The sequence below is a fragment of the Aphelocoma coerulescens genome, assembly GCF_041296385.1.
Source record: "Aphelocoma coerulescens isolate FSJ_1873_10779 chromosome Z unlocalized genomic scaffold, UR_Acoe_1.0 ChrZ, whole genome shotgun sequence".
In the NCBI taxonomy this organism is placed as follows: Eukaryota; Metazoa; Chordata; class Aves; order Passeriformes; family Corvidae; genus Aphelocoma; species Aphelocoma coerulescens.
Genome location: NW_027184085.1, coordinates 27,559,733 through 27,847,135, shown reverse-complemented (window position 1 = coordinate 27,847,135; position 287,403 = coordinate 27,559,733). Strand labels below are relative to the sequence as shown.

Here is a 287,403-nt window from a genome sequence, read left to right as displayed (position 1 = left end):
CTGTAGGTACACCTTCCTGCCTGTCCACTCAGCTTGTCTGCATTGACTCTTAGAAGTGTGGACAGTGCATATCTTCAAAGAGATACACTCACTTTGGAGAGCACTTTTTTTTTCCCCCACTGGAACCTCATCCTTTAATGTCTACATGACCTCTTTTCAAGGATTTTTAGACTACGCTGTCAGTCTTTTCAAAATCTGTATGAGGAAGAACACCTTACCAAGTTCTTATTCTCTCCCTCTGACTCTCCTTTTGGCAGATCCTTAGTAATTGCAGCTTTGTGAATCTACCTTCAAGTAGATAAAAGCTTTTTTCTTCATGTGGCTCCAACCTCTTCCAAAAATTTACACAGGCAGCAGCATCTATGTCAAAATTTGTCAGTGATGTAGGTTTGAGTTTGCAGAGTTCCGGGCCACACAGAAAAGTCATACTGGAAGCTAAAAATCAGTATTGATCAGGAGACAATCTGGTGAAAAAAATTCTAATGATCATCAGAGCTGTGTACCTATTCTAAACTGAAGTCTCATTAAATCACAGTGACTCGGGCTTAAAAAAAAAAAAACAAACCAGAAGCACCAGTCCTGGTCATGGTATAGCCCTTTTCCATGGCAGTGACTAGGTAACTCAGAGACACACAGGAACCAGCCTGGATGCAGCAGCCTCCAGCTGAGGACTCAGATGACGAGCGAGACTTTCACTGCACTGACTGTGAAGGTATAAAAGCGCAGGGATTACTTTGTTCAGGGTCCCTCCTCCGAGGTACCTTGGGCTTTTTCTGTATTACTGCACCACTAGAGGAAGAGGCCGGGCCAGAGATAATTACCCAATCTCCATCCCTGGGTGAGCTGTGAGATATAGGAAAAGATTTCAGCCGTCAGTCAGCAGAGTCCCTGTTGACCCATTTGCTCCAGTGCTGGGATACTGCAGCCCACGATACGAAACCACATGGTAGCGAAGCCAAGCAGCTGGGATCCCTGTCACATAACATGGGCAATGACAAGGCGATTGGGAAGAGGATAGAAACTCTCAGCCTCTGGAGGTGACTTCTGTCAAATGGGAGGGAGGATACTTTTCCAAGGAAGACCTAATACACAAAAGGGTGCTCACCACTGCCAACAAAAAAACCGCTTCACAAAGATAGTGCCCAAAGGCAATATCCATGGCTTAATGTCCCCTCCCTCCACCAGTCTGAAAACAACAAAGAGCTGGGACAAAACAAACTTGGCAGATAGAACATTTGTGCTGTGCTGCTTATTTCTGGCTTTTTTTTTCTGGACTGCTGAGCTCAATTGTGTTTGGCACTGTTCCCCTGGCTTGGCTTGGTCCCATGTGGCTGACTCCAACACCAGTGCCGCTTGGATTTGCTCAGCTGGGGTTTTGGGCTCTGTGCAGCTACTTCCCCTCTGCCAGAGACAGAGGTGTTCACTCCACTGGGCTCAAAGGAACAGAGAAGGGAATGGGGGTAATAGAGGGGGCTGAGTCCACCGGGCTGATCTCGACACCTTCTTGGTTAGGGAGGGCCATGATGGTGCACTTCCCCTTCTTTCTGATCCTTGGCTTCTCCTGCTGAAACCATATCCCCATCGATGTGTGTGGCATGCAATAAACCATGTGGCCACACCCACACAGCACTAAAAACTCCATCTCCTTTCTCTCTAACCAGGACATTGTGAAATGTGTGCTGCAACCCAGCAGAGCAAGTGGGTAAACCCCTATGGTATGGTGGACGATGGTCAAAAGAAAAAAATGGGGGGGGCTTGGCAGATCGTTTACATCCCACTCTCGCAAACCTGCCAAGGCAACTGCTACATGCTTACAGCAGTGGCACAACCACTGAAGGACTGGAGAGATACCCTGTGCCTCATGCCACCAGCTGAACACCATCTTGGGCCAGAAAAGCAAGTCCTGCCTGGACATGGCAGCTCAGAAAGAACTGGGTTGGACAATGGGACTCATTTCAAAAATAGCCTCAGGGACACCTGGGCCAGAGAACACGGTGTTGAGTGGGTGCACCATATTCCTGTCATGCACCAGCCTCTGGGAAAGCTGAATGGGGTGTTAAAATCCACCTTGAAAGCAATGGGTGGGGAAACCTTCAAACATTAGGAACTACATTTAGCTAAGACCAGCTGGTTACTTAATACTGAGGCTCTACCAGTTGAGCTGACCCTGCCCAATCAAAACCTCCATGTACTGTAGAAGGGAATAAAGCTCCGTGGTCCATATGGGGAATATGTTAGAGAAGACTGTCTGAATTAGTCCTGCCTCAAGCAAAGGCAAACTCATCTGTGGGACTGGTTTTGCTCAAGGACCCAGGTGCACTTGGTGGGTAATACTAAGGGTCCAGTTGTGTATTTAGTGAGAGCATTCAACTCTGTTCAAGGTAAATGGTGGTAATTTTCATTAAAAGTGGTGGCAAATTTCCTGTAAAGTTAAGGAAAGTCATATGGAAAGATGACAAAGTAATGCAAATCAAGACATTAGAATTTCTAACAAATTTAAGAAATGTAAGGTGGTGTAAGCCATTTCTGTCTTACAGACTTGCATCTCTTCAAATACTGAGAACAAAAGGAAGTGCTTTTCCATGCCACATTCATTTGCTTAGTGAAAACCTTCATAAAAAAGGGGATTAAAAAGCTCCCAGTCTTGTTGTTTAGGTAACACCTTTAACTTTGATACATCTAAGTTTCTTCCAAAGGATAAATGCTTCATATGGCTATTCTAGGAGGGTTAGGAAGTTGTATGTGCTGTGTTCTAACTCATCAAACAGAACAGCTGCCTTCAGCAGTGATCTAAACACCAGTAACAAATTTTAGGTAGTGTACAGAAGAAAATGCTGGCAGGCATGTGTAATTCATTGTATTCAGTTATTTTATTTTCACTATCCAAACGCGAAAGAAACACACAGTTAAGTTTCAGGTATGGATTACACAGTTTTCTAAAAATATTCCTTTCATGTTCTCTTCAATAAACCATGTATTATAATGTTTACATTTCAATCATAAGTAGCAGATATCTTCTCCTCCCTGCTCCCTACCACCAAGGGACTTTTTCTACTTTAATATAAAGTACTGTAAACCTCTTATTCAAAAAGAAAAATTCAGAAAAAAAACTTCTTAGTTAAACACCTTTTCAGAATTGTTGTCTGGCACGGCACAACACTTAGAAGTTTCTTTTGGTATAGTAATTACTGAAATTTTTTCAGCCAGGTTAGGTGTCTGTGAATATTTTAGAATTAAGGCAGACAATATACAGTTTAGAAATATATTAGCACATATTTGTCATGGTATGGCATTTTCAGTAGACATTAGTTTTTCATAATTCATTGTGCATTTCACGTTACAGAAAGCTCCTCCTGTGTTGAACATCATCCTTCTTCCTTTAGTCTTGTTCTTCTACACTTCTACTTTTGCTCTCAGAACTCTATCCTGTAGGTGTTTGTGATCCTACATTCCTGAAAAGCTTGCTTTCTTTATGCAAGAGTTACATTTCTTCATACTTAATACAGTAACATCTTTTCCCATATATTTCAAGGCAGCTGGTCAACATCTCAACTAAATGCAACAATTAAAAATTTAATTTTGGGGGAAAAATATAATTTTTACATATATTTTCACAGTTGTATTCATCAGTACATTTAGCAACAATTATCTAAACCATGGAAGCTTTTAACCAGTACTAGGACTTGACAAGAACGCGGGTTTCTTCTCCTGAAAATTCATTTCTCCTCTGGCTTACTACATGACTGTTGCAACTTTGTGAAATACTGTGTGGAATACATTTTAAAACTAACTTTGAAACTTAACATATTTATGCTGATAGACAACAAACCAATACTACACAACACAATACTTGATTGCTGAGATTCTGTAAGATATATTGTGCACTTATAAAAAATTCTTTCACTTCAAATATAAGTGCAAAGCAGTAGTTAATATTTTAATTCTACACTGTAGTAGCAGTCAGGTATACATAAACCAGCACTTTTTCTACCAACAAAACCAAACAGCATTTTTGAAGTGCATAATGATTACACTAAAGCATGACAAATGCAATGCCAACTGAAGACAGTTTCTAAAACAAAGTACTTAGTCTACTGATACAAAGGCTATGTAAAAATATGACATTATCAATGCTACTGTAGATCTGAAAGCTTTCAAAATACAAAATACAGTGTTTTTTGGTGGTGGTGTTTTTTTTTTTTTTTTTTTTTTTAAGGTTAAACAATTGGCAGTACCAAATTAAGCAAGTTACTACACTTAAATCCTCAACAGCTTTTTGAGAAACCCACTGGGTCTGCTCTGGGACCTAAATATCAACACTGCAGATGACTATATATCCCCCAAGTCCTAAGCACTACTAGGTCCTATTCTTCCAGCTACAAACATTCATCCCAAATGATCAAGCCCTCTGCACAGGCCTCTGGTTGTTAAAAAAAGACTGTCTCTGACCAACAGCACACAATTACACTGCAGTGTAAAGATATGGCTTTCTCTAAAAATGATATCGTATTAAAAGTAAAAAAAAAATAAAACTCCACAAGACACTTAAAGATCATCCTTGAGTTCACCACTACATTTATGCAATCAAATAGACAATGTAATTAGTCATACTGTTGTAGAACAAGAAAAAGACCTTTTATTCACTTGAAAAATTAGCAGACTGGAAGATTTCTTCATTGCATTACACAAACTTCCCTGAGATTTTTACATAAATTATGTTTAGTCTACTATGTATTTGAAACCAGTGAGCTATTGCGTGTCATACACTGCAAATTTTACATAATTCCTGCATATGTTATCCAGCTGAAATGCTGTCTCAATGCTTTAAAGCTTTATCTCCTTTGTTACAAAAAACATGTACACATAACTGAGACTACAAATGCAAAGACATTTTTTGCACAAAATTTCAAATCCTCAAAGCAATGTATAGAAATTGAGAAAACAAGTTGAACAAAGCACTTCAAAGTTCTTTTCAGCTTAAAAACTGACTGTGAAATTAGTCTGAAAAATCATTTATGCAAATGCTTGGAGGCAAGAACACTAGCAGAAATAGTTCTAAATGCAATGGGCAGAGAGAAGGCTGATGCTGCTCTCCCTATTTAGCACTCTCTTGTGCTATAAAATAGTAATTTTGTAGGAGTGATTGTGGGAGAGAAACATCACAGTTGTACAAATACTGCTATACTGGCACTATGTTACACTAAGGATTTTTTTTTTTTACTTTTTTTTAAAAGTTGAGGTTCTTCAACCTCTCATAAGATGGATGTAGTTAACCACAAATTTTAAGGAGGCCCCACAGTGAAAGTAACCTCTGTTTCACTAACTCACTGCCATAAATTTTAAAAATGAGCACTTCATTTTAAATATAAATCTGGATGTCAGGTCAGTTTGCCAAGCTGTATATCCCCTTAACTGAACTTCTCTCAGCAGAAGTCCAAGAAGAACAAGCATTTTACTTTGCAAACAATAATGCTTAAGTAAAAACAAACAAGATTATTTGAACTAAAAATAAACAAACCCTGCAATTATACTACTTTGAGATATGAGATTATCCCCAAGTTTTATGCCTCAAGGCAAAACCGAAGTGTTCTCTTGTCCAAAAATTTTTGTTACTTATTTCAAAAGCTGAATTATACAGCATTCAGGTAGCTCTTATCTCCTTCCAGTTCTCAGTAACTGGAATCATGTCCTTGCCCTCCGCTGAGTGCGGAGCAATTGCACTTGTAACTCCTCCTTCCAAATAGTCTCATGTTGGGTATTACCACAGAAAGGAATAGGCTTGGGCCACTTCAATACAGAACAGGCTTGATGTGGTTGTGACTCCCATATCAGATATTGCGTTGTAAGTATTCTTTTTCTGAGCTGGAAGGAAGATACTAAGATGATCATCTTAACAGTGAAGTGAGGAATTGTGAAAGTGAGGGCATTTTCTAGGTTTTTAATCCTGCTTTGAAAGTTCCCATTCATAGATATACTTATGGCTGCATGAAAACTACAAAGATGGAAAGAAAAAATGAGCAGCATTTAAAAGCAGTATGTTTAGCTTTTCCTTATTTAAACTGAAGACACTGCCTTGTGTAAAATGAATTCACTTCTATGTGTTATCACTGCATCTTCAATTCTATAAAGGCAATCTAATACTCAAGGGAAAAGAAGAGTAAGAAGAAAAGGATAACATCTATGCTTTTTCATTTTTAAATTATAATTTTCACATGGATTAGTAGATTTTCTGTCTCCCCCAATTAAGCACAATTTGCTCCCTTTCCCTCAAAATACTTACAGCACACCACACAGCCTATTACATCTCTTTGGATATACTGCTGGCTGATAACTGATTCAGACAGGCACATTGAACCACTTCTGTTTTGTTACACAGAGAAGCCAGTTCTGCATCAACACTGAAAAAATCATGAAACTGTATTTACAGACAAAAGTCTTTGCGCAACACACAAAACAGGGTGCCAAGTCACTATACACTCAGTGTAAAAGTATTTCTCTAAGTCTTTTCTGGGCATCTCCATTTCAGCAAGGAAATACACTGGGTTTTTATCTCTCAGTTTCATCCCATTTTAAGTCACCTCTTTTTTGTATTGCCAAGTAAGGCAAATAATGGTGTTGCTGAATGACTACTCATTATTTAATTTAGAAAAATAATTTCTTTCCCTACTGAGAATTTCAGCATGTTCTCATAGTAACAAATATATCCTGATAAAAAAGTCCTAGCAGGATTTCTCAGTAGTCAGATTGAGATAGGGTATTTGCCACACAGATTTTACTTCCAGCAAGCATAAGATGTGTGCACATGTACATATGTCAAATATACACAGCTGACCAAGTACATTTTCTTCTGCATTCCAACTCATCCTCTGAAGGAGGGACAGTTTTCTCATCCACCCATGTTTTCCCTTATATGATCCACTCGCTGAGCAAGATCCCTAAAGGTGGGGCGCTGGGCAACGTTATTGTTCCAGCATTCTTTCATGATAGCATAAATCTGGAGAAGAAAAAAAGAAAACTGGTAGTAGGTAAACAGATACCACACATACTTACTTTCAACTGGTCTAAAGAACATCCAGCTTAACTTCATGCTTCCAAACAACAGCTGCAAAAGAGTGTGCATAAACTCTTGCTATACCCTTCAGTTTATGTGCTCAGTCCCAGGGATAGCAAGAACTGAGGATAGGTGGCTCTGCAAAAGCTCTTATTATAAAAGACTATTTTTTTAAAGTTAGCATGAAAATTCACTCAGCTCTTTTTTGAAACTTTTACGAGACTTATGTTATTTTGCTATGTTTTTATATTTTTGCTTCCTCTTTTTTTTTCTGAAAAGTTAAAAAAAATGACATGACAAATACCAGTATGACCAGGAATCAGATTTACAAAGACAGTAATTCTAAATAAGGCTTCCCCTGCAAAGTTAACATACACTTTTCCACATTTATATATTAAATTCTTAATTATTCTTCATATATAATCAGAAATAAACAAAAAAAAAGTTACTGTGCAAACTAAAACCACTTTGAAAACTATTTCCCCTATAACAGTTACACAGCAACAGTTTTCCTTTTGCCCAGAGATGTACCTGATACCTGGTCTCATGAAACTTGCCAAACTCTTCACCTGTACTCTTCTCATTAATTCAATCCAGATTGTTACTACCGATTTCTCGTACTTTTAACAGTTTTTCACATGTTGCTTAAGAGAAATCTGTACAGCTACCCGGAAAAAAAGTAGAAACTGTTCCTTATCTTTCAGCAAATTTGAAACACCTGCATTGACCAAGCTGCTTTAGAACCAAGTCTCAAGCAGCTTGTAAGCTGCAAGATAAAGTTCTGTAAGCTACAGGTATCTGGAAGATTTATTATCTGTGATGACTAGCCTTTCAGGATCAAAAGCGGATGCATACAGTTTCTGACACAGAGACATTTCCATCTTGCTTTGATAGCTGGAGAAATGTCAGCCACTGAAACCTTTGGGTTAGTTACGATACAATTTCAGTAAAACAGATTATGTATTATCTCATACATATGACATTCAGGTTATCTACAAAAAGCCAAACCTTTACAATTCAACAGTTGCTGTACTAGTACATAAAATGCAAGAAAGGCTCTTCAAAGACTTCTGTTTCCATTCTCTATACATTTTTTCTTCCCCTGTGGCTTCCTGCCTCACTTGTACCATTTGTTCTCATCTCTATTAGAGCACTTGACCCTGCTGTTTTCTCTTCCGCCAATTTTGAATGGAGTATTTCTTGACTTACTCCTAAGTGTGCTTGACTTTAAAGGGATGCAGCAATTAATCTGAGCTGGAAATTACGTATGTAAAAAAAAATAACCCATAACTATTTTACTTCCTTTTTTTTCACTACTGATTCACCTACATAGCCCTACCAGACCCATTTGACTGAATTTGACTTTGTGCACCCTGCTCTGAACAACAGAAAACTACAAGACTTAGAAGTGGTAAGAAAGTACTTTTTAAAGCTTCCGGTGTATAAGTAAAACAAAAAGAACACTGAAGTACTTTGTGTGCTCTGGGGACAGCTTTACAGCTACACTCCAGTATCTACAAAGTACATGAATACAAATCTGAATTTACTTAACTGTGCCCACAATCTGAGAGTTGAAAATGCTTGACAGTGAATAACATACATGATAAACATGGGCTTTCCATACTTGAGAAGGGAACAGTAACAGAAATGCAATAATCAAGATAAGAAGCTCTTTAAATCATGGAATTAAATGTGAAAAACCTTAGGTAGCTATTAAGATATTTTTGCTAAATATCACAGATTTCAAAAGAATCCTTAGTTGACAGCTTTGAATGAGAATCTCTACATGGGACTTACATGGAACAAGTTCTATATACTAATCTTGTTGCCTTAATACATATATATTTTTGAAATAGAAGTGTGAGTGCCCAAGTACAGCAGTCAGTCATAACAGTCCCACTTAATATATTTAGCAAGACTACATTCTGGGCTCCTGAGGCAGTGCAAGCTAAAGAATCAGAAAAGAAATATGATTATACTCATCATGAAACTCATAAAATAACAGCACAGCCATTTCACTTGAATACACAGTTTAGTGGTCCAAGCAGAACAAAATACAAGTTTTGCATTTACCAAGTACTCACCCTAACTGAGCACCTTTCACACTATAGTAATATTTTAACACAGTACTTCACCTCATCAGGGCATCCATCTGGTCTTGGTAGTCGTCCATTATTCTTCAACAGCTCTATCAAATGAAAGACAATCATCTGCCCTTGTTTATCATTGCCAATCATGCGCATGAATTCCTGAAACAAAAGGCCAATTGTAATATATGATCTTTAGAGGGAAAAAAAGATGCTACAATATTCTTACCAAGCAAAAATTCTGTCTAAGAGTAAGAGGAATAAATAAAATAGTACATAGCAATGATGAAATTATAAATTACATGTCCAGAGAATATATGAATAATTACAGATTTTTTCTGTGTGTAGAATGGAATAGTAATATAGACTAGAATAAAATTTAATGATACATACACAATTTACATCACTAAGTGAAAAATCTTTAAAAATGTTGATGATCATCATCTGATAATCTGGCTACCCTGGATAAAGAGGAGGCTGAGAGGCTGAGGTTTTCAAAGACTTCTATGCCTCAATCCTAGATGGCAAGTGCTCCAGGCACGCTGTCCTAGTCAAGAAAGGCAGATGGAGGGACTCAGAGAATGAAGATCCTAAGCCCACTGTAGAAGAGGGTCAGGTTCACGACCATCTAAGGAACCTGAATGTGCAGAAGTCTGTAGGACCTGATGCAATTCATTCAAGGGTCCTGAGGGACCTGGCAGATGAAGTTGTTAAGGTGAAGTTTGTGATGACTCAAAAAAGGGAAATATAGCCCTGATTTTTAAAAAGGGGAAAGTGGAAGACACATTTAACTACGAGCTAGTCAGTCTCACCTCTGCCAAGCAAGATCATGGAGCCAGTTCTCCTGCACACCTATGCTAAGGCATATGGAAAATAAAGAAGTGACTGGAAACAGACAGCATGGCTTTATTAAGGGCAAAAATTTTTGCCTGAGAAATTCTGGTGACCTTCCATGATGGAGCTACCTGGACTAATGCAGAGTGTTTGACACTGTCCTGCATGAGATCCTTGTCTCTAAATGAGAGGGACATGGGTTTGATGGATGGGTGACTCAGTGGATAAAGAACTGGCTGGATGGCTGCACTCACAGTTGTGGTCAACAGCTCACTGTCCACGGGGAGAGCAGTGACAAGTGGTGTCCCTGAGGGGTCAGTACTGGGGCCAGCACTGTTCAACATCTTTATAGGTGATGTGGGACTGAGGGCACCCTCAGCATGTTCACTGACAGCAGCCTGTGTGCTGCAGCTGACACACTGCAGGGAAGGGATGCCATCCAGAGGGGCCTGGACAGGCTTGAGAGCTGGGCTTGTGCAAACCTCATGACGTTCAACAAGGAGAAGCACAAGGTTCGACACCTGGGTCATGGCAATCCCAGACACACCTACAGGTTGGGAGGGGAAGTGATTGAGAGCAGCTGCTGATTGAGAGCAGCCCTGTGGAGAAGGACTTGGAGGTGATGGTTGATGAAAATTCAATATGAGCTGGCAATGTGCACTGGCAGCCCAGAAAGCCAAAGGTGTCCTGAATCCAAAGCAGCGTGGGCAGCAGGGCCAGGGAGGGGATTCTGCCCCTCTGCTCTGGTGAGATCCCACCTGCAGTGCTGCATCCAGCTCTAGAGTCCCAACACAGGAGGAGCATGGAGCAAGTCCAGAGAAGGGCATGAGGTTGATAAAAGGACTGGAGCACCTGCCCTACAAAGACAGGCTCAGAAAGTTGGGTCTGTTCTGCCTGGAGAAGAGAAGGTTGCATGGAGACCTCACAGCAACTTCCCAGTATCTGAAGGGGGCCTGCAGGGAAGGTGGAGAGGGACTCTTCATCAGGAACTGCAGTGATAGCACAATGGGTACAAATGGGTACAGTAATGGGTACAAACTGAAAGGGGAGAAATATAGGTTGGATATTAGGAAGAAATTCTTTACTGTGAGGGTGGTGAGGCACTGGAACAGGTTGGCCATAGAAGCTGTGGCTGCCCCATCCCTGGAAGTGTTCAAAGTCAGGCTGCACAGGGCTCTGAGTAACCTGGTCTACTGGGAGGTGTCCCTGCCCATGGCAGGGGGGATTGGGACTAGATGGTCTTTAAGGTCCCTTCCAATCCATAACAATCCATGCTTCTGTGATTAATTAGTTTTAAAAGGATAAAACTTACAGGTGATTCTAAAGAGCTCTCTGAAACATTGAAACAATTTAATGCTTTGAAAAATGCCAAACAGAAAACAGATATTGTCATGCTGATGTATAAAAAATGGTTAGCAGGACTAATCAGTAACTACCTGGCAGAAAAATTATTATAATTAAAGCCAGCAAAAATGGCTTAGATAAATCTTGCTGTCCAAAAACCCAAAATAACCTAAAAAGCAGATTAAAACCTCACTCTGACTGCCAGACATCAAAAGTAAATGAGAATGTGCTATTAACTGAAATAAATTCCTAAGCACAACATAAAGGAATTATTTTTCCTCCAATGCTACAAAACTTCTTTAATGATCCTTGACATGAAAGTGTGAAACACCTGTTGGTTGAATGTGAAAATGGCCAAGTTGTGAAAACAATGTATAATTATAAAGATTACAAGAGATGAACAGACCACTTCGGTTAATTGTAACAAATTACCTTTTCTTGCTGCATACTAATAGCATAACCAACCTGATGAAGTGGTGAATGCACATGTAGAATTCATTCATTCAAAGAATAGTCCATCTGAGCCCATAACTTACTCTATCACTTTTCATTTCATAATCCTTCTGAAGAACTCTAGGTGTCTGCAACATTCATGTTCTTATACTGGAAGAGCTGTCTTGAGTTCTCCCCTGATACCTCTGATAGCTCATGGTATGAAATTACTAAGAGGTCCACTGAGGCCAGTGCAGAGGTATCCCTCAAGTGCATTTTTGCCTATCATCACTATTCAGCTCTCAAAACCACATTTGCCAGGACTGAGCCTCTGGCCAAGGGTAAGGCCAGCTCCAGTAAATACGGAACTCTCAGCTCTCCTCTGTTATGCCCATGCAGAACTGCTAGGTGTAAGATCATGTACCTTATTTTCAAGTAGAGAACTGCTAATAGTATCTTTCTTCACCCACTGTGAATTTGTATTTAGGACACCTGTCAACAGTCTACAAAAAAAGCCACTCCTTTTCCTTCTTGGACTTCACTAACTTACTGACTTGGGTTCTGCTGACATAAAATATCTTTAAGTTACCTTATTTGAGTTAACTTCATTTGTATGTATTTGTTTGGCTCAACCTTAAATTTGGAACAGCATTAAAAATAAATGTCATGCAATGGAATGGCTGCATCTAGGATAACCCTCCACGAAGTACGGGAAAGAACAACCTATAATAAGAGATTTTAAAAACTTTTTCAAGCAGAAGTTACAGAATGTATAAGGTATGCACAGACTATGAAATAATTTTCAGATCTTCTTTCCTTCTTATGGCTTGATAGCAGTACCTTTCAGTTACTGCTTCAGACTGGATGTTGGCTTATAAACACCAAGGTATTTCCAGAAAAGAATCAGTAAATATAAAAGGATCAGTAAATATCAACCTATTGAGGTACACGACAATCTATATATTTTAGAAAATTTAAATAAACAAACAAATTCTCTGAGACTCATTAACTGTATACTTACAGCTGGTGGGCTTTTGCTTTTGTCAATGTAGGTGAAGAGTTCATACAAGACCACACCAAAGCTCCACACATCTGAGGCCACAGAAAATTTGCTTTCTGTCAGAGATTCTGGAGCATACCTGCAACACACAGTACCAGGAAAATTGATCTCCTTAACATGTGTAAATTTGATTTGGGTATATTTGTTTCAGTAAGACATATTTCTTTTTCATGAATAAGTATTCTTTACTCATAGATATTAGCACATTCTCATTTCCTTTCAATACCTTAAATTAGTAACTTTTTGTTTAATAATAGTTAATTGGTTTTGAAAACCAAATCAAACCCAAACAAACAGTTACTGATAACTATAACCAAGTTTGATTTTTTTCCCAACAAGACTGTAGATATATTTTTATCTGTAGTGCAAGTAAACAAGAATTTGATGTAATAAGATCTACAAGGAAAGACAATTGTAGCCTTCCATCACTTTCAGTGAGCTTTGAACTGTGTTGCAGGCACTTCTGGAATTAAACTACATCTCCATTAACATCTACTAAGATGCCATTTTGTATCATTTATTCTTTAAGTAAACAGGGCCTGAGTCAGAATTAAAATACAGTCTAAAATCAGATGTATGGAATAGCATTTTCTTTTGGGGTCTATCCAACAGATCTCAGCTGGAAGACATGAATGACCAGTGTTTAGGGAACTAGAAGGCTTAAAAATTTGAAAGCATCCAGATGAATAGGCCATTTTAGATTTCCTTTATCTCTAAATAAGTTTTCTGTTGGATACTATTTCCTTTAAATAAGTACTTTCTAGGGTTTTGTTTTGGGTGGTTTTCTGCTTTTTTTTTTTACATATGTTGGAAAGTAGATACTACTCTGTGAAGTGATATTATGCATGTGACTTTCACAGTGCTGGAAAACTGATGAGGAGCTTTCAAGTAAGAATTCCACAACATGCAAAACAAATTGGATGAAATGGCAAAAACTGAAAACATGCCATGATTTCACATGCCAAAAAAAGACTTACCAAAAAATAGGACTTTCACCAGGTTCTTTCACTTTGTAGTATTCTTTGTCTTGTGGCAAGACTTTTGTCAATCCGAAATCTCCAATTTTAACTCTGTTCTCATTTTCCACCAAGATATTTCTTGTTGCTAAATCCCGGTGAACATATCTTTTTGTACCCAGATATTCCATGCCCTAGGTGTACAGGTTACAAACAGAACAGGAAAAGAGTTATTTTTACCATTACATGGCTGCACTTTCCCTAAGAGGATGAATTAACCTCCAAGTTAAAACCAAAACCAGGTTTGTCTTCTTTGAGGAGTTAAATTTTTCCAAGCTCAGAGACTTCCCTTAACCGGAGGGAGATAGACTGAGCCAAGTATTTTTTGATTATGTAGCTGGATAAAAGTTACAGCTCCTTTCTTGTGCCCAAATACAGTTTGCTGGTGTATGCAGAGGGAAAACAAAATTTGGGCTAAGCTACACAATGAGGATGAGAAGCACATGAGAAGAGTGTCCATTTCCATGAGAAGACCTATCCATTTCATTTACACTTTTTTCTTCTTTTTCTGCATCTTCTTTCCTGATTGCTTCCATGAAACTTTGTATTATGTATGAGTCCTTGAATTTGACAGCTATTCTCTGACTGTATTCCCAACTGTGTGCCTTGTATGGACCATTATTCACCAACACAGTTCTGCTTATTGTTATATTTTCACAGATTGCTGTAACAACAGTGGTCTGAAGCCATGTTGTCTTTTGTTGCTGATGATCCCTTCTTACCAATGCACCTAATTATTTTCAGTAACAATGAAATTTGGAAGAAGCCAGTGTGTGTAGTGGCAGTACTAAAACAAGAAGGTCTTGCTTAGACAGTAACGAAGGATTGAAACTGATGCTGCACAATGTCAAGAGATACCCAACTTACACGTGAAAGGAGTCACAAAGCATGTTGTCAGTTTCATAGTTTTATAAGAAAGCATATCCCCCTTTCAACAGAACAGAAAAGTTAAATTACACTAATAGCATCGGTGATCTCAAAAGTTCTGAAAATCAACATTACACTATTCATGCCAAAAGGCTTACTTCTCTAATTTTTTTTTTTTTTTTTTTTAATGTGAGAAACTTCAGAGTTCGGCTACGAAGTGCAATCTTTCAGATTCTAGTACTTCCCAGCACCACTGGGTGGCATCGCTGTTCACTCACAGACCATTCCAAAGGTGTGCAAAAATGCCCCATTCCTCACGGCCAATTATCCACTGCCATAAATACCAAACCTAACATCTTCAAAGTGAGGCTTCTGTGCTTCTGGTACAAGTAGCCTATGAAAATGCTACAGCTTTTTCTTACTACGATGTACTGTTCTGAAAACAGCCCTAACGTTTGATGATAGTAGCTTTTCTGTTAGCCTGGGAAACACCTATTCTAAGACAGATCTTGAATTGAAATAATGCAAATTCTAAGTGGATATCATAATCCTGTGGCACTAGTCTAATAAAAGAGTTTAAATGTGATTTCAAATGTTTCTGTCTTTAAAACTGGGTTCTCCAGCAAGGACACCTGAAACACTTACAACATTAAGAGAAGGAAACCCCTTTCCCAGTATAGCAGCAAGGACCCAAACACAGTGAACAACCAAACACATTCATCTCAGGTACGGGCATGTCTTCATTTCTCTCATACACTTCAGAGGAGAGCAGCAAGGCAGAGGTAGAAAGGTTTCTGATCAAAACTCCCCAAGATTACACAGTGACAGAAATGCACAGCAGAAAGATGTGAGATGCTGAAAGAGCAAACACTGTAAGAAGCAAAACCAGCTGAAAAACGAAACATGATAAGCTAAATGAAGAAAAAGCATTCAGATCAGGTACTCACTATGTTTATAATTAAGTTGTTTTGGAGTAACAGAATGGCACAGATTAGAGTGAAATCTTAAAGCAATCTATTATAACCTCTACTTTGCAGGACATACAGCAGCAACACTCCAAAGCAAGGCACATACACTGTAACTCTCAGATTTTGCTTTCCTTAGAAGTGAAGACATTTCTTTAAGAGCAAGTTCTAAGCAGATTTCCCACATTTTCATACTGTTTGTCCCCATGGTTTGTCATTATCAAAGCAGGATGTTTTTACCACTTAAGTATCTGCAGACTGCATATTTTAGCTCCCTTTCTCTTGCCTGGTGCTTGGTACTTATGAAGTATCTTACCTACCACTTTGATTTCTCACCATCCTAAAAGAATATTCCAATATTTTGGAAGTTCTTTTATATATGTGTATGGACACACACACTAAGATCTGTTTTTCTTTGTAGTTTCTGAATACAGTTCCTTTCCCAAAGATTTCTGCCATTGTCTGCACAGCTAGCAAAGGCCAAAATTCACCTTCCAGTCCTCCCAACAGATACCTCAGATCAGGGTCCTGAGACATGTTGCCACTGTTGTTTCACCAGGCTTTGAGTGAAAGTCTGAGGACTTCTATATTGCTTCACAGATTCTTATGAGAGTGCACAAGGCCAGCACCTTGAGGTCACAGGCTGAGATGGACACAGAATAAAACAGCCAAATGGCTGCAGCCTTTGTGTGTTCAAAAATCCATGTTGTACCTTTCTTCTGTGAAAGAGCCAGTCATCGCCCTCATAGATAGTACTTTGCTCAAGCAGAGACTCTTCCAGGTCTCTGCTTGAACAAAGATTGTTTATAGTGACTTACCAGCATAATAACAGTAATTTTGTTGCAGAAGTAAGTATGAGATAATTTCTTATGCCTGTTACTGGAGAATGACTTCTTGTTTTGTAGACAGATCAGAGAGCTCTTCACTGTTCTGAACTGTTGGTCATATGTTCAATCCTTTCTCTCTGCAAAAAGACTGACGCTAACATTTTTTGTTTTCCCTCATTCCACACTGCTTGCCCACCAAGGACCTTCTCATGGAGACTACCCACATTGCTGCGCTTCAGTGAAGCACACGAATAGGTGAGATAAGCTGTTAAGGGTGCAGCATTCCTCTGTACATGCAACAGGTGCAGCAGCTAAAAGGTTAGTCCAGTGTCAACCATGAAACCAGCAAGCTCTTTTCACAATGTGAAAGTTTGAATGTCAGAAGATCTTGGCTCTGGCAGAGACTCTCCCCTGATTCTTGTCAGACCTTTTCTGTCGATACTGCAGAAGCTAAGTCTCAGGATCTTTAATGTGGCAGGGCACAATTACCAGACATAAGAATATCTGTGGCAACATACCCTAAAAAATATCCTCATCCATCCTAGGGTGATGAGGAAGCTGACCGAAGAGCTCACCAAGCCACTCTCCATCATTTATCATCAGTCCTGGCTCACTGGGGACATCCCAAATGACTGGAAGTTGGCCAGTGTGACACCCATCCACAAAAAGGGCCAGAAAAAGGATCTGGGAAACTACAGTACTGTCAGGCTCAGCTCGGTACCCAGCAAGGTTATGGAACAGACCATCTTGGGTGTCATCACACAGCATCTACAGGACAGCCAAGGGCTCAGACCAAGCCAGCATGGGTTTAGGAAGGGCAGGTCCTGCCTGACCAACCTGATCTCCTCTTATGAGCAGGTGACCTGCCTGGTGGATGAGGGGAAGGCTGTGGATGTTGTCTGCCTGGACTTCAGCAAAGCCTTTGACATCGTCTCCCACAGCATACTCCTGGCAAAGCTGGCAGCCCACGGCTTGGACAGGTGCACCCTTTGCTGGGTTAAGAGTTGGCTGGACAGCTGGGCCCAGAAAGTGGTGAATGGTGCTGCAGCCAGTAGGTGGCTGGTCACTAGTCATGTCCTCCAGGGATCTGTGTTGGGCCCAGGTCTGTTTAACAACTTTATTGATGATCTGGGTGAGGGGATTGAATGTACCCTCAGTATTCATGGACAACACCAAGGTGGAGGGGAGTGTTGATGTACTGCAGGGTAGGAGGGCTCTGCAGAAGGACCTGGACATGCTGGATCCATGGGCCGAATCCAGCAGTATGAGGTTTAACAAGACCAAGTGCCTGCACTTTGGCCACAACAACCCCAGGCAGTGCTCCAGGCTGGGGACAGAGTGGCTGGACAGTGGCCAGGCAGAAAAGGACCTGGGGGTGCTGGTGACAGCAGCTGAACATGAGCCAGGGTGTGCCCAGGTGGCCAAGAAGGCCAATGGCATCCTGGCCTGTACCAGCAATAGTGTGGCCAGCAGGACCAGGGCAGGGATTGTCCCCCTGTACTTGGCACAGTGAGGCCAGACCTTGAGTACTGTGCCCATTCTGGGCCCCTCAGTTTAGGAAGGACATTGAGCTGCTGGAGCATGTCCAGAGAAGGGCAACAAGGCTGGTTAAGGGTCTGGAACACCAGTCCTGTGAGGAGCAGCTGAGGGAGTTGAGGTTGTTCAGCCTGGAGAAGAGGCTCAGATGTGACCATATCACTGTCTACAGCTCCCCGAAAGGAGGGTGTATCCAGATGGGGGTTGGGCTCTTTTCCCAGGCAACCAGTGACAGGACAAGAGGACACAGTCTCAAGCTGCACCAGGGGAGGTTCAGATTGGACATTAGGAGGTATTTCTTCACAGAAGGGGTGACTGGGCACTGGAATGGGCTGCCCAGGGATGTGGGAGAGTCACTGTCCCTGGAGGTGTTTAAGGAAAGACTGGATGTGGCACTCAGTGCCGTGGTGTGGTTGACAAGGTGGTGTTCAGTCATAGGTTGGACTTGATGATCTCACAGGTCTTTTCCAACCTAGTTGATTTTGTGATTCTGTAATCTTATGTAACCTACTGTTTCCATGTCTTTGATGTAGGTATTGGGAAAAGAAATTAAAAAATATTGTTGGTGCATGCCTTGGGGGGGGGGAGGGGTATGGTTGTATTTTTTATTTTTGTCTCTCTCCCCCTCACCCCCATTTGTTTTTCCTTTTCCCAAACATCTAAACATGCAATGAAATCTCATGTGTCTCTAGTTTCTTATATCTAAAGCATAATTACAGAAAAAAACTAGGGAAGGCATAAGCCCTCTTTCTAAGGAAAATGAGATACCACAAGAAAGATCAGATGTTTGTACTGCTTTTCAGGATTTTATGAATGATGTTCAGTACCAAATAACTTATTACAGGTTTGGGCACTTCTATGGCTGCTAGCTCTGAATACAGAAATCTTTGCTCTTACTTACAGTTTCAAGTAAATATATATAAGTAAATATATAAGTAAGTATATAAGTAAATATAAAAATATATATATAGGTTGTTATGGTGTTTATTTAGCAGAATGTCAACATTCTGAAAATTCTGTTATAGAATGTCACGGACAGGTTGCCTGAATGAGTATATTAACTCCTACAATATTTCATTTCCAGTCGCCTTAGTGACAAAAGAGAGTATATTCCGCCTCAGTCAGCAGATAGGCCAGTCTCAGCATCCTGTATTTAGATACTCAGAAGTTATGAATATATATTGCTACCTTTTTTTAGGGTTATGTGGTGCTAGCAGCCCAACAGCATTATAAAAGATATACCAAAACAACAATTTCATTGAAAGATGTATATAATTTGAAATGTCCTACCTTGCATATCTGAGATGCATACAGCAAAAGCTTCTTGTGGTCCAGCCTCTCCTTGTGTTTCTGCAGATAATCTCGTAAACTTCCATACGGTAAGTATTCCATAATTAATCTTAGATTCCTACGTCCTTTTACAACAATAATGAAAAATGCAAATGTAATATTTTCTGTAATTTTCCAAAGACAAGTTTTTAAATATAAGTATTTTAAAATATCTATCAATAGCCATAATACAAAATGGACTTAACACAAAAATATTAATTTATGATCTACATCACTATGCAATTTTTCATATATTAATTAACTTATTATGCCACTTATTTAAACTCCGCAACAATGTGGATATGCTTGATAAATTAATGTATCACTAATCAACATCATCTCATCAATACTTCAGCTACTGTTGCTAAGGCAAAGTAGAAGTCTGTATGTCTGTCTTGTCAAGACGAAACTCAGAATGGCAAGTGATACTGACTTGTCACCAATTTTACCATCTTTCAAAACAGCCCGATTTGGAACTGAAGATTATTCTTTTTACAGTAAGATCCCGGGCAGAGGTAAAACCCATGCTTTACTTCATCATCTTAAATGGCATCATCAATTCACTCAAACAGATCAGTTTCTGAAACTTTTTCCTGTATACTCTTTTATTGTATAGGCTATACAAAAACTGATAACATCCACTCTGAAATATTACATTGAGAAAAAAAACAAGAACAGTTGAAAAATTGTGCATTCTCCCACTTAAACCCTAAATTATTTTCTAGGAAGACTTTTTTGCTTTAAAAGAAAGAAACTGGGCAAATAGTTGAAGTTATTCTCTAAATTAATCAAATTCTGCAATGAGGTGACTGAATCAACATCCACCTTGTACTGAGATGTAGTATACAAGAGACATTACTTCCTTTATTCTGTACTCTCTAAGTCCTGGTAAATTTAGGACAAGTCAGTGACTGTCATAAACACTACCTCTCTGAATTTCTCAGTATGCATATTTAGGTGTATTCAATATACTAGTATACATACCTGCACTGTAGCATACTCCTTTGTATTTAACGATGTTATCATGCTGCAGAGATTTAAGTATTTCAATTTCTCTTTCAAAGTCCCTAAGGTGCTCTTCAGTGCTATGTTGCAGCTTTTTCACAGCAACCACCTCCCCAGTATTATCCTGCAGCGGGTCATACCGGCACATTTCAACACTGCCAAAATTTCCCTATGTCACAAATGGAAACACTTGGGAATTAAAAACATGCCCACACCATTCTCTCTTTGTGTTTCTTAGTGTACATGTTTGTTCATGTAGAGTGTAGTTTTTGTTCAGTGCTCACTGTACTACGCATTAAGATGATGTGATTAATTATTTAAGTGAAATGCCACAAAACTTCCCTGACAGAAAAAATGCAAGATCATGCGTAACAGTTGCAAAAGAAACATATTCCATGAAAGGACACAGACAGAACAGGAAACAAAGACAAGGAAAGGTGGTGATGTGTATCTATTTTCTATCTTTCACAAATTTCCACTTCCACTGGCATAATCCTTTTCCTGCACTCGCATAAATCCCTCTGTCTTGGTTCTTAATTCTGTTCTTTTTCTTTTTGGCTCCTCTCCCATTTGTTTCAATGCTCTGTTTTCATCTCTTTCTCAATTTATATTGTCTTTTATCTTCTTTTATGCAGCCATGACCTACCACTCTGTTGTTCTCCCTATGCTAAGCTATCACAATCAACAACCAACCATCTGCAAACAGAAGTAGTTCTGCTACTTCACTTTCAGGCTGCTTCAGTACTTGAAGCCAAAGGAATATATAACTAGCATGTAAAAACCAAATAAAACAGCAAAGAACCATTCTAGTAAAATAGTGCTTGGTGAAGATCTGCCAGCTGCACTTGTTTAGCTGTCTAGGTATGCTTTCACACAGCCAGGCTGCAACGTCTTAAAAAACTAGTAACCAAATGCTGATTTCTAAAGGCAAAAAAGTTCAAGGCCTACATATATCTCAAAACATATATTTTCCTTTTGAATTTAGAGACTGTATATTCAGACTTCTCAGAATATTCACGCACAAAACCCCCAACCCCACTAGTTTTGTGCAAGACTGCTCCAGAGTGTTGTTAATTGAATATCACAAGTGTGTATATATATCTGTATATCTATGTATCTATAGATCTATCTATATAAGGATTATGTCAGGCAGCTCTTCATTACTGAAAAATACTTTAGCCTTTTGGTGTGACTGGATTCATTGTGGAGGTCAGCTAATTTTCTTCTGTGTAGGGATACTGTGAAAGTGAAAAAGGAGCACAGAAGGAATGGCACACGTTGCTCAGATATGACTGAAATTCACAACTTCTAAAATAAAAGTTTCACTGTAAATAATGTATATGTGGTCATCAAAAGTCAATTGAAAACCATAGTTATTTCCTAAACTATTACAGATTTTTGAAACATCTTACCTTGCCAAGCTGCTGCAAAAACTTAAGATGTCTTTCTTCAAATTGTGTTGGGTCCCGATCTTCAAAAGCACCAGAAAACCCAAGTGCTCCAATTCTCATATTTGGCAACATATCACTTTCTGTCAATAGCTCATAATCTGAGAGGCAGAAGGAAGAAGGGAAGAAAGGGAACAGAAGGTAGAAGGCACAGAGTAGTGAACAAGAGAAGGAATAACCTTATTACAGTCATGGCATGTTCTACTTTTGTTTGGCATACTTCAAGTTCAGTAGAATATTGACAGCCACCTTTATTTCTATATAGTAATTTGCAGTCAAAGACAATGAGGTATTGCAAAAAACATACTAAAAAGAAAGTGAACCAGCAGGAATCAGCATTCTTTTTGATCCTGTTGTATCACAGACTCACCTGGAGTGAACAAACTATTCAAATCACGTATAATTGCTCTAAAAGAAGGCCTGAAATCTGGCTCATAATCCATGCAGTTGTTTATAAGGTTTGCAAGTTCTGTCCAGTTGGGGGCAGGAAGCTGGTGCCTATCTTCATAAAACTGTAGTTTCTGGAATTAAACCAGTAAGTAATTGTACATTTTACAACCATGAAGAGTTGCAGCAGCCTTAACAGTCTCACCAGAGTAGCCAAAAATTACAGCTCTAAACCTAGACTCGTTATCTCACCAAAAGTACATCTAACTGATTTTCATCAAAAGCAAGGCTGGTATAATTTAGAGTGATCAGTTCAGAAATTTCCCATCAGTTACTGGTGGAAGATAAGAAGATAGAGAAAGATGAGAAAAATGGTGTCTCCTTTATTGGTAATTTCATAAATCTTCAACTGGATAGGTCCAGAGGAAAATTCTACTGACCTATGAGCTGGCTGAGCTGTGAAAAGTTTTGTGAGTATTACAAAACAATGTAGGGCAATTTCTGAAATACTTAAGATATCTATAAGCTAGGTCTAGGTAAACCTTGGAGATTCTTGTAAGAGCTGATTAAAATACCTGAGAAACCAGATCAGGCTTTATGGGAAGGTTACAGTACCTTTATTAAAAATAATACTACCACTATTTTTCTATCATAGTGAAGTATTCTTTTTGCTTCCAACTAAAGAAGCAAATACATATGATACAATGTTTTTATGGAAAACGTTTCCCCTCCATCTTCTGCCGCTACCTGAGATAAAAGTTAACATTTCTGGTTTAGCTAAAACAGTAGAACTGTTGGAACACACAAAGTGCTACTGCATTTAAGATGTTCAGTTACTAGAATGTCAACTAAAATCCATGCACACTTTTTGTTTAAAGTGATACACTGCTGCAAGAAAGCAATAAAAATATGAACTAGATAATACTGAAAATTCTGTACTTTGTTCCCCTAAAAATCAAAACGAACAACATAAAAACAAACTTCAAATAATCTCTTCTGATTATTATCTACAAGCAAAAATGTCTTTTTCCTACAGTGGTCATAGGCCACACCACTGCTGATGTGGTTACAACAGCAGATGTTCTAAATTAGAAATGTTCAAAGAATTGGTATGACTGCAGACCCAGTAATACTTACTCTTGAAGAATCCAGTGCGCTCAGTGGTTTGTCTCCTCCACTGCAGATTTCCCACAAAGTGGTACCAAAACTCCATTTGTCTGTAGCTAGGCTCAGTTGTTTGGGATTCTCAATACATTCAGGAGGAACCCATGGTATTCTCTCAAGAAGAACTGCACAATCACACAAAGGAAACTTGTTAAGATGAATAATAAAACAAGAAAATTCCCTAACATTTGGTAAAAATTACTTCAGTATACATAGGTATTTCACTCTGTAATGTACTATTGATACTTTTCCAAGTATCTGTTCCCACCTAAAAAAATCAATTTATGGAACACGGACAAAAATAAAAACAGTATTTGTGAATCAGAATAGAGGACCATTAGTTTTACTGTAAACTAAGCCTAAAGGTATAAAATTGCCTTAACATAATTTCCATGTTACATTGTTTCTCTGATTTCTGTATTTCCCCCAACGTTACCAAGACTTAATGGCTACCACAGAGAACCAAGATGTCAAAGAGTAAAAAGTACTTTGATAGTAGTTGGCATATTATGGCACAGCAAAAGGCACCATGAAAAAGAGTTTTACACTATCTGATTTTTAAGCTATTGCTACTGACTGTAGTAACAAATTAAAACACTGGATTGTACTGATTCAGATTTAGAGCTCCTTAAAATGGTATCTCATAAGAATAATGTAAGCTTCACATTAAAACACAGAGAATTTAAATAGTTTACTGGCAAATAATGACACTGCATTAATTATAGGCTGTTAGATACATTATTTCTTTAGACATCTATAAAAGTACCAAGCACAAAGTGTTTTTATAAGACAGAAAGACCACAATAATAATAGTAAGGTTACTTCCACCATTCCATTAGCATAACAATCTTGCACACACTTTCAATTTAATTAATTTTACTGTTTATAAAGCATTGGAGCAGTCTTAAAGGTGGATGATAATCCAATATTTTTAATATCATCAACTAACTCCAGGTATTCACCAAGAAATGCACTGAAGATGATTTTAACTGCCAGTCAGCATTTTCAAAAGTGCATTTGTTTTCACTTCTGAAAGTTCCTGCAAGCCATAAAATACTTGATCAAGGACACTAAATTCAGCAGCTATCTGCAAAGGCAACAGGCTATATTATACACTTACAATATAATATAACAACAGTACTACCAATGAAAAGACATGGAAACTGAGAACAGCGGGGAAAAAAGGTCACACAATTGAGAATTTATTTCCTGTAATTATTTGCTAATAAAAAAGATACACTCAAAACTGCTTGGCTAGGACTATAGAGATAATTATAAAATGACAGATAAATCAAGGAACTTACTATAACAGAATTATTTTAGATGGTGGTCAGAAAAAAACCCCAACCCCCAACTTATTTTTTCACGTCAGAAGCAATAAAAAAGAAAGCTAATGCAAAGACTTACTATCTCTTGGCAGAACTGTAATACTGATGCCAGGATCACTTAGCTTTATAAATGGAAGGTTTCCAGACTTCCTGTCTTCCTCTCTGATAAGCAAGATGTTTTTTGCACAGACATTCCCATGAACAAGGCCTTTATCCTCCTATAAACAGAAATGCGTCTTTTACATACTGACAAAAGAAGTCTTACTGTTGAAGAGATATTTAAAAACAAGTACTGTATAGCATGAGGGAAACACCAGCAAATAAAATAACAATAAAATTAAGTTGATCAAACTTCAGGCACCTCACTAATTTCTCTCAAAGTTACAGTTTTCAGCCAATTTTCATTATCTTCCTGAAGTCTGAAACAACTTGATACATGTTAATGCAGAAGAATACTCATCCATCCATTTAAAATTAATGTAAGAACATTTAAATTCTGTTAAAGGAAAGACTTATCTAGATATCCTGTCTTGAATAATGGCCTTTGTGTTGAACTAGAAAGACTCTAAAGTTGAGACCTAATGCCCAAGAAGAATGCACTAGGAATGTGAGGAGTACAGTGTTTTCCCCTCCCAGTGGTTAACACCATGAGGAAATAGTTTATGGTCAGCTTCATGAGCTGAGGTGGGAAGTCCAGAAAGGACTGATTTGTGGGAGAGGCAGGGGGAAAGCATTAGTGAAAATCTGTTTGTATTTCATGCTGAAACGTAAAGCATGAAAAAAGAATGGACATTCAACTACACTTCGTGCAAGACACAAAGTCTGTCTATGGGTATCTACTAAATAGCTGGTATATGCCCAACCTATTATCAAACACCCTCCAGAGTTTCAAGAATTCAGGTCATAGCTCAGCCTTTCTACATGCATTAGTCTGAATCACTTGAATTCAGCCAGTAACAAAACCAAACCACTTACCAGAAAATGCATGGCTAATGCCAGCTGTTTGGCTACTTCCAGCTTCCACAAAATATTGATATTATTTTTGTTCTTTTTCAAATATGTGTCCAAGGATCCAAATTTTACATATTCTTGCACAAGGATGTCTGATTCATAATGATAAAGAGAGTTACAATTAAAACCAACAACAAATAATGAAATTTCAGGACACATTCATGACTCTAGTACTACTTCTTTTTTGATACCTTTTTGGTGATCTAACTTTAAGGTTCAACCTCTGTGGTATCTGAGTATTGCCAGAAATACTCTTATGTTCTTTATACTTCTTCAGGGTGTGGAAGTTCACCTGATTTCTTCTCAAATGCAAAGTTACTAGATTTAATCTTTTAGGTTTAATTATTTAGATTTAATCTTTTACAGATTAGGTAAAAGTCAGTGACCATCTTTTCACCCTCACCTGAAAGGCACAATAACGTAAATGCTTATGAAGCATAGTAGTGTACAGCACTATCAATGCGGTAAGCTGAGTAACATTCAAGTAATTCACTTCATAGTTGTTTACAACCTATACTTACTGAAAAATGCAAGGCTTTATTGACAAAAGATGCTTTTCTCGAAAACAGACAAGTATTTGCCCTAAAATTGTGTATATGTATATGACATATGCCCTCGTGCAACCATCTAGCAAATAACTCCAGAAACAGGAACTGCTGTCTTCATGACTTTCAACACAAGAACTTCAAATCACATGACTGAACACCTGCCCTTAGCTGCAAGATGCTCACACTGGAAACTACCAGTATTATATTTGGCTGTAACAAATAAACAGATTTTTAAACAAATTCATATTACAGACAGCAAACCCTTTTTTTTTTTGCAATTATGTGAAACAATTTTTATCGAATTTGTACATCCAAGTGTGTAAACCACAGAACCAGTAATAGCTGGTCTTCCTACTTCTTAGTAACTGCCTCTCCTTAAACTGTAGTAAGTCTCCTGCCTTCAGAAAGAGAACCATTTCTAGAGGGCAGGTGTGATCTAAAGGTGAAATAAGTAACCATATACCTCTTTCATCAATTTATTTTCAATTATAAACTTGATCTACCAGAAATTTTATATATAGTCCCTGTGTGTGGTACAATGAATAAAACAGAAAAAACCTCACGCGGTTGTTTTGGCACAAATTCTTGGCCAAACATACTGCTGTGCCTTTTCCAGCCTCCTAAGAGAGGTAATTTCTGATTACAGACATAAATTATGACCACAGAATCCACCGTCTCTTTTGGAAATTCTTTCTCCCTAATGAAGGGATAATATGCCCACACAGTTATTACAAAATGCTTCCCTTCATACGAATTTCTAAATTTGTATGAAAAAAAATGAGTTTAGGGCAAACTGACATTTCAGTCCAAAGACTGAATGAAGAGGAAAAACTGTCAAAGTGAGATCTAGCAGTGTCTATTTTAAAAAAACACACATTACCATATGACAACCATCCAAAATTAAGATTTCATTACAAGATGGTATAAATGTATTTCAGGTGTTCTTAAAAAAAATCTTATTAATACATAGTCACAAAGCAGTAAGATAAACTGAAAAGACATTCAACGTTTGCAGACAACGCAAAGATTTTACTGCTGCTTCGTAGTGTGTTTGCTGAGTTACACGTTTTCAGAATCATGTTTTCAGAACGAGACCTCTAAACGAAACTTCACAAAGTTGTATTTGTGCTCACAAAGTCAGCATGTGTGGAAAAGGGTGGCAATGTCTGTTTCTAATCACAGTAAATGAAGATTTTTCTGGGTAGCACAGTACCTCCCTTTCTAGCTAACCACAGCTGATATGATGCAGGGCTGCAATTTTTCTTGCATTTCAAAAGCTCATTTCAGAGGCACAGCAAAACTGATCTCAGATAGTACAGACATGACGGAGTCATTTATACAGGTTACATTCACACTGACTGTACTTGAAACAAGTTTTCCCTTTTCTTTGTTTTTACTATTAACTAGTTCTCAGATACCAAGACTAATACTACTGCAATGTGAACATGTATTGGCTGTCCAGCTGGTGTTGAACTTGGGTTGTTTTGTTCATTTTTTCCCTGGTTTTACCCAAAAACAATGTCAAACGTTAATGAGAGATTGTATTAAAAAAATTGGTACAAAAAGATAACTAATTTCTACTTACTCTCTTCTCCACAGACGCAGACTCCATAATTTAACACCAAATGTTTGTAAGAAAGTTGGCTCATCATACTTGCTGCTTCAAAAAAGGACTTTTGGGCAGGAGAGGGAGATTGACAAAGAAAATATATCAGTGACAACAAAGCCCCAAAATTCTAATAAATTTACTAAAACCATTTTAAAAAATATTTTAACTTCCATCTCATTGCAAAGACCCTATGTAATATATTTTATATTGTTTGCTGTTGGTTTGTGTTTGGCAACTGTTTCTTGTTTGGTTGGTTTTCATTTCAGTTTTTTGGTTGTGGAGGGTTTTTTCTAATTTTCTTTTTCTAAGTAACAGATAGTACACATTCCAGATAGGTTAATGATCTCTTTTCTCTGCAGGCACATGTATCCCAACATTTTAAAAATAATCTTCTTTTTCCAGTGTCAGTTAAGTAAATAAAGTAAACTGAAGGCAAATTCATCATACACGACTCAGTTTCTAATTTAGTCCACCATAATGCACTATTCAGTTTCACAATTTATTTCTTTGTAGCACATTATTTAGTTAAAAAAGTATTATGATATTCATCCATTACTGCAAGACCTTTTCCACCTTTGTCAGGAAAGTTTCAAATGCTTTTATTTCTTTCTTCCTTTTTTATTCCATTCAGTGGCATCTCCACCTACACTTGTGTACTGATTACTCACCCAACAAACCAAAGTGAAAATGAGAACATTTTCCTCCAGGTGACTATATTTTTATTTCTATACTGAGCTTTTAGTAACTGATTCATACTTAACTTTAGAACATAAATATATTACCTGTGTTACAAAAATTATAGGTTTTTTTTATTGTTTTCAATAGTCCAAGGTGTATGCCTATACTGTTTATGAATACCAGCCATCTGAAATGTCTCTTTCTTTTTTACTTGTATTTTCATACAGATTTATCTTAAACAATTGAAAAGTTCACTAAATAGTGTAGTGATTCTCTTGGCTTGCTGTAAACATAGCTAGATAATTAGAAATTTGAATAAATTACATAACATAATCAAATAAATAATAAGCAGTATATGAAGTATATATTACATTCCTATAATAAACACTACTACATCTTGTGAAAGTCTTAAAAATTAAATTCTCACATACACAGTCTTGGGCTCAATTACACTACCAGTTCGTTATTTTTTTGCACAAAGGCATTTCAGGTCTGCTAAAAGCTTCACTCAAAAAATGAGGTGTCTCAGTGATTAGGGGTGAATCAATGTATGGCAAGCTTTTCTCATACATAAATACTTCTGATTATTTGATTTTACTGGAGAATCTGAAGACAGTCTACCCAGAGGAAGTGTTTTTCCATAAACAGTGGTCCCTTGTCTGTAAATAATGAATCTACTGGTTAAGACAATCCTGTAGCAATACCACCTCTCCCCGGTACTTTAATTGTATAAATTAACTGTTCTCCAGTTCTCAGTGGGTAGCTCTGAATTCTCTCACAGATGGCAAGAACGGGAAATAAAGTACAAACGTGTACTTCCCAAAGCCAGTCTCAAATCCATACTCCCAGTGTCACAATTCCAAGCATTAGCTAGGTTCAACATACAACCCCCTACCATATAACAAATACTCATTTATGAAGTAGATGGGTAATGCTCACGAAAAGAAAAGTAATGCTCAGCATAGCATGGACAAATGTTATGTAGCAGTCAACAATCACACCAACCTCAGAATAGTTTCTGTGCACTTTATCCAGCACCTTTAAAAGAACTTCAGTTTGATGGAGCTGGCCATAGTCTCCCACTTCTTTCCTCACACCTCTGAAAATCTTAGTAAATGTGCCCTGTCCAAGACTCTCCTCCTAGGAAGGAAAGGATACAGATAGAAAAAAACATCAAAAATATCTGCCTGTTTTAAAAGATATCTTAAAAAAAAATCCTAGCATAAGCATATGCAAATCTTTAGAGGTGTGCTGGCTGTAGAGTTCAGCTGAGAGGGAAACGAAGCAACTATATCAGAAACATCTTAAATTTTTGCTTGTTTTTTATTGACTACTCAACGATCTCAGAAAATAACTAGCTGCAAGAACCAGAGAAGAAGCAATTCCATTAAATCTGTATTTAGACATTTCTAGAAGAAAACAACTGCTACTGCAGTCAAAATGATGCTTCTCAATTATAAAAAAGAAATTATTTGCATTACTGGAAAACAAAATAAATTTTTTTCCACAACTCTAAAGAAAGATTACAGCAAAATCTCCTAGCTCAGGTAAGATTCTTTTAAACACATACTGAGGTTTTTAAAACTTGGTGCGTATTAAACCCAACTTCTGCAGTGGAAAAAGCAACTAATGGACTTACGAATATCAAGTCCTCATTACGGATTTTGTGAAAGACCATCTGATTGACATTATTGTGTCTCTGTAGTGTAGGTGATGAAGGTACCTCAGAAACGCTATTGCTTCTGAAGACTAGGAGATTTGATTTATCTGGGAGAAGAAAGAGGGAAAGGAAAACCAAAGTAAATTTGTAAAATATAAAACTAAACCAATATCATTTCAGAAGGATTATTAATGAGGGGCTGCTAATTCAACACAAACAAGATATCACACTGAGATTAGTTTATTTTAAAAGCCACACAGTATTTAATTTAAATCAAGTCTGATATTTTCTAATCAGCGAAAGCATTTAGGTTCACTCATGAGTTTTATGTTTTTTAAGCATTCCTACTTTTGACAAACATTCTGAAAACATTCCTACCTCCTTTCACATTTTAACTGCTGCAGTATTTCTAGTAACAATTAGGGACAGAAAACAGGATGTAAATTACCTTCTTTTATATTACAAAGTAGAGCAGGTCTGATACTAAAATTAAATCTGAAAAGTCTACCTTTGTGGCTATCTGCTCACATCCATGATTATATTTATTCAATAAGTTATTATTTTGATGCATATAAATTTTACGTTTCAGTGGAACAATGTTACAAAATTATTCTCTGTTATGTGCATACATATTTACTTGTTACATCTTTTCTAAGGTTTTTAATCCATTGGCTATTTTCAATCACATTTGAGAGAAGTAAAAGTTATATCAAATAGTCTGTTCTGACAAGTTTTTCTTTAAATAGGGACTGATAGAGACAAAGATTAATATTAACTGTAAGAAGTACACTTAGAAGGGCAGAATTTTAAAGATTTCATGAAGGAAATAGATATTAATATCAAAGGTAGGCAAAAGAATTAAATGCAAATTCCAGAAAAATCCAATCCTCAGGCAGGAGGTCCATTCCATGTGTATTTTTCCACTGTTAAAAAGAAGCTGAAACCACACTGCAGACTTGGCATAAGGCAGCTAAGATCAACAATGACAGAAATTCACGGACACTGTTGGTGTCCTATGTTGCCTATGGAAGTATTCTCCGTGATAAATAATCCATTTAGTAGCTCTTTCCTTCTCAACACATGAAAACACTTGGTGGAAGAAGAAATGCTGCTGCACCCAATCCACTGCAATTAAGAAACCAGTTTTGCTTCTAATCATGAAACTGGCTACCATAATTACTTCTGGAAGACTATCTTACACCAAATTAAAATTTGGCAGACACTTGAAGACTATGACTAAGAAGATGAGCAAATAGGTCACTGAAATTCAAAAAATCCCCCCACAAATATATCACAGAAACACAGAATATTCTGGGTTGGAAGGGACCCAAAAGGATTATCAAGTCCAACTCCTGACTCTGCACAAGACCATCCCCAAGAGTCACAGCACATGCCTGAGAGCATTGTCCAAACACTTCCTGAACTCTCTCAGGCTGGTGCTGTGGCCACTTCCCTGGGGAGCCCATTCCAGTGCCCAGCCACGCTCTGGGTGAAGAACCTTTTTCTGATATCCAACCTAAACCTCCCCTGACACAACTTCAGGCCATTCCCTTGGGTCCTGTCACTGGTCACCACAGAGAAGAGATCAGAGTCTGCCCCTGCTCTTCCCCTCACAAGGAAGCTGTAACTGCAGTGAGGTCTGTCCTCAGTCTGCTCCAGGCTGAACAGACCAAGTGCCCTCAGCTGCTCCTCACACGGCTTCCCCTCAAGGCCCTTCACCGTCCTCGTGGCTCTCCTTTGGACACTCTCCAATAGCTTTGTATCTCTCTTATCCTGTGGCACCCAAAGCTGCCCCCAGCACTGGAGGTGAGGCCGCCCCAGTGCAGAGCAGAGCAGGACAATCCCTCCCTTGCCCGGCTGGCGATGCTGTGCCTGATGCCCCCAGGGCACAGGTGGCCCTCCTGGCTGCCAGGGCACTGCTGACTCAGGTTCAACCTGCCACAGACCAGGGGCACCAGGTCCCTTTCCACAGCGCTGCTCTCCAGCATCTCATTCCCCAGTCTGTACACACATCCAGGGCTGCCCCATCCCAGATGCAGAATCTGACACTTTTCCTTGTTAAACTTTGTACGGTTGGTGATTGCCCCATCCTCTAATTTGTTGAGGTCTCTTTAAAGGGCCTCCCTGCCTTCAAGGGTATCAACAGTTCCTCCCAGTTTTGTATCATGTATCTACCTGAGAGTCATTTAGTATTAACTTATTTTTAAATCTTTAATCTAGACGTTAGAAAACTTTCTGCTTAAAAATAATCTCTTACCTTTTGGTTTTGGAGGACAGCATTTGATGAACTGGAAAATTATGCTGTCTGAACGGACAGTTTCTGTCTGGTAACAGGTCAAGAGATCCTTAAGATTACTAAAACTCCTCTTGGTTCCACTAAGATTATATTCCCCGTTCTCATTCTTCGTAATTAAGCAGTGCTTATAATCTGTAATACTGTCACGCTGCAGAAAGTTTTCCATTAAAAATAAAATTGATTAGTGTTTAATATTTGAAAGCTTATTTAAATGTATAGCACTCTACTAATTAATGAAAGAATGCTTCAGGAAAATATGATCATAACTTGTTATTTTGTTCTCACTATGTAACATATGGATTCTGAGAAAACATGACTCTACTCCCATCACTGGAACTAGTATGTTGATGCTAGAGAAAAACAAATGTTAATGAAACTTGAAAAGATGGAGCTGAGAAAACAGATAATGGAACCTGGGAAAAATCCTTCGGAGCAATTAATGAAAGCTTATTCATCCTGACATGGGGTTACATCAAAACAAAACTCTGTTGGAAGCAATAACCCTAATGCTTACACTCCTTGTTTGTTTGGCAGGCATTTGGAGATCTCAGCTGTACTGCTGCTTTCCCGTCATCTCCAGTACAGTTCTAAGAAACTACTTCCTAATAGAGATTTTCAACATGCACTGAATTATTTTTACAATGAGTCTTGAAAAGATACCATTAAACATTTTTAAACAAGCTGAGTTCTTACTGGTGTTTTGTGGTCTTGTATTTCAATACTGCAGGAAATGTTCCAGCAAATTCTGAATATAAAAAGCCTTCCAATGACTTGCACAAGACTCAGAAAAAGGGAAAAAAAGTTGTGGTGAAGTCACTTAAAGGCAATAGTAGTCTTCTGTTGCAAGCTTGGCTCTCAGCTTTGCCTCTCTAAGCTTGTTCAGGAACTGATTTCTTTGTCTACAAAATTCCCTATCAAACATACTTCATTGACTGGACATAACATTTCTCCATTCACACATCAGCACTACTTGGTCATTTTCAGAGATGTACTTATCTCTGACAGTATTAGCAAACTTATTAGCTTGCTGTACACCAGCAGGAAAATTCACGTTTTACCCTCCCTAGCTAAAAACACAAAGGTAGCTCTGCTAATGTAATTAAAGAGAAACCCATTCTTGAAACAACACCATGCAATTACTTAACAGCAATATTAAAGCATTATATTATCACCAGTTGCAATGTCACAGAGAAGAGGTACATCTGGTTCTCTGGCTGCGTGAGAACCATATGCACTTACAGGGTGGCTTTCTCTCTAGCTAACACCAGATGTACCCAGGAGATTTGTGTTGATGTAATAGCTGTCAAATAATATGGCTGGCCCAGCACTGGGGATGGGGACAGGACCCAAACCCAGAGGAATCTGTGAAGGAGACACTCTCAGATCATCAAAGGCTGTACACTCAATCTAATGAAGCCCCAGTTGTGAGGGGAGAGGAGGTGTGGGGAAAACCCAGGGAAAAAACTCAACTAAAAACCTCCAAACTTTAAAAAACAACAGAAAACCCACCAAACTGCTCCATCTCCCAAATATTTACCACAGTCCCAAGATCCACGGTACTATCTCCAGAACTCTTAAACTCTCTTCCCTCGGCCTGTCTTGGCCTCCTAAGCATGTGGTATGTGCATTAGCAATTCTATACCAACTCTGATGTATCTCACAAGACCCTGAAAGTTTGCTGGTCTGACAAAAGTAGCTATAGAATATACACATCAGACAAACTTTCTGAAGGGAAAATTCAGAATAATTTACTGAACATCTCAGGCTCATTGTTATATCACAACAAAGATTAAATAGGCAGTAAGAGAATACAAACCTCTATAGCAAAGGTAAGGAAGTACTTTTTAAAATCTTTGGGACTGCAGCGAAGGACGTAGAAACCAGTCTGATTACCCGCTTTCTTCAGTTTACTGATAGCAAAGTCCATGCTACAGTAAAAAGAAATGTTTAATATTGCATAATTTAAAAATTCAGAAATATCAGAGGTTGAGTAATGAGCAACATTAACAGACATCTAATATAACAACAATTCAAACTTTCAATTTTGTACAGCTTTCTTTAAGTTAATATCTTTATTTTCCAATATATAGAGTGGTAAAGAAAAGTATGTTAAAAATTTTTAATACTGAATCATCACAATTATTTATCCAATGAGAAATGTTAGGGGCTAAAAAATCTATATTCCCCACAGCTTATGATATGGTTTTTGACATGCATTATAAAAGAAGCTATAAAAAAAATTGCATAACAAATCAACTAAAATTAGCAAAACAGTGTGGGTGAAAAATGTGTGTTTAACTAGGAAAAGGGCTAACAAGAAAGAAGAGCTGAAATAAAACAACACTCGTTACAGTAAGAACAAATTTCCTCTTAAGCCTTGCTAACTATTTCTATCCATATCAAGGAATGATCTTTCCACTTAACTTTTGTAACATGTCAAGAAGGCACTGTATTTTGCAAAGTGAAAAATAAAGAGGAAAAATATAAAGCATTTTATGTTACATAAGTGCAATAAAAAAATATTTTAAGATGCCTACCACAGCTGACAGACTACTAAAGCTCATCTTCCAAAAATGATATCACATTGTTGCATTACTGGAAAAATACTTACAAAATTGGTCCATGACAGTTGCTTTGGATATTTTCAAGGACTGATGGTGGTGCTACTTCTTTACAGAGATAATGATGGGCATCCGCTGTTAATCTGTAATATCCATCAATTAATGATACAAAGGAGAGAGCTTCTCTTAATGATTGAAATTCAGCCTCCTGTTTGATCGCCAGAGAACAATGGGGTGTGGGGGGGAGAGAGAGAATTTCAATTTTTAAAAGGCAACAGAAAATTCCTGGATATGATAATGCTATAAAAGATATGCATATATGCGCACATTAAAAACATGAATAAAAACAGTTTTTAACTGATATTAGTATGTTCTACCTTCTTTCTATCATTCAAAACTTGATAGCAACGTTCAGTGCTCAAACCCAAACCAAACAAAACTGAGAAACTGTGGATGCCTTATCCCTGGAATGGGCTTTTGAGCAATCTGCTCTCATGGACTGTATCCTGACCCATGGCAGGGGCGTTGGAACCAGATGATCTTTAAAGTCTCCCCAACTCCAACCATTCCACGATTCTGTGAAATCTGCCATAAAAAACCCCTTACTCTAAATATATGAAACAGCAAAGGAATGCCACTATGAAAGAGTATTTGAAAAGGAAAAACAAGTAGATGCAACTCAGCATCCAGATACCTACTGCACTGTAATACAATGTTGTTCTTTTTCCTAAAGGAAAGCCTTTACTTACCAAAGATCTGTATGTTTGCCTTCAAGTAGAAAAGAAAAATCTCTAGGAAAGTCCCTGCCTGAAAACTTAACTACTAGTCAGCAAAAACTGGCACTCCGAGCTGGATCATAAATAAAAGATGAGCTTTTACTACTGTGAAGACAGATACAGTGGACAGAAGGCACGGAGAAAAACAATGTGGTCAAAGGAAAATGGGTGTGAAAAAGGTCTTATGCACAGTACGCAGAACAGATAAAAGCAGAAGAAAATTAAATCCATCTGCAACAACATATTTATTGCTGCAAATAAAACAAAAATAGAGAAGCATTTTCTGAGTCACCCCTAGGTTTCATTCAGTAGTCTAACCCAACAGAACAGCCTTTAATATGTGTTTGCCTATGACACTGGAGACCCACCTAGCAGCTGAACACAATTATTTGGCAGTTTCTTTGCTAGAGAGCAATAAAAAAACCCTGGTGTTTTTGAGCAAGTGTCAAGAATTTGGAGCCTTCAAACTCCTTTTTAAGAGGACCTGGAAATAACTGCAGCCTGTGGTACAGACCAGGGTGAGGCAGCTGTGCCTCTGCAGCCCACAGAGGTCCATGGTGGAGCAGAGACACACCTGCAGCCTGGGAAGAACCTTGTATCACAGAAGGGGGGTGTGACTCAAGGAGGCTGTGACCCCATGGGAAGCCTACACTGAAATATACTTCTTGGCAGGACTTGTGGCCCCATGGGCCACCACGGACCTACAGAGCAGTCTGTTCCCGAAGAACTGCACCTTGCAGAAGAGACCAATACGGGAATAGTTCATGAAGAACTGCAGCCTGTGGAAATGATTCACATTGGAGAAGTTCACAGACGACTGTCCCCCATGGGAGAGACCCCTTGCTGGAGCAGGGGATGAGTGTGAGGAGGATTGAGAGGTAAAGACAATATGCCATGAACTGACCACACCTCCCATTCCCAATTCTCTGCACTGCTGAGGGGAAGGAGGTAGAGAATCAGGAATAAAGTTGGCACACAGGGAAAGCAAAAGTGGTGGGAAAATGTTTTTAAGATTTATCCTCATTACCTTATTCTGAATTGATTGGAAACAAATTCAGTTAATTTCCCTGAGACAATTCTGTTTTGTCCATGGCAGTAATCAGTGAGTGCTCCTTAAGGACAGATCCTGATACGGACAGATCCTTATCTCAACCCACAAGCCTTTCATTATATTTTCTCTCCCCTGTCCAGCTGAAGAGGGGAGTGATTAGAGCAGATTTGGTGGGCACCTGGTGCTCAGCTAGGGTCAGCCCACTCCACAACTCTGCGACAGTTATACCTGCTAGAAAACCTGAGTCAAGTGCAAGGTTGGAGTTAACGCAAAAACTTTTTACATCTGTGTATAAGATAGTTTCTGAAAGATCTTCTTCAAAGAATTGTAAACAGTAAAAGCAATGACATTAATTTTATCCTGATACTTATTTTATTTTATCATTGCTTCAGAGTATTTTGAAGCCTTTTTCAATGTGTTGGTCTCTAGCAGGCAGCTTATCAGGACACCATGGAAACAGCACACTTGAGAACTGAAACCATGGACTCAGGTTTAAGACTAATAAACAAAAGAACCAATCTGTGTCCCAGAAATTTTCCTCACATATAAATGTCTACTTCAATTTCATTCCAAGCATACAGCTTTGAATGCAGAAGAGCTTTAGTGTTCTGATACACCACTTACACTGCTGATACGTGTTTAGTTTTATCTCATGCTTAATTAACATGGTCATGGATTATACAATACTATGCGAACAACAACCACACAGCCTGCTCAAAGCAGTATCTATTTTAAAGAACTGCAACCAAAGTAAACAGACCAGGTTCTTGCTGTCTTGTTTGTGAATGGTGACAATTCTTCTCTCACTGGAGCCTTCTTGGCTTGCTTGTTTAATGCTGACATCAATGATATCAGGAAAATCACAGTATGTTTGTAAATCCTGCAAACAAATATTATATAATTTCAGTAATAACATAAATGGCAATTTAAAAGCCTCATCTATTTGCAGCATTGGAATTCCCACAACTCTGAACTCATAAGCTAGCAACAAAGAGGATTATAAAACCTTAAACACGCCATTACAAGCAAATAAAGGATTTTTTTCTTTATGGAATCATCACTATGAACATAAATTAAAGAACAGACAGGGATTCAGGAACTGTGAACATTAATATCCACATATGGGTTTGGGTTTTTATAACTGTAGATATTTCCTTGCTCTGTAGTATTTTGTGAACAGTGGAACATTTTGATCACTTTTTTGAGAGGGCTTTCTTTTTGTGAGCGTATTATTGGCATCCTGATTAAACATGTTTACAAAGCCTTTTAACAATACAGAATGTCATGAGTTCATTCAGAGTGATACAAGCTGCAAAATCTGTAGTAGGAATGAAGAAGAAGTGTAAGAAAAGGTTGTCCTCTCAGTCCTATCTACTTGCTCATCTGGTTGTTGAAAATGCCAACTTGCAAAACAAATTTCTTCACAGTCTATTCCACATGTATCATTACATACAAATAAATAAAAATTACTTTTCAATTCAGTACCTGAATGACAATTCATCAGTAAAGTTATGAAACAAGTTATGATCATGTTTACAAGCAGCTGCATTAATTCATTCAGTTTTCAAACTATTTATAAAGTTTCTTTACCAGTGAAAATATATGCAGTGTCAATAATGGAATGATAATATTTTTAACCATGAAAAAATAATTGGGCAATCTTTAGTAAAAAATATTATTCCTTCAAACACTACTCTTAGTAAAGGCTTGGTTGACAAGCCCAAGCAGCATAGTATGCCTAAATTTTGCACATCTAAAACCAGACATTGCAAAATCTGACATTTATGATAGCTCCTGACAGAGCAACTGGCACTTACAGGAAAATTAGGGAAGGCAGAGGGCTGATACATAACTATGAATGAGGTAATTGTCAGTCTACAAATAATGTAATTGTCAGTCTACAAATAATCTAAGAACACCACACTTTAAAAAATATGGGCATGTAATCAGGTTTACTTTTTGCTAAGTACTGAGAAAACCCTCTAGTATATAGCATTTTTACAAATTATTACAGCACACTGTAAAAATACAACCTTTTATAGTTTGATCTTACCTGCTATACATTATGAATCAGAAGTACCAAACAGAAGCAATTATTTTGAAAATCTCACACATGCTCCACTTTGCCTTCACTTTTACCTTTGGAAAATTCCCGCACGCTCAACGCATACTGCTTTGAGTTTCTATCAGGTTTTGGCAAACTCAGCATAATGAACAGTCACGATGGAAGTCATACACACACAAAATAATACCATTAAATAAAAATGCAGCAGTACATGATTACTAGGCATTAGGAACCATTACTAATCCAATAGGAACCATTTAGCACCTAATTCCTGAACAAAGACTATATGGACTCCACACTCACAGAGATGACACTTTTAATTTGCTAACTGAGGCACTGGCAGGCGTCCAACTGCAGCAGGAAAGAGGTATAGGGAAATTAACCTGTTGTTTGGAGTCCTTAGATCCCTGTTTTCAAAGAGAATTTGGGGAATTTCTGCATTTTACCTACACCTGGGGCCATGGTCATTACATTTCCACATTTTTTATATGTCAAGCAGAGAAGTATTACACAATTTTCTTCTAGTATTTCAATAAAAAACTGATTTTAAAATTTTGCACTGTTTAAGTCAACATATTTCTGTGATCCTCAGCCATGTGGAAATTGTATCATTATTGTGAAGTAAAATTTGCCTACCAAATTTGCTTGAGCTAAATCAGAACTTCTAAAATAAGCTTATTACTCTGTTCCATAACAAACTGCTCAGTTATTAAAATAATTTTTAAAAATTACCTGCTCTCCAAGTGTCTCACAGTCTTTAAGTTTTCCCCTTGAACACTGAATTCCACCATTTCCAGTTATTACAACGGTTGCAAAACTTTCCTCTCCAGAAGGACCTCCACCAGGTTCTTTTACTTCAAAAACCTCTGAATAGAAGGCAGGCTGAAGGGTTTCCAGATTTATGAGATACTTAAGTTTCAAGTTTCTGGCAGTGGCTTTGCATTGGCCAAATTGTTGTATAAATTTGCGGAACCTGTACCTTATTCTTTTTCGTGTCAAAATGTGGTAGTCTTGGATTTTTGCTCGCACACACTTAGGTAAAAACATTTTGTAGCTGTGAATACATAACCAGAAAAAAAGGTTACTAATTTTAGCCATTAAATCCAGCAAAGATAATTAGTTCTGTGCTAAACACGTCAACATTGAAAACACTATTTCCTCTAAATGTACTGTTATTTTTTCAACTGCAGGATAACAGAGATCCTCTCCTACATCTGTAATATGTTCTTTCAAACAGAGCCCAGTCTTCTTCCATTTTCCATTTTTACCCTCACTGAATTGCAACATAAATAACATAATGCATTTTCCATAAATTCAAAGATGTCTGTTCTTTCATTAGTGAAGTTCTGAGGTAAGGCAGCAGAAGTTACACAATTGCTTTGTTTGGTGTAGAAGTTGTGAAGAGAATACTGCACGGCAACTACATGGATAAATGACAGATTTCCTGGCTGAAAATACAGGTGGGTAGAATACAACACTGTGGTTGGGTCTCACTGAAGTTCCTATCTCACAGTCCATAGTCTGTATCAAGACTGTGAAAGAGCTGCAGTTGTCACCCTCAACGAGCTGGCCTCATTCAGTTTCTAACTTCTCCCACTAGGTTTCATTAAAAAACAAATATCAATGAAGTACCAAGCAGGGACAGAATTAACTCAGCTGAAGCAGAAACTGATAGGATTGATACACCCAAGCGAATTGATAAACTCAAGAAAGTTTAGCAGAGATCTGTCCAAGATGGTTAAGTGCCTGGAGCACATGACATGAGAGAAGAGGTATACGGGAGTTGATTTGGTCAGCCTAGAGAAAAGAAGGCTCAAGTTCTACGATTTATCTCCTAATAATGTGAAAGGACAAGAGAAGATTATCGGTATCACAGAGTGGACTGATTAGGTATCAAGAAAATCTTTCTGTGGTCATGCACAGGGCAAAGCTGCACAGAGATATAGGGGAATCTCCACATGTGGACATTTTCAGAATTTGACTGGATGAGGCCCTGAGTCACTTCATCTACCTTTGAAGTTGACCCTGACAGGAACAGGGGGCTGGATCTGATGACATTCAGAAGGTGTCTCACCTCGAATTACTTCTTACATATTTTCTCAGATAAGAAGCTGCTGCCTTACCTTTCATTAAGAGAGTCAAATCCATGTCTCCAAATCATGAATGGCCATCCTGACACAAATTTTCTTTTAATTTCTAGTTTACACAATAGGTACATTTATGTAACCATTAGAATACATCAACTGCCAACAGCTGAACACCTCCTCCTAAATACTAATGTGCAAAAATACAACATTTAGGCATCAGATAGATGTGAAACAGTTACAAATGACAGAATCACCTGACTGAATTGTAAATGGCCATTGGGGTTTGGTCCTTTTCTTTGGCCACTCTCATCATATCTAGAACAGCCATTCCAAGGCATTCTTCTTGTGTTTCATGAGTAACAGGCATCTGTACCCATCCATCCAAAAAATCAGCTCGCCACTGAGAAAGAATGCAAGAAAACAAATAAAAACTGTAGTAGTGCTGTTCATCAAGAAGAAGGATTTGGGGTGCAGTTGTTGGGGGGAGTTGTTGTTGTGTTGTTTGACTGTTTATGTTTGGTTTGTTTGGGGGGGGTTTATTGGCTTAGTTTTTTAAAGACTGAATGACCTACTTCATCCACAAAAACATGTACTTATTCATAAGGAATACCAGCTGCTATCATGCTTAAAAGCACTGTTTTCAACTTCATCTCTCCAAATACACAATAGGACATGGAATTTAATTTCGAGCTTGAGAGGGCTTCAAGCCTTCAAGAGCCTACAGAATTACTAGGAGAAGATGGAAAGGGAATAAATACTAATAACCTTTACCAATCTGCATTTAAAAATAACCAAGCAAATCATACCTGTGCGAATAGGTAAGACATGACAAGATCGTCAAGGACAGGGCTTTCTGCACCACGAAGAATGCCATACCGGTATGCTCTGTTGCTGCCACTGCAATACCAGTGGGGAAAATAAAACCTGGTAGGAAATAAATTTAAGCAAACATCAATAAACAGACATTCTGGTTACCAACATCAGACATTACTGCTCTCATATACATGTAACTAGTGCTGGCTGATCTGGAGGACCACTATGAAACCCCAGTTAGTCAATGAAGGCTTCAGATCCAGCAGTTCTTGGTGTTTTAAAGCACTACAGTATTTAAGCACGGTGATATACTGTACTGATAGGAATGAGGACTTTTGCTAAGTCCTAAGATTGAGGACTTTTGCTAGGAACACAGAGAATTTTATTAGTGTCTGCCAGTTTCTTTTGAAACAGTTCCTAAAACATTCAGGCCAAATTACACAGTGTAAAGAGACTATGTAATTAACAAAAGGAAAACTGTGACAATAGTTTTAGCTGTCCAAATTCAAATATAAGGTTAGGGAAAAATGGTTGTATTGCAGAAACATGCATGACTACACAGGGTAATTACTCTGCACTTCAAACAGGCAAGCACAAAGGAGATGAGATGTATCATTATTAAGAAAGGTATTATTTTTACTTCTGCTACATTTTTATTGTTTGTTTCTTCAATCTGACAGTGGTAAACTAGACAGATAAAATTAATACAGTACATAATTCAAATCACTCCAATATTTTTTGATTCTTTTAGCTCCCTGTTTTCCAGAAGGCACCAGCAATCTGTCCATAACTTCTAAGAGTAAGTACAGCTCAACTAAACATCATATTGGTTGTATTTTCTCACACAGTTTTGTTTTAGCATGAAAAGTGTGTAACATTTTCTTTAGATTATTACCTTATCCGGTAAATTAAGATGAGTCTGGTTGCTTCATCTACATGGAAGATGTGATTTGGGGGATACCACATTCTGTCTGTTTCACTCATGAGCGCAAACATGTTATGATACACTGGCATGATACCTACATGAAGAACAGAGAAGCAAACATCTATAGGAAACTGTTTTCGCGAAGTATTAAAAAAATACCGGGGGGTAAAAGTGGATTGTCACAGAGCTCTACTGCTATCAGCAGCAGGTATCAGTATTGCCAACAACACAGCAATCATGATCCCATAACCTCCAGGCTGCTTTGCTAGTTTAATTTCTCATTCTTCCTTTATGTTTTCTGACTGAAGACTCTGTTCACCTGTTGCCCTATACCTCACTGTTATATTACAGTATGTATGGCTTTTAATAAAACATCTTCTTAGCCTCTTGGTGTAGAAACAGCTTACAACAGTAGATTTTTTTTCTTGCCTTTCCAAAATCAGATCATTTGATTTGAGCTTTGATTTTAAGACTAAGCATTGATTTTAAGACTTTAGATTGATATAAAAATTAGAAGTAAAGCGACACAAAGTTATAATGACTAGGACAACCACAAGCCACTTCCATTTTAGTAACTCAGTTTAGAGCAAACCCAAACATATATTATTAAAATAAAACAGGAGTGGAAAATATTTTTTTCCCCTCAACAATTTTGAATTATTGTCATGGGTTAACGCAAGCATAGTCTCGGAAGTGATGTTCTTGCAAAGGGGTGCTTACAGCTTCCTCTGTGACCTGACAGAATCTATCAGATGGCCAGTTTGAATATGGACAAGTTTTTTAGCCACTTAAATTGTGACCGCCTCTGTGATCCACACTTAAGAGTAGACAAACCCTGGGCAGAGCTCCCTCTGTCTCATTTCCGGCGCTGGGACAGGTGGCTGCGGGTCCCGTGCAGGGGCCAGCAGGCCGGGCCACAGCCATCCTGGAGCCAATGGGCCCTGTTCCACCCATGGAACCTGCCCCCCCCCCGCCCAGCCCTGCTATGGGCAGATGGAGTGGCTCGGCTCCCCCTCTCCAGTGTGGCCAAGATTCAGCTGAAGTTGAACCGCTGTCCGGCACAGATCATGTGACCAACAGCGATAAGTGAAATTCCAGCTGCAAGGCCTAGGTGAGATTAACCCTTTGTGCTGCTGTGAAGAGCTGAAAACCTGAGGGAGGAGAAAGAAGAAATGCTTAAAGCTGAAATTCTGTTATAAAGCTATGATGTATCAGAGTACCCGCTGTAATTTCATGAAGGCGTGGGGGGTGGAGCGTTCAACTTGTACTTGAGAGCAAAAGCACCTGCGCTGAGATAGGCAGATGCTGAAGCAGCTGTAATTTCATGAGAAATTTGAACAGGGAGAGATGGAAGCGATGAGGACTCTTACTCCAAATGGAAAAGGAGAAGACCTCAGTTCCTAGAGATGCTCCCAGAGATAGTCCTACAGATGAAGATGAGGAGGACCCTTTGCTCCCAGGGAAGGAGAAGGACCTCTGTTCTTAGAGATGAAATGCTCCCAGAGATGGGTCAAGAGAACTTTTGTTTCTGAATGGCTCAACCTTAAAATTGTACCCCAGTAATTCAAGAGTGGACCCTTGAAAGCAGTTGCGGGAAAAGCTGCAAGTTGGAGGAAGGGACTCACATGCGAGCAGAGAACCAACCCAGGCGGCTGTCTTGCTGTGATAATGTTTTCATAGCATGGGCAAGAGAAACTCCTCTTCCTAAATGGACTGAACAAGGTTATTATGGAAGTGGTAAACAGACTGAACATCTCAAGGGTTGTCTTTTTACATTGTCACTGGCAGAAGGGAGAAGTGTTCTGAAGGTGCGGTATGATTTTTTTTTTTCTTCTTTTAGGTCTGTTAATAAACTTCTTTATATTCTTTCAAGTTTGGTGCCTGCTTTGCGTTTCTCCTAATTCTTATCTCACAGAAGGTAAACAGTAATGAGTATTTTGGACCAAACCACTACAATTATGCTACTGATAACTGACAAGCAATCCTACTTAATCCAAAACTACAGAGATCAGCTGAGCATCAACTGTTCAGCAGCACCAGAATTTTAATTTGGCTTTGAGGCTCCCAGCTGAAACACAGCCTAATATACAACACGGCACTATACTGTGCTGCAGTGTTATGCATCCATGTGATGCCAGTGGTAGATTTGGAAAACAGTTAAGTGCCTGAAAACTGACAGCACAAAAGGATGAACTGCAAGTAGTGACACATATATTCTGTCTTTAGAATTAAAGATAGGAAGAGACACAGGCCTAAAGGCCAGAGAGGAGGATGAAAAATTACAATGTCAAAGTCACAGTAGGTCATATCTAAAGAAAACTTTACATTAAAGCAATACATTTGGAGTAAGAAGACAAAAAAAGAATTAAAAAAGAACAGGTAAAGACAATAGAAATAACTTTAAATGACCTTAAGAGACAAAAGAGTTCTGGGAAAAGGCAAAGTACCCACACCCTTATTCAAAGACTTAGAATGAAGTAACTGAAATTCTCACAAGAAACCAGAAGAAAAAAAAAATCCTTTATTTCTTTCTGTTCTAAACAACATCTAGGCAATTACTGAAGGAGGCAGACCCCACATTTCTTTCATCACATCTAAACTGCATGTAAGACAATCAGAATAAACAACCAATCAACTTCACATATAAAACTACATAACCCTTTGGAACAAAACATATTTTGGTCTTAAACAACAACTGGTTTATTAAATTGATACAAAAAACAGTTTGCCTCTATAGGGGTTCAGTAAGAGGTCTAAGAACTAGAGTTCTACTATGCAGTTGTGAAGATGAAACTGCTGAAATCTGTAGGCTAATCATCTGACACTTTCTTAAACCAAAGCTCTGCAAAACATACCAGAGTTGCAAGTCCTAACACGACTTTCTATGAAAAGGAGTCATAGACTTAAGGAAACTAGAGAAATGGAAAATAATTACGTAAGGCAACGAAAGAGAAACCAAAATGAAACAAAACCTCCACAGAAAAAAACCTGAAGGGATTAGTAACTGAAAGATTGGCTGTAATTCTAAATGTTGCAAATCTATGGTACAATAAGACATATTTGATCCATCCAAGTTTTGAGAAATTTTTTATGGAGTTAGAAAGAAACCTATCCCATGCAACTAAATATTGTTCAATTTGGTGTTTGTATCCCAAACAATTTCAGATCAATTACAGTGCAATGCATGTAAGAATCACTATGCTAAACATAATTCAGGGCAATGCTGAGTATTTACCTATACACCTAGTGAGACCTACCTAGTCTCACTAATACATTTACCCAAACTAACCATCCCATGTAAACGCCCTGAACAAGAAAACATTTCAAAATAGTATTCTTAAATTCAAATGCTAAGCTGCTGTATTTCACCAAACACACTACAGACACAACAACCACCGCGCCACCCCACCCCTCAAAAAACCCCACAGATATTTCAAGATCATATCATTGCCGTTCTGAAACTTTAACCAAGCAGGGGACATGACTGTGGTACTCCCCCTAAAAATCAGAAATATTTTTATCAACCTCTCCCCCCTCCTCTTTCTTCCTTTGTATGAAAAGTAAACTGTGTACCCTTCCATCCCTCATACTTTGGTATTTATAGTTCTGAATGGTAACCTGCACCATTCACTGACAGTGTTCAAGGACATAGAGATCATACATGTTTTTCAAGAAAAAGCATTTCACGTTTTTATCCCTTCCCCTTGAGAATTATGCATTTGTTTTGCTACACTTAATGCTCAACAATCATAAAACAGAGCAAATCCCTTTATTAAATAAAGTCCTGAAAATTGTCCACAAAAATCTGACTAAAGCAAAGAGGCCAGAAACTTCTCTCTTCATGTAATTTTACCATTTTTATTAATTGAAGGTTAATTTCTATTAATTTTCAAGTGATGATAACTACAGTACTTAAATGTTTTCTCTAGAAGCAATGAAAACCGAAAAACTGGCATGGGGAATAAAAGTCTTCTGCTGAAGCCTAGACATGTCAACAACAGTGAAAACTTACGAGAAATGTTATTTTTCGCCACAAGTGAAATCATAAAAGCTATTCACAACAGTTACTGAAAAGCCTCCCTTGGATTTCTGCACTGCATTAACCATGCTATCAACTCAATCAGTGATGAATTAGGAGAGAAGATAGTGACTCAGACATAATTAATGAGAATTTTCTCTGCTTTGCTTCTCCAGCAAGGGTTAACAAGTAAATTTTCTGGACTAATGCAATGAGAAGATCTCTTTACAATTTATTTATTACATAAGGCTAAAGAAAGGAGCCTTGTCATGCTATACAGACTGTCAGGTAACATCACAAAAGACTACAACACAGCATAAGTTTATACTTCAAACTTCTGCTTCAACCCTAAAAAAAAAGTAGATTCTTCTTTTCATTTTTACGATTTTAGAGCTTCACATCCAGACAAGTCTCACTACTTCATTTATCCTGAGGTAGCTAAGAAAATACAGTTTTTCTGTATCTCCTCTGTTGGCACTAGGAATCCTTTCTCCCATACTGTACGTTTTTATAAGCTGATGTCTCGCTTTTAAGAAAAGATAAAAACCAGAAAGTGTAAATCACAAGCCATTACACCACTATGAAATGTGAAAGCCACACAGAGTCTGCTATAGAATTACTGTCATATGAAACTCTCAATTTAAGCATATAAGTTATTAGACATAAAAAGATAAAAGCAATTAGTTGAATGATTAAAAGCAATTTTAAATATCTCAAATTTTCTGTATCAAAGGTCTAATACATACATTCGCTCTCACACAAATGTAAGTAAACTATTTAAAACTTATGTAGCCTTGCACATACCAGATGGAAATCTGCTTGATTTTTCTGACATAAAAATAGTATCTTGCACTCATCGTTCATACAAACTGAAGGCTTACCAAACCCTTAACATCCCATTCAATGCCACTATCCTGTCAACAAAATACTTTCTGAATAGTCAATCAAAGCTTGTATTTCTTTTCCTGGAAAAACAGAATTCTGATTAATTCATTCCCCAGCTAGCAGGGGAGCAGCAGGGGGATGCATGTTCTGTGTGGATTTTCAGGAAAGGCTATCACCTAAAGGAAGACAAACAAAAACCAAACAAACCACCGCCTCATGAAAACAAGCAAACAAACACCCCCGCTCCCCATGTCCCACCCCCCAAACAAAACAAAACCACCAAACAGAAAAACCAACCCACAGTGAACAGTTACACTCAATGATAACTCAGAGCCATGTGAACCCTGAGTCACGTCAATTCTGGAAATTCAGCATGTTAGAAAAAACTGGCCTAGAATTCCCTTGCTAGTAGCAAGGAATCTCTTCTAAAGCATACAAGTAAAAGAGGTCCTACAAATCATTACATTATGCAATGCAGTCTCTCCCTTGAAAACATTTAATTAACTGCAAACACTGCCAGCACTTGTCACATAAAATGCTTTGAAATAGTGTTTTTACTTAGTTATAATTAAAAATTCTCTGCTGTTTTATGGTTTTGCAAGAGAGATCAGCGTTTCTCAAGGGAAATACGATGGAACTTCCAACCTATTGCAATTCAGATGGTGAGAATTAAAATGTTCCTAGGTGGAGTTTCAGGTTAACAACATTAAAAAAACCCCACAAACACAGAACCCAACAGAATCAAGGTCTTTTGTTAACTGCTAGCTGTCCAAAACTCAGCAACCTTGTCAGAATTTCAAAACTTGTTCCCTCTTGGGATTCTAGTTCAATTAAAAAGTTTTTAAAAGATTTAAAAGCTTACAGATTCAATTAAAAAGATTTTAAAGTTTACAGATTCCATTAAAAAGATTACAGAGTTTACCAATCCGAACAGAAAGGGATGTGGATATAAGAACAAAAGTCTATCAAGAAGTAGATAAAGTCAGACAGATTCTACAGAAATTCAGGGTTCTCATACACCAGGGGACAAGCCATGACAGAAATCAAGATGCTACACAATATTATGCTCCTGCATTAGCAAAACATTTTTTATTGTGCTGTTCAAATGTTCTGGTTACACTTAAAGTGGTTATCTCTGCATACTTGGCTACTAATTTATTAAGATTTTCAAGAACATGGCACAAATTTATTTGCCTAACACCAAACAATGCAAAGCTTGTAACTGTTTGAACCATGATTTACAAACTCACTTACCTAAAAATATCTTCAATTTTTTAACTTTAATCCTGTAAAAATTTGGATTACACATACAAGTGATGTGCATATTTTTTACTCATATTATTCAGCCAGTGGAATAAATAAACAAATTGTTATTTTACATATTAAAAGAAAATTATTTTGCCATATTACAATCATCGTCTGTATAACTTAGTATTCCATTAAGTTACTGTGTACAGTCCAAAGTTGTTTATGTTTTTTAATTACTTTGTCTAATGATAAAATCTCTGAAATCCACTTAAAAGACATTGGGAATTATCTTATTACTGATATAGCATAGTAACAGTAATGAAGTATGCAAATCAAGTACGTTTCTTTCTGTATACAAATAAACACATTCGAGATTCAAATTCAGACTTCAGATGTTTCTAGTAATCTGTATCTGATTTACCTATACCACAAGAAAATTCATGTTATTTTCAATTACACATGCTAATTCTTAAACAGATTTCTAGATTTTTTCATAATTTAGAATTTGAATAAAAGAAAAATTATGAACGAAGTTTACAGCTTTCCTGTAAACAATCATGTTTATTTATGCTGTAAAACATCACATCAAGTTTGTATTATGACTCTCTTGCACCACTCTGGTGGCTTTCTCAAATCATTACTTAAACTTCTGTTCAAATGGCCTTTACTGCTTGATAGTCTTATAAATTGACTGTGAAGACATGAAAAAGAGCCTAGAAGAGAAATTCTACTTAAGATTATTTGGCAGATAGCAGAGAAGATTAAAGGGTCTAAGATCAAGATTTGAGAAAACAAGTCTCTGATTCTGAATTTAGAAGATACACCTAACACAAAGATTCTGCAACCTCTAAAATAATTTCTCTGTCGTATTTCATCTCCATCATCAGTTAGTTCCTCTAATACCACTTTCCCCCTCAGGCTGAGAGCAATACCTTTTCTTCAATTTGGTGTGACATTTCTAATAATTTACTTGGCAATTAACTAGCTAACATACAAGAACTGAACCACAACTGACTCATCAATTTAAACTTAATTTCAAGACAACTTATTTTTTCATTTCTGTTTGGAGATGTGATATTCACTTTTATGTTCAGTTTTCCTTATAAAAAAATACAAACACACGAATATTTTTATATTTTTCCAAAACCAAAAAACTGTTTTCAAATAAAATTGAAAAAAAAAAAAAAAGGGCTGACCTCTTGTGTGCATGTATGAAACTGGCAGAATAATATTTAGACAGACTAATGTTTTTATAGCCAATACATACCAGATATAACAGATATACCTGAATGTTAAGTCAGCAGCGACTGGAAATCCTTCGACTGTTTGAACTGTTTGAAAGGGACGTAACGAGAGTCTCTCTGACTGCTGATGTTTGCCTAGATCGAGTCCTGCTTGCCACTAATAACAGTCATACTTGGATGTAATCAGCTCTGCTATCAAAACATCTGTCAGTTGTTCAGATCACAAAGTTAACAACTCAAAATTTTTTACATTTCAGTCTTGCTTACCACCTGAATGACTCCCTTCTTATGAAGTATTCTGACTCATAGCTAATTCCCAAAAGATGAGTCTTGCCGACATAAACGTTATTTGACCGTATGGAAACATACGTGTTCTGCTGTACAACCACAAAAACCTCCCAGAAAAAAAAAAAAAAAAACAAAAACACAAAAGAAAAAAAAAAAAGAAGCAATGCCACATGATTTAAGCACTAATCACTGTTATGAAAGAGAACAAAAACCCACAGCCATTTTATCCTTTTCCACTAATTCAGAAAGAAAAGAAGTTACAGATCCTTTGAGAAGAAGGTTGTACGGTACTGCCCTAGTATCTGCTAGGCAGAAGCCACTTTTCAAAGGGCTTTGTCTGCCTCAGCTCTACAATGATAAAGTCTTAAATAATGAAACAGTTCCTTCGTACAAGTAAGTATAAATCACTAGTGATGTATTTTAGAAACTGTGGTGAACAAAGTTGAAACAATAGAAAATTGTAAAAACAACCTGATTAGGAGTACTGTTCATACAAAATTATGTTTAAAACTGTCAAGTATAAGAGGGTACACATAGGAGTTAGAGTACTAGCCCTCCTAGCAAACCAGAAACTATCCCAGAAGTCTTGGGAACAGCTGGTGAGGTCTGACAAAACAGGTAATAGAGTATGAAGTCTAACTGGATTTGTAAATTAGCAGGAATTTGATTTTCTACGTTTTTGATGTAGATGAAAAGAATATCACACATGACAGGGGCTGCACATTTTCCCAGGAATATCACAAGATTCTAGCTAAAGAAAACAATTTAAACTTTACCAAAAAAAAGACCTAAAGACTGGTCGAGGGAGGCGATTCTTCCCTACTACTCTGATCTCATGAGACCACATCTGGAACAGCTCTGGTGCCCCTAACATGAGAAAGACATGGAACAGTTGAAGCAAGGCCAGAGGAGGCCACAAAATTGGTAAGAGGATTGGAGCACCTGCCCTACAAAGACAGGCTGAGGAAGCTGGGGCTGTTCAGCCTGGAGAAGAAAAGGTTGTATGGAGACCTCACAGCAACCTTCCAGTATCTGAAGGGGGCCTGCAGGGAAGGTGGAGATGGACGCTTCATCAGGAACTGCAGTGATAGGGCAAGGGCTGGTGGCTTCAAACTGAGAGTAGGTTTAAATGAGACATCAGGAAGAAATTCTTTATAGTGAGGATGGTGAGGCACTAGAACAGATTGCCCAGAGAAGCTGTCAATGTCCCATCCCTGGAAGTGTTCAAGGCCAGACTGGATGGGGTTCTGAGCAACCTCATCTAGAGGGAGGTGTCTCAGCCCATGACAGGGGGCTACCATCAAAAAGATACCTTAGCTTCAAGAAAACTCCCAGGTCCATCTGTCAAACTCCGACCTACAAGGTCATTAGAGAAGAAGAACCTCACAAAGCTAAAGTTTTGCACACCTCCAAATACCAATTTCCTCCTGGTCTACCAGAATGAATACCAGGCAGCATTTCTACTGAACTCATCATATGTGCTTATCCATCTAAAATTCTCCTGTTACATGAAAAGTAACTCTCTGAACTCCGATCTTAGTCAGACTCTGAAACACCTAAAGAACTTAAGAGGAAGAATGGGCCTTAAACCCAGAAGAATCTTTGTGAAACTAGCATATACTAATAAATTATCAACTCAGAACATGTAGCTCAGTCACTGAAAGAAACTTATCAGCACAAGAAAAATGACAGATTCCTCCCTAAAGTCATTACAACTATATTTAGAAACAGTAAAGCCATAAAATCACAGAAGTCTAAGATCGTTCGGAGACAAAAATTGTACAGTCAGAGTCAGCAGCTTCATAATTGTGACCCACTGAAACAAGTATTTCACAGAATCACAGAATCAATTAGGTTGGAAAAGACCTTAGAGAAAATCAAGTCCAACCTATGACTGAACACCACCCCAGGTCAACTACACCATGGCACTGAGTGGCACATCCAGTCTTTTCTTAAGCATGTAATTGGAATTACAAGCCCTTCTTTTAAATTCATTTGCACCTGAAATGCAACATTTGGAAAGCTAGAAGAGAAATCCAGCCTTGTAACACTGACAACCCAACGCAACATGTGGAGAGACTGTGTACCTGTTTGTGTGCACACATGAGGAACAAAAAGATGGTCACTTTCATACCCAGATTATTGGAATTCCTTTGTCTTATTAAAAAATTCAATGTACTTTTGCAAAGAAAGGAAGGTGCATGCACAAAATGTGTGCTTGAATTATTTTACTACAGATTTCAGCAGTGGTTTATGCTATACTCTGGGTAAATGTAACAATTCAAAGGCATTCTTAGATATCAATGTATTATTTATTTATTTAAAATATACCACGTTAGTCACACTTGATTTCCTAAACTATTACGAAGAGCATTAACCACATACACAAGCAGTCACATATATATATAGAACAATTTCCTTCTGCAAAGTGATTAAGCATGTGTAATATACAACATATACATAACTTCCAGGACCAATCTGTTTTGCAGAGCTGCATCAGGAAGTAATTCAAGCTATTTGCAGCTCCTGCAATGATTTAACTATTCAAACTGTATCTCAGCGCAACGAAAGAAGACTTTCAGTTAAAGGATGGTATACCCTTAAATTACTTGAAAAAATGCAGCAGTCACCCAATTCAGCTTCACAACCATTCTAACGGGAACAGTTTTACAATGTGGTGCTAATTAATTCTGAAAGAACAGAGAAATTAGCATTTCAGTCTAAATGCCACCATTTTGATGAGCTCTGGATTGTTAAAAACTTTCTCGTATGAAGCTGAATTTCACTGCTTCATTAGATCAACTGTTAGGTATATACTTACCACAGGCTTTACAGGCAACAGCGCAAATCTCTTCTGCAACATATTCTCCAGCTGAAAATTGAAGGTAATCTCCTTCTGTCTTCCCAGGAGAATGATACAGGTACACTTGAAGCAATGGTTCTGTCTGCTTGGGTGCACTGTTATTCCCACGGATGTCACCATTCTGGTGGACAGTAGAAGTCGCTGCACTTTCCATATTTGTCATTGTAAGACAAGCCATAGCTTGTTTTCGTTCTGTTCAGAGCATTTGTCTGAAAGAAATGTAAGAAAAACTTCTTGACTAAGTGTACTTGGTTTTATCTGTAATACTCCTACTTAATAACAGCACTGTTCTGACAGTGAAAAAACATTAAAACTTGAATACAAGAGAATGGCTTAGGCAGTTTATGAAAGGCTAAGTTTCTCTGATTTACTACATCGCCCTGGAGGAAAAGTAACAGACAGTATTACAGGATAAAACAAAGTATTAACTGGGAGTCCAACTAGAGGATTATCACTTTTCACTGGATTTTCGACAGTATGTGCTCATTTGTCCAACTGCAACATGCTACTTAAACCTGAAAGCCAAAAGAGATCTATACAACTCATTTTATTCCCAATTTAAACCTACAAGACAAAATAACTAGTTGGGTCACAAACTGGCACTATGAAGGGAAGGACAGAAATAGCACCTTTAAGCTATGTTTTCACTGTAAGCAAACACTTCAAAAAACAAGTGCTGAGATGAGAATTTAACACACTTGGTTTGTACCTATGAATGGGAGATCTTCCAAGACCACGTTCTTCCAGAAAAATCATTTAATCTGCTCGCAAGCTAACAGTCCTTTCTGATAAATGTAATCAAAGAAAAGAAAACTTTAATAATGCATTAAGTAACCACAGGTATATCTGATAATGAAAAAAAAAGGTTTAAAAACATGAAATTAGAAAGCATATTCCAAAAGCCAGCTGAAGAATGTCTTTGCTTCTCTGTGACTCCATAATAATTTTAATCAGTATAATCCATGTTTATGCCAAAGGCTTTGGTCACAGTCTAAAGCTTGGTTTTATTAAAAGTGATTCCACATAGCTACCACCTGGAATTCCGCATGAATTCTGCATGAAAATAGGTCTAAACAAGACAATTATAAAGATTTGATTTTTTAGAATCAAAGAATGGTTGGGGCCACAATAAGGTCCCCCTGATGCCTCCTTCTCTTTGAGCTGAGCAAGCCCAACTGTCTTAAGTTTTTCCTCACGGAAGAGGCACTCCAGCCCTCTGATTGTTTTTGTGGCCCTTCTCTGGACTCACTCCAACTGGCCCACGTCCTTCCTTCGCTAGGGGCCCCAGAGCCAGACACAGGACTCCAAGCATGGTCTCACAAAAGCACAGCAGAGGAGAAGAGGATCACACCCCTTGACCTGCTGGCAATGCTTCTTTTTATACCATAAAATTGGTTTTCTTGGGTGCAAGTGCACATTGCCAGCTCATGTCTCATTTTTCATCCACCAGGATCCCCAAGCCCTCATCCATAGGGTTGGTCTCAAATCCATTCATCCTCCAGCCTGTACTGATCCTGGAGATCATTCTAACCCAGATGCAAGACCAGGTGCAGTTGCTCTTGTCAAACTTCATGAAGTTCCCCTGGACTCACTTCTCAAGTCTGTCAAGGTGCCTCTGGATGGTGTCCCTTGCCTCAATCCCTTCAGCTGCACTAGTCAGCTTGGTGTCATTCCCAAACTCACTAAGGGTCTGCATGTCACTGCTGAGATATTGAATGGTTAATAAAGATATTGTACTTGAAAATTTAACTGTTTAAGTTAAAAATATTTTTATTGTTTTGCATAGGCTTATGTGTTGCAGCGGGGATACTGCAACACGCCTATATCAAACCAGGAGTCCCGTGGAAAAGAAACATATATATACGGACGGATTCTTGCTAGATGTTTCAGAGATGTTTCTTATGAGTATTACATTCTTAATGCGTTTTTTTCAACAGCTTTTCTGTGTATTGAACTACGTTCCTTTGTCATAAAAGAGCTGTTCGAAGCATGTTTTGGGTTGGTTTTTTTTAAAATTTTCTGTTCCTAACTGCAATTACTTAAGAAAGCATGAGTGTGTGAATATTTAATGTGGGCTAAAGATGGTGTGTGCTACGGAAATCGCAACAGTTATAACAGCAGGAAAAAAGACTGAACACCTTAAATAAGGAAAACATTAACTTCATGAGTTACGAGATGACAAAAATATTCAATTACACAAACGAGGATAAAACTGTGTACCACTATGCTAATTCTGGGGGAAAGAGAAAAGAAAAAAGACACTATCACCAAGTGAAAAATGCACCCTTTTACTTCCCAAACTAAGCAACACAATCATAGATATACAAAAATTAATGCCTAGATGCAAATGTCATTCATTACATTTCTTAAGCCCTTATACAGGGGACATATGGATTCCCTGTGTCTCATTTACAGAGCCAGACACCTTTAAATGAGAAGATATATGCTTTTAGCTCCAAAAGTAGCACAGGTAACAGGTAGGTGTTTAACTAAAGAAAAAAGCATCTGTCTTAACAAGGAAATACTGGTTTTTAGAAGAAAATAACCACCACATTGCTAGAAACATTACATTTAAAAGATTTCTCACTACTTGTGTCAATATTATGCAAGATGTAAATGTTTGTGCTCTACAACATGCTTTTATAAAACATTTCACAGCTTTAACCCACAGCTTTAATTTCCACAGATGGCTGTCTTTAATTACTACAATAGTTTTCCCAATATACTCCAATATTAATCCTCTACCTTCACCTGAACTGACAATCTTTTCATCTTGGTCACTTGGCATTATGTCTGTCCAACACTGAATGGAAATATAATTTGTAAACCTAACTGAAAACCTGGCCAGTTTCAGAAGCGTACTAAACACACATACTTGTGCCTACGTCTCCTTCATAAAGTCTGTATTTACAACATATTTGTCCTTTCAAAAAACTCCCATCACTCCCTCTTTGTTTCAGTATAAAAAAACCTCAATAAATCAAGAAGGGAACCTTGCTTAATCACACCTAAGAATATGAAATAGCAATAAAATGCAGTAAAAAATGTAAATACTGTAGCAGAATATTCTACTCCATTCTATTTGTTGCACTAATTTCAAAGGTTCCATGTGACAATGTGAAAAAATCTCAAGAGATACTATTTGTAAAATTGTGTCATGACTTCAAATTAAATAATTTTCAAGTTTCAAGTTTGTCTTTTATATCAAAGTGCAGACAAAACAGATTAAACCAAGAAATATTCCTACATCATTCTCTTCACTGAAAACAGAAAACATTTTCTTGGCCTCTATCATGTAACTAAAGCAGTTATATGGACAGAGCCTCACATTCAAAGTAACTGAAACACAAGGTCCCCACTTGCTGGTGGTGTAAAAAACAAAACAAAACTGCTTTCACCTGTATGTCTTAGCAGAACAAGTCTCCAGTTGAACACACTTGGTTTTCCCTGCTTTGCTCCATGTAGAGACCACTATACTAGCACAACAGAAACATTAAACATGGCAAAAGAAAATAACTGCTGTTGATCCAGAATACTTAAAATACAACCTATTTTCTGATGAAGTGAAGCATTTTGAGACTAAATATACTGGGAGACAAAAACCAGTTTGCAGAACACACTGAGTATAATTTTCTGGGTTACACAGATTTGTTCTCATATCGCAATTCAAAAGAATTTCTGTGTTTCTGTAACGAATGTGAGTAATTCTCACAGCTGCATGAACGGATTTAATATATTGAGAATGGGACTTTTGTAGATAAGTCAATTGGTACCACAAAGGTATTTGTTTGGCACAAAAACCTATACCAAGTCCACACACATCTTTAAGTGGATGTCTGACATAATGAAGACACAACAAAAAAAACGGCCTACCCAATTATCCATGTAATAAGAAGGATTAGGTAACAAAATCTGAGATATAAAGATGATCTTTTGGAGATGAAAACCACTAGCTGTGAAAGATGTGATTCTGGTATTGATGAACAGATTATTTGGTTCAACAGGATTATTTTATGTTCCTAATCCAGATAATATAAGATTAATCATTCCCTATATTGCTCTAACCGCAATCACCAGCATCTATGACAGAATATGTTCACATACAATTCTCTGTTGATGTTTGTTCCTCCAGCACACCTGAAAATTATTTTCACCAGCCACACTGGGCTGCAGTAATTCATATGGCTCTTTTTAAGTGAGCCATCAAGAAACTGGTAAATGAGATGGAAAATAATGACTTATGGAAGGCATTTCACTAAAACATGGAGGACATACAAAATTCTCACGATTTAATAATACGCAGCATTCACAGCCTTCAGAAGATTGTTTTTCAACTTACGGGTTTTTTCTTTGGTGGGGGGGGAGCATTTGAGGCAATAGGTGGCTGTTGAAGGGAAGCCTCTTGAGCCAGGGTCTTTAGCCATACCACTTCAAAGGTACAACTTCAAAGGTTCAAAAATGAGAGCATCCTCTCACTACAGATAAATCCCCAACAGTTAATTACCTTTCTATCACTTGAGAGATCTCTGTATTAAATATGGGAATGATGAAGCCCTTTAAATAAGCATGTCACAAGCCATCCACTTGCTGCAGGAATCCACAGAAAGTCAGACAAAGCACGCACACAGGCAGAGGTGGAACATAATGTATCTGCAATAAAAACACAATATTAAAAAATGTTAATGGCTGTGAACAATACATAATGCATGATTATTGAAGAATTCAAATCTGCATTTAGATACAGACAAAGTGATCGCCTCCTATCTTATTTGCCCAAATTCCTGATATCTTTGACAAGAACTTTTTTAACCTAGGCTGTCTAAATTACAAAATTTAAAAAAAAATTAAACCACATTTTTGGTACTGAGACTGCTTCTCAATTCTAGCAAGAAATTGGCATAGAAGCCACATAACTGACTTCAAATGTAATTACCAATTTTTCTTTGCACACATGTTTTTCTTTTCTGTGAATACAGCATCAGTTTATGAAAACTGCTGATAACATTTCATGAAGAAAACAGAAATGAAAAAGGAAAAATAATCACAAAAAGAGACACGGAATGTTCACTTCATGTAGCAATGTCCCTTTAGCCACAACCATTAATTCTGTTTGAAAACTGACAACATCCACTCATTTCAATTCATGTGGAAGACCAGCTGATTTGTAGCAGGAAGGGCAAGGGCACACCCACCCTTGCTCTCTTTGCGCAACACTTCTGTGGTTGCAGGAAACCCTATTTGAAAGCTCTTAAGCACAACAGCAGCTTCCTGCAGCAGTGAAAAAATATATACGTTCCCTTTGTGACCCTCCCAACACAGGAAAGTGCCTGATAGAGAATCAAAAATTAATTTTAAAACTGAATAAAAAAGGGGGGAGGGGGGGAAATACCGTGGAAGTTGAAGGGGGGCAGAATTCAGAATGGGGGAACTCTTCAAGTTTTATGTTTGTCCCTGAACAGGAGTGAAGATATCAACACAGCTTCCTCAGTGCCATGTGCTGTGTTGACTGAGTCTGTCATGAATACCACACTCCCTCCCTTCTTCCCTCCCCAAAAAAGAACCCATCTGAATGAGCAGTTCTCAATTCAGCTTCTTTCCCCACAGAAGTCAAACTGATGGCAATGATTAGTGTTTCTCCTCTTGCAAAATTAGCTCTAGAGAGAGACACTTTTGCCTTGCTTGGACAGCTATGTATTTTGTATGCACTTCCTCCAAGTGCTTCAGATCATACCAGCATCTTGATCTGAAGGCCAGCAGAGTCAGTGCAAGTTTTCCCAGACCTGTGTTGAAGTGCCAGAGGGAGAGAGGAAGGGGTTGTCTGGGGGAGAGCCGTCTATCTCTGACCTACTGAGCACACATTCCATGCACACTGATCTGAGAGCACAACCTTCAAACAAAGCAGAGAACCACCACCTGTTCACACAGGTTTCAGATCAAGGGGCACTGTGGGTATTCTAAATTATTTTCTATTTTGAAATACTGTTCCATGCTCAGGACTGCCTACCATTCATAATTCCCCATCAGGTTCCTGACTTAGAGCGAAACTGCATGAAGATTTTATCTGACTTTTTAACCATGTAGTTTTTCCACAAACCCAGCAAAATAAGGATTGCAACATTTTGAATAGCCTCAGTGACACTGCATCTTCCATTTCAAAGGCAAAAAATCAATAAAGCAGCCTAATATCAAGTCTATTCTTCATATGACAAACAAAAATGACTGCTTGCTTATGAAAGGGCAGCTTACAGCTGTGAACAAGAAGCATGGAAACTCAGAGATTAAAAACTCCAAGCTGAAGAGGTTCATATAACATATTTCTTTCTTTCTCTCCCTACCTTTTTTTTTTTTTAAGAGAGTCAACTACTTTTTCTTCAGCACACATTTACTGACATACCCATTTACAGGATCTGCATCAAGGCCTTATAAAACTATTCAGTTCACACACTTTCAGACAGTCAGTTTCAGTCAGTCTCATCTGACACAACTTACTCTTTCAGAAGCAGAGCTGCTGTACCAATCTCATAGTGTCCCATCTTGTCAGTGACCTAGCTCCCCCATTTCCTCCTTCCCTCTATTTGTTCAAGTCTGCACCAGCTTACATTTCTGGTAGCTGCAAGGATTTAAATGCCCAGTTCCAAAATTAACTTAAGAGTCTAATGAATCTCAGTCAAAATAAATTAGTCCATCATCTCCAAGTTGCCACTGTCTGCAAAGAACGCAATACAGAATTTGTTATTTCAACAAGCCTTCAGAATTGCTATAAATACAATTAGTGTTTGTGCCTGTGTCACAAACTACTCAGTTTACTAGTGAAAGAAGAAAGATCAAGCAGCATTTTCTATTGACAAGCAAGGCCTTGAAGACAGGCAGTCTCCCAACAACTCAATATGTTTATTGCCAGTAAACCAAAGATGACAGCAATGAGCATCCTTTCTATCTGCTTATACACACATCCTTCTTTAAAGGAATTTGAATGAACATCAATAATGAAAGCCTTCACAAGTGATGGTGGGTAGGTGGTGTAGCAGGATGCTCTGCCTGGAATGGAGTAATGGAACTTGAACAATGCCCTATTTTCCAAAGCTATCCGTGGTGAACTAAAAGGGGCATGTCATGCTACTTTTGGTGTTGAATTATGCTAAAACCAGTCTGACTCATCAACACCAAAGTTAAACATCCTGATAGTGAGGTGAAGATGTGGTAGATATGGTAAAGCATCCTCATCTAAAAATGCTAAGGTGACACAGTTGGCCTGGATATGACTGACAATCACTTCACACTATAAGAGTCCAGTTCCACTTTCAAACAGGTTCTTTTAACATATCCCTTCTTGAAGTGTGTGTGGAGTTTCCTCCCTTGGGTAAGGATACCCCTCTACTCATCCAGGTTAAGTGAAACAGATTTGTCCACAGTAGGTGCTATAGGTAAGTAACATCCATCTCTACTTAACAATTTTCAGGGGGTTTCTTTGCTAGCTTTAATAGAATGGCTTTAATATAATTGCTTTGACATAGTACACTATACTATCCTAATTTAGCTTCTATACTGGATAGTAAATAATTGTCATTAAGATCTTTATGTCTAATCATTTATTATAGTAAATAATTCATTTTTATATAAATATGTCTGGTTTGCCTTCCTTAAGCCTGCGGAACAAAGTTGTACAAAGGTTAATCACAACCCTATAATTTCTTAGACTTAAAACTGTTAGTCTGGGGCTAAGATTGGATCCAGCCACACTAAGGTCCTCTCCAAGAAGGAGATTAGAAGGCAAGGGGGTCCTTTCTGCACCTCATGACTCAATGGGAGCTTCTCTAATTAAACCTTGTCTGAAGGTCTCACTTGACAGGAGATAAGGATTACAGCAAAGTATCACAAAAGTGCTAAGACATCTTACATTACTCAGTAGTAACAGAACATCACAAGGTTCTAAAGGGTATTAGGTATCTTGTTCCAAGACCACCAAAATAAAGTTTTTCCCTCTAAATCCAAACTAAGAAAAGAAGTCAGTCAGTTCCCTGCTTCAAATTATTTTAGCTAGTTTGTCTGATTTCCGCTTAACATGTATACTTTGTATTTAATTACAGCTCAGTTTGAATACACAGACAAAAGAAGCACAATTAAACTTCTCATAACGTGCTCAGCATGGCTTGTTATGCTACAAAAAGTTTAAAATCTTAAGAAGATAACAATATTGAAAACAATTCATATTCTGCATATACGACGTGGTATCCTTGCTAATCTGGTCTGGTTTTCCTTGCCTATGCAGATTTGTTTTGGTGGGTTGCTTTAAACACAAAAGTATACTAAATTCAAGGAACCAATACTGACAGGCAATAAAGTACTGTATTGTTAAAACATCACCTTGTACAGAACAATTGCTTTTTAATGCACCAACAAGAGGTTATGAAGTCTTTGTTCAATCAGAACATGCCACATCAGCTAGAATTTCACAAAAAAACTCACATCAACAGATTCATGTATTTTCAATACATATTCATGCGAAAACATTCACCTGACTAACTTTGTCAAAATATTCAACAATACCTTTAAGAATACTAAGCAATCTGGAAAATCTGAGAACTCTTTTCCATTTTTTGGATAACAGGTGTCAAGTTCATAAATAAAGTTAATCTCTAAACTATGTTGTCTTTTCTCAGGTAACATTTAGTCTGACCTTAAAAACAGCTTTCACGAAAGTACAAAATACTGTCCTAAAGCATATTCAAAGAAGTTTACTGAACAAGGAGTGTGTCTTCAGTTTTCATGGTCATTTTTCTAATATGCTCTGCCTATTGTTGCCTGGCCATGAAGTAAAGCCACACAAGAAAACAACTGCTCCTACAAGAAACAACTGCAAAAAGTTAAGTAACTCCCAAGGAGGTTTCCCGTTTTATCAGCTTTATACTAAGAGCACACAAGAATTTTTAATACACCAAAATTTGAATGCATGTAGTAGCAAGCAATACATAAGAAAGGTGACAGATTAACATAACAATGACAAAACATGCCAAAAAAAAAAGGTAGAAAAGCAAAGATAACATTTGCCTATAGTTTTCACTTGGAAAACCACTACCAGTATCCATAATTCAGTCCATGAACTTTTGCGTAAGGAAAGAACAATGATCCTGGCCTGAGCTGCTTGCATGACACACAGGGACTAAGTGGATAGAAGCTGTTAGTATGAGGATTATGACCTTTCCATTCTGATTAGAAATTTAAAAATTGTGATTTCTAAATTCTTCACAACAGAATGAAGTAATTGCTGTACTTATTACAGGAAGAAAACTACCTGGGCCTGCTGTGAGAAAATGAATGAATACCACATTCAGGTAGAAGCCTCAACACCACAGTAACCTGCCAAGTAGGTGAGTTACCAGATAAGTAATCAAATCAAAGACCTGCCCACAAGCAACAGCTCTGTTTAGATTCCATTAGAACTTTGGCAGAAGCTGGTCCATATGTGCAAAACATTTCAGTTTCACCATGGTGATAAATTTCAGCAAGTCTATTTCATCAGAAAATTTCCAAGCAATTCAAACGGTTGCCTAATCATTTGGCACAGATTCTGTCCCAAGACAATGGCATCTGAGGGTCTTTAGTCCATTCAGAGACACCATTACCTGCATATCTTTATATGCACGGAAAACATAGGAAAAATAATGATAATGGGTCAGGAAGACTGTTTGCATGAAGCATGTGAAAAATATCACCAATTTACCATTATTCCCTTATGTATCTCTCAAATTCTTCTAAAGTGATGCAATAAAAGATGACAGGACCAAAATTAGGACTAAGTGATATTTCCAAAAGTATGCCACATCATACTATACACTTTATTAACTGTACTGAAAACCGGATACTGTTTAATAGCTCAGATCATGGGAAAAAAGTTACTTACTAGAGCACAGGTCTTCCTTAATTGATTATTTGATTTCTTTCAGAAAGACATTAAATAGGAATTGCCAATATTCCTGCGTACATGGAGGAAATTAATTCAAAGTAAAAAGCAGGATTGCTTGCTACTGGTCTCATTCTGCCTGGTTGGCTTTTGGTTACAAAAAAATAGTGAACCACTTTTCTACATTGAACAATCAAAGCACCAGTTTCGACATAAGAAAAACTACCAATGCTTTACGAAGAAGTTAGGAGATGATAAAAAAAGGTTCAATTAAAAAAATAACATTTTGATGTTGAACAAATATTCCAACAAACCACCGAAGCAAAAAAAAAAAATTCTATTAAGGGCATTTTTGTTAAAAATACTGTCTTGGGGAAAACCCTTCAACAACCTCTAGAGAATATGTAAGAGTTACAGCTACACTCATAAGTTAAAACAAATAGTGGAAGTGCAAACAAAAGCAAAAAGTACAGTAACAGCAAAGTAGTCTGTGAAATTACTTGGCTTTCTTAAACGTTGCAAGACTGAGGCAGCAGGGAAATGATGCTGGAAGACACTTTTGAGGAAAGCTAGCTATTCTTTCCCAAATGCAGTTCCTGCTGTCATAACTGAAGAGGGATTTGTGAAAACACGAACCAGCATTTGCCGCTACAGTACCACAGGGCCAAAGAATAGCATCAGCAGTTGCAAAACAGATGTCGGTCTACAGATGCTGTCAAGAACCGCGCAGGCTAGGCTAAGCTATCAGAAATCACACACATTTCATGCTGCAGTCAGTGAGTGCTGAAGAGTGGCACAGTAGACACCAGCTGTATCACAATGGAAAAGGTTTCAAACCAGTTAACTCTTCTCTCAGCCTTCTGCGGCAGGCAGGGGTTTCCCAGGTACATTCTGTTTTTAACAGCTTAACTGTGGAATAGAGAGAACAGAGAACAGCCAAGACCCACCACTTGCCTTAGTCTGGTACTTCTAAAAGACATCAGACCTTTGACAAAGTTCCTTATTCTCTCCCACTAGAGATAAGCTCTGGAGTTCCAAGTCTATAAAAAAGATTACCTTCTAAGCAAACAGCAACACAACAGTTTCATCAAGCAGAGTTATTTACTGGTAGAAATTACGTGGTTCTCTTCCCCACAGAAGAAAAAGAGTTTCTCACAGCAAACATTTCAGCGAGGAAAACCAGTTACAACTCTTTCCAGTTGCCACTGGCTATTAGTATAAATTGCCCTGCTTGCATTTGTTCAGAAGCTTTTTCCAAGAGCTGGATTTTAAAAAGTTAAATTCTTTTGGACTTTCCTTCTGAATTCTGTCATCTGTTTTCTTGCACTCTTATCTCACTTCCCCAGTCTGACAACTTCCCTCTTCAGAGCTTAGTAAAACTTCTGCTTCTACAGTAACTGACACGTGTTTACACTACATGCAGGAACTCAAGAAGGCTGAAGAGCTAGAATTTTCCTGAGCAGAAGGGGAAAGGGCAGTGATACTACTAAGTCTCCTCTAGGCAAGTAGGAGGAAAACAGAAAGGGGAAGAGCCATTATAAAGACAAGAAGTGTAAAAACGTGTTTAAAAACATGCTTTCACCTTCATGGTTTATTTTGTGGCTTTTCTCTTTCAACACAGATTGCATTTAGTAACATTCAAAAAAAAAAAAAAAGACAAAAGAAAAAAAGAGAGGGGAATGAATGAAAGACCCTGATTCCTGTCCAAGAATCAGAACAGCTTAAGAAAAAAATCTGTTACTCAAACCTCAAGGACAGTTTACGGAAATTTGCAGTCACTTAAGTGAGAAATAATTCCATGAAACAGTATCACTAGGTCTTTTCATTCAATCGTTCTAGGTGAAACAGTGCCTCCAGCTTCAACTCCAGAATATCATGACTGAAACTACTAGTTTCACTAAACTTCTAAATACCTACCTTTAGAGATTAAAAGTACTTTCACACTCGGCCATACACAGTAAAGTATCATGGAGAATAGAATCATAACCCAAACCAGCTCTTCTGCCTACAAAAAAAAAGAAAACAAAACACTGTGTTCTCCACGATGTTACACTTGTAAGATGTCACCCCTGCTGCTCCCAGTTTCATAGGTTATTTGGCTTCTTTCCTCTCCCAGTTTACATCATCTGACAAAAGCAAAGGGTAAAGTGGTCTTGGACAAGAAAATTGCAGTAACAGGCTGCGTGATAAAACATGCACGACCTTGATTCCTGTAACATTTTTTTCTGTGAAAAAAATGGGGAAAAACAAGCCCAGTAAATCTGAGAAAGAGACATCAAAAATGTGAAAACATCTGGATGAAGGAACTATTCCTACGCCAGCTACACTATCTGAACAGAATCTGGAAACATGTGCTTCAACAAATTAGCTCTTTGCAGAAATAAGTGTCAGCATGTAAACAGGATAACAGTTAAGTCAGAGTGAATCAGCAAACTCTTCCAAACAGCCAAGAGCAATAGATGTCAGTGTCTCCTTTAGACTCTCCAGAAATACCTTCTTCAGCCCACCCTGCTTTTTTAGCTTCAGTTTAGAAACTGTATATCAAAAGGTCAGATCTAATGCAAATTTCATTGCACAAATTCCCTCCTCAAGGAGTGGGGGATTCTAGGGGATTTTGCTGTCACTGCCCGCCTTCTTCCTCATCTTTGTAAAAGTGCCTGAAGTCTCGTAAAGGAAACCAAGCTAGCTCTTTACAATGACACATCAGTTACAGGAACCCGGGACACTAATATTATTCACAAGTGCTAACCTTTGGTTATAGAAATTATAATTCTATACAATGCAATCTCTATAAAATGTCTTACATTTTTATTTAAGTTTTCTTTAGTATTACAGAAGCAGCTAAAAATCCAGGTGAGAATAGAGCCTGAACTTCTCAGCCAGCTAATACCAAAAAAACACCCTGCTGTAAAAAGCACCCACCCCCCCACCAAAAACCAAGCAAACAAACAAATAAAAAAATCCCCCAGAAGATCCCGCCAAAAATCCACCCAAAGGAAAAGCCAACACAAACCCACAACACTTCTCTCCCTGCTCTCCAACTTGGATCCGATACAGTGTCAACAAGACCATGACTAAGTACTTTTATAAATCCTTAGAGAATCAGGGCCTTGTCACATAAAAAGAAACAACAAAACACAAAGAAGACCATCTGAGACATACAAGCAACAATTTGAGATATACAAGCAACTGCCACAGAAATATTTCAAATCAAATGATTTCTGCAGAAGTTTAACTAAATAGTAAAGTCAAGACTATATAAATGCATTCACAAGCCTATCAAATAATGATTCATAGTTCAAATACTGTATCAATATCAATATATAAATCAATTTTATATCAATATATAAATATTGTAATTATATAGAGATATTTTAACATAAACATTGCAACTTCTTGTTTCTCTTTGACAGAAGAGCTGAAGTATTTTTACAAAAGGAATACATTCTTTTCTTAAACCCTATGTTAATACTTAGTATTGCTGAATAATTTATGACAGCAATGTTGATGTTTTATCTTTATAATTCAGGAAAATGTACTTGCTTGATAGTTTACTTAATGTTTCCTTAAAGATCAATGGCCTGCGAGTTCTCCACTTGTTCCCTATCTGAAATACCAGACAGCTTTTGCAAAGATACTGCACTACATGCTTTGCCAAGATCATGTTATCTCTATAAACACAGATTGTCAGAAAAAATGCAGACCAGAAAACCCAGGGCTCTGAAAGTAAACAAAGGCTTTTCATACAATGTACCACTAGCAGAGATTCTGCAAAAGTCTAATAGAAGTGACAAGGAGAAAGACACATTTAGTTAAGACAAACGTATCTTCACATGTAACATATCAAATAGTCTGTGTTCTCTTGAACATTTTAAAGAAATAAGAGACTGGTGCTTCCCCAAACACTGTAGAAGAGTCAAATTATCATCATGTGCATCCAGTGCTTACAGAATTCTGTTTTGAGTATGATTAAACATTCAATTGTACGCTTCACTTCTGAAGAGAAAGAAAATATTCCAAATAAACTTAGAACTGTCTGTATTCACACTGCCTTTCCCCCAAGCTCTGAAATAAGAATGACACAAATGCTTCTTCATGTTCTGAAACATGGTAAGAAAACCGCAGTAGGCAAGAGCATGAAATTTGTGCCCCAACAGACTAAAAAGATCAGACTACCTGACAGACTCAAGAAATAAAGAACAGTGGAAAAAAAATGAACTGTTTAAATGGGATATACAGTAGCTTTAGAATAAATACCTATTTAAAAAACATTTTTTCTCTCAGAAACAAGAGTGTCAAACTACTGAAACAAACAGTCAAGAAAGAAGTAGATTCTGTATTTCCTGATTTTAAAACAAGAAGAGTAGATGCACTGTTACAAAATAGGTTTTAGACAATCCCATGTTACTGAACCTGATGAAGGGAGGAAGAAAGCCAAAATGTCACTGACTAGTCTGTGATATACAGAAGATCAGATAAGAATATAAAGTGCTCTTTTCTGGATTTTAAAATGTGTTGTTACAGATTGTGCTATTGTCAGTTAATTTACGACAAGGCATTATAAAATAAAGATTAAACATTTATAGCACAACAGTATTTAACAACTGGTAAGTTGTTTAAAAATTGTTACACTACAAAATTCCCACTGAACAATTATTTAACTCCTCCTAAACGTCCTTCTGATGACAGAAAACTAGAAAAAAACTCTGAAAACACTGAAGTCTCTCAGTACATAAGTCAACTCCAACAGAAGTTTTGCATCTGAGCCCTGAAGTCTAGGGCTTTCACCCACATTTCAATGTCTTTAGCATTGTGGGAACTCAAAAGTTTTACAGATATATGCACTCAGTAATGTGAATCAAGGCACCTCTCTGCAAGTCCCCACTCCAACTCAGCAATCATACTGTTCCAATCTTGTCTAAAAGCGTTATTTTTCCACCCACTTGTGGATAGGACATTTGAATCTACCTAAGGTGATCTGTTCAAAATCTAAGATACTCCATTCTCTAAATTACAGAAGAAGGACTTTTTCCTAGATCAATCTCAAACTTACAAGCCACTTCCGTTTTCTACAGAACTTTTCAGCATATGCTGCACACTTATTTGCAGCTTCACCTCAGCTCTGATGAAATAAGAATTTCACACCTCTCGCAAGGTTTGGAACAAGCTGTTGCACAGAAACATGCACCCCAAGAACCACTTCCCAAGGCAAAACAGAATGTGACTAATGCAAAGTTGACAAAAGCAAGCTGTGACCATGATGCAATGAAAAATCCAGCTAGGCCCCCAAAAAATGCCTGTAAAAGATACCGCAGACTTTTTGACACTTTTTATTTCATTGAATGCAAACAATTAGATAGGCTGGAGCCAAGTCTAGAATACAAGTGCACTACAGTTTAGTATCGCCAAGTTTCTTCGTTACTCACAAAGTATTCTGAGTAAGACTTGTCTCCATCTGAACTAGTTGCTCTAAGAGGTAGGGTTTTGTACACACATTTTCAGGTACAAGAAATATTGCTGAAGCCCACTGAAACAAACTACAAGTTTAAAACCAGCCATGGTCTCTCCTCTCTTTATGCATGCTTTGAGCTCCTTAAGATATTCCTAAACAAAGTACAAATCAGTAAAAATACTAGTAGATCTTGGATTTGCTAAATATATATTCCAATTAGGAAACAAAAGCCAATTAAAAATCCTAGGCAGGAATTAATGATGTTCGAATGAACCACTTCTGACCAGGCATTCTAGCACCTATAAATAGACATCCCTCATTCCTCCGCGGCCCTTCAGAGTTTGCCACATCTACCAGCAAGAAGTCTTTTAAACACCTTTTTTTATTTTTAATTGGTACCTAGTAAGGACTCTGATCACTAGTAAATGCAAGAAACAGCCCACCTACATCTAGACCCAAACTACACATCACAGTATTTGTCTGCCAATCCACCAAATAAAAGTTAATTAAGTTTCATTTCATTAAAGTAAATACAGTCACAGGACAACTACATCCCTTTGACTGCCACACAGAAATGTAAAGAAAACCCCAGCCAAATGACAGAAGTCAGATCAAGGCCATAATTTTTTAGATCCCGGACAGCACTCTTTAGTATCACATTTGGTTAAAAACAAACCTCCACAATGTGGCTTTGTTACAAAAGAGAGCATGCTTCTGTCAGTAACAAACTTAGCCTCAGTGTCATCAGAGCCTGTAGCGGGCTGGGTTTGTAACCAGGCAGAAACACCAATTTAGTGTAGTGGTTTGGTCCAAAATACTCATTACTGTTTACCTCTGTGAGATAAGAATTAGGAGAAAAGCAAAGCAGGCACCAAACCTGAAAGAATATAAAGAAGTTTATTAACAGACCTAAAAGAAGAAAAAAAATCATACCACACCTTCAGAACCCTTCTCCTCCCCCCACCTTCCTCTCTTCTCCCACTGACAATGTAAAAAGACAACCCTTGAGATGTTCAGTCTGTTTACCACTTCCATAATAACCTTGTTCAGTCCATTTAGGAAGAGGAGTTTCTCTTGCCCATGCTATGAAAACATTATCACAGCAAGACAGCCGCCCAGGTTGGTTCTCTGCTCGCACGTGAGTCCCTTCCCCCAACTTGCAGCTTTTCCCGCAACTGCTTTCAAGGGTCCACTCTTGAATTACTGGGGTACAATTTTAAGGTTGAGCCATTCAGAAACAAAAGTTCTCTTGACCCATCTCTGGGAGCATTTCATCTCTAAGAACAGAGGTCCTTCTCCTTCCCTGGGAGCAAAGGGTCCTCCTCATCTTCATCTGTAGGACTATCTCTGGGAGCATCTCTAGGAACTGAGGTCTTCTCCTTTTCCATTTGGAGCAAAAGTCCTCATCGCTTCCATCTCTCCCTGTTCAAATTTCTCATGAAATTACAGCTGCGTCAGCATCTGCCTATCTCAGCGCAGGTGCTTTTGCTCTCAAGTACAAGTTGAACGCTCCACCCCCCACGCCTTCATGAAATTACAGCGGGTACTCTGATACATCATAGCTTTATAACAGAATTTCAGCTTTAAGCATTTCTTCTTTCTCCTCCCTCAGGTTTTCAGCTCTTCACAGCAGCACAAAGGGTTAATCTCACCTAGGCCTTGCAGCTGGAATTTCACTTATCGCTGTTGGTCACATGATCTGTGCCGGACAGCGGTTCAACTTCAGCTGAATCTTGGCCACACTGGAGAGGGGGAGCCGAGCCACTCCATCTGCCCATAGCAGGACTGTGGGGGGGGGGGCCGCAGGTGGAACAGGGCCCATTGGCTCCAGGATGGCCATGGTCCGGCCTGGCCTGGCCCAAGCAGGGCCTGGGCCGGGCCCACTGGCCCCACACGGGACCCGCAGCCACCTGTCCCAGCGCCGGAAATGAGACAGAGCTGTGGGGGGTTTGTCTATTCTTAAGTGTGGATCACAGCGGTGGTCACAACTTTAAGTGGCTTAAAGAATTGTCCATATTCAAACTGGCCAGCTGATAGGTTCTGTCAGATCACAGAGGAAGCTGTAAGCACCCCTTTGCAAGAACATCAGTTCCGAGACTATGCTTGCTAACCCACAACATAGCCCTTCCCCTATTCTAGACATCTTTACTTATTTGCGCAAGTCTGTAACAATGCATAGTACCCTCAGTATTTTCAGTTTCCACTGCAGTTCAGTTCAGATGCTTTACATAAAACACTATCACTTTTCTTACTTTCCAGATCTAATACAAGGGTCTAAATCATTTCCCTAGGTTCCCACTATGAACCACTGGTAGACCAGATATAAATAAAATTCTTTGTTTCATGAAATATATAAGAGAAAAAATTTCATTGCAAAGGAAAATTTATCTCATCATTCTTTTCAAATAAGGTAAATAGCTGAAAAATCTCCAAATTGCTTAAACACTGCAAAAAAAAATCCATTTTAAAATTCAACCCTTATCGTCGATTTCCCCATACAGTTGCTCACATTTCATTTTTCAGTTTTAGTATACAGAGAAAACCTCAGGGAGAGGAAAGAGAAAGAAACTCTCCTGAACACACAGAGTTCAACACAAAAGGCATGAATAAGGAAGAAACCAAATCATACCAAGGAATAAAAAAGCACTGAGGGAAAGATATAGATGTAATATATCAATATATTTAACACCTCACAAAGTAGCACAACACAGTGATTCTGCAAAGTGTTTATTACTTCCATTCTCAATTACTCTTTAGAGTTCAGAAAATATATAATTAGGTAACAAATGTGACACTACTGTGGACAACTCTTTCAAAAGCTGTAGGTGAATTGTTCAGGACCTCATACATGACCAAGATATTCTTCATGCCTACAGCACAAACAAGATCCTTAGCGACTCTGTGGTACTGCTCCACTCCAAATGCCATAACTATGTAGAACATAATGCCCTCTGCATTATTTTGAACAGTCAATAAAACAAACTCACAAAAACGTGCTCTTGTTATTCTTCCATTTGCACTCAGGAATAATAGGTTTTCATTACCCCTTTCCACTCCCCTGCAAACTGTTCAGAAACAAAGATCACCATTTAACACTTGGCCTCATTAACTACAGGCATAAGCAGCATATGTCATCACAATCATATCTCAGGACAGTGTGTAGGCTGGGACAGATTCTACCAGTCACTTCAGAGAAGCAGTCAGAATTGCAAGAAGGGTCTGGTGGGCTGGCCTGAAGGACAGGTGCCTACCAAGCCACTCTACCACTCCCGTTCTGAGCAGGACAGGTGAGAGAAAATAAGATGGAAAACAACTCTTACGTTGAGATAAGGCACTTTACTAAAGCAAAAGTGAAAGTCTGTGCACACATAAGCAAAGACAAAAAAAACCCCCTCTTCTCTACTTCCCATCAGCAAGCAATGTTCAGCCACCTCCCAGGAAGCAGGGCTGCAGCACATGTCGCAGTTGCTCTGGAAGGCAAACAGTGTAAATAACCAATGCTCTCCCTTCTTCCTCCTTTAGATAGCTTTTATATCTGAGCTGACATCACACGGTATGGAATATCCCTTTGGTCAGTTTGGGTCAGCTGTCCTCTGCCAAGATTTTGCCCATCCCCAGGCTGCTGGTGGGAGGGTAGAATGACAGAGAAACAGCACTGATGCTGTGCAGAGCTGCTCCACAGCAGCCAAAACATTGCTGTGTCACCAACACCTTTGTAGGTACCAATGCACAGCACAGCACTATGAGGGCTGCTGTGGGAAAATGAACTCTATCTCAGCCAGACCCAATACAAAGAGTTGCAGCAGTATCTTTTTGAAAAAAAGGGTTATGGCAGTTAAATTGACAAAGGATGTTAGAAACCTTCTAAAATAAAAATAATGTAAGAAGTGGTTCATGAGCTTCTTTTCACCAGGTACAGGCTTTTGGGGACAGCAAGATAGAATCCTTCATCAGAGGAGGCACCCTTCCATTATACTATCTCTTCTGATATGGAAACTTCCTAAAATCAAATTAGCCCCCTCTCAGACCATGTCCTGTTAAGCAACGTAAGCACAGCAGCTGAGTCACACTGAAGATTTGAGATAATTTTATGTGTTTACAGAGTCTCCACCAGAAAGAAGAAAAAGCGTGGGCAACAGAAAAAACAAGCAAATCCTTGAGGGAAAAAACGGAGAGTGAATTGAGAAAGAAAAGACAGTACGACATGTATTAGAAACTGACACAGCAGAACATCAGATCTTCCAGAAAAATCTGAGTACCTCTTATGGCAAAACCCGCATGTTGCTTGAATAGTCTTCAAGTTTAGAATGCTTTACTAGGTCAAAAGCACAGATTCGTATGCCAAGTCTGAGCCCAAACTTCTCTCAAAGGCAGTTGCTCTTCCTCTTTCCCCATACCCATTCCTCCCACCTAAGCTTTCCTAATAAAGAGAAATTCTCCTCTCCTCTCTCATCCACAATTGCATACAAAACCAGGATCAAATTTTAGCTGAAATAACCTGAATGATTTAGCATTTACTCCACCTTGTTTAAAATTAATTAAAAAGTAATTTAACTTGTTTAAACTAATTAAAAGTTCATGGATTCAAAGGCAGGCATAAACTTAATACACACAAGGTGAAATCAATGATTGTGCATAAGCAAATGAAAAAAACTAGCAGGCTGGAGCCTGCTTCATTTTGGTGGGCACAGGAAAACAGCAACTACTGAATGTGACCAGAAGTCTGGATGACATTTAATTCCTAGAAAAATCCAAAAAGAGGAAGGAAATGAAGCTATCCAGCCAAAATTAAGTTCTTCCAGAGCATTGTGTTTTAAACCTTGGAAACGTAACTGAACACAAATGAAAACTTGGGAAGAAGTTTCAACTGCTCCTGAGAAGAAAGTATCTTCTCATGGATTATTTCCTGGGAGGCAGTGACAGGCACCAGAAGGGGGGATATTCCTTGACAGGAGGATTAAGTAAAAGCATGAGTCTCAGTTCAGGTGGAAGATGAAGACAGCGCACTGAGTCACACATGGGACAGAAATCAAGAAAACCAGGAAAACTGTAGATATTTCTCCCACTTTATCCCCTGCACCTCTATGTCATACAAAAGAGTATTTAGGATTCTTCCATTCCCCTCCTATCCCTGGCAAATACTGTCTCTCCTCATCAGGTCCCAGACTCATCCAACTAAACCAATGCTATGTCACTCCCCATCAAGGACACTCCTTTTTCAGGTCTCTTGGGTTCTGTTGAGTCTGCCCAGCATTCCCAGGCTAACAAATCAGATACTGCAGAGCATATGATAAAGAACACTTCCCATACTATGGTTAACAAATTCATTGACTACTCATTCCCATGGTGTCCAAATAACAGCTACATGTGAGCAGAAGTAAGAAGCAGGAATAGCTGATGTTAAAAACATGCCACAGGCTGTTCGGTGCATTCTGTTCCCGTCCCTGCCCCCACTCTCTCCCCCTCCCCATGTACAGGGAAGGAAAAATGATTATTTTAAGCCTTATCAAATATTTATTTGGTCACTCTCCAGGCAGCATTTCCTTATTCCCTTAGTGGGCTGGAAAAACTTGATGGAGGAGGAGATCACATTGCTGAGCTTCAGGGGGTGGTGATTAGGAACTTTAAGCTGAGACTTTCAGTCATTATTTCGCCTTTAAACATGGGGAGGAAACCTCAGAAGTACCTCATGCCTTTCAGCACTACAAGTGCAGCTAATGCCTTTGAGAATTAAAATTACAAGTGCCACCCTCCTATTGCTGACATTTTCAGGCCTTTTTATTATGAAGACAGAACAAATGAAACCTACAAAAATCGTATTTTAAACTGACAGAAAACTAGAGGAAGCAGGAGAAAATACCTCAATGGGAGAAAAAAACCAAAGACCACTGGAGTTGATTTGGGGAAGAAAATAAAAAGGAGAAGGTTCAAGGAGTCTTTCAATAGAGCCCTTGAGCAAGACCAAGTTAACACAGATGTCCAAATTACTTTTTTAATCTTCCCATTGAGGAGTGAGAAAAAAATACCAGCAAAAGTGACTGCTATTCCTTCACGAACTTGAGCCACCATGGCACAAGAGGGCAATGGTAATTTGCCTTGTACCAGCAGGACCAGCGCACTGATTGTCCCCTGCACTCAGCACTGGGGAAGCCACACCTCGAATCCTGCAGTCAGTATTGGCCCCCTTATGACAAGAAGGACATTGAGGTGCTGGAGCATGTCCAGAGAAGGGCAATGGAGCTGGTGAAGGGTCTGAAGCATAAATCCTGTGAGGAGCAGCTGAGGGAGCTGGGGTTGTTTAGCCTGGAGAAAAGGGGGCTCAGTGGTGACCTTATCTCTATATAGTCTCTCTAGCTGCTATGTAAAAGGAGGTTGTGGCGAGGTGGTGCTCAGTCCCTTCTCCCAAGTAACAGGACAAGGGGAAATGCCTCAGGTTGTGCCAAGAGAGGTTCAGATTGGATATAATGAAAAATATTCTTCACTGAAAGAGTGGTTTAACATTGGAACAAGATGCCCATGGAGTGGTGGAGTCACCATCCCTGAGGAGCTCAAAAAAGGACTAGATGTAGCATTTAGTGCTATGGTTTTAGTGGGCATGGTGGTGTTCAGTCAAAGGCTGGATTTTATCTTGGAGGTCTTTTCCAACCTTTATGATTCTACGTCTCTACAGTATGCTTTGCATATTCCTAATCACAGAATAAAGATTGTTTAGTCTCAACTACTGACAAATGTTACCTGTTCCAGAGCCCACTAGCCTTACTGAAAGAAATCAGAACAGTAAGTACCTGTAACAACACAATCCTCCACAAGAACAAAGCAGCTCTAGTCCTTGTGGCTCCAGCTGGGAACCCTCTGATCTGCCACTTTCAAACAGAAGGGAGAGAGAACAAAGTAGCTATGTTACTTCTGTATCACCTGCAACATACAATGAACCCAATAACTAATTATAAGCATCTGGCTTTCTCCTAAGTACATACAAAATAGAATTAAAGAAATAGTTCTGCACAGTCCACCAGCTCACAGGTGTGGATGTCATACCTGTTGAAATTTTTCTTGGGCAGTCTGTGCAAACTTGCTCAGATAAATCAGTTTTGCTTGTTCCTGGAAGGAAATTACATAGTTTTCCACAGAGCTTTTAAAACACCCTGGGTCAGGATGGTGAAGAGGGTTCAGCAAGTTGTGCCAACTGTTATAACATTGGTTTATAAAATACGTCCATGCCAGCCAATTTCTTCTCTAGTCAAACATATAAAATCACTACTATGAGTTTCAATGCCCTAATGAAGCACTGGTGGTCTTGAAGGACAATCAGCTCCCAACAGCTTCTGAAGCAGCTTGCCATTTCCTTGTGGGAGCTTGTGGGAGCTTTCATCCCAATATACCTTGCTTTTGTAATATGAGTCTGAAGGCTGTGCAGCCATACAGAAGTTGAAGAGGTCAAAGCACAGACTGCAGAGAAACAAACCTAGATGTTCAGAAGCACTAAAAGCAAGGGTAACACAATTAGCTGATTCTCACCTGTCAATGCTAAGTTAATATTGGTCTTTCTACAGCATGATTTCTCCGTTACCCTGTTCATTTAAGTTTGAAAAAGGCTCTACCACATTGAACACACAATAAACCCTCCCACAATGTGCACGTGGGATGTTAGTGCATGTTTTACCTATGCAGCTATCAAAGTTAATTAAACATACTTGCAGTACATCTCGTTCCCTCAGTTGCTTTACATACAATCATCATAATATATATGATAGATTTATGGGAAATTAGAGATAGGCACCTGTCTTTAAAATAGTTCCCTTTCTTTCAGTTTTTCAAAAGAATTCAAATTAAAGACAACTGCTTTTCTACTTCAAGTACTTGCCAATATTGCAAAAGTTTTCTTCATTAATATAGAACATAGCTCTACAATCAGTGAAGTATTTTCTTTGTGATCAGTATCACAGCAAGAAACAGTTTATCACAAAGGATTTTGTCATTACTGTCATTATTAAGTTTCCCTAGACTACCAATGTGATGAGCTTGAAAAATTTAATTTCCCTTTAGTACCAGTACGTGACATGAATTTCTTATCGACTACTGCCCAGTTTCAACTGTCTACTGAACAGGAAAAGAAACTGATAGGGTGAAGCCTACTAAGTTCCAACTTACTACTACTTGACACTTCCTTGGATTTTGCTTGCAGTGGTTGCTTGAAGCCCAGTGCCCAATGAAGACATACAACACAACAGCTTTCAACAAAACTTCTACAGATTGATATTCTCTACTAGCATAGACAGTATGAGAAAAATTAATTAGTGTTTATGGTCATAAAATTTTCAACTATGTGAACTTTGCAACAAAGCTAATAAACATGGGCCATATTTTTTGGACAGACATCATCAGAAAGGTATCTTGTTGCATGCATTTTACACTATAGCCTTTGCCTAACTGCATTCCTTTCATACTTTTTTGTTTTTTTGTTGAAGATTCAGAACCAGGATCTTTCTTGATTCAAAAGTTCAATTCCTAACTACTTGCTTTCTTCACCCTTCTCCAGTCTTTCATGTTTCCTGATCCTAATATTCTGAGATGCTACGGTTACTTCTATGAAGGAGTACCAGTAAGTATTTCTGGAACACCTACATTCCACTGCAATTACTGAACAATGAAAAAAATGCTTAGTTCTTCACACTCACTAGCCTACCACTTCTGTTTCTTTCAGCGATACGAACCATTCCTTCCTTCTTTTCCTCAAAGTGCTATCTAACAAATTGTGACACCTCTAAATCCAACCCCAGTTTTCAAATATGACTAGAGAATTTAGCAATTAAGGTTCTTTTACTGTTTTATGAAAATACATTTACAGCCATTTTGGAGTGGCTTTGACTTAATGCACACAAAGCTAACTAGATGTACTTAGTGATCTTTTCCTTTTCTAAGCATTTTTGTGGTTAAGGAATGGTACTCCTGAGTTCAGTGCCCCCACCAGTACTCTCCCAAACCAGACACCGCTCACTTGATCTTCCCTTCCCACTCTGGCAGGATGGTGTTGAGAACCGGAGACACAAAAGGTGACAACCACAGGTTGAGATAAGAACAAGTTACTGGAACCAGCAAAGAGGTAAGAGAATTAACAGTAACAGCAACAGAAGTTCTACCTGTGTATAAGGATGAATTTTACTGTGCAGGTGACTGTGCACAGGAACAGACTGTCCAGAAAAGCTGTGGAGTCTTCCTTATTGGAGATATCCTGCGCCATGTGCTCCACAATGGCCGTGCTGAGAGGCTGGACTAGATAACCCACTGTGGACATCCTTTGAGTCCGTGTCTTTTCTTAGCTACTCAGTGTTTAGCACATCGTATGAATTCAGACTAATTTTCAACTGCCCATAGAACAATTCTGTTACTTGTATTTATTCTCTACCTAAACTACAACAGGCAATTTGATTTTGAGTTAAATCTCTCTCACTACGTCTTTTCCAGGCCATTTGTTGGTTCACTTGTTTCAGAACAGGCATACAGGATGAGACCAAAGGCACACCTAGTTCTTCTAACGGTGCCCAAGAATAAGTGCCCAGAAAAGAGCTTAGGAGCAGAAGAAGCCCACAACAGTACTTTCCCAGGGCAGTTTCATAGTGATCCAAGATTCAGAAACATTTTAAGCCAAGATGAAAAAAAAAAAAAATCACCTTTGTGGTCTTTACAAGCAACACCTGTAAACAACCACCTTTCTCTCTACAACTATCTCAATGGAGGTAGTGAGGTGGGGTTTGGTACCTTCTTTCAGGTAACAAGTGACAGGACAAGAGGAAATGGCCTTAAATTGTGCATGGAGAGATTTAGATTGGATATTGGGAAAAACTGTTTCACTGAAAGGGTAGTCAGGTATTGGAACACATCGCCCATGGAGGTGGTGCAATCACCATCCCTGAAAGTGTTCAAAAAGCATGTGAATGTGGCACATAGGGATATCATTTAGTGGTGAACACAGTGCTACTAGGTTAACAGTTGGACTCAATCTGAGGTCTTTTCCAGTCTTAACGACTCTATGAAAAATTATACAAGTGCTTGTCCCTTCAGACATGAAAATCATCAGACTACAAGATATTAAGGTCCTAGAGTTAAGTTAAAAATTCTGATTTTTTTCTCCCCAAATGATTAACCTTAAGAACATACATCATTCCTCATTTCCATGTAATTTCCTCTGTTTCTTCTAATGTTTCCTGTCTCCATCTTTTCTTGTCACTTTCTACAGTTTTCTTCTTTCTCCCATCCTACTGACTAGCACTCTTCTTCCGTGTTCCAAAAGGGGACGGGAATCAGACAAATTAAAACTAAAAGACAGACAATCATTATCAGCCACTCATGAAATCAACTTCCAAGGAATTTATATCAAACTCAAAGCAGCACATCTGATACGTATTTTCTGACAAGAAGAAAATACATACATGAGCAGTCATTGCATGACCTAAGACAGGTAAGTCATTATAAAATAATAACCCCATACTAAAATAACTGGGTAAACAGCGTAAGAAAGGAAAAAAAAGCAAGCAGGCCATTTCACTCTCAGGAAAGACACAGAATACAGCAGCAAAATCAGGCAGGACTGCAAATCCATTTGGTAAGGACAATGAGTCCCACTGGAACACAACATGGGGTGCGGCAGAACTACCTAAGTTAATTATCTAGAGATCTTTAAAGGATTTGAAGAGGAGGGCAACTGACCCTCTCCAGTGAAGCCTCCTGACCCTTAAGTAGGAAAAGACAGGCACACACTAAAGGAAAAATCCTGGCAGTGCTTTTATAGAGGCATAACTGATTATACAGGCTGACCAGCAGAGAGAGCTGCATGAACTGGAAAGTCTGCATCTCAAATGGGGCACCAGTCAACACAGACCTTCTGGAACAGCAGTAGGGGCAGCATTTAATTAACAGTGTAAGAAACACGGTACGCAGATGTGGTACACACACAAATTGACAGCTCACAAGAGAACTGAACCCATACAAACACATTAGTTCAATTCTCATACAAAAGTGGCAGTCCTCCTGGCAACATACGAGAAGAATGAAGTTATGAAGAGTTCTGAAAAAGATCTTATATGAATGAGGCACTCTTAAAAACATCAACATAATTTACAGTACTGACATACATGAGCTGTTGGCAAAGCTATGGAAGCAGGAGAGGCAAGTGTTAACATTACTGCCAATTCAAACAAAATCTTTTGAATGCATGAGGGATCAACATGCAATTTATGAAGTCCAAAGAAACCTCACTTCAATTCTCAACTTTCTTATTAACTCTTCTACATGGTAGCTTTTGGTACATAAACAGATACATTTAACCACTTAAACCCCATTAAAAGCCAGAGAAACTTTAAAAGATTTCTATTCTATAAACATGCCAAAGAAATAAAATCTACTGAACCAAGGGCATTTACTTGAAAATTTACTTGTAAGAGAGCTATGTTCAGAGATGAACAAGCAGCTCAACTAGTTTTGAATGCCTACAAAACCAGCCACACTGCTATTCTATCATCACCAAAACCTACTATTACTGTATTTAACTATTAACTAATTCCAGTACCAAATTTACTAAGAAAAAAAAAAAAGCCTTAAATATGAAGGCTAATGCAGTCTAGTTTTTGCATACAGTGGTTTCACATTAGGTTAAACCTGTGAAATTCTGGAAAGCTGAAGTCTTACTCTCCCTTTCACCTGGTATTCCTAATTGCTCCCTACTTGCTCAGCACTTGTCTTTGTACCGTGACAACATCCAGTAAACCAGTTTCAGTTAGTCCTATTTAAAAGTTTTCAGCAAATCGGTTTTCTGCATTTTTTTCACTCCAAAAACTCAGGATTGCTAGCACAGATGCAGAGAAATGTACGCAAACATGCCCCACTCTATCATACATCAACTTGAAAATATATTCTACTTGAAAATATATCCTTAATGAATGCACCAAAGAAAATCAAAGTTTCTTGAAATCTGCAGGAAAACCAGCAGAGTTAAGAAAAACATGGTTTGTGGCTGGAAATTTGTATTTTCTCAGAAAGATGCTCAAGAAAAATCTAAAAATAAAAGGTTTCATACAGAAAGAAAGCCACGAGCATACTTTATACAGAGTGAGGCATTTAATTTAACCACAAATGTCCATAAAGGTTCTGCAGACATTTGCAGGGATTTAGGCTTAATAACCCATTGCATTCCACTTTGAGAAACCCACACTTTAGAAAGGTTGTTATACACACTAATTAGAATCTCAAAGTAATAATCAAAAGGGAAAAAAACCAAGCAAGATTATTTACCCTAGTGTTATGATTATTCATACACAGGTTCAATTCAAGCAAATATTTTCCTTGGTGTGAAACAGGACACCATTTTTATATAGCAACAAAACTGGAAGTCACAATTACTACATGTGAAAGTGACAAAAGAGTAGCAGCATAATAATAATAACAACAATAATAATAACAATAATAATAATAATAAATCATAGATTAATATAGTTGAAAGGGACTTAGAGTGCTCATTTGATCCTTTACCCCTGCTCAAAGCAGGGTCAAATTATACCAGGCTCAAAGCCTGTCTAGCAAAATTTTTACCGCATTTAGAGGCAGATATTTCACAGCCTCTCTGAACAGCTTGTTCCAGTGTTTGACTGTCCTCCCACCGAAAAAAAATTCCTTAATATCTAACAAAAATTTCCCATGCCCCTTGTGTTTGTTGTCTCTCATCCAAACACCATGTACATTCAAAAAAAAGTCCAGCTGCATGTTTTTAATAGCCTCCCACCAGGTAGTTGAAGACAACAAAGAGCCATCTCCTTAGACTTATCCAAATGAAAATACACAATTCCCTCAGCCCGCAGTACATCGTGTACTCCAGCTGTATTCATCTTTGGCGGCACCTCACTGAACTTTTTCCAGCATGCCAGTGTTGGAATGATCTAGTATTAAGAAGCTTTGAACTGGAATGCACAATCAGACAAAATTACTGGCCTTTCAAATAGAACTTTCTTTTCAAAGAAATACATTTTAGTGATACCAATGTTAAGTTAGATACTCAAGAAAAATGCAGGCTACACTTAGGAAATAATTGAGCATGCCCTGAAAAGTAGTAATCACAGTAACTACTGGTATAGTGAGAGCTGAATTGAGTACAAATTTTCAATATAATTGAGTAGTAAACATATCTTATAAGCACTGCCTAAATATATGGATCAGATTATGTGTTCTTTATACATACACACATATAACAAACATTATGCACATTCATTTTTACTTATATACTTTAATAAAGGACTTAGTCATCGTGGGTGGAGACCTTATGTACAACCTGGCTGAAATCCAAAAAAAGAAGTACAGTTCTATAGTATCTGTGCTTATTTAGGATTATTCTAGTTTGAAGACTATCTAGACAACAAATTACAAATATAAAAATTCTTAACTGCAAAAATTCAGGACTACATCAAAGAATAAAGCTATCATTCATAAGAACTTGCTGTCTCTCTTGAAGTCGTACACATTTGACACAACCACTAAACTTGCTGGAACAGCTTCTAACTTGCAAAAGTCCGCAAAACAATTGCAAGACCTGCATATGAAAGAAGAACAGTAACCCAAAAATTCTACTCCTATATAGGAACTTTGCTACACAACGAAAATAAACACAAAGTAGCTGGTTCAGTTTTAAACTTTCTTTGGGCTAACATGATTTTTTCTTCCAAGCAGTGCAGACCCAACTTTGACATGAGAGAATCCCTTTCCTCAAACTTTAAGGATGTTTCATAATACTCTACAATAGACTTTGCTAGGTTACATGAGAGAAAGTAGTACTTTACTGTGAGTAACATCAATGACCGACAAACTCAATCTGTAAATGGGAAAAAACCCCTAACACATAGGTGCAGACTGATTCCTGGAAATAAATAGTCTCTTTCTGTATTCAACAAAAAGGTAGAAAAAGATTCAAAACCACTTTTTTTTTTTTTTTTTTAACCCAGGATACATTGTGGGATGACTACCTCAGGCAGCAAGTAAGTAATGTCAACGCAAAAGAAAAAAAAATCAGAGAACTCATTTTAGCAAGAAAGAGATGTTTGTAATTGCAAAATGTTTGGAGATTAAAGGTTTTTTTCCCTTTGCAACAACAACAAAGTATGTCTCAGCAACCCAGTCTGAGGGCCAATGAATACAAGCAAGGACTATAATCACTTTCACGCTGTCCACTCTCTGTCCGCCAGACCTTATTCTTCTATTATCTTTAGAAGTTTCAAATGGAAATGGATACAGGAGTTTTCCCACACCTCTTAACTTACATTGCAATAGAGTTCTGGGACATGGAAGCTTGTAAGACCAAGAACTTCAAGGCTTTAACAATAAACAGGACCTGCTACACAGAAATATTGTCAAAGTAACAAGTCCAGTGGGTGCTAAATGGTGGTTGCCTCCAAAATGCTGTATCTGATATTTTATCTAGAACAGTGACCTTTTAGTAACCTAGTCACCTCAGCCATAACTCAGAAATCAACCTAAATAAACAGATAATACACATAAAACCTGCTTAGACTTACTAAGCTACTAGCTGAGTCACATATTACTCAAATGTTTATCATGTCCACATAACTCAAAATAAAAATGGTTTCATTCTAATAAATCCAAATAATTTTTTTGATTTCATAAGGCTTTGACTGAGAGCCCAAGAAGTGAAACAGTATCTGAATCCGCATATAAAAAAAATTAGAAATCAAATTAAGCAAGTTGCAGCTCAGTCAGATTAGGGAGTCTAACAAGCTTGATTGCTGACTTGCTGTAAGCATATTAATCTAAAATAAATTTCAACTTAATCCCAAAAGAGCAGAAACCAGGTTTTCTAGTGATAATGCTGAATCTTTTGCATATAGGTGTCTGGTTATTTTTAAATACACAGGAACAGAAAAAATGTGATCCAGATGCAGATCCTCTTTAAAACCACTTCCAAACATTTCTTTAAAAGACAACTTCAATGGCTGTAAATACATATGCAGTTATGATTATTCTTTTGTTCTTAGTATTTTAGGGACTTTATTTTATAGTGAATGCAATCAAATAACAGACTCCTTGCTTTGATGAAAGTCACCTATATGTTTTATCTCTAAAACAGTATTTCTCTGAATTACTTCAAGTACTGTAACAAAACTGAGTAACTAGGGGCAATAACATTGTCAGTTTAATGCCCACCCCATCTCACCACAGCAGAAGTACTAGAAATAAAACAATGACAAATAAAAACCTACTGGCATTCTTCATCTATGGTACTCAACTCCAGTTAATTCAGTTGTCCTTTAACTCAGTCAAATGAGCGTCACTGCAGCACTGAAAACCCCATCTTGTGAAGCCCTTCAGGAATATGTCTGCCAGGCCTTTACATGGAGCAAAGTGTCAGTACTCCAAACCTTTAACCCCTCTCTTTTCTCAGTGTTTTCTGCTCAAGGATCTCACTTCTCTTGTTTATCAGCCTTATTTGTAGGAGGCATTGGTAAGAGTGATGGTAAGCTTCCACATACTTTCTCATCCCTGCCTTGCCAAACCCCTTCCTATTAATGCTGTCTACCTCACTGTATTAGCAACTCTACTCTATAACCAAACCAACCCAGAAACACTTTTATGGTTGTCTTCCTTTTCACTCTGTTTTATGTGCTTGTCATTAACTGATAGATTGGGTGGGAAACTTTTGCCAATTCACTAATATAGGAGGTACAGCTGGACAGTCAAAGGCTTCACACACCAGAGCCCACAATCCTGGTGAATGGACAACATGTTACCGAAAACAAGTTGTTTTTCACTATGACCAAAACAGATGAAATATCATTATATCTTATTCCTTTTACAAATCCAAAGCAGTCCCATATGTAGTTCAACTGTCTTCCTAGAGCTATAGGTGCTCTCTAATTTGTCCTTTCTGTACTGCCTTTGCTCAGCTGCTGAGGGCTCCTTTACTGGCCCTTCATTTCACAAGCTTTTTCACTGCAGCAGCTTGGGCAAGTGGTACTATTTTTCCCTTTACCACACAAATGCAAATATATTGCCTGTACTGGTCCTGCAAAACCTCTAAATACTTCTCGAGTTGAGCATTTAGTCCAGCAGTACTATAATTATGCTGGCAGCTAAATTCCCTTCCATTTATTTCCTGGTTTAATTCCTCCCTTCTATTTTATACATCATAATCCTCTCCCTGCCCTGAAAAAGACAAAAGGAAAAATGGAGGGGAAAAAGAAACCCGCTTTTCTTCTTTCCACTTTATTCTATATCCCTGCTCTATTCTGTATTTTGTAAAAGTTCCCCACTTTAAGTTCCTTTTCCTTTGTTTATTCTGGGCATTCTGCATTTCCTACTTCTTCCTTCCTTTCCCAGCAGCTGGACTCCTCAAAAGAACTTGTTCTGACCCTTTGAGAGGTTCGGGTTTTTTTTTCCTTTTGGTAGAAGACAAAAGAGCCAGCTCTCTCTGGTATTCCATTTCCTTATCACTCAAGAGCATGCAAGTTGCTTTTGGAGCTGATAATCTTCAGTGTCTTCTTCTGTAACGGCTGGCAAGTCAATAATTTAAAATAATCCATGGAAAGTAGAAATTATTGATCAGGTTATTTATGTGACAACTGAACTTTACAAGACAGGATTATCTACAAACATGCAACACTCAAAGAATTACTTCTAATGGGGAAACAAGTTAAAAATGTATATAAAACCCAAAAATACATGGAAATAGATCTAGAAAAAGGTTCTAGAAAACTCATTTTCATGTAATCACTATGGGTAGTGTTGCTACAAAGAAAAACTGCCAATTTTTTCTTCTGCACTGCAAATTACTTTATTTCTGCCTGTGATGTTTAGATTACAGATCTCATTAGTTCCAGTACTATTATTGAGCTAAAAATTACATAAGGGTTTTTTTAAAATCTTCTATTTTTTGTGTGAAAGAAACACACCATTACAGATGTCAAATGATGTGTTGCTGTTATCAAGTTTAGGCATCATGCATCTGTTCCAAATAAATGGTGTAGCTATCATAGCAGTCTTGACAGTAAACATTATGTTCTTAAGTCAACTAGGATTTTCAGATTACAAGGACAAAAATGAAAGGACAGATAAATTAAAAAACTGACACTCCCACATACAGTCTGTGTAATCCACAGCTGACCTACCATTTCTTTCATTACTTGTACACACATTTAACACTTAAACCTTGGCTGTAAACATATACTGAGATCTGCTAAAGCCAGACTTTGCATGAACTAGTCCAACAGTAGCATTTTGATTATCTACTTGCTGAACACTGAGAGTACTTTTCAAATGTTTTGAAACTAGCAGAAACAGCAGCATTAGCAGTAATACATTTGAAATGTTCTATCACATTCTGAAAGCATATGAAATTCTAATCATTACCTAGAACTGACCCCAATATTCCATAAACAGAGGTATGGCATAATTTAAAATACAGAATGACTGATGTTATGTATGTATGCAATGATACACTATTAAAGATTCTCTCTAATAAAAACAACAGAATTGTATAACATTTTACAGTAAACACTGCATTTACAGCAGCGTACTTACGGGTATGTAGTTGTTTCAGTAACAAACAATTATATTATGTAGCAATTCACCCAGTGAGTAAGTACTGCGATCCAATATTTTAATTATGACTTCAAAACGGCCTCATCCATTACACAGGTAAAACAAAACTTTAAAATAAAAGTATGTAGGAACAAACAGGAGAGGAAATACCACAAATTATAATTGCAAAACCAATCCTGTACATGATCTGTATCAGTAGACAGAGGCATCATAAATAAAAGGCTTATTAAGCTGCTACTTTATTCCATCACATGGCCTAAAAAATGAAAGGACTACAACCTGAAATACGTATTTCCTCTTATTGCCCTGACAAGAAACTAAAAAGGTATTGGTGAAAACTAAGTAAGGAATGTGTTACATACATATGTAAGATACAGCATTTTCTTTGGAAATAAACAGTATTTTAGAGAAAATTTCAGTTTAAATTATGAAATCTTTAAGACTCACATACAGCCAGGGTGTCTGGCTCTCAACCATGGTGAATCAAAGGCTAGCAAAACACTTGCAGATAGCATGAACAGCTGCTTCAAACACCTACAAACATCAGTCTTTTCCTAGATCAATTGTCTATACTGAGGTTATAAAAGAACATTTCCAAAGTCTTATCACAAAGAAACTCTCCACTCTCAACACAGCAGCCTCACTGAAATTTGACATTACACAGTATTTTCCAACAGTTACTACCGCTGGAATAATTAAATATGTACAGTAACAGTTAAAAAGACCCATACAAGGACTTGCACCTCCCGTCTGTATTTCCATACAGATCCACTCATCTATCCACACCCTCACAGAACATTCAGTTCACTTTTGTGACACTTCACAGTCAAAGAAGTCCAGAATCACTAAATACTTTGAGTTGAAAAGAACCCACAGGGATCACTGAGCCCAAGTCTTAAGTGAATGGCCTGTATGGGCATTGAACCCACAAGCTCAGCATTAATACCATCGTGCTCTAGCCAACTGAACTAATTTCATGGCTTCTTGCACCTTCTTAAGTACCTGCCATCTGTATTTTCTTTCCCTCATTTGTAATACATTTTGACTTCCTATCATTATCCTCATAATCAGACTAAACATCAGTTCTCATCCAGTCTATTACCAAGCAACCTGCCAGTTTCTGTTTTCCTTCCAGACAAAATATAGATACTTCTCCTTCCTCACACTTCAAAAGAAATTCTAATCAAAATACCACACCCTTACCCACTGAAGCTAACAGAACTGAGTCTTTCCACAACCTGTTTTTCACAAGCAATTTGTTTTTTCCACTAACAAATCAAAACTAATTTCTTCTTCAAAGCCAGCAACAGTTCTCCTCCAACTGAAAGCAAATTTTCTAACGCAAAGATAATTTTAATATAGCTTAGCCCAGCTTGCACATACAATCGTATTTAATGCACTGTAAAGTACTTCTTGGTTATCTTATTTTCTTCCCATTTTCTCTCCAGAGGCATTCAAAACTTGAGGGAGTTTGCTCCAGCAAATCTGAGGACAACAGATCCAGAAAAACAAAAATTTGTTTCAGCAATGAAAACTGAAAGACAAAATACTTGGCTAGATTTGGGCCATGAAGTTTGATTCCAAGTAGGTCAGACCTTGACTACTGTCAAGTACAGAAAGCAATCTTAAAACCTACTTGATTCAGAGCAGAACAGCTAATGGCTGTTTCATTAACCAGAGGAATAAATGTAAGAAAGCAACAAAGCCACAACAGGGAAGATGTGGCTGAACATGACAGAAAAGTTCTGAAAAAGAAGAGTAAAGAGATAGTAAGAAGTTCATGAACAGAGAGGCATCTGGAGGGATGATGAGACAAAGCTGTTTACATTCTTGCTCTCTCCTTATTTTAAGCCCATTTTATTTCCAGAATCCTACTGAGTTTCTGCTTCTGCCTGTAAATTCACCTCATGCTTCACTACTGTGAAAAAGAAATACAGAAGTATTTTTGCTGTTGTGGTAAAAGAGGAAAATTTCTTTTCTGACAACAGTGGAAATATAACCATTTAGAGGTTATATTATATATTATAGGTTATATTATACTACATATATATATATGTATATATGCATATATATATATACATATACACACATATATGCATAATACATATACATATATACACACACCTATATATATTAAAAAAATATGCCAGTGCCTTTGACTAAGACTGTCTTCTTTTATTTGTAAGTTCAAAATAGTTATCTTGTATGTGGTGCAGTATCATTCATATGAGAAAGTTCACATTTTACAATTTAACTTTTTTTTTCTACCACTTGCTGTGTAAGCTTACCAAATAAGTCTACAAGTCCATTTAACCTTGTTGCTGCATCGTGTACATTTTTGCCAGAAAGGCTTTAATACTTTCTTCCCTGCGTTTCTCTTTTATCTCCTTTAAGTGTCATCGGTGACAGTGATTTCCCACCTTACTTCCCTGACAACAAGAGGATATGCAGCAGTTTTGTTTGCTTAGTTTCTTCCTCTAAAGGCTCAGTGAGTAACTAGAAATTATGTCTAGATGAGAAAGATGCTGTACCAAACAACAGGTAAGTATTCCAGAACCACTGTAATGTATTATAAAGAATTAACTACTAGATGAGAAATTAGATTTTCTTCTTAACCAGAAATAAGCAAAATATTGCTTCAACCAATAATCAATAATAACTATCACCATAGTGATAATTCTTGCATGTTTACTGCCTCTGAACATACTTCTCTCTAATAGGGGAAGTAATTAAGATGTTATTTTGCTTAACAATGGGATTTCTTCAAATTTCTCCTTTCCCCTTAATATTTAATAATCAAGAAAGCAGCCTAATAATTTAGGTCATTATAATTTGAAAAGAGGCAGGAACACAAAATTTAAAAAGCAATATAAACCAAAAAGAAGTGGAAACAGAAGGCAAGTATTCTAACATTACATATATATTTAGCTCCTCAAGTAAAAGAGCAAACCTTAGGAAGAAATGCAAGAATTTTAGGGACAAATATTATCACTAGTACAAGCTCTTATTAAACAAATTAAATGATGCAAAAAAATGGCATACTGATCCATGATATATTTATGTTCCTCAAGGGGAGATACCTGCATTCCACAATTAACTTTATTAGCAAGCAGCGAAATCACAGAGCAACTGTTAAGAAAGGCAAATATTAAAACTTGACTTGTGAATCTGTACACAGCAATCCAGTTTGATGAAACAACCATACTGCACTGGCACACCCTTGTACCTAGTTCTAGAAGACATTCATTCCAGCAAAACAGAAAGCATTGGTCTCAACAGGTTGAAGTTTAATGACCTGACAAAAACAAAAGACCTTAACACTTTGAAAGTTCCAGCAGGTTTAACAGTCCATGAATCTCAGAGTCTCAAAGAGAAAATTAAAAACAACACAAACTCCCAAATATTAATACATGTGTTTTATGCATTACGCTATACATGTAATATATAATTAAGTACTCAGCAATTTAATGGCCAGACAAATTTATTTATTCAAATTAAATATATCTTCTTTTAAGTTGACTGAAATTGATGCCATGAAGATTTTTTGCCTTTTCTTTTATACCCGTTATACCTTTTTACAACTTCTGTGTTCCTAGTGCTTTTTGCCTACATTCTTGGACTTGTTTGTCAAGCTAAGAGACGAAACATTTTAGAAGCCTCGTAGCTAGAGATCAGTGTGCCCCAGACCCCAAGGTCCTCCCAAAACACATTCTATAAACCAAGATAGAACCATCCAGGGGAAGGTTCCTTAGGGAGGGGGGCTCACTTGAGCCTCTCACTGGGGAATCTTTGATAGATATGCTAAGTAGTAAAACCTATAATGTTACACCAGATCTTTTGGGGGTTTTCGGCAGGGTGCATTTCAATGTATATGATCTGGACACATGCACCTAAGGATCCTTAAAATAAATAGCAAGGTAAAATCCCTTTTCCCCTCCTAACCATGTATGACTCTTGATTTTAAGACCAGGAAAAGGCATCAAAATTAAAGAGAACATTTAATATAAAACACTCATGTTGCACATTTACTTTTTAAACTGTTGTTCCACATATATAATCACTGAAGCAGCCAAATAGTTCTTTGCACTAATGTTTTTAATTAAACAAGACACATGGTGCATTTTTATGAAAGAAGAGATGGAATTTAATGAGTCCAATCTAGAATTTTAATTTTAATTAATTACATTATGCCAAAAAGCACAATGGCTATAATTTTCAACTATAGTAATTTTTAACTTACTGCTGGCATACGGCATTTCTAAGATTGAAATGTAACAAAAACATGATACTGTCAAGAAAAACTACAGTTGACATTATTAAATACAGTACTTATAAAGAAACATTAGATAACCAAATAAATTTATCAAAACATACTGTATTTTTCAAACTGTGCAGTTCATTAAAGATGAAAGCTCAGTTAATTACATGAGCAGAACAGCCTGTTTCTGGTCACAATATCCTTCAAAGATTTAAACCAATCATAGCTCATCATCGTATGGTTATTTTTACACATACAGGAAGAAGAATATATTCCCAGTTTGTTGGAAAATCTCTGGCCACCTACTGTCCTGGCTTCTATTTAGAAATCTGCCAATATTCAGATCTTGATTGAATTTAAAATTCTGAGTCTAGGCCCTATTCCACTAACAGAAAAAAAACGACTGGCAAACAGGAACAAGTTCACAGCAGAGGCCACCAACACAGGTGGACGCGGTAGCACAGACCCCGTGAGGACACACTGGAGAGCAGGGTCTATTCCACCTGGAAGAGACTGGGGACACCTAACAGCAGTTCCCAGTACCAACATGGAAATCACTCAGAAGATGGAGCCAAGCTCTTGTCCTCCATTCACAGGACAAGAGACAGCAAGAGCAAGTTGAAGCACAAAATGTTCAGAGAGGATATAAAGAGAAAGTCTGACATCCAGAGGATGGTCCAGCAGTTGATGTGTTGTCTCCATCCTTGGAGATTTTTATGACCTGCCTGCATACAGCTTTCATACCTGTTATGACCTCCTTACTGACCCTGCTTTATGCAGAACTTTGTAACAGAAACCAACTGAGGTCCCCTCCTCACTAAATTATTCTGTGGTTCTATACCTACAATACCTCTCTTTAACCAAAAGTTACATTATTTGACTAAATTTAGGCTTTAGTAGAATTGTAACTATAACCTGCAAACAATTTTCTTTAAAACAAACAATAAAGAAATCTTTTCATCTCTATTAGCTGCCTGTCCACTGAATATCAGGGATGATATGCTCTTGTTTTCATTCTGCGTGTCTCCTGAGCATGAAAGAGGACCATCACTTTTCCCGGCTTCATGGATATTTAACCCATTAACTGCATGATAAAGCGATCAAGGTCACTTCCCCTTAGGCATTCTCAGTCAGAAGCACTTCAGCTACACTGCAGCAACTCAAAATAATGAGTTTTTTATCCAAGACATACTAGAGATGTTGGAGAAGGAGCAAAGTAGTTTGACATATTAACACAAAGCACCAAGTGCTGCTCAAAACTAAAGCTTTTCTGTATTTCCAGAAATGGCTTCAAAACATCTAACTATAAAGCTGCTCAAAGGCCTTTCACAGAGTTTGGTTGAGCAGTCCACAAGGCTACTGCAAGGACAAGAAACTAGACAGTCAATGCCTTCTAGCATATTATGGCATGCGGTTAACGTGCTGTAATACCAAGTCATGACAAACTTTAAATATCCTTCTATAAAGTGTGACTAAGAAATAGTATTTCACCACCCTGCACAGTCATAACAACTGCACAACCACATCACAGCTTAACAACTTAAACTACAAAAAGAGACATCATGTATTATCAACCTACTCAAAAATTTTTATCTCAGGTTCATGAGTTCAAAAAAATTATGTGTCAAAACTCACCAAACCACCATAAAAATCAACATTTTTGCATTCCAAAGTGAGTTTAAAAATCAGTTTTGTAGGTTGGCTGGCAGAATTATTGATAAGTGCCATGGTTTAGGAATGGTATTTCCAGTTCAGTACTCCCACTAAAAAGAAACCCTAGCTGCTCCCCCCATGTCCCCACTCCGGTGAAAGACACAAAAGGCAGAGATTACAGGTTGAGAGAAGAACAATTTACTGGAAACAGCAATGAGATAAGAAAACAGTAACAGCAACAGTATTAATAACAAAAGTGTAAAAATGAGGGTGATTTACATGCAAAATGCTCCCCAAAGGCCCCAGGTTCCCTTTGCCCACCACACTTCTTGACCCGAAGCCTCACCCTTCCTTCCCAAAGTGAGAGTGCCCTACTTCTGACAACACAGATGAAGTGCTTGGTATAGAATAACAACCTAGACGCTTCCACATGGCTCCAGGCTCCACCCCCATGCAGCTACTGCAGAAAAATTAACTCTGTCTTGGCTGAAACCAGGACAGTAAGACAGCAATATCAGCAAGTGGCAGAGCTCTTTGGAAAAAGACCTGGAAAAAATACCAAAGCCCAAGAAAACTACGGCACAGCTTAAGGGTGCTGCAGTCTAAAGATACCGTTCTAAACACTGTTAATACACCTGAACCAGTTTGGGTAGCAAAGGCCATGTGAAAACTCCAGTGTCCTGTACAGTTTACGCTGCTGTGGCTTCCAGCTGCTAAAAGACAAACAAGTTCAGGTACACACCTACATGATGTGTTACCATCACACATGCAACTATATTGCAAACACAGCTTCAAATTCATTTGGTTCTGATTGATACTGGTGTGATCTGATTAAACCTCAGCCAAATAAATTCCCTGGTTTATTTATTCTCCACTTTGATGCACATCCATTTCATCACACTGCTTTTAGGTCTGCCAGTGCCTAACAATGAAAAGTGAAGATTCCATTTCATTTTTATGTCCACTTTGCACAGTGCCTATACGTTTTACTAAGTCTTGCACTGTTGTTATCACAAACTTAAGTCTAACATGCTTCTCCCCAGCTTCTGCAAGCTTGCTTATGAAATACTCATTGAAATTCAGTACAAGTCCATCATCCTTTCAATGTCCAAAACACGGTTTTGGTGTGCTAGGCTCCAGTTTTAGGGACTAAAAGACCCATAAGGAATAGAATAGCCTAATGTTAGCCAACTACCCTGAAATCACCCTTAACTGAAGAAACCAGGTTAGGAGAAAAGCAACCAGAATTACATTTTCACAAGCTCCCTGAAAGAGAGCATAGTTACAAAGGTTTATGAAGACCCAGGTATATGGCAATTAAAAGATAACCATGCACCTATTTACACAGTTTTTAGAGTAGTTCCAAAGTCTGTCTTTTGGGAGCCAGCTGTTGGATTGTCACATGCTTTACTGCCCACAGCTGAGGATCTGGGTCTTGAGCAATCCAGTGCCCTCCGATTCCACTGGGAACCCAACATTTCTTTTGTAGTTCACTCCATCTTCAGGGTTATCCAGGATGTGATTACACAACATTTTCTCTGACATTGCAAGCCAGTTTAAGAAGTTACCCTGTCCATTCCCTTTCCCTCATGCCACTTGTTCCAAATGAGACAAAAAAATTAATTTTAACTTAGGTCACTTGTGATACAGTTTACAGCTCAGCCCTACAAAAAGCTGTTGTGTTTACACAATGGAGGGAGCAGCAAATTCCAGTGTTTGTGAGAGGCTAAGGAAAGAAAAGTCTTGAGAACAAAGACAGTTTCAGAGAACAGTTAATACACATCATGAAACTCCACCTTATTTTTAGGTGTCTGTGACTTCATGGTTTGTAATTCCATCTCCATGGTTTATAAACCCCTCTTTTATTAGGAATTAATGTTTGTTTTCCAACTGTCTTTGTCCTCAAATGCTCTTGCCTTAGTCTCCCAGTCAAATTTTTACCTAATACATAACTCAGAGACCACCTGCAGCCATACCTCTGACGTGAATCCATGTAACTAATCCCATAATTTCATGCTGAAATTAAAAGGCCTCCCAATCTAAATGCACTTAAGTAACTAAGGCCTCTAAAAACTGTTTGATAAATACAGCTACCAAATGTACTGTATATTTATGTATCAAGATTGGATATTTAGAAGGCAAAGAGTTTCTTACTTTAGAAATACCTGACAGTGCTAAAAACCCAAGATGTTGACAGGGTTATGACACACTGAATACTGACGAACATTTTGAAACCCTTGCAGTCAAGCAAGACTAATGGATATCAGAGATGGAAAATACTCATTTAAAGCATATTAGACCTGTACACTAACACTATTCCTCTAAGATACTATCCACCCACCAAAAAAACCTCAAAATTCTTGCACTGTTTCTTGTGAACAGGATTATATAGACTGTGCAAAAAAAGGTCTCAAAAACTGATTTAAACTGATTTGATAGTTACTCTCACTAAATACTACAAAAAAATAAATCCTTGAGACCAATGAAGTCACATGGACAAGCTTTTTTAAATTTTCAATTATACATGCAAGTAACTTTAATCACAACACTTTAAACATGTCTAATAAATCCATTTATTTAAAACACCTGTAAAAGACTTTCTTAGGTCCTGAAATTTACTGCAACTGCACAAGCACATAAGCAGAACGATAAAGGTAACACCAGCTAAATCAGCTGCACTAAACCGTTGATAAAAAACTTTACACCACAAACAACACATAGATCAAGAACTGCAGTCAATATCAGGAAAGGTCCCACATGGGGCTGGCACGCAGAGCAAGAAATACCACACCATACATATTTATGCAAGCATATAAGCACTTTCAAAGTCCTAGCCTAAAAACAACTTTGGTGATAACGGGCTTACATGAGACTTGAGCAGGATCAAAACTGAGAGCTATCTAAGCAAAAAAAACAGAAGACAGATAATGTCTGATATCAACAAACACAAAATAATAAACCCCTGAAAGAATGACTCGCAGTTATTCCTACGTGACACTAAATTCTAAGCCAAATGTAAGCAGATAAACAAAACAACCACTCCCAGGATGTGCCGCTCAACAGAATCTCTGCTTAATACAGGCACACACAAGACAAGAAACGAAGTGTTCTGATGAAAAGAGGGAAGGTATTGAAAACATTCTTAATTCACCCGGAATATTGGCTTTCATGACATCACAAAGACCACAGAAAAACAAAATCAGTTCATAGATTTGTACGAGCTATGAACAAATACTAGAGAGTCTAAGAAAAAAGAAAATACATGCACACGTATATCCCCTGCCCCCACCCCTGCAAAAAAACCACCACACAAAACCAGAAGAAAACCAAGAAGACAGAAAATCAAAGCATCAAGAGCTAACACCTCCCTTCCTAATAAAAGGAAGTGTACAACCATGATTAAAAGCAATAAAAGGAACCATGAAATACTGGTCAGTAGTCATTGTCAAAGACAGATGCAGAGACAATTCACCTCATAAAAGGACAATGCTTCTATTGATTTTAAATCAATAGCTGCCTGCACCAGATTGGAGGGGTTTTTTTCTACAAATCAGATTTAAAGATTCAGCTTTGACTGTGTGACACAGTAACTACATAACCAAAATTAGATGGACAATTGCCTTCTAGGCAAGTCATTCTACATAACACATGAGAGTTATCACTGTCCACGAGAACCAGACCTCTCTGCATCCACTACTGCATAACCCACAGAGCTTGACATTTGAGTGAGGCATCGTCCTTTTTCTTTGAGCATCTTACAGGTTGCAACTGACAATGAGAACCTACCTTGCACTTGTTCCTTGCAGCTCTCACTGCACTGAGACGCACAGAACCCATTTAAGTGAAACATACAATGTACTCTCTAGATGAACACAGTATGCAGCAGAGAGCATCTATTTGTATGCAGCAAATAAAACTGGATTACAGTTCCTTCAGCAAAACTACTGTAAAGAAGCTTCTTTGTATATTCACATTTTTGTACTGTTTTTGACATCTGCATAAAGACAGATCTATCTTACAAAATAATTTTGAAAATCTCACATTCAGAAATTCAAGAAAGCTCCTCATTCCCCTTCTGATAAAGAAATTTCATCTGAAACAAGTTAAAGAAATACAAACGTAAGCATGAGCTCAAATGTTGACTCAAATCATACTAGTGTTACTCATATTAGTCATCTTACTGGGCTCATGCTGAGAACCCCATGGGACATATGAATACATAAAGAACCCACCAAAATCAGTGCACAGCCAGGGTCAGAGGCTTTGAAACAGCAGCTCTATTAAGTCAAATGAAAAAAATATAACTGTGTACTGCCTAATGACAGTGATAACATTTGCATGCAAGCCCAGGTAAAAAGTAGCAGTTGTGTTACAAGAAAAATGCTAACCTGAAGAAAAAAACCAGGAGCACTAGGATAGGATAATTTGGGTTGAAAGGCGCCTCAGGTGGTCATCTCGTTCAGCCTTCTACCCAAAGTTCCAGTTACTTTTCTTAAAAAAAACCACCAGATTTTGGTTGCCTTGTTCCAGTTGGGTTTTTCTAGAACACCACTTTTTTAGAACAAATACTTGTTTTATTATTGCATAGTCAGTTCTGTTAATTGCTTTTTAATTGCGAGTTTTGTAACTTTTGATACCCTTCTATTCATAATTAACACCATTTAATTACTGTTTCTGTTTAATACTAACACATTTCTGAATTTTGTTTATTTCCCTTTTAAGGCTCTTTCAAATGAGATCTCAGGTTAGTTCTTGTAACTGCAAACATCGTCACTTAGCTTTTTGTTTACATAAGGTCATACTTTAAAAATGCCCCAGAGCTGAGATAAAAAGAGACCAGTGGCAAAGCAACAACCTCATTCAGCAAATCCTTTTCTTCTAACTTCAGAAGGATGATGCCACTGCTAGTAGAACATGGCAGCAACACTCACTTTAGTACTATTCTGCACTCATGCATAACATTACCTCCAGATAGTTTGGAAATGGTTATTCTACAGAGATTTCAGCTTTTTATTAGCCTAATCATCACTTTAAACAGCTACAAGTAAAAAGCAGTAGCAGCCTCCTTTCATTTTCCATTCTGCAGCTCCAGTCAGTCTGATTTGACCAACAAGGATGTTGGACCACTTTCTGCATTCCACGTACTTCTTGTTCATTACAACTTCCCCTCCCAGCAGCAAATACTACTTCCCCATGTTGCTGGTGTTGGCACTTACAAAAATGAAATTCTCTGTAAATAGCTCAATTTTAAGGTTTCTCTGGAAAGTGCACCACTGCTTAAAATCCCTGTTATTTCACACAATAATACTGAAGTTGTTTAATTCAAAATTCTAGATTAACACCATGTAAGTAACTCTGGATGCACTCTCATCAAGCAGAAGACAGTAGTGGCTACTGTATTCCTACTGAATCTTCAAATTACTGACAACAACCTTAAAAAGGGAAGAAAAATGGGCATGCCCAAAGAACATCACTGCAGTATTAGCCCTTTATCAGTTATGAAGAAGACTGAGATGCAGGGAAGGAAAAAAAGTTAATCCACATAGCTGATCCAAAATACCTTTAAGTGTGCGCAGAATCTCTCTACAGTCTTCTGTCAATACTAATTTTCCATAAAATAGAAACTTAAGAAACACTTCTCTCTCACCTAAATTACATATACATTTAACTGGCAATAGAAGAAATGAAGTAGATAATAAATTGGTAAGATTTACAGAGCTAAGATGTCAGAAACACTGATCATTAAGCAACTAATGATCAAGTGCAGAATCGCACTAAAAACTGTAAATAGCCATTACAATCTTCCCAATTAAGTTTCCTTCTGTCCAGAAACCAAAAGGAATACAGTCAATAATTCTCAGCATAAGACAATTTATGGATAAACAAAGGAAGGTGCTATTTTCTCACCTGTCAGTGACTGCAGAAGTGAGAAATTTGAAGACAATGCCACAATCAGGTTCTAATTAGATTTCAGTTGCAAAAAAAAAAAAAATCTGAGGAAGTTTTATCTGATTTTTTTCCTTAAAAAAAAAGGAAAAAAGAAAATGAAAAATAAATTATCTTGTGAAAATTAATCAAATCCATTAATTCACAACCCACATCTAACAGAACGTTTCCCCACGCAGAAGCAAATTCAATAGACACATATAGAGAAAAACCACAAATGTGGTTTCGTGACTGTTTGCCCTCCTTCTGCGAAGTGATTTTTTTTTTTTTTAACGCCACAAATAAGTATTCGCGAGGAAGTTCTCCCGCAACACACAGCACCTCCACCGAAGAGGCGCGGCAGCCACACTTCCAGCCTCCCCGCCGCCCAGGTCGGCCCCGGCCCGCCCCCCGGGAGCGCTGTTTACGGAGGGGGAGGAAGCCAGCGCGGTTCCCCGCTCACAGCGCCCGGCGGGCAGGGCCGCCCGTCCCCCGAGCGCCCGCCCGCCCCCGCCGGCCAGGGGGGAGCCCCCGCCCGCGGGACGGGGCGCGGGACACGGCGGTGCAGCCGCCACCCCGCCACCCCCACGGCCCCGCCGGCGGGCGGGCGCTGCCGACCCCACTCACCGCGGCGGCGGCTGTGCAGCGCGGCGCGCAGGCAGCGTCCCGTCCGCTCCCTCCCCATGCACGGCGGCGCCGGCCGGGGACGCGGCGGCAGCTCCGCGCCGACCCGCGCTCTGCCGCTGCCTCCGGCTGGGCGGCGCTCCCGCCGCTCACGTCATCGCGCGGCTGCGGGTGGGGCGGGCCCGCCGCGCTCCCCCGGCAAGGCGCGGCTGCTCCGCGCTGGGCTCGCGGTGCCGGGCGGGGCGGGGCGGAGCGGGGCGGGGCGGGGAGGGACGGGACGGGACGGGATGGGGTGGGGTGTGGTGTGGTGGCCCTCGGCCGGCAGGGACGCCGTGCGGCCGCAGGGCCCGCGCAGCGCAACTGTCCCGTGGAGGTGGCAGCCACCTCGTCACAGAATCACAGCGTACTCGGAGTTGGAAAGGGCAGCGGGCACACGTGGATCATCGGGCACACATGGATCATCGAGTCCAGCTCCTGGCCCTACACAGTACCATCCCCGAGAGTTATATATGTGCTTGAGAGCGTGATCGAAACTCGTCTGGAACTCTGTCAGGCTCTGTCGGCACTAGGGAGGGCACCGGCGTTTTGTCGGTGCGAGAAGCGGAACCGCTGCCGACCAGGCGGGTGCTGCTCTTTGCCCCTACTGCCTGCTGCGCAGTCGGTGTGGGCAGCAAGGCCTCCTTGTCTCTCTCAAGTCTCCGTCTGTATGAGCCCGCTGAGGTGAAAGCTGGACCGCAGTGAGGCGAAGGGCATCGGACCAGTGAGTGTGAGGGACAGATCCGGCCTTGTTCAACCCTGGTAAACAAGCAGCGCGTCTTTGCTGCGGTCTGGCTGCACAGTAATGAGTGTGTTAGCTGGGCCAAAGAAAAAATGTATGGTTGTTTTTTAAGCGAAGTGTATGTGTGCTAGTTCTGTCCCACCTCCTGGGATTTATTGCACAGTTCTGACTTCTGAAATGCACACTCTTCTGTTACTTCCTGTGTGATGAGTTTGCTTTCTTGTCCGTGCCAAGTAAACGTGCCTCACCTGAAAGCTCAGGAACCGAGTTGTCTGTTAGACAAAGGAAAAACACGAGCTGGGACAGGGAAGAACTAAAAAGCACTGTAAAAGTTTGATAGATAATGAATCTCAGACTGCCAACAGGCTCATGCTCATGACATTCAGTGCTTTCAAAGCAGGCTGTTACATGTCAGCTAGCAATTTGGTACTGTCAAAATGTAATTCTTTAAGGACAGTCTTGTCCCTGTCATTTCTATGATGTGATGCATGGCTTTTTGCTCTGTACAGAAGAAAAGAGTATGACCTATAACATCATCTCACAGGAAACAAAATCTAGGCCATTTCAGAACTAGAAATTATATCAGTGGGTACATTGCTTTGTTTTTCTTGAATGTGCAGTGTAAAGAATACCTGGTGATTTTGAAATAAAGTAAATTACAGCATGTTTTCTTCTGTAATATCTAGTCCTTCATCTCAAAGAAAGTTTCTGTGGTATTACCTTCTCTAATAATTTGCTTTTCATGTTTAATGTCTATTCCCAGTTTGCAATGTGGAAGACTCGCACAGACATGCTGCAGTGACACTGAAAATTTCTTCCAAGCAGGGAAAGGAAAGAAACTCCAAAATAAAAATATTCTGATGCCTCCCAAACATAATTACCTAATATGCCACTGATATCCAGACCACTCAAAAGATAAGGAGAGTAGTGTACTACATCGGTTGTGCTCACTCCGTATCTTGAGACTCTGCTCATCAAGATCGCTGTGGACAGAACCCTGCAAATGCAAAAAATTTGACTGAAATAGATGACAAATCCTTATATTGTTAAGTTTCAGTAGTTTGTCAGGGTCAGGTGTAGTTGGACCTGCAAAATTCCTCAGCCTCTGGAGTGATAATTATCACACTATCACTCAATTGGATTTTGAAAGTCCAGTCTGTGTTAGGACTCCAAATATTACAGCTTATGTAATCATACCTGGCATTTTTATTTGTCTTCTATTATAATTAAACATGCTTTAGTATAATGTAGCAAGAAACAATACTGTCCTATGAAATATCCTTTCTCACTACTTCAGTGTTGTTCATTGCTTTCATGAGAGTTCTTGATACTACATCAATTTTTAATGAATCCTTTAAAAGGCATCTGCATTCAAAAACTGTGAACATCTCAAGTTTGCATCTAACTACCATTTAAGCACTCCTCTTTCCTTTTTCTTTGCTAAATGATCATACAGTGTCCATACATTTGCATGTTAATATGCTTGGATACAAGTGTCAACCTGTAGCGGGAAGTTGAATTATCATTTATCTCCGTACTGTTCACACATTTCATTTTGCATATTCACACTTTGTGAATACCCTCGTGTAGAGTGTAGTAACACAGGCATAACCACAGAATCCAAAAACATGGATGCTAAATAATAAACTTAGTAAACAAATCCCCAAATAATGGACAAAAATACCACTAATTATACACAAAGCATGATTTCTCCAGGTGGTGTAGCGGCTTCAAATTTAGTTTGCTTTTCAAAGCAAGTTACAAACTTACCATCTGTGTAAAAGGATTAGTTTTACTTACTTGATTGCTTCTGTGTTCCAAATTCTGAGATTAGTGTGCAGGCCAGGAAATAGATTCTGTTTCATTTTCATGTTCAAAAAGCTGAAAATTAGAAATAGATCTGTAGTAGTTCCTTCAAAAATTTCTATAGCTGGACTTCAATTTATAATTTTCAGCTGGAATTAAAACCAAACCATATTCTCTGTTCAGGATTAGGGAATTATTTGCAAAACCTTTGCAAATCACAACACTAAGGAAGTTACTTAAGTCAAATCTATGAAGTCAGACTGCATGTATTTAACTTTTCCTTCTAATTTTGTAGTAGGATGCAAAATTCTTACTGTTTAATAGGTACATATTTCATAATGTTTTTTCTCCTTTTCTTTGTGTAGTAGGCCCTGCCTCAGAGAAGAACATACTTTGGTTAAAAAGCCATGGGTTTTTTTAAAATATATGGCACAAAGAACACTCTTAAATGAAATGTTTTCATTTTTTATAGTCATTCTCTGAAACCTATTTCCTGAAGTCGTATGAGTGATTACCTCCTTCCTGGAGGAGAATGGAAGAAAAACCACCTGTAAATACAGGTTTGTATATGACTCAGCTCCCAAAAGGACACATTTCTAATTCATTCCCTTTGGCAAAATATAACTTAGGAAAAAAAGCCATCTCTTGGCCTTCACGGCCTGAACAGCAAGCGCAAGATTGTCCCCTTCCAGACATCCATTCACCTGTTCCTCTGAGAGACAGTAGAAAGTATGTAAAAATACCTTTTATAATGCATTTCTGCAAAGATGGCTTTTGGAACATATGCCTAAGAATGCTAAAGGTGCTTCTCCAGACACTAAATTCTACCCTCATTGCTGTTCCTGGAGGAAGATGCACTTCTTTTTCAGTTCATTCTCCAGCAGCCCACTGTGTTCTTGATCAGGTACAAAGCACTGCATCACACAACAATCCCATAGGAAAAAAATTTTTAAAACCCAAACAAACATGGAAAAAGCCCTACAAGGACAGGCATTAGTTCAATTGTTGAGCAAGTAAAAAGCACTCAGAGACTACAGTGACTAATGCAGAATAGTGACTTCTATAAACCAGGGGAATGGAATCAGGTAATGCTCCCTGTGTGTCCAAAACTGCCCTGTTTCCTTTCCTAAAAGTTTCCAGGAGCTGGATTAGCTTTCATTTTCCAACAGCTCTCTGGGTTTCTCTCCAAACAATACAAGGAGAAGACACAGAAGCCTGCTTTGTAGCCCACAGTAATCAGGAATAGTGCTCTGCGTGATAGATTCTTGGTTTGTATGAGGGATGGGTGTGCCAGATGTTCAGTGGCACTGAAACTTGGACTGAAAAGGATTGCATAGCAGTATTGCTGTATTTCTTACCAATATTCATAGTATATACACAAGTCAACCACATGTAGTGCATGAGATTTTCATCTGTACCTTTCAAATTGAATTGTTCCAGTTTTGTGGGTTTCAGTAGTTTCTGATGGGTTTTCTGCAAATAAATATTAAATTATTTGCTTATTTACTGTTTAATGAAGCTGATTGCCTCATGTGAATACTAAGGCCTGCACTGATCTCCACACCACTTGTGGCTCTGTTAAATGTTCCACTCCTTTGAACACTGTCATCCATGTGGCTCAGCACAGGTTGGTGTGAATCTGATATGGAAATGGAGTAAATTAATTTCTTGCCAAGGTAGTTGAGTCACAACGGAGCAGCAGCATGGGATTTCCTTTTAAGGAGCATGTGCCTTTCTCTTACTAGAGGATAAAATCCAGCGTGCAGCCAACAGTTATGTGGCTGGAAGAAGCAGGCAGGCAACTAAGTGCAAGCAATTGGTTTAACTGTAGAACTTCAAAATAAACTTTTGAAATGCAGTCCACTGATGGGAAATAGCTTGGTATAAATGACATTACAGGGAACCACAAATTTACTATCACTCTGTGACTTTTTGCTTATCTCAGAATAAACATTTAGGTATACTAGTGCCACATAGTGAGGAAAAGAGTCAGTAAGTTTGTATTTCTCCTCAAAATGTGCTAACAGAATGAAATAAAACAAAATTAATGAAACTGCAGCCTGAGGCTGAAGGAGAACCTTCAAGCATAGACACTGCAGACTCAGCTTGCAGTGTTTGTTGGTGGCTCTGCTGTCAAAAGTCCTAGTGACTGCAATACAAATGCTTCAGGAGTCCATCAGTATGCCAGGCCTCCATCAAGTAACAGTTTGTTTCCTAAACAACTTCTGCTTGCATAGGTTTTGTTTTTCTTTGTTCTCTCTTTAATTTTTAAAGCAGGCTATCTTCTGTGCTTAACTGATATCTAAATACAATAATATGTGAATTTTTCTTGGGTTTCCATGGCCAGGTTTTGGTAGTGGGGAAGCTACTGGCTTCTGTCAGAATGTGCTGGAAGGTTCCTCCATGTCTGGTAGAGCCAGTGTCAGCTGGCTTCAGGATGGACATGCTGCTGGCCAAGTCTGGACCAACCAGAAATGGTAGTAACACCTTTTGATAACATATTTAAGAAGGAAAAAAGTTATTGAGCAGATGTAATTGCAGCCAGAGAAAAGCAGAGTGCGAATTTGTAAGAGGAACAGCTCTGCAGACACCAAGGTCAGTGAAGAAGGAGAGGGAGGAGGTGCTCCAGACACAGCAGCTGGGCTTCCCCTGAAGCCCATGGTGCAGACCATGGTAAGACAGCTGTGACCCTGCAGCCCATGGAGGACCACATCGATGCAGAAATCCACCTGCAGCTCCTAGAGGAGACCCACACCAGAGCAGGTGGATGCCCAAAAGAGGCTGTGACCCCGTGGGAGGCCTGGCAGGGACCTGCAGACCCAAGGAGAGAGAAGCCCACATTGGAGCAGGTTTCCTGGTAGGACTTGTGATGCTGTGAGATCTCATGCTGGAGCAGGCTGTGCCTGATGGATTGCATCTATGGGACAGTGACACACATTGCAGCAGTTCATGGAGAACTGTTGTTGCCTGTGGGATGAGCTCACACTGCAGAAATTAAGAAAGACCTGTCTCCTGTGGGAGGAACCACATGCTGGAGCAGGGGAAGGACTTCTGTCCCTGAGAACTGGGAGAAAAAAACGTGTGATGAACTGACCATAATCCCCATTCCCCTTCTGCCCTTCTTCTCCCTCCTCTGGGGGAGGAAGTAGAGCTAGGAAGGAGGAGAGGTGGGAGAAGTGTTTTTAAGATTTGGTTTAATTCTCATTATCCTGCTCTGATTTTATTGGCAATAAATTCAATTAATCCCCAAGTTCAGTCTGTTTTGTCTGAGATGGTAATTGTTTGTGATCTCTCACTGACTTTATCTCTAATCATGAGCCTTTCACCATATTTTCTCTCCCATGTCCAGTTGAGGAGGGGAGTGTTAGAGGAGCTTTGGTGGGTACCTGGTATCCAGCCAGGGTCAACCCTCCACAGAATTCAAAAGGTTTTCAGTTCTACTGTTATACAAATTGTATTCATATTCATAATAAGGACAAATTAGGCGCCTTCCCAGGTCCACCTATCACTAGGAAAATAACTTATGACAAAGAAATTGTCCTTGAAAATCCCATGGGAGTAGGGAAGTCTACTAGATTGAAAACCTCTCATAACAGGTTTTGGAGGGACCAGGGTCCATTATTTCTTTTGAAAAATTGGAGCAAAATCACCTCAGCCTTTCTTATCTTAGTCAAATATGGGAAACAGCCTGCTTCCCTCATATACACAAACTAATATTTCTCTCTTCATTCTTGGAGTTTCCAGATAGTTAAAGGGACTCAGAAATTGACCAGAAGTAGTCTAATGCAAAATGACGTGTTTCCAGCCCAGTTCATGTGAATACCTTCTGCAGGACTTCGTTGTGTACAGTGTTCAGAACTGTATAATGACCTGGTATCAGTTTGCGGAAAGTAAGATTGTTCTTTGAATAGTGTTTTCACACGTGTGCATGTATTAGAATTTTTTCCTACATTTCAAGACATATATGGAGATTTATATGAGAACATCTGTTATGGATTTTTAAAATTAATGTTTCTATTTAAAATAGAAACTGAATATGTACTGATTAATAATATCTGATTTTAAATGCAATGAACTGCAACTCTGTCCAGATTCTTTTACCATGAATTATTATGGAAAGTCAACCTTCCTGAGCTTGTTTGGCAACACTTATCTATCTGTGAAAGTCAGGAAGCCTCAAAAGTTAATGTTTATGTAAATTCATTTCCATCAGTAATGTTTCATCCTGTTGAGTTTGGGGTTCTTTTTGTGTTATTTAATCTGTTGTGTAATTTAATCTGCTTTAGTGTAGCAGGATGTGAGTGTGATACAGCTAAAAACTAAAAGGACAAAAGACAACACAATAGGGTAACAAAAATGCTGTTAAGGTCAACTGTTGAAGTTTTGGAATTTCCGCACTGGAGAGCTCAACCTTTATGATATTTTTAAATTTTTTTTTTCATTTTGAAACGCATGTAAAATACAACTACTAAGCTACTTGGATGCAATACAGAAGTCAATGTCATAATACTGAACCAAATGTATCTTGCACATTTTCCTAACTGCCTACTGTACTCACATCAATCACCAGAGACCTTAATGAAGGCTCTTGAGCTCAGCATGGAGAAGAGAAGGCTTCAGGGAGAAGTCTTCAGGGAGACTTTATAGCAGCCTTCCAGTTTTAGCAACCTTCCTGTAAAGGAGTCTTACAGGAAGAGTGGAGAGAGACTTTTTACATGGGCATGTAGTGACAGGACAGAATGGCTTTAAACTGAAGAAAGTAGGTTTAGATTAGATACTGAGAAGAAATTCTTTACCATGAGAATACTGAGGTGCTGGAACAGGTCTCCCAAAGAAATTGCAGATGTTCCATCCCTGGAAGGGTTCAAGGTCAGGTTGGATGGGACTCTGAGCAACCTGGTATAGTGAAAGATGTCAGGGGCATTGGAACTAGATGATTTTTAATGTCTCTTCCAACCCAAACCATTCTATGATTCTGTAAGAGCAAGGACTTTTAATATACACACACAAATATGCAAACAAGACACTTTTACGAACTGATTCTAGAAGTCTCTAAACTCCTTACAGTAAACTCAAAGTGAAAAATTTAATTTGTTTGTAGTTAGTTTTTCCACATGGTATTCTCATCTTAATATTTCACAATGATGCAAAGACACTGAATTTCACTTTTGTTTCTACTCAGTTTTCCTTCTGGTTGATAGTACACGGTAGCAGCAAGTTGTGTTTTGATTCACAGTCCTGGAAAAGGATGAGCAGAGTTTAAAATCAGAAACCCATTCCAGTTTGAAATAAAATTATAAAAATATGCAGTCTGCTGATTCTTCAAATGTGCTAAGTAATGGTTGCTCAAATGAAAATGGATATGAGGCCCTTTGCTTTATCAATATTTCTGAAACAGTTACCTCAGGAAAAAGCTAAATATCAGTGTTGGTATCAAATGTGCACACTGGCAAAACTGTAACATTAAAACATTTTATGTTAAATATAAATTATTAGGTATCTTTAGCATAGCTGTTTTGCTTTTGAATCTTTTGACCAATTTCAGTTAAAACTAGGGGGAGCATAAGGGTTTCATAAAGAAGTAAACTCCTGGTCTGGATTCAAAAAGATACCCTGCTATGGACCTCTGCAAACCAGCTAAGAGGCACTTCTGAGAGAGAGGCCTGTCCTACAGGCCACCACTTGGGTAACACAGTTTTCATTAATTAATTGTGGGATCAGACTCCACATAATTTAAATTAACTTCTAATTTTCACTCTTGCTTTGTAGTTACATTGGTACAAACAACATCAAATACATGTCAAATTACTCTTTTTTTCTCCTCCCTTATTTTTGAATTCCAGTCAGATCAGTTAAAGATCTTTCTTTGTAATTAAAACAATAAATCAAATTCAGCTGGTTTAATTTCCTATATTAAAAAAAAGCACCCAGCAACTATTAAATTTGAAAACATTGATTCCTTGTTCCACTCTTTATAACGTAATGGAAATAAACCACATATTGGAGCTCTCTGGGAGAACATTGCAGGATCTAGAAATAGCTTCCACAAACTCTTTTTCTTGGAGGAGGGAGATTTTTAGATAAGCAGTTCCAGTAAGTATTCCCTGACACTGAGGCACACATACAGAATAAAGCACAAAAGCTCTCCCTAGGGCAAAGAATATGTATCACTTGCCATTAAGCTTCCTCAAAGCTTAGGTTATAAAAGATATTGTCAAGATAGTTGTACCTGAGGCAGAAACGGGAGCTAACTTGATCCTCCCAGGTAGTAGCTTCAGAGTGCGTCATTCCCAAGATAGCTTTCATGTGAAGGATCAAAGCAATTAGGTGTGTTTATCTAGTTGCTTCAAAGAGTACAACTAGTTCTCACCCACAGAAATGAAGGAAAGCTATTTGTCATGGTTTTCGCTCAATGCCAAGCAATTTTGAATCTCACATTCCCAGGACCAGAGAAGCTACAAGACTACTCTGCAGCCCTGGCACTGCCTTCAACACAGCTAGACCTGGGGAGGAATCCCAGTTCTCTGAGATGAGTCACAAGTGTCCAACCCTCCTGGTTTTGGATGTCTTCTATTCTGCTTCCTCTGCTGCTACAGAATTGAGTCAGCCATAGACGGAAAGCCTAAAGCTACCAGCAAACCCAGACAGAGATATTTTTGGTTAGCAGAAGTTTTGACAACAGGACCCAGTTTGTGCTTAAGAGATGCTGCAGCAGGCAACAGAAATAAATACTGATCTATGGAGAGGTTACCCTTCAGTAAATGGCAGAGGAAGCAAATCAAAAAGATTGCAAAGGGAACTGCTTTTACTTGGAACTGCCACTGTTCTGCTTACCCCCAAAACTAACTAAGTGAAACTAACATGCCCCACACAGAGCTTGTTGAGTTTAATATTTGGCTAGCAGCTGCAGTAACAGCAGAAGTGGATTGTCATGAGAATGGTGAGTGAGATACAGCTACGGAACTACTACCCTTAGCATCTGTGTTTCTTGATTTGTTACATGAGCTAGTGCTGCAAAAATATGCTGGCAAGGGTTGGGATTTTTTTTTATTCCCTATAAAAGGCTAGTGGGCTAAAGAACAATATTTAAAAATAGCCTTAAACACTTTAAATATAAACAGATAATTGAAAGAGTAGCACAGTTACATTAGTTTCTTAATTTTGTGCTTTTATATCTTCATGACTTTTATTCCCCACACTGCTTCATTGAAAAGCAAGAAGGTAAAAGGCAGTATCTAGTCCTCAGAACTCCTTCTCTTAGGCTAACCTTGACTTTGTGTTGGAGATAATCTTTCCAGTAGCAGTGGTAGATACCTTATGTGATGAAATGCCATAAGGGTTTTCACCAGTGGAAAGGTAATGACAGAAACCCCCACAGTACTGATGAGCAAACACAATATTAGGTTGGCTTCCTTAACAGAAGGTCCTAAAAGAATAAAGTCTTTCAATTCAATAAGGCTGGAGCTTTATATCAAGATTTTATCTAGTACAATTTATAGACGTAAGACTTTATAAGAATGTGTTAATTGTCAATTTAATAGCATAGTATTCCACCGGTTTTAAAGCAGCCCATATATATTAGTGCCAGTCAGCAAGAAACTTTGATTTTGAATGTTAGACTTAGTTTGCTTTCTTGCTCCACTTTAAAACTCTGAGGATTCAGCCAGAAGACCACTGCTTTTCAAGATGGCAAGCCTTCAAGGAGACCTCTGAGATGGAAGAGATGAGGACAATGCTTTGTTTCCACAGCAGGAACTACTAGAGTTAGAAGAAATCCAGTCTGTCTCTTCACTCTTCCATTTCAGAAACCGTGGATGAAAATCCCTGTAGTAAGGCAGATCAGTGACCAGTGGAAAAAAGAGAGGAAGCTGTCTGGGTGAGTGGCCAGGGGGATAGCCTGCAGAGGATTCTGTACATACAGGGAACAGAGAAGTAAAATGATGTAGCAACTCAGAGCCCCACTGCAGCATGGTGGAGGCTGTTCTTCCAGCTTATACAATAGAGTAAAGACCATGGATCTAACAGGAGGAGTGAGAAGGGATCAGCAGAGGAAGGGATGTACCACAATGGAAAGCTTTCTCAAGTAAAACTAGCAGAATTTAGTCTTTAGAGGTAGAAAAAATAAACCAAACAAATTCTGTGAACATAACAAATGAAAAAACCTAAACTTCACCAAAACAAACAAAAAACCAAAAAGGCCCACCACCCTCAAACCAAAACCAACATTAAAAAAGAGCAAAAATAAGCCAGGGAGATTCAGGCTCGTAGAGCCCAGACGAGGTTATAGCCATCATAAAGTGAGGCAAATGTTTGCACAGACCTGAGGTTCTGTGAATCTTGGTATTTTCTAGTCCAGCTCCCTGTGGGATACAAATGAGTCACTTCATTCTTCTCTACCACTGGCTCAAAAGCAGTTCTCCAAAACACAGACTCTGGAACAGAGGATATAAATGCATGAAGCCAAGAATTACATTACAGGAATGCAAACAATGTACCTTTTTATATTTATATGCCTATGACTTATCAATAACAATTCAAATTGTGTATTAATAGCATTGTTATTGTCTGGAGAAGACATAAGGCAGATGAAATCAGTGAGAGACTTCACTGAAATCTGGAAAGGTGTGAAAAGAGAAGTTTCAGACAAATTTTCTCATAGCAGCTCTTTCTTTGAAAGTGGTTCAGTGAAGAAAATGCCATGAACATAAATATAGTTAAGTTTTCACTCCATGTGTCAGTCAGGCAAGTGAGGATTTTGGTAATTTCTTGTATTTTCCTTACAATGTCTCAATAGCTATTCAACAATTTCTGACAAAAATTGCTCTCTTCTGTGCAAACTTGTGAGACTGAGGAGAGAAAAGAAGGATAATAAGATTCTGCAATATCCTTCTCCTTGGCTATTAGCTGCACTCTCTTTTTGCTTCTTACTGTAAATTTCATGGTCTAAAAAAATCTGTTAACAATGCTTATTTAAATCTGGAAACTGAAACAGATGTTCATTCTTTATTTTTACTTTAAACTAAAATTAAGAAAACCTTTTTAGGCAGCTGCCACATCCAGCCTCTGGTGGTATAGCTTTAGACTAGCCCCCCTCACCCTCTTGTTGAGTAAGAAACTGTTAAGAAGCCTGTGCTTGTCTAACACCCTGTTCTTCTAAGATGCTCTACATAGCACAGAAAAAGACTGATCTTTCAAAACATCTCTTCACTTTGAATTCATACATCATTGCTTAGAAAATTCTAGAACAAGATCTTGACACTATTTCAAGGCAAAACTTGCTGATAACATTAATGGTGAAGGATGAAGAAACAGTATTTTTACTAACAACCTGACAAACACATTTCCAAAAGAAATAGAAATGCCATTTCCTAGTCTGTCTTATTTAGCCCTGATTCATTGTGGATGTGTTCTTTGAAAACATATTATGTACATTACTTCTGTCCTAAAAATCAAGTGAAAATAGTGGATAATAAACTTGTGGCATGAATGATGAAGTAGATTTTTACAATCAATGCTCAAAAACATCCTGCAGTAGAAATTCTTTCCCTAAGTCACATTCTGAATGTTTACATGTATTTCTAAATACAAATACTTTAACAAATATCTCAGGAAGCCTTGCTGCTTCAGGCACCTTCTGAATGTTGACACACAAACAAACCAATATGGCTGGGGTTTTCTTCTTTTTTTCCCATTTTCATGATGTTAAAAAAAAAAGAGTAAATAATCAAAACTCATGCATATTTTGATCTAGATGTATCTTGCAGATGTTTAGTGCATTATACGGAATCAAAACTGTTTTCCAGACATGCAAAGAAAATTCTGTCCTGATGTGCTGAGGGATGACCATTCAGAACCATATCTTAATGAACAGAATATATCCACATTCATCAAAAGTTTAGAAAATATATCTACATTTATGCAAAAAGTTGCTAAAGCAACTTTTTTCTTATCCTTGGAGACAGTTTAGGATAGAAAAAAGATGTAAGTAACTTTCAAGGAGCAAGGTGGCGGCAGGTTAAAAACACAGTGAGGAGTAAGGCATTTGTTTTTAAATGGTGTAACTTCTGAGGCATCCTGCAAACATGAGTTCCTTCCTGAGCCTGTTGCATTTTGTATAATGGGATGTGTCACTGACATGTAGTCATGATCACTGGAATCAAGCCCTTAATCCTACTAGCTCATCCATAGTTAAGCACCAGATATTTCCCATGGATCAGTCTCCACAAGGCCCTACAGATTTTCACCATGGGCTCACTCTTGAAGGAGTACTGATGTTTGTTGTGTGAACAGCACAGTGGAGGCTGCCAGGGAAGCATGGCCATACTGGTACTGAGAAGAGGAGGCGACAATGTGGCAGACATACAGCATGAGGACAAATGTGCAAAGACACAGCCTACCTCTGTGCTCAGTTGTGGAGAGCGGTTGCTACTTCATTTCCATGGGCACCCAGCCACTGTTCACCCTCAAGTAGAGCTTATCTTGGCCTTTGTTTTCTTGTGGCTACATCTTTGATCAATACCACTTTAAACCAGGTTTTCTCTGTGGGTGTCCTTATTGCTACAAACACACAAAGTTATTTCTATACTCTCTAGTACACAGGGAATACAGCTCTGGGCACTATTCTTATTGCATATACATAATCTTACTGTTCCAGGAAAGAGATTAGCACTAACACCTGACATCTATTGCTACAGATATACTACAAATCATCCTAATAGCTCTGTCTTGTAACAATGTCACAACTCAATTTATATCTAGTCCAAAGGCTATTTGGACATTGTGATGCTCTGACACAGTGCATGACTTACTCCTGTTACTCATACAATGCTGTCACTGTGCAGTTCAGCCCACATGCTATCTTCCCTGCAGGACTTTCTGTCTTTTTATCCCTCTCACTGACAACAGGTTATAGGTGTTTTTCAGAGCTTTTCAGTGTTGCTCATAGATCAGGCATAAGGAAGACTCTATATATCCCATCATGAGTGATCTTTTAAGATACAGCTTACCAAGACCTAAGCAGTAACTGCAAATAATACTCCTTCCACATTTTTCTTTTGTTTAGAGTTGCCCTGACACAGTTGTGTGTCTCACTTGGGATCCCTCAGGAGCCAGATTAAATACAAGTGGACATACATCAGACATACAAAATAAAAGTGTGGAGATGGCCATACAATATTAAAAAAAAAGGAAATAAACTCATAGATAAAATTATGCATCCTGAAAACTCGTTCTTTTCTTGTTTGTCTTTTTTTCCTCTGGTTTCTGTCTCAAGAGTATGATTGAGAGAAATAGGGAAGTGAATGTCAGAGTTTTCAAGCAGAGAATTACGCCTCTATGGATTGAAACAAAATCCATATCACCCATGGGGAAGAGAAAGAAGAGAGAAAATATCTATGCTCTGGCAGTAACATAAACATGATTTTGAAAACATTACCCAAGACAGCCATGTACTTACTGTTTTGGCCTAGATAATTTACCTACTGTGTACTTCCCCAGAGAGTTATTGCACTGGCTTCTACCCATATGCCTTTGGTAAAGTGCACTGGCTTGGAATCAAACAATTTTGTTTCCAGTATAATCTCTTCGACTCCAGAAGCTGTCCTACAGCAAGTTAGCATGAATTTTCTGACATAACCGCCGAAGTCAAACAACAATCACAGCACCACAGAAGAAAGTTTGACAACAGGTATTACAAAATTGGCAGGAGATGCAATGTAAAAGCATATTTTACAAATACTTTTCACATCACCACTGTGACTGCCATTCTTGTGGGACTGCACCTGCAGTGCTGCATCCAGCTCTGGGGACCCTAGCATAAGACCTGGACCTCTTGGAGAAAGTCCAGAGGAGGGGCACAGTGATGATCCAACGTTTGGAGCACCTCTCCCCCTTATGAGGACAGGCTGAGAGATTTGGGTTTGTACAGCCTGGAGAAGACTCTGTGGAGACCTTATAGCACCTTTCAGTCAGTACCTAATGGAACCTAAAGGAAGGCTGGAAAGGAACTTTTTAAAAGGGAATGTAGTGACAGGACAAGGGGTGATGGCTTTAAGCTGAAAGAGGGTATACTCAGATTAGATAATACGAAGAAATTCTGTACTGTAAGGGTGGTGAGCTACTCTAACAAGTTGCCCAGAGTAGTCGTGGATGCCCAATCCCTGTAAGTGTTCAAGGCCAGACTGAACGGGTCTTTGAGCAACCTGGTTGGGGGATGGTGGAACTAGATATTTTTAAGGTATCTTCCAAACCAAACCATTCTGATTCTATGACCAGAGCTGTTCACCTAGAGGGATAAACTAAATTGCTGATGGATTATTCAAAGAGTACAGAATTATTATGTACAGATAATGACTTCAAATTTAAGTTAACTGAGTATTACTCTGCCATGGATGGACTGAGATGAAAGATGTGTCTCCTAGTAACTATCATCTTTACCATAAAGTCTGTGGCTACCAACACTATGCATTTTTTTCACCAAAAATTTCCTCAGTCCAGCTCTAAAATTAACTATCTTACTGCTTTTATGATCAGACCACCAAAACAGATGTTAATTGCTGTTTTGCCGATAAACAAACAGCTTTTATCTGCAGGATTTCCTTCTAATAAGTACTTTTCCCAGAATAAGAAGGCCAAATACTTTTAAGAAAGTGCTTAAAACCTCCTCCGGAATTGTTAATATTTCTCCAGAGAGTGACTGTTCTGGAAAAACATAGTATTTCATAAATAAAATCTCTAAAGCAACAAGCAAATTCAGAGTTGCAGCAAGCATTGTGCAGCAGAGCTATGCAATTAGCAGGGCTAAGGGTTACCAGTCTAACTTTAACATTGAGGTTAAGTACAGGTAATTGTGTGACATAATTATTGCTGAAGAATCTGCTGCCTGGGCAACTTATTGCCTTCTCTATGCCTGGTGCAATGGGAAACATTTGGAAAAACTCTCATAGCTTCATAGTTAAGCTTAAAAACAATAAAGCTTTTCATTTTTGAAATTGCAACAACACTTCCAAATTTTATTTAGGCAAATTTCAGAAATCTGAGCTGTGGCACAAACTTGAGTCTTTAATTAATGTAGGCTTAATATTTTTATTCTAGTGGCAATTAATTTTAGCTTGTACATTTGACCTTTTGGATCAGTGGCTCTTTGTATTTTGGGTAATTCTAATTCATAATTTCTAGTTTTTTCATTACATAGTGACAGAAGAGAGCAAGGTAAATTCTTTCATACCTACCTACCTTTTTCCAACTTGAAATGTAAAAAATATAGTCAAGTTATTTTATTTCACATCTTGTTGTTTTATTTAGGGTTTCCTCAGCCGCAAGTCAAATTTTGGAAAGCTAGTAAATTATAAGAATGGCTTTGCCCTTTCCCTGCTTCCCTCTCTGGCAACTCCCAAACCTGTTTTTTTTTAATGAGTCAGTTCAAGATAGCCATTTATCTTATGAAGGCTCAGAAAAGAGCCTTCCAGGCTTTCTTTTTTCCAGTTGTTGTCTGCTTTGCTTTAAAGGGAAATAAAACCTTATTTAGGAAAAAAAAACTTTATTTTTCCAAAAGATGTCTGACAGATTGCAACAAGAACAAAGTACAGCAAAAAATGACTCAGATGGCCTGCAATAGTTAACAAAACACTAAGCAAATATCAGACCTTTGTCAAAGTCCTTTTTGGGTCCAATATACATTCTTCATACTACAGAGGTAATGCCCACTTTACAGTGGCATCAGATAAAGTTCGTAAAACCAATATAACAGTCACTAGTATCTGCTCCATGTACCAGCTTTTGACACAGTTTTATTTTCCTCCAGACACACAAAGTATAGTCTGGAGTCAAATATAAATTTCTTCCCTTGTGTCAGGACTTCCGCCTTAACTTTAAACAGGTTTGCCTGGAATCTACCAAAAACCTTTCATGGGTAAATATTTATTTAGTAGAAACTTTTTTGTATCTATCAATCCAAGTAGTGCCCATACAGCACTATCAGCACTTTAAAAAGGGAGCAGATACACAGAATGTGATGGTGTAACAGAATACATTTTTCTCCCTCAAAGCCTACAGATATTTTTGCTACTTTCCACAACTAATTGTGAACTACATGTACAGCATGCCAAACAAACCTAAAAAGAATGTATGTGGTAAGTCAAAAGCTGTCATGGAGGGCGCCCATCTCCCATGCCCATCTTCGCAAAAGAGGCTAAAATAAGTCAGTATAGGCTGTGATCTCTTCTGCAATATTCTAACATTAGGAAAAATAACAGACAGATATTTTATTCTTCCTGTGAAACTGCAACCCTGAGATGAGCTCAGCTGGTTAAAGCATGGTGTTAATAATGCTAAGATCATGGGTTTGATCCCACTATAGGCCATTCACTTAAGAGTTGGACTCAATGAACCTTCTGGGTCCTTTCCAACTCAGACTATTTTGTGATTCTGTGAATTTAGTAAATGTAAACAGGAGTGGAGCATCTGACAAATTCTACACACACGCAATGTATAAACAAAGAATTACTGTCATACCTTTACTTTTATTTTCATGTCAATATTATCTCCACAATTACCTAAAGAATCTAATATTTCCGTTGTGATCACTTGTTTTGAAATGCAAAGCTTGTTTTGATCAATTTTTTTCCCTCTCTATCTAAACCTTTCAGAAGAAGCTACAAATGAAATCAGTAAATACATTAAACCAGAGCACTCACCTCATTAAGGCTTGAGAGCACAGTGACATGAGGCACTTGTGTCCCATTCAGTGGAATACAGTGCAAAGAGTCCCAAGTCAGCTGAGACTCCAGAGAGCCATTCCAAGCAGCACAGAATACTGGCATTGCATTTATAAATAGCACAGATCTAAATAGTCTGAAATCAGCTTTATTGTTTACATGCAGTGAGTTTGGGTACCCCCGCACTGGAATCATCATAGGTCTCCCTATGCCAGAATAAGCAGACACAGGTAGATTTTATTAGATCTTTGGAGCATTTTCTGTCTTTCTTGAGGTCTGTAGATGTTTTTTATCTTATAGTTTTACTGAGGTTGCAAAATCCAATGCCAACACACGTCATTAAGACTTTCTCCCCCCCCATATGCTCTTCCTCAGGGGTCTTTGTTTCAATTTTAAACATGATCTGGAAGAAGCTTCTTAGGTGTCGCAGAAACTCAATTCTGAGGGAGAGAAAATGACATAGTTTAAGAAAAAAAAACAGAAAGCCTTTTAGCATTATGTACTAACACAGATTCCAGCAATGAGCATGGTGAATGAAATACAAAAATATTGCTTAGTTCAATTGGAGAAACAAGGCTACAAGCTCCAAACACTCTTCTCACATGTGTTGTAGAAGTGGCTAGTGACCCCTACTGAAACTTCTGCACTCTCTGTATAAGCAGAGAGAGGAATGGCTGGTAGTACAGCAAGACAAAATGGAGAGGGAAGAACAAAGAAAGGAGAGAAATGTACCCGGGCAAGGTCATTTACTCCTGATGCTGACTCTTCATCAGGGCTATGTGAACCCCATGTCAACCTGTGACTCTCCTCCATTCCCCTGCCAAATGTTTAAAGCAGAAACAAAACATAAACAGGGATAGCCAAAAGGTTGGGTGCATACTTTAGGAGAGATCCTAAAGCATATGTTTGATTTGTATTACTAACTTCTCCACTTCTTAGTTAAATGTTTCATTAGAATTATATTCAGACTCAGAATTCTTCCTGTTTTCTCATTTTCAGAAAAAAAAAATTCCTTTCATCATTTCAGAAAGAAAGGCACGAAGAAACTAAACAATCACACCGATCCTAAACAAACACTGACTGGAGGGTAACACAAAAAACTATAAAAAAAGAACAAATCCAAAAACAGCCAAGAAAACATTTTTACTGGCTTCTCCAAAAGAGGGAACAAGCAATTACACCAAAAGATTACAAAAGAAAATTTGTAATTGCTCCAGACAGAAGTTTGGACTCTTCCAATCATGGCCACAAGCAAGTCTGAAGTTCTGAACAAAGATTTAATCTCCTCCAGCAATTGGTATGTGCTTTTCTTAGTTTAAAGAAAGGGAATGTGGACATCCAGTTCACACATTGGCTTGTCTGCTCTACATGCTGAAAGCATAATTGCAAGCTAATCACACATATATCATTACAACAAATCAAGAGAAAGTACACACAAAATGGGAAGCAGGAGACCAAAAGCATAGGCCTGTCTGCACTATGACATCATGCGACCTCTGAAAGCCTCCTGGCAGCTCCTATTCACAGAAATTGTGAAGAAGTACAATGAAAATTGTAGGAGCAAAATTGCTTTATACACTTCAGCTGGGCATGCTGCTGCTCCTGCAATCAGATATATGCACAAGAAGAGAGGAAAATGGCAAGACCCAGAAAAAGAGAGGATGCTTTACCTATACTGGTGTGTGCTTGGGAGGATCTGACTTATCGCTGGGGCAATCTGCTGAATACCTCTGCAGGGTGAATGTGGGAACATTGCTCCCAATGCTATGCATACTTTCTGCTGCACCTTCTGGACTGATAACTTGCCTCAGCACAGACACCAGCTCTCTCATTTCTCAAATGGATTAACAGTTGAAAGGAAGAACTGAAAAATGCCTTTTCTTCCATGCCTCCCCAATTGCAAGGTTTCTGGTTGCAGCTGTAATAGGCAAATAGGCATATGCTGGCATAATTGCTTCAATAAAGCTGACAGGCAACAAACTCTGTATCAGCCTTCTCCTTAGCTGGGTCCTCTCACAGGGCTCTGGCAGTGTGACAAGAAAGCAGTCAAGCCCAAAACAGCAGCAGTGGAATGCTGAACTGCAAGGAGGGCACAGAATAAACTGTACAAATCCTAGAGGCAGTGTGGTGCCAGAGACTCAGAGAATAATCCTTAACAGTGATCAGCAAACTCTGCAACATGTTTGTGGGATCAGTTCAGTCCATACCTCTCTTTGCACATAGCTGGGCTACCCTGCCTCTTCTCCCTTTTGAATAAAGGCAGAGTGAGAAAAGTATCAGCCCCCATGTACATTGGAGTGCAAGCGAAGGGGAGGCTGCCTGGGGACATCAGGGGAGAATGTAGAACCAGCAAAAGGCCAGCTTTGTCTTGTAACAGTAGAAGCACAAGTGGTATGAGCCCTGAAAATAGGAGAGAAAGAGGCGGGAAGGTAGGGGTATGTGACGGAAGGCAAGTCTGTATTAGCTCTGAGGTTGGTCTGGGTCATGGGTGAGCATCTCAAATAATAGTGCAGGCTGTACCAACCACACAGGCACAGGCTGGAGGAATGAGAGAGGGGGTGAAAAGTACAAAGAAGGTTTATTTTGCTGAAAATTTACGCTGTGTGTTCAGGCAAGAACAAGGCAGAGCTGAACATTGCTCCTTAGGTGCACAGACAGCTACGTGAGCCACACTGGAGGTCTTACAGCCAACAACAACAAGTGTAAAAAGCCTGTTTATCTAAGTGCTGTCTTTTCCCCAAAGCCTGCTAAGGATTACCAAAAAGTACACAAGAACTTCATGTATTGGGCAAAGCAACCAACTAACAGACCAATGTGAGAGAAGACCTGTGCACCAGCAGTGCATTCTTGGCTCAGTTGCCCTGTGGCCTGCACAGGGCTTTGCCTGGCAGCACTGGCAGCCCCAGCACTGCTCTCCTGAGTCCTGCCAGAGACCTTCCAAGGAGGACACAGCTTGAGGAACTAGGGGTGGGCACCCCCAGTCAGAGGAACATCTAAAACCATCAGCTTGGCTGGGCAGAGGCACCCTAACCCCACTTCTTGAAGCTCTTAAACCCTTGCAAAGCCAAGGGTTGGGACACTCAGGCTTTCCTGTTGCTGTCCTTCCCATAACCCTGGCTCATGCTGATCCACGTGCATGCAGACAGGTCTGTCCTGCCAGACTGACCTCTGTGAGTCAGTGGCATGGCCAGCACCCTGCATACAGTTTTAAGCCCAGCTTGACAGAAAGGCACTCACCTCTGTGAAATATGGATGCTAAGAAAGGGGTAATGCAGATAGCTGCTGGTCATACAGACTGGTAGCCCCACTGCCACTCAGGACAGCCCTGCTCATGGTGCTGCCTGCCCTTCCACCCCCCATCCTTAGTTGAGGCAACAGATGTATCCCATGAAAATACAAAGATCTCGAAGAAATTCCCTCATTCTGATGGGATACTCCAAAGTACTTTGTCCCTGGTGTTCTCAGCAGCCAACTGAACTGTCACATTCATCCTATATTATGCTGGACAGGGAAGCCAATCTAGCATAACACAGCTTTTAAATAGCTTCAGATTCTGTAGGGTGTAAGTGCTAAATGCAGAGATGTCACAGCTCTGAGAGAGAAAAGAAGAGGCAAGGATGTGGAACATGACCGTACTGCAATTTACTTCATGAGGTTGTGTATCAAATGAGTTGCTTGGGAGCCAAATATACCAGTCCTTTATAAGCAGCCCTAGTTGAGGGCATGCGGGTGCTGCATAAAAAGCTGCATTCTATCTGAACAGATCCTCATGGGACTCATGAGTCACAGCTTCTCATGGAATGACAGATTTTATGATCTGCTGCTTCAGTATGTGTACTCTTGACCTTTATCCCTGCTGCATACACCTAGCTTGGGAGACGTGACAACACACCAACCTGAACTCTACCTGCTTACAAAATAAACTAGTGCATTTGCTTGATTTTCACAGAACAAAAAAAGGGTAAAAACATTTTAAAATACTCACAATGACACGTGAGTGGATTGTCTCATATGCTTAACTGTGCACTTCAAACACTAATATCTACTCTTCCAAAACCTTCCACATGTATACTTACTTTACAGGGGATTACTTCCCCTCTGTGCAATGGGACACTTCCCTGTCTTCCCCTCAAAATCTGATGAATGTTGTTTCCAAGGTACCAGGAGTTGAGAAGAGCAGTTAGGTAATTTTTAGCTCTCATGTGATGGCACCACCATTCTTCAGTTATCACAGTACTGTACCTTTCACGTATACAGCACCGGTACCATGATAACCGAAAAAGGACAGTTCATACTCTTATTATTTGATGCCATTGTCAGATAAACAAACCTCCCTTCATTTGATTAAAGAATAACTGCTCAGTCTCTAGAAATAACTGTGATCTAGTAAATCACTTGCAAGTCTGATAAATTAAATTTTTGATAATGGTTGCTGTTTCCCTAACCATTTTCTCATAGAACTCAATTTGGCCACTGCTGTGAAAGATAATAAAAAGTCTTTTTATAAATACAATAAAGACTAAAGGAGGGCCAAGAAAAATCTCCATGCTTTACTGGACGCGGAGAGGAACATTGTCATCACGGATAAGGAAAAGGCTGAGATCCTAATGTCTTCTTTGCCTCAGTCTTTAACAGTAAGACTGTTATCTTCAGGGCAACCAGCCCCCTGAGCTGGGGTACAGGGAGCAGAATAGATCTCCTGTACCCCAGGAGGATCTAGTTAGTGACTGGCTGTACAACTTAGACACTCACATGTCTATGGGGCTGGATGGTATTCATTCAAGGGTACTGAGGGAGCTGGCAGAGGCGCTCACCAGCTGCCCTCCATTATGTAGCATCAGTCCTGGCTAAATGAGCAGGTCCCAGAGGACTGAAGGTTGGCCAGTGTGGTGCTTATATCAGAAGAGTCAGAAGGAGGACCCAGGGAACTATAGTAACAGCTCATGGCTTGGATGTGTGCCCTCTTCACTGGGTATACAACTGTCTGTATGGCTGGGACCAGATAGTGGTGGTGGATGGAGTTACATCCAGCTGGTGGCCGGTCACCAGTGGTGTTCCCCAGGGCTCAGTACTGGGGCCAGTTCTGTTTAGTATCTTCCTTAATGACCTGTACGACGGGATTGAGTGCCCCCTCAGTCAGTTTGCAGATGACACCAAGATGGGTGGGAGTGTTGATCTCCTGGAGGGTAGGAGGGCTCTGCAGAGGGATCTGGACAGGCTGGATCATGGGCTGAGGTCAATTGTGTGAGGTTCAACAAGGCCCCGTGCTGGGTCCTGCCCTTGGGTCACAACAACCCCAGGCAGCGCCACAGGCTGGGGCAGAGTGGCTGCAAAGCTGCCCACAGGAAAAGGACCTGGGGGTGCTGGTGATGATGCCTTTTCCTGGTCTTAAATTCAAGAGTCATACACGGTTAGGAGGGGAAAAGGGATTTTACCTTGGTATTTATTTTAAGGATCCTTAGGTGCACATGTCCAGGTCATATGCATCGAGATGCACCCTGCCCCAGTCTGCCCCCAAAAGATTGGGTATAACATTATAGGTTTTACTAATTAGCAGATCTATCAAAGATTCCCCAATGAGAGGCTCAAGTGAGCCCCCCTCCCTAAGGAACCTTCCCCTGGATGGTTCTATCTTGGTTTACAGAATGTGTTCTGGAGAGGACCTTGGGGTCTGGGGCACACTGATCCCTAACTACAAAGCTTCTAAAATGTTTTGTCTCTCAGCTTGACAAACAAGTCCAAGAATGTAGGCAAAAAGCACTAGGAATACAGAAGTTGTAAAAAGGTATAACAGAGGTATAAAAGAAAAGGCAAAAAATCTTCATGGCATCAGTGACAACAGCTGAACATGAGCCAGGGTGTGCCCAGGTGGCCAAGAAGGCCAATGGCATCCTGGCCTGTACCAGCAGCAGTGTGGCCAGCAGGACCAGGGCAGGGATTGTCCCCCTGTACTCGGCACTGGTGAAGCCACACTTGAATCCTGTGGTCAGTTCTGGGCCACTCTAAGAAAGACACGGAGGTGCTGGAGCGTGTCCAGAGAAGGGCAGCGGAGCTGGTGAAGGGTCTAGAGAGTAAGTCCCATGAGGAGCAGCTGAAGGAGCTGGACGTGTTTAGCCTGAAGAAAAGGAGGCTCAGAGGAGACCTTACTGCTCTCTACAACTCCCTGAAAGGAGGGTGTACCCAGGTGGGGGTCAGTCTCTTCTCCTAGGCAATAAGTGACAGGATTAGAGGAATTTGCCTCAAGCTGCACCAGGGAAGGTTCAGATTGGACATCAGGAAGAGTTTTTTCACTGCAAGGGTTGTTAAGAATTGAAATGGGCCAGCCATGGTGGTGGTGGAGTCACAATCTGTGGAAGTGTTAAAGAAACAACCAGACCTAGCACTGTGGTCTAGTTGAGAAGTAGTGTTCAGTCAAAAGTTGGACTTGATGACCTTGGACATCTCTTCCAGCCTTGATGATTCTGTGATTCTGTAACCTGTGTTTACAACTAGCAAGATAAGAAATTTATTTCTTTCTATCCTCTGAACATCTAACAGCTGCAAACAAATCTTTAGTAAAAACTGAGACTGAAGGACCTGCTGCCCAATAAAACCTTGAAATAGCACATAGCTCCATGAACTGAAGTCTTAAGCTGTTTCATAGGAAAAATCACAGCTTTAGAGTTTGACTAGCCCTTTGAAATACAACATTTAATGAAACAGCTACAGAGAGAGTACTAGGGAAAACATAGTGGTGTGTACTAGGCAACAAAAAGCAAACTGATGTACACATACATTCCAGGTCAAGAACCATCAATAAATCCTGTCTCTGCAATTCTCAGAAACAGGAATAATATAGAACAGTAAGGGACTGATCTAACACGTAGAAACAAACTCAAGGCAACTTACACCACTTGTCTCATTTGAAGTCAGGTACAAGTTGTTCTATTTGTAACCACAGGCAAAGTCTTCCATATATAAAAATAGCTGTGTGCAACAAAACTAGTGAATTAAAACACGACTGTGTAATTTAACTGAACAAAACAACTTACGTATATGGAGACAGAGGTCCCAACAGGACTTTGGAAACATCCCGCTGTCCAAGGGTCATAAGGAGCAGAGCAAGGCTCTGATTTGTTGAATCTACACAGCCTCCCTGCAAACCGAAATGTTTTAATAATTCATCTCTGTACAAACCAGAAATTTAGATGAGAGGAGAGTAACAAAGGCAAAATATACACTTAAAAGGCTGAAATACCACTCCAAATTTTTAAGGGCCAAGAAGATAAAAATCTAGATTTTTTTAACAATGACAAATTCATTTCACATGGCTGGCTGGGAAAGGAGCAGAACTAAACCAAAACCCAGTAAGAAGGTCACATTAAACATCCCTCCTAACCTGTTTTAACATCCCAGAGTGTAGACACTGAAGAATTTCTTTGCAGTAAATTGAAAAGAGGTATTAGCTCTAGTTCATATGCCTTTGAAGATACCATGAATTCCAGCATTTTATGATAACGATAGTTACATTTGGACAAATAGTTCAGTGTTAGCAGGTGCAAACAAGCAAGTTAAAAGTTATTTAGCACTTATCCACAAAAACACTTGCTGCTAACTTTTGTGGGTTTACATTTGTAAAACATTTCCCCTCATAATTAAAATGGAAGATTTTTTTTATTGCTAAGTGAGTGAGCCATACATAAAATTAAGTAGAACTACACATCCTCTTATTTGACTGTAGTAAGTCATATATGCAAGGTAAATTGTACTGTATGTGGAAGGTGTTTACTATGATGCATACATTAATTAGAACCGGAAGACTAGAACTAGAAATGAGAATTGTTTACAAAGCTGGAATATAAATTTAAAGGGATACTTCCAGTCAAGACTGCTGTAGAGAGAATTTACCAACTACTGCTATGCAAAACCACTGAAAACAGAAAAAATATCTGACATTATATTGGACTGTCCTTATATTCATACTGATCCACAGCCACATGAAATCTATGAACAGTTTTCTGCTGCATCAGGCCTAATGCTAAGTCCTCTGAATGGGGTCTCTGAAAAGAATGAAACTAAAACCTCATCTTTCTAAAACCAAGTTCTATAATGAGGTAAACTGACAGTTACCTTTGTTGACAAGGAAGGTAACCTGTCATAATTTCAAGAGATAACACTAGCCAAAAAGTCAAGGGACAAAATAAATTTTGCACTAGATAGATTAAAAAAATCAGTCAATGTGACAACCTCGGCACATTTACTCAGTGAGAGGCAGAAAGGAGAACCTTTCCAAGGGGAGATATTGAAGATTTAATTTTCAAGATGGGCCTTGCTTCTGTGTGAGAAGCCTCAGCTCCATTCTTCTGAAAAAGTCTCTGCATTTCATACAACTAACTACACCACAGCGAAATAAGTAGCTTTATAACATTCACTACCATGACACAACTCCAAAACATGCTCTTACAGCAGTACTTGCCCTTTTAACTGTGTGAACTTGCCATACCAAAGTGAAGTTCATGTACTCAACCTAATGCCTTCTATGGGACTGATAAAAATTGAGCTTTATCTTGAGTGAACAGGGTATCTGCAGAATTTGCCGGTGCAATCTAGAGCCACAGATCTCACCAGTTGTATTTGCCAATGAGAAATATGTACAAGAAGCAGATAAGAGTTTGGTAAGGAGTATTCATGACACCGGACTTTCTGTATTTGTAGTTCAGTTAATAATTCAAAAATGCTCATTATTTGGATGAAAATTTTACATTTTCTGTGCTTGGTTTTTTGTTTCTCTAAAGCTGAAAGCATCATAAAATGTTTTTGTAATCAAATTTATACAAAAGCTTCAGTCAGCATGGAGACAAACATGTCCTAAGCAATATAATCAAAACACAATGCATCCACCATGTCCTACATGCAGCAAGAGCTCTCTTGCTGCAGCGAGTCAGTCATCCCCAGTACTGCTGGGCAGTAGCAATCTGTTATCCCCATTTGTGCTGGTGCACTCCCCCCTGTCCCCTTGGGCCATTCTACAATCTCCTCAGGAATTCTCATTAGACATTGACCTTGATTAATGGCTCCTGGGCAGTTAAGCTCATCTTGAGCTTGTCAGAAACAGTCTGTTCCTAGGAACTTCTGCCTAACGAACTGCTGTTTTCTAATGAACAGCCTTGGAACATTATTTTTGTCTAAATCATAGCCCAGGTGGAACAATACTACTGTTACTGCACCTTTTGAGGAAAATTTCAGATTGCGGCCAGGATGGAGAGAGAAGGCTAAAGCCAAGCATCTCACAACCCTATAGGCAGCAGTACTAAGTGAGGGTCCTTGAGTTCTCCTGGACCACAGCGGGCTGCACCAGCACCTCCCTCTAAGTGGTACATCTCTTGAAGCTCAACAACCCTCAAGTCTCCAAATCTTGGAGGGCAATCACGAAAAGCTGTTTACAGGGCCTGGGCTGATACACTCAACCCTCAAAGCTTAACCCTTCACCTGTTGACAGGTACAGAGGCATCTGACCTAAATATTTTACTAAACTTGAGGGGAATTTTTATCCTTTTCATATACTTCTTTGTGTCTATGTCTGTGCATGTATGAATTGATTTTAATACATTACAGCAAGTGTAGTATGAATGTTGCCATCTCTTAATTTACAACTAAGTTACTACTGTGCTTATAGTAAATCTTACTGAATCATTTTGTAAATGTTAGTCACAGAATCACAGAATGTTAAAGACTGGAAGGGATCACAACAGATCAGCTGGTCCAACCTCCCTGCTCAAGCAGGATCACCCCAGGGTACATGGCACAGGATTGCATCCAGACAGTTCTTAAATATCTCCAGTGAGGGAGACTCCCCAACCTCTCTGGGCAATCTGTTCCAGTGTGCAATCACCTGCACTGTAAAGGATATGTAAAAATATCTTCCTCATATACAGGTGGAACTTCCTGTGCATTCGTTTCCGTCCATTGCCTCTTGCCCTATTGCCTGGCACCACCAAGAAGAGCTTGGATCCATCTTCCTGGCATCCTCCCTTTAGATATATTGGAAAGATCCCCTGTCAGTCATCTCTTCGCAATGCCAAACAGGCCCAGTTCTCTTGCCCTTTCGTCATGAGATGCTCCAGTCCTTCAATCATCTTTGTCATCCTCCTCTGGACTTGCTCCAGGAGCTCCATGTCTCTCTTGTCCTGAGGAGCCCAGAACTGGGCACAAATCTCCAGATGTGGCCTCCCCAGGGCTGAGTAGAGGGGCAGGATCATCTCCCTCAACCTCCTGGCAATGCTCTTCCTAATGCCCTCCAGGATACCACTGGCTTTCTTGGCCACCAGGACATGCAGAGCTGGCCCATGGACAGCTTGTTGTCCATCAGGATCCACAGAGCTGCTCCCCAGCAGATCAGCCCCCAGCCTGTTGTGGTGCCCAGGGTTATTCTTCCCCACATGCAGGACCCTGCACTTGCCTTTGTTGAATTTCAGAAGGTTCTTCTCTATCCATCTCTCAAGGTGATGTCAAGGCCCTTCTGAAGGTCTGCACAGCCCTCTGGGGGATCAGCCACTCCTCCCAGCTTTGTGTCGTCAGTGAACTCACTGAGGAGGCATTTGTGCAAAGGCAGCATTCACTAACTCTGCCCCCTCTGTGTCCTGTGTTAACAGTCCCCCTCCCTTTTAGTATCAGGCCCATATTATCCTTTTATCTTTTGTTATTGATGTATTTGAAAAAGCCCTTCTTGTTGTCCTTGACATTCTTTGCCAGACTTAACTCCAGGTGGACCTTGGCTTTCCTTGTCTCATTTCTACTTACTCTGACAACCTCTCTATATTCATGTCAAGTGACCTGACCCTGCTTACAGCTCCTGTGTATTTCCTGCTTACCCTTGATAATGAGAGGAGTTCTTTATTTATCCATCAGGTCTCTTTTCCCCTTTGCCTGATATCTTGCACATTTGGATGCATTGTTGTTGAGCCTGGAGGAAGTGATTCTTGAATATCAACCAACTCTCTTGGACCCCTCAAGGTCTCTTGGACCCTGTGGGGTTTGTTTCCATGACATTCTCCATGAAGATCTCCCTGAGGAAGCTAAAGTTAGCTCTCCTGAAGTCCATGGTTGTAAACTTCCTGCCCTGCTTCCCCCTCATCCTGCTGAGGATGAGGTACTGAATTCCACACTCCACACCTCCAGCAAGGCCTTCACTGTTTGTTAGTATGAGTTGAGTGGCACACCATTCCCTGTGGGATTCTCCACTGCCTGTGTCAGGACATTGTCATCAGTGCTTTCCAGGAACCTCCTGGGCTGTTCGTGTTTCACTGTGCTGGTTCTGCAGCAGATGTCAGGGTAGTTAAAGTCCCCAAAAGAACCAGGGCCTGTGATGTTGAGGCTGCTTCATGGTGCCTGTAGAAGGCCTCATTTGCTTCCTCCTTCTGATCAGGCAGCAAACACCCACAACAGTGTCTCCCTTACTAGTCTGCCCTTTTATCCTGATGCATAAGCTCATCATCCACCCCAAGACAGAGCTCAATACATTCCAGGTGTTGCCTCACACGGGGACAACTCCACCACCCTGTCTTCCTGGACTGTCTCTCTTTTATGACAACATTCCAGTCACATGAACTGTCCCGCCATGTCTCTGTAATCACAATAAGATCAAAGGCTTGTGACTACATGCAGGTCTCTAGCTCATCTTGTTTGTTCCCCATACTGTGTGCACTGGTGCACATGCACTTTACAGAAGTATTTGATTGTGTCAACATTCCAGTAGTCAATGATTAAATGCTGCTACATCCTTTAGACAAATCGTTGATCAAGTCTGAGGGTACATTTGGCAAGGGGTCCACTTTTGGGACCCAAAGGGAGGATCTCCCTTATCCCTTCTGCAGCATCATCCTTTTCCATCCTTACCCTTTTGCATTCCCGTTCTCTGCATAAGTCATTGTAGATTCATTCTAATCCAATTTTTCTTTATGCGCTTCATCTGTATAGTAAGCAATAGTGAACCTTGCCATCAAACTTTGTTGCATGTCAACAAATTTATACAAAAACTTGCTTTTGTTGATACTTTTGCCAGTGATTTAAGTGATCTAAACCACTCATTTGTAACACCATTCCTACATAGGCAGTTCCTAGACAGTGACATTAAGTGATTACTTGTAATCTAATGATTGAACAGTAACTTCTGCCAAATGAAGGACTTAACACTCACAAGGAGGCCAAGCCTTTTTCTATCAATCCATCTGCTTACTCAGGAGTCAAAAATTAAAAACAACATTCCCAAAAGAAATGGGATGGGCAAAGTCGGAGCCAAAAACATTTGTTCCAAAATAGCTGGCACTCATTACCAATGTAGAACACAGCTTCTAGACTGTATTAATTCAGTTTATGGCAGTTTCTCCATTATTGTTTACACTGACTACAGAGCCAGATCCAGCTAGTTGTGACAATTAGACATAGATCACTTAAAATCCCATCCATTTTTAAATGTTATACAAATACTACAGCTGACATGTACATACAAATATCACAACTCTGTGTATTGGACAACAGTGTTTCAAAAAGGTTTATTCTTCTGAGCTTGAGCCTGGCTTTGATTGAGTGTTAGTTATATTTTGGCATACATGCAATTTCCCCCTTTACCTGTGTGGTACATATTTGCAGGACTCAGTACTTTGTTATGTATAGGGTAACACATTATTGCAGAGGGTTTGTATTTAGGTTTTTGGGATTTGGGGTTTTTTTCCAGAATAATGGAGCAGAACCTTACTACACTGAAGTAAGACCATCTTGAAAATTAAGCTATCAGTGAAATCCTTCACTCATTTTAGCTCTAGTTCAATAAATCCAACAGCCTTAGCCCTCCTGCCCCTCCAAGATCCCCCGGCAACTCGGCCTTTCTTCATTAAAGAATTCAGCCTCAAACAGGTATATGAACTCCCCTATTTTTCATTATTACAAAGAATATAAAAATTAAATCCTTTTCCAGTTCTTCCAGGCCTTTCCATTTTGCCAATTACTCTCTACATAAAGCTCCCATAAACAATGCCTTTCAAAGACAGGAGTTAAAATCCTTACTGGCCTTCCACAATTAAGCTTCAGAAAGAACTGCATATGGATTTGTAATGACAATGCTAATCAGTCACTCCATTGTCCCCTCTTGCAGAGCCACTGCAATTAAGGCACTGTGCCACTTATCATTAGTCAATTAGCTCTGACATCTTTCCATCAACAAATGTGCATCAAAAAAGCTCTGCTGATTCCAAGAATAATACAACCTATTTAATTTCCTTTTGAAGGCTTAATAAAAGAACATTTAGCAAGACTCAAATCCTTAGATTTCCTAGGTGGTAAAGTTTACACAATAGCAAGCGCTTTACGAAACATCCCTGGACCCCTTTCAACAGTAATGAACTCCAGCAGACTTAGGTGATCCCAACACCTAAAGGTGATCCCTTTTAAAGAGAATTGTCTCCAGTGCTCTCAGGCTGCCCATGTCTGGTCAACCCTCCTTGGCTCCCACAGCATAGTACCTACTGGCAAAAACACAGATGATGAGATAATCTCATAAAGAGAAGATCTAAACACAAGAAAATAAATTCTCCCTTGAGCCCTGTATTCAACAAGTAGGTGGCGTAAAAAGACGTGGGATATAGAGACTGCCCATTCAGAGCAATCTATTCTTGCTTTCTCAAATTTTTAGTTTCACTAAACATTTTATCTAGGCAAACAAACATAAAAAAATAGTGTATTAAACCTAAACAAACACTGCACACTTTGCAACATGTTTTTATATCCTCTCTGGGTTCAACACTAAATCAAACTGACCTAATAAAAACAAACAAACAAAAAAAAACCCACAAAAAACCAAATGTCCAAAACCCAAACACTCTAAAAAAGCCCATCCCAAAACAGAAAACAAACTAACCCCCAAAAAATACAAAAGAAAGAAAATGAGAAAGTAACCTTCTCTTTCAACATTCAGGCTAGCACTGTATGACCACATATCATACATAAATTCAAGTATGTATTCTGAAAACTACGTAACAAAACCCATCATATTGCCTATGATAGAGGGAGAGGGGAATTCACTAAATAACGGCTAAGCACTCCAATGGATAACTAGCACAATAGCCAAAAATGCTAGCAAACTAGACTTTTTCTACAGTGAGCTGCTGTAGTGAAGGACAAACAGTCTGTACTCTGCACAGCATTTTTCAGTCACCCACACATAAGACACCCACACATAAAAGAGTCTTCCACAAGCCACAGCTAACAGCCCCACTCACTCAGAATCTGATCCTCAAAGACACTGAAACCTGGTAGCCTATTACTTTATGATTCAAAAACTTGCCTGACCCTGCTTCCTCCTCAAATGTTTTTTTCCTGCTGCCTTGAGAGCCTTACTACCCTTTGCAGAATTTGACTCATCATATTCAAATGGCTGCAGTACACTAAAGGAGAAAGTTACTTGCTTTAGGCCTTTCCAGCCCTCTTCATTTCGTAAGTTCTCTGACATCTGACTCTGTGCAAAGCATAATATCTGGACAAATTCCCCCACTAGTTTTAATCTGTCAAGTGCTGAACTGCTTCCAAAGGGAAAAAAAAAACCTATTGCTGCTAATAAAAGTATGTGGAAGCTGGATTTTTCGTGTCTCTGGACATCTGACTACCTGAAGATATTTTACAAGACATTTACACAAAGCAACAGATGCACCAAAAGATTTGTACAATTCACCCCTGAAATAAAAATAACTACGTGACACTACATAATTCCAGAAACAGACGTTATGTTTCAGTCACTAGTTGTGACTACATTCTCCACACATGCTGGACTTTCAAATGCCGTGGGTCTAAATTGTACCCAGAAACCCAGGAAGAAGATTCTGTTGGTGGCATTTCTATGAGATAAGAAACCTGGGATAGAAAAGTTCTTTAGCAACACAGTGCATATACTGTATAAACAAAGAAAAATATTAATGAAAGACTGGAAAAAGTGACCAGGTGATAATTCAAACAGATGAAGGATTTGCAGCAGGGAAAGGGAAAAATAACATGGGCACAGATGAACAATCTGTCACAGGTATGGATGTGATTTATGAGGCTGAGGGGCATTTTTGTAATTAACTACATTCCCTAATACAGAATCTCAATAATGGCAGTCTTAATGCTTTGCAAAGTCAGACAGGTTATTAGAGTACAGCGTAACTACTTGATTTTTAAAATAACGAGTAAAATTTGTAGATGACTGCCTCCTAAAGGCCAAGCGTGTTTTATCAATACTGAAAAACAGTTATTTTAATATTTGTGGAGATACAAAACAAAGTGGCTGGAAGGTTCTTTATTAAATTAGAAACTCATCAGGGTGCTATCTGCCAAGTCATTTGCAAGACTGAAAGCTGCTCATCTGCAAAATTCTTGCCACAACTGAAAATCATTTTAATAAAGGAAAAAAGCTATGCTGAAGAAAACTGCGATGCACTTAGGATTCCTAAGTAAACACCATCCTCACTCCCTTCCAACAACCCATTCAGCCAATTCTTCATACAACCAACAATTCTCAGCACATTTGACTTTGTCATCATCATCACAAAGTGGCCAACATGGAGGCCTGCTGGGTTTTTTCCCCCTTCTGCTCCCTCTTATGTTCTTCTACTCATAATGTCCCATTCCAACCACTAGTTTAGAAGCACTGACTATATTACCAAACCATCTTATTTAAAAAATTAGCAGCCCACACAAAGCTAACTGAATTCCATTGCAGACAAAAAGCAACAGAAGAAGAATTTGCCAGCCCCATGTTTCATAATAACCCATATTAGACACTGGAAATAACTTACCCCAGTAAGTCATTACACTGTTAAAGGAACCATTCAGAACTGCTTTTTACCTGGATGAAGACACTGGCAGCTTCAGATCATTTGTCTCTTTGGATCTGAGGGTGTCTGAGGGTACCACCAAACCACCTATCCCTTTACCAATTTTATCACCTCCTTCCCTTACATCTACATACACAAAACACATTGGCCACTTACTCTGTAGACCTCCTCAAGCAGCAGCTTAGCACAATTCTGGCCCAGTTCCTCAGGAAGCACAGCTGCTCCCTGGCCCTGAGGGTTTGAGGCTAGCTCAGCACTGAGAATAGTGCCATTGATGGTTTCTGCAGTAAGGCACATGCCAAAACCTGGTGATCTGAAAGAAAGAGAAAAAGTGCACTTGATTTAAGGATGAAACTGGAGTAATGAGCCAAGAACTTCAAGTCATATACAGCTCCTCCTATAGGATGACAAACGCCCTGGTTGATACAATAGATTCACTCTGGAAAAAGAAAATTAACAGCAGTATTTAAAAGTCGAACCCAGTACCACTTGCCACAAAGCCCTCTATGCTGGCTTTTCCTGGGCCAAACTCTTCAAACAGGAAAAACTAAAAAGAAAATAAAAAGCCATCCATCTCAGAAATGCTATTTTTTTTTTTAATAAAGGAGGGTATCTTTCACATTTATTTAATTTGTGTTTGATAAACATTTCAAAGGCATCTGGTGTTTCTTCTCTGTGACATTCAAAACCAAAATGACCCTTCGTTAATTCTTCAGCTCTTTCCCCTTAAACTTCAATATTTAGCAAGATTAGACCAATCTGTCATACTGGACTCATACTTAAGATGAATGTCACAACACAGTAGCATCAGAAATCCAGCCACATTGAAATGGATTCAGTTCCTCTTCCCAAGCTGTTGTTTATCCCTCTTCATGAGCTACATGTAGTAAAAATAATGTTGCTGTCCCAATTCATTTGACTTTTTAAATTTTATAAACAGATGAACAAAAAATTGAGACCCCAAAACCACGCAGCTCCCAGAAAAATTTTTGCAATTCTGATCCTATTAAACAGTCTGGAGCCATTAAAGTTACAAACCTGGGATATTAAATATGATGAAGGATTGGAAAAGACAAAAAATACTAAAAAATATTTAACAATTCCTAGGTTTGTAAACTTTTGAATCTAACAAATTTTAAGGAACTATTTCAAAAAGCAGAAACAGTGAAAGAAAACATGCATGCCTGCATTTGAGCATACAGACAGAATGCAAACAAATGAGTTATCCAGAATCTTTTAACCTCAAGGAAGAATGACAGGAGGACAACAGAGATGACAGACACCAGCAAAATTGTCTGAACCGCATCCATCACTTCTGTCTTCTGCCAGAAAACAAAATCAGTGGAAGTACAGTAAATTAATTTTTCAGTCCTCACTAGTGAGAAGACACTCCTTCAGTCATTCAGCAGAGGACAACCCATACTGCTTTAACACTTCCTTAAGACACCTCAGTCCCATCCTTAATATTACCATTTCCATCAGAAGGTGTACAGTCAGCTTTGAGTGTTGGTTTCCTCAACATACCATGGCACCTTTGATCTTAATCTCTCTTCAAAGCAACAGATTTAAATATGAAGGGAGCTCAATTTGGCTCTAGTGGCAGTAATTATATATTGCATTCCTTGTTTAAGAAAACACACTTCTATCCCTGTTATATAAATAAAACAAATGTATCTAGTGATTCACCCTTTTTTTTCCTTGTGAGAAATATTTATTTCAAGTCTACAAAATAGAAGATTGTGATCTAAAACTCAGTAAAATTAGATCAGGACACCCTAGCAGATGAACAAATGCAGAATTACGTGTCTGTTTCCTGTAAATTCTGGATACTCACTTTCCAGAGCTGACCCCCTTCATATGATCTGTGTAGATATAGATGTCTGGGAGGAATTTATTCAGGATGCCCCTTGCAGATTCCACCATTCTGTTTGCCATCTGTGGTGACACCCGGACAGAGTATCTACGTTTCTGAGCTAAGAAATCCATTGTGGTCACAGAGAAATTGAAAGCAGAGACTGACAAAAGTGAAGACACCCCAGTGCATTATTTCAGAAAATGTGTTTTATACATCTATTCATGGGCTCCTGTGCATGTTCCTGTACTTAGAGAACCATATGCACATAAGTGCTTTCTACAGTCTTTTCATTTAAATACACAGTTGTGACAGTGTGTCATAAAGTAAAAGAAGAAACAGGCTGCAAATCTACACCTCTGGCACAAAATTTGACCTCATTCCTGCTTTCCTTTTGAGTAATCAATGCCAGATCATGTTTAGGACTCCCAATCACAAATTAAATTACTTGTTGGCCACTGTTTAAAACAGTTTTGTGTAAGGGATTTCTACCTTCTTCCTAAAATGACAGCAGATTCATGACAGATACCATTCAAAGGCCACAAGAGAAAAATAAAACCCAAAAGAAACAAACCATCCAAAACTGACTAGATTTGCAGTTGTTTGAAAAAGTGAGGAGTTCACAACAGTATTTTGTGCCCTTATCTTCACGTGGAAGAAAAACCTTCTCCTCTTCCATCGGCAATGGTACTACCAAAGGCAAAGAGACAAAGAACTTTCTTTCAAAACACACCAAAAAGCTCAGTGTGTGCTGCAAGGTGTAAACTGAACTAAGATTTAAGCTCCCATCCAGCTTCTGCTAAACTATTAACTGCCAAGATGTCACCTACTCAATGCACAACTAAACTACATTTGTTACTACTGAATTTACACACAAGGTACAATTTCTTTTAGTGCTGCTACATTATGTGAAGGTATTTTAACTTTTTCTTGCTATTGAAAGATTTTAAATACTGCTAATCAGTTTTAAATTTATTTACTTGCTTACAGATATTTTTGAACAGCAATGTTTTGAACACAGCAGTTTTGAGAAATGGTTCTGAAATCCAGTTGTATGACCCCTCCATGTAATGCTACCCTGTGTTACCCAGATACATGCTCAGCAACATGGGTGCACTTCTGTGACTTGCAAGTTAGGGGACATTTTTTTAATAAGCAAATTCATTTAAAAGTAGAAAAACTGACTAACAAGCAAGAAGGATACGCAGTTCCCCTGATGCGCTTGATTTTTCCAGGGTCTGTGAACTGAACAGGCTGCAAGACTTTTCTCACTGGGCAAGCAAACAGTATCTCTCCACCCCCTTTGGGAGGCATTCCTCTTCGGTTGATCTAGAACAAATAACAGAGGAAAAAAACAGGTTATTAAGTAGTATAAGTTATGTACCTACACACCCCAAAATTACACCTTTATTTCGCGTAGTACAATATTAAAAAAAAAAAATTGCCCTAGGGTATATTACCATGTCCTGCAGCCATAGGGAGGAAGAGAGAAGATCCAGCAGGCAGGAATTGTGCAGCAAGATTGATTTATTTAATAATTTTACAAACTCTTTTATAGACTTTTTTCTTCATAGTCTAATTGGACAAAGGATCAGCCACCCCTTGGGGTGATTGGCTAAAGTCCTTTGTCAAAAGCCCATTGTCAAAATATTTTTCTACTATACCACAAACAAGACTTTTCAAGGATGCAGGTGTTTGGTTGTTTACATAACTATGCTACCTCTTCTGTGAGAGAGAAAAGTCTCTCACGGACTTAGAAAAGAGCAAGAAAATCCTTGCTAGCAGCATTTTTGTATCCACAATACAAAATGTTTTAAGTAGGGACATTGTAGGGACATTATGTGAATACAGGCAAGAAAACTACATCCTATAGGCAGAAACGGATTTCTCACCACAACTAAAAGCAGGCATTGATTTCCTTTTCACTCTCACATATAGGAAGGCATGGCTTCTCAAAAGGAAACAGTGCAAAACCAAACAAAAACATCTTTACCGAAACAACCTTGGCTTGAGACTTGTCTCTATAGCAAATCTGCACCTTGCTGCTGAGGAGACTAGAACTACTTGATTTGAGCTCAGTTGGTTAGAGCATGGTGTTGATAATGCCAAGGTCGTGGCTTTGATCCCCATATGAGCCATACACTTAAGAGTTGGACCTGATGATCCTTACAGGTCCCTTCCAACTCACCCTATTATGTATGTGAGGGACTAGAATGAAATCATTCCCACTAACAGGTCTGTCTAGCCTGACCCAGTCCCACCATTCCAAGCCAAGGGTGGAGCTGAGACATGGGCCAGTGAGTGGGTCTGGGTAAGGAGGCCCACAGCCAGACAGGGCAGGGCTGTGGGGAGCTGGAGGCCGGCCCTGCTGCAGGGTCACAGGAGTAGAGGCTGACAGTGTCAGGACAATGACACGGGCACTTGGGCTATGGGCAGGGTGGGGGGAAGCACCCCAGGGTGAAGTTTTGCAGAGCATGGCGCCAGCAGGCCCCAGTAGTGCAGCCAGGCCCTTCACACATTTCTCCAATCTAGAACAAACCTGAACATTGTTTTAGATCCGGATTTACTGGGCCTCTGAAGACTGTAGTCTTTAAGAAAAGCTTCTTTGCTGTATTTTCCAAACTGGAAGCAAACCTCAACTACCCAAATACAGATCTAGCCCTCCTACAGGTGAAAAAGGTTAACAAGTCTATTTTTACTCCCTAGCCCCAAGCATGGGGCAGAATGAACAAGTAGAAATAAAAAGATAATAAATGAACTGAAAAGCACCAAAAAGCAAAAGGTTTCTTAGTCTTCTTTGGAGACTAAGAAAAGTCACTACTTTCTCCTTACCCTCTCTATCACTGTGTGGCTCATAGCCACAACTAATTATCTGTTGTTAGAGACAGAAATCCACAGCAAGCACATAGCCCTTTGAACTACTTCAGGAGTATCATTTCAACACATGCTTGAAAAGAAAGGAGCAAACTGTCTTACCTTGATATCCAGACTTTCACCATCAATTCCAAACTTCTTCAGAAGGGGTAGAGCTGTTGCCTTAAGGACATCAACCTATGGAACACAGAATTTAGTAAACAGACTCTCTATTGGATGCTAGGTTAGTCAGTAATTTTAAAAATTACTAAATTATGAGGTAACTAATAAAGACAAGGCTTCTTCATAGAAGGTATTTTATGGGAAGACATAGGAATGCAGCACAGAGAGCTTCATCTAGTTAGACTACCACAGTACATCATTACTAAAACAATTTCCTAGAACAAATTACTGGCAGATGGAATTTCCTATTCTGGCTTTCTTCCTCAGCCTGATTTTGAATGCCATTATGTAAAACAGCTTACTTGTTTCTCTGAACATTGAAACATTTCTCTGAATATTTCTATTATTGAGAAAATAATATTCTTCTGTTATTACTACAAAATTCCTATAGCTAAATAAATTAATGCAAGAACCACTGCATTTTTTCAAACATCATTGCAAGAGCAGGCCATTGATTTGGCAGAAAGTTCAATCTTCTGTTAACAACTTCTTTTTACCTGTTTCTAAGAAACAGACGCTTATAGGTAGCTTCTATTGAAGCATTTAAAAGAGTCTGAAGTGGGCAACACATAATCAATGTACTCCCTTTTAAGCCAGGTGCTCACCAGTTCTAGGTCTGAATAGAATTATCCTTGCCATTGCTCTTCCTAATTCCTAAGACTACAGGGACTGCCCTCTTCTTCCCTCTTCTAAAACTTCAGTAGCTTTGCCAAAAGTGATAAAAATTATTTAGCTGTGCAACAGCACAGGGAGTTACCCAAGACAAACAGCTGTGGATAGACAGGATCAGGACAGCATGACCAAAAAGAAACTAAACACAGATGAAGGAAACAGTCATGACGTAGACAGTATTTGAGGAGGCAGATAAAAAGCACCCTTTTTTCCATGCCTTCAGCCAGAATTCACAATTCTTGAGCTTCCTTTTGTCTGCTTTGAAGAGAGTGCAAGCCACTGACATAATAGTAGCACAAATGTGTGAACATTCTGTTAGAGGTACCTGAGGAACTATGAGTGTATCTTGCAGCTCTTGTTCTTCAAATCCTGCTGAACAACATACTTCCTTTCTTACAGAGAGGCAGCTGGTGGTGTTTTTAATGGTAGTATCAGTATCTGAATGTCTTCATTTTAAAAAAACAAACTTGTAAGCTAATGCTTAACTTTTTATACTTACAAAGTTTATGGTGTTTTACAGCCAGGCCACCTTGATTTGGCCCTTCACTGGTATTCATTAACCATACAAATTTGACTTTTGGAGCAAAGCCTTTACTAACATTCATGTGCACAAGCATGTGAATACCACTGGCAGAAGTTTTAACAAGCGATCTGGTTCAAATTAAAATTACACAACATTTCTGCCTCCTTCTTATGAAACAAAACATACCAGTAAAAAAGAAAAGCTTTACTGTGTAGGTTAAGAACTCAAAAAACTTCAAGACTTGTCACAGTTTTCAGTCCTCAAATTCCAGGCATAATACTTATAGGTACCACACAGACAAATAATAAGACTGACTGTTCCAATTTTGCAGCCTAAATAGAGGAGGCAACCAGAAGTATTTGAAGAACAGGAAAAGGCTGTTCTGCCTCACAGACAAGTGGGGAGTTGGGCAGGATGTGAAATATTTCACCAAAAATCACAAAACAGCAGCTCAACTGAATTGTAAACCCATTTTTCTAGCCTTTTGCCTATCCTCAGCCATAAACCCCATCCTTCAGCTCCCCTTGGAGGGCAGTTTTCCATTTCCAGAACAGACAACATAACATCAAGTTGCAGCAAAACAGATGGATTGTAAAACTGAGGGTATACCTCACCACAAATGACAACATGCTAAATCCCATAGATACTGCTTATTCACAAAGCTGTGTAAATGCAAATCACTTCCCTTTAAAGAAATCTACAACAGCTAAGAAAAAGGAAGAAAAGTAACTTTTAGAATCCCTTATCCAGTGCAAAGATGTTAAAAAAACCCCAAACCAACAAAAAACCCAGATAGCACTACAGCACATGGCTACCTAAGAAAGGGAAAAGCATCGGTTGGCCCGCATATCCATTTTCATTGCACAGATCAGTGAGCCCCACCATACTAAGTGTTATGTTTCATGAAAAAGGGCCTACATTGGGACAAGGGGGAAGAGAAACAACAGAGTTTCACAAGGAAAAAAGAAAAGAAGGGAGAAGAAAACTCAGTAGGAAAAACTTGTTTTCTACGGACAACTGTTGAATTTTGATTAAGATTGAAGATTACTGCTCCTAAGCTAAAACTTCATACGCTAGTCTCATGTCAGCATGACAGTCATTTGAACTCAAAGCCCCATGGCATAGCCGTAAAAAACTTTCAACACTTGGAAACACAAACATTAAGAACAGTTATTCTAAAACAGGTTACTGCAGCTGTATCTAAATGCCAGAATAACAATACATAGAGACAGAAAGGAAAATAGGAGCTATCATTTGCGTGCCACCTCCATTTCCTTCAAAAACACACTTTACAGAGACACCCCCTGCATACATAATCACTACACAGAGAAACTTTTAAGTGCCTCAACCCAGTTCCTACATGGTTGGTTCCACAAGCTACCCAGGGTCAGATCTCACCAGTGACTGCCCAGGAGAACATAATGCAAGTGTAGGATGCCAATGAACAGTTCAGGCTGGTATTCCAAAGGCTTATCTCTTCCTGACAAGCATGAGCAAAGTAGTATTTCTCTCACCCATTTAGGAGTGTCACTCACACAGTAATAATACTGTGCAATATTATCATAGAATCATGGAATGCTTTGGGGTTGGAAGGGACTTTAAAGATCATCTAGTCCCACATGCCCCTGCCTAGGGCAGGGACACCTTCACTAGACCATGTCCCCATCCAACCTAGTTTTGAACACTGCCAGGGTTGTGGCATCCACAACTTCTCAGGCCAATCTGTTCTGTCTAATAATACTCCCAGTAATGTGTATAATATTATTAGTAGTAATGTCACCACAGTCCCGCTTGGAACAAGTGCATGTTCAGTGGCCACAGTATTCTTTTGGACTTATGCCAGTTGTCAAAGAGCTTTCCATTGCACCCTATTGGTGGGCTATTAATGTATGTAAACAAGCACTAAAGTAAACACACACTCATACTCCAGGAACCCAGCCTGACCTGTGCCTCACTGAACTCAGCTAAGTCTTTCCTTCCACAAGATGTCCTTCAGAAGCACTCTTCCTCTCACCTGGACCTCTTCTACTCTCCTCACAGCAGGAGATCCACAATATTCCCTTGCATTCACCTGACAAGGAGGTGTCTGGTAAAGAGCAACCTCAAACCACACAGCAATCACATCCCACAAATACTTTTGAGGCTGTGTAAAAGCCAAGATCTCAGTGCTGAGAGTGGACTTCAAAAAGCCCAGTGGGTCAGCCGACTGTTCACTTGAGAGAAAGGTCACACTCCTCTGGAATGCACACATATTCCTGATATCTGCCTCAGTGATGCCTCCCACTGGCTACAGCTCTTCATAAACTGCTCCACTTCCCCATGGGTTCACAAGTCCTGCCAGCAAACCTGCTCCAGCATGGGCTCCCCTCTCCATGGGCCTGCAGGTTCTGCTGGGACCCTGCTCCAGTGCAGGCTTCCCATGGGTTCACAGCCACATTCAGGCATCCACCTGCTCCAGCATGGGGTTCTGCACAGGCTGCAGGTGGATATATGTTCCAACGTCAACATTTATGGATTGCAGGAGGACAGCTGCCTCACCATGGTCTTCATTATGGGCTCCAGGAGAATCTCTGCTCCAGCACATGGAACACATCCCATTTTTCACTGACCCTGCTGTCTGCAGGGCTGTTTCTCTCACATATTCTCACTCTTCTTTCCAGCAGCAGGTTCCACAGTTCCACCCCCCCACTCTTCCTCCTTAAAGCTATTACCCCAGCAGTGCTACCACTATCACTGGTGGGCTCAGCCTTGGCCAGCAGTGGGTCTGTCTTGGAGCCAGCTGACCTGGCCTCTGTTGGATGAGGGGGAAGCTTCTGTCAGCTTCTTACAGAAGCCACCTCTGTAGCATCCCAGCTAACAAAACCTGGCCATGCAAATCCAGTACAACCCACCAAGTTGAAATAGAGATGTTCTTACATGAAAAGCAGCAGGGAAAACACCTAGCTCATTTTAAACTCCCACAATGTAGTCACATTGGTTTGCCTTTCCATCTTCTCCTTGGAAAGCAGAAAGCATACAGATGGATAAACAAATTTAAGCATCCCTTTTTGGGCAAGCATAGGTAACAATTGTTCACCCAGTTTATAAACACCCTCTGTCGACTGAAAAATAAAAGCCCAAATCAAATTAAAACCCAGTTTCCATTTACTTAAGCATACAAATCAATTAGTGTAGCACTTAAATTTGTGCTTTTAGTCTCAGCAACCAGCAGAGCCACATTCTATACAAAACAACTTGTAAAAGTCCTTAAAGTCCTTACTGGTATGCACCAGGATTAATGTTTACTCAGGCAAGTTAAATAGACACAAACCAGGTTTAAACCCATTTTAGGAGCTGGTATTCTGTGATAACCACTTAAAAAGTTAACAGTATAAGATGAGTCACAGTAACTGAAGTTGTTACTGTGTTGTCACTAACAACTACTGTGTAGTTGCTACTACAGCCCAATGAACTTAAGAGGTAACTCTTTACATGCATTTTATTTACATTTAGTGTCAGGAGCTTGGAGTCAGCTGATGTATGCCAACCCACTTGTCTGAGCTTTCGCAAGTGTGAGCACCCTTCAAACACAAACTGGCCTTAATTCTTGCACCGATTTAACTAAGATAGTTTAACCTCAGGCCCATGTGACTGATGCCCAAAAGGGGATATTTCCAGAATCAAGACTCAGTTGCTTAGATGAGCGTCCGAACTTCCTTGAAAGCAATATGAAATTGGACAACTCTTCATCTCCAGGTTATGCAAGAATTTCTCCATTGTGATTAAATAGTCAAAAAAAAAGGACTTCTTTGATTCTTACTACTTACCAGTTACATTAAGTACTTTTAATCACAATGACTGAAAGGGTAGCAAAAAATTCTTCCTCCTTTTTTTCTTTTAGTGCTGTGTACAACCCACTTTGATTATCCTTTGACTCATATGGATGTTTTACAGAGACGCAGGTGAGAAGTGAGTTTTTTAAATGACCAGGGAAGCACAGCTGAAAAGTCATAAATTCTAGCAGGACTCAGAAGCTCGTGTAGTATTGTAGTTATACTTCACAGGTACTTGTATTCACTTAAACTGGTTAAGTTTTCAGATGACAGTGTGTCCTTAACCTACTCAGAGGAAAACAGACAATGTCCAATCATGAGTCAAAAAGGAAAGACTAATGCTGTTCTCTAAAAACAAGTTTATGTTTGGAGTTTTTGGAGAAAAATATATAAAGAGCATAACCACTAATCATTATTCAGCATTCTGAATGTCTCCCACAATTAGTTTTTGTAACAACACTGGTACAAAACAAAGGACTGCAGATCAGTAATAGAAATCAAGGCAAGCATTTCATAGCCATTTGACCTACCACACCTCTGGCATGTTTCTGAAGAACCAGAGAGTTACATACTTTTGTTACTGTAATTTCTTAATCACCATGTGACTTTTATTTCTAATAGAAAGAAGGCTTGATAGCAGCAGTGATATGACTATGTCTAGATCCAACAGAAAGGAAAGATTCCTTCCTTTTCGCATTTTTTCAAATTTTAAAGACACTTTCTTCTTTATACAGTAAATACACATGTGAGGTAAGAGAAATAATCCACTGAAATCCTAAGAGAAGAGGAGAACCACACGTGTGGCAGGGCCCCACACTGCATTTAAAAGGAGTTTGCAGGGGAGAAGACAGGAGCAGTACAGAACTGAAAATCATAAGGGCGATTACAAACTGAAGTTTAGTGTGATACAGTTTAGGAGGTGCTTCTTTGACTGGGAGAGTTTGCTAATGCTGCAACAATGGATACTTCTGGGTGTGACAGATGATAAAAACGCGACATGTTTTAGACACTTCTTCCTAATCTTGTTATTTTAGGGGGAAAAAATATCCTCCTCTGATACTTAAACTTTAGTACTTACCGAAGGATCTACTTGATCATTTGTTACTCCCCTCAAGACAATCTTCAGTGGGTGCTTCATGAAAGGTGCCAAGCAGAGCAAACTCTCCAAATAGTAGCCAATACCACGACTGGGGCTGCAGTCGTGTTCCAGCGAGCCTCCATACAGAAGACCAGGCTGATAATACAAGGTAGTACCTGGGGAAGAGGCCAGGGGAGCAAACCAAATGAGGGCACTGTAACAACACCGGCCATTACTACAGCATAAAAACACTTTGCAACAATGTATGCGGGCAAATCGAAGGCAGAAGACTATATGGAAGATGTAGCACTTCCAGCACACTGTCTACATGTCTGCAGCTGATAAATGGGTCAACACACGAGTGTCTCTCTGTCCTGCATATCATTTTCCTCCTTTCCCTTCCCCCAAAACCAAGAGGTTTCTTAGCAATCTCCAAGATGCTGATACAAGCGATTGCTATCCTCCACAGAAGCTAAACCTTCAGGTCCATCAGGTCATTAGTGTCTTGGCATATTTGATGGTAATTCATTTGCTTTACCAACCAACTGAAAATCATTAGAATCCTTAAAAAAAACCCCAAAACCTCAGACCAGGAGAGGTTTTTATGTGGGATGCTTCTCACTCTAATCAAACCCTTTACTAAGCATAAATAAGCAAGCAGTCTGGCTAAGAAGTTTGCCTTTGTAGAGGGTAAATCTTCTTTTTCTTCTACAAAAATTGATTCTGGTACAGAGGAACCTTTCCCCACTATGAAATTCTGCATGCCTAACAAAATACTAATTTTAATTCTCAGGCAGTACAGTTTCCTTAGCTCTCTGCATTATGGTGGAGCACTGATGTTCTTGCATCTGACCAGTTATTGTAAACTTGTCAACTTTGTTATTTCTGATCTTCTCAGTCAATCATATCTGAACACCTACCTCTGTCAAGACAAGACTTTGGTTCCACTGCAGAAACTGATAAATCCTGGAGACCAGAACAGCCAAAGCAGAAAAAAAAAAAGATCTTACCTGTTTGGTTTATTTCAATCCGTGAGCCATTGGTCACTTTGTCAATCAGGCGAATAAAACTTGCTTCAAAATCTAAGGAGTAAGAGCACAGACAGAATTATAAAGTTTCTTAAAAGTTCATCACCTAACTTGTATTTTTGCCCTTTCCTGCCTTCCACGACAGTAAGGCTACTCTCAAACTTCAAGTTGTGGTATAATGCTACCACATGTGAAAAGGCATCTGTAAAAACAGAGATGTTAATGTGAGCCTCCACGCTCATAAGCATCTCAAATCAATTGAGATGCCCTCAGATGAGGCAGCTAGACTAGTCACACTCCTCTCCCTGGCACACAGCACATAATACAAGTGGACGTTTCTGACCACAGCGGCTTGAGAGATCACTCTTGCCCAGGATAAAGTCTTTGACAATTTACATTTTGCTCTGTACAAAGCAAAACATACAAATCATAGCAAACAGGATCCCACATATTGAAGCATGACAAGCTAATAACAGCTTCACATTATTCTCTGTAAAAGTGTTAGCTTAAAAGACGGGGACATTTAGACGCGAAGTGCTGCTGCTGCGTAGCTGTTCCACAAAGTTGTCTGCAGAGTCTAAAATTTTCCATTTCCGAAACAGTTATGGACATACTTAGGGCTAGAGAAACATAAGTCTTCCCACTGCCTCTTTTCTTGCTTCCTGTGTTCACTATACTATAGCAGTTGCTGCGGAAGTAATTCCTCAGTTTCTCTGGATTGTGTGGACTCTTACTCAGAGGCAATGGAAAGGACAAGCAAATTTAACCAAAAACAAAACCAAAAAATACCAACCAACCAAGACCAAAAAGGAAACAACAACAAACACTAAAAAAAAGCCATCCCAGGAGGAATATGCTAGTATTCCAGCACCCCAGCACATGGTACAGACCAATATCAAGGAAGAAAGGTGAATATATGCAGAATTCAAAACACAGGTAATTTTAAGAGCCAACAGCATCTGCATAATTGTTTATAGGTTGCAAAACTCCCTTAACAATAACCCCAAGTTATTTCTTACACAGTAATCAGATTTTTCTTTCTATATGTGACTGTAGGATGTAACAGATATTTAAACCACAGAGCTACCTGCAGAACTAACAGATTGTCAATATTTGCATAACATGATTGATGCCTCAGAACCAATACTGGTTCTGCTCTCTGTTATGACAATTTATAAACTATGACAGCTTATATGTTTATAAAGTTTATATGACAGCACTGGAGCATCTTCCAGAGTGTATCCTTGTGACCACACGTTTCACTCTTCAAGAACACCAGCAGCAGAGTTTACAAATGCTCCAGTAATGAAAAGCAAAAAAGAACTGCATGTTGAACTGCCAACATAAATCAGGATTTGTTGTTACTATTTTTCTGTTACAGTCACAGTTTACACTTGAAGCCATAATTTAAAAAGGCAATTCAAATACTCTTTAAAAAACATGTCAATATCTACAAACTTCACCACCACCAAATGCTCCACGGTGATAATAAATATTTTGGGTCATGGTAAATGTTAAGTCAAGCACACAAGAATGCTTTGGCAGTTTCTGAGTAGATTTTTTAGCTACAAACTGAAGGCTCCTCAGGAGGCAGAGAAGCATCTACTCCTGTTCTGAACTTCACAACAGGGCTCCTTGCCCAAAAAATAACTGAACAATAATGTTTCTTCCTCAAACTCTATCCTATTGTTTCCTTACTTCAGTTTATGATGGAATTCATCCTGGTATGCCAAAGGCTTTGTACAAGAATGACGAGGGTCCTCCCTAAGAAAGGTGTCCCCGAAACAAATCTGCAGAAATGAGAATCAATGGATTTCACCTCTTTCACCTTTACTGTTTCGGCAAACCCTGACAAAAATCAAAGCATAAAATGTGACCCATTAAAACTGCGTGAACGTGAGCTCCCACAAACACACAGAGCGCACGACGCTTGGGCACAGGCACGCGGCAGAAACGACGGCCCGAGAGCCAGGGAATTAATTCTGCCATCCCGACTTTGAAGCGACCGTCACGGGAACGAGAACCAGCTCGGGGGCTGGAGCGAGGCTCACGCACACCCAGCGACCCGGTCAGAGCCGCGCCAGGCGCGGAGCGAACGGCGCTGCCCCGCGGGGCGGGAGAGGCGGACGGGCAGTGCCAGCCCCGTCCCACCGGGACGGCTCGGCAGGGCAGCACAGCCCTGGCCGCCCGCACCGGCCCTTGATGGCCCACTCCGGAGAAAAGTTGTGGCCTCGGGGAAGGCAGGGCTGCCGAGCCGAGCCGAATCAGCGGGACGCGGACGGTCCTGCCCCGTCCCCCCCGCCCCGCCGGGCAGCGAGGCACAGACCGGCGGGTGTGTGACAGTTCCCCTGCTCTGGCCTCCTTCACCGTCCCTGCCCGCTCCCAGGCCTCCTCCTCCTCCTCCCAAAGCCCCGCGACCCACGTGTGACAGCTACACCGGAGATGGGTGTGCGGAGCGCCCAGGGGAGAGCCCATCCACGGGGAGACACCGCTACGCAGCTGGGTCCCCCCTCCTCGGTGGGACCCGCCGAGATGGAGCCCGGGCTGTCCCAGCTCCCGCTGCGGGGTTGGCCCTGCCCGGCAGCAGGTCCCAGGCACAGCCGGCACCGGAGCTCCGCCGGCACCGGAGCTCCGCCGCCCCCCGACCTCCTCCCCCGCGGCCGCCCGGTGCCGCCGCTCACCGCGGAGGCCGGGGTCCTCCTCCTTGGCGCGGATCTTGCGGATCTTCAGCGGGCGCCCGCTGAGCGTGGCCAGCACCAGGCGCTGCCGCAGGAAGTTGCATCCCGTGTAGCTGAGGCACTGCGCCTCGCCCGCCGCGCCGCCCGCCATCCCGCTGCCCACGTGGTTGGAACAGGAAGCGCTGGGACAGCGGCGGGGGCAAAGGGCAGGGGGCGGGCGGGCTCTGGGAGCGGTCGCACCGCCCCCGTGCTTCGCATCTGCCGGGACCGCGGCGCGGCCGGGAGCGCTCGGCGGCGGGGCCGTGGTGAGAGGGCTCGGGCTGATTGTCGCGACAGGGGTGGTAGCTTCTGCCTTTTCCTCTGCTCTCCCAGCCTGCGTGTTTTTAGTTGAAACTTAAGGAGTGTGAAAGTGTCGGGAAATGTGTCTGACCGAAGCCCGGTGCCCGGCCCGCTGCTCTTCCGGGCGGTGCGGGCTCTCGCTCGGCGGGCGGGTAAGGACGGCCCGGAGCGGAACGTGGGGCCTGCACAAGGGTACTGTCCCCACATCGAAATGAGTCAGTTTCTGGGATCACGTTCCTTAGGCAGTACTTTTCAGTAATTCATCCCTGTCTACCTTAAGGAAAACTGAGCGGTGGAATGAGTCCTGCTTTCGGTCCTTGGGACAGCCTGTTTGCTTAATGACAGTGACAGGGTCCTCCTGCCCTTAAGGAGGAGACTGACTAATGCCTTCAGTCTCTTTATTTTAAGAGAAACGTGGATTATAGTAGAGGTGTGACAATGTCGAATGTTAGGCTATATTTACGTGTCCAGGAAAAGAAGTTTCTTAGAATGGAATAGTCTAGTTGGAAGGGATGTACAAGAATCATTTAGCCCAGCTGCCTGAGCACTTCAGGACTGACCCAAAGGTAAAGCAGGTTGGGGGCACTGTACAGATGCCCCTTACACACTGACAGGCTCAGGGTGTCATCAGGCTTGACCAGGCTCTCTATAAAGAAATGCTTCCTGATGGTGAATCCAAACCTCCCCTGGCACAGCTTTGAACCATTGCCACACATCTATCACTGGATCCCAGGGAGAAGAGATCAGCACCTCCATCTCCACTTCTCCTCCTCAGGAAGCTGTAGAGAGCATGGAGGTTGCCCCTCAGCCTCCTTTTCTCCAACCTAGACAAGCCCAAAGCCCTTAGCAGCTCCTCACAGTGTCCAGTCCTTCCACCATCTGTCTTGCCTTCTGCAGACACCTTCAAGGACCTTCCCATCATTCTGAAATGGTGGAGCCCAGGCCTGCAGCCAGCACTCAGGGGGAGGCCCTGCCCCAGCGCTGGACACGGAGGGCCGGTCACCTCTTTGGACGGCGGTGACGCCGAGTTTGGTGCACCCAGGATGGGTTTGCTGCCCTCCTGGCTGCCAGGGCACGCTGCTGGCTGCTGCGGAGCCTGCTGCCAACCAGCACCCCCAGAGCCCTCTCTGCAGCCCCAGAGCTGCCCCTCTCCCAGTTTAGCCTCGTGTCTGGCAGAGGCTTTTTGACTTGTCATTTGCATGTCACTGGTGATGGCCCAGTGCTCCACTGTATCCAGATCCCTCTCACTGCAAGGACCCTTGTCCCTCAAGAGAGTCAACAGCACCTTCCAGTTTGGTACAGCAGAAGTCAGACTGTTTTCCTTACAAACAATAACCATTTTTTATTTTACTAAATTGTTTTTCAGATACTAAAACTTTTCTTTTTTTTTAAATCCATGATAGGCACACTTTACAGAAACTGGAGGAAGTAAACCACCTATTGTTAGCTGCTTGCTGACTTTTGTGATCAGCATGCATAAGGATTTTTGTCATGTTGATAAACCTGTCTGCAAGCTTCGTATCACAGAGTAACCATTATTTGGTTTGGAAGGGACCTTTAAATATCATCTAGTCAACCCTCATACTCTGGGCAGGAACACCTTCCACTCTACCAGGTTGCTGAAAGCCCCATCCAACCTGGCCTTCAACACTTACAGGTCCCCATTGGGCATCCACAACTTCTGTAGGCAACTTGTGCCAGTGCCTCACCACCTTTGCTGTAGAAAAATTTTTCTTTATCTCTAATTTAAATCTACCCTTTTTCAGTTTAAAACTCTTGCCCTTTGTCCTGTCACTACTTCTTAGCAAAATTTTTCCCTCTGTCTCTGTGATAAGCCCCCTTAAATACTGCAAGACTGCAATGAGCTCTCACCAAGGCCCTCTCTTCTCCAGGCTGAACAATCTCAGCTTTTTCAGCCTTTCCTCAAGGAGAAGTTATTCCAGCACAATGATAATGTTTGTGGCCCACATCTAGACTAGCTTAGTCAGGTCCATGTCACAGAATCACAGAGTCAGAATCACAGAATTTATTAGGTTGGAAAAGACCTTTGAGATCATCAAGTCCAACCCATGACCAAACATCACCTTGTCAACTTGACCATGGCACTGAGTGCCACATCCAGTCTTTCCTTAAACACCTCCAGGAACAGTGACTCCACCACTTCCCTGGGCAGCCAATTCCAGTGTCCAATCACCCTTTCTGTAAAGAAATTCTTCCTAATGTCCAACCTAAATCTCCCCTGGCACAACTTAAGACTGTGTCCTCTTGTATTTCCTGAAGTGAGGACTCCAGAGCTGGATGCAGAAATCCAGGTGGGGTCTCACAAGTGTGGAGTAGAAAAGGGTAATCATGTCCCTTGATCAGCTGGGACACTGCTCTATATGCTCAAGTCCAATTTTTCACATACCAGTATCCCAAATTTCTGCTCCACTTAATCCGTTTAACATCCAGCCTGTACAGATGCTGGGGATTTCCCAGACCCAGTGCTAAGGTAAAAATTAAAATCCAGAAGAATTATACACCTAAATCAAAAGACCACATCTGTGCAGAAACTAAGCCCAAAAAAATTTTTTAAAGGAAGCAGTTTGAGAAATTTGTGGAAAGTTAGGATCAAAAAATGACAGCAGTTAAACGGCATTAGTTCACACAAGCAGTACCCAGGATTTCTGAGATACGGGCAAAAATGTCTAGAGTTATTAATGATTTGTATGCAGATGAACCTCTCATCTTTTTAGAAAAAGAGAGTTTTGTTATGGAGAGTTTTGTGGAATCAAAGAAATGTAGCTTTCTGAGTGTAAGAAAGTAGTTGCCAGTTGCAGCCCTGATCTAGGATATGAGACAAAAGAGGGTGGGCCTTGGCCAGCAGAAATTCTTTTCTGTAGTGCACTGAGCAGAACTAAGAGAAAACTGTGTGTGTGAGGAAGGTAAAGAACGTACATATCTTCTCAGAGCTAGTAAATCTATGTTCAACCTTCACAAAAATTCTTAAAACTTTCTTGATAAATCAGTGGTTTCTTTTCCTGCTTACAAACAATTAAATTCAATCAAGTCTCTGCATAATTCCTTTGGGTTTCAGAGTTTGGAGTGTATTTTGGAATTCCAGAACAAAGAGTGCTAAACTTCATGATTAATGGAAAAGAAATCTGACACTTACCATTTCCTATTTTCAGGGAACAATTTAGTCTCCTTTCAGTCATCCACAGGCCTTTTAGAATAATCACAGGATAGTAGTTAAAGAACAGTTTGCTGTAAGGCTGTCGGTATGGGATGTGACAGAGAATGAACACTCCCTCTGAAATCAAGAGGGTCTTCTTCTTTGAAGACAGCTGTGCAAAAGGCTTTCAGGTGCTGCAACTGGAACTATATTTTTCACTGCATTGTCTGTATCCGTATCTTAGAGTTGCATTGAAAATATCTAGTCAAATATGTCTACTTTAAATGAACTCTCTGCTGTGGTTCATTTCTCTTCCTTTGTGTACGCCCCTGCTCTCCCACACATGTATTTTTAGTTCTGCCCATCCTGTCCTTCTTCTGTGACTTCCAATTACTTGCTATCATCTGTTAACAATTTGCAAGTATTTGCTTTATGTCAAGGCATGGGAAAACAAAATTGGGAAAACACTCTTCCCCAAAAATGGCCTCTACTTCTAGCCATCAAATTAACACCTGAAAAAGTCTGATTGCCCAAAACCCCTCCAGAATTTTCTTATGTAACTGAAATAAGATACTTCTGTAAAAAATCACTGGTAGATAGACTGAAAAACACTACTCTGCTGGTATAATGTAAGTATCCTTGTAATAAGAACTCTGTCTGTCGTAAAAATACCCAGTGACATAGAAGAGGGATTTTCTTTTCCTGGGAGTGCTGGTAGCTTGTTGTCCTAGATGTTCAAGGATTTCTGGAGTCAGGAAAAAGCTTTTTATCAACGTCCTAGGGGTGGCACAGAGAGACTGAGTGGCACCCCACAGATGCATAACATGTCATGATCTGGGCAGCTGTTACAATTTAATCTCAAAATGTAAAGCTGTTACTGGTTTACCTTTAATACTCAGGGGAAATGTTAATTTTCATTTAATCAAAGGTTGGAGAACATGACAGTCTGCTGGTGTTTTAATCACTTGCAATAGATAATACAGAAAAAGTCATTACAGAAATTTCCAAAAGATCTCTGCCATTTGCTAATGTATGAGGGCTCCAAGTATCAAAAAAAATAACACTGTTTTCTGAATTTCTGTTAGTTTACATATCTCCCAAGAGTTTTCACACAGTCTCAGAAACACAGCTATGTAACTTCTCTTTTACTGTGACTTAATGTTTTTTCTTATTTTTGTGTATTTTGAGGGAGGTCTAAACAATCTGTGCTGAGTGGTTTTTATAGGACTAAAATTACAAAGTCCAAATACAGTTCAAAAGAACCACTGGGACAGCAGAAATGTTTTTCAAATAATTGAAATTCTGTATTTGATTATTATCAATCTGTGACTGCAATAAAGTATTGCCACTGCTTGTAATGGGACATAAGCCTTGTACTGAGTTTCCAAGGCATTAGAACAGAAGCTTGTCAGATTTGCCTGAATGTTCTTTGATCTGCTTGCGGCTTTGCTTTGCTTCCTTTAATTGTGAGAGCAGTTTTGACAGGTTTCCTATGGCTAATTTATTTTTCTTGTATTAATTGTTTTCTGAAATGCAGACCTGGAGCTGGACACAACTGGTTTAGCAAAAAAGGCAAAGAAACTACCTAATACATGTGGCAGGTACTGCATATAGTAAAATCAGATGTAAGGTAGAGCTGCAGACTAGTGAAGAAAAAGCAAGGTGTAAAGTTGTGTTAGCAAGCATACAAAAATAACTCCAAGAGAACCACAGAAGGGTGAAGGAGTAGCTGTCAACACAAGCATGACATTCGTCCTGGTGAGGGACTCCAGATGCTGACGACTCACTGTAAACCCACCCCCCTCACCTGAATGAGACCATAACCTTGGGGCCTAGGGAAGGAGGGAAGAGAGGTGACACAATACCAGGAGAATGGTAGAAACTAAGAAGTGTGTGTGGAGGAATTAATTATTTGTATAATAAATAATACAACTTAATAATGGTAATTCAGCATAAACATGTAATTTCTGTAATAATTACATCTGAATTAATAATTATTGAATGAGACTGTTAGGATTTCAGTTATGTTAACAGTAGATTTTTTACTTTATAAATAAGGTACATTTCATCTTTGTCATAAATAAGGTTTTAAGTGTAACAAGCTTGGTGTACTGGCAGTAAATTTCTGTCTGAAGAATACACATTAACTAGGAAACTTGGAGTTTTGGAACAACCCATGTTATGTTTAAGTGTTAATTTGCTATACTCAGCCATCTGAGAGGAATAATTCATTAGGCTGGTTAATTAAGGTAGGAGTGACACCACAAAAATGATACTGTTATAGCGCTCTTTGTAATAAAACACTATTTAAATCTAAATAAAGAATCACAGCTCTAAATGTTTGGTTTGTAAAGAGCTCTGTATTTGCTACTTTAAAGGAAACAGTTCAACAACATTTCATTCCATATATTTCAAAACTAAAAATATGCTCCTCAAATATTCTTGATGGTATACATTTTTTGAGGGAGAATTTTCAGCTGTGTTTTGTATCTATGTTAGACTTCATTGGATAGGTATTTCATGCATTTTTTAAGAAAACGTGATTAATGGGGTATCTTGTTTAACAAATCAAACATCGCAGTCTAATCCAGTTTGGAATCCAGATCTGCAGTCCAATCTGTGGACCAAAGCAAGGTCAGACTGGCTTGCTCAGGGCTTTATCCAGTTGGATCTTAAAAACCTCAGAGAGCTGATTCTACTAATACTTAGATTCCACTGCCTGATTTACTGAGTCTTGCCACTCATCTTAGTAAGGAGCCTGTCGCTTCCTTCTCAATAACCTTCTTGTGGGGGCTAGAAGGCTGCTAGTAGGTACTCCTGAACTACCCTCTCTCCAGTCTGAATAAGCATGGTTCCATCTGCCTGTGGTAGTGTCTCTTCTCCAGCCGCCGATCATCTTGGTCATTCCCTTCTAAGCCTGCCCCAAATGATCAATGCCTGTTTTGTACTCGAGGGCCAGTACTGGCCACAGTATGCAGATGTGGCCTAAGAAGTGCCTAATACAAGGGGACAACTGCTTTCACTGATGTAGTGGCTACCGTCCTGTTAATATGGCTCAGGATGTTAATGGCCACATGCTGGATGGTGCCTAGCTAGCTATAGACCAGTTCTTCCAGTCTTCTTTGGCAGAGCTTCTGCCTTGCTGGTCTGTCCCCACTACTGGAAGCAGCTGGTGTGTCCTGGGTGCAGGACTTTGTACTTGCCTTTGCTGAATTTTGTCAGCATCCTGCTTGGCCCCTTTCCCCACTTGTTCCTGCAGAACTCCACCTCCTGCCCCTAAGGCCATCCACTCAGGCCACACGGTTTGTTGTTACTCACAGAACTGATGAGGGTGCACTCTCTCTGCTACCGGGGTTATTCACAGACGCTAGAAACAACAAGGCGCCAGGACAGACCCTGGAAAAACACACTAGTTAATGGCTTTTGGTAGGGTACAAAACACTGAGCACTACAATTCCAGCCAGTTGTCCACCCATCCACCAGTTAAGATACCAGAGGAGGTACAAAAATTCTGTGGGAGACCATGTCAGACGTCCTGCCCAAGTCAGTATGCTGTAACTTCGTCCTCTTGTGAGTAGCCATTTCATTTTGATACAAAGTATTACACTTGGGAAGTAGTTACCCAATAGTACTAAAGAAATTCTGTATCAAACTCAGAAGAAAGGGTTTAGATCTCCAAGGAGCATACCTGACAGCAACTCTTTTGACAATTTAAGGCTTTAAAAGCCTCTTTAAAGAATTTATAGTGTTTGAAAAAAAATGCTGAGAAATATGAAAGATTATTTGTTGGTAAGATCATTTGAATTTGTTTGAAACAAGGTTTTGATTACTGTTCAGTCACCACAAGGGTTAATTCTACACTCACTAAGCAAGAGTTAGGATTTTAATTTATAACTGTAGGCTACATGTGCAAAAAAGATTAATCAGAATACAGTGCAAGTTGTGTTACATAAATATTGACTACTCTGTTAAGATGTGAATAATTAAGTCTGAACAAAGAGGATAAAATGTCATTTTCGAAACAGCAAAATGAGAGCTGCCAAAAAAAGCGCACTTGCCTATCTTACACAGAATAGCTGTGTAAAGATTTGTATAAAAACTAGTGAATCATTGACCCATTATTTCCTTTTCCACTTCTGAGTATGTTACAACTATTGCCCAAAACTACTAGGGCAAGGTTTGGACTTCAGCAAAGATAGACGAGGAAAGGGGAACAATAATTTCTGTTACTTTCTAGTTTTTGTAATCTAAGTACTCACTTCTGTTCTACAAGAGCCATATCCTAGTAAGAACCTGTGTATGCATGAGAAGTGCCTTTCTATCCATTTCCACCCCTTCTTCAAGAATCCGTTATGCAGTTCAGAGAGGTTTCTAAACAGTCTTTAACAAAGGGATTGTCTTAGTATTCCTGTCTGGAGTTCTGAGCTGCTCAGTAGTGCCTGTAGAGAGGCTGAACCTTAGGCTTCTCTTTTAACAGGGAGATAAATTATTGCTGCTTTTTATACATGGTGGCATTGGACATCAATTATCTCTCTGAAAGTCTTATTTGCTGGATATGTATTTCATCTAATACCTTCCATTTTCCCATGTATTTGCTTTAGGAAGATTTATCATCACTTTTTGTGAACTTCTGCCATTCAGAAATCGCTGAACTGTGAAGCTTAAAACAAATAGTGTGGCTTCCAACATTCAAATGCCTTTTGTTGCCAAATTTTGTTTAAGACTGTGGTGCTTTGGCAGACTGAGTTGTTGCCTGGGAACACTGCTGGAGCCCTGAATGTTTCACTGTTTCTGACTACTACAATCTGGAATAGAGGTATTACTAGGTTCATTTATGAAGGTTCACATTTCTCAATGTAGTGAACTTTATGCTCATAGAACTCTATGTGCTAAGCCAGTGCCTTCATACTTAATGGTTAAGGCAATTTATTTTGTTGACTAGGGAGTTTTGGGGCTATATTCCCATTTCCTTACTGTTCCAAAGTACCAAACAACCGTTTGAATATTTTCTAGTGGCTTTACTTGTTTCAATGTAAAACTGTTGAAATGAAACGGAGTTTAAAAACAGGAATCTGAATTTCATTAATGTTTTGGCTGTAGCTCTACTTTCTGCTCACTTTTTCACTGTGGCCCGTCTGGTACAGTGGTTGAGATGCATCAGCGTCTCCAGAACCTTTAGGAGGAAGGCTCACTTCTCCTTCTGTGGACACGTCAGTGAACACTCAGGAAATGGGACAATCTTCTGTTTTGGCCAAAACATTGTGTTCTGCTGTAGCTGAAAATCACTGAATCGTATCTGTGGGAAAGGACCTCTGGGTGTTTGGAAGAACAGTACTCAGAACAAGGACAACCTGCAGCTGTTCGCATTAAACAAAACTCAGGCACAGCTCGTTACGAAAGCAGCTGCCTGCTGCCAGGCAGTGAGAGCTTGTTTGTGAGAGATCAGCAAGAGCAGGGCTGCTGCATGGGGGTGGATGAGCTCAGCAAAGTCAGCCACAGCCTCAGGGCACCTGGGCTGGGCAGTGGCTGCAATGGGACGTGTCAGTAGCCAAGCCGTCATCAGGTGACAGCCAGGTAAGGAGCCATGTCCCAGCTCGGTTTGGGAAATACTTGTGATAGTTCAGGGAAGTGGTGGAGTCACCATTCCTGGGGATATTTAAAAGGTGGACTTGTATCAATTTGTGGCATGATTTAGGGGTGGACTGGCAAAGTTGGATTACGTATTTGGCTCGGTGACCCTTAAGGTCTTTTTCAAACTAAGCGATTCTATGACTTGGGGGGGGGGGGGGGGGGGGAGGAGGGGCGGGGAGGGGGCAGGGGCTGACGGCTCGGGGAGCAGCCAAAACGGGCCTCCTGGGCAGAGGGGTGTGGGGCAGCTGGTCAGGGCCGGTTTGAACAGTGATGCCTGAACGCCGTCTGATGCGACCTTCTGAGATGCAATGTGCTCTAGTTATCTTTTTATTATCATTATTCATTTATCCCTCCCTCCTCCCGTGCATTTACGTAAAGGATCTTTCCTTCCTGCCTCTGATTGACAGCCGGAGAAGCTGCCACTGCCTTTCCCTGGGAGGACGGGCCGGGGCCCCCCGCCGGTGCGAGGCGGCGCTCCCCGGGAAGGCGGCGCTCCTCCCGCGCCCCTGCCCGCCCGCGGCAGGAGGGGCAGGAGCAGCGGGAGCAGCATGGTGGTGCCGCCGCTGCTGCGCGCCGTCATCATGGGGCCGCCGGGCTCCGGGAAAGGCACCGTCTCCGCTCGGATTATCAAGCACTTCGGCGTGAAGCACCTCTCCAGCGGCGACCTGCTGAGGGACAACATGCAGAAGAAGACAGGTGGGAATGGGGACGGGGGTGCGGATGTGTGCGCGGCGACGACGACCCCTGTTCCCGTCCCCGCCCCGCGAGAACGGTCCCCACGCAGCCCGGCGGGAGCTCCCGCGTGACACAGCCCCGCTCCGGGGAAGGGACACACGCTCCTGCCCCCAACCCCTCCTTCCCTCCCTTCGCCCTCCAAGAAGAGAGGGCACTTCTTTGAGGGGGTTTGCTGCCTCCCAGTCCCACCTCTGTGTGCCCCTCCCACGCAGACAGAGGTTGGATATCTTCAGAGAGCTCTTCTGGAGTCCAGAGGCCACTGAAGTGGGCCTCGTATCTGCAGCCGTGGATCCTCCACGAGCTGTCACTTGCCAGCCTCTTCAGGAAAAAGGTGAACGGGGTTATCTGGAATTATCCCGTTATCCGAGTTTTGTTTCACCTACTTTTTTCCTTGTCTTGGTGCTTTTTGTAGGTGTTTCTAATAGCTCTGATGGTTTCTTATGGTTTTTCCAGCTGGAAGCATCTTAAAAGGGAAAAATATTCACATTTTTTAACAGACAGGGCAAGAGGAGGAGTTTTGGACAATCAGATCTTTTCAGGTATTCATTTGATAGCTAGAAGTAGAGGCACTTAGAATTGTTAATTGTTAATTCCAAACTTAGGCCTAGTCCTGAGCTGGTAGGCATAACATAGTGGTGCTTTCAAAAAAAAATAATGGGCAAAATTTTCAAATTGCATAGCCTAAAAAATTATTATTGTCTTACCAGTTCATATCATGCTTAGGTTTCAGCATGGTCTGTGCTTATACTAGGTAAAGATATTAATTATTCTTGCTGTATAGTCCTAGCTTGTCCTCTGGCTTCAGTTGAGATGCCACAGTCCCTCTCTCTGGTGGATTTTTGCAATGATGGAGGGTTCCCTCCTGACTTCCACATCTGCTTTTCTATGTGGTGGGGTGAAAAACCTTGTAAGAGCCATCTCAGGCTGCACATGATGAAGTGAGAGTGTTATTATTTCCAGCAACTTCAAGCTGTAAAGTACTACATTCACTTGTGAGTATCACTGTAGTATTATGCTTAGGTAACTGGCAGTCTTAGTTTTGGAATACTCATAAGCATGTTTGAAGGTGAAAATTTATCTCTATTTTGAAAACAATTGTTACATGATTTGCACCTGTCTTCACAGAAATTCTGTTTACTCAGTAAGGGTAATGACTTTGGTACAGTGACTAACTGTACTGTAGTTGATATCCATAAGTTAAGAATTTGCTAGGAGCACACCTGCACAGACATATCTGATCATATTCATGCTATTTCTATTTGGTTGCACAATCATAAGTTTTTATTTGCAGGGGGTCACAAAACTTCTGTTATGGACTTTCAGTGTAGGACCTAGTGGACACCATTCCAAAAAACGAAGGAAATATGTTATTTTACCAAGTGCTTTGAGGTTTTCAATGTTTGCTAAATACTTTAGGTTTTGTACAAGACCATAGAGCACCAGAACCAAGCTGAAGGTTGTGTGAGAAGAGGAAATTGCAAGTGGAAATATCATACTGCTTGAATTGAGAAAGGAGCCTGAAGTGATGGAGAGAGAAGTGATTACGCAAAGAATTCTAGGTGGGTTGGACAGATGAAAGACTGTGAAGGAGAGCAAAGGTGTGAAATGGAAGTTTAGCAGTCACGTTAAAATGCAGACTATGAGGAAAGAAGTCAGTGGATGGTTTAGAGGTGAAGTTTGCTCTAAATTAGCTAGAGCAGAATTTACCAGAATCTCATACAGAGTTTCTTGTTCAAGTAAACCCAGATGAAACTATTGCAATTTCATTGAAAATCAGTCACTAGTTGCAGAAATGGTTTCCAGAGGGTTGAGATGATGTATGAGGTAGCAGGACTAGGTAGTACACTGGAAACAGGAGAACAACTGAGAGGCAACTCAGAGAGCCTTGATAAGTTCAGTCAAGGCAAAGATTCACGAGTTTTGATCACAATAGAAGTGTCCTGCAATTTCCAAGTCTTTGGGAAGTATGTTACACTTAGATGGGCAGTTAAAGCCCTTGGAAAATTAGATATGGTTAATAGTAGTTATACAGTGCAAATTTTGCATTTGTTTTCTTGTGAAAATGGACACTGTTGAAAAGTCCTGTTGAAAATTTGCAGTTATTATCATGTTCTATGGGAGAGTGGAGAGTCTGTGACCACCTCTCTAATGCTAAGGTAATTATTGTCTGATTATGGCTAGAGCTTAGTTGCTGTAAGATGGTTAGAATGTGCCAATCTTCAGTAAAACCATAGAAAATGGATATCTGTCATCACCTGGAAAGGAAAGAAATCTGTATTACCTGTAATTTTGAAGACTACCATGCCTGTAGTGGTTTCAGACCCAACCTGAAAAAACCCAGAACTAAATAAAACCTACATAAAACCCCATGAAATCCCACTCCCAACAGCAGGGGTGAAAAAAAAGTTATGGTCTAGTATACCAACCTTTTGTCCTTATATATGACTATTTGGGTACAGTTGTGCCTATTTTTTTCCTTCTGTAATAGTGATTTTCTAACTGACCTGAGTTCTGCAGAGAGGGCCAAAAGTCAGCATTTTTCAAGCTCTGCTGGTCTAAAAATAGTTTGCCATATTCTAAACCTCTCTGGACCTAGAAATCCATGAATCTTGCCAAAGAAAGTTAGAATCGTTCCCTGTGAACCTTGCCTGGCACAGGTTTTTAGATCATTGTGGCTAGAGCAACATAAATCAGTAGCAGAGCCAAGCATCAAGTGCACATTAAACTATCTAGATGTGATTTATTCCTCCTCCCAACCTACTTTTGCCGGGTACATGGTTCAAAGCACACTAGAATAATAAAAGAGGTATGAAGAAGAGAGGTAGTGAAAAGAAGAGACACTTTGTAACCAGGCAGACGGTCACCTTCTTTCCAGTTTGTGATGTGCTGGAGGACTCAGACACCACTGACTGACTCTTTTCCACATAGTGAGCATTATTTGAAGTCTGGCCAAGGTGCATAGTGCCTATTTCTAAATGGTCTTTGTACTTTTCAAAGCCTGACTACAGATGTGAACAGGGAACAGGCAGCAAGGGGAAATTTCTCCTTTAGTGCTTTTTTTTTTTTTTCTCATCACCAAAGCTATTGTTTGAGGACAAGTATTGCTTTTCAGTTGCCTCATCTGAGGAAGGGCCTCTGTCCTGTTGCACATTCAGTGCACTGAGTGATGGGACTGACATTTGTCATTGTTTTCTGCTGAAAATGGTCATAGCTTGTGTGGGTATGCCAGCCCACCCCATTTTCTCTTCTGTTTAGTTTTCTGTAACTAGATCTGAACTGACTGCAAATAAAGGCTTCTGCAGATTCACAACGAAACCAGTCTAGCTGCTCTTCTGGGTGACTTAACATAATTGGGTAATTGTTTTATAAATGGAAGATATAGAAACTTTGTTCCTAGGACATAACCCAGGCAACCGAGTTTCTTCTTGGCTATACCCATGATTTGGGTGAACTACAGCATGCTACTGCCTATAGTAGTGCATATAATAGTGTTGTGTGATATCTGGAACTATGATGCATAGATGGAATTTTTCTGAACCAGTGGGATAAATGACTGGTATGAAAGGTTAGGCAGTTCAATGGGAAAATACTAGTGTCTGTGTGTTCCCATAAATAGTATACAATATCTATAAACATCCTCTTGTAATTCTAGTAATCATAAAAATACATATCTGGCAAGTGTGCCCCACTGCAGACTGCTTTCTTAAATGCCAAAAGCATTTATCTTTGTAATGAAGCCTAAGCATAAGTTAGAAACCAGCCACTAAGCTGAGAAAATAACTTTCTTTTCAGAAGTCTGAGGGCTGATATCTTAATAAATTTATATTCTTTATATTTCCTATTTTGAAGACTCGTGCCTAATGGCCTCTCCTCATTTTAGTTTTTGGAACTTAATATTATGAATCCATACTAGTAAACTTACTCAGAGGATGTGAGGATAGAGGTGTGTTTTGTCCTGTTACAATCTGTGAAACTACAGATGGATCAAATTAATCTGATAAATATTTGCAGGGTCAGATCCTAGCTGATCGTCCATTTTTTTAAGACAGGCAAGCATGCTGTCTGTCTTCTTTACAACTTTTCTGTGTCAACCTGATCAAAACAACTTTTTTTACAGGCTTGTGGGATTTTTTTCACTTGCTGGGGGTCAGAGATAGTGTAATGCAACTTCTCTCACTTTCGCAGAAGTGGGAATCCTTGCCAAGTCCTACATTGATCAAGGGCAGCTTATTCCAGATGACATCATGACACAACTAATGCTGAATGAGCTGAAAGGTCTAGACCGGTACAACTGGCTATTGGATGGTAAGTTAGCATGCTGGATGTCACTACACATGGAGAGAAAATCTGCTCTGGAAAACTTGGAACTGCTTTGGTTGCTTGCTGCCAGCTTGTTGTAAAACTTTCAGCAGATAGTCTGCCCCAGTTTCTTTGGCTGAAATATGCTTTGGGTGCATCCTGCCTTCAGAACATTACAGGGATATTTAACTCATGTTGAAAAGGATAGTTCAACACCTCAGTAAAATTTCTGGCAATTCTGGTATTTTTTATGATAATTTATATGGTATTTCCCCTTTGAAATATGCATTGAGAAGTTTCTTTTTTAAAGCCTTTTCTTATTAAAGTCCTTAGGAAACAGAAAATTTTTGAAGGATTGGGCTTTGGAATTATTTAAATAGGAAGGTAGGCATGTGATGCAGTAACAGGGTAAGCATGGAAAAGTACTGTAGCAGTGTGGAGTGTAATAAAAACCATTGCTCAAATGCCCTAAAAGGTGTCCTTCATTTGCTGTTTGATTCTGTTCTCCAGAGTGAACTGTTTCACAGTTCTGCAGTGTAAGATCATTGCTTCAGCATTCACAGTTAGAGAGAAAATGCATTTGCTGCTGTCTTCATGAACTGGATGGCTCTTGTTATTCCAGCCCATGGGACTACAGTTGGATGCATACCGCAAAAATAGTGTCTAGGCTGGATGCGTGTTTCGTCAGACTCTAGTCCCAACCTGTCTCAGTAGTTAAAACTAGAAAGTTATTGATGAGGCATTTTATTTAGAGGGAGTGAAAAGTCCACAGTGATCGCTGTCCCTTAGTGCTTTATTATAGTTGCTCCTACATACAGTGATCTGTTCTGGTGGCTTTCGTCACAGTTGGGTTCCTCCCTGAGATAAAGGCTTCATTCCCACACTGAACAGCACAATGAAACCTAAACAATAAAGCAACAAACTGCAGATACTGTTTTTTTTTTCCTTTAGTTCCAGGTCCAACGTAGACATAGTTCCAGTCTTGTGGATCTGGATGTGCAGCAGTACAGCTGTGCCCACTGGCACCTCTCAGCAGGATGATTGTATTGAGACCATACGAGAATAGATCAATTTCTGTTGCATGTTAACATGCTCCTGCCTTTAAACTTTTGGAGCAGAAATTTTGTCTGCATCAGCATTTGTAATGAGACACAGTGAATTGCACTGGGGATAGCTCTGGCATAATGGACTTTGCAGGAACAACACTGTTCTGTTGAAATATGTTAACCTGAAATCTTTAGTTTGGTAACTGCAATGCAGAACAAATAGATGGGGTCAGCTAGCTCAATTCTGAACTGCTTGTATGTTCACTTAGCCAAATACCTGTTTACTGCCTTAAGATAGGTTGGTGGCTTCTAGAGTCATAGCAGACATAGCAGTCTTAGCTGTGTGTGTCTGTGGGTATAATCCATTTAGACTTATGTGCTGTATAATTTAGAGCTCTGTGTTCCTGGAATTTTCATAATTCATCACATCTTGCAGATCTTTTTCTGTATTGAGAAAACACTGTACGTAGAAAATGCTGTTCAATTTCAATGAAATGCTTCTGTAAAGACACTTCAATTTGTTGAGGAATTTTCTCATTACTCAGTCCAGAGCAAACTCATTTTGCAGCTGCATAACTTAGAAGCGTGGTGGCTGCTAATAGTAAGAATGAACCACAGTTCTTGAATAGCAAGCATGGTGGCTTGCTAATAGTAACAGTGTGCAACAGCAGTGTTGAAGACCTGCCTCTTCCTCTGCTCTTAACATTTAGAAGCACTTCCATGAGATAATGTGAATGTGTGAGAAATAGGATGAGGGCAGCTCATGGCCGTGATGCAAACTAGGTGCAAGAGACTTAATGCACAAGCAAGCACTTGGTCTGAGTTTATTAACTCTGTCTTTTTGTAACACTTTTCCTTACTCATGCAATGGACAGATCAACCAACGTTATGCAAGTGTTTCTTAAGTTTGTACATATTGGTACTTGCCTTTATGAAGTTTACTTGTACAGCATGATGCAAATTACAAGCTACTGAAGAACACTGAGACTATGCTAGAGCTTTTTGAGGGGTGGCATTGTTCCAGTGAATATAGGATGCAATAGCATGTTCTGCAGGAGCTTTGACCACTGAAGGTCTTGTGCTCAATTTTTCATTTTAAATACTTTGTGGAGACTTTGGCTCTCTTGTTTTGTTCCCACTACACCCCTCCTAAGTTCAAGCCATAGAGTAGGGAGCCACAGAGTTCATGGGGCAAAATGCAGCATCTTTAAAGTGAAGAGACAGGTTCCTAATCAGCCTGAGTATTCTCACAGTCATCATATCTGAGAACAGTTTGATATACTAAAACTTTTAGAACCCTTCTAAGTCCTGGACGCCTCTGGTAAATACATTTCACTTACTGTGACTGAATAGAGTGGGTTTGTAATGGCCACCATCTTAAGCCAGACCCACACAGCTATGAAAGTAAGAGATGTCACAAATGTTTCTAGGTCGTTCAGACTTCTGACTGAAACTTTTCACTGGAGCCTTTATTATTCTAAATGTGTATACAGTGCTTTTATGCAGTGTAGTGGAATGTGGTACATATGAATATGGGGTCTTTCTGCAATTATTGTTGCACTTTTGTGAAGATGATTAACTGAAATGAAGAAATGAAAGCTGGGAGGCGTTTAACAACTTTAAATGCCATGACACACTGAAAAATCTGTCTCTTCAGTCTTTATACAATATGACAATGATTCTGGTTTTTTTTTTCTATCTAACAATTATTTTCTCTAATGACTCAATCCAACTAATTTTTGCTATAACTCTCCTTTTCGAATTTTATGAAGTTGTTTCTTTTAAAAAGGTTTCCCCAGAACAGTTGCTCAGGCAGAAGCCCTTGACAAAGAATGTCACATAGATACTGTGATTGACCTAGATGTGCCATTTGAGACCATAAAGTGTCGGCTCACAGCACGCTGGATCCACCCTGCCAGTGGCAGAGTCTATAATCTTGAATTCAGTCCTCCCAAAGTGCAGGTAAGCAATATGCATTGGTGTTGGCACTAAAAAAGTGCTGCATTGCTTTTGCTAGCTGCAGTAAAATACTGTTTCAGCAGGTCAGAAGGAAAAGGCCCATTTTGTTTCTTGGGAGCACAGAATCTTTCTGATAACACACTGCGGGTATGAGTGTAGTGACCTGGTAGAACCTCAAGCTGGTGGACAACATATTTGTCCCCTGCAGAGCAGAATGCCATGGTGTTTTGTAAGCTCTTGTTAAAGCTGTTCGCTGATCTGGAATACTGTCTGCATTGCACACTGGCACAGGATCTGGGCATGGTCTAAGCCTGTTTGCAGCCTGTACAGTTCAAAATGTAGCTTTCTTTTCCCTCCTCTAGAGGAGTCATCCTTTACATATAGGAAACACCAAATCATCTGTCAGAGGAATCCATCATGCTTTTCCTGTGTTTATATTTAACCAGGATTGATAGTTTCATGGGAAGAGCTGCTGTACTGCAAAACTTGATGTAGAAACTTTCAAGTCAGGGAAGGTTTTCAACAGATTTAACAGCTTATGGCTTGAGATCTCCTAAAGAGGAATTTGAAGATAAAGACTGTACATTGTTACCTTAATTTTTTTTAAGAACAAGAACTTGCTTTAGTGCAACTCAGCTTAAACTGGATTTCATCTTTAAGTCCAAATAACTTAGCTGTTGTGGCATCACATTTCACCTGGAAACTCTATTAAGTAACATCAGAAGCACAGCAGGCCCTGTAGTTTTTGGATTTCAGTGTTGCAGGAAAAGAGGCAAATATTGAAATACCAGGTAAGCACTGGAAGTGTGCAACTGAAAAATTGTCTTTGTTTTGTTTAAAACAAAGTGTTTAAAATCATGGTTATTTTCAATTGTGGAAGAGCACAGGCAAGATAGAACAAAGAATTATCCGACTTATCAAAGAGTAGGCTTCGGATGCCAGAGCTTTGCTACTGGGAACTGCTTTATTTTTCACTAATTAGCAGGCTTACCACAACACAGTGGACTGCAATATTTAAGTGAAAACATGAAATAGAACTAAACAGGTGAAATATGGTTGTCTCTTTTGTCTTAACAGACGTGCAAAATGTTTACTTACTTAGTAGGAACAAAAGTTCACACATTAGGTCCCTACCTCTGTAGGGAAAGCTCCAGCTGACTCTTACGCAATTTTTTTGTACAGCTGTTGCTAAATGCTAACTCTTCCATTTTGCAACTTAAAATCAAAGGCCATTAACTCCTTTGCCCATTTTAGTATTGTCAAATGAAGGTCCAGTTGGTCTCTTATCTCCTGTTATACAGGAATGTATTGCCAACAATATTGTTTTCCCTTGTACATGAGGGTTTTTTCTACATATTCCCCATATTCCACGAATGCTCCAGAGGACAAATTAGTCACATTACTTATGATCTAATGGTCATTGGCAATACTGAGAAAATATTTTTAACTACAGACTGTTTTACCGGAAAGTCAAGAAATTACATTCAAGATAAGAACACAGGCAGGAGCCTATCTCTTTATAAGCAGAAATCTACACCCTGATTAAGTGGAAATTGATCATAATTTAAATAGAAAATCACACAAAACATGCTTAAACAGAAGTAAGAAATATACTCCAGTGTTTGTTTTTAACCATGATTAGGGCATTGATGACATTACTGGGGAGCCACTTGTTCAGCGTGATGATGACAAGCCAGAGACTGTCAGCAAGAGGCTGCAGGCTTATGATGCACAAACAAAACCTGTTCTAGAATATTATCGGTAAGTAGTAAAATCTGTCCTTCCACATTCTAAAGTATTACTATGCATTAGCACAGTGAGGAACAGATCTCTCCAGTTACAGAATATATTATACCACAACAGTGAGCATGCTGTGAGTAGCTGTGTAGCTTTCATTAACTCAGTAAGAAACCAGCTCAGTAGAATGAGTATGGTTTTCCACCGTTGCACGAGACCTTCTGGACCCTGTGTGGTAAAATAGCCTGTCACTGCAGCCAGCCATATTTAGCTTTATAAAGAATGCTATGCATTATTCAATACATCATAGCACTGTTCCAACCAACAACAGCTCTGGTGGGAAGGTAACAGAGACAGTTCCCTTTTTTTGCAAGAATTTACAGTATTTTTTTTTCTGGATGTGTAAGTAGAAGCCCTACTAACAAGTGCAAGGGGTCAAGAAGTGATACACAAATGCAGAAGCTGTAAATGAGGATTTAAATGTGGCTGTTCTAAGAACAGGACTGTGATTGGACCCAGCTAGCAAGACCCTTCAGGAATAAGCAGCTAATTCAGAATTATCATTTGCAGTGTGGAGTGACAACAAATTACTAGTTTTTTTAAGATTCAAAATTATACACAATGGTTCTCTTAAGGTAAAGCTGCAAGTATCACACTGCTAATATACAGATATTAGTAGGTCACCATGTAGAGCTTTAATTTTACCTTGCCTAGACAAAGAAATCAGACTCTTGACAACATCAGTGAAGTGACCACCCTTTCTATATTTCCATATTCACCACCCTTAATTGTGTTCTTCCAGGACTGTTGAGCAGAAAACTAGAAGCTCCATCTTTGGTGTGGTCAGATTTTAAAGAAGTTTTTCTAGATTGACAACAATATTCCTAATTTTGTTAGATTTCTGAGGTGAAAATGCCTCAGAGCACCACAGCAAGATAAGAGGCCTAAACTGTTGTTATTACTGATAATAACGTACTTGACAGAAAAAACAAGCTCCTACAATTAATTCAGAATAACTTACATGTGCCTGGTTATCTTGCTTGTCCTGATGCACATTCTATGATCCATGAGGTGCAACTTTACAACACCTGGGTTAGTCACAGTCATCTGGACGACAGCTGTACACCACGTGCTATGTGATAACATTGCGACTTATCTTTACCCTATTTGTGATTAAGTGCTCTGCAGACAGCCATCAGTTTTATGTTCTGATGTGGCCAATAGCCAGTTGTTTGAGGAACAGAGTAATGAATGTCCAGCCTGCATTTCCAATGCCACAGCCGTTCTTGATGTTACACCACATGCATATTTTCACACTCCTGCCAGGGTAATCTTCAAGTGAGGTGGAGGAACAATTAAACAATTTGACATCTGTAATGTTTTCTTCTTTTTCTTCCTTAGGAAAAAAGGGTTATTGAAATCCTTTTCTGGAACAGAAACCAATAAGATCTGGCCACATATCTATGCTTTCCTTCAAACCAGGTTGCCAGATGTGAGCCAGAAAGATGCTGCCATTCCCAGGTGAAAATAGGTCAAACTTCTGCTCATCTGTCATAGCTCACTCCTGATTACATGAGACTCAGCAATCAAGAATTTGTCCACATAGTTACCAGACTCATCAATAATTAAAGTCCAATGTTGTCCTTAACTTACATTATGGTAAAATTTTGTTGCCTGTGGTTATCACTTTAATGCTGTATTTTTTTATATTAAATATACCTAATTTTAAAAATACAATAACTGTCTTTAACAAAACCAGGTACTCTTGTGTCTATTATTTGGAAAATACATTTGCAAATATTGACTGGTGAAGGAAACACATTTCAGAATACAGCTTAATTAGAAAGCACATTGACTATTTCCTCAGTCAGTAAATGAAGCAATGATAAGGACATGAAAGCACATTTCTTGAACATGTGCCTAGCTGGAGCTAGCCAGAAGCTGCGAAGAACCATGACCACTGGTCTGCAAACAGCCATTTCAGACCAGAGCAGGTGTGTATGAAAATTGATCTTATGGAAGAGTTAGCTTCTTATATGTTTGCTTGCACAGACGTGAGTTGATTTTGCTCACCTTAAGTTACACTTAGTACCAGGGAAAATTACCTAAACAAGTATGTTTGTACTTTGCCCTCAGAGCAACTATCTTGCAGGCATGGAAACAGAGTTGCAATGATGTGTAACACGTTTGGTAAAGCCTCTGTCTTTGTGTGACCCTGTAAGACTTTATCAGGAAAAAGACAGCAGATAACAGATTAAGTGTAATCTGGTAAACCTGTAGCTAGATGATCTTGACCAGCGAATGTGTCTTCTCTACTATCTTTAAAAACACTCACTGATGCCAGTGCCAGGACTTCCAGTGGTCAAAATATTAACATTGGCATATTCCTGTAGCAATTTTTATTGTAGCAATTGGACTGTTTTTCATGAGATTCTTGTCTTTGACCAGCTCTTGTGTTTATTCGTTAGATAACTGGAAAGACAAACTTCCACAGTCCACACTTTTTAACAGCCCAGGTACTGCAGCCATTGCTATTTTTCAGTGAATACACCCAGCCTTTTTTTAATGTTCATCAGATTGGGAATTTTAAGAGTCAGCAAAACCTGAGGAACAAACAACTACGTCTAGGTAATGTCTGAAGTAGCTGTGTCCTAGTAATGCAGATTCCAATCTCCTTTAGCAGTGACTGTCAACAGCTACAGAGCTGGGGTGTTGACATACCTTGGAATCGGCACACCCAGTTTTAGCATTATGAATATTGAGACACATTTGAGTCTAAAAAAGAGATGGTCTCTGTAGAATTTGTAAAGTTTTCCCATTACTATAAATGAACAATATGAGCAGCAGCTATCACTACAGCCGGTCTTCCTTTCATCTAAAGAAAGCTTGCCAAGAAGGCTGACCACTTCTACTGTCCTCTTGAGGAAATGTTTACATATTACAGTGAGAAACCCTGACTTCCTGCTTGTATTTTTGCATTTTGATTTCAATAAAAAACAGTGAAATTTTTTTTTTGCCAGCATATATAAATTTCAGTGAGCCAGAAGGAGCAGGGGGAGGGAATCTCATTATTTGACACCTGCACCATCCAGTTTTATCCCCTTAGAAACTTAAAAAATAACTTCTACTGTATAACAGTTGCTAGATCAATGGCTCTACTGCTAAGGGTAGCAGTTGCAAGTCACTGTACTACATTTCCCTAAATACCCCTGCATACAACATTCAGTTAAAAAACAACCTGAAGTTACTAGTTTTCCTTTAAGTTTCCCTTAATAGTTAACTATTAAGGAGAAGGCAGCGTTTACTTATCCTTTCTGGAGTATCTGTCAAACTTAACCAGATTCAGTAGAAATTTGTAATTTTTATCTCTACTCTGCATGTGGGACAGAAGTGCTCCTTGCTCTCTTCAGTCTGTCTGCAAAAGGCGGCTAGAGAGCAGAAGTCATATGAAAAGCTACTTCTGAGTGGATCTCTATTGTGTTGGTACTAATACTCTAGTACATTCTCCAGATTTAGACATTTCCATATCTTGGCTGTAGGCAAAGCTGAAAATCACTGGATTCTATTTCACAGAATCATAGAATCATTAAGGTTGGAAAAAATTTCCAAAATCATTGAGTTCAAACTCTGACCATCACCAGCCTGTCAAATAACCCACAGCACTAGGTGCTATGTCCAGTCATTTCTTGAACACTTCCAGGGATGGTTACTCCACCACCTCCATGGGCAGCCCATTTCCAAAGCTTGACAATCCTTTCAGTGAAGAAAGATCTCCTGATGTCCAGCCTGAACCTCCCCTGGCACAGCATGAGGCCATTTCCTCTTGTCCTGTCCCTGGTTGTCTGGGAGAAGAGGCCAACTCCCACCTGGCTACACCCTCCTTTCAGGCAGCTGTAGAGAGTGATAAGGTCCCCCTGAGCCTCTTTTTCTCCAGGCTAAACAACCCCAGCTCCCTCAGTCACTCCTCACAGGACTGTGCTCCAGACCCTTTCCCAGCTCCACTGCCCTTCTTAGACATGCTCCTCCAGCATCTCCATGTCCTTCTTGGAGTAAAAGGCCCAAAACTGAACACAGGATTAGAGTTGTGGCCTCACCAGTACTGAGTACAGGGGGACATCCCTGCCCTGGTCCTGCTGGCCACACTGTTGCTGGTACAGGCCAGGATGCCACTGGCCTTCTTGGCCACCTGGGCACACCCTGGCTCATGTTCAGCTGCTGTCACCAGCACCCCCAGGTCCTTTTCCTGTGGGCAGTTTTCCTGCCACTCTGCCTCAGCCTGTGGCACTGCCTGGGGTTGTTTTGCCTGAACTAAAAACTGGAGTAGGCTGTCATCACTGAACTTTTGAAATCAGTATGCCTTCCAGACCTTAGGTAAAATCAGAATATTTCAGTAAAGGCTGGAGAGTGTGTACTGACAGCATTATCTGAGGCATAAGCTGTCTTCACTACTCTTCCCATTGCAGTATACATTTTTATGGACAGACCTGCTGTAACAGCAGCAAGATAGAAAAGCACAGTAGAGTTTTGGAGTGCAAGGTTCTGTGGAAGGCCTTGTCTAGAAAAAGTATTTGGATTTCCAGCTTCTCAAACAAGAAGCCTTTAATGGTTTTCCACTTTGCTTGAGTTGATCATGTCAAAAACCCACTTTGGTTTAGTAGCATATGAAGTACCTTTCAAACACTGCATGACAAATCTTTTTGTTTAAACTGAGGTCTTAGCCTAACCCTTGTACCTCAAGTTCCCTTTATCAATTACTTCTACCACAAGATTTGGTTTTAAAAGAAGAATCTGAAGTCAGCCAGATAAGCAAGAAGAGAGTCTGACTCTCAGAAATCATACAACCCAGCACTCATTTGTAAACAAGTGTTGCTTATGTCTTAGGATTAAACCAAGTTATGTTTAATGAAAGTACAATATAACATTTAATTTCCCTTAGTAGAGGTAGAAAGCCAGTGTTTTAATCTAATCCATTCAGATCAGAAATACTGATACCAGATACTGATTTATTGCTATTAGTGATAACCAAATTTGAGAGCTTATACTGTCAGCAAGGTAGCATGAATACAGTTGCAATCTCCAATATTCAGAGTAAAACATATCCACATCTGTAGTAAGACAATAGCAGATTCTAACAAGAATCTGCCGCTTCTTGTAAACATTGTATTTGTGCAGATGTTTAATTTCAAAAATCATGAAAGGCAAGGTTAGTAGCAGAAAACACATCCAGTTTCACATTCGGCAATGTAAGAACCCTGCTCTTCAAGGACAACTAAAAACCTAGCAGCACATTTCAAACAATATTACAAGTTTTTCTTAATTACTCACCCTTCAAAGTCCCTCCCCCTCAAACGAAATAAAAACAACAAAAATCTGACACAAAAAAATAAAGTGCAGTACCCAGAAAAATAAGTGTCAAGAAAATAGCCATGTTTGTTTCTTTGGGAAAAAAAACCAAAGGGGAAATGAAAGAGTACTTGGCCTCAGGCTTAAAAGTACTATAATGTGTCCATCATTTTGGATTCTTCTTCATCTCTTTGTATCACAGAGTTAAAACTGCAGACATCCGTGTTTATGGAACCTTGTAGATCTCCTGTGTTCTGCAACAGATGAAAAATCGACAGTTTAATGCTCCATAACTGTACACGTGGAGGGAGAAACAAGAGTGAGAGAGAAACAGAGAAGACTGTCTGCATTGTCTATCTTATGATGAGACAAATTTGCAAGAGAAAGGAAATAAGGTCTGAAAACATCATCAACCAGTATTACATCACTGTTTCAAGAATTTTTAAAATTTGCTAGCATAGCTTGTATTTGGTCCTAATATTTCTAGTACCTAACTGCACATTTACATAAAATTCAGCTGTTTGATCTTACCTCTGAGAGGTACTTTAATCAAACTATTTCAAACAAGTACTTTCAATTGTGATTCCTTTCCCAATACATATTTTTTGACAATCTTTTAAGTTGTTTCTTCATTCCAGAATGTGGCCATAACTGGAACTGTAAAATACACCTAAGTATGTTCAGTTTCCTTTCATCACGAAGGGAGACTTTCCTTAAGTTTGACTTCTCTTGCCCAGAGAAGTTGTGGGGTGCCTGGCAGTGTTCAAGGCCAGGGTGGATGGGGCTGTGAGCAGTCTGGTCTATGAAAGGTGTCCCTGCCATGGCAGGGGGTTTGGAATTAGATGATCTTTAAAGTCCCCTCCAACCCAAACCATTCTATCATTCTGTGACTTACTTGACTGATCCCATGATTTTACACTGCTTGTGGTGATGACTGGGAATACAGTTCTAGGATCTGATCTGTTCTATCATGCAGTGTTTATTTCAGGCATGAAAACGTAAAGGCACTGAACAAATAGATGCTTTTGATCTTATGCTGATGCTGTGTGAATTCCAGCAAGGAAAAAGAAAGCCCATATATGCCTTGTGTATTAATAATACTGCATGATATATCCCAAGTACTAGCAATTCAAGAAATACTCCTCTTTACATCTCAGAAAGGTACAGCTTCTCTAGGCAGGACCTAATCCTGCATTAGTTAAATTAAACTTTAGAAATAATAAACCTACCTGTAAGAAAGATGTCCACTCTCCCATGCAACCAGGATTGACATTGAGATCATGGAGTAACATAGTTTGAAAGCCATGTGATTGTGACCAGATTCTCACTCTTGTCTTAAATGCCTCAAGTTCATTTTTAAAGGCCTCAAAGTAGCCTTCCCCTGTCTGCAAAGAGAAAAATTAAGTATTTGTTCTTCGTCCAGATTTACTTTTGAATTGTAAGCATACACAGTGCTGAAAAAAATCCATGCAGTAATGAGATGGAATTTTGGGGAATAACAACTGGGAACAACTCAGGAATAATGTCAGTCAATTTAAAATTATATTTCAGGTAGATTTCTTTTTAAGACAACCTGTAGCATTTATATGTATAAGTAAAGTAACTGATTTATCTAAGGACATGTAAAACTAAATCTAATTTTAGCCTTTCATTTATTCCAACTCAGAAGGTATCCTTACAACAGGTGCTTTTTGAAGCCCTTTGGTCAAAAATAAAGCACAAACTGACTCACATTTTAACTACACTCATTTAAGTACTATTAAGATCCTTAAACTCTTGAACAACTGAACACAGCCTACAGCAAATCACAGTTTCAGTTTTCCCACCTTTTTCCTGCACAGCTCTGGATTGCCCTATTTCAGTAATGAGAAAGGGACACTATTTATATATCCACCCCACTGTAAAGCGCAGATGAAATGGAAAAGGTGTGACAATACGTAACTACACTTTGAAAACACGTGTAATTAGTCAAAAGTCAGAGCAGTTTAAGACCAGTCTGTGTTTGCTGTTGTCTGTCCCACCTGCAACAAGCAAAATCCACTAAGCTTTCTGTTTTGGGGTGATTTTATGATGCTACTTTATTCCCTAATCATCTGCTTTATGCCCAGAAAATGTCTCTGGTTCTTTAGATGAACCAGGGGACGGGGCCAGAGCCTGAGAACCCCAGGTGCGGGCTCTATTCAATCTCTCTCTCCAGCGTGGTCAGTGGCTACATGGATTGTAGCTACATTGCTACATTGCCTTTTAGTGAATTAATTTTGACAACTCAGGCAAGAAGCTTCTGGGTTTTTTTCTCCTTCCCCCCCCACCCCCCCTCCTCACCCTGGCCTGGTGGCTTTTCACAGGCAAATCCTTTCAGCAGGATATTTTTTTTTTCTCTCTCTGGCCCAGAGAGCCCATGCGGCGCCCCCAGACAGTCCAAACCTCAGGAAGACCGAGCCAGTGAAAGAAGGGACATTAAACTCCACCAACTTCACCTGCTACAAGAACACCCATGCCAGAAATACATCAGGTTCCCAGCTGCTGCGTGAACTGTTTTCTCTCCACTTCCAAGAGACAAAGAAGGGCAGCAGCCAGCTTTGCTGCTCAGCCACATGGTGAGGTGGAGGTGGGGTGTAAGGTTCAATTTTTGGGTTTTTTCCTGTACTTTGTGGGTATCTTGCTTTGCTAATAAACAGTTTTACCTTTTTTTTCACTTTCATCCCCTGGTATCCATTTCTCTCACGGGCAGAAGAAAATGGAGTTATTGCAGTCCTTTCTCTTTAGAGGAAATGCTCATTCCAGGGCATTTTTCTCCTGAAATTTGTCTCCAAAACAGAGACAAAATTTGGCACCCAATGTAGGGCAAGAGAAAGTGAAAAAAAAAAAATACATTCTGGTTTGAAACACTTTCTATTAGGGTGCAGCAGTCAGTGGTCACCATGCTGCATGATTTAATAATGTTTCTCTGGAACCTAGGCATGTGTACCTGTCTGCAGAGATGGGGAATTGGGTCCCTGCCATATAACTTTTAGAAATCAGGAACACAAATTAGGATTGTCATGTTAATGTGCCTGCTGCTAGTGATTTACACAAGTTTAACAGAAATAATGGGAACCACTGAGAACCATTGTCTTTCCATCCTGGCCTCAGTAGCCTTCATTTGGGGTTTTTTAGTAATTACACCCAGTATTTTAGGGGAAAAGTGGGGGACAATATTTCCCAGCCCTTCATCTCCTTCTTCCCCTCAGATGTGGCATGTAACCTTTTGAGAATGTTCAGTTTCCCCTGGATGCTGAAGATACCACCCTCCTGTTGCGTTATCTTGTAGGTTTCCTCTGTATGGCCTGTGGCTTGTCTAAAATGAGGCCTGAGATTTTCAGAGTTGTACAGATACCTGCCCCAGTTGTGAAAAAGTCTGAGTGGTGTGGGATGTGGGAGGACACAGGCCAAACCCTGAAGGAATTCTCTGACCCAAACTTCCCTCCTGAACAAATTCAGAATCCAGCTGAGTTGGGGAAATATCTGAGAGAGAACTGCAATAGCAGCTCTAGTGAAAAGAAGCTCACTGCAATGTGCTGTGTCCTGGCTAACACTTACCGCACACCGTAGGGCAGCAGATACAGCCAGAGGGGAAGGAGGTTGAATCAGCAGACACCCCAGTCACTCTGGCTGCAGCTAAACCAGACAGGTAGCCTAAGCCAATAGCAATTGCTCCTGTCCAGAAAAGGAAACACAAAGCCAAATCCATTCACCCACTGGATGATGATGGGCAGCCAGGACCTTCACAGCCACCAGAGGAATCTGAACCAGAAATCATTACTGAGTGTCTGTCCACAGAAGGCCTTTGCACCCCAAGAAAAGCCTTATGAAACAATATTAAGTTGGATGGCCTGAATCTGGGATGCTGCAGGCGATGGTACAGTTCTGGATGGCACTGAAGCGAGGCATTTGGGGTCCCTGTCATGTGATTTAAGTATTGACCAAGGGATGACAAGGGGCCCTGAGGCTCTCAGTCTCTGGACATGGCTCTTAAGAAGTGTGAAGGAAAGATACCTGTACCAAGTAGTTCTCCAGAGGCAGCAAAACCCCTGGAAGGCCATGGAACAAGGGATTCAATACCTGAGAGAACTGGCAGTGGTACAGATCATATTCTCAGATGACCAAGCAATTAGGAGCCCTGACATGGTAAAATGCACACCAGTGATGTGGCTGAAACTTGCACGACACGCACCACCAGAATATGTCCCTGCATTAGCAATGATGACATGGAATGACGGGGATGAGACAGTGAGTCCTATGGTGAGGAGGCTCCAGGCGTATGCAGACACTGTGCACAGCCCAACACAAGCAAGAATTGCAGCTGGAGAAACAAGCCTGTCAGAATGGAAAACAAGACTGAGGAGACCCATAAGAAACTCAGAGACAAGATTAAAGAGGGCCTTCTTCATATCTCATCAGTACAGACCAGAGGCCCTGTTATCAGAAACAGACATCCCCCAGCTAGGGAGAGAGGATACACCCCAACAAGCTGAGCTGTGGTTTTTCTTGTGTGACCATGGGGAAAATATAAAAAAGGTGGGATGGAAAACCCACTTCTGCCCTGGCAGCATGGGAGTGTGAAGTGAAGGACGGCAATAACCAGAGAGGGAGTTCCACCAGAAGGAAAGTATCTCTAGTTTTGAATAATATCCGAGAGGGGCTAGAGGCAGGGCCCCTCTAGCCACGTAGAGGCATGGGAGAATCAGGTATTTTGGACTGTGTGGATTCGTTGGCCTGGCACATCAGAACCACAAAAATACGAGGCCTTAGTCGACACTGGTGCACAGTGCACCTTGATCCCATAGGGACATGTGGGGGCAGAACCTGTTTCTATTGCTGGGGTGACAAGGGGATTGCAGCAGTTAACCCTGTTGGAAGCTGAGGTGAGCCTGACTGGAAGTGAGTGGAAGAAACATCCTGTTGTGACTGGCCCAGAGGCCCCGTGCATTCTGGGCATAGACTTCCTCCAAAGCAGATATTTCAAAGACCCGAAGGGACCCAGGAGGGCCTTTGGAATAGCTGCTGTGGAGGCAGAGGGCACTAGGCAATTGAACACCTTGCCTGGGCTGACCAGGAATTCTTCTGCAGTTGGGCTTCTGAAGGGAGAAGAGCAGCAAGTGCCAACTGCCGCCTCGACAGTGCACCACCAGCAGTGTCAGACAAATGGAGATGCTGTGATCCCCATCCACAAGCTGATCCGTGAGCTGGAGAGCCAAGGGGTGGTCAGCAAGACCCACTCACCCTTCAACAGCCCCATCTGGTCTGTGCACAAGTCTGACAGGGAATGGAGATTGACGGTGGACTATCATGCCTTGAATGAAGTAATTCCACCACTGAGCGCTGCTGTGCTGGACATGTTGGAACTCCAGTATGAGCTGGAGTCCAAAGCAGAGAAGTGGTACTCCACTATTGACATTGCCAATGCATTTTTCTCCATTCCTCTGGCAGCAGAGTGCAGGCCTCAGTTTGCCTTCACCTGGAGGGGTGTGCAGTATACCTGGAATTGACTGCCCCAGGGGTGGAAGCACAGTCCCACCATCTGCCATGGACTGATCCAGGCTGCACTGGAAAAGGGTGAGGCTCCAGAACATCTGCAGTACATTGATGACATCATTGTGTGGGGGAACACAGCATTGCAGGTATTTGGGAGAGAAGACCATCCAGATTCTCCTGGAAGTTTCACCATCAAAAGGAGCAAAGTCAAGGGACCTGCCCGAGAGATCCAGTTCCTGGGAGTAAAGTGGCAAGATGGACGACGTCAGATTCCCACTGAGGTCATCAACAAGATCACTGCGATGTCTCCACCGACCAGCAAGAAGGAAACACAAGCTTTCCTAGGCGCCATAGGTTTCTGGAGAATGCACATTCCCGAGTACAGCCAGATCGTGAGCCCTCTCTACCTGGTCACCCGCAAGAAGAACGATTTCCACTGGGGCCCTGAACAGCAGCAAGCCTTTGCCAAGATCAAGCAGGAAATCGCTCACGCCGTAGCCCTTGGCCCAGTCAGGACAGGACCAGAGGTGAAGAACGTGCTCTACTCTGCATCTGGGAACAATGGCCTGTCCTGGAGCCTCTGGCAGAAGGTGCCTGGTGAGACTCGGGGCCGACCATTGGGATTCTGGAGCTGAAGCTACAGAGGGTCTGAAGCCAACTACACTCCCACAGAGAAAGAATACACAGCAGCTTATGAAGAAAGTCCAAGCTGCCTCAGAAGTAATTGGCACAGAGGCACAACTCCTTCTGGCACCCCGACTACTGGTGCTGGGGTGGATGTTTAAAGGAAAGGTTCCCTCTAGCCACCACACCACCAATGTCACATGGAGTAAATGGATTGCTCTTATGACACAGAACGCCTGAATTGGAAACCTGAATCACCCTGGGATTTCGGAAATAATCACAAATTGGCCTGAAGGTGAAAGCTTTGGTCTTACTGATGAAGAGGAGCGGGATCAAGTGACATGTGCTGAGGAAGTTCCACCATAAAACCAACTGCCATCAGAAGACACACGCTACGCTCTTTTCACTGATGGTTCTTGTCACATCGTAGGGATGAACCAGAAGTGGAAAGCTGCTGTATGGAGCCCCACACGACAAGTTGCCGAAGCTACCGAAGGAGAAGGTGGATCAAGCCAACTTGCTGAACTCATTCAGTTGGCCCTGGACATTGCTGAGAGAGAGAAGTGGCCAAAGCTCTACCTTTACACTGATGCATGGATGGTAGCCAGTGTTCTGTGGGAATGGCTGGAAAGGTGGAAAAAGGCCAACAGGCAGCATAGGGGAAAACCAATCTGGGCTGCTGAAGAGTGGAAAGACATCACTGCCCGAGTAGGAAAGCTAGTTGTGAAAGTCTGCCATGGAGATGCTCACGTCCCCAAGAGTAGGGCTGATGAGGAACACCAAAACAGTGAGCAGGTAGATCAGGCTGCAAAGACAGAAGTGTCACAGATAGATTGGAAACACAAGGGAGAGCTGTTCCTAGCTTGATGGGCCCATGATGCCTCAGGCCATCAGGGCAGAGATGCCACCTATAAGTGGGCACGAGATCGAGGGGTGGATCTGACCATGGACAGTATCTCCCAGGTGATCCATGATTGTGAGACAAGCGCTGTGATCAAGCAGGCCAAGCAGGTGAAGCCCCTGTGGTATGGTGGGCGGTGGTCCAAATACAAGTATGGGGAGGCCTGGCAGATTGATTACATCACACTGCCTCAAACCCGCCAAGGCAAGCGCCATGTGCTCACAATGGTAGAAGCCACCACAGGATGGATGGAGACCTACCCTGTGCCTCACGCTACTGCCCGGAACACCATCCTGGGCCTTGAAAAGCAAGTCCTTTGGAGGCATGGTACCCCTGAGAGAATCGAGTCTGACAATGGGACTCATTTCAAGAACGGCCTTATAAACACCTGGGCTAGAGAACATGGCATTGAGTGGGTGTACCACATCCCTTACCATGCACCAGCAGCTGGGAAAGTAGAGCGGTGCAAGAGCCTGCTCAAAACCACCTTGAAGGCACTGGGCAGGGGAACTTTCAAAAACTGGGAGGTGCATTTAGTAAAGGCCACCTGGTTAATTAACACCCAAGGCTCCACCAACCAAGCAGGCCCTGCCCAATCTGAGCCCCTGTGAGAAGCACATGGAAACAAAGTTCCAGTAGTGCATGTCAGGGGACTTTTGGGGAAAAGTGCTTGGGTCAATTCTGTCTCGAGTACAGACAAACCCATTAATGAGGCTGTCTTTGCTCAGGGACCTGGGTGCACATAGTAGGTAATGCAGAAGGATAGGGGAACACGTTGTGTACCTCAGGGAGATTTGCTTTTGGGTGAGAACCCCTTGTAATGTTGGAATACCTACGTACCACTGTTTGCTGAATGTCACTGCCACTACTTGTATATAGTTACATGTATATATGTATAGATGTGTGTGCTTAGAATTGAAATGTATTAATTTGGGCATTAAGCTGACAGTATGGAATAAGGGCTTGGGGTGATTCTATGATGCTACTTTATTCCCTGATCATCTGCTTTATGCCCAGAAAATGTCTCTGGTATCTCTAAAGACGAACCAGGGGATGGGGCTGGAGCCTGAGAACCCCAGGCACGGGCTCTACTCAATCTCTCTCTCTCTCCAGTGTGGAGAGGAAACACTCATTCCAGGGCATTTTTCTCCTGAAACTTGTCTCCAAAACTGAGACACTTTCATTTTCAGAACTGGAATTATAACAAAGTACTCTGTCTAGAAAATAATTGCTAACAAAGCACTTTCCCATAAGCCTAAATCAGTCAACACATTATTTAGCCTTTTTAGAAACCTTTAGAAACCCTCTCTAGAACACTGGTCTCTTGTAAAGCGTCAAGGGTTTCTCACATCATTACCCAAGTTGACTTACTTTGGCTTTTTGGAAAAAGAGACGAAAACATCCTCTTGGATCCACACTGCAGCTTCTGGCAATTTCTATAATAAACTGCATTACAACTGCTTGGTGTGCTACTTGCTCCATCAGAGCTCTTTTCTGAAAAAAGGAGCAAAAAAAAAAGTTGAAGTTCTGATTTAAAGAAGTTCCTGTGATTATATTTCTAAAATTCAGCAGAATTTCCTTTTGCTCCAGTTCCTAAGCAGATGAGAACTGATGCTTACAGAACCAAGAGGACTCATAAATAGCTATAACTAAACATAAATGTGACAATGCACTATCAATAAAGTGATTGGAAGAAAGTTCAACAGCTAATGAAGTTGGTCACCATTCTACTGTGCAAGTGGGAAAATGTGTGCTTCCAAAGATTTAAACATCTTCATACCTGTTCAGCTTCTAGATGAAAACACCACAACATGAGATACCTAGATGTTTCTTCACATACAAGGTATGGGTGATCAGACAAAAACCTTTGACTATCATCCCATCTGCTCAACATGCCTAATAAGAGAAACACAGTTAAGATATTCTAAATGGATAAATGATTTGATGCAGCAAGGAAATTACTTGCACTGACATCCAGTATATAACAACTTGGCAATCTACCAACCTCAAAATGACAGCATGCAGCTAAATTTGGGGGGTTTATTTATACATCTAAGCAATGCTGAAAGAGCATTACCAGAAGACATAATTAGACTTTGAAAATACTAAAAGTAGATTATAACAGTCATGCATTTCTAGCAATGCTGGTAAGTTATTTTTAATCAGTCCTCATACACAAAGTGGTGTAGGTATCTATTAGTTACAATATCAAATAGCTTAAAAAGTTTACAGATAGAGATTTACACTAAGTGATTCTGACAAACACAAATCCTCTAAATGTTTGCAAATAAAAATGCAAAGAACAGAACCTGTATTCTGTCAAAAATTAAAGTGCTTCTAACACATAATTTGCTAGATTTTTAGAAAAATTCAAATTAATTATACAAACATCTTGATCTCAAAAAACAAGGTACACCAGTATTGGAAAGTTAATCAGAACTTTGAATTGTGGTATCGTGGAACTACCTTCATGTAATAAGCTGAATTTAAAAATCAGAACTCAATACTTACAGCATTTCTCAAAATTGCCCTTCAAGTATCACTGACAGTCATTATTGGCAACAGGTACCAGATGTACAGTTTCACCCATCTACCAGCACAATTATAACTGGGCTAAAGATAATTCAGTGGTAATGACCTAAGCTAATCTGAATTCTAGCAAACAATGGAGAAAGAGAAAACAACAGTTTATATTTCTTTTGACTGTTTTCAAGTTATTCTGTGTAAGTTCTTTATTGAAGTCAGAGCAGGATCCAGAAACAGGACTCATGCAATATAGCAAAGTCCACACTGCCCCTTGGCAGCAGCTAGCATGGGACAAGTGACTTCAGAAAGCATTAATGTACTGTAGTTTTCTACAGTGGACTTATGTATTTCAAATTAAAATAGTAACATGGCTTTGAACTTACAAAGTACAAAAAAATCTGGCTTCTCTAATAAGGTTGCTTCTGTAACAGTTTAATTTTAATTTAGACAAAGAGTAATTCTGCCCAACTCTCAGCTAGGAAGTCTACAAGATAGCCTCGTCTTTTTTTACCTGCTGAAATGCACAGCAGGGGGATATTTTCTAATTCCAGTATCATTACACTGAGCAGTTAAGGTACTTGAGAGAACCTGTACCTATTACTGCTGTTTACATACTCTGACAGCATTGTACCTCAACTTGATACTTGCAAGGCTTGCTAAGGCTAACAGGGCTCAAAGCCCTTTCTTTAAAACAGCTTTAAGACCCTCAGAAGCCAAATAGCTTATTAAAAACAAGTTTGTAAGAACAACTGAATTTTGCCAGTCTAGTCTTACTCTTGATTGTTCCAGAATTCCAAATATGGCTACACTGTACTATCGTGTGAAACCAGCCTGAATGGCAAGCACTTCAGAGAACCATCAAAATTTCAGATTACATTACAAGATCAGCTTTGTGCTCAATCAAGTTTAACAACTGTGACAGAGCTAAAGTGACACCTAGTGGATAATTAAGTATAGTTTTAAACACACAATTCTGAGCACACATACTCTCAGTGCAGGTGTTTACAAACATGTCCATTTAATCAGCCATTACCCTTACAGATTAACAGGTGACCCAAAACCATTTAATAGAACATTTAATCTCCTTTAATAAAAGCAAAGAGTCATGGACAACCCATGCACTTTTATATACATGACTTATATTTCCAGGAATGTCCCTGCCTTTTCCCACTGGTGTGGAATATCCCTCTGTCCTGATAAAATAAAACTGAACAGTCTGTCATTAGGTCTTTCATTTATTAGCATTCATTTTGTACAAGAAAGAGAAAACCAACACAAATTCTGTAGGAGCTGCAAGATGTTGGAAAAACAGACTCACCAAAGTGTCTAATCTTTTGTTCGTGTTTTTGCATAAGTGGTTCAGACACAGCTTCATCTTCAATTTCTTTTCTTTTTTGATTAATAAAACTCTGAGGAAGAGAAAGATTGTACTGTCACATAAATGCCACACATACTGTTCAGTGATATAAAGGAATAACATATTTTAATATGCTACTATTTAAACAGCTATGTTCTAATTTTAGAGTCATCTCATATTTGAGAAGGTTTTCTTTTAGAAAGTACATTACCTAGTAACAGAATTTCAAAGTCCCATCATAGTCTATGAAAAACTTCTGTTTTGAGATAGGAACTTACTGATCTGTTAGTCATGAGAATCATGTACATTGCAGCCTGGATCAGATAAATCAATGAAATTAGGAGATGTGATAGTGATGTCAAACTGATTTTTGCTTTTACATATTCTTCATGTATATTTGTAGCTCTGTAGCCTATTACTGCAAACTGTAGAGATCCATAGCTAGCATTTTACCTACTCTGTTAGCAAGAAAGACAAAACACATTCCTAAAGGCCCAATGCTAATCCTGGTTCTTCTGAGACCAAGGACAAGATACTCTTCCATAAACAACTAGTGAGGAAGGGGGCTTCAGCAGAGGGTCGAACCAAGAGCAGGAATTACCTCAACATCTGTGTTTCCAGCTGGGGAGTCTTGTCAAGTTGCTAAATTTATAAAACTGTACTTGCTCTATGTCACACAGCCACCTTCAGTGCATTTTCTGTGTGTATTTTGGTGCGTCCCTTCATTTTTATGAAGGGACCTTTCATAAAAACTTTAACTGCATTTATCATCTGACTATGTCTGGTTTGTGACTTTAAGGCTCAGAAAAAGGCAACAATATCAGCTGAAGTTAAATTGTGAAATCAAAGATGAGAAAAAAGTTCATGCTAAATAATTTGTATTACAGTAGACAGTATTAGAGGCAAACTAAGTTTCATATTCTAGGTTGGATGGGACATTTAAAGACCATGGAATTTCAACCCTCCCTGCCCAGGCAAGAACATCTTCCACTGAATTAGGTTGCTTCAAGACCAATCCAATCTAACCTCTGGTACTTTAAGGATGAGGCCACCCACAACTTCCCTGGGCAACCTGTTCCAGGATCTTGACACCCTAACAATAAAAAAAAAGTCTTCCTTATAGCCAGTCTAAACCTACCATCTTTCAGTTTAAAGCCACTTCCCCCCCTTGTCCTGTCACTACAAGCTGTGATAAAAAATGTTTCTCTCCATCTTTCTTGTAAGGCCCCTTTATGTACTGAAAGGCCACATTAAGGTAAGTAAGAGCTTCCCAGAGCTTTCTCTTCTTCAAGCTGAACAACCTAAGCTCTCCCAGCTTTTCCTCATAGGAAAGGTGCTCCAGCCCTCTGATCATTTCTGCGGTCCTCCTCTGGAGCCGCTCCAACAGGAGTCTTTCTTGTACTGGGGACCTGAGAACTGGGTGCAGCACTTTGGGGGCGAGTCTCAGGAGAGGGGGCAGAATCCCCTCCCTGGCCCTGCTGCCCACGCTGCTTTGGATGCAGCCCAGGACACGTTTGGCTCTCTGGGCTGTGAGTGCCCATGGCTGGGTCATGTCCAGCCTCTCACCCACCAGCACCACCAAGTCCTTCTGGGCAGGGCTGCTCTGATCTGTTCATCCCCAGCCTGTGCTGATACTGGGGACTGCCCCGACCCAGGTGCAGCACCTTACACATGGCCTTGTTAAAACACACAAGATCACCACAGACCCACTTCTCAAGCTTTTCCAGGTGACTCTGGAAGGCTTTCTTCAGGTCTGATAACTGCACCACTCAGGTTGGTGTCATCTGCAAACTTGCTGAGAGTGCACTTGATCCCTCTGTTTAATTCTAATGAGGATATTAAATAACACTGGTCCCAGTGCAGACCCTGGAGGGACACCACTTGTCCCTGATGTCCATTGGGACTCTGAGCCATTGACCACTACCCTTTGTATGCCACCAACCAATCTTATCCATCCAACCACTTTCTTATCCATCTCTCTCCATTTTAAGGGAGAAGGATGTTGTAGGAAACCCTGTCAAAGGCTTTACAGGAGTCCAGATAAATGACATCTGTAACCCTTCTCTTGCCCACTAATGCAGTCACCCCATTGTAGAAGGGCACTGAATTGGTCGGGCAGGACCTGCCCATGGTGCAGCTGTGCTGGCTGTCCCGAACCACCGCCCTGTCCTACATGTGCCTTAGCACAGCTTCTGGGGGGATCTTCCAGTGATCTTCCCAGGCACAGAGATGAGGGACATCTCATGGTTTTGTGCTGCACAAGACACAGAAGACACTCAGAGACTAGTAAGAACTGGAATGAACCAAAGAGGCTAGCACTTGTTTCCATGCACACTCATGTAGGTCATACCTTATTAAAAACTTCTTTACTAACAGGATCTGAGTTCCATAGATTCTGTCGTTCCCTCTGGTTTAGTGCTTCTTCTTTTCTTCTCCATTCTTCCTCTCTCCATCTCAACTCAGCAGCTTCTGTCCTTGCTTGAGCAGATTCCTGATCACAGGATTCTGAATTATGCAGTGCTAAACTACCAAATTTTTGCTGGGCTTCTGCTAGGTTCCATGTGCATTCTACAGAGTGCTTCACAAACTCTCTTTCTTTTTGGCAGGCTAATTCAATCCCTTGGCTGTATGTCTGTGAGGAAAATCAGACATGCTATTTATGGAGAGAAAATTGTTCGTTTACAGTTTCTATAGAAGCAGACTAGCCTGAATCCCAAAGATAATAATAATAATGCACCTGGAAGGCACCTTAGATATGCAGCATTTTAATGGCAGGAGTGATGAAGCATGGCAACATACAACTATGTCTTCCAGAAAGAGATTTCCCATTCAAGCCACCTGAACTTTAAGTGTACTTGCAAAATCATGGATCATGTGCTGCTATCAGTAATAGCCTCCAGACCATAAAAATACTTTTGACACAGCTGAAACCCCTCTGGTTATCTTAGGGCTGGAACATTAGCAGCAGCCAAGTGTGAGAATACTCTGAATATACACTTCCGTTAAGAAATTACTGGTTTTGAGATGTCAGATCACAACAGTAAAGTAACTGCTGCTGGCTGCATTTCAGTATTAGTACCTAAACAGATGGCCCACATCTTCCCTTAAACCCACACTAGAAGTGGCATTTAAGTTATAAAGCAGCCAAGGCCCAGCACAAACACGTGCTCCTTTTGCTCAAATCTGTTGAAGATGTCACCACTCATAGCTGGGAGAGAAAATGGACATTGTAAGCAACTCTGTTTATATTACTTCCAGGTGTGTGGTCAGAATTCACACTCAGTAATTCAAGAAATTATCCTCTATAACATTTGCCATGCGTTTCCCACCAAGAGTGAAGAAAAAACCATCCATATGCATTAGTTCCTCAGCCTTCCACTGCCACGTTATGAAATCTGCAGTGCTGATAATCTCTGGCGGGGCACACGAAGGACAATTTGTGAAAGATTATCTGAAGGAAACTTTAACGCAGGTAAATCAAACTTATTGTCCCAACTTTCTTTGGGAATTACAGCATTTTTATTGCGGCACTGACAAGAAGAAAATTCCACCGTTAGAAAAGTAACGTAATGGCAGCTTCTTGCGAGAACACACAGAATTCCTTACAAGGCGTTTATAAATCGCCGCCTCGCCCTGGCCACCAGAAAAACACACCGCCTACCTATCTGCTCCTCAGGCACGGGGCCGCTGGGATAACTCCAACCCAGCTCCTTCCGCACAGCCTGCCCGCGGCGGAGCTGCTACCCAGGGCTGGCGGCGCCAGACCCCACCTGTCCCCGCGGGCCCTCAGAGCCCCGGCGGGCTCTCCCGCACGCCCCCGTCCCGACACGGCGCCCGCCGTCCCGCCGCCCCTCCGCGGGCCGCACCGCCCCAGCGCCGACCCACACCGCGCCCCCCGGGGCGAGACGCGGTGCGAGGGGCCGGGGTAGCGGGGCCGGGGGCACGGGCGTACCTGCACCTCCGGCAAGCGCTGCCGGAAGGCGGCAGCCTGCGCCCGCTCGTCGTCCTCCTCCTCCGGGGCGCCGCCGTCGCGGGAGCGCGGCAGCCACAGCGCCATGCCCGGTGCCGTCCCGGCGGCACGACCCGTTCGCCGGAACTGGGGCAGCGACACTTCCGCCGATCGGAGCGCGGCCGGCAGCACCCGCCCTCAGCGCGTCGGGAGGAGCGAGTGCCGGGCGCGCCTCAGGGGCGGTAATGAAGGCAGCGGGGTGGGTGGGGGCGGGCACTGCCGCGGCTCCGCCTCTGCCCCGCTCCTCCTCTGTCCCTGTCTCTGTCCCTGTCCCTGCCCCTGCCCCGCCCCTGCCCTTGCTCTGTGCCTGCACCTCCCCTTTTCCTTGCTGCTATCTGTCTCCGTGCGTGTGGTCCTGTGGCTGCTCCTGTCCTTGCCCGCCCCACTGTTCCTGACCTGCCGCTGCCCCTGTCCTGTGCCGTCACTTGTCCCTGTGCCTTTCCCTGCCCCTGCCTTTTCCGTGCCTCTGGTCCCCTTCCTGCCAGGCTGCAGCGCGGCGCGGGCAAGCTACGCGTGTGTGTGCATGTATGTACTAGCCTTCAGTCCTAAGAGCTCCTGGGGTGCTATCCTGGGGTGTTTTAATAGCTTGGCTGTCATCTGGGAATGGAAGTTAGCATAAAATGAGGCCATACCTTTGTGATAATACCCCCGTAAAGGTTAAAACGTGCCCTCGATGTAGTCCTAATTTTTCACCCATGGATTGGTTATTTAGCTCTTCCTCCAAACAGGAAGCACTGACTGGTTCTTTGGGGGGTCGTAGGTGTAAAGTCTGTTAGAAAAATATGGGAAGAAAATTTTAGGTTGAATGGGAAGGTAGGGGGCTTGCTGTGGCCAAAGGGATAGTACTAATATGTTGCTGACAACGGTTCTCATCCGATAGAAGAAAAAATTACGGTTTTCACTCAGTCATTTTCTTGTAGTAATCAAATGTTTCCGTGTTATGCTAAGGTCTATGAAATCAGTCCCTGTTATATGGGATGATAAAAGCCAAAAATACTAAACGAAAGAACTCCCAATTATAGATCTTAACCTAGCACCCTTTTGAGGTTAACAGTATTAAAGCCAAGGGCCACTGAGTCCTGTCTGAGGACTGTCCTGTCCTGCAGACTTGGACTGATGCATGTGCCTAGACTGGACCAAGGAGTCTCATGTGAACATACCCTTTTCTTTCCTAAGGTTGTGTTTCCTGGTGTGTTTCTGGCTGAGAAACCAACATATTTCTCACTTTGTGCATCTTGGATCAACACAAAAAGGCAGAATTAATGCCTTCCTCCTGTTTTTCCTATCTTGTCTCGTAAGATGTGCTTTGTAAAGGTGACTTTGGTTTGTTGCATGCCTTCGGCTAGAAACTGATGTCTCAAGTCTTGTACAAGATGTAATTCAGGTGTAATCTTATTTTTTTTTACAAGTGGTAAGTTACTCTTGTTTCACATGTATCTCAACATAGTAAGATGCATTATTAGGGCCATTTCTCAAACAGAACTTCACATTTCTTTAAGATTTTATGATCTGGACTTTGACAGAAGTGGTTATGAGAGATCATCTCCCACACGGACAGTTCTTACCTAATCTCAGTAACAGCAACAGTTTATGTTAGGGTAATTGAAGTTATTTTGATTCAGATATGATTGATCTGGGATCAATATGACAGCCTAATTATAATATGGCTATCATCTGTTAAGATTTTTGTCTGTATAGAAGACGTGATGTAAATTAAGATCTAAATAAATGATAGACAAGTGGTTTTACTGCCATTTTACATGTCACTCTAACACCTGAAACTGATGAGAACAGGAGTCTTCAGTGTTTTTCCTGTATCTTACTGTATGTTAATGCATGTTATTTTGTGTTTGAAGATTGTTTTTTAAAAAATTGTGTAAGACAGAATGGCCATGTCTACTGACAAGCAAGCCCATGCTGAAGCCATTGCAAAATAGGAAAGCAAGAGGTTCAGAGGAACAGGATATTTCTTATCTATTTGCTCCAAAGTCTTCTTGCTTGTTTTTCAAATTACTCTCACTACCTGTGTGTTTCTCTAAAATTGTCTACATCTGGCTTGCAAGAGGCCTTTCTTTGAATAGCATGATGGCTTTTCCTTTCCCCTGTGGTTGTCCTTGACACAAGTGAAAAACTACACATGGAAGCTACGAAGTATAGCTCTCATTAAGGCCTTTTCCCTGTCTCAAGGCAAATGCAACTCTGAATATGTGAGTCTTCGATGTCTGTGCAATAAAACCCCACAGCCATGTTATGACCAGAAGTGGGAAATACAACCCACTTCCACAGAACAGAAGTTTCTCATCTGTTTACTTACCCTAAGACTAAAGTAGATGTTGTTAGATAAGTTCATCTTTTGTCTTACCACACATTAGGGTTTTTTGTGCCTGTGACCTTCATTAGCAGGTGTTGACAAACAGTGAAGCAGCACATTTTCTTAGAGAAAAATGGCTTAGGTCAGCCCTCTTAAAAAAACACCATTCCTAAAATATTGTCTGAAAACACTGCTGTTGTTTTAAGAAGGATGTTGATGCATTTAAAAAAAAAAAAAAAGCAGTAAATATTAATAAAACAAGTGGAATGCAGCTGAGTGCAGCTTCTCTAAATAGGTAGAATGCCCGGCATTAATGCCCAAATAAAATCGGTGGTAAAGTTCCCATTTACTTCAAAGGGGTCAGAATTTCACTCCAAGGTGTGCAAAGAGTATTTGGATAAGATGTAATTCATTGTAGTATCATTTACATAATACACAGTAACATAAAGGAAACTTCCTTACATTTTCTCATTTGCCCATAATATCTGTGGAAAATTACTGTCCTTTAAGGTGTTTAGAGTTACAGCTTTTAATCTTTTATTTTGGGATGTGTCCTATAGGATTGGCCAAGAATTCAAGTGTTTTTCAAACATATATTTCTTAATTGTACTTGTGGTTCTGCTGGTTTACAGTTTACCATGGTACTGTGAACCTGACATTTTTTTCCCCACAAAGTACAGGCTGTTCTGAAGTTGATGTAGATATGAATGAATATGAAATTTCAGCTTTTTTTTTCCAAAACATTGCATAACTTTAAAAATGTAAATCACATCCTAAAGCACACAGTAATATATAATATTAGCTAAGTGATTTTGCTCAGTGGCAGCTTGGCAAAAAATATGGGAATTATTTTGAATAGATATTAAAGGGTTCCTGTGAAATCTAGTTTGTTTAATTAGTGTTATAATGAATTTATTTACTTTTTACTGTTTTACCAAAGGTGTTTGAAAGTGGCATAGATCTGCTGCAGAAAGCAAAATATAGAAAGTAAGTATGATTTTTAAAACATTTGAATAGGTGAATAACTAATACTGAAAAAGTAGGTCCATGTATTCACATAGTGAGTCTGTTTCTCTGACTGGCTTTCCAAAGTACATGACCTGGTACATGCTGGTCCCCCTTTATGTTGCTCTAATTTGAGCCATTTGAATGTCTGCCTTTATAAGCAAGCTCCCCTCAAATCAATTACAGGATTTTTCCATTCTTAGGACAGGCTGTATTCTGACACCTAGTGTGACACACTAGGCTAACCTGACACTGTGCTTTTTATTCTTCTATTAGCAATTTTGTATTTTGAAGTCTGTGACAAGTCATGTCACATTTAATGATTAGGCAGTCTTTTAAAATCTTTTTGGGGAATGGGGGAGAGAAAAAAAATTATTTATAACAGTGGCCTGTCTACCTTCTGTTTTGTCATTGCTCATAAGCTTTGGCCAGACTTCTTCAGTTGTACCTGCATAAGCACATGTTTTGTTAAAATATTTTCATCCCTTAGCTTTAATTCACTTGGAATTCCTTTGTCTTAGCTGGGTTTCAGGTTTTTGTCCTTCTGGAGCAAGCCATTCCTGTAAAATCAGCAGAAGGTCAAGCAGAAGCCACTTACTGTCCCATTGTCCTGATGGATTGTAAATCATCAGGTGTCAATCACAGAGACTGTCCTGATATTTCTTTCATGTGTGTTTCTGTTCTGAGAATAATAATATTAGAACAAATACTCAAGGAACCAAAGTAGAAAGTAGCTTTGCATCTATCTCCTTTCTCATCTATCATTTGTCCACTCTTCTGATTTCTTTGCTGTCCTTCTTCCATTCCTTTCTGTAAAGGTAGCTTTTGATTACTGTCCCAGGTGTAAGCAGTAAATCTATTCTAATTATTCACCCACTCTGCTATAGTTTGGTTTTTGTCACCCAGTTAATGTAATAAAGTTTGGATTAAGTCATCCTGTGTCTTCAGGCAAGTCAGTATTTTTCCATATGCTAATTGATTTGATACTGTAAAGGATATTAGTATGTGTTAGTTTTACGTCATGCCCCCCAGGTTTCTCTCCCTCATAAATTTAAGGACCTCCTCCACTGCTATTTCTTTCTACTCCATCGTTTCGGTATATTGTGGGTACACACTTGAGTAGAAAAAAAAATATTTTCTGATTACACTCATTGAATAATTTGTTAGAATCAGTCATGATGCTTTAGTTTCTCCACCCTAATTTTCTTGTTTCTAATAGCAGTCTAGTTTGATGGCTACATTCAACTAGAAGACAAATAATAATGTAGAGTTCATCTTGTTAGATAATCATCTTCAGGCTTCATATTGAGTGTTCTTATGGGAAAAAGGCAAATGGACGCTGGGTGGCAGATGAGTGCTGTTGTTGAGGTCACTGATTACGGAGCATTCATGTATGTTCTAAAACTGCAGGCAATTTTCTAAAATTGGTTATTATTCTGTTATGGCAAATTAAAAGTATACTCTATGTTCCCTGTGTAACAAATATTTCTTGTACATTTGGTATTTATTTTTCAAGGTACTTTGCACCAGATAGTCATCTTTCCCTTTCTTCTTTGCTTTATGCTTTTAAGGGTTGCTGATATACTAAAGGATATTTTGTGATATCATTCCTGGTTCAAAAGCATCAGTGGTATTGCAAAAAGGAGGATGCAAAGACTAACTTGAGAGAATCTATTATTATCTCTACACAAAAGCCTAAACAAGGCAAAAAAAAAGGTGATCTGGGTTGGTACAGAGTGCTCATTTTCTTGTATGATTACTTTCATGCAAGCTTTGTGGGTATCGTGCTGTCAGGTAACTAGGTGTAGTATATAAGTCTTGTTTGTCCCCTGGGCATAGCAGATTTTTTCTGTGTGTCAGGACAGAAAAACTGTTCAGTAATAACTCTAAAAGGGGTAAGACTGTTTTAAGTAATTCCAAAGGATTTAATTATCTCATCAGCATATTCTGGCCCTATAGAATATCCATTCTTTATTCTGCATAGTACCTACATATCCTTCATCCCTCAAACTTCAGCTGTTTTCCTTCTTGTTTTTGTTGGGCACCGCAAAAATACTTAGCTTACTTACTGTATTGTGGGGTATACTATCTTCTTTCAACTTTCTGAATTTAAAATTTATTGAGAAAAGCAAAGTATATTCCTCACAAGAGGAACCAGTGCCTACCTATGTCCTTGCTACATCAGAAATCAGACCTCATATGGCAAAATTGCAAAATTGACTGCTGCTTTCTTCTCGTAGTGTCAAAAGCTCACGAAAGTTTTTCTTGGTTGCTGCAAAGCTGGGATCCATTAGAAAGGCAGAAAAGCAGTGTGACTAAAAAGATGAAACTTTGAATATGATCAAACATGGTAGTCTCATTATTAACAACTTCTGAAAATTGACAACCTTGTAGCATGGTTTGCAGGGTTTGTTTTTCATCTGATTAGAAGTGAACATGTCCCTGCTTCTGTAAAGACACAGAACCTGTCCAAGTGAAGGCAGCAGCAGCTTTTATAGCAGCGTATCCATTGTGGTCATCTTAGTGTCTCACCTCAGGACAGCAAAACCGCCGCTGTATTGTCTAAGCCAGATAGCTGACAGTGTGCCGTAGAGCTTGCCTCCTGTGCTGGGAGCTCACGACAGTATCTTCTCACTCTGGCTGTGCCACCTGTACGGAGCAGCGCTGGCCTCCTTTACTCAGAACACAGTTAATGGGCTTTTGAAGGAAGAAAAGAACGAAAGACAAGCATGGTGTAGGGCTTGACAGGACTTTGCTATGGTAACCTAGGATAGTTCATCTCCCTCATCCAAGTACATACAGCCCCAAGCACATCATATCTTGTCATGGTAACCTGGAATACCTTACTTCTTCCTATCTACATATATAGAGTCCCAAGCACGTTTTATCTTGTGAAAGTAACCCAGAATAGCTTGCTTCCTCCATCATCTGCACTCAACTTTGCACAGGTGCCAGTGTGATGGCCAGCTGCCAGTCTTGGAATTCAGACAAAAGCAGTGAGATCACTAGTGAACAAAACAGGACTTTGCACATATATGTAAGGCAAGCCAGTTAATCGGTGCAATTTTTATTATCCACCCCTGCAGTGCTATCTTTTGACCTGTATTCCCAAGCAGTTCCACTGGTCTGCCCATTTGGTGAGGGTTGGTATATTGGTAATGCCATGCTTTAGTCAAGGATGAACCTTTCAGCTGCTGAGTGTTGTGCCTTGTCCCTGAGAGACTGGCATCACCTTTTTGCTTGTAATACACAGATACTTACACCCTCAGTTTGTAGGACACTGCTTGCATGCTGTATGATTTGTTGGCCAAGTTACACAATGTTCATTTATTACATGATGGCTCTCTGGAGGAAATGCATTTCAAAAATTATGGTGATTGTCTTTCAACACTACTTTATGATGACACATCTGCTGAACAAACATTGGAATGTTGTAATTTAATATAAAATTTTTAATTTTATTCCTGCAGGATGCTGATTAGAATATTTAGTTCTTTTCCCTGTATGAGGCAACTCCTGATTGTGCTGAAAACACTGAGAAATCAACTTCATCAAGATCTAGCCATCTGTGTACAAACACGTGCATTATACATATTTTATAAAATATGCACTAGCATGACATCCTCTATCACAGCTCTGGACATTCTCTACAACATAAATAAGTAGTCTGCCTTCAAGTCTTGCAGTTGTGTCCATCCCCAACATACTTCAACTCATTTGTGATGCTTGGAAAGTTAATGACAACATCAAACTCCTGGACTGGTTTGCTAAACCTAATCTTCCAAAACCAGTGCAAACATAAATGGTTTCCCAACCTTTCATCCTCTTCATTTCCTGTTCAGAAAACAAAGTAATCAGGTGAAGCAAAGTAAGAGCACAGGGGATATAGTGAATAAGCCATTTTCTGGAAAAGCAGTTATTCTTTTAGTCAAGCAGGCAAAAAAAAAAAACCCTGGTGTTGTTATGTTCTTTCCTATATACAAATACAGGGCCAAATGGTTGGGGTTTGGTGTATTTCTGTGGTTTTGTTTGCTGTGGCCCTCAGGAATGCAAACTGAAATGTTCTCTGACAACAGAGAAGGACAGTATATTAAAAGTAGCTTTTCCAACATCATTTCCAACATCAAATAATTCGAAATCATGCTGAATATGTGCCATTCCTGTACCATGCTTCCTAGGCCCACTAATGTTCCAACTACCAGCTGCTACTAAAAGCATCCCTATGCATGAGCCAAGCAGCATTCTGTCAAGAACATTCACTCATTCATTCACATTTGTAAAATTACAAATTTTTCATTGCACAGCAGTGACAATTTCGTGTAACAACCCTGACAGCTATTTTTTGTGGGTGTCTCTTCTTTCAGTAGGGGATGACTGTGCATTTTATGAAGAGAGTACAGGAGACTTTCTGTTCCCAGAATGCAAGCTGACTCCTGCCTGTTGTGGGATGGATAGAGAATTAGTGGTGACAATTTCTCATTTTCCAGTAAGTAGCCTTACTGGTAAGAAAGTAAGAAACTGGTGCTTATCATACCTGTCTGAAGAAGGAAGGAATTCAATGACTTAGTGGCAATTTTGTGTGGAGTTTGACTATCACTTTGATCCTCTTGAACAGAGAGGGATGCTCCTGTGCTCTTTTGAATATAGAAGTTCTCAGAGAATGTACAAAATGTAGGGCTATCCTAACAATTAAATTCGTTAGTCAGAGACTGTAGGCAGGTAGAAGCTCTAATAACAAAGCCCTATGTTCAGCTATATACCTTCACCCACAGATGGTGTGAAAGCTCCAGTCACTTAAAAGATTTTCAAGATTCTTTGTACCAGTGGCCTTTGGTGATGCCAGATTTCTGTCAATTTTCTTTATCTCATGTACACACCTTGTTTTTTTCACTTTGCCTGTTCTTGCTCTTCTCTTGGAAGTTATTTTATTTTCATATTTTTGTAAAGCCTCCCACTGCCTATTCTTTCTAGGGTTCATTGTTTCCTGAAGGAGCAAAAGCAGCCTAGAATGATTATATTTTCATCCCTCTCACTGCATTATGGATTAGATTATGCAAAAGAAGCAATAAAACTCACTTCTGTTTAATTAATATGAGCATACAATAGCTATGAACAGAGAGGGTCATCTTTCCTGTAGATTCACTTTTGCACTGATTCATTCAGAAGGTTCTTGTGCTTACTCTACAAACTAGTAATGCCATTATTCACATGAAAAAATCAGCTATTATGTATAAATTGCAAGTATAGAAATACTAGACTTAAAAAAAATCTGTTAGAAAGTTCTGCCTAATACAGGAATACTTTCTATACATTTGGAATAGAAATTTAGAAATATATGCTTGGGTTAACTAAGTGTAACATTGTACTATTCTTTAACTTGGTCCTTAAGAACCCGATGAAGTCAAGGTGGTGACATATTGGTAAAGGAACAGGTGATTTGTGGGTACCCTCAGAGTAGTTTGGATCCAGACAGAGAAATGGCAGCACAACCTCATTTCTGTAGCTGCATCTGGGCCAGCCAGATGCTGCACTCAAATTACTGATATGGCATCATCATATTTCCTTCCAGATGTACCTTATTTCTTTCCTTCTTTATCACTACTGCTTATATTTTATCCTCTTTGCATCAGGGTAGGGGCAAATGTAGTTTGAAAGTACTGCACTGTGATTTCTCTGTCACTCATGTAGAAGAAAGAGAGGAACTGCTAGAAATGCACAATTCAAAGTCTAAGATAAGTGAACAGATATTGTTGTTGTTGTCATCGTCAGGCATCATTAGTGTCTTTACAGTATTTTTCATGGCATTACCTGCCTTGAAAGGCAAACTTAAATTTCTTTTTCACATAATTTTAGGAATTGTTCTTTGGGCTAGCCTGGTCCATCAGTGTGCAAAAGGAGCTGCCAATTGAACAGTAAAGATCTGAATATTTTCTTTGTAGATCAAGGGTTTCTTCTAACCTTTTTTCACAATACTGGCTTTATGGGGAAGTGTCAAAGTCAGTACCAAGTGTCTGGGTCACTGCCTCAAGCATACGTTTGGAACATGCTGGCCCTGTGCATCATGTTCCCCTTCTGGGACAGTTTATACCAATTAAGAGAGCAGACTAAAATCAGAGTGCTGCTTTTCATAGGAAAACTCCTTTGCCACTGTTATTTGCTGGTGAGTTTCCTGCAAGTCTTCTTTAGCTGAAGTGCCTCCTTTAGTCACTTCTGATTTTGCAGTTTCAATGGAGGACTTGAAGTGTTCTGATCATAAGAGTGATATATATGCAGTGATTAACTGTCATTATCAAGGGATTAGCACCAGAAATAGAGTTCTGCACAAAGACAACTATTAGAGATATTCCACTTCAGTACAAAAGAAAAAATCAGGTAAGCATTTATGGTAAGGATGTAGATCTGGTTGCAATTTTTACAAGCTTTGACTGAGTCTGTTTGAGTCTACTTTTAGTATTGCATTTGTATCTAGGTATCTTAGGCAAATTTGTGGTGGAAATCAGGTTAGTGAGTTAGGAATATTCAGGAAAGGAAAAGATATTCCTGAATATCAAATTCAAAAGACACATTTAGAGACAATAAAAATCAATTTCTTTTTAACCCTCTCCTTTTATTTTGGATGTCAACCAATCTGTACATTTCAATATTTAATAAGGATTTAATGGGCAAGTTTTTTCGTATTTTTGAGCTAGGCCTTCTGCTTCCTTCTGAAATCTCTGGAGCTGTTTGTACTTACTGACAGGCCAATTAGGCTGAGGTACCTGGTGGTATGGCAGTGTTTATCAGTCCCCCTGGTTCTACTTAGATCAACCAAATGCTTTTTTCAGTCATTGAAGTTAGTGAAAAGTGTTTCTGGGGTTTCATCAGTAAGCCTTTGAGTTTAGACAGTGGGGTGTTCTGTCTGAATGTGTCAGAGCACTAAAAATTATCAGGACAGTGTTCTTCTATTTACCTGATCTATATATAGAGAGAAAGATATCTCAGGTGATCAGTACTTCCAATCTAAAATGATAGCTATCTAGAGTAACTTGGCTTTGCCTAGGTCCTGGTCTTGTATGCATGTGTTACCAACCCTGTATTTAAGAGTCGTGTATTTTAAGTGTTACCACAAGTATGTTAAGCTGTTATGAGTTACAGTCTTTAAATCCAGCCATGGAGAATCATGAAATCATTCCATTTGAGATGGACCTCTGGAGGCCACCTTGTCCAAATCCCTGCTTAAAGCAGATCCAGTCAGATTAAACTGCTTGAGACCTTGTGTGGTTGAGTTTTGAATATTTCCAAGGACAAAGGATTCATAGCCACTCTGGACTGAACACCACCATGGCAAAAAAAGTTTCCCCTCCATCTAATTAAAGGTTACACCGTTTATTCTTACCCTTCCACTAAGTTTCTCTGAAAAAAAGCCTGGCTTAGTCTTCCCTATATCCTCACATTAGATAGTCACAGACAACCACCCAATCTCAGAATAACAGAATTGTTTCTGTTGGAAAACTCTTCATGAAACCATCTAATCCAACCCCCTTGCTCAGACAGGGTCAGCTGGAACTGTTTCCTCAGGATCATGCCCAGTTGCTCATTGAACATCTTAATCCTTCTGGGCAATGTGTTTGACCAACCTCACCGTAGAACACTGTTTTCTTGTGTTCAGATGGAATTTCACAGTTTTTGTCTTGTGCCCATTGCCTCTTGTCTCTGAGCACCACAGAAAAGAGCTTGGCACTGTACTCTTCATGCCAACCCATCAGGTATTTAAACACATGGGTAAGACATCGCCGAGGCTCTTTTCCAGGCTGAGCACTCTTAGGTCATTCAGGCTTTCCTCATATGAAAGATGCTCCAGTCCCCTAGTCATCTTTGTGCTTCTTCACTGGACTTGGTCCAGTAAGTCCTTCTCTTTCTTGTATTGGGGAACCTGTGGCTGGATGCAGTGCTCCACGTGTGGCTTTACCAGTGCTGAGTAGAGACAAAAGACTACAGCCCTCCACATGCTTTCAATTCCCTTCCTAATGTGGTCTAGGAGGTTGTTGGCTGCCTTTGCCATCTGCTTGCATCACTGTCTCATGGTGACCTTGTTGTTCACCAGACTCTCAAGCCCTTCTCTATGGGGCTGTTCTTTAGTCAGTCAGGCCACAGCATTTAACCACTGTGCCGTGTGTTATTCCTCCTCAGATGCAACCTCTGCAATCATCCTTGTTGACCTTTAAGAGATTTCTCTCAAACATCCTTTTTCTGTTTGTCCAAGATCCTCTGAATCTTATCTCTGATCTTACAATCATCTTATAGATCAGCTAGTCCTCCTAGCTGTGTACTGTGTACTTGCTGAAGCTGTACTCAAGGTCATTGGTGAAGATGTTTAACAGTGCTGGCCCCAGCACTGACCCCTTGGATGTACCACTAATGACTTGCCTCTAAACCAGTGACCACAACACTCTGGGCCTGGCAGGTAGGCTGTTTTAGTCCACCTCACAGTATGCTTATTTAACCTGTATTTTGGCAGCTGTTCTGTGAGGCTGTTAGGGTAGCCGGTGGCACAATTCTTACTAAAGTTGAGGTAAACAACTTCCACTGTTCTTCGTCATCCACCAAAACAGTTACATCATCTGCATTGTGGAAAGTTATCAGGTGAGTTAAGCATGGCTTCCTCCTTGTAAATCTATGTTGACTATTCCTGACTACCATACTGTGCTTCACCTGTTTGGAAAAATGGCTTCCAGAATTAGTTGTTCCTTTATCTTCCCAGAGATAGTGGTGAAGCTGGTCTGCCTATAGTACCCTGGATCTTCCATGCTGCCATTCTTGAAGATAGGAGTAACAATTTTTTTTCCTCCAGTCTTCAGGAATCTTTCCCACTTGCCATGACATTTCAAAGATAATAAAGAGTGGACTTGCAGTGGCATCATGCAGCTTCCTCAGCACTTGTGGGTCCAACATCTTATGCTCCATGAGCTTATGTATGTACAGTTTGTTTAAGGTCTCTTTAATCTGTTTTACCTTCCATGGAGGTTCAGGCATGTTCCAAACTTTCCCTCTGTTTTCTGGGCTTGGGATTCCTAAAGGACAATTATATTAGGAAACATGGAGACAAAGAAAGTATTGAGTATCTCAGTGTTCCGGTTTGGCCAAATTTAGAAATATATCCTCTGAGAGAAGGCACAACCACCCCTCCCCCACCAGGTTCGGGAAAAGACAGATTTTCCTCGAAGGAAAGTGAAGGAGATAAAACTATTTATTTAACAAACACACGGGAAAGGAAAATAATGCTAAATAATAAAATCTCTTGGTGTGGAGAAAAAACCTGGGAAAGTGTTAGAGTCCTCCCTTTGGTCTCCTCAGAGCTGGAGCTTGGGCCAGGGCCAGGCCCTCTGTGCCCGGTGGAAAGTCCTCCCGATGTGCTCTGATGTTAAAGCAATCAAGCAGTCCAGTAGAAAAGGGAGAAAATCCGAAATTCCAGGGAAGGAAAAATTCAACTCTCAGTCTCTCTCTGGAGAACAAAGCAGCTGAACCACTGGCCAAAAAAACTTTCCTGGGCGCAGCAAGCCGGGTGCTTTCTCCCTCCCCTGCCGCAGCTGGAAACAAATTGCTATCTGTGTGTGACCTTGAACAAGCTGCAAACTGCTTTGAAAAAGTTTTGCTCAGTTTTTTTCTTCCCCCTCTCAGGCTCAGTTTAGAGGCATAGAAAGGCACAGGAATTAATTTCTGGGCATAGGCAGTGATATGGGATACACATCATAAGGTCACCCCAAGACACTCAGACTTTTCCATGTGCTTTGTTATCAGCACCCCTACCCCATTCAGGAAGAGTTTACATTTTCCCCTAGTTGTCCTTTTGTTCCTTTTGCTATTTTCTACAACTACACATGGAATCCTCTTTTGTTCCCCTTCACGTGCAGAAATGTTGCTAGATTCAACTCCTGGCTTTCCTGGTGCTATCACAGCAACTCTGTACTCCTGCATCACCTGTCCCAGCTTTCACTCCTATGTGTTCCCTTTTGAGTTCAATTAGGAGCAACATACTTGTGCCAGTCTCCAGCTGCCTTTCATTTCCTACTTGTTGTGATGGAGCTTTTTGATCTTGTAGAAGGTGATCCTTGAGTATCAACCAAATCTCACAGAACCTTCTCTCCCTCTCCCTCTCCCTCTCCCTCTCCCTCTCCCTCTCCCTCTCCCTCTCCCTCTCCCTCTCCCTCTCCCAGATTTCTCTACCATTTGAAAGAGATCAATAAAATGGGTGGGGAGGGAATTTGGTAAAAACAACAAAACCCACCAAATAAAACCCCAACCTGCCATCCAAAAAACCTCAAAAATGAGCAAACAAACAAAAACAACAAAAAAACCTCTCTAAAACAAGTGCAACAAATAAGCCCAAACCACCACCACCACCAACAAAACAACTCAGAAGAAAAACAAACCCCTCCAAATCCTCAAAACTTGGGCAAAACCCAGCTGCCTGCATCAGTGCGCTGACACTCTCAGCTGTACCTGGAGAGATGCGTATGGGTAACATCTGTCACTCACAAAAGCTGTTTTGAGTTGAAATTTGCAATGTTTATATATGAACTTTGCATGATGTGCCATCTGTGCTCTTGCCTATGTTATTTCAATGAACTGAAGCAAACCAGTTTGATAAGCTTTTATTGATGCTACAGCTCTATCAACACTGTGCCTGAGGCACAGACCTTTCTGATTCTCCAGCTCAGGGGCTCATCTGTGCCCCCAAAACTGGTCTTGATCCTCATAGTAAGAGGATTTGCAAACCCTTTAATCTCCCACAAAGCTGTAACAGTGAGGATGGGGCTATTTCACCCCAAATAATGGCAGCAAGTGTCTTATGGGATGGGTGTTTTGCGGTGGGTGCTTTTCAGATGGAGGCATTGCTTTTCTCCTCATCTCCTGCTGTAACAGAGCAGAGCAGGAAAGGGTTTTTTTTGCAAACCCATTTGTGTTCAGCATCACATCTATAAACTTCGAAGTCCTTGGCTCTCAGTGTCCCGCACCCTTCACCCATCTCCTGCAGAGAGGTGCCAAGCCTGTAGAACAAAAATTGTATTGCTGAAGAAGAGGAGAGTCCAAGTCTTGCAGAAAAGAAGAAGTGGGGGTGGGTTTCCCTGCCCTTTTACTGCACCATCTCACTGTGCATGCATTGATTCTTGCTGGAGGGTGACCAGATTTGAGGAGAGTTGCTGTGCCTGCAGTGAGATCTGTGAGGAGCATGTGTGGAGCAAGAAAAGCCATGTTATTCCACGGGGCTGGTGGGAGCTGTGGGGTTACTGTGCTCTGGTACAATTCCCCAACTTTTGGTCTACAGAGGTTTGTTGGGGGGGACTATGAGACCATTGCAAAAACTCCAACATCTTGGAGAGATGGGTCAGGGCATGAACTGGGTCTGAAATGGAGCAAAGCTGCTGTTTACACCAACAGACTGTGGGTACACTCACATTTTGGGGTTGAAAGGTGTGTTGTCCACCCATCTCCACACCTTCTGATGTGACCTTAGTCCAATCCACACCGGTGGTGGGCTTTTGCCTGCGATAGTCTTGATGTGCTCCTGGAAAACAGAGGTGACCAGTTTCTCCCAAAATCTCTCTGTGGAGGGTTTCATGGCAAGCAAATTCGTGGGGTAAATCTGACTCCCCAATTGATGAGACATGAATGTTCCCCATACGTTGAATGCTTCCCCAAACCCTCTTGTCGCTTTTTTCTTCCCTGCCCACCTGAAAATCAGGACTTTGATGTCCTTTTCAAGCCTTCTTCTCCCTGTTTACCTTCTCTTTCTTGTCCTGGAGCACCACCAGCTGGGAGTCCTGATTTTCACAGCTTTTCATGCCTCGAGTCCAGTTTCCCAATTCCTCAGAAAGCCAGTAGCATCTCTCCCCATGGAGCTGCCAGTCCTGGGGACACAGCTTGCAGCCAGCATAGGCTGAAGAGGAAGGAAAACCATGAGAGGCTCTGAAGGGTTGTCAGGTTATTCCCCAGCCATCAGCTGAAGGTACTGAGGGATTCCCCATCCCGCACCCCAGCTCTTTCCCCATTGTTGAATTTTTTACATTGATGTGGTTTTTACAGCCACCGGAGAGAACGAGGGTTACTGAGGTTGAGTTACCACAAGGATGTTGTTGGCCGGTGGAGGTGGAGGAAGAGTGGTGAGGAACCTCCTCCCTAGGGCTGACACTGCTCTATGGGGGAGGGATCAGCAAAAATTGCATGGAAAAGAGGATTCTTCCTTGCAACATTCCTCTTTACCAAATAACCCTTGGTAGCCTCACAACCCCAAGGGTCTAAGGGTCTCTGTCCTTGCAGTAGAAGACCCCCACAAAAGTATCACCTGAGCATCTCCCAGCAGAGACAGGTGGGAAGGGGGATTACCTGTGGGGCTGTCGCCTCGGGGCTTGCAGAAATACTGCACCAGGGATGAAAACATGCACTGCTCCATCTGGTTCCTTCCCTGGTTCTCACTGCCTCGCTGTGGAACGCTTGTCACTGCTGGCTGCGGGGAGCACTGAAAAACTTGGAGCAGTAATCCAGAGTGAGAAGCTGCAGCCATTTAGGGATAAAAACCACAAAGCCCACAAAACTGGGTTTCATTTTCTCATACAGTTACTTAAGCCAGCCTGAAAAACATGACTTGTATCCTCCACCCTTGTAGGGTAGCTGTGAGTTTAGGGTTACTCAGAAGGGGTTTATTCATGGTGGGTGATGTTGCATCTGCACAGGACCCCTTTGTCCCCTCTAAAGGCTGAAAACGCTGAAATGAACCCCAGTTTCCCCTCCCCGGCTGCTCACTGGGGTGTGAGATGTAGATAAGAGCTGGCTACTCACCCCGGACACTCAGCAGCACCACCAGGACCAGCAGGATGAGTTGCCCCAGCCCACCGGCTATGAGGAGGAGCCCGTGCCACCATGGACACAAGGCAGGTGCTGAAAGAGGCCACATTTGCTTTAAAAAAATGAAAGATGAAAAAGCTGGGGGTTTAGAGGGGGGAAAAAAAGCCTCTCTGTCAAGCTGGTGAGTTTGAGCAGAAGTTTACAGCTTCTTTGCTTCCTCCAAAAATGTAAATCACCACTGATGAGGTCTACAGAGAGGGTGGTTTCTCAGGTGGTGGACGGGCTGCAGGAGGCTCAGGAGCACCCTTGGGCACCCAGTGATGGAGCCCATGGGGATCCAATAGGGATTGGAAACCTTCTGAAATTGGCTTAATTTAGAGCTCTGGGTAGAGCTGGGAGTTGGTGAGACAAAGGTCTCTCCAGCCCTCATCTCCACAAGGATTCTAGCCACTATCTCAGCAGCTTTCCCTCCCATCCAGCTGTGTTGGCTCATGTTGGGCTTCTTGGCACCCATTTTACCCCCCCAGGTGAAGAATCTTGGAAGCAAAACAGATGTCTGTCACCCTCTCCCATCCCTTCCTCTTTTTCCTCCTCTTTTCAAGCCAGGATTCCACCCTAGAAGACATTTAACCCACAAAGATGTTCTCCATGGTCATGGGAACCTCAACACAGAGGTGAAGAAGCAAGCAAACCCAAAAGTAAACATCCGAAAATCTTCCCAAAACTTGGAACAAGCATTTTCCCCCCAAAATAGGACTTACCACGATGCTTCTCAGCAGAAGAAAAATCCCCAAGATGCTTTAAATCAGCATAAACGATTTCCCCAGCCATAGTCGTCGCTCAGAAGGTCCCAGGAGCAGCCCAAAAGTGACACCATCCGTGGACAACCTCTTGCCTTGTGAACTATGCACTCATGTCTGCATCCGGCTCCAGGAAATGGTGTTGGCTGGGGCTTTTATCTGCTTTTTGGTTTGTGCAAATATATATGTATATATAAATATATTTATTCTACAGCCTTCCCTTGTAAATTGGAGGTGGTGAGGGAAGGGGTGTCCTGCAGCCAGGAAGAGGTGGCACACCTGGAGGTGTAGAAACATCTGTGGGTTTGTGGCTGTGCTAAACATCTGTGAAAGCAAGATTAAAAAATAATAATTTCAAAAAGCTTTTCAATAAGGTTTTCGAGTGTGAGGCTGAAGCATGTCAGGAGTTGGATCCGTGTGACCACAGGCAGGTAATCAGGTGAGGAGGAGACAGGTGACATTTGGTGTTTCTTCCCCAAAATATGGGCTGGGAGTGACTTGAAATGTCTGTTGTTCCATATGACTTATTCTGCTGGTTTTGGCACAATATTTGGCCTCTATTCTATCCTGGGGCAGAGAGATCCAATGTGGTCAGGGGTTGCCCAGCTTCTGCCCAGGAAAATGTGAGAATCTGGATTACCTTCAGGCTGCTAATGAATTTTAGCTTGTTACTTTATTTTATTTTGTTTTTCCTCCCACTCCCGATGTGTCTTTTTACATCAATAGACCTGTGTTTCCTTCAGGTTTGGGACTCATCAGCAAGTGCATGGAGCGACCACCAATTTCCAGATTACAATAACTGTTTCCCCTCCTTTTTCTTAGGCTTTTTTTGACTTTAATCCCAGGTTTTAGCCAGCAACACCTTCTTATATAGGTAAAAATTATGTTTTTTTCCTCAGACACCCAAAAAAAAAAAGCAAGGAAAACAGCAGAAATTTGCCCCAATACTTAGCAGCCAGATAAGGTAAATAAGAGGATAAACCCAAAGATCCAAAGGTTCCAGTAATAAAGCACAGAATTATTTTATTTTAAAATTATTTTTAAATTTTTAATTAATTAAAAATATTTTCGTTTTAAATTTGGGTTTATTTAATTTTTATTTTTATATTTTTATTATCTCATGTTTATTTTTAGTTTGTTTTCCACCCGCAGCCTTTTTCTTTGTCACAGAACTGCTATCAGCCAGCCTTCCTGCCCTCTACAAAAGCAGCTGCACCAGTGGTGTCTGACCAGGGATTACAAAAAACCCCCAAAATGCACAAAATAAATTAGGTTTTAGGGTAAACCCCTGCAGCTGGGTAGCTTAATTGCAAGAACACTTACTTTTTATATTTTTATAGTAAAAAAAATTATAAAATGGGCTGAAGGGAACTATACTTGTAGAATCCCTGAGGGCTGTTCTGGGGTGCCCTTACTTCCTGGAACAGAGCAATCCCCAGCAGGGTTTTCCCCAACTGCACACTAAAAAAAGCATTTTTGGACAATCCATCTCCCTAGCTGAGAAAAAAAATCCGGAAATACTGGAAAAGAGGGTGAAGTGATGCCAGGTGGAGCTGGAGGGGAACCCCTGGTTCAGTGGGTGGGCAGGTGGCCCTCGGCAGGCAGCCCTTTCTGCATTGCCCTTGAGGAGGCACAGGAAAATCCCTCAGAAAACTATAAAATAAACCAAAACAACAATAAAAAAAAATAATTTGTTTCTCTTCACAGGAGAAGGTTGTGCTTCAGCATCAAGCTTGTTCCCACAGAGCAGATACAGGTGATGGGGTTTGGGATGAGCTTGAAGGCTAAGGGAGGTGGTCTTAAAGTTTGGCTGGAGGAGAGAATTTCAATTGCAGGGAGAAGTTTTTAATTGCAGGAGAAGATTTTAATTGAGGAGATTTTAATAGGGGGAGATTATTTTAAGTGGGAGGAGAAAAAAAAACCAAACCAAAAAAACCCCCAAAACTTCAATTTAGGCGAGAAAACCTTAATTTTGGAGAGAAGATACTATTTGAGGAGAAAATATTAATTGAGGGGAGGAGATATCAACTGGGGGAAAAACTTTCATGGGGAGAAAGGTTTGCAGGAAGGAAACTTTAATTATGGCAGAAAATTTTAATTGCAGGGAGAAAATGTTAACTGAGGAGATTTTAATAGGGGAAGATTTTGATTGGTGGAGAAAACTAATTTGGGGTGGAAGTTTGATTGCGGGGAGAAAACTTGCAGGGAGAAAATTTTAACTGAGGGGAGAAAGGTATCTTTAGGGAGATAAAATTAATTGGGGGGAAAGAAAATTCTAATTGCAGGGACAAGATTTGAATTGTGTGAGAGAACTTCAGCTGGGGAGCAAAGTTTAAATATGGTGCAGGGAGAAAATTTTAAATGGTGAGAAAATTTTAACTGGGGACTGACAGCCTTCATGACACCTCTGAGAGATGGAACTTTGCTTGGCAGGTGAGGCGAGAGCACCTGTTTTGGAGGAACCCCAAAAATGGAGGAAATGAGGGCTTATTCTGGATTTTTGGGCACGGAAAGGAGCAAGAGGACAGGTAACTGCAGGGCAATGAACTGTAGAATCACTGGGTTTGGAGTTTTTTTGATACTTCTGTAATTTGAGAATAAAACCCAGCTGAAGTAAGGTTGGGCGGGGGGGAAAAGCTTTTTCTGACACTTCCCTTGAGGGAAAATTTTTGTCACTCAGCAGATAGAATTTTTGCTCTGAAGAGGTTAATTTCAGACATGATGGGTTATTGTCATTTAGTATTAACCCTTCCAGAGGCACTTGAGTAACTGACTCTTTTAGGTATTTTTCCCTCTATGAATATTCCAATTTTCTGATTTATTCTGGATTAGAATAAAGAAATTTTTTTTAGAATTGAACTGTAAAAGGCTCTAGAAAGAAATTTGGTGTTTAAATCTCATTTGGAGAGATCAGAAAGTATTTATTATTGTCTTCCTTCCCTGGAGAAATCAGCTTTCCCTTTTGCCCTGCTTCAGCTCTCCTGATTTTGCTCCCATCTCTATCATCCCCTTGGCATGCAGTAAGGTAAAAAAGGGACTTTTAGGGCCTTTTCCACCATCTTATTCTACCCAACCAGGGGACTAAGGTTTTTGAGGAATGCAGGTTTTTTTAATTACTTTTATTTAGCACATTTGTGGCTTTTTTAAAATTGATTTTTTTTAAAAAAATTAAATTTATTTGTTGATTTTTCATTTGTTGAGTTCAAAATTTTTTAATATAACTTTTTTCTTACTATTCAGCATATTTGGCTTCTGACTTACTTTCTAATATTTTTCCAGGGAGAAAAGGGGAGAAGAGGGTTTTTCCCATGAAATTTGGTTCATGTGATGGGGACAAAAAGGGAAAACCTTAAACAAAAAATGTGGGAAGTCCCACTGGATGAAAACACTAAGATTTTTAGGTAAAACCCTTAGGAAACATAATTTTCTTTGCTCATGATAAGGGGAAAGTGCATATTCTGGATCAGAGGATCCAGAGATGGAGGCACCATGACCCAAAGTGTCTTCGTTTTGGTGGAAAAAACGCCACTGAACTTTAATAATGAGGAAACCCCAGAAATTAAAGCAAATTTTAAATGATGGTGCATTGCAGGAGTTTGCATCTGGAGCTGGGGAGGAACCTGCTCCCCAAAGAGTTCCCATCAATAAAAAAATAAATAATTTTATTCCACATGGAGAAGAATTTTTGGTATTTCTCAACCAAAATGACACCAAGGCCACTGGCTTTGGGATGACACCAACCTTTCATCATCTTGGCATGACCTGTAGCAATTTGCTGCCCTGGGAGCCCTCACAGAGGCACTGAAGGTCTGTTCTTCTGCAGGTCACAGCATGGAGATGAAGCCGGAGGCACGTGTTGCCTGCCAGGTGATGCTGGCAGTGCTTTTCACGGCTCTGTTCATCACAGCCATCACTTTTGCAGGTGAATGTCAAGGTTTTAGTCTCACAGGGAATGTCTCTGAGATATTTTGGGTTGTTATATTTGTGACAGATCTATGTCCATGTTCCCAGGGAAGACAAAGCCCACCCCAGAATTTGTTCTCTCTGGGAGAAGGATGTTTCAGACCATCCTTTCTACAGAAGTTCAAACCCATCCCCTTGGTGTAGGAGCTTATGTTATCTAGAAACCCTTAGAAAATCAACAGGAAGAGCCATTTCAGGAGTACAGTCACACAAAAGCATTGTTTTCAAAGAAGAAGGGGCCTGGAGGTGCTGGCATGAGTCCCACCAAGTCAAGAAGTGTGCAGGAATAAGATAATTTTTTTTCTGTCATTTTCATTACTTTGGCATTAATCACAGAGAGCAACACCCAAGGACGTGTTTAGGGATAGGGCTACTCTGAAATTTCTCTTTAAAATGTGGTTTTTTGAAGTCTAACACCCTGTTTCCTTCTTTGAAGGTGCAGCACCCATGTTTCTTGTCCAACATCACAAGCTGGGCCATGATTTGAGCTTGTTTTCTCACAGGATTTCTCCTGGTATCTTAATTTTTCTCTTTGCCCACAGCTGAGGCAGATGCAAGAATTTTGGAAGCCATGGGGTAGAGAATGATCTCCCCATCCCAGAGAGGCAAGGGGAAGGTGATGCTCATTAACGCTCTTCTATTTTTAATGACAGTGCAGGCTTTTCAGCCTCATGCCCAGCCCTGCTTCCAGTGTCCCTTCGACTGGATCAGGTACAGAGGAAAATGCTACTATTTTTCGGAGGTTGAGGGGAACTGGACATCCAGCCAGGACAACTGCTCGGCACGAGGTGCTTCCTTGGCCATGCTGGACAGCATGGAGGACTTGGTAAGGAGACAAAGAGGACATGCTCAGCATGGGGAAAAAAACCCCAAACCAATGTAATTGAAATCTTTCGGTTTCTTTGACTGTTCTTCCAGGATCTTTCTGGGGAAGATGTGGGGTGAGAAGTTGTGGAAAAGCCCTTGGGGGTATGTCATCATAGGTCTGTTTAAATTCCTCACCAAAGCCAGCTCCTGAAAGAACTGTAGGAATAAATCCTTGTTTCTAGATTACACTTTTTGGTAGCAAATTGAAATGTTCAAGCTCCAAAGAAGCTGTAAAGCAGCATGAGCAACTCATAAAATTGAGATTTTTGGTTGGAAGAAGGTAAAAACCTTTCCTTTTTCTCTTTTTCAGAGCTTTGTCATGAGATACAAAGGCACCTCAGAGCATTGGATTGGTCTTTTGCGGGAGGATGAGGAGCAGCCATGGCAATGGGTGAACCGCTCACTTCTATCTCAGCTGTGAGTCCATGTTTTTCATTATTATGTTGTTGGTTGGTGTTTCCTCAGCCACAAATTGTGCATTTCTTCTTGTACTTGAGGTACATCCAGAGGTAACAATGGGACAATGTTTGGGAAGGGCAACATTGCATGGAACTGACCTTTGTTTTCTCCTTTGACCTAAAAGGTGGGAGCGGTGCATTTGGTGAGAAAATCCTAAGTTTAGATTTTTTTTATTTTAAGTTTGTTTTTTCTTGCAAAGTTTGAGTTTCATATTAGAAATAGAAATAAATCAGTGTCAGTCTTGGCATATTGATGTTGAATTAGTTCTATTCCTATAAAAGAAATATGTAGAGATATTTTGGCATGTTGGTGCCCATGAGGATGCCTGAGAACTAAAGCTGAGGAAAGCCTATGTGTTGAGTTTTCTCCTTTTTCCTGCTGCCCCATCTGAGGGGGGTTATCTCCTCTGTCCTTCCAGGTTTCAAATCCGTGGTGGTGGGCTCTGTGCTTACCTGGATGACAATGGGCTCAGCTCCTCCCACTGCAGCACTGAGAGGAGCTGGATTTGTAATAAACATGAGCTGCAGAGCTCAGGCAAGGGCAATAGGATGAGACGGCCTCCAAACCTCTGTGTCAGCTCCTTGGGTGCTGCAGGGAGGCCTTCTCACACCCAGATATCTACTGCACCCTAGGGATATGAAAGAAAACCTCAAAGAGGTTTTGAACCCCCTGGGCAAGGGGTTATTGGGATTTCCAGGGGACCAACGAGGTGTTGGTGGGACAAGGCAACCTTTGGGGACCCATGTGGGATAGTTCTTGGGAATGCAGGGGGGAGCCAGGGCAGCCTTGGGGGCTCTTTTTGGGTTTGGGGCAACTTGGTGATGGGTCAAATGAAGATGCCTTCTGCTTCTTAGAGAAGAAAAAATTTATTATATTCTGGGTATATTTACATGCTAAGTACTTGGAAATAAATCTCAAGCGAGTGGAACAGCAGAGGAAAAGAGTGGGAGAAGTGGGTATGAGCACATCCTTGTGATGACAAAATCAGTTTTAAAATGAGGTGGTGGCTGGTATTAATGCAAAGCCTGCAAAAATTAAGATTTTTGATTTGTGCTGGAAACCCAGCTAATCATAGACACTGAGCTCAGCAAAAGAAACCTTCAAAGGAGGCTGAAATTGGGAGCAAAAGCAAAGTTTTCAGCTCAAAACAAGCGCAGGGAAGCCCAGCTTCTGTTAATGAACTTTGGACAAACTTAACAACTTGATGTGAGCCCTGCTGAGCTCAGACCCAAAACCCCCTGGACATAACCCAAAACAGAGACATCTAAGATGGAGTTAGGACCAGAAGTGACTCCAAGATTTGGAAAAAAAGAGTTGAGGAGCACCTGAGCATTTTCAATCACCATGATGCAATCAGCTTTTGGGAGGATCCTTCCAGGGCATCAGCCCTTGGGGGACAGTTTAATGGTTGAGAGAAGCACACAAAAGTAGGGGAAGACCCTCTCCCCACTGAAGGAGGCCTGGACAGTGAAGATGCGTTGGTGGCTGCTGACAGCATAGAAAGAGACCTGTCCCACCTCATAGTCCAGGTACACCCCAATCTCCCCATCGAGGAGTGGGACAGAGGTGTTGGATGGAGCTGTGAGGGCAACACAGAGCTCATCATACTTCTGCAAGCCCCAGATCTCAGTGTTAGGCTTGAAGAGGACTCGGCCTTTCCTCTGAACTGACTCACAGGCCACCCCCACAGCCCAGAAGCGTCCATTGGCCTCCACCTCCCAGTAGTGACGGCCCGAGGTGAAGCCCTTGCTGCCCAGCATGCATGGATCTGTGTCGAATCGGCCTGGACCCTCAGGCCACTGGCATCGAGGTCTACCCCATGTAGCTTCTTTGAGGTCCTCAGAGAGGATCACCTCTGGACCCACTGTGGCTGGGTCCAGGGTTACATCTACTGAAAAGCAAACCAGAGAACAAATCAGAAGCCAAATTTAAGCCTAGAAAACACACACCCCCAAAATGCCTTCCCTGATGACTTTTCAAGGAGAAAGGGAGAGGAAGGATGAGGCTGAAGATGTAAGAGTGAAGAGGTGGAAGTTGGAGATGGAGTTGAGGATGATGGAGTCCAGTTGAGGATGGACATGGGAGAGCAAAGAGATGGAGGTTGGACATGGAGGCCCTGGGGAGACAGAAGGTGGAGCTGGAGAATCTCCAACTCCATTGAACATCTCAGCCCAGAAAACACCAGGAACTGGTACTTTGCTCCTCTCTGGCCACCTCTGATTACCTTCAAACTGTTTGGCGGTATGGTAGTCCAGGGCAAGGTCCCATGTGCATGGTCGTGGTTTGAGGAAGAAAGCCATTGCACCCACAGTGTCCTCTCCTCTTGGCTGGAGGCACAGGAAAAGGAAAGAAAGGATAAAATCTAATTATTATCCTTCAAACAGTCACATCTCAGCTTCTGCCCCTTTCTATGTCAAAAAATGGGTTTAATCACCACATTTAATCAAAATACTTCAAGAAAATAGCATTATTTTCTTCAACAGTTGCAACAGAGCTTGGTTCATTTACGGGAAACCCTTGGAGATGGATGAAATAAATTAATTCCCTGATGACTATGAAGGGAACATGAGGAGCACGTTGGGATGAACCCATCTCCATTGTAGATATTATTATACCCCCAAATCTCCATTCCTCATGCTGGCTGAAGGCTGAATCTATCCAGCTTAAATCCATCTCTGTCTCCACCATTCATCAATCAAATCTGACAAAGTTTATTTGAGTGAGGAAAGTCCCTAAATTGAGATAAGCCACATTCACCTCTCATGTCCAGAGAAATCCTGTGAAGAAATTTGCTGTTGACCTTGGAGAAAATGTGTGTGAGGGATATAAGAGCTGTCACCAAATGGCTTCAAATTCATCCTCTGGAACTCTGTGTGGGGTTTTGCATGCAAACAAGAGGTTGCCCGTGCTAAAGGACCCTGGAAATGAGTAATAATGCCCCAAGACGATTGAATAAAGCATGCTGTGACAGTTGAAAATAAACAGGTTGCTTCTTTTCCATGCGTTTTCCTCAGTGAATCTGCAGATAAGGGGATTAAAGGAGCAAGGTGATGAGTAAAAGTGGGAAAAAGGTGAGAAAATCACCCAAAAGGAGATAAAAGCAGAAGCCATGCTGTTTCTCACCCAAATTCCCCAGCTGGATTGTTACAAGTAGATGAGAAGCAAATAATCACCATGACTCCCCACTGCAAAAACACCTTTAAATCTGAAACAAAGATCCTGAGACCAAGGCAAGGGTAAATCCACTTCCCTTCTTGAGTTCATGGGATGGGGAGGGGGCTCAAAATCCCCTTTTCCCCCCCTACAGACATCAGGGTGATGTAACCCCCCTATCAGCACTGGAATTTTCCCCCTCACTCAAACCTTCTTGGAGCTTTCCTTGCTGTTGCTGGTGCCGTTTTGGGGTCCCTCCAGATGGTTTCCTTCCACTGGCTGCTTCTCCACTGGGTTTTTTTCCTCTTGGGATTTTTTTTCTTCCTCTCTCTCTGGCACAGGCTCAGCCAAAGCTCAGTCCTGTCTCACCCTCTGCCAGCTTTTATCAGCCAAAAAGGGAGGAGCCTTCCAATCTCTCGCCTGCAGATGGGGCCATGACGTGCTTGGACACCCATTGCACCATCTGATTGCCCTTTTCCCCCCCCCCTTTCAGGGCCATTTATTTTCTCAACACAGGCACTGGGGAGGGAAGGGAAGAAAATTAAGGCACGCCAAAAAAAAAAAAAAAAATAAAAAAAAAAAAATTGCATGGCACCACACGGGAGGAATTGGTTAAATTTTGCCCCCCTAGTTCCCCAAATCTGACTCTGGCCCCTTACATGTGATGGAGCTGAACAAGGCAAAGCTGGGAGCAGCTTCCAGGTGAGGAATGTGACAGCAAGCCCGGAAATAAGACAACCTTGTGGAGATAAAATATCTTTAAGGACTACTTGTGGGTGATGAAATTTGCTTTTCCAATTGGGCCAGGTTGTGCCAGGAACTGAGAGCATGAACAACCCAGAGGTGGTTCAAGGGCAAGCAGCTTCACCCTGTCAACCTTCACCCCGCCAACCTCCAGCACCCCTTTCTCCCCACCAGGAGGGCAGCATGACTGCAGCAGCTGCACAGAACCCCTGTGCTGACTCCGGCCAGAGCTTCATCTCTTGGTATTGAAGAGGCAAAAACCCCTCAGGAGGCAGTGGGTGAGCCACTATGGGCTGTGGTCATGAAAATTTTTGGAGGACCAGACGAGACCTGTGAGGTGAGATCAGCTTCCTATGACCCATCAGGCCTTTCTCCTCTCCCTCCCCCTGAAAAAAAGGTGCAAACTGAAAATATTTTAATTTCTTTGTGGGAAAGCAAAGCTCCAGTGCCTGCTCCTAATTGTGGGAGAAACATAAGGCAAGTTGATCCCTGCCTTCCAGGGAAGGCAATGAGGGGACTTTTTTAGGAGGGTTATTTGCTTTCCTTCCTCAAACAATGTAAGATTTTGAAGGCAGGATTATATCAACAGTCTGGGCTAATGACTTCAATTTTTTTTTTGGTTGGTTGGGTTTTTTTTTGTTGTTGTTGTTTTTTTGTTTTTTGTTTTTTTTGTTTTGGTTTGGTTTGGTTTGGTTTGTTTTCAGTGTATTCAGAGAAAATCCAGTCTCACCTGCAATCTCTAAGGAAGGTGTCGGCAGAGTTTCTGGACTGGAGAGCAAAGAGAAGAGACACTAGGACTACCTGGTACAGGAGGTCCCCTCGGTTCTTCATCACTGAGGCTGAGTTTGAGCGGCTGTGCCAGCTGCTGGCGGAGCCGGAGCACACAGTGCTGGGGCGGCTGGCTGAGCTGGGTGACAGCCTCACAGCTACCCATGCCAAAAAATCATTGCAGGTGGCCGAGGGGACTGCACAACTCCACAGATTCATTGGGCAGCTGGAGGCCAGGTGCTTGCCCCCGCTGAGTGCCCTCCTTACCAAAAAGTTCTCGCAAAGTGCTGCCTATGGGGTCTTGAACTCCCTTTTTTCTCCCTTTTTCCTTTTAGGATGTTGGGAGCATCCTAAGCAGGTATGTGGCAACTGGTTGCTTCACGTCCCTGTCACCTCAACTGCAGAGAGGGGCTTGGCTGATATACCTGTCGCATAACATCTCTTCCTGTTGTTTCTTTTCCTAGTTGGAGTGAAATGAGGCTCCACCTCCCCTCGGGGCTCCCCAAGGACCTGGAGAGGAGCCTGAGCTCCTGCTGCTGCCAAAGTGATGCTCTGTGGGAGGCCCTGGAGAGGTTCAGAGGTATTCAGGTAGAATTCTGACATTTTAGGAGAATTCAGAGGTGTTTTAGGAGAATTTTGAGGCTTTGAGGAGGAATGCAGAGGTATTTGGGATATTTCAGATATATTGGGGGAAGGAATTCAGAGTTATTTTGGGCGGAACTCAGTTGCATTTTGGGATAATTCAGTTATCTGGGGAAAAGTCAGAAGAATTTCAGGAGGCAGAGGAGCTTGTCCACTGGAAAAGCAGCAGCAGGCTCTGCACCCACTCACTTCCCACCTTCTTCCTTCCTCCCAGACATGGATCCCCTCATGGGCCTCCACACAGCAAAGAAGAATCTGGAGACTGGCACTACTCCTCTTCCGCAACTTTTGGCAGAAAGTGTGCGGTGGAATGAGGAGGAGGAGCAGGATGAGGCCAGAGAGCCCCGTTGAGGCCAGGAGCTGGCTGGCTGCTGTCAGGGGGTCCATTGCCAGGAGATGCAGGACGTGGACACAGTAGCTGGACTCTGCAAGATGCTGCCTGTGCATCCTCAAACAGAGCCCTAGGTGCTGCCCATATTCCTAGGGACACAAACGGTCTCCTCCCGGCTGCTTTACTTAGTGCCCAGTCTTGTGCTGCTGCTCACCATGTAGGTCATTAATTTAAAAAAATAGCAAAAACACTCCCGACTTTCCTTTTGCGCGCATGTGTGTATGCATAGGCTAGATTTTAAGGTATTTCTTGGTTCCGCTGGGACAGGAAGGAGACAGCAGGCGAGCGAGGGGCAGCGGGACACAGGCGTCCGGGTTCCCGGGTACGGTGTGGCGGACCTGTCCCGGGGCCTAAACGATGCGGCCTTGATTGAGAACAGCACGCCCTGCTCCTCCCCGCCGCTGGAAGCGGCTGCCCCGGCTCTGGCTGTCGTCACTGGGCTACCCCCTAACCCCAAAAGACAAGCAGGGCGATTAGCGGCGACTCCCCACGGGACCGCGCCTGTCCCGTCCCGCGGTGCAGCTCTCAGTGGCCATCCCCATTGCGGCGCTTCATTTCTATTTATTTTATTCTGCTCTATACGTTCTATTCACATTTCGCCCTCCTCTCGGTGCAGCCCTTTTGGCGACACCTGTCAGAAGCGACAGCCACCTCCCGGCGCGGCTTCTCGCGGCGAGGGCCGGCCCTCGGTGCAGCCCCTCTGTCGCCGCCCCGCCCGCGCCGCGGTGCAGTTTCCAGAGTCTGGGCAGCGGCCAGAGCGGCTCCCACCGCACCACCCCGTCGGTGCGGCTCTGCCAGCGCCGTCTCGCCCTCGGGGCAGCTTTTCTGGTGACTCCGGCACCGGCCGCGGCTCAGTTCGGCTCTTGTATCGCCTCTTTGGGCCGCGGGGCAGCGGCCACCCCGAGGGGCAGCTCACGCCACAGCCACACCACACAACACCACACCGTCCCGTCCCGGCCATCCAAGGCAGCGGCCACCCCGCGGGGCAGCTCTGTTTCCTCCGCCTCGCCAGCCCCCTTCGTGTAGTCTCTTCACCGCCACCTAACTCCGGGGAGAAAATTTCTGGGAAAATATTTATACCTAGCACATCCCTGACTTTTCCTGCTACTGCAGAAGCCTTATGTAGGCTGAGATCCTTCTTCCAAAAGAACAATAAGTGCCTGACATAATTAAGAATTAATTGAACATTAATTTGGTCTGCTGTTAACTAAAGTAATTTTCAAAAAAGAGGGAGAGAGAGAAAAGGGTTTTCGGTGGGTTTTTCTTTCTCTTTTTCTCTTTTTCTTTTTTTCTTTTCCCTTCCCTTCCTTTTTTTTTTTTTTTTCTTTTTTTTTTTCTTTTTTTTTTCTTTTTTGCCCCGCGACATCAAACTTTGGGTTTACTTGGGCTCGGTTTCGCGGTCTCGCCCTGTCCCGATCCCCTGTCCCACTCCGCACCTCGAGGAGTCAGTGGGGGGACCGCACAACGCCGCTGCCCGCGATCAGACAAGGAGAAGGGAGCTTTTCCATCCGCCCCCACCCCCATCCCCCCCGGGCAGGGGCAAATCTGGGGCTATAAACGGCGTTCTGGGGGGAGTTACGAAAGCCCAATGGGATTTTTTCACCATCATTTCTCCCTATTTTTTTTTTCCCCGTGAAAAAACCAAAGCTGATCAGTTTTGGAGCTCAGTGGATCAGTGGATTGTACAGGCGTTTGGGAATATTAAACTTCTTTTACTGTTTTATCAAACTTATAATTCCTGATTAGTATTTAAAAATATTTTATGTGTGTTTTATTATTTTTATAGCGCTATAATAAAATTTGCGGTTATATTTAAACACGCGTATGTTTTATATTAAAATGAAATATATTGAAACATAGTTAACGTTATTATAGTTAAAATACACTGACTACATTAAAATTATATTTATATATTATGCTATATTATATATGTTTAACATACTTCTATTACTCTATGAAAGTGAAACTTCCTGATGCAAGACCCTCGTTTGATTCAGTTTCATGAATTAAGTTTATCACTAAACATTAACATTATTCCCTTCTGGAATTTCTGCTCTAACACCACCTCCCATCATAGATCCTGCATCTGCTAGTCCTTTTTTTTTTATTTTCCTCTTTGCTTCTTATGTTTCCGCCCCCCCACCATTCTGAGTGCTGACGGACAACGGCGGGTTTTTACTTCACTTTAACCCTGCCGCTCCAAGCTGGTATCCACATGAACTCCATGGAACTCTGCTCCCGTGCCTCATTCCTGCTTTAATCCTTGTCTCCTGGAGCCCCCTTCTGGCTGCACTTTGCTTCCTCCGGTGCAGCCGGAGGGGTAAGAATTCGCCTTGTAAACAACTGGTCCTTCCTGACCCCCAGCTGCCGCTGCCTGCGTTCCCTTCTCTCCTTAATCCCCCGCTGGCGTTGTCCCGGGGGGCTGTTTCATGACTGGGGCGGTGGGATGCCGGACCCGCTCGGGGTTGCCTTTGCTTGGGAGGTTCCGGCTGGCGACACCAGCGTCCCGCCCCGCTGCCACTTCCAGGAATACCCTGGCTGGGCCCCGTTCAGTGCGCACTTCTCCGAGAGCGTCTTGTAAACAACCATGGCCGCGGGAAACGCCATCAGATACTCCATGAGGAAACCACCTGCGCTGTTTGCTTGGGTTTCTTCCAGGATCCTGTCACGATCCTGAGCTGCGGGCACAATTTCTGCCGGCGCTGCGTGTCGCGGTGCGCGGCGGGCGCTCCGTGCCCGCAGTGCCGGGTGCCGTTCCCGCACGGCGGCCTCCGCCCCATCCGGCAGCTGGCCGACGTGGTGCGGGCCGTGCAGGAGCCGGCGCCGCCGCCGGGGCAGGAGCTGTGCCACACGCACCAGCGACCCCGCACTCACCTCTGTCACCGCGATGGAGTCCTCGTCTGCACCGCCTGCGTCGAGCATCGCGCCGACCCCGCCGTGCCGCTCCAAGAGGCCGCTCGCTGGTACAGGGTGCGTGGATCCCCGTCTCAGACACTCTCCCCCTGCCTGAGGGACGCTAATTTCCTTTAAAACTCAGCCCCCAAAATATGTATTTTGATCTGAGAGAAAGCTTTCCCCCGTCTTTCCAGGGGAAAAAAAGCAAGCCAAGCATCTAAAAGCCAAAACTGAGCTGAAATGCTGCAATTTGGTGAGGGTTGAGTATGAAACATTATAGCGGATGGTAGTTTTGGGACCAAAACTAAACACTGGAGATTTCAAACGCCTGCTGTCACCCAGCGCCTGCGCTGTGAAGGGTTCTTATTCCGCTTCCGGGTGCGGGGGGAAAACGGGGGTCCCCAAAGGGGGTTTGGACCTGGCTGGGGGTGCAAGGAGTGCGGGAAAGGGGATGGAAACTGAAGGGTGGTGGGAACTTTTTAAGGTTTGGTGGCAACGTTTTTACAGGGGACCTTGGAGAGATGGGATATCCCCGCCTGTCTGTGAGACCTGTAGTGCCCACTTACACTGTCTGGTTATATATCTGTACGGATAAGGTGAGGGTGTGCACACAGCATAATTATATTTGTAACATGGGTATGCATGTACACACCTGCTTCAGTGCAGCTGCAGAGGAGGATGAGGATGGGGCCACCTGCGCTGGCCATATCCCTGGTGCTTTAGGGGTCCCAGCCCACTACCCTGCTTTTCTCCCCTTCTTCAGGAGTATAAACCCCTTTTCCTTGCAGAAACAGTTTGAAGCTTCCCTAAAAACCGTTCAAGAGGAGGACAAGTGACGTGCTGGGCTGACTGAGGCAGCAAAGGAGACAAGACGGGAGATGCTGGTGCGTGCTGCTGCCATCTGGGTGCACCGTGGGGGCCAGACTGCTTCATTCCCCTGCCAGCATCCTCCTCCTTGTCCTTCACCCCTCAGACTCGAGTCAATGCTGAGAAGCAGAAGCTGCAGGCGATGCTGAAAGGGCTCTGCTGGGTGCTGAGTGACCAGGAATCACGGTTCCTTTCCTGGCTCCATCGCCTGTGCTGGAGGTTGGAAGAACAGCAACGTGGTGAAGCTGATGAAATGACGTGGATCCGGCAATGCCGTGCAGAGCTCCAGGCCAAGTGCCAGCAACTGGATGGTGATCTGCTACGGGTGAGCCAAAACCTTCACCCAAAATCCCTGTTTCCCCCTTTTGGCTTTTATTCACAGGAAAGCAGTCCTAAGTATCTTTATCCCTTCCTCTCCAGGATCCCCAAACCACCTTGAGGAGGTATTGGAGACAAAAAGCATCACCAAGAACACCAGTTTTGGCCCCAAATCCTCTATTTTTAGGATCTTCTTCTCACCCTGCATTCTTTTTCCTCTGGGATTTTTGGTTTGGAGCTGGAGGGGTTGATGGTTAATCCAAAACTTGGTGATGATGAGGGAATCTTCCATCATATCTTGCAGGAGTGGGAGCCTTACCCAGGGAAGTAAAGTCCCTGTGGTTTTCTAGCAATGAGGAAAGGAAATTAGGGAATTTCTTGGCATTAAACACCCCAATTTGCTCCCCTCGAGGTGCGCAGAGAGGAATGTGTAGCTGTCACTGCTGTTGATGTCAGAGGTGGAAACAGAGCTTGAGGATTTTCTCCGAAAAACCAACATGCTGGCAGAGGCAGTGACACAATTTAAAGGTGCTTGGAGGGTAAAAATTGGCAAAAAAAGGGAATTTATTAAGCAGAAATGGGAAACTGGGACAGTTCTGGGAGGGCACAGAACCCCAGGGTTGGTAAATTTGGCTGGAAAGTGAAAGCATCACAAATGCTTATTAAATTAAAAGAAAATCAGGGATTTATTCCTGATTAGCCTTAAGGGATGGAAAACTGAAGGTGGGAGCTGAAGAAGGCTGTTGGTGGTTAGTCAGCATCCAAATTAGGACACTAATTATGTGTGGAGGGAGGTGATGTCCCAGATGAAGGGGTTGCGTCTCCCACCTCGGGTGGTCTTGCCTTCTCTGTTCAACAGGGATTGGGTGGATACGGGGCAGGCGCAGGGCCAGATCCAGAGGTAAAAATCTCTGGGATCTTCTATTTCCAGACTTCTTGGATTGCTCTTTGGAGAAGCACCTTCTTGGAGACGTGAATCCGGTTTCAGGGACTTACCGAATCCACATGTGGGTTCAGGGCCTGGAGCTGTTTTTCAGATTCAGCATCCAGAGCTGGGGCTCAGCTGCAACACCTGGAGCTGATGCTCTGGTGCAATTTTTGGAGCTGATACTCCAATGCATAGAGCCCCATGAACATCCCTCTCCCTGCCAGCAGCCGTGACCCTGGATCCAGCCACAGCTCCTCACCTGCAAATTCTGGTGTCAGCAGATGGCTGACCGCAGGCCGCCAGGAATCACCCCCAGCTCCTCTGCCCTCAGGAACGTTTTGAGTCTCTCCACTGTGTTTTGGGTTGGCAGGGTTTTGTGGGGGGCCAGCGTTGCTGGGCTGTGGAGGTTCGTCCCGGTCCTGACTGGCCACTGTTGGTGGCTCGGGAACTTGTGTCCCATAAGGGCTGCTTTGGTCTCAGCCCCGAACGTGGGGTTTGGGCCGTGGGGCGGTGGTTGGGGCAGCTGCAGGCTCTCACTTGGCCCAGCCCCGTGTCTCTGCCCCACAACCACACACTCAGACGCATCGAAGTGGCTCTGGATTATGCTGGTGGGTGGGTGGCTTTCTGTGATACTGATAGCCAGACAGAAATCTTTTCCTTTCCCCCAGCCACTTTCGCCGGTGAACGACTCCAGCCACTGCTCTGGCTGGGTGAGGGGCCAGCTCTGCCCACACTCTATCCCTGCGGCCCCCAAAAATCCACTATGAACCTCCCAAGTGCAGACACTTCCACCCCAACAAACACTCCACTCAACAACAAACAGCCCCACTACCCCCTAGTCCCGTTTCATTTTCCTTATAACACCTAATTTAACAGTATTAATCACATTTCACCCTTTCGTTCCTCAGTGGGAGAACAGATATATTTTTAGTTCCTCAGCTGTTTGTCAGAGGAAGCATGGACCAGAGAAACAGGGAGGACCTTCCTAAAAGATTTTTAAGAACTCATCTAGAGGAAAAAGGTGAGCTTTGCTGCTGCTGGATGCCTCATAATAAGGTTTTTCAAGTGGAAACTTTCCTGCTTAGGACTTGTAGAGAATTTAGGGAAAGTGGGCTAAAACCATGTTTCATGTCTCCCAACATCACTCAGGCTGGGGCCTTTTCAGAGTTTTGCATTCACTGCCAGGATAAGCAGGGAGAGAGGCCACAGACAGGATTTCATACCCCATTTCACTGCCTACAAGTGAATAGAATGAACCAATATCTTGAAGCAGTAGAAGGTTGTTCTTAGGGTTCAACCATGTAATAAAGTGCTGCTACCTGCCCAGGACTGGGCAGGTCTTTGCCTCTTGCAGCCCCAGTCACTCTCCCTTTGCTGCCAGGCTTGCTTCCCCATCCACATGTACTCTTCACATTGGTCTGAGGAAGAGGAGAAACTACCAGGAAAGGTAGCAACTTTTATCTTTGGGGCCCTAATTTTAAACAAGGGTCCTGACAAAACACAGGTCACAGCTAAGCCCAAATTACAGCCCTGCTCAGTTGTATAATTAGTTATTTCCCTGTTTGGCTTATGGTGAGGTTGGTCTTTCCTTGAAAGACAAGGTCCAGCAATGTGTAAATCAAAGCAATTCTCTGCGGCACCCTTCTCCAACAGATGAGCTTCCAACACTCCATCCACTTTTCATCTGAAAAGCTTTACGGATATTTAATTTGAAAGTCCATACAAAAAATAAACAACAAAAAAATCTGCCTTCTTGTGTAACTCAACAGCCCCACAGCTGGCTCTCTAGCATTGGGGTGAGGAGGAAATCAGCCTCTTTTTGCTCAAGGGCAGCTCAACAGCTTTGCATCAGCAGCTGGGAGGGCAGATGGTTGGGTGTGGAGGGTGCCCCCACTCCTTGAGCAGAGCTAGCAGATGCACCTCGCAGCCCTCCCACAGGGGCCTGTGGACCCCAAAACCCTCCTGAGTGACAGGCACACCTCATACCAGCACATGAAAGAGGCTGTGGGGAGCAGCTGAAGAGGTCTTTTTTCCACAAGAGTCAAAGTTTTTTCCACAAAGCTGGAGCCCAGGGTGCATTTTGTGGGGGTTTGAGGCTTGAGGATGAGCATTCCCAGAGGGAATTTTGCCATTGCCTCCTGCTTCTCCCCATGATCCTCTCCCACTAGTACCTCAGGATCAGACTGAGTGGGAGCTGTTCATCCAAGGGAAGTGCAGCGGGCATGGAAGGACAAACCTGAATGAAAACTCCACGATGGTGGAGGTGTTGAACTTCCTCCGCTCCTCATTGGGGAAGTGAAAAAGTTGATTTTGGGGATGTGTTTACAACTATTCAGGTTAATAATCTGTTGGGTGCTTATAAAAATGGAGCTTAAAAGGCACTTTTTAAAAAAGCATCTTGTTACATCTAGAAGACAGAAAATACAGCTCCAGTGCAAACCAGGGGGGTGTCAGTGTTTTTAATCCTCTGGTTTTGGGGAGGTTTGCTCCATTTTGGGTCTTCTCCACAAGGGAGCAGCAAGCACAGTGGGAAATGGGGATTTTCCACCTCAAAACAGTGCCCGCAGCGAAGAAATCCCCAAAATAGGGACGAACTTGTTAAATGGTGGCCTTTGCACTGCTGCCTTGAGGATAACATGCTGATAAACTCAACCCCTTTGTTTTGGAGAAGACCGTCCCCTTTTAAGTGAAAATAAGATTTGTTGTTTTCAGCACTAGCAGTGGACATGGGGAGGAAACAGCTCCAAAAATATCCCCAACTCTTGCAGAATTAACCCAAATCCTGCTTGTGAGGGGGGGCATAAGTTTTTCAGGTATCACTAGTTTGCCCAGTTCCCCCCTTCACGGGCCTTTTCCCCTCTTTCTTACTCAGTTTATTGGGATAAAATTTCAAAATTTCATTTAATTTTTTTCCATTTTGTAACTTTCCCTCCTCTGAGAAGACGCTTTTTCTCCCCAAAATGAAGCCAAGTGGGACATTTCTCCCTCCCTTCATTGCCCAAAACCCTCTCCAAAAAGCCAGATCTGAAGATTAAGCTAGAAGGGGCCCTTTTTAATGGCTGAATATAGGGAATGAAACTCTATAGTGCATTACAGGGCCTCAGCGGCATGAATAGAGCTGGTAGCTGGGTTGAGCAAAAGAGGTCTGAATTTTGGGTGATTTTTAGTTTTTGCCTTTTATTCTGTAAAATAGTCACTTGCATGGACCCATGCTTTAGACCTGAATTTCCCACATGGAGGAATTTCCCCTTGAAGTTGCAGTGAGCCAGGTGTGCTTTGCTGCTCACCCAAATCCTCCACATGAAAACTCACTAAATTCCCAAAAAATGATGAAAAAGGGTGAAATTGTGATAGACTGAACTTTCTCTTTGAATAAACTGGTTGAGCTCAGCCATTTATTGGTCGCTCATAACCTGGGACTGGTGTCTTAAACAAGGTGGTTTTGAGCCACACTGCAGTGCTGCCCCAGGTGGGACCCTCTGGGGGATGGGGACAGCCAGAAGTGAGGATATTTAGGGAGAAATTATCTGTGAGAACAAAGACATCTAGTATGGGAGGTTGAGGACTTACGGGGACAGGGACCTCTGGGGCTGGTTGGGTACCCAGGGAGGTCAGGGACCTCTAAGGCACGCAGATGACATGCAGTGTTTCGGGTCAGGGGTGGGTGATGTGCCCATGTTAGGCCTGTCCCTAGCTCCATGACCCTCTGTTCCCGCCGCACACATTTGCTGGGTCAGGGCCAGGGTTCACCACCCTCGTGTCTCTGTCCTCAACAGCCAGCCCAGGGGAAGAATGTACTTCTTTATACTGGCACCTATGTGTGACCAGCAATGATTGATGTGACTGGCCACAAAATCATGGTGCCAAGAAGCAGGAGGACACTGACAGTTTAAAGCAGGTCCAAGCTCACTGTGAAAACCAGATTCATACTGTAAATGTAATGAATATCCTGGGAGAACAGGTCAGGAAGGAACTCTTCTCTGGCTCCCAGACCACCAGGAGGTGCTCCAGATCACTCCTCACCCAGAGTGGAAATCATGGACCCGATGGGGGCCACAGCACCATGCCTTATCCTGCTCCCACATCTCTTCAATTCCTGTTGTGGCCCCTCACAGCTCTCTGCCCGCAGGCTTCCGGCCAGCCTCACATCCACCAATGCAACCCTCCTAGGGATCTAGAGAAGCCAGGATGATCCTGCCAGCGCCCCCAGCAGAGGCCAGGGAGCCTGCCCCCATGTCCCCATGCTTACAGATACTGCAGTAGCCTTCACAAAGGACAGAGCTAGTGGATGAGTGCTGGTAAGTCTGTCCTCCCTCCTGGAGGTGCCCCGTAGCCAGCACTACAGGGAGAGGGCATGTCATCCCATGCAGAGCCCCTGGCTCCTCAGGGCTCATCCATGGAAAGGAGAACTGTTAAGTGTGGAGGGGAAGAGGTTTTGATGACTAACATTTTGGCTGATGAAAATTCAGTAAATGTTAATGAAATTTCAGAGTAGTTCTGGAGGCAGTGAAGTTTAAATGAAATTGGGGAAAAATAACATTGCTGCAAAGCCAGCTGCATCTGATACAAGAGGAGCCAGACAGAAAAAGAATCGAACAGTGCTGGAAATGCTGCTGCCTGCCAATGTCGCAGTGATGAGATAAAGTTCTGTGGAGTAAATATCCAGTGTCTTCCAAAAACAAGTCTGGACTTTCCAGGCTGTCTTGGACCCAGCCCCAGCACCTGGCACCAGGCATCCAGCCGTGGGCTCTCAGGCACCTCAAATCCCAAGCTATCCTCATCCCTCAACATCCTGACTCCCTGCAGCCAGGGTGAGATGTCCCCAACCTTCTCCAGCACCTTCAGCACCCAGCACCCCTCATCCTGCCACTCTTCACCATGGCCCCCCAGCAAGCTATCCCAATGATGTTGGGGTGGATGGTGCCTGCAGTGGTGACTGCCTGGATCAAAGCCCAGGGACCCCTGACCAACACCACATGGAAAAAGATGCCCTGTGGGGCAACTTTTGGTTCCTGAGAACCCCTCACCCATCCACCATCACCCAGTCCTCACGAGGCTGTGGGTGGTCACCAGCATGCAGGGCTGTGAGAAGAGAGGCATGGCCCCTGTCCCCTGTGGGTGCCCACAGCTAAGCCTGCTGGGTGCTGAGCACCATGGGCTTGGTGTGACAGTCAGGGTCCTGTGTACCCAAACACTCACTCCTGACCTCCATTCCTGCATGTCCCCTGATGCCCTGGTGTTTCCCAGACTCTTAAACCAGATGCAGAGGTCTCTGTCCCCATAAGCTGAGTCTCAAAACCCTTACGGTTGTCCCCAGTCTTCTAAGATTCCCAGTGCCCCTGACATCCCTATCCTCACAGATCTATCACTATTGCATTGCTTGGTTTGGTTTAGCAAGGTGCAACCTTCCTGTAAAGTGCTGTGGGGCTGCTTAGGATAGAACGATGTTCTGCTCTCCCACAGCCCCTTTGGGTGGCCCCACGCTCCTACTCCAGCTAGCTGGGCTCCGCAACACGGTGATGGTAAAGGAGGCGAGAAGGATCCCCTGCAGAGTGATCTAAGAGGGAACTTTATTTTACATGATGACCAGCCAGTTCCCAGAGGCCGAGAGACCATGTGGTCAGGGAGCTTGGGGTCTTATGTGGGGATGAGGGGGGCGGAGAGAGCACATGGACAAATGATCTCATGGCATAGGGGCAGAATTGGGGTACTGGAACCAACAGGAAGAACCCGAGGGTGTGGCCAGGACTAGGGGCAGGGGAAGGAGGGGACAATGCGGAAGGCAGACAATAAGAAAAAGAGTGGGGAAATACAGCACCACGTATCACCCTTAATGTCCCCACTTCTGGCAGTCCCTATACCCCTGGAGGGTTCCACCTGGGAGCAGCACCCCAGGGTGAGGTTGGGGCCTCCCCACAGGGCTGTGGAATGTGAAGCAGGTGAGGATGATGTCACTGGACACCCTGTGGGCCTCAACTTTGGGAGAGACAGGTGGTGTGGAAACTGCACCTGCTGCAAGGTCACTGTCACTTATGGGACACCAGGGACCTAAAGGACACCACCGTCACCTAATGGACACCAGGGACAGTAGATGGCATGGATGGTGAGGACAGCAATGACAGTAGCATCACCACTGCACCTTCCACAGGGAGCTGAGCATCCCCTGCAAGGGCCGCAGAGATTTGCTACATTCCCATGGCCCGATGACAATGGTGTTGAATTCTGCCCTGAGCCTGATGCAGGAGAGGGAGCAGTGCTGCTCGGGCTCACCTCGAGTTCCCCCAAGATGCATGGGGCTGCTGCAGCCTCACCAAAGAGCAGTTCAGCTCGGGGCCACCAGCACCATGGGTGGGGAGCAATCCAGGGACTACACCTCTTGCACCTCCACAGCCCATGGGTTGGGGGCAACCCCAGCCCCTCCACCTGGCTTGGGGATACCCCCTGCATACCCACATGACCCAGTCTGGGGGCTTACTCCAAGATGTCCTGCTCCTGTCCCCACCACAACTCTGCCCTTCCCTGTGCCACCTGTCCAGCTTTAGGGTGGCAGCTCTGAAGCAGGGGGTTACTTTTGAAATCCATCTTGCTTAGAATATCCCAAACACAGCAGGTTACCATTTTTTTATTAACTTGGGGCAGCTGTCCTGGTCTTTTCTTCATGCAGGGCTCCGAGCACCCAGTCCCAGCCAGCTGCCTGACTGCTGGTTCCATGGGGGGAGGGGACTGGATCTGCAGCAAATGCCACAGTGCCCGGAGTCAGTGGTTGAGGTCTGAGGCTGGCTGGTGCTCTAGTAAGGTGGTGGGGCCTGGGGGTGAAGGACAGAGGTAAGCCCCATGAAGCCCACGGGCATCTGTACAGCCAGAGACCCGCAGGGACAGGGTAGTGGCACCTGCCCTCCAATATATGGGCTGTTGTCCCACACTGGCCAGGGCCATCTCCACACTGCACTCCATCTTGAACACCAAGGACCCAAGGACCAGTTGTCCCATCTGCCAGTCACCCCCATCCATCCTGCTTCCACCCCTCCTCAGCCTGCCCCAGACCCCAGACCCTCCCTGCACCTGCCCAGGCATACAGACAGAGCCCTGCTCACCCATCACCAGCAAACAGCTGATAGGCCATACCCAGCTCATCCTGTGCCCTCTTTGCCACCTCAGACCCGAGGTGCTCCTTGCCCCGATCCACACGGTCATCTGTGCCCAGCAGCTCAGTCACGCCAAGCTGGGAAGGAGAGTGGCTGGCTGCCATGTGGGGCCCAATTCAGCATCCCCAAGCAACCCTCCGACCCATCTCTCCTCGAGGAAACGGAGGGAGGATTCCCTCCAGATGCTCAGCATCTCTCTCCCAGCCTTGTTGCTGTTCCCTGATGTTCCTCCCATCACCATTCCTACCTTTTTGGAGAGCCATAGGACATCCTTGGGTGGTGTGTTGGACATGTCCGGACGCCTGCAGCTCTGCGACTTGACAAACTTGCTATTGACCAGCTTCCTGAGGGATGGGGCATGGGGATGCTCATCATCCAGCACTGTGGTACCCTGGACTTCATCCCACTGTACCAGGGAGGTGGGCAGAGGGTGCTCCCCTGAGGCACATCCCTGCTGACTCCCTGACTCCCCAACAGCTGCTGCAGGAAACCCATACCTGTCCCACTGTGCTGAATCCCCACCAAGCCTGAGGTCAGGCTGAGACCAGGTACAACTGACGACATGTGGCTTCAGTGCCACTGAGGCCAGGGCTTGATGGAGCAGTGCAGAGGGACTTTAAAAGCCCAGAGACCTGGGGCAAGAACAGCTGGCCTTCTGTGGCCCCCTCTGCTCCCTTGCCCTCCCCAGGCCCCCTGGTCCCCTCTGTCCCCACTCAGGGAAAAGATCTCCCTTGCCGAGGCAGGACTATCTGACACCCCAGAGGCCAGTGATGGGTCCCCATGTACCCTACCTGTGGCTGTGCTGCTGTGCTTGCTCCTCTGTGGTGACAGTAGAGAGGCGTGTAGCGTGGCTGCTAGGCAGCAGTGGGAAGAGTGGCAGCGTGTCAATGTGCCTGGGGAGGGCAGGAGCCATGGGTGGGTGACAGGGGACAAACAAGCCACCCCAGCTTGGGGCAGAGCACCAAAACCCATAGGCTTGTACCCTACAGCATCTCTGCCTGCTGCCCTCAGGGAGGTGTTCCCGGAAGGGGTTCCCACTCCACATCTGACAGACATGGCTTCAGGGGGGGCTCAGCAGTCAGACCCTCCCAGGCAGACACTCCAACCCCCGTGCCTGAGACAGCAGGGCATCACCAGCACCCAAGCCCCCACCCCACCCAAGTAGCCCCCCGATACACCGGTGCTGGGTGCTACTCACGGGCCAGGCACCTGTATGTTGAGGCGCCGGTCGCAGGACAGGCAGTTGTAAGGGACCAGCAGCTGCCTAAGGAAGAAAAGGCTGGATGAGCTCCTGACAGGGCTGCAGTGCACACAGCCAGCAGCTCACAGGCAGTAACACGTCCCAGGCACATTGCTGCAGGGAATCTCAAAGTTTGCAGGGGGAACTGTGGTATGTTGAGCCTGGTTTCCCCCCAAGCCAAGGGGACAAGGAGACAAGCTTGCCTTGGCACCGCTGAACTGTGGCCATATCCCAGTACGCAGGGATATGAGGGGAAGGAGCCAGGCACTCGCACTACCATCCAAACCAGCCCTTGCCTCGGTGTCAATACCTTGTCAGTGCTCACAATTCCCCAGCACCTTGCCAAGGTGGGCAGGTCATGACTGAGGCCTGTGGCACTACATGTTGCACCCCTGCCCGGGGAACAACCCTCTGTCCTCTATCCTTGCACCTCTGCACCCACACCCAAGTTTTGGTTTAGACAGCTCTGTTCTGCAGATGCCCATTCTTCTGCCTCCCTTGATGTGGGGAACCTGATACTGAGGGGTGAAGAAGGTGTAGCTGCTTTGTCAGCATCCCTGCAGTTTGTTAGCTACATTGGTCTGATGCCAGGGTACCATACAGGAGGGAACAAGGCCAGTGCAGCTGCCAAAGCCAACACCATCCTGTTTCACTCACTGCTTAATTCCAGCAGCGTTGTCAAGTTCTACCGACAGCTCGTCCCTGAGATCCTTGATGGTCCTCGCCCAGGTATCCTCCAGCTGCTTCTGGAAAGGTCCCAGCTCCAGGCGATCCAGCTATGGACAGATATACACCCTCAACCAGCTGCTCCAGGATGAAACATCGTAGTCCCCAGGGAAAAGCCAGCGGAGGGGGAAACCTCAGAGGGATGCTGCCTCAGGCTGCAAAGCCCCCAAGGAGACAATTTTGTGCCGTGAGGATAAGCACCCCTTCACCTTGGAGTCCAGGGCATCACTGAACTGCTGCTGGGCCTCCTTCCAGCGCTGCTCCTGGCCTGACATCCGTCTCAGCAACTCCTGCAACCTCTCCTCCAGATGCTCCATGCTCGCATCAAAATGGGCACAACTGACTTTGTTGCCCAGGGCAGCTTTGTCCACTTTCTAGCAGGGAGGAAAGGCAGGAGAGCAGTGGGGACAGGGCAGAGGTACAGCAGGCAGGGCCAGCACGTGTTGGGGACAGAGGTAGAAATGTTTCTGCTGAGCCAATTTTTTTCAGGGCTGTGTGGCCTGCTTACCCCATCACACCCATGGGGTCAAAGGGACTTAAAGAAGGAGACACAGGGACCTGGCAAGGGATCTGCAGCCAGTCTGGAAGTACTCACACCCTCCCTCTGCCACACCCAGGCCACTTTTGCCACTGAGCACCCAAAGGACAAAGGACATTTGTCACCCTGCCCAAGATCCCCAAAATCCCTTTGGCTGAAGATGGACTCCTCAAGACCATACCAGCAGCAGCAGGTCCTCCTTGTCTGCTTTCTTCTCAAGACCCTCCAGGGACCGGAACAGAGCCTTCCAATACAGAAAGCATCTCATGACACCACAGCAGGGTCAGAGCTGTGTTCTGGCCAGTCAATGCTCCCTGCTCTTTGGGAAAGGCCCTTAGAACCAAGAGGGCTGCAAGCAGGTGGACAGGGAATCAGACCTCTGGCAGTCTCCAGCCTCGGTGTGCCTGGGGGATACTCTGACCCTGTGGGGGGTTTGGCCACCAACCTCAATATCTTTCTGATGCTGGCAATGGTCATCCCGGAGGCTCCCTGTGATGTAGCTGAGCTGCTCGCAGTCCCCTTCCACCCGCATGACTGTGGCCTGGATGCTCTTCAGCAGCTCCTCATCCTGCTCCAGGGAGGAAGACCACAAGATGGTGTCACGCAAGGGTTGTTTGGCTGTCCCTCAGGGACAGATCTGGGTTACTGAGCCATCAGCCATGAGCCCTCAGTGCCAGCAGGACATTTGTATCAAGGCTTTAATTTCCTGCCATACTACCAACCTGTCCAAACCAAACTCAGGGGTAGCAAGGGGCTGCTCTACACTGCAGTGAGCACAACCAGACAAGAGGTCCTGACACAGCCTCCCAAGCCCCCCCATGCTGCCAGCTGCCTACCTGGGTCTTCTGTGGCAGTGACCTCTGCACCTGCTGTGGTACTAGGGAATCCACCTGCTTCTGGAGCTTCTCACAGTGGTGTAGGAGCTTCCTCACAAGCTTGGACTCAGAGCTGCGGTCAGGGCACACTGCCTGTGACTCTCCCTGCTCCTGCCCCACACTCCCCATCATTGCCCTCAGCTCATTCAGCTGCAGAAAAGGGAGAAGGAATGGATTTTGAGATAGGATGGATGCAGCCAGCAAACCCAGGTGCCATGGGGGCCAGATGGCCCTGACCAGGCAGGGAATGCGGCCAGGAACGCCACAAGGAGCACCCTGCCATTCAGGGCAACAATTGGAGTGCCCCCCCAAACCTCACCTGCTCCTGAAGCTGGTCAGCTGTGACCAGCTGCTTCAGTGTCGCCTTGGTAATCTTCTGCTCTTCTCTCAGCTCCTTCTGCTCCTGATTCATCTCCTGCAATGCAGACCTGGCCAGCAAGATGAGGGCACAGGCAGACTGAGCCTCCACAAGGCCACTTGGGAGGTGAGCTTTGCTCCCCAAACCTGATGCTCCTGGACTGCCACCCCCCACACCTCCCGGCTCCCCTGCAGCCCCGTGGAATACAAAATCTTCTCCCCATCCTCTTACTCCAGCTGTAGAGGGATCTGATTGGTGCCATCCACTTCGCACTTGGCTACAGTCACACCCAGTTTTCCAACAGCATCCTCCAGCTGTCTTATCTGGGAAGGATGGTGGTGGCAGAGTCAGGGCATGGACCCCATGCTCTCCCTTGCCTGCCCCCTCCCTGACAACTCCCCCTGGCATCCTTGCAACCCCCTTAGGGACTGCTATGGGCTTACCTTCTCCTTCTCACCCTGCAGGTCTCTGGCCAGGCTCTGCAGGGAAGACATCTGGCTCTGGAGCTCAGACAGGTTTCTGATGATGCTCTCCATTGTTGGATGGCCTGCTTGGGATCCAGGCTGTGTCCCAGGGCTCTGCCCCAGCTTGTCCATGTCTGAAGTGTGGGGCTTGGCGAGGGCAGACTGGTTGCGGGGGACCAGTGGCTGGCCAGCAGCATCCTGGAGTGGGATGAGAAGAGGGACAGCATCCACAACTGAGCTTGGGCCCAAGCCAGAGAGACTCTGAGCAGGCTGTGGCTGCCAAGCACTGGTGGATATTTACCTTCTTTCCTTCCCAGCACCCATGTTCCCTTTTTTTGGGGCCATTTAGTTCCAAGTGCCTCAGCATCCCTTTGGCTGAGGCAGGCAGTGACCTCTACTACCAGGCTGATCTGCCGGCAGAGGTGGGGGACGCCTAGTGGGCAAGGCTGAGTTCCCATGCTTCCCTCACAGGACCCCCTTCCCACTCTTCCCTCCAAGTGCCCTTCGTGCTGGGTGACACCCAGGGCCCCAGGGCAGGGGTGGCAGGGCAATGTCTTGAGAGGCTGGGTGGGGGAGGGCCCAACTCCCTCCCAAAGACAGCAGCTCACCTGGCCAAGGGCTTCCTGGATCATCCGGATGCCTTCTCCCATGCGGGACTGTGCGGCCTTCATCTCATTGACTTCCTCACGGAGATCCTTGCAGAGATCTGTGGTCTAGGAGAGGCAGGTGGAGGGGATGAACCTCAGGGGAGGGTCCCTGGGGACATGCAGGGCCTTTGCCTGCACCATGGTCTCTGGGGTACAGTGCAGGGTCTGGCCCAGCCAGATAGCTGGGCACTGTGGGCAGAACTCTCCATTCATCTGGCACGGCCGGATGCAGCTGAACCTCTGGCGTGCAGAGAGGTCACAGGCTGCTGTCTCAGATCTGCAACATGCTGATGGAGGCAGCTCACCTGGCCAAGTGCCTCCTTGATCCTCTGGATTTCCTCTCCCATGTTGGATTGCATGGCCTCAGTCCCAGCCATCTCCTTGTGGGGCTCCTGGGAGAGAGCTGTGGCCTAGGAGAGACAGGTGGAGGGGACGAGCCCCAGGCAAGCAGCTCCCCAGAGACTCCCACCCCTGTCCTGGGGAGCCTACGGCACACCCTGGGTCAGCAGGAAAAGACCCAACATGGGAAGGACCCAAAGCACTTGGAGCAGTGTTCTAGACCTGGATTTTCTCTCTGAATCCCCCTCCCTTTCCCACAATGAAAATCAGCATGCTGCTTGGAGCTTGGGCTTCAACCAAACCTTGATATAAGGGCACAGACTCCAGAGGAGGGGGGATCTTTGGGGGAGCACCCAGGAGGGTGGGAAAAGCTTCTACCTCGGAGATGCCACTCTCTTTGGCTTCAGTCTTCTCCATCTGTCCCATGTCGGCAGCGATGGAGGTGACAGGAGGGCCACTCCTGGTCCCCTGCAGCTTGTCCTTCCCAGGCAGCTGCCCCCTGGGTGGCTGCCCTGTGCCCTGAGCCCCAGCCTCGGTGCTGGACCCACTCCCCTCCTCCTGTGGGCCGGGCACGGCCCCCTGGGGGATCACATCCTGCAGGCCCAGCAGGCTCAGGTGTTCCAGTATGACCCTCAGCAGTTTGCGGAGCGCCTCCAAGTTGACATTGACCTCGGGCGTCCCGATGGCCTCATCCAGCAGCTGTAACAGGCTGACTGAGGCCATGGCTGCTGCCCTGCCCGAAAACACAGCACCTGTCTGGGGGATGGGAGCCTTCGTGCTGGGAGGAAAGCTGCAGATGGAAATGCGGGCAGCCAGCAGCCTCCTTCCTCCTCTTCCTCTGCCTTCCTGAGCCCCAGCCGTACGCGCCTGTGTTTGTGGTGTCTCTTGTTGCCAGGTAACCCCTGGCCCTGGCAGCCGATTGTCCCGGAGGCACGGAGGAGGCCGGATTGGAAGGGACTTTTTACAGACCATCGAGTCCCGAGTTTGCAGCTGTGGTGGGCCAGGGACCCCTGGCTGTAGGGGTCCCCCCTGATGGCCCCCTTGTTCTTCAGCCACCCAACTTTGGATTATGGCGACATCTGGCTACGGACCCCAAAATTCCCTTGCTCCCCTTGATCTTCATCCACATTCTACCTTGGGGTGGGGGGACAGCATTAGAGGTACCCCAACCCCCTCCACCCCCTCAAGTGTCGCCCCCCCTGGGCTGCCCCGGTACAGCACAGCTGAGGGAAGTGACGCAGCTGCCATGGTGCTTCGAGCCACGGGGCTGAGCAGGGGTGTGAGATGCCAATTCAGTTTTTATTTGCCTCAGCAATGGTTTTCAGAGGCATGTGGGGGAGGGGGTGCACATGTGCCGTGTCCAGGAGGCAGCTAAGAGAAGATGGAGGAAAGCCTTGTGTCTGGGGAGACTTTGCCTGGCAACCACTTTGTATCTCACAGGGGACAGGCAGTCAGCAGGGAAACACCGAAGACACTGCACCCCAGAGAGGCTCTCCAATTGGATGGCAAAAGGTCTCTACCAATGGACTGCAGTGGGACATTGCACAGGGCCAATGGTCTCCTGTCAGCAGGCTGGCTTTGGGAGGAGCCAGGGGAATAAAAAGTAACTGCGTCAGAAGGCCCACGAGCTTTTTGAACTTGCTTTTTCAGTGTGGGCCTTTGGCTTGCGCCTTTTTTGAGACTGTGTTTTTGCGTTTGCGGCTTGGTGATTCGAGGGGCTTTTTGAGACTTGCTTTTCGAAACCTGCTTTTAAATCTTATGCTTTTTGCCCTGGCCCCAGCCTGCCTTTTAGCTCTTCTGCCCTCGCTGGCTCTTGCTCTCCCTCGTGTCTATCCTGCCTCCCTGTGTCCCTCACCAGTGCCCTACCTGCTTCGTCTCTTCGTCCCTGCCTGAGCCACCTGCGTCCAGACTTGCCCACCGCCGCGATCCTCGCCGTGACCCTTTCCAGGGTCCCGCACCTCCTCCCCGATTCCCTCTCACCTCCGTCGCCGCGGGAGCTGTGCGTGTGGGGCCGCGCCTCTCCGAGAACTGCGCGGGCTCCTGGCAGGCGGCGTGCACCCTGCCCGCCTCGTGGGTGTCGACAGCACTCCCCGACCCTCCGGTGGTAATGCCCGCTTCTTCTCTATGTCTCCTCTCTCCCTCGCTCCCTCTCCCTCTCTCTCTCTCTCTCTCTCTCCCTCCGTCTCCATCCCTCCGTCTCCCTCCCTCCGTCTCCCTCTTCCTCCCACTCTCCTTCTCTCCCTCTCTTCCTGTCTCTCTCTCACCCTCTCACCCCTCCCACCCCCCATTCCCTTCCCATTTTCCTTAGTCTTGCTGTGTCTGTTCTAACCCTTTTTAGTAGGGTAACTAATTTTCCTTTTGGTTTTTTGTTACCAATAAACGGTTCTCAGATACAACGTTTGTCTCGTTTGACTTAATTTCGTTCCTGACCGTCTAAGAACTCGCAGTTCCCCACAGTGGAACGCGACAGTGTGTCCTGCTGGAACTCGAGTGGCTTCAGTGGCAGGCTTCAGTACACACACACAGACACATGGCCTGAGTTAGGGCCCCCCTGGACCCCTTCTTTGGGCTCTAGAGACAGAGGACAGATGGCACCCCAAAACACAAAAAAGCCCAGGTGTTTGGGGTGCCCACCACAACCAGGAAGGGACATGTATCTGGGCAGCTCCCCAAAGAGATCCAGATTTTGGTGTGCTCTCCACAGCTCCTGAGGGGGCCCAGATATCCAGATGGCCTCTGGATGGGACCCAGATGCCCAGATGGTACCCCTAGGATCAGGATGGGACACACATATCTGGGTGGCCCACCACAACCGGGAGGAGATCCCCATGTCTGGGGTTCTCCCCAAGGCCAGAAGTGGAACACTGGCACTTAGGCTGCCCCTCACACCAGGGGAGGACCCAGGCATCAGTTGGGGGTTCTGGTGGGGGACAGCTGGAGGGCAGTGGATGGGGGTTTTGCCATCACCTTCTGCACTGTGTAGCTGGTGCCCTTGGAGTTGCTGCCATCCTGAGGGGGCTCCCACTCAAGCAGCATGCTGGACTCCCAAATCTCCTTCAACTCCACTGCTCAGACATGGTGGGGCGCAGCCACTCTGTGAGACAGCCTTTGTCCCATGACCCTTAAGCCCCGCAAATAGTCCCCAAAACCAGTCCATGGCCCACAAACATCCACCATCAACCCCAAATACTCCCGCAAAAATGCTCCCCCTAGCACATCCAGTCCCCAAACCAGCCCCCAAAACACACTGCTCCTATTGCCCCCAGTGCCTCCCATCCCAGTAAGGCCCAGTGGTCCCAGTACCCTCAGCCCATTGCTCGCAGGACTCCCAGTACAGCCCATCTCAGGGCTACCAGTGCCCACTGACAGCAAGCAATGAGAATGCCCTCCCAAGCTGCCTTACACCAAACAGAGCCCACCCAGCTCCCCCGTCCTAGTACTTCCAGTACATTCAGTCCCAGTGCTCCCAGTAGTCCCTGTGCCACTGGTGACATGCAGTGGGAAGGTAGCTGTGCCTAAGATCTGTTCTGATGTAACCAGGATTTATAGCTCAAATTTTAAATAAGACACCTCTCCTCTGGTGAGAAACTTGTGAGTGATTTTAAGACCGTTACCCTGACCCTGACACAGTAGCAGCATTTGGGGGAGTAGAGGTTCATGGAGCTGGGAAGAGAACCACCTCAGTATGAGGATGTCACCCACTCATGACCCTCAGTGGCATGTCCCCTGAGAATGTGAAGATCCCTGACCTCACAGGATCCTATGCCAGCACTCAGAGGTCCTTGTCCCCATGAAGTCCCCACCTCCACTGGAGGTCTCCAGCTAGGAGCAGCACCCTGAGGACCTTGACCCTGTGAAGGGCAAGTGGTGCAGAAGGAGTTTGGGTGGTGGTGACAGAATGAGGGCATGGACCCCATGGTGTCCCAGAATGGGGGTCCACTGACTGCCTCCTCCCTGCATATGCACTACTGGGCAGTTTCTGTTTGTATCAGGGAATGTTAAAAAACAAGTGAACTACACGTGTGATGATGGTTTTTGTGCAATTTAAGATCTTGTGGATATAGCTGACATGGGCATATTGACAGACCTGTGTATGTTTATGTGCAAGTGCTTTCTTTGTTCAGAGTCAACTAAAAGTCCCTGAGTATTTCAGCAGGGATGGGTGCATGCATAACCTGGTCCTCCAGGTTAAATTAGATTAAAGCCACAAACACTATTCAAAATGCAGAGTCCACTCCTGTGATAGCTTCTGCAGCCCCAAAACCCCTACAAGAACATAACAACATGGTGTAAAGGGCCAGAATCTGCAGGTGCCTTTCTAACAGGGACTCTCCAAATCTTCCAGACCAAGAGACTATGGAGAAGAGGACACATTGCTCAAGGAGGGTGTTTCCACATATATAGAAGGTACATACCTGCAATACTGTACCAAGAAAAGCATCCTTGGACATAAGAGGATCTTCAGTATATGGTTTGGTCTCTTGGTTGTGAGCAGATGGCAAAACAATACCATCAACTCCTGCTCAGCTGAATATGATCCAGATAAATAAATAATAGGTAAACAATCCCCTGCTTACGTTGTGTTTAATAATGGTATACTGCCAATGCAGATCATCTGTAGTTAGGTTTCTTGCAATTTCAGTACTCTGCTCTTAAGCATTTATTTCATTGGAAGAAGAGTGTAACTCTTGCCAAAACTACAGCTAAATCACTAGAGATAACATAAATCCTGAATTTGATGGAGTTTGGTTTTCTTGTTATAGCTAAAGGAACTCTATACTCTGCAGTAAGGAGAGGATAGTAGGCTAAAACAAGAGTAAAGAGAGCAATTATTTATTCATAACACATTAGGAACACTGTTCACAGTACATCATTAACAGGGTGACTACATAATAAGGTGATCATAAAAGGGTGACTTAAAAAGCTAGTTAAAGACAAGGCATAGATTATAGGCTAGTCATGGAAACTGGTAGGCTTTTTCCTCCCATAAGCAAAGCTGCACAAATAAAGACTGTCTCATACTGTTTCTGCAAAGGTAAAAGATTGATTTACTCAATCTGTACATTTTCTTTATATTGTATAAATTTACCGATACTTGGATTAACATTTTCATATAGTTTACGATATTAAATTTCAATACACTATTATGTCTCAATAATTTAAGGTGCAAGTCATCAAAACCTACAGTAAATATTTTCTTCTTAATCAGTTCTCTTTGGCACACTTCTGGTCTATTTAAATACAAAAGTGTAGGATTGAATTGAGTGATAACACTGCAGGTACTTGGAGGTTTTTTTTGTTACCATATGAGTATGATTTTATGCTTGCCACAAGCTTATTCACAAACAAATAACTGTATATGAATTTCAGTTTACTTTATATATAAAATGGCTAACTACTTCAATGTGCAAGGCAGAAAAAAATTGTTACATCAACTCCTCCCTTGAGAGAGTGATTTTTGCACCATGGAAATCTTGTATAAAATGTTATAGAAAATGGAGATTTTTAATGAGGAAGTTCTTGGTGCTTCTTATAGCAAGCCACCTGAGGACATGATTTTCTAGGTCCAGAAATGGTTCATAAGATACAGTTTAGCTGACAGGTTGGCACTGTAGCACTGTTGCAGCTATAAACTTGCATGTTCAACTGACAAACTAAACCAAGGAGCCAAAAAAACAACCAGTCTGTGTAAGAAGTTTAGTGAGAATGGCTTCTTTCTATGAGAAAGGTCTCATTCCTATATTCTTGATACATATATCTCTATCTATCTATATATCTGCTTTTATTGCAAGGAAGAAACATTTAGAATTTGCACTCTGCACTTTTGTCTTCATGACCTCTGCCTGCTTTAGGGCTGACTAACATTTTGTTAAAATCAAAGATGGACAACAGAAAACGGACTTATTTCTGTTTCTGATGGAAATGTATGAGGAGGCCACCAAAGCTGACCTAAATAGGTAAAGTAGCATTTTACAAAAGCTCTTCAAATGCCAGAAGAGCAAGCTCAGAGCAATTTATTCCACATATGAAGGCCCATACCAGCAGCTGGCATTCACATGAAAGGTATGGAGAAACTTAGCTACATAAATACTGGAAATCTTTCCGTGACTAATTATTTCACAATTGAAGAAAAACTAAACCCTATTCACAGTAAAATGTATTTATCACAAGGCCCTTCTGGTCTGTTTTTCCTGAATCACGCAAGTAGTATCCCCTCAGCTGCAGAAATTAGCATTTTGGCAAATGATCAAGTTACAGGAGTTGTCAAGTACAGTGCAACCTGTTTACAAGGCAAGGATGTAAAAAGGGATTTCATATAGGTGCTTTGTGGTAATGTGTGAAATGCTGTGCTACTCCTGAGTAAAACACATTTGGCTGTCCCAGGTAATGACCCATTTATGAGCATGCTGATTCCAGAGAGGCATTTCACAGCCTCAGCAATAGTGTATATTCTCAAAAAAAAAAAAAAAAAAAAAAAAAAAAAAAAAAAAAAAGGTATTTTACAACTGTCTTTTTCTTCAAACTGTCAGTAAGGACTAACAATGGTGAGTTCAAAGTGTTGAGGGAGATGATAAGAAGGGTAAGGAGAATCAGTCTGTGTAGTAAATCAAATGTGAGATATAATTCATTCTCAATTATCCTTTAAGCTTTTTGAGATGTTGCATATGGCCATGTCCCTTAGTGCTCCTGTTTTATCTGAAAGCTACTGGCTTTAGAACTGGGATGTCTGTGTGAAGGATATGGTGTCAGATTTATCTACAGAAAAGCCTCCATTAACATAAGATTTCTTAGCCTCTGTTTCATCATTATCAAGTATCCCTGTTTCCAGAGCAAAAGGATTGACTATATTGACTTCAGAGGTGACATCCATCTGCTCCAGCTCCTTTTTTGAGAGCTTCTCCACTACTCCTGTACCAAAGGCATCTCCCAAGACATTCACCATTGTTCTGAATCGATCCCTATGGAACAAAAATGTTGTCAGACAAACCATTCAGTTGTTTAGAAAATCCTTTTAGTAAAAGTAAGCTCATGCAGTGCTGTTTTCTTCCCATTGCAGATTTGGGTAATTCTTCAATTAAAATAAAATAGTTTTGTAAAACAAGAAACAGAATTTTACCCATGTGTATTTGAAGAAGCCTGGAGTAATTTTCATGAGAAATGACTCTGTACAGGACATGCAAAATGGCAAGTCATATTGATGCCTTTTCTTCGTCTTAAAATCAAGAATCAAACATGGTTAGAAGAGATAAAGGAATTTTACTTTTGTATTTATTTTAGGTGCACTATGTTCAGGTGGAATGTGCCGAAATGCCTGCTGCAGTGCACACCCCCAAAAGACCTGGTATATCATTATAGGTCTTTACTAATTAGCATATCTATCAAAGATTCCCCAATGAGAGGCTTGAGTGAGCCCCCCTCCCCAAGGAGCCTTCCCCTGGATGGTTCTATCTTAGTTTATAGAATGTGTTCTGGAGAGGACCTTGGGGTCTGGGGCACACTTATCCCTAGCTACGAGGCTTCTAAAATGTTTAGTCTCCTAGCTTGAAAAACAACTCTAAGAATGTAGGCTAAAAAACACTAAGAATACAGAAGCTATAAAAACATATATAAAAGGGGTATAAAAGAAGAGGCAAAAAATCATCATGGCATCAATATCACTTGTGTGTTAGAGCAGTAGTTCCACTGCTGTGGCATAGTCTTACAAAATGTTGGAAGGATCACCGCTCAGGCCCCTGAAGTATGCGGCACAGCTGGTTCCCTTTGTGATGACACACTGTGGGCTGCAGCATCAGAGTCTGCATCATGCCTTTTGTCATTCTAACAGTCATGCCCTCAGCCAGAGGAGCACCTAGCCCAGCATCTTCAGTATTCTGGCCCAAACCCTGGAAAAAGGGCAGGCCTATCTTCTGCTAGCTTCTCCTTGTTAAAGGGCAGAAGTACAAACTTGTACTAAACAAGCCACTTAAAGAACTATGATACTCCTGCACTATTGATTTTTCTCCAGACAGATATGTGATATGCAGGCCTTAAAAACCTGCTGCTACTTGGCAGAGGAAAAACAAACCCATTCAATATAACGAAGTTTGAAAATTGGCATGGAAGTACGGTATGGACAGTGGAAGGCCATACTTCCCCATTTTTCTTTTCCTACAGAGGAAAAGAAAAGGCTCTGTGGCAGAACAAGTTTCTCTTTCCATGCAGAGACATTGAGATGGATATATTCACAATATTTCACAGTACTTCTACAACTACTGAATTCCAGTGCTTAAAAAGTTTTCCATGTGCAATGAAAAGATATGGTAGGGAAAGGAAGAAAAAACAGTAAAGTAAGATTCTAGTAAGATTAGTGTGACAAGTGAGGAAATAAACAGCACTGGAGACTCATCTATTATAATAGTACTATTCTATTAATTTTTCTATCCTTCATTTAACATGTGGAAGTAGTCCTCAAGCCTATGTAATATAACCTTGGTAAGTTCAGAATTAACTAGCGGGTTGTTAATGAGCCACTACTAGCAAATAGTTTGCAAAATTATACATTTTAGGCAATAAGTACAAAAGGTGAAAGTGTTAATAGTCTACATGGCATCAAAATGTGCATTCCATCTCCTGAGGCACAAAATGCACTAGCAATGATCCCTGGTATATTAAATTAATATTTAATTTACTTTACACAGCAAAACACATCTTAGTCTGAAAAATGCCTCAATTAGACACATCTTGAATTATTTGTATGCTTCATGGTGGAACAAGTACCTTCCATGTACTAATATTGTGCCTAAAACATAAACTGTGGACTTCTAAAGTGGAGTAAAGATCAGATCCATAAAGTCATGATTGCCATGAGAAATAAGGTATTACTGTTTTCTTTCTCTCTCAATCCCATAAAATGAGGGCATCAAATGAAATTATTAGGGTATAGATGAAAACAAACAAAATTCTATTACGTCTCTGCACAACACATCATTAGGATGTGGAATTCATCTCCACAGGACTTGGGGAAACATGGGTCCCAAAGCAATGAGGCATTCATGGAAGAAGAAGACAAAAACCACCTCTAACTCAGGAATTCTGTGAGCTGCAATTTGCAGGAGGCTGGGTGAATACTTTGGACAAAGAACCAATATACATTTGTTCTGTTCTTAGACTCTTTAGATACGTGGTCTGAGCCAGTGGTTTGTACTGATCCTTAAAAATGTTAAATGCCCATTAGGAATAGAACAGAGCTGGAGAAAACAAAATGACTGTGGAGCACAGCAAATGGAACTATTAGACCCTGTTGCACACAGCTAATTGGGAGAACATACTTGTAGATGGAACTGGATTCTTTGGAGAAATTATGCTTATACATAAGTTGAATTGATTCTTCGATCCATCCAACAGCCCTGATTTTCTGGAGACTGGCATTTCTCTCTATTTGCAAAATTGAGTTATATAATCAAATAAATTAAATATATCTGTGAAATACATAGGTTGCTGCCAGAAATCCTTCAAGAAAATGATTGGAAAGAGTGGAGGAGGAACAGCAAGGCATTTATCTTGAGTGTAAATAAACCTGAAGAAGAAATGCAAATATTATGAAATTATTGAGATTGCTGGATTGATACCAGTGAAATGTTATCCATGCTAAGTTACTGCAAGTGAACAAGACCTTGGGCTGAGCACTAAAGCTCACACAGTTTAGGAGGCAAAAGAACTAAAATTATACTACTTAACTTAGGAATCCTATTGCCCTATGTATCATGGGACAAAAGGGAGTACTGATGTCCTTCTGACCTCTAGAATATACTCTGTGATTCTTTGGGCTTTTGCAAACAGCGTGTATCTTTCAGCAGAGATACACACTGGTATAACTTGAACAGAAGAGATTTCTGGCGAAAAGGCTTCTCTCCAGAAAGAGCTGATGAATGGGACTGAGAGGTTTGGAAGTGCTCTGAGGTGGTTGGGATTAGACATAAGGAACACTTTCTGAATTTACATGTGTGCTTGTTGATCAAGGGCTGGGCCAGTGCTCTCGGTGAAGCAGAGCCCTAACAAAGTAGTGCTGGCAGCACAGACCCGAGTACAGCCTGCCATATGTGTGCATGTGGAGTCCAGGGCCAGTTTTGCTTTGCTCATATTGTGCTCCACTGTCAGTGTATGGATATTATGTCTTTGCAGCTTGTGGCTACATTTGATTTTTATGAATGATGTATTTGTTTAGCATAACGTGGTGACATCTCTGACACTCTAGAGACATTTCTTGGTACTGTCAAATTTGTCTGTCTTGAGGAAGGTGCTCATGATTTATTAGTGCTGTGACCACTGCTTTAAGGCTGAAAGCATCTCTGAATGTGAGGTTATTCACTGCCATCCCATGCAGTAGGAATTCTCTCACAATTAAAGCCATTACTACATTCAACTCTGAACAAGCCTAGCCATAAGAATAATCTTTGTCCATTTTCTGCAACAGTCCTAAATTATTTTATTGCTTTCTTTCTCAGACCCACACATTTCCACGCAACTTATGCAAACATCAAAAAAAAAAAAAAAAAAAAAGGAAAAGGAAAAGTAATTAAATATGAAGTGCCTTAAACTTACAGAAGCCAGTCAACTGCAATGATCAGAGTAACATCCTCAGCAGGCAGGCCAACAGCGCTCAGCACAATCACCATGGTGACAAGTCCGGCTTGGGGCACGCCTGCAGCCCCGATGCTGGCTGCGGTAGCTGTGACACTAAATCCCAAATAAAGCCCAGAGAAGGCATTCAGAATACATGTTGGTCACAGAAACTCTGTTTCCTAGCACAGGTAGTTTTATTTCACTGCAAGAAAGAAGCCTAAATGTTTCAATTTTACTCTTGAATAGTATTTAGTCAAAGTCAGGTGTCAAGCTTATAGGACAACCCATGTACTGATGTACTGTTATGGTGACACTGCAGAATAACAGGCAACACATGTCTAACAAGCAAACTGGATAGATCAAAGGTAGAGGCTGAGTTAGGTTTGTGAGTGTTTGCAGGGAAGAATAATGGCAATTTCCAGAACAGTGCCGTATACCAGCTGCATATCCGGGCTCATCCTACTTCCTCATCAGTTTGCACTGGGTAGGCCTTGGATCAAGAAGTGAGAATGTTTGTTATTTCCTGTGCTGTGAATGATAGTTTAAACTTTCCCATGGGGTATCCAAAGTTAATGTACCATTCACAAAAAAGCTCACTTTCCACAAAATGCATGTGATGGCTTTAGTCTTACCTAATGGTAACTATTTGGCCAATATCCAGTTCTAAGTCATTCAGCTGTGCAATAAATACAGCTGCTACTGCTTCATAAAGAGCTGTGCCATCCATGTTGATAGTAGCTCCAACTGGAAGAACGAACCTTGTGATTCTTTTGTCAATCAAGTTTTTTTCTTCTGCACAGCGGAAGGTGACAGGCAAAGTTGCTGAACTGGCACATAATGAAACACATAAAGTAAGTGCAGGCAACAACACACCATTTCCATTATATTTCCTTTTCCTCAGAGCATGATCTGCTTTATGATTCAAACAGAGATCTAAGGCAGGAAGGAAGGCTGCACCATAAGAAAGCAAAGCAACTTTTATTATACCTTCTAATTATTGGAAGAAATAGGTAAGTGTTAGTTTTTCTCAAAATTATGTGGTAAAATTGCCATGGTCTATGTAGTCACAAAATTATGCAACAGCTTGCACTCTGTCAAGTCTGTGACTAATAAACTGAATGGCAAAGAATTGCCTCCTCCTGGGAGAGTAAGGCTAATGCACTCTGTAGTGCCCTTTGGGTACGACTGAAATAATGGTGAAAGCAGTATTTCAGCTTCCAGGGGACTGAGAACTGTCCAGCTGATACGAGGGCTTGTAACAAAGTAGCAATAAAATCAGACCACAAACAATGCAATTACTACTAGGTACATTGCAGAAAAGATATTTCTTTTGTTTACCTGGAAGAGATCATGAGGGCTGTCAGAAGTGCCTGAGCCATCCCCATGGCAAACCGAAAAGGATTTTTCCTTACTATTATTAAGTAGATCAGTGGCAGAATTATACTGGAATGGATTGCAAGTCTGCAAAATAAAATCAACTAGTCAAACAAATAGATCCATCTCATTGTCTTGCTTCACTAAAATGGTGATAATAGGTACCCAGCTCTGTCCTCAAGTACACCCATGAAACACTAAAGGTGACTTTAGTGACACCTATGTGCAAAATTTAGAGAGAATGCCACGTTAATAAAAAGCAGACCAATGCTGTTCTATGCTTCCTTTTGGAAAGGAAAGAGAGACTATATATGAATTGTCTCTCTTTCCTAAGCTGAATAAGAATTGACTTGGAAATAATTTTAAACTGATGAAAATGAGAAGCCTAAACTAATACATAGTATTTAAACTGATATGCAGAGGGTGATTTGAAATAACACTACAACACTTCACTCTTCTGCCAAATCCTTACAATGCAAACCAGAGACAAATCAGAAAACCAAATCAAATTATTATTCTCAGTTTGTCTGCCCTTATTAGAGAACATGTTTTGGAAATAAAGGTAGATATGCTTTCCAGTCAGGTTCAGCTGAAATGCACATCTTTCTGCAGAAACTTCAAATATGGACATTTAGAAAAATCCATACCTGCTCTGGGGAAAACTATGTAACCTCAGGTCTACAATTAAAATGTAGTGAGATATTTTGGAGTGTTTAAATGACATATATATAGTCTAAGCATTTTTTAATGTTGTAAGATGCTGAAATACTATATTTTTAAACTATTAATTTTTAAAATTAAGTGGATTGACTCACAGGAGATCAACTTGCCCTCTTGACTTTAGCAGCTCAGATGTATTTGCCTGGATATTTGTATAGGTCTCAGGAACAAATTTATCTTTCAGCTTATGCATATAATTTGTAATTTTGAACACTGTGCAGTAATCCTGCATGCACATGAATGCAGAGCTTGTGGGCATTAAGATTAGAGGTAAACTGACTGCTGTAAGTACCTTTGAAATGAAACGTATTTGAAGAGTCTGTGAAATATTCCCTATGATCAAAGATTGCAATTATAGCAACATCAGCTTTTTGTGAAAAGAAATTATTACATAGCCTGGAAACATAAACCCCAAAACTGTTGTCACATATGACCTTGGAATTTTTATTCTGTCCTCACAATACATTCATGTGCACATTTCTGTGTTGTAATAGTGCTTTATGGTTTCAGAGCAGTTGATAAAGATAGCAGTAAATCATGGCACCATTTGTTCTGCCAAAAATAGACAAGTTAGCAGTAGTCACAGTACAGAAATCCACAACAGCATCAAAAATCACCCACAAAACCTACATATTTGTTTCCTTGGAAAAGTTATCTTTTTAAAAGTATCAGGCATTAAACTTTTCATTCTGTATGGGAACATATGACATATTTAGTGGAATGTAAATAATAGCATGCAACATATCTTGATAAAATTTTGTAAATAACTCTAGAAAGAAACCTAGGAATTTATACATGCACCACCACAAGGCACCGTTGTATAAATTGCTAGGTTCGTGACATGCCTGAGAACAAACTGAATTCTGCACAATATATAGGGAAAAAAAGAAAGTGGTATGCATGTCATTTGCTTTCTTAATAAAATGTTAATGAGAGTAAGCATTTCAAGTATGTCTAAGTTTAAAAGCATACTGACTTAGTTATTGAAAAATTTAGATCTGCACCTTTTTAGTAGCAGCACGAACATGACATTATTCAAAATAAAGTATTTGTGTGTATCTGCTTTGCTACTGATTTTCATGAAACAAATTTGAAGTAATATTTATTTTTGTTCATAAAATGTAATTCTCAGCAAGCAGCAGAATTTTTTATACTGAAAATCAAAATCAGTAACTGAAAATAGAAATTCTAACAGCATTAATTTTTAAGTCAGGAAGAATCTTGTCCCTCAGAATCCCAAGCTGACATTCCTTATAGGAATATCCCTCACTGGGATGCAGCTGCCTTGCTGCTTTCAGAAGAGACAAAGGCACAGGCAAGGAGAGTCTACTTGCTGCAGCTTCCTTTTTTTTTTCCCCTCATTTCAGCCTGAGTTCCCTCTGGCACTTAAATTATGTCTCTACTTTGACTTTCCTCTGCTGTAACTTCTAATATATCCTCATCCAGACTCTGCAACCATTAATGGTGAGACATATTGTGAGATACTTAGTGGCAAATTGGAGCAAAAACACTGGGGGAAGTATCCTCCCTCATGGTGACCTGAATGAGACATAGAGACTGAGATGATCTGCAGACAATGGTGGATGAGTGCTGGTAGGGCTGAGCCTGTGAAAGATCATGAATAATAAAGCTGGGAAGAAGGTGAGCTGGATAGGGAAGTTAAAGGAAAGAAAGCAGAGGATAAGATAACACCAGTACTCATGCTCTTGCACAATTATCTTGATAAGGAATACAAGAAATGTTTAAGATAACCTTCTATTTTCAGGTTCAAGCTGAAATAGAGGATGATAAGCTGTTACAGAAGATGCCAGTGAACAGAATACACTGCAAACAGACAAAGTTAAACACATAAGAATGAAAACCGAAGTGATGGTGGGAACAGCAGTTTTTAAGAAACCTAAACAAAGAGCAACTTTTCTCCTTTTTCCTGAGAGGTAAGAAAAAAGGGTATTCTTGCAGCCTGAAAAATGTACAACCACCTTTTCTCTGCAGCCTAAAGCCTTGCATGTACATGTCCATATCTGCTCCTGTGATCTGATTACAACACGCTCTCCCTGATGGTCAGTTTTGCAGAGAATGCGCTGCTGTTAGCCCTGACCCACAACGCCTTGAGCAGCACCCACAGGAGGCTACTCTGCAGGAGGCAGAAATGCTGCAGAGATCTACCTGAGCACCCATCAAGGAAAATGGTGTCATGTTTGGCAGAACAGAGACTTTTTCTCTCCAAGGATGCAAAGGTGCTCACTACATATAATGTTTTTGATGGCACCTGGGAATCTACTTAAAATTGTTGTGCCTGTCAAACCCATGGTTATCAGCTAAACAGGAGTAATGCTATGTAATGGCAGTTTACTTTTCAAAGTACTTTGGAGAAGGCACTGTGTCTTCACAGACATCTTAAGGAATACTTGCCTTCTCACAGTACAAACAGTAACCTGTAACCAGTAACTGACAGGTAAATAGTCATAAAACTTGCTATCACATCTAAAACTGTAAAACTTGCTATCTGATGTAAAATTGAAGTCAAAAGCCTGTAGAAATCCATCCAACATACTCCTCCTCTGAGTTAATTGGAGTTAATAACAGAATACCTGCACGAGTGATACTGTCATTCTGTCAATGACTTCCATCTAGCTTGTGGTTGGGGTGTCATTTTTAATTAGTATAGAAAATATTAGAGGCTTGATTTACCATCTCTTGGTAAATATCAACTTTTGAAACCTTTAAAAATCTGACTTATTTTCTGAGTGAAAACAAATACTCACAAAAAACTGAATAATGCATTAGATGAACATAACTTGCACTCATTTCTGTAGCATTTTGGAAAAGTCATGCATCAGTGCCATTTCTGGAGCTGTAATTCTTATTTAGAAAGAAATTTTATCTCTGATTTTCAAACAGCTAGTCCAAACATACTAGCTTATGAATAAAACAAAACAACCTTGAAGTAAATGTGCTTATCTAGCACAGATTAATGCAAAAACCCCAGAGATCCTTCTTGACTATTTATAAAGTAGTTTGCATTTAAGAGTAATATATTACCATTCTCTTTGCTTGGCTGTCAGAAAGTGTGTGAATAATGTTTGAAGAATAGCATGCAAACACAGAAAGTGTGGGGAAAAGCTCTTGAACAACTTTGGATCTAGCCTCTAGACAAAACATATATAAATCCTTCACATACTGAAGGAATTATAGGACTGGATGCTAATGTAATGGACCAAGACAACCTAGAGGGCTATGCTTCACTGAATTGGAAATAGAAATTTAAAGGCATTTAACTTATTGAGACTGTAATATCCATTTATCTGACAAAAGGGTCCTTTGTAGGATAGTCTTCAGAGACATATAATAATCTGTTATTATAGCCTATCATTTGGAGCAGTTTAGCTATTCTAAAGTTCCACTGCTGAAAGGCTCCACGTTGTGCAGGTGCAACCTCCTCCACCCAGACTATTCTACATAGACAACGGCTAAGAAAAAGAATAGAAGAAAGTTCTGATGCTTGGCTGTTATTCAGATTGCAACTTCTCCTTTTGCAGCCTCACCCTCACCTAACCTTGAAGGAGGAATTAACATATCGTGCAATCCCCAGGGCTTCTCTTGATGTCAGCTATCTGCTCAGTACTGAGTAGGGAGGGGATCAGTCTCTTTGGCATCATTTATTGTGCACTGCTCTTACTATACATTTGTATTCATCAGGGAAAGTTTGGTCTATGCTGCTGCACCTTGGGCTCAAAAATGCCGTGGAGGTTCCCAGCATAATCCATGTATTTGTGTATGTTTGATAGGCTGGCAAGCCCCAGGAAGACATAATTCATAACCTCGCCCTTTATACAACAATATTTTCTGCTTCAGCACAGGCTGTGAAGATGAAACAATGAATACAAGAAAAGCATTTGCATTTGCATTTTGGTTTTTTTTAGACTGCAAGGCAGTGACTTTTTAAAACAAAACATGCATCCAGAAAAATGTGGATTCAAACCACCCTCACACATCCTCACATAATTTTCACTGATGAGAATTTTTGTCTCTGACCTAGAAGACTGGATGTGGTGGATAATTGAGTGGTAACCAACTGATCTCCAAAACTGCATACATACAATTCCATCTTTAAGAAATTACATACCCACTTATTACTGTAGCCATATAAAGACCCAATTTACGAAAGATTTCCCAGTCCTCAACTTCTATTATCTTCCCAGCAATTAAAAACACGATACCAACTGGCATATACCTAGAAAGCAAAAATAAAGCTATAAAAAATTTATTCTCAGAAATATTGCATGCTCACCATGAAGTAATTTCTCTCCCAGAGTAATTTTTTAAAACAGACAGAAAATATGTTTTGATATCCTATTTTACAACAACAGATTTTTTTTTTTATATTATGTTATACAATGGACTTTATTAATTTGCAGCAAGGTTACAACAGAGGTGATGAATGAAGACTGGAAAATCAAAGTAAATGTAACTCTACATATAGTCTAGCTAGTATTGTATAACTTGGTGTCACAGAATACACAGAAGTTGGGAAGGGGTATGGGCATATACCCTGTCACAGCCAATGTTTATGTATAGCCACAGGCTTCCCTGGGGGTGGGAGTTGGCAGTGTTGAGACCAGTATCTCTGTATTCTGTAATCCCACATAGATGGGAAAGGTCTCCTGGAGCTACAGGAGCTGCCCTGCAGCACTGGGGGCTATATCTGTGTCACCTGCACAGAAGAAGGTAACCTGCATAAGGCCATGCCTTATGGACCTGAACAGCTGCATAGGCTACTGCCTATAGAAAATTCAAGGGAAAGATCAGGAATTATATTAGCATCAGCTCCACTGCATTCTTTTCGGTTCCAGAGAGCAGGCTGTCACAGAGACAAGTTACTACTTCAGAGCTTTGAGTAGTATAAATTAATCTAGAAATTGAATGTATAAAGTATATCCATTTTAAAATAGAAATTATAAATTTATAAATTGTATGTGTGCTATCTCATAAACAAAATAGTACCTTATCCCTGTAGAAAGCAGGCATACCTAATTCCTCTAAGCACTGAATTTGATGAAAACAGAATTAATTCCTCATCCTTTCAGCAAAAAGCTCTATCTTGTTTCAAACAACAGTTTCTACATCGGTAGAAACTCAGGGAGCCTGTAGCCACAGCTTCTGGCACATGCAAGAAAATAGATAATCAATTTATAAGTAAATTCTTGTATGGCATGTGCTACGTCTGGGGTCTTGCTGTTGGTAATTTTCTGCAGTGAGGCTTTAACTTAGCCTGGGACTAATTAGCTGCTTAGCATAGGACCAGTTGCAGAAATTAATTTACCTTTCTTTAAGGAAGCAAGAAGTGCAGCTAAACCCTGGACAGGTTTACAGTTTAACAGACATCTCAGTGTGCTGGGACGTAAGAAAAATCCATGGAAGGGTCAGATCTGACAAGGTACTGGTGTGAAACGTGCATATGAGTAGAGTACTGTAGTAAACGGCACAAGGCACTCCACATGTAGGATCAAACTCTGGAAGGAAGTGTGTGCACTTATAGTCCTGATCCTGTAATTGTGATTTGCACAGACAAAAGATCTGTGAATAGCTGTGAAGTCACACCAAACACTATCAGATGAGTTTCTGTATTTTAAATTTGTTTTTCTTATCTGAGAATATTATGAGAATGTAGTCTCACAAAACCTATTAGCAGGAGGTAAATGATGCTAAATTGTATTTTGCATACCATTTTGAATTTTGCTCTGTGCTGTGGCTTACATACTAATTCATATTTCTAAAGGAACTTAGATCCAAGGACAGCTATTCTGTGAACATAATGTCTGTCAGGGAATAATGTTCAAGACTCAGAAGGGCATATGGGTGGTAATGCTTATCCCCAAAAGAGTCCTCAAGTCACTAGTGCACTAGTTTTTATAAACATCTGGCACGAATGTCTAAAAACCTCAAGTTTCTTGTACACCAATAGGACTGTTTCTTTAGTATAATATTAAGTGGATGCCCTGTCTCCAGTTTCCTCAAAAGATCAAATTCTGTAGAAAGAAAAATTTTTACCAACCTTTCTTTGAAACTTGATTTCTGTAAAGCACTACGCAAAAGCAAACATGAAGTCTGAGTCCACTCCTATCTCTTCAATGACAAAATCCACTTAAAGAAGTTGTTAGGAAATGCCAGTATATCCTTGGACTTACCACATAATTATCTGAACTATTCTCATTGTAGCTTCATTCAGCGCATTGAAGAAATCCAACAGCACTTGTCCTTTCTCTCCCATTTTCCCAATCACCATTCCAAAAACAAGACAAAAGACAATCAACCCCAGCGCATTGATGCCGTTGGAATACATGCCCACGATTTTATATTCTTGGGTTTTGTTCTATAGATCAGAATCAAGAGAAAAAAAGTACTATCTGAAAACAATGAATTTACTTTAAAGAGTTCTAAAATAAAAATACATTTAGATTTTGTTTGAAAGACATGAAGCTCTTTCCCAGCCACTCTGCTGGCTTTCTGAAAGTGCCAAGTGGGCAAGTTCAGGAATGCACAAAACTGAACTTGAACACTTTGCATTTTAAAGCTATGCAAGGATCTGACCAAACCCTAGCACGGAGTAAAGCACCCCTTAATTTGTGCTATCCTTTCCGTACACTTCTGACATGAGGTATGGCAAGGTCTAGGTATCCACAGTCATGCTTTCAAGATTTACTCCCCTACGCTCAAGATTTACTCCCCACTGTGGAGAACAAAACACAGATGTAGAATCCTTGTGTTTGTTTCTGAGCAACTCAAGGGTTTGTATCTGGATTTGAGATAAATTCACCACTGCATAACAACTGGGACATCAGTGAAATTGCATAATTTATAGGAGAATTGTATGCACATAATATTATAATCTTACTAAAGAGGTATTCATGCATTCTTCTGTGCAGCATGAACACATGAAGGAAAGGGTGCAATTCTTCACTGCAATCCTGTATTAATGTCTCTTAATATAGCTCATGCTATTGTTACTTTGAGATGAAATTTGGAAGGAGTATAATAAAATGTATATTGATTTGGTACTGTCTGTAGTTCTGTGTTCACATTCTCTTGAATTCCTTTCTCCCTCTCCTCCAGAGTAAGTCTAGGTTTTATACACCATTAAGGCCCATAAACTTTCCACACCTCTAATGAAAAGCTTGTTAAATCTCTTCTTCACTTTTGTTTCTGTACATTTTTTTTCAGAGTAACAAACTATTAATTAACAAATGCTTTATACTGTTTTGTTTCCCATTTAAAAAGATCTATTATTTTCAACTAATTTTCTTCTCTAGTGCTTACAGTTACAGTAGTTGCTACTCAAACATTTCATGGTGATGTACATCTAGTCTTTCCACAGTGACTGTTTAATTTCTCAGAAAATTGACAATTCATAAGCAGATAAATTTAATCAATCTTCATCTATTATCTTTGGACTGGTCAGTTACCCGTGGGCCCCTCTGATGTTCTTAAACTTACTGGAAGATACTTGCAATGACCTCTAAGCATTTACTTATTAACTTTTGTGCTCTTGCTACAATCCATCTATGTGCTATTTCCTTTCATTTCTTCATCACTAACCACATGAACTAAACCAAATTTAGTCTATGTTCTTTCTCCCTCCTTCATATATTATGAAGAAATACAAGGATAAAGGTCGCACCTCTGAGGGCTTTGCTGTCGTAGCAGTTGTAGTGAGTTCTTCTGGAAATGTGGAGCTATTTTTATCCACAACAGTTGTAGCTTCAACTTTTTCACGTCTGGTTTTATACTGGAAAAATTAAAAAAGAAACCAGAAGAACTTATTTAGAAACATGAGAAAACTGAAGAATAGACAAAGAATAGTATTTGCCCAGTAAAAAGAAGAGATAAATTAACCAATCTGACCTGAAGGTAGCAAACATAGACAAAGACTTTATTTCCCAATTCATGTGAGCCATCAGGGCTCTGTACCTCAGAAGCTGTAGATCAAACAAGAGATTCACAAATAATATGCTATGAATTCTGCTCCCCAGGCTCTTGGATACCCTGTGGACATGCTGCAGTCTCATGGGGCATGAGCTAGAGCTCCTGATTATGGCAAGAATTTTTTGCTGGAACAAACAGTCTGGAGAGAATTGCTGACAGCCATGCCAGGAGAGGTCTGTAGAGCAGATGCACCTGATACAACCAGGCCCTTGGTGACGTGGTCAGCATAACTAATGCCATTATGTAAGGCAAACAGCCATTCTTTGTGGTCAAATGGGTTACATATTTCCCTTTCCCCTCATTGCCACGTCTTCAAGATACTGTGCACCAAGCAGACAAACCAAACAGACTTATCCTTCCTCTCCCTACTGGCCTCCAGATTCCTGGGCACTAGGCTCACTACTCCTCTGTTTATTTGTCCTAAATGTTCCAGGCACCCAGCCAGACAAGTGGTGTTGATGATGCAGTGGTAGAACAGGGAAATATAACAGCACCAAGTACGCTGTCCATAAAACCAAGCAGATACAAATCCTAATGAGTACTTGGACCAAAGCTGCTGCAGGACAGTGAGACCTGGTGGTCAGGGATGCTTCCATCATTGTCTGCTTCCTCTGAGGACTGAGTGACCAACCTGCACTCTTTCATATGTTTTTCAAGCCTAGAGTATGATTGTTATGTTGACACAGCAAACCAAGTAGTAAGATTTGACCAAATCTGCAGTGGTTCCAGATGATTAGAAAATGTAAGTTAAATGGTGTTATTATAAAATTGTACTACACTGATTCTGCTCATAGAAATCCTGTGCTATTCTGTTTAAGTTCTGTGCTATACTAATCATAATATTCCATTAAGCAAATAAAACTTTAATAGTAACTACAGTTTAGTGCCACCATCATTCTGTCAAGGATCCCTAAAAGAGCCTGACTGTCCCCTTAGTGTTGGGTGACCAGTAATGATGAGAAAAACTGCATGGAGAAGTTTTATAAAGTGAGTTGTGCACAGCAGCATATTGGATATAAATTTCTGGGAAAGGTTAACTGGTAAGTCTAATGTATAGACAGCAGTCTCCTCTTTCATCTTCCAACACTGACTTTTACTGAAAGATGCCTCAAATAGACTACTAGTTATAAGCCTTTTCCTTCAAAGGATTTGTTCTGGCAATGGACATTAGATGTGAGACACTTCCGGGTGAGGGCTAACTTACACAGACTTCATCAGACACTGAGGGACCTTAAGAACAAGGAAACAGATCCTCATAAAATGGTTCTTCTAACTCTTGTTGTTACTAAAGGGAAAATCTTGTTTTATACATTGCTTGGTTTCTGCATCCAGCTCTTAAATAGTGTCTTTTTGGGACTTAATAGTTGATATTAGAGGGTTTATCATAATGGAAATGAAACCAAGATGTCTTAAACCCCCACCTTTTTATACAAGGTTAAGATATTCCTGGGCTTCTCAGAAATAAGTCTTGCCTGACAAGTTTTTTGTGACATAAGAAATAATTTGTGGCTAACAATGAAAACTACAGAAGTAAAGAAGAATGTTCAAACTTACCTGTTGAAAACAGGCTTGAACAAGGTTCTCTGGGAACATGTTCCTGTTAACAAGCATAGAAGCATTTCAATATTACAGCATACTAAGAAAAAGCTGTTTGCTATAAACAAAATGATAAGAATTTCATGCTTAAAAATCATATTGTGTTTCTTTTAGCAGAAAGGAGTATATTTAGCATCAGCAGATATAGAGTCCAAAGAAATTCAGGGTTTAAGAGTCCCATTGACTGTTTCCCTACTTGAACTTGTTGAACTTTTGGGCTTATTTTTTAGTATTTGACATTGATATTGGTAAGCTACTAAACCCAGTATATTTTTTTTCCCTGTTACATTATCTCCATGACTTGCAAAAGAAATGCAGGACACACTGCCTTTACAGGATGAGTCAAATTTAGGCAGATGAGAAAAATAAAAACCTCTTACACAAGCTGTGCTGTAAGAATCAGATATTTGGTGTGCTCTACTAAAGGTTTTGAATTCAGAAATTAATCTTGGCTAATGATAAATGCTCCTGTGTTATTCCGGTGTCAAGGACCATTTTCACACACTGAAAAATTAGGAGATTTAGTGCAACGCTGTTGTGTGACTCCTTTCCAAATGACAATTTCAGATTGAAACAATTGCAAAAGCATTAATTACGTATTTGGTAAATATCCAATCCAGGGCAGAAAAATGCATTTTATATACTGAAGCAGAAATTTTTTATCTCCCTTGCAGATCTGACACAAACTCCTCCCTTTAGTTTTCAAGTTTTTAAAGCAAAATCTATTCAAAAGCAATACTAATTTGTATAAGTGTGGGTTTTTCCTTCATCTTTAAAAGACTGTCTGGATCTGAATCTTAAGTCCTTTATTTTTATCCCTATTTTCGAATACAAATATGTAGGAAAATTAATTCTAATTCCTCTAATTCCTTCAAAAAAGAATTTCAGATCTTTTAACTCCTAATTTACAGTCTTAATCTTGTTTGCAAGATGTTGAGCTATAATCTATAGCAAACCCCCGAACTACTAGATATGTGGCAGTTAATTTTTACATGATAGATTAAGTAAAAATTCTACAAAAACAAAATGGTGGGCAGGAATAGTGACCCAGAATAGAGACTAAATACACCAGAAGAAAAAAAAAAATCAACAGAATATTTTTGAAGGAATGACCTAACCTCTATTGGAAATGCAGCCTTTTTTGTGTTATTTTTCTTAGAATTCTTTAAACACAGTAGCTCTGAAAACCTGCACATATCTTCTGCAGCCTTTTCTAGGGGCTTCCTTCTTCTAACCACTTTAAAGTATCTATCATTGTCCATGATGCTAATGGAGAAAGACACATGATGCTAATGAGGAAAGACATAGTATAAGGTTGCCTTAGATACTGGTGATGCAGCAAACTTCTTGACTGTGGAACCCCTGGAAATCTTTAGATACTGCATCTGTTACTCTGCATCCTGCCTTGAGGAGCAGAATCATAGCACTGAAATTTCAGGTGGTTGTCTATGCTGGATGACACAGAACCTGCCAGTCAGTAATCCACCAATCCTTTTTGGATCTTTTCCTCATAATAGATAAATCTTGCATGTCAATTTCTGTGAAGGAGGGATTTTTCATCACTGGTTTATTAACCAAAGTCTATGGTATAAAGAGAATTTTTTTAAACAGACTGCTTTGAGCATATTTTAAAATGTCTAATCTGTTGAAATACAAGTTATTCTCCCCCTATTAATCCAAACAGTATCAGAAAGCATTTTATTGTATTACATCTCACAACTTTATTTGTGTTTGTTTGGACTTCTGCAAAGGGGATATGGAAACTGAAAATGAAAACCTCACCTGATCAGATCCAGCATGGCATCAACAGTACTGACTTCTGGGGTACTGCCCACTCTGTCAATCTCACTTGCTCTTTGAGTCACTCCAGGTTTAATGGTCACAACTAGGACAATCCCTGCAGAAGGAGAAGCAGAGAGCTCACAATGAAAGAGGAAGCACTGGTGTATTCTTCCTCAGTGTATCCTGTGAAGCCAAACTCTTTGTGAGCTCAACTCAACACACACTTTCCCTGGGTGCTCATGCTGGTATGTTCAGAAAAGAAAAGTCTGCAGCTGGTGTCCTTAAATGTGTGGGTTCCCCTACCACAGGAGCTACTTGCTACTTGCCCTTAGACTTCATCACTTTAGCTTTGTTTTTGTGTGTATTGTACTACATCACTACTGCTCACCAGGAGGGTAAATTACTTTAGCTGGGCTTCAGATGAGTGTAGTGCAACTTTTGCAGAGTGAATATATTTAATTGATATTACCTTTTCCTTTATGTAGCTCTTCTTGTTACTAGCTTTCAGATATGAATACAAGTGTGCGCTGTACTGTGACCCCAACGTCACAGGGTGTTTTACTTAGGTTAGGTAGCAATAGGGCTAGGTAAGAGAAGGGCTTCAGAAAAAGAGAGAAATTAAAAACTGTGGGTTAAGAAATACTAGATTTGACCTTGTAAATACTGAAATCAATGACAAATTTTTAATTTACTTTAGTGGCATAATTTTAGGAATTTTTACTATTACTATTTTCCAAATGCATATTATTTTCTTTTTTCTTTTTTTTTTCCCTTAAAAAAGTCTGAAGAAATCCAAAGCAGATGAAACTACAAAATTTCAGTGAAGGGAGAAAGAAGTGTTTGGATGACCCTTCAACCAGGCAGGAATAAGTCTTCCTAATGACATCTGTGAATAAAAGCAGTACTACATTTGCATAGCTCTGTATTATGAAACAAGTAATGTCATAACACCATGGAACAACTTAGAATAGCAAGGACTTTGGGAGATTGTCTGGATTAACACCTCACCCTGAGCTGGGACAATTTCAAAGTTAGATAATGTTAGTCTTTAATAATATTCCTCCTTATATATTCACAGAAATTTCCCAAGCATATGAGATAGACTATTTTATTTTGTTTCTTATTTAAGAAGGCTGGCTGAAGATGTTTCTTTAAGCAAATATGGAACATGTCAATGATGCTTGTCAGGAATGAACTTCCTGTAGGAGGAGATGTAGATTTCAGAGGTGTAAGATTGGAGCCTGGCAGTGACAGAGGGGGAAAAAACCTTTAAGGAAGGAAAAAAGATGACAAAGGAACCAGTATTTTCTGTCATTCTTGCAGGTGTGACACACTACATATTTTCACATCTGAGAATCAGGAACAAGCTACCCCTTTGCTATTCAGGAAATTCACTTTGTAGTTAAGGTTAGCCTTTAATGTTCATTCGGCTTTCTCACTGCTGGTCACTGTTTACCTCAGCAGACGGCTCCTAATCTTCCTGAGCTGAGATATATGATGAAATTGCCTGTGGCTTCACACTGGATAGGAACAGAGGCCAGCCGTGGACAGCAGGACTAACTTCTCTCTGTATCTGGCTACAAGTAATGTCAGGTTGTCTGGTATGATTCCCTGTCTTGTCTCCACATCCTGTGTTGGGAAATTAGTAATGTCACAGGGCAGTATATTTGTAATTAGGCAATGCTGATGATTTATAAAGTTACAGAATCACAGAGTACCTAGTATTACAGCAATGATTGTAGTGCAGAGATAATATACAACTGCTCGCAAACCAATCTTCCCAGATACACTGGAATCCAAAGCAGCAACACCTGCAAAAAACAGCCACAGAAACAAAACAATAAAAATCAGTCTTATAAGAATGTTGTTATTTTTTTAGAGAGAAGTAATTATTGTCTCTTATTTCTATGCAGGAAATTTTTCCTTATTCAAGATGTTTCTAAATACCTAATTGACATTTGCACTTCTGAAAAATATCTGTAGCTGACCAACATATTTGCTTCTGCTTCTTTGCAAAAATCTCTTCTCTCTGGATTTTTCTAGGACAAAGACAATTGAGCTTTCTTGATTCCCTGATGTTTGTGATCAATTAGACTTCTTTGGTTTATAAGAGTATGTCATTATTTATTTCCTTCTTCCCTTAAATAATAGCTTCACTTTTTCCAGCTCTGTAACATTTTGGCTTTAAAGCTAAAAGCCATGTGAAGGGAGTTGCTCAGGTCTGTTACTCCAGGTTGCTCAAAGGCACATCAGACAAGTAAGGATCATTTCTGGTCAGTTTGTCTTCATTAACAGGTTTACTTTCTTAAAATCTTTGACTAAAGCGTTTTCTGAAGCTTGGGTGTTCACACTTCTCCACCTGTATATGTCATTCTCAAGAACAGTGGTAGATTTACTAATGAAGGTAGGGAAAGTGCTGAGACAGATGTTATACTGAGGTCAACTTAACTTCTGGCAACAATATTCAATGACGCTTCTTGTGAAGTATTTTTTAATTGTTTAAAAGATTTATAAAAGTTATATGTGTACACATACAACTCAGTAACCAGGGCAAAATGAGCATTGTGACTCCAAAACTTGTCTGTTTATAACAACATTAGTTAATAATTCACTGCTATCTCTTTATTATACATTTGTGATCCCTTTATATTTGTATGTTTATTGAGTCAGTTTATCAAAGACTGGCTAGGTTCCTTTTTATACAAAAGCAACCAGGAGGATATTTAGCCTCAGAGAAGCATGATTTTGTAGGAAAAGAATAGTTTCAAAAGTGAAGGAAGAAAAATCAAGAGATGTGACATACATGTAACTTACTGATCTTTGAGCTCAAAAAGGATCTTAGCAAGCACAGTTTAACCATGTGTTGATGTCTCTTTCAGAAGGTATATTAACAGCACTGACAGCTTGTGCCTAGAGTACTCATATAATGTCTTACTAGTTCTGTTAATTGTTATTCAAAATGCAAACAATTCTCAGAGGGGAGAATGAAGGTTATTTTATTTCAGAATCTGATTATCTTGGATCTTCCATGGGAGAGTGTATCATCAGATGGAGTACAGAAGAACTACACATATATACCAAAATCATGATGTAAAGATTCTCCCACTTGTAGAGCAAATAAGGATAATTAATGAACTATTCATATGGCAGAGGAATATAGATCAATGCACAGAAAAACAATGCCACAGCTATTACAGGAAGCTGTCAGCAATAAGGATATTTTTTGAGGCATGAATAACAGAATGGACACAGAATCTGGGCCATGATTTCTATTTCTCACCTTCGGAAGTACGGAAAAAAAAAGGAAGAAAAAAGGACTTTTCCATTGCTGTGGGCTCAGCTGTGGAAATCATGGCAGCAAGAACTCCCGAGAATGGATAATTTTGGGAGGAAAGGGCTAAAACTGGAAGATTTGGCAAGGAGGAGGGCATAGTTTAGACCAAAATGACCTTGCAGCTGGGAATGCTAAAAATGTCAGTGTGGGAAAACTCAATTTATTATGCCTAGTGTGGTTCATCCTGTGGCTGTTTTGAGAAGTGGAATTCCTGTGGAGAGATAAAATGCTCTCACAGAGAGGCAGGAAGCCTTCTGTTATAGCGAAGCAGGCTGCGAGCTCTCCCCTGTGCTGGCTGCTGGGGTGAGCTGAGCCTAAGGGAGTCTTTGTCCCCACATGCCTCTGCCACCTGGCACGGTTGGTGAGATAACAAAATAAATCTACTCTTTGCATTTCAGCTGTCGCTTGGTCATTCTCTCAGTTACCTGATTGTGTCAATTCACACTGATAGTAATACTGCTTTCTGTGGACAGCCCTGTTTTCAAAGGCAGTCAATGTTGAAACTTCTGCATCTGATAAATTAACTTGGAAGAATTCACATCATGTTTTTAAAACAGAGCAAACAGGTATTGCCACCATTCCATATCTTCTAAGGAAAAGTTCATAAAACCTGGAAATAATGGAATTTTATTCTAAAACTTGGGCCTTCATATTTGTTGGTTGCCTTTTTTTTTTGCCTGACAGTCTTGTTGACTTAGTTAAGAGCCTAATAATCATGCAAGGTTATTTCCATGGAGTAGTCAGTTAAAAAGATCCTACAGTTAATATGAAATGAGATTCCTGTGACAGGCATTCTTCTGGCCCCAAATGAAGTCCTTTTGCAAACTGTTACGCGCAGTAGAGTTATAGAGGTATAAAGGGTAAACTTTGCCCCGGCCTTTTTAAACTGGATAATGATCCTGTTAGTGAGCAAGCTGTGCTAGGATCCAGCCTGTCCTTCCATTGTCATGTTGGTGCTGCTTTGCTGGTAACCATAAAAACACACAAACAATTCAGGCAGACATGGCTGAATAAGTAAAAATATGGTCAAAGGATGATGGGTGTGGGGTTTGCATTTTTTTGAAAGCTGCTGTACTCTGAGACCTGTATTCAGAACGATGCCTCTATTTAGAGACTGAAGTAGCATTCACCACAAGTGCCACAGACACAGGTTTGCACTGGGTGATGTATGCTGCTAAGCTCCTTTTTTTTTAATGTAAGCTTGTTACACATAGGAAAATATCATATATAATAATAGACTTATGTTCAGAGATATCCTATTGTCATGACTGAGCAATTGATAACATAATTGATAGCTACTAGACTTTTTCTCAAGACAACTGAAAATTAAGATTCCCTTTGCAGTTACACCATGGCTTTACAATTTTTTTGGACATAACTAAAAGAGTTAATGGAAGATGTGTTGAACAAAGCACTAATACAACTACTAACTACAAAGTTACTAGTACTAACTTTCAGTAATTTCAGTTCCGAAGTAAACTTATTTCTCAAAGTAAGATGGCACATACGCTGTTCCAAAAGGAAAGCCTGTAGTGTCATTCAAATTTAGATCACAAAAGCAGTGTAATTAAGTTTGGTTATCTAATTTGGATTACCATTAAACTTTTACAACTAACTTAATTGTTCTTTCTTCCCTCAATCTCTACGTTTAAACATGTTTGAACAGATAAACTGGTAATATAATTACTGTACAGAGTTTGAACAGGCACAATGATGGATTTGCTTCCATCCCTGGGTGTTTCAAAACTACAGTATTTCTGATTAGTCCCTTAAATTTTCCTATAAAATACTGCCTAATTCAGCTATAGCCACTGAAGCATAGAATGCAATTCTGTGGCTATGATACAAAAAGGCTTATGTGAGATCATCACAAAAGACACCAACTGATGTTAAAATCCATTAATCTATCTACCTCTCTGCCCATATCATTCTAGAAGAACGGAGTTAAGGTTTTAATAACTGAAGTCAAATTTTGGAATCAATTATCTAATCTTCTGCAATTCACCTTCCATGTTTTCTGTGTTACAGTCTCCAGCTTGAAGGACTTAGTACTCCTCTCTTTTTTTGCTCAGTTTTCTCTATTTTGCATCACGTACACTTGGAAAATAATAAAATCCAAAACAATCAGGGAAATCAACTCTTCTACTCTTTCTCATACAAGGACCTCAAAACCCTATCAAAGTGTAATACTGCACTGCAGCAATTTTTTTTTTTATTGTACATATTTAAAACTACTTCCCTGAAATACTACTGTATAAAGCTACTTTACCTAAGGAAATAGTCTGATTTAAACAAAACTAAGCTTAAATATGAAATATGGTGTCATAGAATTTTTTACCAGTAGCCACTGAACATAAAATGTGTTCTCTTTAGAGGCCTGTAAGGATGCATATGTACAAATGGCCAAATGGCGCTGGCTCAAGGCATAACACTGTAATTTCAGAGTTGCTCACTATGCTCTTGTGAGACCAGTCCTGTGGTCCTGTGAGATCTGGGAGTGAAAAGGGTTCCATGAAGGACTGGAAACAATCACAGGGGTCTTCTAACTTCCAGTGCTTATCATCTTGTTAGTTCCCTAGGGGATAACACCTACATCCTTAGAATTTGTCATACTATTCTACAGAGTGGAATACATGCAACTGTGCACACAGGTTTATGTTTCCAGGTGCTCTTTTTCAGTATATTATGAGAGATTTCGTCTACAATTTGGTGCAGTGGTTGACTCTGTTCAACAGCAACAATCATACCTCAACTCCCTGGCATTTTTTATCGCTGCTCTACAAATTACAGTGTCATCATCAAGTGCATCTCCTGCAGTACTTCTTAGCTGTTCTCAAACTTCTGAAGATTGGTGGAAACTGGCAGGATCATCAGTTTATCTGCACAACACATTGATCATTACATATAATCCATAAAAGGCTAGTCTGTTTAACTCCTTTTGCAACACAGCTACACTTGAGGATCAAGATGTGAGTTTTCTCGATGCCACTTAGCCAGCTCCTAGCACTGACGGCAAGTTGTTCTCCTTAAGTGACCCAGGGCCAGAAGGATGAGTCTGGCTAAAGGCTCTTCCAAGTTCACACTACTGCCAGCCACATGGTGAATTTCTCTATTAGTTTTAGAAGCTAATTGATTTCTGAGGAAAAACACCTTAAGTACGGTGCACATCAACTGTACACAGTACTCTCAGGCTTCTGATATCTAATTCCCTATCTAATTCCCTCTTGTAACAAGAATATAACAACAGAAGTTCCTGAAGAGCAGACCTGTACAGCTTTTACACCTTCTCAGCTATGACCATGATGCTGATTCAAAAGCAAAATGCAGTTCTGAAACTCCTCCCAACTGCCAGCAACCATATTGCTTTAATGGAGGAATTTCTCTGGTCACTAGATATTTCTTTCACGCTTTATTTCTTCATGTCTATTTTGGCTCTTCTGGCTGAAGTACGCAGTCACTACATCATAGCAATTATATGATCGGTGAACATCCATGAGATCAAAACTTTTTTACAGAATGTTGCATAAGACATATGAAAATAGAATACCATAGGAAACTCTTAACATGCCTATAGAAAATTTCAATAGGCAATCCTTCTAAGGGGACTACAATGTTTTATATAAAAATAGAAAAGTTATTTTATTGCTGGGATGCACTGTGTTATGTATTGTTGCAAAAAGATAATATTTATTCTTTAAAAAATACTAGGGAAGAAAAACCCAAACCAATGCTGAAACAGTGTTTTTGATAAATTGACAGCTGCCTGCAATGTATGAAGTTTCTTGGCTTTAAAAGATGGAGCTGGGATCGTTTTTAATTTAAGACATGAGCAGTATCAAAATTTCAGCTGCATCTGACTGTGGTATGACCTCTCTGTTTCAAAGTGGTTTTGGAATGTCATTTACCTAGTACTGAGAGTTCTCATTTAATCCAATGGTCATCACAGAGCTGGTAGTCAGGCTATAAAAACAATCTTTCTCAGACACAAGTGAAAAATTTTAGTAAGTTGCCATACTTTTCTTCCACTTGCAATGAGAAACACTGACAATACTAAATCAGTATTTGGCCTGTACCTTCAGAAGACAGACATGCTTTTTATCTGAGGAGTGAACACCAAATTCTAGCTCCAGGGCTGAGCAAACTTATTGCTTGCACAAGCAGTGTGTAGCAAGCTTATTGCTTATTTTCTTATTCCTCTATGTATCTAAGAGAATCCAAAATTGCATTCTTGTTCCATGAGCTATACCAACTCTAATCAGCTACTGCTAGGAAAGGAAGGTATCTCACACATGTAAGACTAGATTTCACCATATTTCCATGTAAATTTTGTCATTATTTAATAGTTGGGTGGTAGACACAAACAAGAAGGTTTCTTTTTCATTACAGAGAAAGGTCCTTTCTGCTGTCCTATAAACTTGGGTTTAAGTTCTAACATAAATTCAGAAGAATGTTTTTCTCAGGGCTTCTCAAAAGAAAGGATTCCTAAGCCAGCTGTCCTCCATCCTTTTGTCCTTGGCCCAGTATTTCCTTTTGTCCTTAGTCTGTGCTCACTTTTTGAAGGGAAAGTCCTTCTGTATACAATTCAGGCAAAAACTGTGGTGGGGGAAGCACTGTAACACAGGTGAATTCAGAGCCTATGTTTTACTGAAGCCATTTTTGAGTCATCTGTGATTTTCTCCTCTTCCCATTTCAGACTCTGAGCCCTTTCTCTCCCATTTTGCCCTTTTATTTGCATGATTTTGTAGTACAAATTTGCCCTGACTGTCATGAATCTCCTGAAAGCTCATTTTCTTCATATACTCCCTGAAATTTTAGTTTCCAAACTAGGTTCAACAGCAATTTCTGTTGCTTCTTCCAAAAGCTGAACAGTGAATATTTCCTTTTTTTTCCTCTGATGCTCTGTGGAACTCTCTGGGAAATGTAATACCACATTCCTTGTGTATGAACAAGATTATCAGGACCAAATAAGTAATTCACAACTGAAATACCACCCACACGCAGGACTTCAAACAGCATGATGTTATCCATGAATCCACTGCTCATCTGAGACAAAGGACTCAGATTACCTGTAGATCATTCTCAAACATCTTTCTCTTGACATGCATCTCATCATTTTATTTTTTCCTCAGGTGTACTGTGTCAGGGGGCTCAGAAGGACTTTTTGCAACTAGTCTTTCCCCAGCTAACTGAACGACCTCTATAGCTAAGTGTCATTAGGAGGACAGTTCCAAGTCAGATGTCGGCTGAGAAGATAAGATAACGAAAAAGCTATGGCAAATGGAAGCCCCAAACACAGTGATATGCAGTCTCTCAAATGAGATTTTTCATGATGTACGGTCTTTAATATTTTTACTAGAAGTCTTCCGTTCCTATTCTGTCAATTCTTCTACAACAGCAGTTATCCCTTCTAATCAAATGTCATTGCTACTTACTGTAAAGGAAAAGGATTTCTATGGCAGCTTGAAGCAAGTACCTTTTCAACAGACTTGATAGAAATTTAATTAATTGCTCTTCTTTGGAACAAATTATTGTTATTCTACTAGGATATTGTGTAAATGCAACAGAAGAATGTCTTACAAATGAAATGAAAAAAATTAGCACATGGCAGGGGGGCAGTGGGAAGGAGAGAGTGGGAAAGAGAGATAGATGCATGCAGGTAATGTGTAAGCATCTGTTCATGCTATTTAAATATCACAAAAAAATTAAAATCAGAAAGTTCTCAGTTTCTACTTACACGATCTAATGAGACTTCAATTGGATCATGGATTAGCAAGTCAAATATTGGTCTTTTAACTTTGGAGAGGCATTGAAAAAAGGTTATTTGAAAAAACCCCAACAAGCAGACTAAGATATGGAATGCAACAATAGCTACAACAGTCCAAATACTGAGAGATGTCTTGGATCATTTAGGATGCAGTTGAAAATACAGTTGTAACGAACCTTTCTAAATGCCAGGTAGAACGGATAGAATGGGAGATTAACAGTTTATGGCAATGAAAAGGTTAAAATCATTATAAACCAGAAGGAATTTCAGGTAAGATTTAAAGAAAAATGTCTGACCCTGGATATCAGTTTGCTGAGAGACTATTGTGCTGTCTTCTTGGCAGTAGGCACAACCATTTTATTATGATCTTTCCCCACAGAGCTTATTGGAGACATGCTGAGAAAGAGGGTATTAATACTGCCTTCTATTCATGTTATTTCCAAACTTCTAAGAACTTTTTAATTTTTCCTCTAGAAAGCTCCTAGAGGTTATATAATCTGAAGTTAATGCCTTTTCAGAAGGGATGATGTTCCTTGGTTGGAATATAATAAAAACTTAGAAGAAAGGAAGATGACACATCAACCTGCCAAGATGGACAGGCTAACAAGATTCATTACAGAAATCAGATTCAGTTCAAGGATGGAGCAGAAATATAGCCCCTGCACTGTTGCTGGTGAAACATGTATGAAGGGAATACAGAAAACCTGTAGTATTGAAAGGACTTGAATTCCCTTAAAATTATTGGCGGCAAAATGTATAAGTTGATGTATAAAAATGTAAAAGTTGACAAGGTTTAGCTTCCAAGCTATTAAAAAGCACTTTAACATGACACTGCATTTTTAATCTATGTGGTATCTACACACAGGGAAATGGAGAGAAAAAGGTGAATGCAATCTGGTTTATATAGTGGAACGAACAGTTATGTCCTGAGCTCCACAAGAGAAGAGCAGAAGACACCAACTGGCTTTTGACCCATCCACAGTGGTGCCACCAGCAGTGCCCTCAGTGATATAGCTAGGACAGGAGGCAGTGACAGCTGGTGCCACAAATGGCTGTTGTGTTGGGGCTCTTTGCCCTTGAGAGCTGGTGGTAATCATGCTCCATGAACCAGAAGTGCACTTCAAAGTTTTATTACTACAATTTAAAACTTTAAATAATGTAGGGGCTGTCTCAGTTGTATAAGGTCAACTGATATTGATGGGAAAGGAGTAGATGACTGTGACAGAAGTAATCTGAAGAACATGGGCACAAAGCCTTGTCCATTAATAGCCCATGACTCTGCTGTCCTGCCTGCCTCAATGACTGCACATGGACAGCAGGGACAGAACTTCCAGCATCCCTCAGTACAACCAAAGGCAAAACTCATTAACAGCGCTGTAACATTTTCTGACCTTCACACAATTAATGATATAGAGGGAAGAGATGAGTCTCCCATCTGAGCCCAGGTAACTAGTTTACTAATACTATATAATGGATCTGATTTTCTTGGAAGTTCCTTTGTCATAAGAAACAGCAAAGCATGCAAAGAACATGCAGGTATTTCAGAAGACAGTCCCTGAGTATCTTAAGCTAGACCAGTAATTTCCCAAGGACTGTGCTGATGATGCACAGGGCCTGTTAAGGATGCCTCAGTAATGGAGCATCTCCCAATAGCTGCCCTTCTTGATCTTGTAGAAATGGAAACTGCTGAGGCAGCTGTCATGCCAGGATTGATGATACCAGAGAAAAATGGATTTGGAGTCCTGCATTATAGGAAAACCAGATTTGTCCTCCTGCCATTACCTTATCTGTAGTCCTTTACAGTACTGTAAATATATGTACATATAATGTATATATAAAATGCAACTAGCATTGCATCAGCACAGTCTTAGTGTGTTCCAACTTAAATTATAAATAGAGTGGGCAAAATAAATACACAAGTAGTTGTTTAAATCTGAACTGTTCTGATTTTCAAAGATAAACATGAGAAATAGAAATAATCTGATTAATACCCTAATTCAATTTTTTTTCTCATTGCATTCTAGCTCTTTTGTATCCCATTTTGTATGTTTTGTTTTCATTCTCCAAATCCTTTGGCACTGTGATAAAACAAATTAATACCTTTCCAGACACAGATCCAGCACAGACCCAAGGCAGGAAACTCACACTTTAATTTTGAACAATTGAAAAGGACAAATAACCTAGTCAACACATCCATTTGTCAGTCACAATCTAACATACTCTTTACACAGGGAAAATAACAGACTCTGCAAATGGGAAAAGTCACATGTCCCAGGTAATTCACTGGGATATTTTTCTCTCTCAAGCAGTTGTCAGAACAGATTTGTGGTGGAATCATTATCTTTGTACTATTGGTAACAAGTGCAAGTAAAAGGGTATATTTGGCATTGGGAGAAATGGTCCTAGCATGATGCTTCAGACTGTAGTGGACCAGTAGTCAAAGCAGGTTCTGGAGTAAAGCAAGAGTTTATTCCTATAGTCATGAAAACTTGATAGTTTTGCCAGACCCACAGCTCAGGAGACATTGTATTTATAGCCCACATACAGCAGCCCTGAGAGAGGTAATTGATACTGTCTTTTTTTCCACTGTTCCTGAAGTATGCTGTGGGTACCTGCAAATGCCTTATCAATTGCTTTAAGAAATTTTGGTGTTCCCCACAGCTGAGCCTGCACAAACTCACACTACAGGAAACTCCCATGCATCTGTTCTAGTTTCTTTGAAGTTGTCTGTGAAGGATGAAAGTGCAGGGAAGGTCAGAAACGTAAGAAAAAGCTGTATTAATATTTTGTCAGGGAGGAAACATAAGACACGAGGGAGATATTATTACAGAACTTGAAACAGACATTGAATAGCTGATAAAATCATGTCATTAATACTGAGATCTGAGACATGGACCTGCTGTGCTATACACCACATCTTTTAACACAAAGCTAACATTTCTGGCATTTATGGGTAACTCTGGAAACATCATCAAAGAAAGGTCATTTATCAGATATGTGATGTAAATTTTTTGACAGAACACATTCTAGCCCTGAAGAAAGATCTCCACATCAAGATCCATGGCTTGTAGTTTGAAAATGCAGGCAGCATGAAATAACCCCATGTGAGAAGGACTGATTGAAGAGAGATGGGAAGCAGAGCCATTGTATTCTCGTAGTGTCTGGATGTCTGGGGGTGTTGTGTTGAGAACCAGATCTCCTGATATTAGCTATTAACAGGGAACTGAGGCGCAGGACATAAGGGCAGACATTTTATGTGGATTAGTTATCTTCAGACTGGGCATGTAAGTTTCCTCAGCTTGTACCCAAGTACAAGGGAACAACAGTTCAGGAAACTTGACAGTTGTCGCCAACCTAAGTTCTGCTGTGATCCTGACAGAAAACAGTTTTGCAAACATTTACTGCCGTTGCATACTGTGTGAATCTCAATGAAAAAGAAAGCTTTAAGTGATTAAAGGGGACTAGTCTGCTCAGTATGCATCCTTGATGAAACTGCACAACTCCAGAGAATTTCCATTCTCAGAATGAAATTAGAGTTGTGAACTTCCAAGACTTTCAAAGATATTTTATATGTTTTAAGTACTCCCAAAATGATTAGATTTAAGTCTCAAAACTGCTCTGAAGCACACAAGAGATTCCTCTCATTCCTTCTCCCTACAGGGCAACTAAAAAACCATATTCTTTGTATTTATCTAATATTTCTTCTATTAGAGCATTATTTCAAAATAAGTGGATTTGGGCTGTGGAATCTTAAACTCAGTACAGCTGTAGTTCTGATATCATAACCATGATCTTGAGTAACACTCTAGGCTTTTGATTTTCATTTTCAATTTTCCCATGTCACTACAGCAGGAGACAGAAAATACAAATCATTTCGACATGAATGATGCATTAGTGTGCTATTAATTAATTTGAGGGATCGAAATCTCATGGGTAGCCAAAAAAGCTCTATATTTTGAACTGAATCATCAATGGTAGACTTTTGGGTCAGAGTAAATAAGTTTACACCTGAATCCATTAGAATGATTATGAGAAGAAGAGAAGAATTAAAATTTGGCTCTGAGGCAGAGTACTACACAGACTATTCCATACCTAAAGCAAGGTCCTACTAACAAAAATTTCCAATTTTTTCAAAACAAATATATGCTTAGTGCTTATGGCAGTTTTTTAATAGGCTGCAGTTATGCTTCCAGGCAGGTTAGTGGAAAAATTCCACAAATTGCAACTTGTACACTACATAAGTATGTTAACAATACTGTTTCTCTCTTACACTCAGACGAACTGGGTTTGTGAATGAAAACCATATTCTACAAAGCCCTCCATTTAACCAGAGGGAGAAATTTGCCTTTAGAATCTGAAAATAGACAGAGGTAAGGGTGTTCCTGCTCTAATTAGAGCTCCAAGGAGAAGCAAGAAGCATATTCCTGATTTAATTGAGGAAATCTGGGAGAGTTTTTTCACTAATATGAAATTTATTCCAACAAGTTAAAACTACTAAGACTTTAATTTTCCAGAAAATCCTGAAATCTCAAGGAGTGATTGCAACCTCCACTCTCTTTGCTGTAGGCTTGATTTACATTATGCCCAAACAGACTGGAATCTGGTCATGGGACATGCATTTGTGCACAGCTCCCATCTCTAAAGCATAAGCTGATTCTTTTCAGGATGTGACATTACCTTTTAAAACATTTTGATCCTAAAAATGAAAACTACAGACTGCATTTTCAAAAATGTCTTGGTGACATATTTTATATCATAGCATCATAGAATGGTTTGGGTTGGAAGGGACCTTAAAGATCATCTAGTTCCAACCCATCTGCCAAAGGCAAGGACACTTTCCACCAGATAGGTTGCTCAGAGCCCCATCCAACATGACTCTGGATGTTTCTGGGGATGGGGCAAACACATCTTCATGGAATAACCTGTTCCAGTGCCTCACAACCCTCACAGTAAGGAATTTCTTTTTGCTATCTAATCTAAACCTACTTTTTTTTCAGTTTAAAGCCATGCCCCCCTTGTCTTAGCACTAGGTGCCCATGTAAAAAGATCCCCTCCAGCTCTCTTGTAGGCCACTTCAGGCACTGGAAAGCTGGAACAAGGTCCCCCTGTTACCTTCTCTTCTGCAGACTGAACAAGCCTGTGAACTTGCTGAGGGAGCAGTCAGCTCCATCATCGGTCATGGATAAAGCGTTAAACACTACTGGCCGCAGAATTGAACCCTGAGGTACATCACTACTGACTTGTCTCCAACGAGACTTGTGCTGGTGATTGCAACCTTTTGTGTCTGCCCATTCAGACAGGTTTCAATTTGTCTCACTGTGCAGTTATCCCCACAGAACTGATAGAACACAGGATCGATGTCACAGGAGACAGTGCCAAAAATCTTACTAAAGTCAAGTTAGGCCACATGACCTCTTTGTAATTCTTAATTTTCAGATCAAAAGCAAAATTCACACTTTCAAAAATTACTGTAAAGAAGCAAACAAAGAAGGGGATGGAAAATTCAAGGAAGATCCAGGATGTGTCTTCAGCTATGATTGTAAACAAGACAGCTCACTGTTTGCTTACTGTTAGTGGCAAAGCCACATATTTCTGCATTTGGAGGTACCTTTTCTAGAATAAGACCCAAAAGTATTTTCCTCCAAAGAAACTTCATCTTTATTGATTAAATGTAGGGTGCAAGGAAAGCACCATAATCTGCATGCTGGCTGGTTGTCTTTGGTGGGACCAGATGTGTTCTGAGGATGTCCACCTCCTTGGAATATATGTATTATACAGACCTCTATAGGGCCTGTATCTGATGATCACAGCTGTCAGACCTGTTTATGTGTTCACATGCTCTGTGGCAGACACTTGGGGCTGCAATATATACAGAGTTATTGCAGTAAAAGTAGCAATGACACTTCAGCAGGTCTGGAGTAAATGTCTTTTTAGTTTACAAGTTAAGGGGATGCAATTAGCTCACCATGAGAGAAAAATGTTGTTCTGTTATTGAGCCTTTGCTGCAGGTTAAGTGTGTGCACCAGAGAGAATTACAATGGCTCATTTGGTACATAACGGTAGTCAGATTGTGGTGCTGAGTCCAAAGGCATCTAGGAAGTTTTGATGCCTTTTGTAAATGTATATTATGTCAAAATACTAGATTTTGGTTACAGGTGACAGTTTGTGCAAGAATCACCAAGACAAAATTGGAAGGAGTGGCTGAGGTATGAGATGGTTATACAGTCACTCAACAGTACCTGGACGGGCTGGAGAATTTGTCTGAGAGAAATCTCATGAAGCTCAACAAGAAGAAATGCAGAGCTCTACATCTGGGCAGGAATAATGCAAGGCAACAGTACATGCTGGAGGTTAACTGGCTGGAGAACAGCTCTGCAGAGAAGGATCTGAGGGTCCTGGTAAACAACGAGCTGACCCTGAGACAGTTACATCTCATAGCAAAGGCCAGTAGCCTCCTGGGCAGCACTGTGGACAAGCTCTGTCAGCAGAGGGAGGTGATCTCTCTAAATACATCTATGAGGCCACACCTAGAGTACTGGGTCTAGTTCTGGATTCCCCAGTACAAGAAAGGGATGGACTTACTGGGTTGAGTCCAGTGAAGGGCCACAACTCTGATGAGGGTATTGGAGCATCTCTCACATGAGGACAGCTGGGAGAGGAGGGACTGTTCAGTCTGGAGAAGAGAATGCTCAGAGGGATCTTATTCATGTGTATAAACTGCTGATGGGTGGGAAAGATTACAGAGCCAGGCTCTTAGCAGTGGTGCCCAGAGACAAGACATGAGACAATAGTAAAAAATTTAAAAACCCATGAAATTTAATCTGAACAGGAAGACACTGCTCTAGCTGACCCTGCATGAGCAGGGCCATTGGACTAGATGGTTTCAAGAGATCCCTTCCAACCTCAGTCATTCTATATGACTGTGTAAAAGAAGAAAACTGACTAGTATGCTGTGTGATCATTCCCAGGTTTATTTATTCATTTCAAATATGCATTTCTGATGCTTGGAAGGTTAACATAACTATTTTAAAAGAGGTCATCTCATCAACATCCTGAGGACAGATGCAAGTGAGTAGTGAAAACCATCATGCACAGACATTCGTGGTTCCTTTGCAAAGCCATCATACTCTATCAAGCAGCTTCTGTTTTTTATCTATCTTGTTTCCTTTTCCTTGCCTAAAAACCCAATATAAAAGTGTAGAAAAAGTATACCCTTATTTTCTATGGAAATTGTATATGTCAAGGTCAGAATCAAAGCACCTCATTCTCATCATGAGATGCTCTGATTCTGACCTTGGCTTATCCAGTTATACGGTCATCTCTGTATATACATGGCTGTAATCTGCAATCTGTAAAGTCCAAGCTTGTGTTGGTAGTTACAAATGCTATTTACTCATATTGGAACATTACACATTAAGTAAGCACAATATTTTTTAACAGGATAATTCCTGTTTCCACTTGCAAGTGCTGGACAGGGATACATTTAATAAATAATTCATTTAATGATTATTCTAATGATCTAATTTATTTCTGAAGACATAGGCCCAACTTCGCTCACAAATAAAAGCTTGTTCAAAAAAAGAAATGTTTTAGTCTTATCTCATCAGCTTTTCCTGATCCTGATCCTGACCTTAGTCACAGACTAAGGTTTTCCTCTCCTTTACACACCAACTGTTTAATCTCCCTTCATTCCTTTGGACCCAACCCTTGACTATTTTGTGTCCTCATTTCTCACTCCACCCTTGGCAGCTTTCCATTCTTGATCTTGCAGCTCTTGACAGTCTCCATTTCAATTCTAACACTGGGTTCCTCTCACTCTACATTACAGATGTGCTCAAAAGGCCTTAACAGCTTCCCTTAAGAACTTTGTTATAGACTCATTTTGCTGTGTGCTGCTGTGCAATTAGTGATATTTTTGGCTACAAATTTTGGGGAGCTTGGAAGTTTGTATTTAATGTCCTATTCTTGAAAGCACTTTTGCAACATGATCAAAATTCCCCTTTCATTTTCTGATCACAACATGCTCTCTCCTTTTCTTTAGTCAAATGTCTGATGCATTTTCATTAACCTCTAACCAATCAACAAACACCTGGACATGTTGTGACAAACACAACACGTTGTCAAAACAGAGGTTCTGTGGAGATGAAAAGGCACAGTATAGTGACCAGTGTGTCTCGATTCACTGCAAGAAACTAAAAGAAAAGAGTCACAATTCTTGTACCGTCAGCAAAGACTTAAATAAAGAGAAGTTCGCTAAAGAAAGGCTATTTGACATTCAGTTCTGTCTCTTTGCTTTGGGCTTCCTCCACCAAATCTTTCCAAAGTTTTCCCACTAGGTGAGCTGTTAGCAAATTCTAGCAGGTATGGCAGGATTCCAGCCAAAAGCTTGCTTGCTTTTTCCAGACAATGAAACTTCGTTTTGTTTCGTTTTGTTTCCATTATCCCTTCCTGGCCCCACAATCTCCCTTCGCACTCACTAGGTTCAAAGGAGATTTCAGTTTTGGGGAAATACAAGTGGATTTATTTTCCCCTAATTTATTTCTGCCAGGTCAATGAATTGAATGGACTCATAGATGGATTCAGTGAATGCTGGAGCTCATGCAAGGTACCTCATGGAAGTTTGTTGAGACCAAGTAAGTGTAGGTCAGGAATGTCCTCTTTTTGTGACAATAGGCTATGAGATCAGCTCTCCCTTGCTTGTGAAATGGCAACATGAGACTACTTACAACAGTTAAGTTTTAAGTACAACTCTGTACCTCAGAATATGCAGCTGCAGCTTTGGGCTTGCAATTTGCAACTGCTTAACTCCCTCCTGAAAACAGGGAGGGATACAAAAATCTATAAATTTGCAAAGTTATTAGCTCATAGTTCTTTATAATGTCATAGATAATAGTGCTAATCCTTCCAAATCTATTCTCATTATATAAAGAAAAATTTAATCTAAAGGTATGAAATCTGTATTTCTCAGTATAGAGTTTCATTAAGTTGTTTTCAGGGGTTATTTCCTTTAGAAAGAAAGCACAATGACAATCCCATAAGCTAACAGTACATTTCCAGTCATACCTGTGATCATACTTGATATGATTAATGGCAGAATGATGAGTTTGAGCATTCTCATCAGCAGTTCCCCAGGAAAGGAAAAGTAGAACTTATCCAAGTTAGACAGTTTTCCATATTCCCGTACCAGAACTCCAATTCCAATACCTAAAAGGGATATAAAAATGTGGCACAAATTAGATGTAATTTATAATAGAGACATGTGGGACAAGGAGAAAAAATAGCAGAAGAACAAATAGAGCAAGCAATAAACACATTTACACAGCTATGGTAGAACTTGTAAAGCAAATCAAACATGAGATATTTCCTTTTCTGATGATAAGCAAAGTAATAACATATAATGCTGAAGTTGCAGGATGTCTTTAGGTAAGTCTGGGAAAATCTGATTAGGTGCTCTGATTATCAGTTTAGTCTAGTACTGACTTTTTACCTGCCTTCACTAGTTCTAGAAGACCCATAACTGGCATTTAAAAAATCAATATGCTATACAAACATTACCAAACACTAAAGAGAGATGGTGACATAAATGCTTCAGATGATTTCTATTGGTGAAAATAAGCCTACCCAGTAGCAACACTTTCAGTAATTGCTGCTCTACATAATTAGGAAAGAGCGTGACTGTAATCACTAAATTAATTTAATAACTTCCAGGAAACTGATCAACAAAAATACACTCCACAAATTTCACACTCATTTCACCACATAACCAACCTACAAATACCAGACACAAATTCAGTGACTGAGCCACAGTGCAAGGCACTTTTATATGTCCTCTTATCTTTGGATTACATGAATTATCAGATAGTTCTCACTTCTGAGACAAACAATGGATAAGAGTTCTACCAAAAGAAAAAAAATCATAGGACAAAAGACAAAATTCTTCAGTTTGACAGGCACTACCTTTATTTTCCATTCCAATATGATTTTCAAATTAAAATGACTGTTATAGGAAATGTGTTCATCAGTGTCTAAAAAGCACTAGAACTGTTGTTTCACATTGGAGCTTTGCAATGCTTCAGTCCTGAATAAACTGAACATCAAGAGATCCAATTTCTAACTGGATGCAATGAAAGAACAAGTCAGAACTCTTAATCATCAAAATCAAGCTAAATGAAAATTAAGGCAGATTAAAAATCAAGTCTTCCCTGTTAATAGAGATGGAAAATGAACACGGTAACCTTCCAAGAAAATGAGCTGCTCTAATCAACTATTAAAATTTCTGATCAAGGTGTCATTTCTGCCAGAGAACATGGACAGTTTAAATTCCTTGGAGCAATCTTGAATCTTAATAGCCTTGAAGATATTTGCAATATTATGCAAATGACCTTGATTAGTGAATGATAAGACACAATGATCGCTATTTCTAATCTAGTGACTGAATTAGACGGGTTGAAAATACTTTGCATTTTTAGATAAGCCCAAGCAAGATAAAATTGCATTTGTAAAATAGTTACATGGATTGAAGTTAGTTGCTAAAATTTTGATCCTGAAAGCACAAGAGAAAATAGCTGAATCTAACCATACAGGTAAGCTCCATGTCTTCAGACAATTCACACAATTTACAGACATTTGCTTAAATTGCGGCAAGACTGAACGGCATGTTTTGGCAAGTTGTGTAATGCCACTTCATGTTGAGCAGGTATGACTAGGACATGTTCTAACCATCTGCCTTTCATTCTACACAGTGATTGTCATATTTGACCAGATGGAATTCTGATCATTGTATATTCAGCAGGATTGCTAGCAGGTAGAAAGATTCACCACTGTTTTCATTCTTGAGGGTTCTGTTTTCCACTTCTTTAGATTTCACTACAAAAACTTCGTATGTGGTCTCAAAATTATAGCAGGGTTTCCTCAAGATTTTCCATCTATTTATTTATACCTACTTTGTTTGATTCTTTTTTTTTGGTGAAGATATTATTTATCTAATGACAATAGCTGAGAATAGAGTTCCTCATTCTAACAATCTCCTGAAATTACATTATTGCTCTCAATTCCTTATTCATGCAATTTCTTTACCAGATAGAGCATTATATCCATATTAACTTGTGTAGTATGCTGAATTACAGTATAATGCAGCTGCCTTTTAACTGCAGTTAGCATCTAGCATATGTTGCTTGAATATATCATAGGAATATAAGAAATCATATTTTGTAGCAGTAACAAGAGAAGGTTAGAAATTTAGCAGAATAAACTTGCTTTTGTACTGGAAATGGACATATATGGAGCTTTTTGAACCTCATCTCAATAACCAAGTTCAACTTGGAAATTTCTTCTGGGAATTATAACATACAGAAAGAAGTGTGGTCCAGCATAAACATATTTCACATGGTAACCACTGCTTTTAACATCACATTGATTATAGCAGCCCTAAGTAAGTAGAGAGAAAGTCTTATAAAAATCTCAATTTTTCTAGATGAATGCTATTGATAACTCCATTATATCTGAAATTAAAATGCACAATGACTTTCAACAACCATAAAATACATTATAGTCTGCAAAGCCGCTTCTATATATTAGGATTCCTCCTTTCTTTTTATTTTTTCTTTTTTTCTTTTAATTTATGGAATAATTTGCTTCTGCTTTTTGAAGAGCAAAACATCACTTTTCCTGCTTGCCCTCTTCATCTTTCCTGTTTCAATCACTCCACCTTCCTTCTCATCCATGATAAACTGGTTTTATTTTTTTTCCATCTCTTCTCCTGGCTTTTACTTCTTGTCTACATGCCTAAGTTAGGTTATGATTTTTACCACAAGCGCAATCCTTTACTTACCGCTCAATTACATATACTGCTTAAGCTCCAGATTTCTGCAATATTGGGCAGATGTGAAGAGTTATAATGGAATAAACTGTACAACCCCATGTCCTTAATTTTTTAAGTAAAATATATCTTTGTGCATAGTACAGCACATGCTGTATAGCATGGTGTCTACATTTCCTCTCCCAGCAGCCACCACCACAGCAAGCAAAAGATGCAGTCTGGGTCCCTGGGATTGCAATGCACCATGAAGGCCAAAAGAAAATTCTCTTGTTTGAACCCATATGAAACAGCACATGCCCTAACTCCTTGTTACTGTTCTCCCACGTAGCATATGAGGCTTTTAATAGGCTTGGTAACAAACAGAAAATCCTTCAAAGGGGATAAATACAGATGAAGTGAAGTGAGGGCCAAGGATGAGAAGAACAAGAGAAGAAAAACAGAGCAGAAGAGAATCATTGAATATAAGCACACCAAGTGAAATCCATTGGCACCCATCTTTCAGGGAGTCCCAGCTTAAAAAACTAGAGGGAATACATGTTTTCTCTGCATAGGATGAGCCATTTCTTGTTGTGTTACCCAAAGAAAGGGGAGCAAAAAATGCTGCAAGGGGTTAGCTAGCACCCGCAATTGGCTCCACTGTATATAGCACTAGATCCATCACATCTGCCAAGCCTGAGGCTTCACAGGACCTAGCAGATGATGGCTGTGTGTAATAAGGTGCAGAAGTAGTATGGCCTGTGTATGTATGTGCAGTGAGTCCACCACAGAAATTATGTAAAATGTGTCTTGGGAGACGATTCTGTTGAGGCTTCTGTCTATCTGCAAAACAACTTTTGTGTCTAAGTATCTGGTGAACAGTAATTTATTGCAATCTGACCTTGATCTGGAGCGTCTCTTTATATATTGCTATTCCTTCTGAAATGTTGCCTAAGGAAAAAGGTAAATTATTTGTACGGAAACAATTATAGGGCTACTACATTTTTCTTCAAGTACCTCACTGAAGTTCATGACAAATTTGAAAATGAGTAAAATAACCTCCACACACTCGGTTCAAAAAATCTGCATAATTTCTAGGCTCAGTTATACTAGCACACATGGGGTGTGTCACAGATTGTCCTACAGCTATAGTAAACTTGTAAAAATGTGCTGGCCATTCCACAGCCCCCTAAGCAACTCAACATGGAGACCATTTACAATTTTTCAGAAGTGATAGCTAAACCCTGAAGCCCTTTTTTATACAATTATGTGAGGTCAACAAAATACAGATTTTGAATTTGAAAATTCAGAAGCCCCGAGTACCTGAATCTGTTCAGGAAATGCAGTATGATATTGCTGTACTTATTTGCTTTACATCTTTACCATAGTGGATAGTTGCTCTTCAGAACCTGACTACATCCCTGGTAAGAAGATGGCATGACAGTATGCCCCTTTACTTTCTTTACATTCTCAGGTAGAGCGACTCACAATTTAGAGCAGATAACCAAGTCCACACACAGACATGCCTGCTTCTATTTCTCACTGAAAGAGAATATAAACCAGATAAAATTGGCATCTAACAGTTAGGACTCCATAATGTTATTTGTACTCATGGATGAGAACACTGATTTGGGATGCACAGTATTAATTAACAGGGAATTCTCCATCAGTGCCATGACACTGAAGAAACAGCAAATCACCCTCAACTCCCACTGACTTCATTATGTGAATGATCCTCAGGAATGAACCATAAAGACAATGAGAAAAAGACTCCAGCATATATTTTTGTAGAATTAATAATCTGTTTTGTAAAATGATCTGTTCTGAAGTATATGTAGTGATCTGAAAAAAAAGCTGCAGTATTTGTTTTTCCTATTTTCTTAAAATTTCATGGCATGGAAACTCCTTTTCAGTGAAGCAGTCAGTGACCCTGGCAGACGCTGATAGACAGGGTGGGAATGACAGGAATTTTGCTTTGACACAGCACTGAAAGAAGAAAAAAAAGTCACATGGTTCAAACTTGGTATTATTTAATTGTACTCTAGCAATATCTATTAAGTTATTAACTAAGTGATTAAGCTCTTCATAATTTCACATAATATGCTGCACACATGTGACAGACTAAAACACAATTACTTCTATCATATTCGTGGGTCTTAACTGGATTAACTTCACAGCAGATGATTGATGGAACTGAAAAGGCCAGAAAACAAACTTCACTGACTTGATTTCAAGCACAATACAAAATATTCAATATAAACATGTCAAATTGCAGCACAGGCAGGCAAGATTTGTGCAGTCTGATACATTCTCAGTCCTTTAGTAATATTTTATAAATCAATTTTGTCTCTGCTCTCTCCATAGAGGTTTTGTTGTCACTGGCTGTCTCTCAGCTGCAAGAAAATACAGCACCAACTCTAAAACACTAAAAGAGAGGGTGTAGAAGAATATATTACTAATGCTTATAAACGTATTATTTCAGCTTTCATTGAACTATTTTTAATACTTTCTAATGTTACACATTTTACTTCTTTACACTCTACTTGACAATGTATCTTCCAACAAACATACTGATGTTGACTGAAAAAAGAAGATTCTTAGAAAGCTGCAGGCAACCACTAAGGTATAGAGTCTCAGGGGTATAATTACATGGCAACTGGTCTTAACTCTCTGGTTGCTTATGTTAGCCAGACTACCTGATTGCTTACAAAGACATGTGAAGAAAAGTTCTCAGAAATCTTCCAGAAGGAAGTTCCCATATCAACTCTTGGTTTACTGAAGAATATTTAGTAGCAATTTATAAGAGAAGATGCGCTTGTGCTCTGCTGTGGTGAGACCCCCTGATGCTCTCTGATTACCCTGTTGAGGGTGCAGTGGTTGTAAATTCCTTCACACAAGTAATACACTGTCATCTGACTGCAGTATGAGGAAAGTTCAGGTAGACAGTGACTCCCTGTGATGGACCTTCAGGAATGAAGGCAAGGTGGAGTGCTGGCCAGAGGGGGAAAAACCAGCTTCTCCAGTGTGGGTGTACTCCCTTTACTCACAGTAGGTTTGAAGGCTACTGCAAACAGCAAACCCACATAACTCCTGCTACTTTTTGTGCTGCGGGAGCCTGGAACAGGGCTAATAACATCGGGTAGCCTGCAGCAGTCACCAGTAGAGCATAGCAGAGCAGCCTCTTTGCTATGCAGCCCTGCACAAGGCACACCTATCAAACCCAGCGCAGTTAGCTCACTCAGACAGGAAAAGGGAAAAATAGTGGCTATTTTCCTGTGACTGTGTGACCACAGTTCTGCTGAATGCTGGACCAGTGCTCCCTCTGAACATACAGAGGGCTAACCAGTTTGATGATTTAACAGTGTCTCTTATTGGACTCTGGCTTTCCTGTCATTTATCCAAACAGACGGTAGATGAATTTCACCTGTACATATCTTCCAAATATTTTCCATGTGCAGATGCAACTTCTTTCAGAGAAAGCCAAGAAAAAAAAATACATCTGAAGGAAGAAGAAAAACCTTACAATTGTGCTTCACCTAGCTAGAACTCTTGTACAGAGTCTACCACTGTAAAAATAAGCTAAATTGTACCAGATTATACAATTTGTTTCTTTCACAGTTTTTTAACAAACTTGTTGACTTAGATTTGTGAAGGACTGTGCTTACAACCTTAACATAACAAATTCATTTCTTTTATAAACAAGATTGTGTCATAAATTAAACAATCTGGGGAAAACGACAATTCTTTCCCAGCAACTATGCAACCTCCATTTCTTCATGAATTTGGATATATCGTGGTGAAAGCACCTGTTCTGTTGGGAAATAGTGTTAAGGTTTCAGGAAAAGCTAATTCAGTGTCAAACACACAAAAAGGAGGACTACAGGGTAATTAAAAGAATGAAGAGCCTACCTTTTGAAAGAATATGAAAGAGCTTGGTTTGTTCAGGGATGAGAGTGGTAGAAATACAGAAAATGGTTGAATACTAGCGATGGAGCAATATTTTAATTATTTGATGCACAGCCAAACTGAATACATTTATAGTGGAAATTGTAAGGCTTTCAACCATCAGATCGAAGAATATAGCTTCCCAGGAGGATATACAACACCAAATAGCCTATCCAGCTTTAAGATGGAGTATGATATGTAACAGAATTTTATCTACAATGGTGTAACCTGAAGCAGCAGAGGCCAGATTTGATAACCCAGGGGATATCCTTCTATCTCATATTCCTGTGTTTTACAGCAAAATTGAAAGATAACCTGACAACAGTAACCTGTCTTTCTTCTTTTGCAGACCTTCCTTGTGACCCCTTTCAGATATCACCTCTAAAACCATTACCCTTCTCCTTCATCTCATCCATCTATGACGTGTGAGCCTCCTTTAATTATGCAGTCATCCAGACATGTATAGGTGTTACTGCTTCCTTCGTGTCTCCACATCCACTACATTTTATAAAGCAGTGTTTTTGTTTGGACCCCTTTTCTCAGTAATTTCAGAAATTCATGTCCCTTGGTTGTAGCATCTAATGTTTTGCTTATATGGCCTAACACACTGCAGCACCATTGGCACCATCACAATGCCACACACAAAAATTTAGGAATTTCTCACTCTTCCTTGTAAAAGCCCACTGATCTTCTGTTCTCTTTCCACATTTGCTTGCTATGCCAAAGCTATATAAGCACCTTTGTACATGGACAGCCCAAGAGATATTAGCTCAGTAGAGCACATCAGGAAAAATGCATCTTCATTTAAGACCCCTAAAACACACAAGAAACTAAATAGTTGGCAATGGTATAAGAAAGGTGAAAAGCTATTAACTGGAAATATCTGCCAGATTTTGACCCTTGTTATTGCTTCTTTGATGAGAGAAGAGGACAGTAAACAGGACATTCTGTTCTAGCTCTCCCCCTGTTGAAAGAGGAATGGAATGATTGCAAGTGAGATAAGCAGCTGGACAGGCAATTTAGTGGACACTAAAGATAGACAGATAGTAACATGCAGAAACATTGTTATTCTGAAACTAATGAAGGCATCAAAGCCTTGAGAAATCAGATACATGACCTAGAAAATTAGCTCAGATTAAGAAACACCACGTTGTTTGCCATTCCAAAAGCATGAAAGGACCACTAAATTTCAAAAGCTAACTCCAGTACTGCCCTGATCTTCAGATGTGATACAGCTGTGATACAGATGTGATCTTACAGCACAAGATAATGTTGTGGGACTATAAGTACAAATGCCTTGCACAAATCCTATGAGGTCTTTGTGAAAAAAAAAAAAAAAAAAAAAAAGATTTCTGAACAGTGCAACTGTTATTAATGAATAGTCTCAACCTGAACATTATCTTTTTTGTTGGGGTATAGGAGATGAAAGTTTCTAAAGTGAAAAATAATAAATATATAAAATATATAAATAATATACATAAATAAAAATATAGACATTTTCTAACATGTATGTAAAAGAAAAGAAATGTAATTACATTGTTTTATTTTCCCCTAAATAATATTGGGAAATTGGACAGAGTAAATATTTTGCTGGTATTAGTATTCGTGTTCTTGGTTCAAATGTAAAAAAATACTGGAAGACTTTGGTAGTTTGGGGACTTTGTAGAGTGTAAATTGACATTAGGCTCACCCTTTCCGAAGATTTAAAAATTCAGCTCTAGAGATAGTTTCACTTCACTCACATAAAGTGAAACCCAGAGTTTGTGTTAAAACAAATAATAAAACAGGAAAACTTTACATGCCAGAAGAAGAAGTAAAAGATGAATTTTCTTTGCTTCAAAACAGTTCAAGGCCAAAAGAGGCATCATGCATAACTTCAATTACCTTTGCTTTCTTTCACTGGCTGACTTCCTAGCTCAGAGCATTTTTGATCCTCAGTAGTATGTGAACCTCTCAGATGAAATTATTAGTCATTTTGCATTTTACTTCCCATTTTTAAAATTAAATTTAGACATTTTGTCAGAATTGCTATATTTCATATATTTCTGATGACATCCCATCCTATATCAAACTGTAGGCAAGTGTTGCAGAGAAACACAGATGTAAGAATCATCACTGTCTAGAGAAGCATAAAACGTCACAAGTATCATCTATGCTCTTCTGAGGCACACCAGGAAGAAAACAGTCTTCTGTTAAATTTCCATGCTACCACAGTTGATTCAAGGTGTCTGGCCTTCATTTGTTATAAATTCCAAATTAATAAAATGCTATGCTTAGGAATTCAAGAAAGGAATCGAATGCTTGGTTTACAGCTATACTTGTCAGAAAAAAAGTAATAATTCGTTTTATTATATTCCCCTTAACTTCTTTCCTGCTGTTTTTGCTACTATATTTCAAGAGACTATGAATCTGCTTCATTGTTTGGAACCTTACTACTGAATTTTGCAACGAACAAGAAATGGTACTGAAGACAACCTGAACTATGCTAACAGGCCACTTTTTGATAAGAGTACAAGGAGGGAGAAATGGAAAATGGTGAAACCTTACTTCGTATCAAGAATGGGCTTTTGATTTTTAAATTACATTTGCCAGAGACAGAAGGAACTTACTGTGAGAGAGACTTTATAGGTCTATGGGGTTTAGAGGCTGCAGGCTACATTTGTAAAAGAAACTTTTTGGAATATGGTGAGCTCCCTGGATTCAGGGTGGCCTTCTGCATAGGGAAAGGCCGTCATCAGACTGAGAGGTTACTAATTGCTCTGTTGTTGTCTTCACCCTATGAGACACTCATTCTTGTAAGAATGCACTGGTGGACTTCCAGTAATGCAGAGGTATTGCTTTTAAAACCAGCTGTCAAATCCCCTTGTGTCTGATTACAGAGGGAGCATAGCCTTTCATTTAGCAGGTGTGAATGCACCTGACTTGTCTAGAAACAAAGAAATAGTCCTATAGTGAGATATTACTACTTAATATTATAGTGTAAAATAATAATTTCCATTAACATTAAAGATAATAAATTTTTGGCATATAAACTGCTAGGAGGATATCATAAAACACAAAACAGAAGCTTCAGTGGCTGTTGCGCTTATCAAATCCTGACAAATAATTATAGCCACAATACTCAAAGTTTCTGCACTGCTGGTGTTACAACAGGAACTATGCATACTTTAATCTCACTCTCAAATATGGGGAGAAAAGGAGGTCTGCTGCCAGCCCAAATCTTTCAACAATGGAATTGCACAAGCAAAGCGTCTGATCCTGCAGAGACTGAATAAATTCACTTCAGAGGTGGAAAAGTCAGGTATTTAGCGTGCTCGAGCATCAATACGTGGTCCCCACCCTCTCTTAGTCACTCCATCCCTGCCTTACACCACCGCTTGCCGCAGCTCGAGTTTTTCCCACGTTCTCTGGCCGCCCCGTCCCGGCTCTCCCTGAGCCACCTCGGACAGCTCCCGCCGCCCCTGCGCCGCCCAGCCCGGCTCCCGGGCCGGCAACAAGCTCCCTTTCTCGTGGTGTCTGAGGTGTACAGCGTGAGGACCACGCACGTATGTGAAGAGGAGAACGACGGAGGAAGGTAATGACAGAGCACAAAAGTGTTTATCGCTGCCTCACACCGAGACTGCACTGGCACAGCCCTGATGAACGTGATCTGTGGCGGGCTGAAGAAAGGACACCTGCCATTCACAGTCTCCATTAGCTTCCTCCTTCTGTATCAATCTAAATATTGAATTTCTCACATTTCCTCATGAATACCTGAACAATTTCAGTGTCCCACACATGTGCTGTTGAGAAAAGCCCGCCTTCAAGTCACAGACAGGCTCAGAGGTATCTGAAGTTCTGAATCTGTTTAGGAAGTGACAGACAGTTCATTCAGCGATTTTAAGAAGTACTCGTAACCTACAAATTTAGGTGAACTGAATCTTTCAAAAGAATGCCTCCCAGACATGAAGCTGCTAAAAAAAAAAAAGTGCTAATAGATTTCAAAATTACAAGTATAAAAAATTCCAACTTATTTGTGTATAATTTCTGAGAACGTAAAATGATCTTGGCTCTAGTATAGCCCGCTACTGCAACTCAGTGCCTTGGACCATATGTACACAAATCACCTAAACTTTTATTTCCACTGTAAGAAAAAAGCTGTTCTGCTGAAGAACTGCACAGTACTACAAGCTATCAGGCTATAACATGCAGACTAACGAGCAAGTATTTACACATAATCAGCCTTTTACTTCCATGACTGATCTGTCTGCGTTGCAGCAGTGACCTTTTGGAGACAAAGTGATGACCAAAAACAAATGCTCTATGAGAAACCTGTGAAGTGTGACTTAAACTCTCTATATGCAATTGCCCTTTGCACATCTGTTTCAGGGTGAGTAATTTTCAGGGATATTTCTGTTTTATTTTGCCTTGATTGTACAATCTGGAAACAATGTAACTTTCTATATAAAGGGCTGAAGAAGCACTTGAAGCAAGTTGACTTTTAAAATACCTTTGTTAGCTCAGTTGCTTTTGTGCTCAGTTAGGCTAGCAGAGTAAAAAGATGCAAGACACACTTTCTTTTGCAGGTATTTGCGTGAGGCTGCTACTCTCCTGGTTACAGATCTCTCCACATCACCTTGGTGGTCTGAGATCGACTCTCTTCTAAGGCAAGGAAAATAACTGCTTGAGCCTCAAATTTTGTTTTCTTTGAATATACATTCAGGTGTTTTCACTCAAAAGACATGACACTCAAGATGGTTTGTGTACAGATTTTAAATTATAACCCCCCCACACTGCTATAAAAGAAATTCCAGTATTTTTGAAAATGGAAAGGATGGGCAAAGGGTTGAATGTTTAAGATATAGCATAAAATAATTACTCTTGAAGGAAGAAGTGTTTGGAACTCTGAGGGGTTTCTGTCTGTTTCTGTCTCTTGTCAGAGACATACACAAATAATCAGGAAAACTTTTCAGCTTAGAGTACTAGTAAAGATAAGCATATTTCACTTGGATTCTGAACATGACTGATAATGATGAGCAAAAATCACAACTCCATATGATAGTGTAGGAATATCAGGTACTTTGCAGCACAGCTGGACAGCTTTCACAGCACATTTTCACAGCTTGCTGCATTTATTACTTCCACTACTCCCTCATCATACATTTCTGAAAAGCCTATTTTCTTCTTTCAATATGATGTGCTACTGTTCTGCTCATAAATGCTAAATTGTTCTTCCAAACAAACTAGATTAACAAACCTCAGACCAATTTCCCAGGGCATATTAAAAAAGAATAAATATGTAAATTTAATTATGAAGGGTTTGAGGACTCTAGGTATATTACAAACTTTCCTCAAGCTGTAGTAAAACAATAATATATCATTCAACTCCATCTTTACAAGGGTTTCACTGTTCCTTACTTCACCTTTGAGAAATACTGAAAATGCTGCAGATACTTACTTACTTGCAAAATGTAATTTGGTCCAAGGCTTTTGGAATTACTACGAAGAGTCTCTTTGAGGATATTATAGAGCTCCCCTGAGTTTAGGACTGTTAATTACAGTGTAGCAAACAGAGAAGTCCAAGGACAGAGGAGGTGTTGGGAGCCTGTCCCTCTCTCACTGGGAATTCCTATTGGCTATTAGGGGAATTGGGGTCAGTTGTCCACACAGCTCCCGCACTGTCATACTCTGTGGCTCTCAGAGAAAATTAATTTCAGAATGTTTCACCTGTAGAATCACATCACTCTCTTCAATTCTAACTACAATCATTGAAGATAATGAGAGGGGAATATTTCTTAACCACTTCTGCAAATCTGAAGTCAGTATGTCAACTCATAGAAGAGTACCTGACAGGACAATGCGAAAAAGCAATTGTACACACAAAACCACAGACAGATATACACACTCCTCCAGTTGTATAGTCAGATTTTCAAAGCAAGGCCCTTAGCACTTGGTATACAAAACTCACAAAAATATTTTGGTTTTGAACGAGGTGAGAAAAATCCAGAGATCTTTCAAATACTGCATGCATTGATAAAAACACACATGTATATGTAAGCACAGTTCTGATCACAGCTTATAAATAACTGGGTGGAATTCCAAGATAATAACTCTCTTCTGAACAAATTTGCAATGAAATAGGCATGGTCCAGCCAAACTTGAAGTTAGCAGAAAAGTCATCTGAAAGAGACCCATCAGACAGCAAGTTAATGAAGTATTTATAGCAGCACTTCTCCACAGGAGAAACAATGTGAATGAGGCCCTCCAAAAAATAACCAGGAGAAAATGAAATAAGGTGTGCCAAAATTACGCCCTATGGAAAAACCTCTTCATCTAAGTAACTTGATGCATTTTCTTTGCCCAGCTGTCCTCAGTAAGATGGCGTTCAGCTCGTTTCCCCTTCAAAAACTAGTTGATGTACAGGGGAGAAATCCTTCTATCTTTACAGTGATGGCCCTGAAAATCTCTCTGAAAGCCGGGTGGCACTGCCAGACTTTTCACCCACAAAAACCCCTCCGAAAGCTGGGCGACACTGCCAAACTCTTCCAGCCGCACCACTCGTTTGGACCGTCAGAAGCTCCACAAATCCACCTCCACCGCTTCCCGGCCCTGCAGCCTCCCTCGGCGGGGCTGCCACTGGCAGACCCGCAGTAGGCAGGCGCCGCGTTCCCCCCAAGAGCTGCAGAGGCCGCCCGGGGCACAGCCCGCCGGGGGACCCGCAATACGGAGAGCACACAGCTCCCGGCGCCCGCGCTCCTTCTCCACTCGGCGGTCTCACCCCGCCGATCACCGACCTTTGCCACACGGGCCGGCGGGACGCGCGCAGGGGCCGGCCTGGCCAGGAGGGTCCCGGACCCCCCGCTGCCGACCCGGCCGCCCGGGGCTGCGAGCGCCGCGTCCCCCTCGCCCTGCCCCGCTCTCGCCCGGCCGCCGCGGCACCGCCACACTGCGGGGCTGCTCTCCGCAGCCGCGGCGATGCCGGGGAAGAGCGGCCGGCCGCCCTGGCCCGCCTTTCGGGTGGGTCGCTAGCATCGCCCCGCGGCACCCGGCCCGGCCCCGCAGCACCCCTCGCCCCGCCGCGGGCTCCGGTCCGGCGCCGCGCCACCCTTGCGCCCGGCAAGGCCGTACCGTGCCGGCAAGGCCGGGCGGGGGGCGGCGGCGCCGCGCTCCCTGCCTGTCCCCGAGCTCACCCGCCAGCACGGCCACCACCGTGCTCAGCAGCAGCCAGTTCTTCCTCACGAAGCTCGGGCAGAACAATCCCTTCTTGACCGCCTTCGCCATGGCGAAGGCTGGGGCGGTGCGCGCCGCGCCGCGCCGCGCCGCGCCGCGCCGCGCGGAGCCGAGCCGAGCCGAGCCGAGCCGAGCCGAGCCGAGCCGAGCCGAGCCGAGCCGAGCCGAGCCGAGCCGAGCCGAGCCGAGCCGGGCGGCCTGCGCTCGCTCCGCGGGGCTGCGCGCTTAGCGCGGGGAGGCGGAGACGTTGCGCTTCACCTGGCAACCGGAGAGCCCGGCCCCCGCCCGCCCCTCGCTCGGCCGGCCCACCTGCCGGCCAGCACACCCC

General features: G+C 41.1%; 10 protein-coding genes and 2 long non-coding RNA genes across 50 annotated transcripts; 4 read left to right on the top strand and 8 right to left on the bottom strand.

The window, feature by feature from the left end:
- Nucleotides 1–2,851: 2,851 nt before the first annotated feature.
- On the bottom strand, nt 2,852–98,837 carry JAK2 (Janus kinase 2). Of its 11 annotated transcripts, none has more exons than XM_069001702.1 (28): nt 98,718–98,837; nt 98,073–98,185; nt 65,125–65,212; nt 63,967–64,116; nt 57,811–57,956; nt 53,265–53,515; nt 42,731–42,854; nt 41,829–41,946; nt 41,277–41,422; nt 39,668–39,989; nt 37,631–37,750; nt 35,094–35,251; nt 34,299–34,410; nt 32,444–32,630; nt 30,166–30,293; nt 29,532–29,666; nt 27,825–27,912; nt 25,656–25,783; nt 24,760–24,898; nt 23,326–23,477; nt 22,172–22,322; nt 21,766–21,902; nt 20,333–20,522; nt 19,310–19,434; nt 13,786–13,958; nt 12,770–12,887; nt 9,187–9,300; nt 2,852–6,994 (listed from the first exon to the last, which is right to left on the bottom strand). In XM_069001702.1, exons 6-28 carry the CDS (start codon nt 53,482–53,484, stop codon nt 6,887–6,889), a joined length of 3,393 nt encoding a protein of 1,130 aa, XP_068857803.1. In that variant the 5' UTR covers nt 53,485–53,515; nt 57,811–57,956; nt 63,967–64,116; nt 65,125–65,212; nt 98,073–98,185; nt 98,718–98,837; the 3' UTR covers nt 2,852–6,886. The 11 variants fall into 11 exon arrangements, with proteins under 11 accessions (XP_068857803.1, XP_068857809.1, XP_068857799.1 ...); XM_069001708.1 differs by lacking the exon at nt 63,967–64,116 and adding an exon at nt 54,016–54,091; XM_069001698.1 differs by lacking the exon at nt 63,967–64,116.
- Nucleotides 98,838–100,401: 1,564 nt separating this feature from the next.
- Nucleotides 100,402–106,799, bottom strand: LOC138103659 (uncharacterized). The gene is made up of 3 exons (XR_011147794.1): nt 106,095–106,799; nt 101,293–101,373; nt 100,402–100,489 (listed from the first exon to the last, which is right to left on the bottom strand). It is a non-coding gene; the product is annotated as an uncharacterized lncRNA (long non-coding RNA).
- An 8,998-nt stretch (nt 106,800–115,797) lies between these two features.
- On the bottom strand, nt 115,798–146,700 carry RCL1 (RNA terminal phosphate cyclase like 1). Of its 4 annotated transcripts, XM_069001721.1 has the most exons (9): nt 146,537–146,700; nt 143,838–143,909; nt 142,828–143,003; nt 136,683–136,757; nt 134,911–135,035; nt 133,689–133,814; nt 132,011–132,167; nt 123,044–123,147; nt 115,798–116,452 (listed from the first exon to the last, which is right to left on the bottom strand). In XM_069001721.1, the coding sequence occupies exons 1-9, from the start codon at nt 146,682–146,684 to the stop codon at nt 116,302–116,304; spliced, it is 1,134 nt and encodes a 377-aa protein (XP_068857822.1). In that variant the 5' UTR covers nt 146,685–146,700; the 3' UTR covers nt 115,798–116,301. The 4 variants fall into 4 exon arrangements, with proteins under 4 accessions (XP_068857822.1, XP_068857825.1, XP_068857824.1 ...); XM_069001724.1 differs by lacking the exons at nt 142,828–143,003; nt 143,838–143,909; nt 146,537–146,700 and adding an exon at nt 141,744–141,953; XM_069001723.1 differs by lacking the exons at nt 142,828–143,003; nt 143,838–143,909; nt 146,537–146,700 and adding an exon at nt 137,740–137,836.
- Nucleotides 146,701–155,306: 8,606 nt separating this feature from the next.
- Nucleotides 155,307–173,477, top strand: AK3 (adenylate kinase 3). 4 transcript variants are annotated; one of them, XM_069002219.1, is made up of 7 exons: nt 155,307–155,600; nt 156,065–156,353; nt 160,578–160,697; nt 163,527–163,699; nt 165,339–165,457; nt 166,835–167,427; nt 173,168–173,477. In XM_069002219.1, the coding sequence occupies exons 2-6, from the start codon at nt 156,206–156,208 to the stop codon at nt 166,956–166,958; spliced, it is 684 nt and encodes a 227-aa protein (XP_068858320.1). In that variant the 5' UTR covers nt 155,307–155,600; nt 156,065–156,205; the 3' UTR covers nt 166,959–167,427; nt 173,168–173,477. The 4 variants fall into 4 exon arrangements, with proteins under 4 accessions (XP_068858320.1, XP_068858321.1, XP_068858319.1 ...); XM_069002220.1 differs by lacking the exon at nt 155,307–155,600 and having other exon boundaries at nt 156,063–156,353; XM_069002218.1 differs by lacking the exons at nt 155,307–155,600; nt 156,065–156,353 and adding an exon at nt 156,590–156,723.
- CDC37L1 (cell division cycle 37 like 1, HSP90 cochaperone) lies at nt 170,417–185,852 on the bottom strand. The gene is made up of 7 exons (XM_069002216.1): nt 185,651–185,852; nt 184,049–184,330; nt 181,660–181,750; nt 179,596–179,711; nt 179,187–179,309; nt 172,006–172,161; nt 170,417–171,030 (listed from the first exon to the last, which is right to left on the bottom strand). Exons 1-7 carry the CDS (start codon nt 185,753–185,755, stop codon nt 170,929–170,931), a joined length of 975 nt encoding a protein of 324 aa, XP_068858317.1. The 5' UTR covers nt 185,756–185,852; the 3' UTR covers nt 170,417–170,928.
- A 13,795-nt stretch (nt 185,853–199,647) lies between these two features.
- LOC138103818 (C-type lectin domain family 2 member B-like) lies at nt 199,648–205,064 on the bottom strand. 4 transcript variants are annotated; one of them, XM_069002414.1, is made up of 6 exons: nt 202,607–202,690; nt 201,840–201,938; nt 201,387–201,527; nt 200,786–200,940; nt 200,459–200,568; nt 199,648–200,050 (listed from the first exon to the last, which is right to left on the bottom strand). In XM_069002414.1, exons 1-6 carry the CDS (start codon nt 202,674–202,676, stop codon nt 199,882–199,884), a joined length of 744 nt encoding a protein of 247 aa, XP_068858515.1. In that variant the 5' UTR covers nt 202,677–202,690; the 3' UTR covers nt 199,648–199,881. The 4 variants fall into 4 exon arrangements, with proteins under 4 accessions (XP_068858515.1, XP_068858516.1, XP_068858518.1 ...); XM_069002416.1 differs by lacking the exon at nt 199,648–200,050 and adding an exon at nt 200,061–200,221 and having other exon boundaries at nt 202,607–205,064; XM_069002415.1 differs by lacking the exon at nt 201,840–201,938 and having other exon boundaries at nt 201,387–201,554; nt 202,607–204,317.
- A 42-nt stretch (nt 205,065–205,106) lies between these two features.
- LOC138103821 (C-type lectin domain family 2 member B-like) lies at nt 205,107–208,696 on the top strand. Its single transcript, XM_069002426.1, has 5 exons — nt 205,107–205,173; nt 206,469–206,567; nt 207,262–207,434; nt 207,786–207,892; nt 208,353–208,696. Exons 1-5 carry the CDS (start codon nt 205,116–205,118, stop codon nt 208,564–208,566), a joined length of 651 nt encoding a protein of 216 aa, XP_068858527.1. The 5' UTR covers nt 205,107–205,115; the 3' UTR covers nt 208,567–208,696.
- Nucleotides 208,697–208,781: 85 nt separating this feature from the next.
- On the bottom strand, nt 208,782–216,885 carry LOC138103819 (E3 ubiquitin-protein ligase TRIM58-like). Of its 7 annotated transcripts, none has more exons than XM_069002422.1 (4): nt 211,298–211,430; nt 210,692–210,953; nt 210,159–210,261; nt 208,782–209,825 (listed from the first exon to the last, which is right to left on the bottom strand). In XM_069002422.1, exons 3-4 carry the CDS (start codon nt 210,232–210,234, stop codon nt 209,317–209,319), a joined length of 585 nt encoding a protein of 194 aa, XP_068858523.1. In that variant the 5' UTR covers nt 210,235–210,261; nt 210,692–210,953; nt 211,298–211,430; the 3' UTR covers nt 208,782–209,316. The 7 variants fall into 7 exon arrangements, with proteins under 7 accessions (XP_068858523.1, XP_068858525.1, XP_068858524.1 ...); XM_069002424.1 differs by having other exon boundaries at nt 210,692–210,852; XM_069002423.1 differs by lacking the exon at nt 211,298–211,430 and adding an exon at nt 211,058–211,291.
- On the top strand, nt 211,660–215,449 carry LOC138103817 (uncharacterized). 8 transcript variants are annotated; one of them, XM_069002411.1, is made up of 6 exons: nt 211,660–211,789; nt 211,895–212,635; nt 212,784–212,836; nt 212,935–212,957; nt 213,064–213,187; nt 213,456–215,449. In XM_069002411.1, the coding sequence occupies exon 6, from the start codon at nt 213,854–213,856 to the stop codon at nt 214,799–214,801; it is 948 nt and encodes a 315-aa protein (XP_068858512.1). In that variant the 5' UTR covers nt 211,660–211,789; nt 211,895–212,635; nt 212,784–212,836; nt 212,935–212,957; nt 213,064–213,187; nt 213,456–213,853; the 3' UTR covers nt 214,802–215,449. The 8 variants fall into 8 exon arrangements, 7 of the variants coding, with proteins under 7 accessions (XP_068858512.1, XP_068858513.1, XP_068858511.1 ...); XM_069002412.1 differs by having other exon boundaries at nt 211,895–212,168; nt 212,576–212,957; XM_069002410.1 differs by having other exon boundaries at nt 211,895–212,168; nt 212,536–212,957.
- On the top strand, nt 216,515–221,082 carry LOC138103822 (uncharacterized). Of its 2 annotated transcripts, none has more exons than XR_011147870.1 (3): nt 216,515–216,602; nt 217,316–217,719; nt 217,815–221,082. It is a non-coding gene; the product is annotated as an uncharacterized lncRNA (long non-coding RNA). The 2 variants fall into 2 exon arrangements; XR_011147871.1 differs by lacking the exon at nt 216,515–216,602 and adding an exon at nt 217,006–217,123.
- Nucleotides 221,083–225,191: 4,109 nt separating this feature from the next.
- Nucleotides 225,192–231,248, bottom strand: LOC138103402 (glutamine-rich protein 2-like). Of its 4 annotated transcripts, XM_069001667.1 has the most exons (15): nt 230,939–231,248; nt 230,595–230,699; nt 229,966–230,184; nt 229,754–229,845; nt 229,484–229,592; nt 229,126–229,314; nt 228,735–228,857; nt 228,471–228,533; nt 227,961–228,125; nt 227,683–227,801; nt 226,984–227,049; nt 226,577–226,678; nt 226,033–226,129; nt 225,766–225,862; nt 225,315–225,446 (listed from the first exon to the last, which is right to left on the bottom strand). In XM_069001667.1, exons 1-15 carry the CDS (start codon nt 231,008–231,010, stop codon nt 225,397–225,399), a joined length of 1,668 nt encoding a protein of 555 aa, XP_068857768.1. In that variant the 5' UTR covers nt 231,011–231,248; the 3' UTR covers nt 225,315–225,396. The 4 variants fall into 4 exon arrangements, with proteins under 4 accessions (XP_068857767.1, XP_068857768.1, XP_068857769.1 ...); XM_069001666.1 differs by lacking the exon at nt 225,766–225,862 and having other exon boundaries at nt 225,192–225,446; nt 226,033–226,125; XM_069001668.1 differs by lacking the exon at nt 225,766–225,862 and having other exon boundaries at nt 225,334–225,446.
- A 4,541-nt stretch (nt 231,249–235,789) lies between these two features.
- On the bottom strand, nt 235,790–287,169 carry SLC1A1 (solute carrier family 1 member 1). 3 transcript variants are annotated; one of them, XM_069001914.1, is made up of 12 exons: nt 287,036–287,169; nt 273,191–273,331; nt 256,748–256,840; nt 255,030–255,144; nt 253,206–253,248; nt 251,347–251,454; nt 249,857–250,041; nt 247,795–247,902; nt 242,913–243,035; nt 242,207–242,401; nt 241,554–241,688; nt 235,790–237,931 (listed from the first exon to the last, which is right to left on the bottom strand). In XM_069001914.1, the coding sequence occupies exons 1-12, from the start codon at nt 287,124–287,126 to the stop codon at nt 237,685–237,687; spliced, it is 1,584 nt and encodes a 527-aa protein (XP_068858015.1). In that variant the 5' UTR covers nt 287,127–287,169; the 3' UTR covers nt 235,790–237,684. The 3 variants fall into 3 exon arrangements, with proteins under 3 accessions (XP_068858015.1, XP_068858017.1, XP_068858016.1); XM_069001916.1 differs by having other exon boundaries at nt 242,333–242,401; XM_069001915.1 differs by lacking the exon at nt 256,748–256,840.
- Between the last annotated feature and the right edge of the window lie 234 nt (nt 287,170–287,403).

Bases quoted from the DNA above. Each gene is read 5' to 3' on its own strand.
- AK3 (XM_069002219.1), top strand. From the start codon at position 156,206: ATGGTGGTGCCGCCGCTGCTGCGCGCCGTCATCATGGGGCCGCCGGGC. The intron at 156,354-160,577 runs GTGGGAATGGGG...TCACTTTCGCAG, and splicing joins CAACATGCAGAAGAAGACAG to AAGTGGGAATCCTTGCCAAG. The intron at 165,458-166,834 runs GTAAGTAGTAAA...TTTCTTCCTTAG, and splicing joins CCTGTTCTAGAATATTATCG to GAAAAAAGGGTTATTGAAAT.
- RCL1 (XM_069001721.1), bottom strand. From the start codon at position 146,684: ATGGCGGGCGGCGCGGCGGGCGAGGCGCAGTGCCTCAGCTACACGGGA. The intron at 143,910-146,536 runs GTGAGCGGCGGC...CTTACTCCTTAG, and splicing joins GGAGGACCCCGGCCTCCGCG to ATTTTGAAGCAAGTTTTATT. The intron at 135,036-136,682 runs GTAAGACAGTTT...TATTTGTTCTAG, and splicing joins GTGAAAGTCTGGATATCAAG to ATCAACCGAAGAGGAATGCC.
- SLC1A1 (XM_069001914.1), bottom strand. From the start codon at position 287,126: ATGGCGAAGGCGGTCAAGAAGGGATTGTTCTGCCCGAGCTTCGTGAGG. The intron at 273,332-287,035 runs GTGAGCTCGGGG...TATCCCTTTTAG, and splicing joins GGTGGTGGCCGTGCTGGCGG to GTATTGGAATTGGAGTTCTG. The intron at 255,145-256,747 runs GTACTCTGTGAT...CTCCTTCTGCAG, and splicing joins AATCATTGCTGTAATACTAG to GGATTGTCCTAGTTGTGACC.
- LOC138103818 (XM_069002414.1), bottom strand. From the start codon at position 202,676: ATGGCTGGGGAAATCGTTTATGCTGATTTAAAGCATCTTGGGGATTTT. The intron at 201,528-201,839 runs GTGAGTAGCCAG...TACTGCTCCAAG, and splicing joins GGTGCTGCTGAGTGTCCGGG to TTTTTCAGTGCTCCCCGCAG. The intron at 200,569-200,785 runs GTAAACAGGGAG...TCTGTTTTCCAG, and splicing joins TCCAGGACAAGAAAGAGAAG to GAGCACATCAAGACTATCGC.
- LOC138103402 (XM_069001666.1), bottom strand. From the start codon at position 231,010: ATGGCTGGGACTGAGGCCATGCAATCCAACATGGGAGAGGAAATCCAG. The intron at 228,858-229,125 runs GTAGGCAGCTGG...TCCCTGGAGCAG, and splicing joins CACTGCCACAGAAGACCCAG to GATGAGGAGCTGCTGAAGAG. The intron at 228,126-228,470 runs GTATGGTCTTGA...CCTCCCTGCTAG, and splicing joins AGGAGGACCTGCTGCTGCTG to AAAGTGGACAAAGCTGCCCT.
- LOC138103821 (XM_069002426.1), top strand. From the start codon at position 205,116: ATGGAGGAAATGAGGGCTTATTCTGGATTTTTGGGCACGGAAAGGAGC. The intron at 205,174-206,468 runs GTAACTGCAGGG...GTTCTTCTGCAG, and splicing joins GGAAAGGAGCAAGAGGACAG to GTCACAGCATGGAGATGAAG. The intron at 207,435-207,785 runs GTAAGGAGACAA...TCTCTTTTTCAG, and splicing joins TGGACAGCATGGAGGACTTG to AGCTTTGTCATGAGATACAA.
- JAK2 (XM_069001702.1), bottom strand. From the start codon at position 53,484: ATGGCTTGTCTTACAATGACAAATATGGAAAGTGCAGCGACTTCTACT. The intron at 41,423-41,828 runs GTATGATTTGCT...ATTCTTTCTCAG, and splicing joins TGTCTTACCTATTCGCACAG to TGGCGAGCTGATTTTTTGGA. The intron at 37,751-39,667 runs GTAATTTTTAAA...ATTTGTTTGCAG, and splicing joins GTGAGACACTTGGAGAGCAG to GATTTACAAACATACTGTGA.
- LOC138103819 (XM_069002418.1), bottom strand. From the start codon at position 216,554: ATGCTCGACGCAGGCGGTGCAGACGAGGACTCCATCGCGGTGACAGAG. The intron at 210,262-216,506 runs GTGAGTGCGGGG...CTGTGCCTCCAG, and splicing joins ACTCCATCGCGGTGACAGAG to CCAAGAGGAGAGGACACTGT. The intron at 209,826-210,158 runs GTAATCAGAGGT...TTTGCTTTTCAG, and splicing joins TACCGCCAAACAGTTTGAAG to TAGATGTAACCCTGGACCCA.
- LOC138103817 (XM_069002408.1), top strand. From the start codon at position 213,854: ATGCATAGGCTAGATTTTAAGGTATTTCTTGGTTCCGCTGGGACAGGA.
- CDC37L1 (XM_069002216.1), bottom strand. From the start codon at position 185,755: ATGGCGCTGTGGCTGCCGCGCTCCCGCGACGGCGGCGCCCCGGAGGAG. The intron at 184,331-185,650 runs GTACGCCCGTGC...TTTTCCTCACAG, and splicing joins AGCGCTTGCCGGAGGTGCAG to ACATACAGCCAAGGGATTGA. The intron at 181,751-184,048 runs GTATGACCTACA...TCTCTTCCTCAG, and splicing joins GTAAAGAAGTTTTTAATAAG to AGTTTTATTAATCAAAAAAG.